Genomic DNA, 288,358 nt, shown 5'->3' with positions numbered 1-288,358 from the left:
AGGGATGTGTAGAAATGGGAATACTCATTCTCCTGGTAAGAATATAAAGTGGTGCAGCCACTGTGGAAGACATTTTGGCAGTACTCAGGAAGCTAAGTACAGAATTACCATATTGTGCCAGTTCAATGTATTATGTCCATCAAAATGCCATTATCTTTGTTGCAATCTTGGGTGGGCAGACGTATTAGTATTGATTAGATTCTGGAATCCTTTGAGTGTTTCCATGGAGATGCACCCCACCCAACTGTGGGTGATGACTTTGGTTGGATAATTTCCATGGAGGTGTTGCCCCGCCCATTCAGGGTGGGTCTCAATTAAATCACTGGAGCCATATAAATGAGCTGACAAACAGAAGGAACTCAGTGCAGCTGAGAGCGACATTTTGAAGAGGAGCTACAGCCAAGAGGGACACTTTGAAGAAAGCACAGGAGCTGCAGATGAGAGAGAGTTTAAAGACAGCCATTGGAGGCAAACTCTTGCTCCAGAGAAGCTAAGAGAGGACAAACGTCCCAAGAGCAATTGAGAGTGACATTTTGAAGAGGAGCTGTGGCATAGAGAGGAACGTCCTAGGAGAAAGCTATTTTGAAACCAGAACTTGGAGCAGATGCCAGCCATGTGCCTTCCCATCTAACAGAGGTTTTCTGGACACCACTGGTTATCCTTCAGTGAAGGTATTCTATTGATGCATTACCTCAGACACTTTATGGCCTTAAGACTGTAACTGTGTAACAAAATAAAACTCCTTTATAAAAACCAATCCATCTCTGGTGTTTTGCATTCTGGCAGCATTAGCAAACTAGAACACACATGATCCAGTAATTCCGCTACCAGGTAGATAACCAGAAATACTGAAAGCAGGAACTCAGACAGACATTTTCACACTGATGTTCTTAACAGCATTATTCACAATTTCCAAAAGATGGAAGGAACCCAAGTGTCCATCAACAAATAAATGGATAAACAAACTGTGGTATTAGATACAATGGAATATTATTCCACTGTAAAAAAGAATGGAGTGCTGATGCACCCAACAACATGGATGAACTCTGAGGACATTATGTTGAGTGAAATAAGCCAGACTCAAAGGGATCTCACTAATATTTAATCATACTAAAAATCATGGAGTTAAAATGTAGAATATAGGTTTCCAGGAGATAAAATGAGGGTAGAGAATTGGGAGCTGATATGTAATTTTGCAGAAATTTTAATAAGGTTGATTGCAAATGTTTGGAGATGGATAGAGGTGAGTGTAATTAACAGCACTGAATTATGGGTGTGATTGTGGTTGAAAGGGGAAGTTTCAGGTCATGTGTATCACTAGAAGGAAAGCTAGAGGATAAAACATGGGACTGTACAACATAGTGAACACTGTTGTAGATAATGACTGTGGCTAATAGTACAAATATAAGAATGCTCTTCTATGGACTAGAACAAATGTAATCACTGTTACAAGGTGTTAATAACAGGGTGATATATGGGAAAAATACAACTAATGCAAACTATGGAATATAGTTAACAGTAATAATGTAATATTCTTTCTTCAACTGTAAAAAAGTGTCTTAATGGGAGGGTATAAGGGGTATGGAATTTTTCTTTTTGGAGTAATGAAAATATTCTTAAATTGATTGTGGTGATGAATGTACAACTCTGTGATTATACCAAGAACCACTGATTGTATGCTTTGGATGGATTGTGTGATGTGCAAATAAAACTGTTCAAAAAAAAAAGCCTTATAGACAATGATAAATATTTTGGTCTTTAATCTGGAAGCAATGGGAAGAGATGGACAGTTTTAATCAAACTGAAGATACTACCAGGTTTATATTTTCAAAGATCATTCTGGCTGCAGTTTGGAGCTCTGTTCTGCTTATTTCTCTTCTATGTTCCCTCCACTCCCCTTTTTGAAGCCTAAAGCTGTTATTGCAAAGGATTAAAGCAAATTACTCTTCCATCACATTGAATACATCAGAGTACATGTTGACTTGTTTTTCATATCTATATCAAATTTAAGGTATTTATTCCTACCTCTGAAGCCCAAAGCTGTTTAAATTACCATGGAGATATAGTTTGTCTAAATTCATGCCGTAACAGTATCTAATATCATCTGGCAAGCTTCTGTTTGTAGTGACTGCCTCTGGAAAATATTAAATGAAACTCACATCTTCTTTCTTTAAAAAACTAATGCAAACCCATACGTTCATTCCAATACCTGCCTGATTATTTCATTTAATTAGATGCAATAATACCAGTCAATAGCTAGACATTCATTTATTTATATAGTAATTTTAAATTGCATTGCTGTAACATTCACACTTATTTTCAGATGTGAGTGTTGTAATATATAGAAACAGGAAATAACTAAATGCTGTCCAATTCTCTGTAACACACTTAAGGTTTTTACCCGAGATAAACATGATTGCCTGCTCAGGTACCAATTCAAAGCATGTGTCATACTTTTAATACTAACATTTTCCAATTTCTAACTTCTCTGAGCTATCTCCTGTCACTAACCCATGATCATTTTGTTCAAAAATCCTGATAAAGAAAAAGCTGCAATTATATAATATATGTGACTAGGAAATTAATAAATAATCTAAGGAAATATGTCACAAAAACATTGTTAATTCTACAGCACATTCTCACTGGATCTTTTCTTATAAACTAAAAACATTTAAAGTAAAAAAAAGTGTCAACTGTCTTGTCTGGACAAGTCCTGCCAATTTGTCACATATCTACCTCCCTGATGTCATTTGTCATTTCTCCTGTCAATTGCAAAATTTCTAAAACTACAAAAAGATTTTCTAACAATAGTAGAATTATATCTTGAAACAGCAATATATTTTCAACAGTTCTTTTCTATGGCTCTTTTCTGGTACAGCTAGCTCCATACTTCCACTCAGTGGGTTTTCTTCACAAAATGATTAAAGAAAGAATAGGAGAAAGAGGCAGAAGGAGAAGGGGAAGATGGGGAAAAGGAAGAAGATAAGGAAAAAGGAGGAGGAGGAGGAACAGGAAGAGGAGGAGAAAAGAAGCAGAAGGAGAAGACTTTTTCCTTTCAAATCCCATGTGTTGAGGATTGAATCATATCTCCACAAACATGTTCAAGTGCTAACCACTGGTCTTGTGGATGGGAACTCACTTATAAATAGGATCTTCAAAGATCCTATTAATGTAAGGCCAAACTGAATCAAGGTAGGCCTTAATCCAATATAACTGGAGTCCTTACAGGCAAAGGAATTTTGGACACAGAAGTAGAAGCCACAGAAGGAGACAAAAAGAAACTGATCACCATGTGTCAAAGGCAGAGATTAATTGCAAGCAAGTCACCATGAGAACACTACAGACTTCAGAGAAGGCATGGTCTGTCGACACCTTGTTTTGAACTTCTAGATTTCAAAACTGTGAGACAATAAATTCCTGTTGTTTAAGCTAATCAGGTTGTGGTATCTGTTATAGCAGCCCTGGCAAACTAAGATACCATGGCTGGAAAACCTGAGTGCCTAACTCTACCTATGATCTCAATGTCACTTTTCTAAAGATATTCACTGCTGACCTATATTCTGTTTAATAAAATGTGGTGTTGCTATGGGCATGAAGCACAGTGACACAAATATATGATTAACTTGATTAACAGTTGCAGTTTACAATTTTGCATTCTAATTCAACAATCTAGAAAAACATCCATTTGAAGCTCTAATTTAATAATGTTTGAAAATATGCTCAAAATAATGCCATATTTACTTAGTGCCTTCATATCTTATAATACTCTTCTTGGACATTATTTTAAAAGGATACAGCAGTATTTTATATAGGAAGATACATAAAGAAAAGGAATTTGTATAAATTTCCCCATTATAAAGTACTTTAATGAATTTCTAGAATTGGTAAATCTTTATATACTATTCATTCATTCATTCAACAAATAATTATTGAGCATCTATCAGATATGAGAACTGGGGACATAAAAATTAGGAAAAGACTGTCCTGCCCTCACAGAATTCGCTTTCTAATGGGAAGGTTTTCGGTGAACATAAACAAATTAATACATAGACTATAATGCCAGATGGGGATATAGAGTTGATGAAAACTAAAGTATAATAAAGGAATAATATAAATAAGATGGCCAGGGATTGCCTCTCTGAGGAAGTGGCAATCGAAGAAGGAATTGAGTGACATAGAGTGGTGAGATCTTGTTCAAGAGCATTTCAGAATGAGGGAATAACATAGGAAAGGCCTGTGAGGTAGACATAGATTCAAATAACATCACAACAGAAATTGAGGCGTGGCCCAATTTAACCAAAGTCTTTGGGAACCACAGATATGCTTCTCGTAGAAGTAAATAGTAAGACAAGCTTTTATTTCAATTAGTTTGTAGTGGTTATGAATTTTCAAATTATGTCCTTGGGTATGCAAAAAAAATAAATTTATTTTGCTATAATTCACCTTCATCGCCATTTTGAATCAACATTCTACTTGATGGCAAAAACACAATCTTATTCAATTCCAAGTCAATTAAGTTATTTTAGACTCATCTCCTCCCAACTGACATAAATTCAAGAAGGATTACACCCTGGTATGAAAAGGCATGGAGACAGGAGAAGGGAAGTAGAGGTAAGTAGCAGGAATCTGTTTTACTATTCCACACACTCAAGTTCAAAATCCTGCTAGGTCTTTTGATGTGGTCTTTTTTCTACACTGGCAACTGCTAAGATTCTGCCTTCTCACTAAGTCTCCAGTCATATCATCTACGGTGTTTTCTACTCTGTACCTTTGTTATCACCACAAGACCCTTATTGTCCTTACTATTCTCAGCCACAAAAGAAAACAAAGGTTGCTTTCCATAGCCCATGAGAGCATTTGGTAGACACAAAGATGTACCACACAGACCTACCTTCAAGGAAGGACTTGTGGCCCATCTGTAGGTTGTGGGGTCTGCAGAATAGCCTCCAGCTGTCAGCCCCTCCTGAGTCTGCCGCAGCAGCAAAGAACTGCCTTGCCTGAGCTCATGCATGTTGTGTGCAGTCCGCACCCAGTGACAGAGCAAGGCAGGGATATAGAGGATTAGACATTTCAACTGTTCCAGGACACTAACTGGCAATTCTTATTCTAAAGCTCATCTTTAGAATAAGTCACAGTTAGACCTGTTCAGTCCTGTTAACCTACCCTTCCCTTCAATGAGTTAACCTCTAACAAACATCTCTATGCCAAACTTTGTTTCCATATCTGCTTCTGGAGTGCTCCCCCGCATCAATTTAATGAGCCTACCTCACACTCTTCTGCTGAGTCACCCATGCAACTGTCTCAGCTCCATTCTCTCACACCATGGTATCAGAGGGAATTCTGTGTCATTGCTGCCTCTCAGGTAACCATGTGGAAAGAAAATCACAGGTCGCTTTTAATTTCAAATATCCAAAGCTAACTGGGGGTTCTGCCGTTGCACTACCCAGCCTGGAATTAACCTCAGAATGGGAGGCAAGACAAGGAGTTCCTTCTCAGTAGCTGAAGTCATTTTCCAGTATGATTTTCTTCTCTAGCTCCCCTCTCACCTTTGAACTAAAACTCTAAAAACCAGTTTAGCAAATATTCTCCCACACATCTAGTCTGATGTTTGGATCATTGCTTTTTGTCTAAGTATAAAAGTATGAATTCCTATCTTCCTTCTCTGTTCCAGGGACAACTTTCTCTCCAAATGATGAATGAGACATGTTTAGCATCTTGGGTTGAGGGAGGGTCATAGAGTAAAAGTAAATTCAAAATAAAAAGAAACATATGTTTCAAATGAGATTTGACCCCCATCTCTTTGGACAGGCACATGACCCCTGCCAGATCAACCAGAGCCTTCCCTAGGGTTTTCTAATTGAAGCAAGAGGAGAGACACAGTTTTTACTACTCAATGACAAAGCTGGGAGAAGCCCTGAAAACTTCTAGGTATCATGTTACTCCCCCTATCCCCAACAAGGAAATCATATCTGCATACCAAAAAGCAGAGAAAGGCCAAGATGAGAGATCTAGCAGATCAAACAAAACTATCCTGATGACATTCAAGCCCCTGAATCAGTATCTGTGTACCCCAGACCTGCCCTTATTCCTGCCATCCTGAGGATGTTTGGCTATGCCCTGGACCCTGAAACCCACCCCCACCCCCACCCAGAATCCTTCCAATATTAAGCTGATTTGAGTTGGATTTCATTACATGCAACCAAAATAACACTTCTTCCGAAAAAAACATTGGAACACTTAAACGCCTATTGATGACAATTGGCCTATAAAATATATCCACAATTTTCCAAGAATTGGTGTCCCTGCTTTGACACACACACACACATGCACACACACACACACACACGGGGGGGGGGCTTTTAGACCAATGAATTAACTGGTACCCAAATGACAACTTCATATACTCACAATATCCCAGCTCAAAAGTCAGTATCATTTGCATATAATATTAGAATAAGATGAGCTTGATTGTCCTAGTGTCAAGGGTCACAGCTGCTCCTTTAAGAGTGTCAGAGATTCCTGAACAAAAGTAGTGTTATAGTCATGAATTTACCATGAGGACATCCAACAATTCCAGAAACCTCTGGTTCCTGTTGTCTCTATCTCCCAATCCTTGACATCATCCAGTCCTGTTCACATATCTGCTGAAGAAGAATCTGTTATTTCAGTGATTCCTGACAGCATAATATACTCCCTCAGGTCTGTATTTCAAACTTCACTTTGAAAACTTTTTCAGTTGTTTGTGATTGTGATTGATGGACCTAAATGTTCCTGGCTGCCATGGAGGCCCAGTAGGACTCCCAATTCTGGCTCCTGTTCTGGTGCATGTAATTCTAAAAGGAGCTTAGTCCAGCCAAACACAATTACACACTCCATGTGGATAAAGGAACCCAAAGAACCACCACATTTAAGACAATGTTTTTACTAAGAAAAGTGGAGATATGTCACTACATAACAATTGCAACCAACCACCTTAGCTTAAAACACCATACAATTGTAGAGTTAAGTGGTGACAAGGTTGGTAATTGCTCTGTGTTGTATATCTCAACTCCAAGATGATAAAGAAGAGTGAAAGGCTGAACCACAAAACAGATATCTGCCTAAAAGCAAGAATATCTGACTATGCTGGAATTGTTAATCCCCCCAAAATAGCCTCTGCCCTGAGGAATAAGAAGATTCTGTTAGTGTAATTCTTCTGTATCTGCACTTCTGCCTGTTTTTCTCTACCAGAGAGGCCTGTGACAGACACTCTGGTTATGCTATAGCCCTTCCTGGAGCCATAACATACTCCATGATGTCTGTCTGCACTTCCTGTCACCCTAGATTTGCCATCTTGTAATTCAATATGTCCTAGCAGCTGTGATGTCCATGCCTGGAAGAAAGATTTCCCTAAAAAACTCCAAGACTTTCATACTCTTCATGTCACCATCCATGCCACAACCATAGGGAACATATTGCTGGCTTTGATCACATCGACAGCTGTATGTCAGCCTCAACTTCATGAACTCTCTCAAAAAAAAAGTTCTATTTCATGCTTTGCTTCGGAGTAGCCAACATAGTCAAAATGTTCTCCATTTATCTATGATAGATCTGAAAACACAACTTTACATACTAGATAACTTGTACTACAGGATGCGTATCATTTTCTATTTGTGAAAGACTCTCATAAATAACCCCAAATTCGTTTCCTATAGCACCCTAATGCCTAGAATTTCTACATGGTACCAGGCATACAAATGATAATAGTAACCCCAGCAATTATAATTTGAAGTATTCAATAAATGTCCTCTAATTAACTATAATGTGCCATCATGCTAGGCTGTGCAGAATCAACCATGAGGGAACATTTTGGTGTCTACCATCATGAAGCTTAGAGACTAGCAAAAATGATCTATAAATTAGCCATGATAAACAAGGATGATTTTTAGTGCCATGATAGAGGAAACAGGGAGTACAGGATGTAGTGGAGATGGGGTGGGGGCTTGTCAGGAAAAGCTCTCTGACATAAGTGATTCTTAACCTGAGAACTGAAAAATAAGTGACAATCATCAAAGGATTTGGGGTGAGGGAGAGAAGTAGGAAAGAGTTTGTGTTCCAGGTAGAGGGATCAACAAGTTAAAAAGACTAGAGGCTCTCGCCAGGCATCTTTGTGAGAGTGATAACACGTTTAAACCCTGCGTGGCAATCCTGGATGCACTGCCACAAGCCCAGGGAAGACAATGCAACCTGGAAGTCCAACTACTTCCTTAAGATCATCCATCTTTTGAATGATTATCCAAAATGCCTTATTGTGGAAGCAGACAATGTGGGCTCTAAGCAGATGAAGCAGGTGCTCATGTCCCTCCATGGGAAGTCTGTGGTGCTGCTGGGCAAGAACACCATGATGCCCAAGGCCATCAGAGGGTGTTTTAGTTTGCTAAAGCTGCCAGAATGCAATATATCAGAAATGGGTTGGCTTTTTCAATGGACATATAGTAGGTTACAAATTTATAGTTCTTAGGCCATGCAAATGTCCAAATTAAGACATTAAGAGGAAGATACCTTCTCTGAGGAAAGGCTGCTGGCATCCAGGGTTCCTCTGTCATATGTAAAGGCACATGGAAACGTCTGCTGGTCCTTCACTCCTGCTTTCTTGTTTCAAGGGCTTTCTCTCAGCTCCTGTGGGTCCTTGCTTATTTCTCCTGGAGTGTTTCTCTCTCAGCTCACTGGGCTTTTACTGCCTTTTATCCTCTTTACAAAGAACTCCAGTAAAGGATTAAGACCCACCTTTAATTGGGTAGGTCACATCTCAATTGAAATAGCCTAATCAAGTCACACCCACAAAAATAGGCCTGTACCCACAAGAATAGATTAAAAGAACAGGGCATTTTCTGGGGGTACATACCAGTTCTATACCAGCACAGAGGATATCTGGAAAATAACCCAGTCCTGGAGAAACTGTTGCCTCATATCTGAAGGAATGTGGCCTTTGTGTTCACGAAGGTGGACCTCACTGCGATCAGGGACATGCTGCTGTTCAACAGGGTGCCAGCCATCACCTGTGTTGGTGCTGTTGCCCCATGTGAAGTCTCTGTGCCCACCTAGAACACTGGTTTGAGAACTGAGAAGACCTCCTTCTTCCTGGTTTTAGCTATCACCATTAAGATTTCCAGGGACACCATCAAAATCCTGAGTGACACGCAGCTGATTAAGATTGGAGAAAAAGTGGGAGCCAGCGAACATGGGAGCCACTGCTGGACATGCCAAACATCTCTCACTTCTCTTTTGGGCTGCTCATCCAGCAGGTGTTTCGCAATGGCAGCATCTACAACAGCAGTACTTGATATAAGAGAGGAAACACTGCATTCTTGCTTCCTGAAGGGTGTCCGCAATGTTGCCAGCATATGTCTGCAGATTGGTTACCCAACTGTTACATCAGTACCCCTTTCTATCATCAATGGGAACAAAAGAGTTCTGGCTTTGTCTATGAAGACTGATTATCTCTTCCCACTTGCTGAAAAGGTTAAGGTCTTGTTGGCTGATCCATCTGCATTTGTGGCTGCGGCTCTGTGGCCGCCACAACCACTGCTGCTCTTGCTGCCACTGCAGACCCAGCCAAGGCTGCAGCAAAGGAAGAGTCAGAGAGGAGTCAGATGAGGGTACAGGATTTGGTCTCTTTGACCAAAAGTAGCCAATTTAACTAGCTTTATTTGTGAAATGAGGAAATAAAGGCTTAATTCTCTTAAAAAAAAAAAAAAAAGACTTGGATGAAAGACAAAATGAAAAACTTGAGGAAGCAAAGGAAATTTATTCTAGCTGCAATACAGACCACATAGGGAAAAGGAGAGACCTGGAAGGGGATCAGATAATCAAAGCCAGTGAAAGACATGCTAAGAAATTTACAATTTGCCCCGAGAGCAATGGGAAGGGTTTTTAATAGAATGATAGAATCATATTTGTGATTTAGAAAGAATACCATGGACACAATATAGAAATATACTATAAGAGAACAGGACTTTCCTTATCACTTCTGTGATAAATTCTACTGCTTTTTGAATCCAATTTCTACTGCCCATAAATGTAGATGCATTTCTTGCAATGCCTGAAGAAAATATCTGGGTTCCTAAAGTAAATTACCATATGTAATACCTTATGAAACCTAGGCCTGACCTTTCCAGAGGAGATGAAAATTAAGAGATGGCCTCAGGACTCAAGTGGCCTTTAAGACACCACAGACAAGAATCAGCTTGCATAACATGTATTGAAACTAGCTCTTATTGAAAAAGATGTCATCTGTAAGAATTTGTTGGATCAACCCAAATATCGTTCCCCTCATTCCAGTTTTCTTTTAGGTTGGCTGTTTCACTAGTTCTGGATCTTTGACTCCTTGATTATAAATTTCAATAATTCCCTGTTTGCTGGCTTGTTTTTTGTTTGTTTTTGTTTTGTTTTTTTTCACAATTTACCTTTTTAATATGACTGCTTCTGAAATCATGGTCTGAATGAGGTATCCTCTCCTAATTTTCTGCACTAAGATTTTCTTGCCACCAGTGAAAAGCACTCTGTATAGAATCACACACCAGGATCCTCACCCTAATCATCTGTTCTTTTCTTTGCTGCCAAGGGAAAAAAATTGGCTCTCAATAAGTAATAGATCTAATAATTCCCTAGTAGTTAAGAGCATGGTTGTAGAATCAGATGAAGTTGGGTTTGTATCCAAATTACACTGTTTCCAGATGTATCACCACAGGCAAGTTACTTAACTTTCTTGGGCCTCATTTTCCTCAGCTTAAAAAGCAGCAGTAAAAATACCTCTCTGACAACATTGTGGCAAGAATTACAGAAAAGTATGTATAAATGTGCTTAATGCAGTAATTAACACTGGCATAAAAACTTAAGAAAAGCTATCTTAAAATTAAGGCAATCATGAGGTTATTAACTGCTTTATGACCACCTTTTAAATTAAAAGAATTCCCTTCTCCTTAGAACTGTATGAGATTGCACAATCTTTTCACTGGGATGTCCAGGTACATAGAATATAAAATACTTATTCTTTATGTTTATTGTTTGTCTCCTCCCCCTATAGAAAATAATCTTCACAAGGGCAAAATTAGTCATTGCCTGCACAAAGCAGGTACTCAGTAAATACTCCCTGAATTTAATTTTACTGATTCAGTGAACCACAAATACTATTAGTGTTCTAACCATGTTGTGCAACCAACCTAAATGTGAACATTTTTAAGATCATGAAGTCTAAAAAATACATTATATAGTAACAAGTAAAATTATAATGTTCTATGTTCTGTGTCATTTACTTATTGTAGCTCATTTAACCATCATAACAACTCCATAAACTAAGTTCTATTATTATGTGCATTTTCCCAATGCAGAAACTTAGACACAAAAATTTAGGTAATAATTTGCCCAGAATCACACATTTTAGTAAGTGGTAGATCTGGAAATACCCATTTGCACCACAGTCACTCCAGATTCAAAAAATCACATTAAAAGATAAAGTCGAAAGCAGCTCCCACAATTTATGACAAAAGCAGTGTTCTTGTTTGCTAAAGCTTCTGGAATGCAAAATACCAGAAATGGATTGGCTTTTACAATGGGAGTTTGTTGGTTCAAAAATTTACAGTTGTAAGGCCAGGAAAATGTCCAAATTAAGGCATCAAGAGGTAAATCCTTCTATGAGGAAAAGCCAATGGCATCAGGGGTCCTCTGCCACATGGGAAGGCACATGGCTGGCTCTGCTGAACCTTGCTCCTAGGTTTAGCTTCTGGTTTCAGTGGCTTTCTCCAAAACATCTCTGAGCTTCTGTGTCCCTTAGCTTCTCTCTCTCAGCTGTGTGTCCTTGCTTGTTTCTCCCAGGGTGTTTCTCTCTAAGTGTCTGGGGATCCTCTCATAGCTTCTCCGGGGCAAACTGTGGACTTCATCTCTTAGCTTAGCGTATCCAAACGTCTTCCTGTCTGCATCAGCAAGCATCTGGGTCTGTGTTGGCTCTGAGCTCTTTCTCTCTCTCTCTCTCCCTGAGCTCTCGTAAGGACTCCAGTAAACTAAGGCCCACTTTGAATGGGTGGGATCACATCTCCATGGAAATAATCTAATCAAAAGATCCCATTCACAATTAGATGGGTCACATCTTCATGGAAACAATCTAACTACAATGTCCCACCCACCATAGGTCTGCCCCCACAAGATTGGATTAAAAGAACATGGCCTTTTATGGGGTCCATAATAGATTCAAACCAGCACAAGCAGAAAACTCTCCATTGATGTATTTTATACGAAAAGTAGAAAATGAACACATGCTTCCTGGGTATTCCAAAGCTCCAAGCTGACCTAAGAGAATTTGTGAAGTCCTTCCTCTCAGCTCCTGCCACAATTATCTCCATGTCTCCTCTGGCACTTTAATGTTGCTTCACATGATTTATCTCCTTAAATATATCACAAGCTTTTTAGTTCAGAAGCTGTGACTTAGCATTCTTTGTAGCATCCAGAGCACCTTATAGAATATATTATACCTAAAATATAACATATATACAAATCTTCCACCAGTGCCTAACATTGAGCAGTCAATAAATGTTAGCACCCTGGACCTCAGAATGGAGTGGTAGGAAAGAGAGAGCTTGGGGGTCAGGCAAACAGGTTTGAATACTACCTTTGCTTCTTCTTAGCTATTTGTCATCTTTCAATTTTCTTAATGCCTTTAAGCCTTGATTACCTCATCAGTTAAGCATCACATAGTAATAAATAATACCCACCTCATTGCTGTATGCATTAAATGAGGACAGTGTGTGAATAGACTCTGACACATAGTAGGCACTCAATAAGTATTAGTTATGCTTCTCTTCCATTAGATGGTTGATTTTGTATGACCTTGATCCTAGAATTCATTAAAGACATTAGATTAGATCCAGAATCAACAGAAGTACTACCAGAATCTTTCTGAGTGAATTGTAAAACGCGGATATCATACATAAGGTAGTCTCAGAACGCTAGTAGTAGCTTGTCCTAGTTTGCTAATGCTGCAGAATGCAAAACACCAGAGATGGATAGGCTTTTATAAAATGGGGGTTTATTTCACTACACAATTACAGTCTTAAAGCCACAAAGCATCCAAGGTAACACATCAGCAATCGGGTACTCTCACCGGAGGATGGCCAATGGCCTCCGGAAAACCTCTGTTAGCTAGGAAGGCAGCTAGCATCTGCTCCAAAGCTCTGGCCTCAAAACAGCTTTCTCCCAGGACGTTCCTCTCTAGCAAGCTTGCTCCTCTTCAAAACATCACTCCCAGCTGCACTCTCTTTCCTCTTTGAGTCAGCTCATTTATATAGCTCCACCGATCAAGGCCCACCCCGAATGGGTGGGGCCACGCCTCCATGGGAACATCTCATCAAAATTATCACCGACAGCTGGGTGGGGCACACTCCAAGCAAATCCAACCAGCACCCAAGGGTCTGCCCCACACAGGGACACAATACAGTCAAACCGGCACATAGCTGTTAACAGTAAAATAGCTTTCTGAAACACCACTTTAATGGACAAGGCCTAAATTCAGAATGGATGAAAATAGTTATTGAGGCCACCACTTTTTGGCAAATGAAAGCTACCTTAGATTGATAATAATTAGCAGCTTAGACAGAAGAAAATTGCTTTAAAAAAATTCTGGAAAAATAAAATACAAGGGACTGGCTCTAAAAAGTACAGTACCAGAAAATCCTCCCTAGTGTGCTGCAATCAGGAATGAGGAGTTTTCTCTGTGTACATGATTTTAATTAGGCACATTAGACAGACAGTGAATATAGAAGTAGGGATCGTCCACACAGCCAAACTTTACAAATAGCAACCCGCTTGAATAAGAAAAAATATATATATTTTTTTCAAACTGTATTTCTCCAAGTTGGACCTCCCAGAGCAAGACCATAGATTTGATTCTGAAAAAATAAACTGTCACTCCAATGAAAGAGTAAGAGTCCAAAGGCTCTGAGCTTTCTCACTTGGGTATCTTTTATCAGCTCAAAGCCCTAAACCAGAACTGGAGAAGATCATCAGCTGTCATGAAAAATAGAACTTAATCTATTTTATGAATGTTCTTGCACTAGTATCTTCACCTGAAACATCTTCACACCCAGAATTTAGCATAACTTTGAAATTCAAACCAAACAATTAAACTCATATTTTAATAAAAGACAAAAATCTCTAAACCCATCAATCCAGATGCCTTAAGAATTTGTCCAAATATTTCTCTTTGGCATCTAATAATTTTATCTTGCTCTGATTGACCACAAATTCCAATCCCCCCTCTTTAAATGTCACTTTCAACAAAAGTATAAGAGAGAAATATTTACTTATGGAATTCCTGGTTCAGTGTTACTTGTAAAGCTCTCCCCTAGCACCCAATAACAAGTCATTTTGTTGTTCACCACTTGCAAAGGTTGCTATGCAACCATATTGAGGGGAAGGCATATTTCAAGCTATAGAATATGGGCACATGAATTAAGGTGTTAGAATAAAATTATTTGAGTGTGTGTATTAGGGGGGTAAATATTGTATAAATTATCATACAGTATAAAACTATGTATAAAGCAGGTTTCCTGTGAGGGGAAACAAATGAGCCAAAAGGAGCAGATTTTACAATTAGAAGCTTAAAAGTGCTTACAGTTAATTAGGTCTATCATTTAATTTGATCATTCAAACACCTGCAGCATAGGCTTAAAGCACAAAGAAAGAAGAGTGGATGGCTAATTAGCAATAAAATTGGGCAGGCAGTCATACCATTGCATCCTTCTTTTTTAATCCTTCCATTGTGAGTAGGAAGATTATAAAAACTAAAGTTTTGTACTGAACCATCTGTGACACTGTTCTGGTTTGCTAATGCTGCCATTATGCAAAATACCAGAAATGTATTGGCTTTTATAAGGGGGATTTATTAAGTTACAAATTTACAGTTCTTTAGCCATAAAAGTGTCCCAACAAAGGCATCAACAATAGGCTACCTTCACTGAAGAACACCGATGGCATCCAGAAAACCTCTGTTAGCTGGAAAGGCCCAGATACATGGCTGGCATCTCTTCCAGGGTTCTGCTTTAAAAATGGCTTTCTCCCAGGACATTCCTCTCTAGGCATCTGGGGGTGTTCTCTTAGTTTCTCCCAGGCAAATTCTGGGCTAACAAAAGTCTGTTTTCCATGGCCATCTCCAAAATGTCTCTCTAAGCTGCAGCTGCTCTGAGGTCCTTCTGTTTATGAGCTTTTTTATTGGACTCCAGTAATTAAATTAAGACTCACCCTGAATGGGCAGGGTCCATATCTCCATGGAAATTATCCAATCAAATGTTTCACTCACAATTAATTGAGTCACATCTCCATGGAAACACTCAATCAAAGGATTCCAATCTAATCAACACTAACATGTCTGCTCCCAAAAGATTGCATTAAAGAACATGGCATTGGGGGGGACATAACACATCCAAACCGGCACAGACATGCATTGTGACAAGGTGGAACATATGATATTCAGAACCTCAGGTTTTTACAAAGCAAAGATTAAGGGTACATTAGAAAAATTTGTGAATACAGCATTCCCTCAGTCTATGTGATCTATGAATCCAGAATCAAATTGGAGGTGTTTTGGATGGGCTCTCTTCCTGAAACAATCCTAAAACTGTATGGACTAAAAAGATCTTTCTATTTCTTTATCACCTGGGAAAATAGCTGCATAGATGAGATGGTTGCCCTAAAATCTGATTGAGCAATTGCGTTACCTTTGCAATGCCCTCTAGCCAAAGTTGACCAGAAACATGTCTGTAGTTGAACAAGTTGGGTTTATTACTTATTTCAGCAAGAGAGAACACACATGGAGAACCGTGGACCATCTCAGTAAGAGGGTGTTAGAAAGAGTCTATTATAGGATTTTGGCTTTGGTTGGGTGGTTTTGAAGAGAGTCTAAGAAGCAAGGGTACACTCTAGGTGCTGTCAGAAACAGGAGCCAATTCTGTGACCTGGTATCTCAATAAATCTTATCTATAAAGAGGGTGGACTAGAGTGAGGATAATAGTGTAACTGGTAAAGAAGTAGTAGTCACTCATATTAGCCAAGAGAGGGAACTGTTTGCTATTTTGTGGGTTGGCACAGTGACCTTGTTATTATCTGTCCTTAGAAAAACTGCAACCTTGTTTTGTTTTACTCTACCATGGTCTCAGAGTGGCCTTGTCTGATGTTGGCATTTGACATAATTGTTTATGTCCAACAGGAGAATAATGTGGCCTAGTTGTGAGTGCCAGGCCAACTTCCAACACTGAGTCATAGCTGTGTCAGACCAGTTCCCAGATGTCAAGGGCTAATTTTTCTTTCTTAACTTTGATTGTTTTTGGAATAATAACCCTTTCACTTAATTGTGAAACTGGAAAGTACACACAGACTAGGATTGAGATCTTTTTGTACCATGTTGGAGTCACTAAAGGAGTCAAAAGGTTTACTGACCTTCTTTCATCTGTCATGCCATTGACTCATTTTCTCAAGAAATCAATGCAGTTCTATCTCAGTAGCTAAGCTGCCCATAAATATAAATGACAAACACACTTCTACTGATTACATTACCACAACAGTTGACATTTATATAGTGCCTTTTTATTTGCAAAGGCGTTTTACATCATCTTGCCAATTGTTCTTCACAAAAAGGAAATTATAAATGATGAAATTCCATCCTAAAGAGATCAGCTGACTTTCCAAAGATGTAGAGTGGTAGAAACAAAATGCGAAGTCATCTTCTGAACTGTTCTGGACTGAGAATCCACTATTATTGTGTTCACCCTTTGATTTGGTCAACTAATATTCAGCAGCATTGTGGCTAAGAGGGCAGCTCTGGGACCAGGTCACCTGAGTTCATTCCCATTCTGCCATTTTCCACCTTTGTGCCTTCAGAAAGTTGTTTCACCTCTCTGTGCTTTAGTTTTCACATCTGTAAAATGGAATTAATAATGGTCTCTAGCTCTTTAGTTTGTTTCACAGATTAAACAAGTCAGTACAAGAGGAGCGTTTGGAACATGCAGGCTCATAGTAAGTATTTAATGTTAGTGACATTCAAATATAGGCACTACTAGTAGCCGAACAATCTCAATAAATTCCTCTTGACTTTTATTAAAATTTTTGCACCAAGATACAGGCTAACTGTATATTTAAAAGAGAATGTGAAATAACTCCTTCCTTTTAAAAATATTTCACATCACCTCTTAAATTTTTTTAAGTTGATTTTTTTTCTTAATGCTTCTCCTACAGATCTTTCTTGCTGTCTTCACTTGACATCACTCTGATGAACATTCATTACCTCATACATTCTAATTAGAATGTAATAAAATCCATGTAGAGAGAATCCTGAGACATAAGCCAAAGAGGAGCAGGAAGATGATAAAGCTGTAAATGAAGCAGAAATGCAACTAAGGTAGAAATGAGAGCCAAACTATGGCTTTCATTTTGGAAACTGGGAAGACTGAGTAAATAGATTTTTTAATAGTGCCTTACACTTTCCTGAATTATTCAAATTCTAGTTACCTTTTATCTTTTATAAACTCAGGTCCCTTTCTTTTGCAATTTAATCTGGCTTAAGCACACACACACGAAAAGAAAAGATAAATGGGAGGTTTATTGCATCAGATAGGTAAAAATTCAGGTATGAATCTGAGTCAATACTATGTCATTGGAATATGCCTTACTCTATTTCTCAGTTCAGTTTTCCTCTGTTTGGCTGACTCTGCCCTAGTAGTACCAAAATGACCACCCATATGCCAAGATTTATATCCCACTAGATTAGCAAACCTGGCAGGAAGAAAGCTCATTTTTAATAGATCCAGCAAAAAAAAAAAAAAAAAATCTGGACATCTCATGGATCAACTTCATCACTGTAATAATCAAGGTGGCCAGGAAATCAAAATATCCCAATTGATCAGGTCTTGGTCAGAATAATGACCTCTGGATATATGTAGGGGGTAGAATCTTTCCCATCTAAATCACCTGGCCTGAGAGTAGGGGCAGTATGGATTACCCAAAGGGAATCAGTGTTCTTTAATCAGAATAAGGGGGACAGACAAACCAACAAATGTTTGTTACATAATTTATTCCAACTTATCTACCAAATTCTAGACTACAACCTGATGATTTCTTTTTCAAAACCCAGAATTTCTCCCTCTCATGAACCACAAACCTATATAACCCTCTTTCTGATAAAAATATCTAAACTTTACAACTTATAAACTCAATATCAATGTGCCTACTCTTCAACCACGAGGAAACTTACTGTCCTTTAATTAGTCCATTTTCTATCTTTCACCCCTCACTTGGCCTTTGAACCTGGACATATTGTTTGGTCTTCTGATCTCTCCTAATTGCAATTTCAGCCTCCTGAACTCTGATGTTATTAGCCATACAATATACCATATTTTAGATTGGTATTGATACAAATTTATTATCCATCTATCATGGCTGTTTTCCTTCAGATTATAAACATGCCCCTGTTTCTCTGACTTTATTTGCCAAAACAACTCTTGCTATGGCAAAAAATGACTTCCATGTCAGTAAATTCAATAGACATTTTTCCTGTTTTCATCTCATTTGATCCCTTGACAGTATTAATCACTGTCAACTCCTTTTTCCTTCTTGAAATATTCTCATCTTTAGGTTTGCTTGAATGTGCATTCCTCTGCAGACTCATTCTCCTCTCCCATCCTTTAAATGTTGATGTTATAGATCAACCAGACAGAAGACCAATAAGGAAATTGAAAACCTAAACAATCTGATAAATGAATTAGATTTAACAGACATATACAGGACATTACATCCCAAATCACCAGGATACACATACTTTTCTAGTGCTCATGGAACTTTCTCCAGAATAGATCATATGCTGGGACATAAAACAAGCCTCAATAAATTTAAAAAGATTGAAATTATTCAAAGCACATTCTCTGACCACAATGGAATACAATTAGAAGTCAATAACCATCAGAGACTTAGAAAATTCACAAATACCTGGAGGTTAAACAACACACTCCTAAACAATCAGTGGGTTAAAGAAGAAATAGCAAGAGAAATTGCTAAATATATAGAGACAAATGAAAATGAGAACACAACATACCAAAACCTATGGGATGCAGCAAAAGTGGTGCTGAGGGGGAAATTTATAGCACTAAACGCATATATTAAAAAGGAAGAAAGAGCCAAAATCAAAGAACTAATGGATCAACTGAAGAAACTAGAAAATGAACAGCAAACCAATCCTAAACCAAGTACAAGAAAAGAAATAACAAGGATTAAAGCAGAAATAAATGACATAGAGAAAAAAAAAAAACAATAGAGAGGATAAATATCACCAAAAGTTGGTTCTTTGAGAAGATCAACAAGATTGACAAGCCCCTAGCTAGACTGACAAAATCAAAAAGAGAGAAGACCCAGATAAACAAAATAATGAATGAAAAAGGTGACATAACTGCAGATCCTGAAGAAATTAAAAAAATTATAAGAGGGTACTATGAACAACTGTATGGCAACAAACTGGATAATGTAGAGGAAATGGACAATTTCCTGGAAACATATGAACAACCTAGACTGACCAGAGAAGAAATAGAAGACCTCAACCAACCCATCACAAGCAAAGAGATCCAATCAGTCATCAAAAATCTTCCCACAAATAAATGCACAGGGCCAGATGGCTTCACAGGAGAATTCTACCAAACTTTCCAGAAAGAACTGACACCAATCTTACTCAAACTCTTTCAAAACATTGAAGAAAATGGAACACTACCTAACTCATTTTATGAAGCTAACATCAATCTAATACCAAAACCAGGCAAAGATGCTACAAAAAAGGAAAACTACTGGCCAATCTCCCTAATGAATATAGATGCAAAAATCCTCAACAAAATACTTGCAAATCGAATCCAAAGACACATTAAAAAAATCATACACCATGACCAAGTGGGGTTTATTCCAGGCATGCAAGGATGTTTCAACATAAGAAAATCAATCAATGTATTACAACACATTAACAAGTCAAAAGGGAAAAATCAATTGATCATCTCAATAGATGCTGAAAAAGCATTTGACAAAATCCAACATCCCTTTTTGATAAAAACACTTCAAAAGGTAGGAATTGAAGGAAACTTCCTCAACATGATAAAGAGCATATATGAAAAACCCACAGCCAGCATAGTACTCAATGGTGAGAGACTGAAAGCCTTCCCTCTAAGATCAGGAACAAGACAAGGATGCCCGCTGTCACCACTGTTATTCAAGAAGTGCTAGCCAGGGCAATCCGGCAAGACAAAGAAATAAAAGGCATCCAAATTGGAAAAGAAGAAGTAAAACTGTCATTGTTTGCAGATGATATGATCTTATATCTAGAAAACCCTGAGAAATCGACGATACAGCTACTAGAGCTAATAAACAAATTTAGCAAAGTAGCGGGATACAAGATTAATGCACATAAGTCAGTAATGTTTCTATATGCTAGAAATGAACAAACTGAAGAGACACTCAAGAAAAAGATACCATTTTCAATAGCAACTAAAAAAATCAAGTACCTAGGAATCAACTTAACCAAAGATGTAAAAGACCTATACAAAGAAAACTACATAACTCTACTAAAAGAAATAGAAGGGGACCTTAAAAGATGGAAAAATATTCCATGTTCATGGATAGGAAGACTAAATGTCATTAAGATGTCAATTCTACCCAAATTCATCTACAGATTCAATGCAATCCCAATCAAAATTCCATCAACCTACTTTGCAGACTTGGAAAAGCTAGTTATCAAATTTATTTGGAAAGGGAAGATGCCTCGAATTGCTAAAGACACTCCAAAAAAGAAAAACGAAGTGGGAGGACTTACACTCCCTGACTTTGAAGCTTATTATAAAGCCACAGTTGCCAAAACAGCATGGTACTGGCACAAAGATAGACATATAGATCAATGGAATCGAATTGAGAATTCAGAGATAGACCCTCAGATCTATGGCCGACTGAACTTTGATAAGGCCCCCAAAGTCACTGAACTGAGTCATAATGGTCTTTTCAACAAATGGGGCTGGGAGAGTTGGATATCCATATCCAAAAGAATGAAAGAGGACCCCTACCTCACCCCCTACACAAAAATTAACTCAAAATGGACCAAAGATCTCAATATAAAAGAAAGTACCATAAAACTCCTAGAAGATAATGTAGGAAAACATCTTCAAGACCTTGTATTAGGCGGCCACTTCCTAGACTTTACACCCAAAGCACAAGCAACAAAAGAGAAAATAGATAAATGGGAACTCCTCAAGCTTAAAAGTTTCTGCACCTCAAAGGAATTTCTCAAAAAGGTAAAGAGGCAGCCAACTCAATGGGAAAAAATTTTTGGAAACCATGTCTCTGACAAAAGACTGATATCTTGCATATATAAAGAAATCCTACAACTCAATGACAATAGTACAGACAGCCCAATTATAAAATGGGCAAAAGATATGAAAAGACAGTTCTCTGAAGAGGAAATACAAATGGCCAAGAAACACATGAAAAAATGTTCAGCTTCACTAGCTATTAGAGAGATGCAAATTAAAACCACAATGAGATACCATCTAACACCGATTAGAATGGCTGCCATTAAACAAACAGGAAACTACAAATGCTGGAGGGGATGTGGAGAAATTGGAACTCTTATTCATTGTTGGTGGGACTGTATAATGGTTCAGCCACTCTGGAAGTCAGTCTGGCAGTTCCTTAGAAAACTAGATATAGAGTTACCATTCGATCCAGCGATTGCACTTCTCGGTATATACCCGGAAGATCGGAAAGCAGTGATACGAACAGATATCTGTACGCCAATGTTCATAGCAGCATTATTCACAATTGCCAAGAGATGGAAACAACCCAAATGTCCTTCAACAGATGAGTGGATAAATAAAATGTGGTATATACACACGATGGAATACTACACGGCAGTAAGAAGGAACGATCTCGTGAAACATATGACAACATGGATGAACCTTGAAGACATAATGTTGAGTGAAATAAGCCAGGCACAAAAAGAGAAATATTATATGCTACCACTAATGTGAACTTTGAAAAATGTAAAACAAATGGTTTATAATGTAGAATGTAGGGGAACTAGCAATAGAGAGCAATTAAGGAAGGGGGAACAATAATCCAAGAAGAACAGATAAGCTATTTAACGTTCTGGGGATGCCCAGGAATGACTATGGTCTGTTAATTTCTGATGGATATAGTAGGAACAAGTTCACAGAAATGTTGCTATATTATGTAACTTTCTTGGGGTAAAGTAGGAACATGTTGGAAGTTAAGCAGTTATCTTAGGTTAGTTGTCTTTTTCTTACTCCCTTGTTATGGTCTCTTTGAAATGTTCTTTTATTGTATGTTTGTTTTCTTTTTAACTTTTTTTTCATACAGTTGATTTAAAAAAGAAGGGAAAGTTAAAAAAAAAAAAGAAAAGAAAAGAAAAACAAGGGAAAAAAAAAAAGATGTAGTGCCCCCTTGAGGAGCCTGTGGAGAATGCAGGGGTATTTGCCTATCCCACCTCCATGGTTGCTAACATGACCACAGACATAGGGGACTGGTGGTTTGATGGGTTGAGCCCTCTACCACAGGTTTTACCCTTGGGAAGATGGTTGCTGCAAAGGAGAGGCTAGGCCTCCCCATGGTTGTGCCTAAGAGCCTCCTCCCGAATGCCTCTTTGTTGCTCAGATGTGGCCCTCTCTCTCTAGCTAAGCCAACTTGAAAGGTGAAATCACTGCCCTCCCCCCTACGTGGGATCAGACACCCAGGGGAGTGAATCTCCCTGGCAACATGGAATATGACTCCCGGGGAGGAATGTAGACCTGGCATCGTGGGACAGAGAACATCTTCTTGACCAAAAGGGGGATGTGAAAGGAAATGAAATCAGCTTCAGTGGCAGAGAGATTCCAAAAGGAGCCGAGAGGTCACTTTGGCGGGCACTCTTATGCACACTTTAGACAACCCTTTTTAGGTTCTAAAGAATTGGGGTAGCTGGTGGTGGATACCTGAAACTATCAAACTACAACCCAGAACCCACGAATCTCGAAGACAGTTGTATAAAAATGTAGCTTATGAGGGGTGACAATGGGATTGGGAAAGCCATAAGGACCACACTCCACTTTGTCTAGTTTATGGATGGATGAGTAGAAAAATAGGGGAAGGAAACAAACAGACAAAGGTACCCAGTGTTCTTTTTTTACTTCAATTGCTCTTTTTCACTCTAATTATTATTCTTGTTATTTTTGTGTGTGTGCTAATGAAGGTGTCAGGGATTGATTTGGGTGATGAATGTACCACTATGTAATGGTACTGTAAACAATCGAAAGTACGATTTGTTTTGTATGACTGCGTGGTATGTGAATATATCTCAATAAAATGAAGATTAAAAAAAAAAAAATGTTGATGTTGCTCAAGCCCATACTCTAAAACCTACTTTCCCTTACATTTTTAGTCTCTTCCAATGGCATTCTTATTTCATTTTCAGCTTTGATACGGTTATGGGTTGAACCGTAGCCTCCAAAAAACAAGACTCTAACCTCCAGTAACTCACAATAGTATATTATTTTGAAATAGGGTTATTGGCAGATGTGATTAGTTAAGATGAGATTATACTAGAGTAGGGTGGGCCCTTAACCCAATATAAATGTTCTCCTTATAAGAGGGGGAGAAGAGACACAGACTGATATGGGAGAAGGTCACATGACAAAAGTCAGAGATTGAAATGCTGCATTTGCAAACCAAGGAACATCAAGGATTGCCAGCAATCTACAGAAGCTAAGAATAGGCAAGGAAGATTTCTTCCCTACAAGTTTCAGAGAAAGCATGACCTCCCAACACATCGATTTCAGATTTCTAGCCCTCCAATGAGACAATAAATTTCTGTTGTCTTAAGCCCCCTTGTTTGTGGTACTTTGTTATAGCAGCCCTAATAAACTAAGACAGATACCATCTATACACTGATTACTCCTTAATTATATTTCTACCCTACATCTCTCCTCTAACTCCACCCATATGTTTAACAGCCTACTGGCCATGTCAAAGATGCTGAAAAGCAAAATGCCCCAAACTGAATTTTTTAGCTGAATAAACACCCTTCCCCATGCCTGGCTGTGCATCCACACATGCACACACAAACATAAACACGCAACCTGTTCATCATCCTGGAATAGCAAAAACAGCTGCCCCATTTTTTACACCAGAAACATGGGAATTACTTGTGACATCTACCTCTCTTGTGTCTTTCACACCCATCCATAGCCAGATCCTGTGAATTTTACCATTATCTCTTGAACCCATTCACTTTTCTTGATCTCCAGATCTACCACTCTAGTCATGAATCCATCCACTTCTCTTGATATCCAGATCTATCACTCTAGTCCAAGCTATAATCATCCCTTGACTGGTCTACTGTGATCTAACCTCTTCTCTGATCCAATCTCTGCACTGCTGTCAGAGCAATTATTTCAACATGACTTTTAAGGTCTTCTCAGTACTCTTAGAGGATAAAGACCCAATTTTCTTTACTTCCTTTCTTTCTGTGCTCCAGATACATTCTATGATCCCTCCTGCCTTGACACATGTTTCCATCTTCCTGGAAATCATAGCCCTATCTCACTTATTTATCCCTGCCCTGCATATGTCAGGTTACACTGTACATGCTTTCATAGAACTTTCTTTCATACAATTAATAGTTTATAATTATATATTTGAGTGACTATTAGATTAATTTCTTCTTCCTACTAGAATAAAACTTTGAGAGCAATAACACCGCCTATTTTGTTCACCATTATGTTCCCTGCACCCAGCACATTGCCTGGCACACAGCAGGTTAACAGAATATAAGAGATCTTTAGCAACATGGGGTTTTTAGTCCTTAAGTAAGGCTTTATAGTAGGCTCCAGAATTTGGGGCATGATTCTCTGAGATTAAAGGGATTGTACCAGTTTGTGTTGTCTCTCAGACAATTGACCCATGTTATCATTTGTAGTTTTGTAGGCATTTTCTTTATTTCAGGATCATGTCTCAGTCATAGCTACAGTTAGGATGACAGAAGGGGCCTACTCAGAGCTCTGACTTCCTTCTTATCCTTGCTTTCTCCCAGATTTGCAATATTGGAGATAAAGAGTAGAACAATGACTCCAACTCTGTTAATTTTGTTTTTCTCAAGAGAAACAGAATTGACTTATGTCAAAACTCGAATACAGTATCCCTTTTTTTGTTGTTGGGAAGTATGAGTGAGAGAATTAGGAAAATTTATTCTATTTTATATTACATCTTTTTTTTACCATACAAATTTAAAAATGACGTAGGTTTTAATTAATGTATTGTGCTCCCACTAAGACCATAGAAATCCAGAAAAGGTAAGTTCAAGAGATTTTAATAAATATTTCAAGTCACAAAACTTAGTGTTTGCTGCTGATATTCAGGTATTGATTCGTACTGTGGATAAGGGTAGCAAAATGTGATGGGTTCCCACACCGGTTCAGAAAAATACCTCCCAGTCTGCCTCAATATCAAGGAAACATGATCAAATTAAAATGACCAAATATCAAGATATTGAAGATGTAAATCTAATTTAGATTTTTTTATTTAAAAATCTATTGTTACTTCTTTTCTCACTGAGTAAAAGTGGGTATAATGTAACAGTGTCATATAAAGCAATTCAATTTTTAGGGAAGGTGTATAAAGCATAAATTATCATCACTAAATATTGCTTGGGATAGTTAATTGAATTAAATTTTGTGATAATTTTGTCTTTTCTAATCATGTGAAAATGTGATTTAACATGAGTTTAATTAATGCAAAATTACTTCAAATCATGTTCTCATTTTACACACTGTAATAGCAGATCAAAGGAAAACTTTTCACTTAATAAATTCACCTCAAGATTATATATTTTTGTGGTTACCTAGGAAATAGTTGCTATAGCTATGGAATGTATAATCAGTTTAACATTTTATTCATAACTGGTGCTACACTATAGATTCAGTTCACTATTTTAAATACAGTCATAAATAAATGAGTCAATTTTTTACATTATTTTTCCATCAATGCCAAAACCGCCTATTTTTCCATCACTATAAAATTTGAAATATTAATTTAAAATCTATTCTTCCCTACATGTTGCCCTCAAGATCAGAAATTTTATAAAACTTTAAAATTGCGTATATCATGTATATTGGTCTTAAAGATGTTAACAACTATACAATTGAATTTCTTTAAAAAACAAATGTCAAGTACATTTCTTTACTAAGACTATATGTAAACCCCATATATAGATAACCCCAAAAGATCTTCATATGATATTAATTTCTACTAACTAGGTCAACTATCATAATTATTTAACCACCACCACCTCAAATCTAGGAAAACCAAAACACTTGACCTTAATTTACATGCATAATTCCTAGATCTTTAATTATTGGGTTGGAATTTGTTCTGAGGTACTTACAAATTTTGATTGGTGGTGTCACACAGGGCATGAATGATTGCCTCTTTTAAGCTGTTCAGTAATTTCAAATCAAGAGGTAGCATTGCATACCAGAGTAAGCAAGAACTTAATGTCAGACTATCAATCAAATTTCAGCCCACCTGTAAGTAGCTACTTGATTTTAAGCAAGTTACCTAAAGCTCAGAGCCTTAGTTGTCTCTTCTATAAAGACTTTCCAAAGGATCATTAGAGTGTTGACAGAGATAATGTATGTGAAAGCAATCTAAGTTATATTAGTATGTATGAGCCCAAAGCAATGACTGTAACTTAACTATATATTAATTTTTTCTCTACTGATTTAGTTGTAGATGCAGAAATGCAAAGTTGGATCCTGCTTCAAACAAACAAAAAAAAGTTTAGAAATTCTAATGATATATTTAGCTCTAGGCATCCAATACAGAAAATTTTGTATTAGAAAAATTTCTCCAAATCTTTTTTTCTGAAAATTCAGTATTTATAAGGTATTAACATTATCAATATTCTAAAACTATAGCATAGTAGAACTTTACTGGCTTCACCAGCTCTCTCACCCATATCTCAGATCCTTTATCTGTAAAAAATAAGAATGTAGTTCTAAGAACACAATGTATTATGCCTATTTTTTAAAAAATCTCTTCTTGTTACACAATGTAAAAATATGGACACACATGCAATGCACACAGATCCACACACACATGCACACACATACACACGTTTACAGCTTCTCTCTTCTCAAGCTCCAATTCCCTTTTCCTTAATATTTCTTTCCAACAAGGTTTAAATCCCTGCTATTTCAATGAAATTTTTCCTGTCAAGTTCATGCTGGTTTCTACTTTACCATTTCCAAAAGTCAATCCCCTGTCCTCATCTTACATGATTTCTCAGCAGCATTTGGCATTTGATATTTGACATTCCCTTGGCTTTTAAGCACACCACTCTCTCCTGATATTCCTTCTAGCAGTCTCACTACTCTTTCTCTGACTCCTTTGTTATCTCCCCTTCTTGATGCATAGCTGTGAATTTTGGAGTGTTCTGGAGTTTAACCAAAATTACAATTCTCTATTTACACTCTCTGGGTGATCTCATCCATTCCCATGGTTATAAAATTTCATCTATAAATTGATGACTACCAAATTTAATTCCACTTTACTCTGAGCTCCATGACGCCCACATCAAACTAGCTATTTACATATCAACTAGAAATATAAAAGTATCTGAAACTTAACATACCCCAAAACAGAACTCTTAATCACTACACCAGGACCATAAATCTGTCCCCCCATAACCCCTCCATTCACATAGTTCCACAAGCTCAGAAGTCATCTTTGACTTCTCTCTTCCTAATCTCCCACATTTAACCTATCAGAAAGACACAGATTGAATATATATGTCTGAATTCTACCTCTCCTCCACCCCACCCCACCCTAGGGCACCCTATGCAAGCCACAATTCTCCAATGTGATTTTTATATAAATGTAAATCAGATCATGTTACCCTCCTGCTGAAAAACTTCTATTGCCTTCCCATGATATTCAGAAAATATTATAACCATGGGTTCTCTAGGGAAACAGAACCAACAGGAAATATCTGCAAATGTGAGATTTTATAAAAGTGTCTCACACAACTGTGGGGATGCACAAGTCCAAATTCTGTAGAGCAAGCCATGAGCTGGCAACTCTGTTGAAGGTCCTAGATGAACTCCCCAGGAGAGGCTGGCTGGCTGTGGGAGAAATGAAAGTTCTCTCTTCTCATTTAAAAGTCTTCAACTGATTGTATTAGATCCAACTGATTGGATTCTCTCATTGAAGAAGACACTCCCTTAGTTGACTGTAGATGTAATCAGCCACAGATTCAATCAATTGACTGAGGATTTCATAAACCATCCTTCTGGTTTATTAACCAGCCATGAAATGTCCTTGCAGTAACAGTTAGGCCATTGTTTGCTTGACCAGACAACTGTGAACTATCACCTGGCAAGGTGACACATGAACCCAACCGTCACACATGGCCTTAATGTTCCTACATGAATTGGCTTCACCCTCTCTTCTCCATCTCATCTCCTATCTCTCTTTTCTAATTCTCTCCATTTCAGCACAGTGGCTTGTTTCCATGTTAGGATCTTCTCACTTGCTATCCCCTCTGGCTGGAATGTCCTTACCTCAGATCATCAAAAAGACTGAGGCTAACTTCTTCCAGATATCTGCTCAAGGGTCATTTTATCATTGTACTTACCATCATCCTATTTAAAAGAGCCTTGCCACATCACTTCTCTTCCTAACCAGCTTTATCTTTCAACACAACAAATGTGGTGGACAAGGAGATGAACCTCTCAGAACTGCCTCCAAGAAAAATGCATTGCCCACATGTGGGGAATGTGTTTGGTCAACAGGTTCCAGCTGTTAAGTCCTTCAGGACCTGCCTCAGCTCTTTAGCCTAGGTGTCACTCTTCTCTGCGTGACCTCACCCACATGACTGAACAAGTGATGTTACAAGGGCATAGCACTTCTAATGGGCGTTCTTTGCTCTGGAGCACCTCATTAGGATAGCAGAGACATTGCCAGTGCAGAATCATGGCTGACCTTTGTCCAATACTGTTTCTACCCTACCCTTTTCCCTTCACTGGTGTAACTCCCAAATAATCTTTCCACTTCTACCTTCATTTCAGTGTCTACTTTCCAGGGGACTAAACTGAAATAGCAAATTGTGCCACATACTTTCTTCTTGTATGTCCCTCAATAGAATGTAAGTTCTATCAAGGCAGTGAGTTTGTCCATCTATTTAACCATTGTATTCCAAATACCCAAAATGGAATCTGGAGTAAAGTAGATACTCAATAATTATTTATGTTGACTAAATAAAGAATGACTTTGAATAAATGAATTATCTAATGCAGAAACATTATAGCACATTGAATAAAACCTAAATAAAAGAAAGTGAAAGCCATTAATCCACAATTTTGCCATCCCAATGAATACAGCTTTTAAATTATTTTTTCTTTAGTTCTTTAGTCACACACTCACCAAATTATGCATAGTATTTTTCACAGCATTGGAAATATAGTTTTTAGTCTATTGGTTAATTTTAACACAAAACTTTTCTCGGTTGCTACAGAATGTTCAGATGATACATTTCTAATAATGTTTATGTTTCATTAGATAGATACACAACAATTTACCAAATTATTAACAAATTTGTTTTTAACTGGATTTTTCAGTATTAATGATAACAGCACACCAAATTTCCGTTAAAAGCCTGAATTTTTAGCACTGAACAGGACTAGATTAGGAATATTATAATGAGAATAGGGAATAATCTTTTTATTCCTTGAATCCAGCATGTTGTTTTGTCAATAGCAGAGATGTCAGATAGATGTTAGGAAAAGCTTTCTCATTTTGGAATGGACTTGGCAGAAAGAATATAGATTAAAGGGAGAAGGAACTAAGAGTTTTGAATGACAACTAGAATTATCTTTGCTATGCATGTTCCTTAGCATGAATAGGACACAGAAGTCAATAGGATAGGTCTAGATTTTTTAACAGACTTGCAGATTTAGAATTATCTCCTCAAGCTCTCCATGTAGATGCTACAGATGCTAATAACCTTTTGTAAATAGATGGTACAAGATTCATACCAATGAGATTTGATATGCCTGGTTATAGAGCATAAGTTACTTAATCTTAACAGTAAGAGACTTTCTCTTTGTTTACTGATCTAATATGGCCTCAGTTAGAAACTTAACAGTGCAAAACATTTACATTTTATCACATTTTGTTAATGCACCGAGTAAGTGTCATTTCAAAAGGTATAATCCAATACTACTTCTTAGTCCTTGATATTTATAAGTAGAAGATGCCTGGCATGGAAGGCAATAGCCTGAGAATCCTTGAGTATCTTTATTAACTATAAGACCAGAGTCACCAAAATTATTAAATATTATTTCACAGAAACCCTCAACTACACACATACTCTGGTGCTCTAATTAATTCCTTGAACTATTTGCAGAAAAGCTTTTTCAGGACTTCAGGCTTAACCAGAAGTATAACTGAAATAATTACGTTACATTTAATCCTTTTTTGCCCCTGTTTTCCTTTGGATTATAGAAGTAATGCAGGTGACTTATTTTATTAGTTAGGTTACACTAGGATGTGTTAACAAATTCTAAAATTTCAAGGTTTTACCACAATAGAGTTTATTTTTTGCTCATATATCAGGGTGACTCTCCTCCATGCAATAATTCAGATGAAAAGTTCCTTCCATCTTGTGACCAAATTTAACTACAAAAGTTAGGGAAATGAAGTCTAACTATGTTTTTGACTACAATCCTAATAATATGAAAACAAAAAGTTTTAGAGGAAAGTCAGCAGTCCCTTCCACAGTTGAACTGAATTAAAAATGCCCTTAAAAGTAAAAATCCCCCTTAAGACCACTCCTCAGAGGCAATGATGGTAAAGGATTTGTTACATATTCCTAAAATTCATTCTAATCATGTGCCTTAATATATTTTATGAGTCCACAGTGTGCTTAACATTTCACAACTTTAGAATAACATCAAAAATGTTTAATATGGTTAACAAGATGCTAAATAGATTACTTTTTTATTTCCTCTCCTGAACACTCACTGAAAACCAGCATCACATTCTTCTTTTTCTATTCCTAGAATATTCCCATTTACATTTTCAGTTTTCTCTACCTGGAACCTTCTAGATCTTTGCAGGATTAGAGTCTTCTCAACCTTCAGGTTTCAACTCAAAAGTTACCTACTCAGAGACGTCTTTTCTGAGCACTGATCTAAGATAGTATTTGCCTAATACTAACCTCTCCCAAACAGTGCCTCTATCTCATAAACATTTTTAATTCCTTCTCAGCACTTATCCTTATCTGGGATTATTTTCTTTACTCATCTCCATTAGGATGCAAATTCCAAGAGAAAAGGAGCAATTCTGTCTGTTCTGCCCTCCATGTCCAGTGTATAGAATGGTGCCTGACAGTTAATAGGTGCTTAATAAATGAATAGGTGAATAACTGCTTCTATGGTTGTATAAGAATCCACCTGATGAGAACCTTGTGGCTTAAAACGATGATTTATTTTTTCTCATGACTGTGGATCAAGAATTCAGGCAATGCTCAGCTGAATGGTTTTTCTGTTCTATATGATGTTGGCTGGGTTCACTCATATGTGGCTGCAGTCATCTGGGAGCTCATCTAAGGTGGCCTATCATCCTTCAGGGAGTCTCTCCATGTGGCCTCTAATCATCCAAGAATAGAGCCTGAACTTGTTCAGATCATGGCTGCTGGGACCCAACAAGAAGGGAAGGAAGCTACAGTATTTCTTAAGGACTGGCTTTGGAACTTCCAGAATGTTACTTCTGCTGCATTGTATTGGTCTAAGCAAGCCGCAATCCAGCCCCAATCCAAAGAGACAGAAAATAGAATAGACTCCATCTCTTGAGTCTGTATATGTACAGGATAGAAAAAGATTATTGGCAGCCATATTTGGAGAAAATCTACTCCAGTCCCAATTACTGTATCAGTTAGCATTCAATCTGGGGATCATTAACAGTTATAGAATAAGGGAAGTTTTAAAATAGGAATTAGACTTTAACGAGGAATGTTAGGACTTTAATCAGACTTCATAGGAATCAGACTTTAAACAATTGTGGGAGAAGCTTAGAAAATGAGCTTTTGAACCAGGAGGTTGGAGGATCAGAGAAGTCACCTACAGCCAAGCTCAAAATCCAGGCACCAAACACCAGAGCAGGACCATGAAGAGGGAGCAGGTAGAGAAATCTCTGGGACGTTGTTGCCTCTGTGGGTCCAGAGTCAAGGAGCTGGTGATGGGCCTGGGGCCATTGTTGGCCACCATGGAAAGCCAGCAAAAAAAAGAGCTAGTTAGAGAGTGGATCAAAGACAACTGGAACCTGCAAGTACCTCTGTGCCTGTATGGATCTGAAGCTGATGTTGGTCGGCAGGCTACAGTCAAAAGAGCTGGATATGTAGTTGAAGAGTGCAAGAACAGGCGCCTCTGCATCTGACTGTCATCACAGAAGTCATGATGACCTTCAGAAAGTAAAGGAGCTGCTTTACTTCTACCTTCCAAATCTCATGCAAATGTTGCTAACTATAATCTGAAACCATGCACCACAAAAAAAAAAAATCTACTTATTTTTTTCATTAATCAATATAGATATTTTCCCATGTCTATACAGGTAGATGTTCCTCAGTATTTTTAAGATTTATACAATTTCTTTCCACATCCTGCTATTGCAAAAAAATAAAGTGCTGCAATGAACAACCTTGAACAAGAATCTTTTCACAATTGTGAGAGCATTTCTGTAGAATAGATTTTGAGAAGTGGAAATGCTTGGGTAAAGGCCATGAAAAATGTTAAAAATAGATATTGTCAAGTTGTCTCCAAGAGGCTGTAACAATATTATTTTGGCATCTGCCATAATTGGATTAACCTCCCCTCTCTTAGATGGATCATATTGTGATCCTCGTGATTGCAATGAAAAAGAAATTTCAAGATACAGAGGTACAAAGCTAACTCAAATGTCTCCACCTGTTTTTTAGTCTCTATTAAGTGCAACATACTCACAATTTTTAAATATGACCAACACTGATTTCAGCCAACTGCCTAAAGATCAGAATCTGCTACTCTGAAGGGTCCTGAGCTCCAGAGATAATTGACAAATGAGAGAAAAGGAGGAAGTTATGCTCTGATCCATTATTATTTTCCCTGGACAGAGACTGATGCTGATGATGAAATCTAGTCAGCATTCCTCAGGCTGATTCCTGTTCGGCCTCTACTAAGCAAAATCTCATTAGACATGTTCAAGTAAGACATAAATCATTTTCTCTCCATTAGAATAGTGCAGCAAGTTCCCTGAACAATAGTGACTCAACAATCGCAACTCAAGAATCCCCTGGGGAGATGTTTTAAATTAGTAATGTCCATGTGCAGCTTTAGTGAAAGGGTTAAATGACAGTTGGAAGACCTCAATTACAAACAATATCTATGGTATTTGTTTTCTCCAGTCCCATTAGAAGAAAAAAGATTACATAACTGGCACTATTGGAAGATTTTCCTGAGAATTCCCCATAACAAATGTTTATCCTTCCCACAAATGATTGTTGAAAGTCTCTTTCCCCACACCCTGACCAATAGTAGACATAATTAATAATTTTGTTTTACGTTCCTTTGGTAAATGAAATGGAGCCAACTATTTCAACATTGCTTCAATTTGCATCTCTTGAAATACTGCTGAGATTGAACATTTTTGCATTTGTTCATTGGACATTTTTATGTTTTCTATGAACTGCCTGTTTACAACTTTTGTCATTGTTAATTGAGTTGTTAGTCTTTCTTGTATTTATTTGTAGAAGCTATTTATATGGATATCATCTATTTGACTTTGCATATGTTATATACATTATCCCATTTTTCACTTGTCTTTTACTTTTGTTTGGTGCTATTCTTTATTTATTCCATGTAGTAAAATCTGTCAGTGCTTGATTTATTATTTTCTATCATGCTAGAAAGACCACTCCAATCTGATATTATACGTTAAAAGATTTTATAATTTTTAATGTTTTTATTTTTTAATATTTAGGTCTTTAATATTCTTGAAACTGTTTTTGCAAAGTGTAAGGTAAATGGCTAATTATTTTTCATTAATTGGCCAACACAAATTTATTAAATTATCAGTATGTACTACATTTTTGATACATTTTTCAAATTGAAAATGTTTGTGGCCCAGTCATCTAAGATTATACATGTTAATTTCAAGGATTTTAAAGGGTTAAATATGGATCATTCTATTTTACTGTGATATTCATAAAAAATAATTTAAATAATGGGTGATCCATAATTGTTTCTCAGTCGGAAATGCATTCCTTTTATCTGGACCTTCTGCCGAAAAAACACAATTTAGAGATAAAATTTTAAGTTCTCCAGGCTTAGATTTTAGGACTGAAAATTCGGAAACATCACTTTCTATCGCCATTGTAGATTAGCCCTTTGTAGAGCTGAAGTGATTATCATTTTCCTGTGACTCAGTTATACTAATAAACTCTAGAAACTAACTGAACTACATGAAATGCCACTTTAAAAGGTAAATATTTATAGAAAATAACTATACACAATCATTTTTCTCTCCTTCAATTCTTTAGGTTAAGACTGATGCTGGAGAACTTCCAGAGAGCTCCAAGATTTAGTTTTTCCACCAAAACAATAATTAATTAGGTAGGAACTGTCAAGAAAAAAAAAAAAACTATTTTGAAATCCCTAAGGCCAGAAGAATACTGCACAGCATCCAGAGAAGAGCATGAGGAAAAAGCTGATAAATTATGGTAAAGAACTATAATTGCTCTCTCCATGCAGTGGCTACTGTTGCCCATCCCCACTCTTGCAGCAGGCCACCATGGGGTCCAGTCCATGTCTAGCTGCTGCTGACAGAAAAGGACATAAAAATAGTCTTCCCTAAGAACAGGAGTGTACATTCCCAAACATTGACTGTGGCTTTTGATTAGCAAATTTGGATCACTGAGGGCAGCTACTGTTTCAGTCTACTCTGAACAAGGTGGCAGTAGCTATTGTTTCAACCCATCACTGACAAAGGCGCTGGCCACCATTGTTTCAAACCTCCACAGACAGGGACAGAAGCAGTGGAGATTGAAAGATGCAGGGATTCCTCAGGACTGTTGAGGAAAGTTAGCTGAATAGCTGCATTTGCTGGGCAAAGAAGGAAAGCTCAGCTTTGGGGAGACATCAGAGAAGTTTGTCCCACCTTTCCTGAATCCCTCCACAGGCACACTGAAGTTGGTCTGCTGTCCTTTATAGGGTACTCGCCCTGTTTTGGCTGGGAAAGACTGAATTGGGAAAGTCATCCTTGGATTGCCCCATCTCTCTGAATTTGCCCTTCAGGCAAAAGCAGCATGAGACAATGAAAGGAGTGTAGGTATAGGAAAAGTATATGTGCATGCTATTGAAATTAAGTTGGTATCAAATCAAATATAATTGTTATATATTTAGGATGTTAAATTTTAACACTATGGTAACCACAAGGGAAACAGATGAAAAAAATATATCCCGAAAGAAATGAGAAGGCACTCAATATGCTACAACACAAGAAAGAAAATAAATATAAAAGTAAGATTTAACGGAAGCGAAGAACAATAAAGGCATAAGACTTTCCAAGGTTAAATAGCAAAATGGCAGAAGAAAGACCTATATTATCAGTAGTGACTTTAAATGTAAATGGATTAAACTCTCCAGGCAAAAGGCAGAGATTGGCAGAATAGATTTAAAAGCATAAGCCAACTATATGCTGCCTGCAAGAGACTCACCCTAAAGTCAAACATACAAGTAGTTTGACAGTGAAAGGATGCAAAAATTACACCATATAAGTAGTAATAAAAATAGAGTTGGAGTGGTTATGCTAATATCAGATAAAATAGACTTGAAGTCAAAAACAGTTATGAGGGACAAAGATGGTCATTATATACTGATAAGAGGACAATTCAATAGGAAGATGTAACAATTATAAATATATATGCACTTAATAACAGAGTCCTAAAATACATGAAGCAAATACTGACAGATTTGATAGAAGAAATTTATGGTTCTATATTAATAGTAGGAGAGTTGAACACAACACTATCAATAATGAATAGAATTTCTAGTCAGAAGATCAATAGGACTTGAATGATAAACCAACTAGACCTAACAAACATATATAGAACACTGCACTCAAGGAAAACAGAATACACATTCTTTTGAATGCACATATATCATTCTCCAGAGAGAATCATATCTTGGGCAACAAAACAAGTCCCCACCCCATATATATATATACACACACATATATACATATATATACTTCAAGAAATTGAAGAGGACGGGAAACATGACCTAACTCATTCTATGAGCCCAAATCACCCTAATACCAAAGCCAGATGAAGATAGTACAAGAAAAGAAAACTACAGATGAATTTATTTTATGATATAAATGTAAACACAGAATGTTAAAAAAACATACATATATTTAAAAATTTTGAATCATACAACATATACATATTTAAAATTTGAAATCATACAATACATATTCTTGGACCACAAAGAGTGACACTAATGAAGCTAGAAATCAATAACAGAGGGAGAAAGGGGAAAAATTCACAAATATATGGAATTAAACAATATACTATTAAATATCAATGGGTTAAAGAAGGAAATTATAAGCAAAATTAGGAAATACCCATTAGGCAATGAAAATGAAAATACAACATAAAATCATGGGATACAGTGAAGGCAGGGCTGAGAGGGAATATATAGCTATAATGCTTACATTACAAAAAGAAGAGAGACCTTCAATCAGAAACCTAACCTCAAAACCAGAAGAATTAGAAAAAGAAGAGCAAACAAAACCAAAGCAAGACGGAAGGAAATAACAAAGATTAGAGTGGAGAATAATGAAATAGGAAAAGAAGGAAACAATAGAGAAAATCAACAAAACTAAAAGATGATTCTTTGAAAAGATCAACAAAATTGACAATTCTTTAGCTATACTGATAACGAAAAAAAGAGAGAGGATACAAATAAATCAGAAATGAAAAGGGGGACATACTCCCAGGCCTGCTGAAATAAAATGGATTAAAGGTATAGGTACTATGAACACTGTATGCCAAAATTTAGACAACTTAGATGAAAATGGACAAATTCCTAGAAACACACAAACAACCTGCACTAACAATACAAGAAGTAGATGAACCTCAACAGACCAATTACAGGAAAAGAGTTTGAATCATTCATCAAAAAAGCATCTCAAAAAAGAAAAAAGCCCGTCCAAGACCAGATGACTTCACAGTGAATTCTACCGATCATTCCAGAAGAATTAATACCAATCCTGCTCAAACTCTTTCAAAAAATTGAAGAGGGGGGAACATGACCTAATCATTCTATGAGGCCCAAATCACCCTAATACCAAGGACAGATGAAGATAGTACAAGAAAGAAAAACTACAGACCAATTTATTTTATGAATATAAATGTTAAAATTCCTTAACAAAAATTATTTGAAAATTGAAATCCAACAGCATATTAAAAGAATTATACCCATGATCAAGTGGGATTTATTCCAGGTATGCAAAGGTGGTTCAACACAGGAAAAAATCAATTAATGTAATAAATTAATTAACATTAACAAATTGAAGGGAAAAACTACTGAGTCATCTTGATTGATGCAGAAAGACATTTGATAAAATCTAGCATCCTTTCTTGATAAAAACACTTTGAAAAAAAGGAATAAAAGGGAACTTCCTCAACTTGATAAAGGGCATATATGAAAAACCAACAGTTAACATCATGCTCAATGGTGAAAGACTGAAAGCTTTCCCTGTGAGATCTGGAACAGGACAAGGGTGCCCACTGTCACCAATGTTATTCACCATTGTGTTGGAAGTTCTAGATAGAGCAGTTAGGCAAGAAACATAAATAAAAGGCATCCAAATTGAAAAAAAAAAAATAAAAAATTTCACTATTTGCAGATGACATGATCCTACATATAGAAAGTCCCAAAAAATCTACAACAAAACTATTAGAGCTAATAAACAAATTCAGAAAATTGGTGGGATGCAAGATCAACTCATACCAATCAGTAGTGTTTCTATACACTAGTAATGAACACTCTGGAGAAGACATCAAGAAAAGTCTTCCATTTATGATAGCTACTGAAAGAATCATATATTTAGGAATAAATTTAATGAGGATGTAATGGGCCTGTACACAGAAAACTACAAAATACTGCTGAAAGAAATCTAAGACCTTAATAAATGGAAGGATATTCTCTGTTCATGAACTGGAAGACTAAATATCATGAAAATGTCAATTCTACCCAAATTGATTTACATATTAAATGCAATCCCAATCAAAATTCCAACAGCCTAATTTGCAGAAATGGTAAAATCACCAGTCATCCAATTTATTTGGAGGAGTATGGGGCCCTGAATGGCCAAAAAAAAAAAAAAAATCTTGAAAAAGAGAAACAATGTAGGAGGACTCACACTTCCTGACTTTAAAGTATACTACGAAGCTACAGTGGTCTTAACAGCATGGTACTGGCATAAGGATGGATATATTGACCAATGGAATCAAATTGAGAAATCAGAAATTGACTCTTGCACCTATGGTAAACTGATTTTTGACAAGGCTGTGAAATCTGCTCAACTGGGATAGAACAGTCTCTTCAACAATGGTGCTGGATATCCATATGCAAAAGAATGAAACAGGACCCCTATTTTACACCATATAAAAAATTAACTCAAAATGGATCAAAGACCTAAATATAAGAACCTGGACTATAAACCTCCTAGAAGAAAATGTAGGGAAGTATCTTCAAGAACTTCTGTTGGCAACGGTTTCCTAAACTTTACACCCAAAGCACAGGCAATGAAAGAAGAAATAGATAAATGGAACCTTCTCAAAATTTAAAGTTTTTATCCATCAAAGGACTGTCAAGAAAGTGAAAAGAGAACCTATTCAATGGGAGAACATATTTGAAAACCACATATCCAATAAGACTTTAATTTCTAGACTATATAAAAAAATCCTAAAACTCAATAATAAAAGACAACCCAATTTAAAAATGGGCAAAAGACTTGAATAGACATTTTTCTAAAGAGGAATATACAAATGGCTAAAAAGAACATGAAAAGATGCTTAACATCACTAGCTATTAGGGCAATGCAAATCAAAACCACAATGAAATACCATTTCATACCTACTAGAATGTCTACTATTTAAACAACAGAAAACTACATACTTTTGAGGGGATGAAGAGAAATAGGAATGGTTCGTTCATTGCTGGTGGGAATATAAATGGTGCATCCACTGTGAAAGACATTTTGGCAGTCCTTAGGAATCTAAGTATAGAGTTATCCTACAATCCAGCAATCCTGCTACAACTATATGCCCAGAAGAAATGAAAGCAGGACTCAAATATATATTTGCACAATGATATTCATAGCAGCATTATTCACAATTTCCAAAAGATTGAAGTAACCCAAGTATCCATAAACCAATGAGTGGACAAACAAAATGTAGTATAAAAAGGAATGAATTCCTGATGACAACACAGGTAAACCTTGAAGACATTATGTTGAATGAAATAAGCCAGACATAAAAGGACAAATATTGTATGATTTCACTGTTATGAACTAATTACTGTAAGCAAACTCACTGAGTTAGAAACTAGAATATAGGTTACCAGGAGATAGACTGGAGTTACAGAATGGGGAGTTAATGCTTAATTTGTACAAATTTTCTATTTAGGCTGATGGTAAATGTTTGGAAATGGATGGTGGTCATGGTAGCACATAGTTGTAAGTGTGATCAACAGCACTGGATTGTAGAGGTGAATGTGGTTAACAGAGGAAACTTTAGGATATATACATATTACCAGAATAAAAATTAAAATATAAAACATAGGACTGTACAACACAGTGAACCGTATTGTATATGATGCACTGTAGTCAATAGTACAAGTACAAGAATGGTCTATCATGAATTATAACAAATGTACAATACTAATACAAGGTGATAATAATAGGGTGGTACATGGGAAAAAATACACCTAGTATAAATAATGTATGATAGAACTATTTTGATTATCATCAATTGTAACAAGGACAGTGACTGTTAAAAAATACTACAAATACAAAAAACGTGTCATCGTCAATAGCAACAAATGTTCTACACCAATGCGAGGTATTAATTAAAGGGTGGTACATGGAAATATTGGATTTTTTGCATGGTTATTTTGTAAGACCACAACTTCTCTAATAAAGGAAAAGAAAAGAAAAGAAAAGAAAAAAAAAAAAAAGACTGATGCTACGTAATTCTTGCTTGCAATAAAGCAATATGACCCTGGCAAGTCACCTGAACTCTCCAGGTCTCAATTTCTTTACCTCTAAAATGAAGATAACAATAAATATTTCAAAATAGTATTATAAGGACTAAATGACATTATACATGAAAAGTGCTTAACAAAACGTCAGACATATGGCAAATAACCATTAAGTGACAGCTGTATTCATTCTATTATGTTATCACTTATTCCATATACTATGGAACAGTTATGTGATTGTTCTTTTCAGTTTTCAGCATCACAGATAAACTCACCCTAAATCAGGCTTTGTCCCCACCACTCCATTGATATTGTTTATGTCAAAGCCACCAATGGCTTCCATAGAGAAAAATCCAGTGTTCACCTCTACATTCATATCTTAAACATGCTTCTGCCCTCTTACCATATTTACCTTACTCTTTACCCTCTTAACTCTTTAGACTTTGCTTCTCTTTTCTCACCACAATGAGAACTCATTTTGCCTCCCTAATTACCCTTTCTCCTCTACTAAACCTAAGTGTTCGGGTGCTTCAAGGCTCTGTTTTAAGTCACTTTCTCAATATTTTCATGAGGTAATATTTCTAGCTGACCTCATACAATTCCATGGCTTTAAATACAACTAGATACCAATGGCTCCAAAATCGCTATCTCCAGTCCTGACTTTGCTCTGGAGCATCACACATCAACTTTCTTTCTGATATCTCCACATGGATGTCTCATAAATATTTCACACTTAACATGGAAAAATTAGAATTCTTGATCTAGCTTCCTATCCCCACCTCAGCTGTATCCTGCCCAACTCTTCTTCATCTCATAACCTAGTATTACTTTTAAAAATGGAAATCAGATCTTGATTCATTCCTTCTTAAATCCTTCTAATGGGTTCCCATTGCTCTTTGAAAAACTTTCAAGTTCTTTGCTTTACAAAGCACAATCTATGGTCGGGCCTTTTTCTCCCTCGTTGACAATATTATCTAATATCCCTGGTCCTCTGCACTTCAGCAATGTTGGCCTTCTTTGTATCTTCAAACCCCAAAACTCCCAAGTTTGCCCTAGCTTATGCCCCTACTTTGGGGGCAGTCTTCACTCTGATTTTCACACATCTGGCTTTTCCTGGTTATTTGTATCTCATAATGTCTAAAACCTCCTCAGAGAGGCTGTTTCTAAATCTCTACATCATAAACCTCTTTTGATTGACTGAAATTACACATTTTTTTTTTTGCTTACTTGTATATTTGTTTGCTTTCTCTCTTCTCTCATTCATGTAAGCCCATAAATGTCTTTTATCCTTGTTTACATCTCAAAGAACAGAGACTGGTACATAAAAGGTCTTCAGTAAGAATTTGTTTAGTGAATGAACAAATGAATTATTCCTCCTTATGACAGAAGAACTAAAACTTGAAGAAGAGCTGGAATAAAACATTTCCGGGAGAAAAAAGTAATCACGTATGCTGAAACTCTGCATGCCTTCTTTGATTGCTTCTTCTAAACAAAAAGATTGATCTATTAATTTTTAATAAATTGCCAATTAAGTGCTGACTGGAAACAGACAAGTAAACAACAAAACATGAGGCATGGTTTCTAAGATCAGGAAGTTTTTGATTTAGATGAGAAGAGGGACAACTGTATACCTGAAAAGTTAATTGAATACCAGGCAGTAATTGCTAAATGCTAGAAAAATGATTCAAATAAGAAAAAAAGAGTGTCAGATTCAAATGCATGTTATTGGGGATTGAATCATGTCCTCCACAAAAGACATGTTTAACCTTAATCCCAGTCCCAGTGAGTGTGAACATTTGTAAATAGGACCTCTGAAGTTGTTGTTGCTATTTAAGGTGTGTCCAAGTTGTAACAGGGTGATTCTTAGTCTGTAAGACTGGACGCCTTACATAGAGAGGAAATTTGGATGTAGTCAGAAGAAGCCAGAAGTCAGCAGAAACCAGAAGTGCACAAAGAGAAAGAGAACACCATGTGGAAGGACTGCCATCACCAGAGCATGACCAACATTCTGGTCTTCAGTCCTTGTGAGGACTTCTGGCCTTCAAACCACGACACAATAAGTTCTTGTTGTTTAAGCCACCTCTTGTGTGGTACTTGTCATAGCAGCCTGGCAAACTAAAGACATGTGTTCCACAGAATAAGTCAAGGGAACATTTATTTTTCTGTTTTCTACATTGTTGAAATGTAATTGCATTTTTTAGAGACATGGATGTCCAATGCATATATAATCTGATTTTTAAAATTCGGAAAAATTCTTAAAAATGATTTCAGAGAATTCAAGAAAAATAAAAATTAAAAATGTAAGTGATGCTCACTACGAAAAATAATTAAATCGAGCCCATTTTCATGGGGATTGCAAGAAAAGAAGCTGTACTGTTTTGAGCAGAAATTGACATATTTGTTTATTCTGAGTAACATACACATTTTAGGAATTTTTTGAAAACTAGTTACATATTTTATAGTTGTAATTTTTAAATAAAAAATTAATTGCCTCTAACTGCAGAGATTTCTATCAAAGTTGTCAGGTTCCAAAAAATTTAAATTATATACTCTAGAGTAACTCTTTTTAGACTCATGATTTCTGAGGTGAGTACACATAATGCAACTCAAATATTATAATATGATTTTTTTAATAATGTAGATAAGTTGATCAATTCATTTACTCCTCATTAGAAAGGTTTGAGGTAATATAAAGTCATCAGATGCCTAGAGAAAAAGAAGGATGTTGTTACAGGGATAAAGTTCACAGAAAATTAAAGTGCAAACAAGATAAAGGTTACCTGCTTCATGTATTTCAAAACAGCGAGCCGGGACATCCACCAACAGGCTACTTCAAATATTCTTAAAGGAATGGCAGAGAGGGACAAGTTTAAGTAGAGCCTATCAGCCAAAGACAATAGTCCTCAATTCTCCCTGACATCTCAGCAAGATGTAGTCTTGAAGTCATACTGTATGGCCATATCACCATGGTAACCTCCAGTCTGGCTAGATGATTTCTGCAGAACAGAAAGAACATTCCTTTAAAGAGAGAAGAATACACACAAACACACACACACACACACACCCAAAAAAGCAATGCAAGTGTAGAAAAGATTCATTTTTAAGAAAGCATATGATTCATTTGTAGAAAGTATTTGGACAATAAAGCCTCTTTAGTCTTTTATTAAAAAGAGATATGTAAAATTTTTAACCCTTGCTTCTAGAACTTGGAGCAACTCTGATTTGGCACAAAGGAAATAACCATAACAGAAAACTTCTGAATCATGGGGAATAGTTTTCTTGACTACATAATCCAGAAAATGACTTTCCCGCCTAAAACCAGGAGAAAATATAAACCATCCCGTTTCACCTCCTCTGCAGGCACAAAAACAACCTTTTTCATAAGACTTGAACATCTACCACCAGGCATTAGTGAAATATATTTGCACGTAGGAAGTCCACACCTCACTCACTGTTAACAATGCATGCATCCAAGTGAGATTAAACCAGAAGAAAAAAAAGCTAGAATAATAATATATCAAACAGTTGCTTAATATTTGATAGACATTTTATGTATATTCACTTTCTAAATTCTCCTGCAACCCCTGCAGTACAGGTACTATTATTTTCCCCATTTTACAGATGAAGAAACTAAAAACAGAGAGGTTAAGTCCCTTTTCCAAGGCCACACAGCTAATAAATGGCAGATCTGGAATTTAAATTGAGACCATTTGACTCCAAAGTCTGAGTTCATAACCACTATCCTAAGACTGTATTACTAACACAGAGTTTCTTTTTCTTTAGGTACAAATGATAAAACACCTCAACTTTGCTGGCATGTTGGTTATCTATTGCTGTATAACAAATGGCTTAAAACAATAAGCATTTATTATCTTAAAGTTTCTGAGGGTAAGGAATTCAGCAGTAGATAGGCTGAAAGCTTCTGGCTTGTGGACTCTTCTGAGGTTGCAGTTAAGATGTGGACTGAGGCTGCAGTCATCTGAAGGCTTGACTGGGGCTGAAAAATCTATTTCCAAGATGCATAACTCACATGGTTATTGGCAGAAGGTTTCAGTTCCTCGCCACTTGGACTTCTGCATAGAGCTACGTCATTGATTTCATAAATGGCAGCTGGTTGGCTTTTCCCAAATGAATGATCAAAGACATAGCAAAGGAGCAGCCACAAGTTCCCTTACCATCACTTCAGCCATGTTCTATGGGTCACATAGACAAATCCTGATACCACGTGGTAGAACAGTACACAAAGGCATGAATTCCAGGAGGCATGGATTATAGGGAACCATCTGGGAGGCTGGCTATCACAGCTGTAGTTTGAATTCTTTGATAAAGCAAGAGCTGTGACTATGGTGAAGAAAACGAGGCATCTAGGGGTCAAAATTTAAGCAAGACACTTATTCTTAGGGTGCCAGACCTGAAATTGCAGCACCCATAATGAGTGCCTCCTTACATTTTATACTCTAGGTGCCTTGAGTGCTTTGCCCTTGTCCCAGCCCTGGTGCAAATAATGAACATTTTTTCATGTTTTAATTTACTATATCTTCTTTTATGTATTACAAGATCAAAGTCATCACCCATTTATCTATTGGAGTATGTATCTTATAATTTGACCTGACTTTAAATTTTAAAGATATTTAGCCTATATATATGTCATAATTTTTAGTGGTCTGCTTTGCCTCTAACACAATCTCTTTCTAACATTTGTAGTTCTGTAACTTGACTTACAGGACAAGAGTTGAAATGCTTTTTTAAAAGTGGTTTCAGCACCTTTGCAGGTGATCTCACTGCCCTCCTGCCTACGTGGGACCTGACTTCCAGGGATGCAAATCTCCCTGGTGATGCAGGATATGACTCCCGGGGATGAACCTGGACCTGGCATCGTGGGATTGAGAACACCTTCTTGACCAAAAGGGGATGCGAAATGAAATGAAATAAGGCTTCAGTGGCTGAGAGATTTCAAATGGAGTTGAGAGATCATTCTGTTGAACATTCTTATGCACTACATAGATAACACTTTTTAGGTTTTAATGTATTGGAATAGCTAGAAGTAAATACCTGAAACTATCAAACTCCAATCCAGTAGCCTTGACTCTTGAAGAAGATTGTATAACAATGTGGCTTACAAGGGGTGACAGTGTGACTATGAAAACCTTGTGGATAGCACTCCATGCAGCATATGAATGAGTAGAAAAATGAGGACAAAACCCAAGTGAAAAATAGGGCGGGTGGGGGGGGTGACTTGGGTGTTCTTTTTTTATTTTTATTTTTTATTCTCATTCTGATTCTTTCTGGTGTAAGGAAAATGTTCAAAAATAGATTGGGGTGATGAATGTACAACTGTAAGATGGTACTGTGAACAGTTGATTGTGCACCATGGATGATTGTATGGTATGTGAATATATCACAATAAAACTGAATTTAAAAAAAAAGCCATCAAAGTTCCCAGCTTGCGACCTTCCCTATGGAATTTGGACTTGACCATCCCCATAGTCGAGACAATTCTTATAAAAATCTCATAATATTTACTTTATATATACATAATATTACATCTTTTCAGTTCTGTTTCCCCAGAGAACCCTAATACAATATGCATCTTCCTTATGTTTCTTAATTCCTATAATAAACAAGTTTCATACAGCAATCACCTTACAAAAATAAAAACAATTTAATTAAGTGGTTTTTTTTAAACTTTATGGGAAGCAAAGTTGGTTTATCTGGTTTAAGTTCTTTTCCTTGCTGCTTCATTTTTAAAAGTAAGCAATCTTTCTTGTGATTTTGTTTCTAGTGCAAAGTTCCTTGACATCATCAGTTTTGAAGATAACAAAAATTGAAGGTAGGCCCATATTGTGTTGGCCATTTCTTTGGTCTTTGAAAAAAAAAACAGCTCTTCATACTTAAAAAATCATAAAATGCTGATAGAAGGACAACTTGGTAGACTGGCTGATTCTAAAGTACCTGAATTTGACCCTCATTTGAATGAATGATTATTCCTGCTAAACTCCTACTTGCAATAGCAAAAACTATAATTTTAATGAGGTTGCCAACCCATTGGAGACATTGTCCAAAATTGTCCTTTTGAACATCAGTCTTGGATCAAATTTGAACAGATTTTTCCTGTCAAATTCTGCACTATAGGCCATCGTATTGTTTTATTCTTAACCTAGATTAAATGTCTACTCCCTTATAGTGTTTACATGGAACACATTAAAAACATGCATTTTCTTGTATTTCTTGCTCTTTTCTACACTGCTTAAACTTTCATAGGCATTCACTGTCTTCTATAATGGCCCATAACAAATATCTCTGTCATTCTCTTACCCATGGTAAGGGCCAGCTAAGTAATTTGTGATGCCCAGTGCAAAATGAAAATGTTGGCTCCTGTTCAAACAACAGGGAAAAAAATGCAGTTGAAGTTATTAACATAATGGGGGAAATAGTGATACATGAGTAACAACATAAACTTGAAAATTGCAAAAATAATATTTTGCTGTCATGGTTTAATATAATACAATAAACAATAATAGTTTATGAATGTGGTATCTTAACTGATTATAAGATTTTTCTGACACTATTCTGCAAATTCATCAAAAGTTATACTTTTATCAATATTTCATTTTCAATAAATATGATCAAAAGCAATAGCTCTTGGCAAATGCAATATCACAAATAAATTTTGACAATTTTTCAAAAAAAATATGTGGTCTTCAAAATGTAAAAGATCATAAAAGGATACTAGGAACAACTATATGCCAAAAAACTGGAAAACTTGGATGAAATAGATGACTTCCTAGAAACACAAGAACAACCTAACCTGTCTAGAGAAAAAATAGAAGACCTCAGCAAACCAATCACAAGTAGAGATTGAATCAGTCACAAAGATGTACCAACAAGAAAAGCCCAGGCTTGGGGGGAGACAGAGCACCCACAGCATCTTTGAGTTTTGGATTCACTTCTGAAGAAGGTCTCCACCCTTGTCTCTAATTGGCAACTCAGGCTGGCCAAGGAATCTAGCTGGAGATGCCCCAAAGAGGAGAGGGGAGAAGGGAATAGTGCCCTTGAGAGACAACTGGAGTTCCTAGGATTGGGAGAGTGGAGGTAGTGGCAGTCCTCCTTCTGGGAACTCAGACCCCAAGGGCTGGAATTCAGATTCCGGCTTCAGTCAGCCACATCCCTGACAGGATCAGAGTCACCAGGAGAACTGAAGTTTCCATACCTTCTTACAGTGGTGGGGGAGCTGCAGGCTGGCAAGTGCCACCTGCTGGACAGGAGAGGAAAAGCACCAATTCTAAAGGCCTCATAGGAGGGTCTCATTCTCAGGAAAACTCCATACCCTCCCACTGAGACCTGGGCTTCTCTAGACTGGGAAAATCTGATGGGGGTCAACCATATCTGAGGAGACCGTCTCACAAAAAGGTTACATAAAGGCAGGGCAAGAAACAGAAAAAACAAGAAGTGAAAAATTCTGATCAACTAAATAGAACCTAAGTTAGAGGTCTAGAATAAGTTGAACTGAATAACAGAGGCCAGAGAACAAAGCCAACCAACAAGAAACCCCTAGGTAAAAGATAGAAAACAAGCTCCAGAATAAACTAAATCAAGAAAATCAGATGCATAGACAACTTAAGATAACAAGCCATACCAGGAAACACAAAAATATGGACCAGCCAAAGGAATAAACTAGTAGTTCAACCGAGATACAGGAGTTGAGGCAACTAATGCTAAATAAATTCAATGAACTGAAGGAAGATATAGTGAAAGAGATGAAGGATATAAAGAAGACACTGGATGACCATAAAAAAGAACTCACAAACTTGAAAAAACAAAAGGCAGAACTCATGGGAATGAAGGCCACAATGGAGGAGATGAAAAACACATTGGAGGGACACAACAATAGATTTGAACAGGCAGAAGAAAGTATCAGTGAACTGGAAGACAAGACATTTGAATTCATACACACAAAAGAACAGATGGTGAAAAGAATGGAAAAATACAAGCAGGGTCTTAGGGAGCTGAGTGACAATATGAAATGCACAAATATACATGTTATGGGTATCCCAGAAGGAGAAGACAGGGGAAAAGGGGCAGAAAGAGTAATAGAAGAAATATTCACTGAAAATTTCCCAACTCTTATAAAAGACAGAAAATCAGAGATTCAAGAAGCACAGCATACCCCAAATAGAATAGATCCCAATAGACCTACTCCAAGACACTTACTGATCAGATTGTCCAATGTCAAAGACAAAGAGAGGATTCTGAAAGCAGCAAGAGAAAAGCAATCCATCACATACAAGAGGAAAGTCGATAAGGCTGTACAGATTTCTCCACAGAAACCATGGAAGCAAAAAGACAGTGGCATGATATATTTAAGATACTGAAAGACAAAAACTGACAACCAAGAATTCTATATCCAGCAAAACTTTCCTTCAAAAATGAGGGAGAGGAGGCGGGGCAAGATGGTGGATTGGTGAGGTGTATGTTTTAGTCACTCCTCCAGGGAAGTAGGTAGAAAGCCAGGAACTGCATGGACTGGACACCGCAGAGCAATCCGACTTTGGGCATACTTCATACAACACTCATGAAAATGTGGAACTGCTGAGATCAGCGAAATCTGTAAGTTTTTGCGGCCAGGGGACCCATGCCCCTCCCTGCCAGGCTCAGTCCCGTGGGAGGAGAGGCCATCAGCGCTGGGAAGGAGAAGGGAGAACTGCTGTGGCAGCTCTTATCGGAAACTCATTCTACTGATCCAAACTCCAATCATAGATAGACTGAGACCAGACACCAGAGAATCTGAGAGCAGCCAGCCCAGCAGAGAGGAGTCAGACATAGCAAAAAAACAGCAAGACAAACTCAAAAATAAAAGCAGATGCTTTTTGGAGTTCTGGTGAACATAGAAAGGGGAAGGGCAGAGCTCAGGCCCCTCAGGTTCATTTGCAAAACCCAAAGAAAAACTTATCTCTCTGCCCCCTGGATCTTTCCTTAATAGCCCTAATTGCTTTGTCTCTTAGCATTTCAATACCGCATTAGATCTGCAGAGAGGGCCATTTTTTTTTTTTTCTTATCTGTTTTTCATTTTCTAAAACAATTACTCTAAGAAGCCCAATACAGAAAGCCTCAAAGACTTGCAATTTGGGCAGGTCAAGACAAGAGTAGAACTGAGAGCTCTGAGACAATAATCCAGTGGCTGAGAAAATTCACCAAACACCACAACTTCCCAAGAAAAGGGGGGCATCCTCTCACAGCCATCATCCTGGTGGACAGGAAACACTCCTGCCCCTCACTGGCCCCATAGTCCAGAGTGGCCCCAGACAACCCAGTGTGATGGAAGTGCTCCAAATAACACGCATACACCACAAAATTGGGTGTGGACATTAGCATTCCCTGCACCCTCAGCTGGTTGTCCCAGACTTGAGAAGGTGGAGCAGTGGGAATTAACAAGCCCCATTCAGACATCATTTCAGTAGACTGGGAGCCACGCTACACAGACCGGCAGCCCAGAACCACCCTGGGGGGATGGCATTCACCTGTGACATAGCACAGTCATCCCTCAACAGAGGACCAGGGTGTGCAAGGCCTGAAAGAGGGACCCATTCACAAGTCTCAGGGGCCACATGCCAATACCAAGGACTTGTGGGTCAGTGGCAGAGACAAACTGTGGCAGGACGGAACTGAAGGATTAGACTATTGCAGCAGCTTTAAAACTCTAGGAACACCAGGGAGATTTGGTTGTTAGAGCCACCCCCCTCCCTGACCACCCAGACACACGCCCCTTATACAGGGTGGGCCACACCAACTACACACGCAAGCTTGGTACACCAACTGGACCCCACAAGACTTACTCCCCAACTCACCACATCGGCAAAATGGGGGAGAACTGGCTTGAGGGGAACACATGGCTCACAGAAGCCACCTGCTGGTTAATCACAGAAAGTGTATTCCACGAAGCTGTAGACCTGACAAATTAAAGATAAGGATTTCAGTTGGTCTACAAATCCTAAAAGAACCCTACCAAGTTAAGCAAATGCCAAGAGGCCAAAAACAACAGAAAATTTTAAAGCATATGAAAAAACCAGAAGATATGGATAACCCAAGCCCAAGCACCCAAATCAAAAGATCAGAAGAAATACAGTACTTGGAGCAACTAATTAAAGAACTAAAGATGAATGATGAGACCATGGCATGGGATATAAAAGACATCAAAAGAGCATGGAACAGGATATAAAGGACATCAAGAAGACCCTAGAAGAGCATAAAGAAGACATTGCAAGACTGAATAAAAAAATAGATGATCTTATGGAAATTAAAGAAACTGTTGACCAAATTAAAAAGATTCTGGATACTCATATTACAAGACTAGAGGAAGTTGAACAACAAATCAGTGACCTAGAATATGACAGAACGGAAAATGAAAGCAAAAAAGAAAGAATGGGGAAAAAAATAAAAAAAATCGAAATGGACCTCAGGGATTTGATAGATAATATGAAACGTCCAAATATAAGACCCATTGGTGTTCTAGAAGGAGAAGAAAAGGGTAAACATCTAGGAAGAGTATTCAAAGAAATTCTTGGGGATAACTTCCCAAATCTAAACACCATAAATACACAAAACATAAATGCCCAGTGAACTCCAAATAGAATAAATCCAAATAAACCCACTCTGAGACATATTCTGATCACACTGTCAAGCACGGAAGAGAAGGAGCAAGTTCTGAAAGCAGCAAGAGAAAAGCAATTCACTACATACAAAGGAAAGAGCATAAGACTAAGTAGTGACTACTCAGCAGCCACCATGGAGGCAAGAAGGCAGTGGCATGACATATTTAAAATTCTGAGTGAGAAAAATTTCCAACCAAGAATACTTTATCCAGCAAAGCTCTCCTTCAAATTTGAGGGAGAGCTTAAATTTTTCACAGACAAACAAAGGCTGAGAGAATTTGCTAACAAGAGACCTGCCCTACTGGAGAAACTAAAGGGAGCCCTACCAACAGAGAAACAAAGGAAGGAGAGAGAGACATGGAGAAAGGTTCAGTACTAAAGAGATTCGGTATGGGTACATTAAAGGATATTAATAGAGAGAGGGAAAAATATATACGACAAACATAAACCAAAGGATAAGATGGCTGATTCAAGAAATGCCTTCATGGTTATAACGTTGAATGTAAATGGATTAAACTCACCAATTAAAAGGTATAGATTTGCAGAATGGATCAAAAAAATGAACCATCAATATGCTGCATACAAGAGACTCATCTTAGACACAGGGACACAAAGAAATTGAAAGTGAAAGGATGGAAAAAAAATATTTCATGCCAGCTACAGCCAAAAGAAAGCAGGTGTAGCAATATTAATCTCAGATAAAATAGACTTTAAATGCAGGGATGTTTTGAGAGACAAAGAAGGCCACTACATACTAATAAAAGGGGCAATTCAACAAGAAGAAATAACAATCATAAATATTTATGCACCCAATCAAGGTGCCACAAAATACATGAGAGAAACACTGGAAAAACTAAAGGAAGCAATTGATGTTTCCACAATAATTGTGGGAGACTTCAACACAGCACTCTCTCCTATAGATAGATCAACCAGACAGAAGATAAATAAGGAAATTGAAAACCTAAACAATCTGATAAATGAATTGGATTTAACAGACATATATAGAATATTACATCCCAAATCACCAGGATACATATAGTTCTCTAGTGCTCACGGGACTTTCTCCAGAATAGATCATATGCTGGGACATAAAACAAGCCTCAATAAATTTAAAAAGATTGAAATTATTCAAAGCACATTCTCTGACCACAATGGAATACAATTAGAAGTCAATAACCATCAGAGACTTAGAAAATTCACAAATACCTGGAGGTTAAACAACACACTCCTAAACAATCAGTGGATTAAAGAAGAAATAGCAAGACAAATTGCTAAATATATAGAGATGAAGGAAAATGAGAACACAACATACCAAGGCCTATGGGATGCAGCAAAAGCGGTACTGAGGGGGAAATTTATAGCACTAAATGCATATATTAAAAAGGAAGAAGGAGCCAAAATCAAAGAACTAATGGATCAACTGGAGAAGCTAGAAAATAAACAGCAAACCAATCCTAAACCAAGTAGAAGAAAAGAAATAACAAGGATTAAAGCCAAAATAAATGACATAGAGAACAAAAAAACAATAGAGACGATAAATATCACCAAAAGTTAGTTCTTTGAGAAGATCAACAAGATTGACAAGCCCCTAGCTAGACTGACAAAATCAAAAAGAGAGAAGACCCATATAAACAAAATAATGAATGAGAAAGGTGACAATACTGAAGATCCTGAGGAAATTAAAAAAATTATAAGAGGATACTATGAACAACTGTATGGCAACAAACTGGATATTGTAGAGGAAATGGACAATTTCCTGGAAACATATGAACAACCTAGACTGACCAGAGAAGAAACAGAAGACCTCAACGAACCAATCACAATCAAAGAGATCCAATCAGTCATCAAAAATCTTCCACAAATAAATGCCCAGGGCCAGATGGCTTCACAGGGGAATTCTACCAAACTTTCCAGAAAGAACTGACACCAATCTTACTTAAACTCTTTCAAAACATTGAAGAAAATGGAACACTACCTAACTCATTTTATGAAGCTAACATCAATCTAATACCAAAACAAGGCAATGACGCTACAAAAAAGGAAAACTACTGGCCAATCTCCCTAATGAATATAGATGCAAAAATCCTCAACAAAATACTTGCAAATCAAATGCAAAGACACATCAAAAAAATCATACACAATGACCAAGTGGGGTTCATTCCAGGCATGCAAGGATGGTTCAACATAAGAAAATCAATCAATGTATTACAACACATTAACAAGTCAAAAGGGAAAAATCAATTGATCATCTCAATAGATGCTGAAAAAGCATTTGACAAAATCCAACATCCATTTTTGATACAAACACTTCAAAAGGTAGGAATTGAAGTAAACTTCCTCAATATGATAAAGAGCATATATGAAAAACCCACAGCCAGCATAGTACTCAATGGTGAGAGACTGAAAGCCTTCCCCCTAAGATCAGGAACAAGACAAGGATTCCCCCTATCACCACTGTTATTCAACATTGGGCTAGAAGTGCTAGCCATGGCAATCCAGCAAGACAAAGAAATAAAAGGCATCCAAATTGGAAAGGAGAAAGTAAAACTGTCATTGTTTGCAGATGATATGATCTTATATCTGGAAAACCCTGAGAAATTGATGATACAGCTACTAGAGCTAATAAACAAATTTAGCAAAGTAGCAGGATACAAGATTAATGCACAAAAGTCAGTAATGTTTCTATATGCTAGAAATGAATAAACTGAAGAGACACTCAAGAAAAAGATACCATTTTCAATAGCAGCTAAAAAAATCAAGTAACTAGGAATAAACTTAACCAAAGAAGTAAAAGACCTATACAAAGAAAACTACATAACTCTATTAAAAGAAATAGAAGGGGACCTTAAAAGATGAAAAAATATTCCATGTACATGGATAGGAAGGCTAAATGTCATTAAGATGACAATTCTACCCAAACTCATCTACAGATTCGATGCAATCCCAATCAAAATTCCATCAACCTACTTTGCAGACTTGGAAAAGCTAGTTATCAAATTTATTTGGAAAGGGAAGATGCCTCGAATTGCTAAAGACACTCTAAAAAAGAAAAACGAAGTGGGAGGACTTACACTCCCTGACTTTGAAGCTTATTATAAAGCCACAGTTGTCAAAACAGCATGGTACTGGCACAAAGATAGACATACAGATCAATGGAATCAAATTGAGAATTCGGAGATAGACCCCCAGATCTATGGCCTACTGATCTTTGATAAGGCCCCCAAAGTCACTGAACTGGGTCATAATGGTCTTTTCAACAAATGGGGCTGGGAGAGTTGGATATCCATATCCAAAAGAATGAAAGAGGACCCCTACCTCACCCCCTACACAAAAATTAACTCAAAATGGACCAAAGATCTCAATATAAAAGAAAGCACCATAAAACTCCTAGAAGATAATGTAGGAAAACATCTTCAAGACCTTGTATTAGGTGGCAACTTCCTAGACTTTACACCCAAAGCACAAGCAACAAAAGAAAAAATAGATAAATGGGAACTCCTCGAGCTTAGTAGTTTCTGCACCTCAAAGAAATTTCTCAAAAATGTAAAGAGGCAGCCAACTCAATGGGAAAAAAATTTTGGAAACCATGTATCTCACAAAAGACTGATATCTTGCATATATAAAAAAATCCTACAACTCAATGATGATAATACAGACAGCCCAATTATAAAATGGGCAAAAGATATGAAAAGACAGTTTTCTGAGGAGGAAATATAAATGGCCAAGAAACACATGAAAAAATGTTCAGCTTCATTAGCTATTAGAGAGATGCAAATTAAGACCACAATGAGATACCATCTCACACCGATTAGAATGGCTGCCATTAAACAAACAGGAAACTACAAATGCTGGAGGGGATGTGGAGAAATTGGAACTCTTATTCATTGTTGGTGGGACTGTATAATGGTTCAGCCACTCTGGAAGTCAGTCTGGCAGTTCCTTAGAAAACTAGATATAGAGTTACCATTCGATCCAGCAATTGCACTTCTCGGTATATACCTGGAAGATCGGAAAGCAGTGACACGAACAGATATCTGCACGCCAATGTTCATAGCAGCTTTATCCACAATTGCCAAGAGATGGAAGCAACCCAAATGTCCTTCAACAGATGAGTGGATAAATAAAATGTGGTATATACACACGATGGAATACTACACGGCAGTAAGAAGGAACGATGTTGTGAAACATATGACAACATGGATGAACCTTGAAGACATAATGCTGAGCAAAATAAGCCAGGCACAAAAAGAGAAATATTATATGCTACCACTAATGTGAACTTTGAAAAATGTAAAACAAATGGTTTATAATGTAGAATGTAGGGGAACTAGCAATAGAGAGCAATTAAGGAAGGGGGAACAATAATCCAAGAAGAACAGATAAGCTTTCATGGGTAAATTTAATGTTCTGAGAATGTCCAAGAATGACTATGATTTGTTAATTTCTGATGGGTATAGTAGGACCAAGTTCACAGAAATGTTGCTATATTAGGTTACTTTCTTGGGGTAGAGTAAGAAAATGTTGGAAGTAAAGTAGTTATCTTAGGTTAGTTGTCTTTTTCTTACTCTCTTGCTATTGTCCCTTTGAAATGTTCTTTTATTGTATGTTTTTTTTTATTTTTTTTATTTTTTTTATTTTTCATACAGTTGATTTAGGAAAAAAAAAACAAGGAAAAAAATATGCAGAGCCCCCTTGAGGAGCTGGTGGAAAATGCAGGGGTATTGGCCTGCCCTACCTTAATGGTTGCTAACATGCCCACAGACATAGGGGATTGGTGGTATGATGGATTGAGCCCTCTACCACGGAATTTGCCCTTCGGAAGACTGTTGCTGCAAAGGAGAGGCTAGGCCTCCCTATAAGTGTGCCTAAGAGCCTCCTCCCAAATGCCTCTTTGTTGCTCAGGTGTGGCCCTCTCTCTCTCTAGCTAAGCCAACTTGAAAGGTGAAATCACTGCCCTCCCCACTACGTGGGATCAGACACCCAGGGGAGTGAATCTCCCTGGCAACGTGGAATATGGCTCCCAGGGAGGAATGTAGACCCGGCATCATGGGATGGAGAACATCTTCTTGACCAAAAGGGGGATGTGAAAGGAAATGAAATAAGCTTCAGTGTCAGAGAGATTCCAAAAGGAGCCAAGAGGTCACTCTGGTGGGGACTCTGATGCACAATATAGACAACCCTTTTTAGGTTCTAATGAATTGGGGTAGCTGGTGGTGGATACCTGAAACTATCAAACTACAACCCAGAACCCATGAATCTTGAAGACAATTGTTTAAAAATGTGGCTTATGAGGGGGGACAGTGGGATTGGGGGGGGCATAGGGATCACACTCCTGTTTGTCTAGTTTGTGGGTGGATGAGTGGAAAGGTGGGGGAAGGAAACAAACAGACAAGGGCGCCCAGTGTTCTTTTTTACTTTAGTTGCTCTTTTTTACTTTAATTATTATTCTGGTTATTTTTGTGTGTGTGGTAATGGGGGTGTTGGGGATTGATTTTGGTAATGAATGTACAACTACGTAATGCTACTGTGAACAATCAAATGTACAATTTGTTTTGTATGACTGCGTGGTATGTGAATATATCTCAATAAAATGAATAATTAAAAAAAAATGAGGGAGAGACTAAAACATTTTCAGACAAACAGACACTGAGAGAGTTTGTGAATAAGAGACCAGCACTACAAAAAATACTAAAGGGAGTGCTACAGGCTGATAGGAAAAGACAGGAAAGAGAAAGTTGGAGAAAAGTGCAGAAAGGAAGATTATCAGGAAAGGTAAAAGGAGAGGAAAAAATAAGATAAGATGTATAAATACCAAAAGACAAAATGGTCATAGAAAGTACTACCCTTACAGTAATAACACTATATGTAAATGGATTAAACTCCCCAATAAAAAGACACAGACTGGCAGAATGAATTAAAAAACAGGACCCGTCTATATGCTGTCTAAAAGAAAATCACTTTAGACTCAAGGACAAAAATAGACTGAAAGTGAAAGGTTGGAAAAAGATATTTCATGCAAACAACAACCAGAAAAAAGCAGGAGTAGCTATATTAATATCAGACAAATTAGACTTCAAAAGTAAAGCAATTAAAAGAGACAAAGAAGTACACTATACATTAATAAAAGGGTCAATTCATCAAGAAAACATAACAGTCATAAATATTTATGCACCAAGCCTGAATGCCACAAAATTCATAAGGCAAACTCTGAGATCACTGAAAGGAGAAGTAGACACCTCTACAATAATAGCTGGAGACTTCAATACACTGCTTTCATCAATGGATAGAATATCTAGACAGAGGATCACTAAACAAATGGAGATGTTGAATTGTATGATAAATGAACTAGACTTGACAGACATTTATAGAACACTACCTCCAACGACAGCGGGATACATTCTTTTCTCAAGTGCTCATGGAACATTCTCTAGGGTAGACTACATGTTGGGTCACAAAGCAACTCTCAACAAATTTAAAAATATTGATATTATACAAAACATTTTCTCAGACCATAATGGAATGAAGTTGGAAATAAATAAAAGGCAGAAGGTCACAAAATTCACAAACATATGGAGGCTAAACAACACCCTCTTAGAAAACCAGTGGGTAAAGGAAGAAATTACAAGAGAAATTAGTAAATACCTCAAGGCAAATGAGAATGAAAACACAACCTATCAAAATTCATGGGATGCAGCAAAGGCAGTGCTGAGAGGGAAATTTATTGCCCTAAATGCCTATATTAAAAGAGAAGAGAGAGCAAAAATTGAAGAGTTAATTGTTCACCTGGAGGAATTAGAGAAAGAACAGCAAACTAACCCCAAAGCAAACAGAAGGAAAGAAATAACAAAGATTAGAGCAGAAATAAATGCAGTTGAGGACAGGAAAACAATAGAGAGAATCAACAAAACCAGAAGTTGGTTCTTTGAGAAAATCAATAAAATTGATGGACCACTGGCTAGGCTAACAAAAAAAAAAAGAGAGAGCAGATGGAAATAAATGCAATCAGAAATGGGGAAGGAAATAGAACTACTGACCCTGCAGAAATTAAGGAGATAATGAGAAGATACTATGAGCAACTACATGCTAATAAACTAGACAACTTAGATGAAATGGACAACTTCCTAGAAAAGCATAAACAACCAACATTGACTCAAGAAGAAATAGATGACCTCAACAAACCAATCACAAGTAAAGAGATTGAGTCAGTCATCAAAAAGCTCCCAAAAAGGAAAAGCCCAGGACCAGATGGTTGCACATGTGAACTCTACCAAGCATTCAAGAAAGAATTAGTACCAATCCTGCTCAAATTCTTCAAAAAAATTGAAGAAGAGGGAAAGCTACCTAATTCATTCTATGAAGCCAACATCACCCTAATACCAAAACCAGACAAAGATACTATGAAGAAAGAAAATTATAGACCAATTTCTTTAATGAATATAGACGCAAAAGTCCTCAACAAAATACTTGCAAATCAAATCCAAAGACACATTAAAAGAACTATACTCCATGACCAGGTGGGATTTATTCCAAGTATGCAAGGCTGGTTCAACAAAAGAAAATCAATTAATGTAATACACCACATCAATAAATCAAAGCAGAAGAAACACATGATCATCTCAATCAATGCAGAAAAGACATTCGACAAAATTCAACATCCTTTCCTGATGAAAACACTTCAAAGGATAGAAATAGAAGGGAACATTTTCAATATGATAAAGGTGATATATGAAAAACCCACAGCTAACATCACACTCAATGGGGAGAGACTGAAAGCTTTTCCTCTAAGATCAGGAACAAGACAGGGATGCCCACTATCACCATTGTTATTCAACATTGTGCTGGAAGTTCTAGCTAGAGCAATTAGGCAAGAAAAAGAAATAAAAGGCACCCAAATGGGAGAGGAAGAAGTAAAACTTTCATTATTTGCAGATGACATGATTTTATATGTAGGAAATCCAGAAAAATCTACAGCAAAGCTACTAGAACTAGTCAATGAATACAGCAAAATGGCAGGCTACAAGATCAACACACAAAAATCTGTAGTGTTCCTATACACAAGTAATGAGCAACAGGAGGAGGAAATCAAGAAAAAAATCCCATTTACAATAGCAACCAAAAGAATCAAATATTTAGGAATAAACTTAACCAAGGACACAAAAGACCTTTACACTGAAAAGTATAAGAAACTACTAAAAGAAATTGAACAAGATCTAAAAAAAAATGGAAGAACATACCACGTTCATGGATTGGAAGACTAAATATAGTTAAGATGGCAATTTTACCTAAACTGATTTATAGATTCAATGTAATACCAATTCAAATCCCAACAACTTACTTTACAGAAATAGAAAAACCAGTAACCAAATTTATTTGGAAAGGCAAGGTGCCCCGAATAGCTAAAAATACCTTGAGAAAGAGGAATGAAGTGGGAGGTCTCACACTACCTGACTTTGAATCACATTACAAAGCTACAGTGCTCAAAACAGCATGGTACTGGCATAAGGACAGATATACCGACCAATGGAGTCGAATTGAGTGTTCAGAAGTAGACCCTCACATCTACGGACAACTGATCTTTGATAAGGCAGTCAAGCCAAAGCAACTGGGTAACAGCAACCTCTTCAATAAATGGTGTTTGGAGAACTGGATATCCATTTCCAAAGGAATGAAAGAGGATGCCTATCTCACACCTTATACAAAAATTAGCTAGAAATGGATCAAAGACCTAACCATTAGCAACAAGACCATGAAACTCTTAGAAGAAAATGTAGGGCAATATCTTAAAGATCTTGTGATAGGAGGTGGTTTCTTAGACCTCACACCCAAGGCGCAAACAACCAAAGAACAAATAGACAAATGGGATCTCCTCAAAATTAAACACTTTTGTACATCAAAGGACTTTGTCAAGTCCTTTGATGTACAAAAAAAAGTCAAAAGGCAACCTACACAATGGGAGATGATATTTGAAAATGACATATCAGATAAGGGTTTAATACCCAAATATATAAAGGAATCCTACAACTCAATAACAGAAAGACAAACAATCCAATTAAAAAATGGGCAAAAGACATGGACAGACATTTTTCTGAAGAGGAAATACAAATGGCTCAAAAACATATGAAAAAATGCTCAACTTCACTGGCTATTAAGGCAATGCAAATCAAAACCACAATGAGATATCATCTCACACCTACCAGAATGGCCATTATCCAAAAAACAGAAAATGACAAGTGCTGGAGAGGATGTGGAGAAAGAGGCACACTTATTCATTGCTGGTGGGAATGTAGAATGGTGCAACCACTCTGGAAGACAGTGTGGCGGTTCCTCAGGAAGCTAAATATAGATTTGCCATATGACTCAGCTATTCCATTGCTAGGTATATACTCAGAGGAGCTAAAACTTAAGACACAAACAGACATTTGCAAACTGATGTTTACTGCAGCATTATTCATGATTGCCAAGAGATGGAAACAGCCCAAATGTCCATCAGTGGACGAGTGGATAAACAAACTGGTATATACACATGATGGAATATTATGCAGCTGTAAGACAGAACAAAGACATGGATCATATAATAACATGGATGAATCTTGAGGACATTATGTTGAGTGAAGTTAGCCAGAAACAAAAGGACAGATTCTGTATGGTCTCACTAATATGAACAGACATTAATGAACAAACTTTGGGAGTTAAAAGCTGACAACACAGGTGACCAGGAGATAAGGGGTAGAGAGCAGGCATTTGATGCTGAAGGACTACAGAATGTTTAGCAGGATTGATTGTATAGACCCAGAAATAGATAGCATAATAAATACTGTGTGATGGTAGCACAGTATTGTAAGTACACCAAACAAAGATGTCTGTGAGTAAAGCTGAAAGAGGTGGGGTAGGAGAATGTATGACACCAGAAGTAAAGATAGATGATAGAGACTGGGCTGTATAACTTGGCAAAAACTGGAGTAGCCAATGACCATTACTAAATATACAAATATAAAAATGTTTTTGCATGTGGGAGAGCTGTCCCGGCCGGCGGGACGTTCAACGGAAGCTCCAAATCCTGTGAGGGAGGAATGGTATGGGACAAGAGACGCGAGGAACGACAGCAAGACAGGTTTCTGATCAAGCTGCAAAACTTTATTGAAGAGGCAGGGTATATATACCCTAAGGTAGAGGGAGTGGCTAGTACGAACGGGTGGCGGCCTAGGATTGGCTGCTGCTGTTGCTAGGGCGGATGGCAGATGTAAGGCTAGCACAGGATTGGTGGCTACTGTTGCTGGGATAGAAGGCAGGTAGTAAAGCTAGCACTCTAGATGTGAATCTTAGGCACGAACGGCTATCACTTCCGTAGAAGGCTGAGGGCAACTTAAACTGTTGTTACATCAGCCCTAGCGGTCATGTTGCATATCTCCGGCATCGCTGAGGGTGGATTTTATACATGCTACCTTAATCGTCCCCAACAGAGAGCAAATGAATGTCAACCATGTAGAGTGTTGAAAAAGGGATGATATTTGGGAAAAAACATAATCAAAGCAGACTGGAGTCTATAGTCAATAGTAACATTGTAATATACTTCCATTAAATGTAACAAAGGCAATATGCCAATGCTAAGTGTATATGAGAGGGGGTTATAGGGGAGGAATATGAGATTCTTGGTAGTGGTGTTATTTTCTGTCCTTACTATTATATTGTATTGTATGACATGTTATTTTTCTTTTTATCATCTTTTTTATTATTGCTAAAACAAACAAACAATTTTTCTTGCAGTAATCAATATGTTCAAGTGCTGATTGTGGTGATAAATGTACAACTTTATGATGATACCATGAACAACTGATTGTACACTATGGATAAATGTATGGTATATGAATATAACTCTATAAAATTGTAGGAAAAAATACATACAGGAGTAAAAGTGTTGGAGAAAACATGGTGAGAGGGATGTACCTACCTACCGTTTATGAGCAGATAGAACGGTGTAGCCTTTCTGAAGGTCAATGTGGTGGTTCCACAAAAAGTTAAGTATGTGGGGACCATAAGGTCCTGAAACCCCATTATGGGGTATGTCATTTGAAGATCTGAGAGCAGAGACATGAATGGACATTTGCAAACTGGTGTTCATGGAGGCAGTAATCGTGATTTGCAATGGGTGGAGGTGACCTAAGGGTACATAGACTGAGGAACAGAATGGTGAACTGTGGTGTATGCATACAATGGAATATTGAGCATCCATGAGAAGGAGTGAAGCTGTGAGACACACAATGAGGTGAATGGATCCTGTACACAGTATTTAAGTGAAGTACACCAGAAATAAAGGCAAACACTATAATGCCTTACCAATATGGACTAATTACAATGTATAAACTCAGAATTGAATCTTAGAACATAGCCTAACATGGAAATGATTATTGTAATGGTCCCCAGATTGTAAGTTCTTACAGCAGTTAACTCTATCCCTGAATTGTAATGCCTATCTCTAAACTTTGAGATGCTGATCCCTTAGTGTATAACCTGACTGGTCTCTGGAACAATGCATATCTCTGAGACAGCTAAAACTCCGAGCTAGAGCTTAGCAGATATGAATGTCAGTATTAGCACATACAGGAACTGTCAAAAAAAAAAAAAAAAAAAAAAAAGAAACCTGAAAAAGAGCCCAGACTTCAATTAGTTATATGAATGAAGCAGATCTGGTTAAGACTAGGACAAACTGGGCCAAAGGGTAAAGGTCAAAACTGACTATGTTTTAAAACTTCAACTTCCATGTAAGCCCAAGGGAAGAGATGTCTATTTGGTGCAGGATCTATATTTTCTAAACAGTATAACTCTACAGTCAGTTTGCTCAAACACCACAATTACATAGAACTTTGAATAGGAAGTGAGATGTGGTAGGTTAGTATAGGTTGGAGGGAAACAGTGACACATCCCAAAGTAATTTGGGCAGAGAATAAAAAATATATTTACAGCCCCCCCCACTCCCCACCCAAGGAGCTGGGGAAAGGTGCAGAAGTGTTGGACTTCCTCACCTGGACTGGTGTTGATGTTGTCACAAACATTGGGACTGGCGGTTTGATGTGCCGAGCCCTCTATCATGGGACTTGCCCTTATGAAGCTCATTACTGCAAAGAGAGGCTAAACTTGCATATAACTGTGCCTAAGAGTCTCCCCCTGAGTATCTCTTTGTTGCTCAAATGTGGTCCTCTCTCTCTCTCTAACTGAGCCACCTCAGCAGGTGAACTCACTGCCCTCCCCCCTACATGGGACCTGACTCCCAGGGGTGTAAATCTCCCTGGCAACACAGGATATGTCTCCCAGGGATGAATCTGGACCTGGCATCATGGAATTGAGAATATCTTCTTGACCAAAATGGGGATGCAAAATGAAACGAAATAAAGTTTCAGTGGCTGAGAGATTCCAAATGGAGTCGAGAGGTCACTCTGATGGACATTCTTATGCACTATATAGATAACACCTCTTAGGTTTTAATGTATTGGAATAGCTAGAAGTAAATACCTGAAACTACCAAACTCCAACCCAGTAGTCTGGACTCCTGTAGAAGACTGTATAATAATGTAGATTACAAGGGGTGACAGTGTGATTGTGAAAAGCTTGTGGATCACACTCCCTTTATCTAGTGTATGGATGGATGAGTAGAAAAATGGGGACAAAAAACTAAATGACAAATAGGGTGGGATGGGGGGATGGTTTGGGTGTTCTTTTTTTACTTTTATTTTTTATTCTTATTCTGATTCTTTATGATGTAAGGAAAATGTTCAGAAATAGATTGTGGTGATGAATGCATAACTAGATGATTATACTGTGAACAGTTGATTGTATACCATGGATGATTGTATAGTTTTTGAATATATTTCAATAAAACTGAATTTAAAAAAAAAAGAAAAGAAAAAAAGAAAAGCCTAGGGCCAGATGGCTTCACAGGCAAATTTTACCAAGCATTCCAAGAAGAATTAATAACATTCCTGCTCAAACTCTTCTAAAAAATTGAACCAGAGTGAACACTACCTAACTTATTCTATGAAGCCAACATCACCCTAATATCAAAGCCTGATCAAGATACTATAAGAAAAGAAAACTATAGACCAATCTCTCTAGTGAATATAGATGCAAAAATCCTCAACAAAATACCTGCAAATAGAATTCAACAGCATAGTAAAAGAATTGTACAGCATGACCAAGTATGTTTTATTCCAGGTATGCAAGACTGGTTCAACACAAGAAAATCAATTAATGTAATACACTACATTAACAAATCAAAAGAGAAAAACCACATAATTATCTCAATTGACTCAAAAAAGGTATTTAACAAAATTCAGCATTCATTCTTTAAAAAAAAAGATAGGAATTGAAATAAACTTCCTCAACCTGATAAAGGGCATATATAAAAAACCCACAGCTAACATCATACTCAATGGTGAAAGACTGAAAGCTTTCCCTTAAGATCAGGAATAACGAAAGAATTCCCACTGTCACCAGTTATTCAGCATTGTGCTAGGAGGTCTAGCTAGAGCAATTAGGCAAGAAAAGAAGTAAAAGATATCCAAATTGGAAAGGAAGAAGTAAAACTTTCCACTATTTGCAGATTACATGATCCTATATTTAGAAAACCCTGAAAAAACTACGACAAAGCTACTTGAGCTAATAATTGAGTTCAGCAAAGTGGCAGGATACAAGATCAAAATGCAAAAATCAGTGGCATTTCTATACACTAATAATGAGCTATCTAAGGAGGTAATCAAGAAAAAAAATTCCATTTACAATAGCAACTAAAAGAATGAAATATCTAGGAATAAACTTAACCAAGGAGGTAAACAACTTGTACACAGAAAACTACAAAACATTGCTAAAAGAAATCAAAGACAATCTAAATAAATTAAAAGACATTCTGTGTTCATGGATTGGAAAGTTAAATGTCATTAAGTTTCTACAAATTGATCTACAGATTCAATGCAATTCCAGTCAAAATTCCAACAGCCTATTTTGCAGAAATGGAAAAGCTAATTATCAAACTTTTTTGGAAGGGTAAAGGGCCCTGAATAGCCAAAGACATCTTGAAAAAGAAGAATGAAGTCAGAAGATTCATACTTCCTGACTTTAAAGCATGTTATAAAGCCACAGTGCTCAAAATAGTATGGTACTGGCATAAAGATAGACATATCAATCAATGGAATCAAATTGAGAGTTCAGAAATAGACTTTCACATCTATGGGCAATTGATTTTTGACAAGTCTCCCAAGTCCACTCAACCGAGACAGAACAGTCTCTTCAATAAATGGTGGTAGGAAAACTGGATATCCATAATCAAAAGAAAGAAAGAGGATCCCTATTCTACACCCTATACAAAAATTAACTCAAAATGAATCAAAGACCTAAATTTAAGAACCGGGACCATAAAACTCCTAGAAGAAAATGTAAAGAAACATCTTCAAGATCTAACAATAGGTGGTAGTTTCTTAGAGTTTATACCCAAAACACAAGCAACAAAAGAAAAAGTAGATAAATGGGATCTCCTTAAAACTGAATACTTCTGTGCTTCAAAGGACTTTGCTGAAAGGATTAAAAGCAGCCAAAACAATGGGAGAAAATATTTGGAAACCACATATCTGCTAAGGGTTTGATACCAGATTATATATAAAGATATCCTGCAACTCAACAATAAAAAGGCAAACAACCCAATTTAAAAATAGGAAAAAGACATGAATAGGCATTTTTCCAAAGACAAAATACAAACGGCTAAAAGATGCTCAGCTTCACTAGCTATTAGGGAAACGTAAATTGAAACCAAAATATGATATATATCATTTTACACCTAGTAGAATGGAAGCTATTAAACAAACAGGCAGCTACAACTGTTGGAGAGGATGTAGAGAAATAGAAACACTTACTCACTGCTGGTGGGAATGTAAAATCATACAGCCACGGTGGAGGACGGTTGGTGGTTCCTCAGGAAGCTAAATATAGTTGCCTTACGACTAGGCAATCCTGCTACTGGGTATATACCCAGAAGATCTGAAAGCAGGGATGCAAACAGACATTTGCACACTGATGTTCATGGTGGCATTATTCACAATTTCCAAAAGATGGAAACAACCCAAGTGTCTACCAACAGATGAATGGATAAACAAAATGAGGTATACACATATGATGGAATATTATTCAGCAGTAACAATGAGGTTCTGAAGCACACAACAACATGGATGAAACTTGAGGACATTATGTTAAGTGAAATGTCAGACACAAAAGGACAAATCTGCATGATCTCACTAATATGAACTAACTATAATATGTAAACTCATAGACATAAAATATAGAATATAGGTTACCAGGATATAGAATGAATCTAGAGAGTGGGGAGCAGTTGCTTAATACGTGCAGAATGTTTAACTAGGTCAAACTTAAACATTTGGAAATGCATAGAAGTGATGGTAGCATTTATTGTGAGAATTATTAATAGCACAGAATTGTGGGCATATATGGTAGAAAGGAGAAGTTTAGAGTCATGTATGTTACCAGAAGGAAAGTTTGAGGTTAAAACATGGGAATGTATAATACAGTGAATCTTATGGTGGATGGTGACTGTGATTAACTGTACAATTATAAAAAAATTGTTTCATGAATTGGAACAAATGTGGACACTATTACAAGGAGCTAATAATAGAGTTGTATATGGGTAAAAATGTACCTATTGCAAACTACGGACTATAGTTAACAGTAATATCTTAATATTCTTTCATCAACAATGACAAATATACCACACCAATACTATGAGTCAATAATGGGAGGGTGATAAAAGGTATAGGATGTTTTGGGTTTTCCTTTTATTTTATTTCTTTTTCTGGGGTAATGAAAATGTTCTAAAATTGATTATAGGGAACCGTGTGAAGATACTGTGAGCCATTGATGGTATACTTCAGATGGTTTGTATGGTGTGAAATGTAATAAAATTGCGTTTTAAAAAATGCTGTACATCTGGGGCCCCATGGGCATTCTCTACGAACAGTCTAAAATTACAATATTTTGGCTATATACATGACAGTTTTTCCGGGGAAACTGTCCATGGTCTCAACTAAAAAAAGTTTTTAGGAAAATGAATTCATCAAGGATTACAGCATCATTTTTGCAGACTTTGAATGTTTGCTCTTATCTGTCCTATAAAAGATTCATTCATTATTTTTAAATGTGGAACAGTGACTTTCATGATTAATTATTATTCAGCAACAATAAAAGACTAAATTTCATTTCTTGAGTTTCATTTTATTTAATTGAACTTTCGGAAAAACAAATTTATGCAACAAACAGTTTTAAGGAGACAAAGTTTTTATTCACTGTGTAAACAATAGTGTAATATAAAGATAATCCCAAAAGAAATAATTTATCCCAACTCTAACATATTGACTTCTTTTTTAAACTGTTTTCTCCTAGTGATAGTTTAGTGGCCCACAATAAATCATGGAAGAACTATACTTATTTGTCTTCCCCTTACATCACAAAGACCTCCTATGAACTATGCACCTCACTTTGTCATACAATCTTTATAATTATCATTTTCACATCTTATTTTTTTAAAATTTATTTTGGAAAATATTGATCATATGCAAACACAGAGACACATTTAACAAGCCCCCTGTATCCTTCACCCAGCTTTAACAATTACGAACCTCATGATCAACCCTAAATCAGAAACTTTTTGCTGAAGTGATTCTACTTCATCTCTTCAAACCTCTTAATTAGGACTTCAAATCTTTAACTAGCAATTTAAATTGTGAAAGCATTTCACAACTCCATGAGAGATTTCTACTACATCCCTGGTTGACCATAAGCTCACTTAAAGCGCCATAGAAAATTTCCATGAACCGGAGACAACAGAGGCGAGAATGAACCAAACATCTTTGAGTCGCCTAAGAGTCTTTGATGGAACATGCTAGAAAATTTCAGGCTTTTCTATAATTTTAATTGGATGTTAAAGCATATTAAAAAAGATTGGAAATCATTATGGATTGATTTAAAAATAGCAAAGTCCCAAGGCTATCAATTAAAGGTAAGCCATTTATCTTTTTTAGTTGCTTCAATCATTGTACAAAATAAATGTAATTTTTAAAGAAAAAAATTGTAGTTTTGAAAAATGATAAATCTAAAAAAAAAAAAAGTACTTTGTTATCTGAGCCTGGGGAGAAGAACTATTGACCGCTGAGTTCAATTAAGTTTCAGAGAAGAAAGTCAGAATTAGCAGATCCTTAACAAGCCACTCTAACAGGAAATTAATTTTTGATTAAATAGCATGAGTATAGGGTGACAGAGTTTAATTCACAGGGAGATATTGGATGACATCTAAATATATTACTTATTTCTAATTATTAATGAGTAACTTAAAACAGTATAAAATGATATTTAAACAGTACAAAAATAACTTAAAATAGGTGGCAACTGGTAAATGCTATTTAATATTTAAATATTAGGTTGGATTTTGTCAGTATAATGCACACCAATGTATTTTTTAAACTTTTGTTTCAAATTGGAAAAACTTTCTGTTGCTGATTTTGAACACACATACATACATGAGGTATGTAACAATGAAGTCCACACTCCAGAGAGAGTTAAGAGCACTAATGAAAGGAACATTGGACAAGGTATCAAAGGATTTAGATAATAGTTTCAACTCTCTCTCTAAGTGCTTATATCTTTGGGCATAAAAAATTCTTTATGTAAAAAAGTATGGGGCTAAACTAAGTTAAATGTTAGGATTAAACTAAAACCTAAAATAATATCTGTATAATACGTGCAGCATGAAAGCACTATAATTAAATTTAAATGGTAGTTCTGTTTATGCTTCTATTTTCAAAATACAGTTTATATGAATGCTCAATAGTGACCAAAGTATTACCTGCCTAAGCTGAATTGATATTCAGACAGGGAAAAAAGAAGTATAGATCACTGAATGATAATGTCACTATACAGCATCACACAAACATGCTTTATTCCAAATAATAAAAATTAAAATATGTACTCAGCATAACATAAGCCATTCTAGCACATCTTAATAATTACTAAATCTTCATTAACGCCACTTAATTTAGTCATACATTTTGTTGTAAATCCAATTAATGCCCTCCTTTTTGGATGTAACATTTAATGAGCTCAATTATTGAATTTTTGAGAAACAATCGTGGCTGGCCTGGATTATTTGATACAATTGGTGACAAAGCCTATTTGATTATGGATTATGGCTAGGAAACAGAAAATACTTCAAATCAAAGATTCTCAAAATGTGTTTCCTGGTCCAGCCACCTGGAAATTTCTGATATATGCATATTCTTGGACACTTTCCCATGATTAATCAGAAATCCTGGGAGTAGGGCCAGGTAATACATACTTTAACATGCATTCCATGTCATTCTGATGCACACCAAAGTTTGAGAACCATTGCTCCAGATATTTCAAGTAAGAATAAATTTAATACAAGTTAGGTGGTTATAGAATCATTGAGCAGACTGCAAGAACAAACTCTGAACTTGGCCTCCAGAAACACAGAACAGAATAGAACTGACCCACCAGGGAGTTATCACTTTGGGGGCTACTATTGGAAAAACTCACTTCAAGAATATAATACTGTGGCTACAGTGAGGTTCCAGGATGCTGAAATTAAGAAGCCTCCATTACTCCATTACTGCCACCATGTAGATCCCTTTCAACACCAGAAGCTGAAGAGTAGAGTCTGAGAAGCAGTAGCAGAAGTCTTCACCTCTTCATTACTTTGTTTCTCAAAGAATAACAGTCAAAGAGGATAGGAATATTGCTTCTGCCTCCCAAACCTCACACCACTGCATTTGATTTATAGATCACAATCTGCAACCAGAAACATAGCTTCATGGGTATAAATGTAGTGATATCCACTGGCATCCAATGGGCACCAAAGTTAAATCACCACCTGGATATGATCCACACAGTTTTGAAATATGTAATGAAATTATCTTTGTATTTCACCACTATATTAAAGCATAATTTAATAAATAGTGAAGAAGCAAAAATTTAGAAGCAATAAAATATTTTAAAATAAACATTACCAACTGTTACATGTCATTGTCATCATTCATGAATTTATAGACATTCATAGTCATTGACTAAACTGAGCAAACTATAATGCCCAGCTTATACTTTGGGAAAACACACCTAAGCATTTTATATGAAGATGATGATAATAGATAGATAGATAGATAGATAGATAGATAGATAGATAGATAGATAGATAAGATAAGATAAGATAGATAATTGACTTATATAATATGGTGCTTTACTCTTTATAACTAAGATAGGTTATGATATATTCATTCTCACATTAAGAAACAGGGTCCTAAAATTAAAAAAAAAAAGCCACATAATCACTACAGCTGATAAATGAAAAAGAAAATGTATGTCTTCTAACTACTAAGCCAATGTTTATTCTAATACATTTTAATATTCCCTAAATGTCCTCTGAGAATCCTTACAAGAGCAAAATAGCATGACAGAAGAGAAGGGGTACTGAGCCAGGGACAAGTAAATAGTGAAGGTGCAGGGCAAACTGGAACAGTCACCCAGGAAAGGGTTTTAAATAACAGATCAAATCCAAATGAAAATGTTGCAATTTAATGCAATTCTTGTCTATGTTAGTCAAGACAGGCTTGGTAATGCTGAGATAACAAGCAATTCCCAAATTTCAGTGGCTTCAAAGAATAAAGGTTTATTTATTGCTCCATTGAGGGATAGATGGGGAAACTAACATGTCTTATCTTCTTTCAGGGACTCATGCTGATGAAGTAGCCAGTAACTGTAACATTGTTGATCATCAAGGCAGAGGAAAAGTGCACTCTAGAGAGTATCTTATTGGTATTTAAATAACACACATTAGTACTGCTCATATTTCCTTGACCAAAATTAGTCACATTGTCTCACTCAACTACAATGGAACTACTAAGTGGAATCCTATCATATATTTACAAAGTAGAAAGTCAGAAATAGGTGGCAAATAACGTTAATGATTACAACAGTATCAAAGTCAAATCAGTGAAAAAACTTCTACCAAGAACTTGGAATTGGAAACCACAGACAGCCAATTAGGGTAGATGGAACAGTGTTGATATAAACTTGGTATTTGTGAGTAACCATCTCCCATCATAAACATGGAGAAGCAGAAGGAGCCAATCTACACAGAAGAAAAACTTAGGAAGATTGTTTCATTTCCCTGCTCAAGCAAATACCATGCAATGGTTTGGCTTAAACAATGGGGATTTATTAGATCATGGTTTTAAGGCTAGGAAAAAGTCCAAATCAAGGTGTCATCAAGGCAATGCTTTTTCCCCAAAGACTGGTGTTCTGAGACTGGCTGCAGCTATCCTTGATCCTTGACTCCTCTGTCACATGGCAATGCCTATGACGGTCTCTGGTGGTCTCTCCTGGCCTCTCCCTTCTCTTCAGAGTTCCATTGACCTTCAGCTTCCTGCTTCCTGTGGATTTCTCTCTCTCAATCATTCTGCTTATAAAGGACTCCAGAAATAGGATTCAAACCCAACTGACTGAATTGGGCCACAACTTGACTGAAGTAACTTCATCAGAAGGTCCTACTTACAATAGGTTAACACCCACAAGAATGGATTAAGCTTATAAACATGTCTGGGGCACATCACTCCAAACCACCACTCAGATGTTCAGAGCAAAACAGAGGAAAGGGATAGATTGATTATACGTAGCAGTCTTGTTGGCTTTCTTGGTCTGGACTCTAATATCTTGAGAGGCCTAGCTGCCCTTGTGCCCTATGGAATAACTTAACACCTATCATTAAATTTCCTATTTTTCTTAAACTCACTCCAGTTGGTTTCTGTGGTTGCAAACAACAGTCTTAATTAAGGTAACAGCACTCCTTAATATTTCTCTATCAAGTAAAATACAATGTTGTTTCTAACACAATATATTGAAGTAGTTTCTCTCAACATTAGTAGACCTTATATTATTTTCCCTGCATAAACACAGCGATACAAAAATTATTTTGAATTTGGAATTACTATCATAATATTAGAGAAAGGAATATAATGTTATTGGAAATTTTGGATATTTTTCTCAAGTTAAAATATTGAATCTCATTAACCTAAATGAATGCCAATAAAAATAAGTTGTCAATTTTTTAAAGTTTTAAAGCAGAAACAAACACAAAAACTAAATAATATTCTAAGAACTGAGAAAGTACAATTAATCAAGCTTCTCTCATATAGAATTTTTTAAATTAAAATTCAAATCAGAGAACAGTTAGAATATATAATGATATTAAGATAAAGAAACGAAAGATATGCAGCTTTAAAGAGGGTTCAAATCAAGGAAGCAAATAAAATTTAAATTACTTCTACTAGAGAAAATAGATTATAAAAGAAAAAGTTTCTCAAGTTCTTAACATGGTTCTTCAGGAATATTGCATATTAACCAATCATGTCTTTGAGTGCAACCATAACATTCCCATAAATTCTCACATTGCAAAATAACAATTTTAGGAGACAACCACTTTTTTAAGTTTATATGCAAGGAAATAATTCAATTTGCATTTTCGAAAAATTAGACAATCATGGATGGAGGGTGCCAGTCCAAACTGTCAGTTTGGTTTAAATATTTCTGAAAAGAGGGAGCAATTAGATCAGAACTGCCAGAAATACGCCAACTACTTTACTGCATGCTTAAATAAACAAGAAATCATATTTGGATACACTGATTTAAAGATAAGATTTTGTTACATATTTATGATTCCAGTAAAAATGTTTTCTGTTGGTAGGAGAGCCAATAATGTTTCTAAACATAAAACAAAAACTGAAATCCGTTTCTTAGAAAATGTAACATAATTTTTAACCACATAAATGTTAATGTTACCTTAATTAACATTAACCACACAAAAGTTACGTTTAATGATCTGAAACAAAACACATATATTGCCTGTCACGTGATTGTGATTTAGCAATTCTGTCTGCTTGATTAATCCCATAATTTTCAGTAGCAAAACATTTCTCTACACCCAGGATTTCAAAATATTTTCTTTTTTACTTATAGAGGATGAAAAAATTGTGATTTTCTTATCTTTCTTATTCTGTACTCTCAAGTAAGTTCAGTAATACTGCCTACCCTTAAAAATTAGCACACTAAGACCCAGTGGTGAATGGCTCTGTGGAGTGTGGTGTTTTAATTTATTTTAAAAATATTTATGAGTGTCTACTGGGTGCCAGGCATTGTTCTTATCCACTGGGAAAAGCATTTAAAAGCAAATAAACATTTGATGTAAATGCTATGAAGAAAATTTAATTAGATAATAGATAGATATATACTGCCGTTCCTTGCCAGGAGTTAAATTAGGTATACCAAAAATCTCTTTTATCCTTACCTCATAATCTCAACATTACAGTATTAATTTATTTATAAACAATTTTAGCATATGTATACAGTAAAATATTTTCTACATATCATAGTTTTAAAATATATTAACTTTTACCTTTTTTGTCACAATGTAGCTGTAGTAAGCTTTTAATACCCTTTTGAAAGTTGGAGGAAATGAGGCTCAAGAACATTAAATGGCTGCCCCAGGTCTGTGTGACAAAGCCAGAACTTGAACCTTGGTGCATTTAAGAATATTTTATTAAATTTCTTCATTATGTCAAGTATATGATAGATATTACAAAAATGAATATGACATAGCCCAAACTACCAAGTGTTTCATTGAGGATATGGTTCACTTGCCTTAGTTCCTGGGAAGCAGCAGTAATTCATCTAAAAATAATCTAGAAAAATCTACCCCTCCAGAGACACTTGAGCCCTAAAGTAAGTCAGAGTCTCACTATCAGTCTTTCTTCCTTGGTGGTGCGGTGGTTGCCTTATGTCCAGGAGCCATCAGAGGTTGCATGAGAAAAATCTATGTTACCTGGTGTCTTAATTTCCTAGGACTGCCATAACCAAGTACCACACACTGGGTGGCTTAAAACTACAGAAATGCATTGTCTCCCAGTTCTGGAGGTAAGAAGTCTGAATTAAGGGGTCATCAGGTCTATGTTCTTCTGAGGTCTGTAAGGTTCTGCTGGTGACTTGCTAGTAATCCATGGTATTCTTTGGCTTGTGACATAACTCAGTCTCTTTCTCTATCACATGGCTGTCATGCTGGTTTGAATGTATTATGTCCCCCAGAAAAAGCCATATTCTTTGATGCAATCTTGTGGGGCAGATGTTTTAGTCTGACTAGATTGGAATCCTTTGAGTGTTTCCATGGAGATGTGCTCCACCCAATTGTGGGTGATGACTCCGATTGGAAAATTTCCAAGGAGGTGTTACCCCACTCATTCAGGGTGGGTCTAAATTAAATCACTGGAGCCATATAAATGAGCTGGCAAACAGAAGGAACTCAGTGCAACTGAGAGTGACATTTTGAAGAGGAGCTACAGCCAAGAGGGACACTTTGAAGGATGCACAGGAGCTGAGAGAAGCCGCAGATGAGAGACAGTTTGAAGATGGCCGCTGAAAGCAGACTCTTGCTCCGGAGAAGCTAAGAGAGGACAAACACCCCAAGAGCAACTGAGAATAACATTTTGAAGAGGAGCTGAGGCATAGAGAGGAACGTCCTGGGAGAAAGCCATTTTGAAACCAGAACTTGAAGCAGACACCAGCCATATGCCTTCCCAGCTAACAGAGGTTTTCCGGACACCATTGGCCATCCTCCAGTGAAGGTACCCGATTGTTGATGTGTTACCTTGGGCAGTTTATGGCCTTAAAACTATAACTGTGTAACCAAATAAACACCCTTTATAAAAGCCAATCTATCTCTGGTGTTTTGCATTCCAGCAGCATTAGCAAACTAGAACAGCTGTCTTCTCTCTCTTTCTGTGCCCAGGTTTCCTCTCTGTATATGGACACCAGTCCTGCTGGATTAGGGCCCAACCTAATCCATTTTGGCCTCAACTAACAACATCTTCAAAGGTCCTATTTTCAAATATTTCTCATATTCATGAGACCAGGGGTTAGGACTTGAATATATCTCTTTTAATATATCCATAACCCTGGACTTCCAATTTAACCTCCCTTTTATAATTTACAAATCTTTTCTAAGAGGAACAGAAGAACCAAAGAGTGAGCTCAAGACAGAACACTGTCATGGATTACCCTGTCTTCTCCAGACAGGACCAACATACTCACATTAGAAGGCTGAGGCATGAGTTCCCTACAGGACTAGTACTTATGAACAGAGCTACACTCAGATAGAGGGGGGATAGAGGAAGTGATTCTTTTTACCAGCTTAAATGTGATCTGATAAAAGTAGCATCTTTGGTTCATTGGTATGGTGCTAAATGACTTCTGGAGAATTGGACTTAGAGAGCTAATTGTGACAACCCAATAGATTTACACAGAGATAGACCAGATAGATTTTCAAAGCGATGTAAAGGGTTGCTGAATTTCTGAAGGCATCATCTTTTAAGTGAGGTTCCAAATGAAAGTGTTCATATTGGTTCTACAAGGCTTAATGCAGGCTATTGTCCACAGCAGGACAGAACAATTAGCAAATGCAGGAAATTGCTTTCATTTATGTCTCCAATAAGATAGGTAAGATTTAAAGATCAAGTTCTTCTTTGGTGCAAAGAATTCATGCTTATTAGTAAACATAAATGTATATTTTTCCAAAGTATATTTGACTTTATTGTATTCTATACATCAGGGAGATCTCTCACATACATATTATGAATCAAAATATTAAAATGCATAAAACAATATTTAACCATTAGAATTAAAATATTAAAAGGGAATATGAGAGTGCATTAGCTCCAGCCCTCTGTTGTCAGAAAGGTGAATTTCCAAAATATCCAACAGAATGGTCCTTTCATTTTTCTAGAAAATCTCTAAGGACAAATGATTCCACAACCTTCTGAGCAGATTAACATACAAATTTCATGAGGTTTTAGAAATAAAAGAGATGATTAATCACTGTGTTGTTTTGAATCTTAAATTTTCTTAGTCTCCGAATATATCATTTGTAAGAGCTGTTTTTCCAAATTTAATTTTTATTTTTCTGATTAACAAAGAATAGTAAATATAAAAATTAAAATCCGTTTCCATTAGAGAAAATTTTAGAAAACACAGGAAATTATGAAGAGAAAAATAAACTACCTGTATTATCACCCAAAATCCCAACATTGTCTTCATTAATATTTTGGTATATTTCATTCTGAACATTTTTAGTTCATATATTTTAATTGAAATTAGGAAATATACTCACTGTGTGTAAATATATAATATAAATATAGTGTTGTATCATCCTTTTTAAGCTAAATGCTATCTAATGAACATTTCTCAAGATTGTAAACAGTACCCAAAGTAGGATTTTTAATACTACTGCAACAGTGTAACATACTGGAGTCTGTTGAATGGTGGCCTCCCAAAAGACATGCCCACCCAAAACCTGTGAATGTGACCTTATTTGGAAATAAGGTCTTTGCAGATGTAATTAAGCTAAGGATCTTGAGATGAGATAACCCTGCATTAGGGTAGGCCCTAAAATCTAACGAAAAGTGTTATTAGAAGAAAAGGGGAGAAGACCTGAAGAGAAGAAGGTGGTGTCTAGATGCAGGCAGAAATCAGAGTGAAGTGAAGGATTGCTGGTAGCCACCAGAAGACAGGAGACAGGCATAGAGCAGTTTCTCCCTCAGAGCCCCCAGAAGTAATCAGCCCTGTCGACATCTTAATTTCAATCTTCTGGCCTCCAGAACAGTGAGAGAATAAATGTCTATTGTTTTAAGCTGCCTGATTTGTGGTGATTTGTTACAGCAGCCCTAGGAAACTAATACCCACATGAATAGATGGTTTATTTAAACATTCCTGGACAGAGAGGAGGTTTTCCCTACTTTTTCTTTGCTATCATATGTAATACTAGAATGACCATCCTTCACATTCATTCATTCATTCAATAAATATTTATTAAGCACGTACGATAAGCCAGGTCCTCTGGGAACAAGACATGAGGGAACAAGACAGTCAAAAGTCCCAAGTCCTTGCTCAGCTTACATTTTACTGAGTGGAGACAGATAATAAAAAATACACATAATAAATACTTAAATTGTAGATGTTGTTAGAAGGTGTTATGTGCTATGGAATAAAGAAAAAAAGCAGAATAAGGGTGCTTGGGATGGAAGGGTAGAATTTGCAATTTAAATAGGTTGCTCAGGGTAGACCTCTTTGAATTAAGGATATTTGCCTGAAGATCGATGAGAGGGCAGTGAGAAAGTTAGCCAGGTAGTTACGAGAAAGAGCTTTAAGGCAAAAGTAAAAGTGAGTGTGAAGTGCCAATGTCTGAATATGTCTTTAGGATAAATTCCTAGAAATGGCATTACCTGGCCAAAATGCATGTATAGTTTTAAACCTCTTGATACCATCTGCCTGAAAGATTGCATCAGATTGGTCTCCCACTGAAGACGCATGGGAGTAAATACCTCTTCAGATTTCAACAATGTTATTATTGCTTTGAAATGCCAAATTGTTTTAATTGCCAAACAAAAAGGCAAAGAAAAAATCCTTCATTGTTTGAATTTGCATTTTCTGGTGAGAATGCATTTTTTCCATGCATTCCATGTATTTTTTTCTATGCCTATTCTTTGAAGTGTATTTTTAAAATTATTATTGGATTGGAGAAGTTTATTTTGTGAATTTTGAGGTTTAATGTATGTTACAAATATCTTTTCCCAGTTTGGAGCTTGCCTTTTAATTTTGTTTATGGTCATTTTGATATGCAGAAAATATGTTAAAAGTTCATGTAGAAAAAATATGTCTTTTCCTTCATGGTTTACTTTTGCTCAATTATTTCTTACCTCCAGGAAAAGATGGATAATCAAATATATTTTCCTAGTTAGCCTATAAACCTATTTTCAATTGCAAATACTCTACAAGAATACTTATAACTCTTCATGAATAAATAGAAATTTAAAAGTAGTTAAATTTGCATGTCCTAGCAAAATTCTAAAGTTCAAATGCTCCTTTTTTGGTAAACTATTTTGAAAATGGAAGCATGAAAAATTTAGCAAAATAGTAGATTAAATATATCACTCTATCTAGATATTTATTTGGAAGTTTAATTCTGGCTATACTACAAAGAGCATATATTTGAGAAATTTTTGTTTTAAAATAAATTTAAAAATCATTCTCAACACATCATTGTACTTTTATGTATTTAATTTTCTTTAGAATTTATTTTCCTTCCTAAAAATATTGGCACATCACAATATTATAAATTAAAATACACATATTTTACACAACAGATAATTGACATAAAAATAGAAAGAAAATGTAGAACAAAAATGAAATGGATATATCAAACTTGGATTAATACTGTTACCCTGATAGAGCATTAAATTTAACACTAAGCTTCTTGGCTTAAAAAATCTTTGATACAACAAAATGAAGTCAACCTTTGCTATCACATAAGAAGTGTCCCGCAGGGCTTTTGTAACCTTTGCTTGATTGAATTATTGCCACTGAGAGGTTCAGTGAAGCATTTTCTACTTCATAGCAGTCTCCATCATTCTGATATTTATAAATATCAAAGAGAAGCAGGCTGCAAACCACTACTTCCATTGTAATAATACAGCTTTTTCAAAATATCCAAGATCAGCCCATTTATAATAAAATTCATATTTATAGGACTTCCTGTCAAACCTCTTAAATTATCAGGTTTGTGGTGTTTTCTAATTTTATATACTTTAAAGGAATAAGCGCTTCAAAATTATTTAGAGGTATTATTCATTCAAGACTTTCATCTGTTTACATGTATATTCTACCTACCATTAGAAAACTGTGATCATATGATCCAAAATAAGAGCAAAAAAAATAATACACATTTATTAACTATTCTCCAGAGTCACTGTCTCGGAATTTTTTCCCTGACTTTGATATCCAAAAATAAGTAGGAATCACATTTAATAAATACATAAGTTATTCATGTATGCATTGTGTACATAAACTTAAATTATGCCCCAAATCCTCTCACATTCTAAAGGAAATGGGGGTTTTATTCTAAACTTTGTGATTTATGGAGGGCCTTAAATCTCAGTTTATTTAGGAAAGGTTTGATTATGTAGGCATAAATTTTGATCAATGAAGATATATGATGCAAACATACTTTGAATTCTTAAATTTATTCCATAAATCAATAAAACAACACATTTTCAATAATTTTTCTTTCCTTACTAGCAAAACAGAGCCTTGCACTCCCTCTGCTGGCTTTTTAAGTGTAGTTGAACTTTAAAACTCATGCTTAAATTTATATTATAATCATACATAGAAAAGCAGAAATGCTTAGAAACACATTAAATATTACATAATGACTTTTGCTACAATAAAAATTCAAATAAAAATATTTATCCTCTTCTAACTTTAAAAATCAGTTCAGTGTCATAAGAAGTGAATATTGATAGAATATTAATAACAAGTCACAGTAATCAAAACAGTTTGATGCAGGCACAGGAAGAGACAAAAGATCAGTACAAAGAGTAGAACATTCAAAAAGGATCCAAGCACATTAGGAATTTAATAAATTACAAACGTGGCAATTTAATTAGGGGGAAAGGACAATTTATTAATAAATTACAGTGATATAATTGGTCATATCTCTGGAAGAAAACAAAGATAGATCTCTATCCCATAATCTGTAGAAGAATAAATTCCAGATGAAATTTTAAAACTTCAAGTAGAAAATCTAAATCAATATAAACAATTATAATATTTTGGTGAATTTTATATAATCTCTGGATGGGAAAGACCTTCCTAAACAAGATAGGAAATTTAGAAGTCTTAAGGGAAAAGATAGTCATATTTAACTTCACATATATTTTCATAGGAAAATAACACCATAAATAAAGTCAAGGGCAAATTATTGGGGGAAAATATTGCAACCGATATGACAGGTAAAGGCATAAAATCCTTAATCTACAAAAACCATCTATCAACTGGCAAGAAAAAGAAAAGGACCCCAATAGAAAAAAAAAATAAGCAAAGTCTTATGTCTAGGAAATTCACAGAAAAAAATCAAATAACCAATAACCATAGAAAAAGCTGCTTATCTTCACTAATAGTCAAGGAAAATGAAAATGAAATGCATGATGCGGGTTATAAATCACTAACAGGATAATTACCTTAAGCCTTGTACTAACTGGCAAAAATTAAAAATACAAAATTCAGTGCTGGAGGGTGTGTGAGCTGCTGTAATCTTTCAAAAAATAATTTGGCAATATCCATAAATCAATTTTATTCATTTATTTATATGTACACACACACATCCCCTTTGATGAAGTAATCCCACTTGGGGAAATTTATCTAATAAAAATAAAATACCTAAGGGCAGGTGTCTAGTGATATTTCATGTAAAGGGAAAGAAAGGGGAACATTCAATTATCAATCAAAGATAAAATATATGTATATAGGTTACTGGAATAAATATTTTGTAAAGCATAGGACTGTACAATCCAAACAGTGAACATTATTGCAAAAGATGAACTATAGTTAACAGACAATTATATAAGTGTTCTTTCACAAATTGTACCAAATATACCACATTAATGCAAGGGGTTAATAATAAGGTGGTATAAGGGAACTCTGTATTTTATGCATGATTTTTCTGTAAATCTACAACTTATTTAATAAAAACTATATATGACTAAATTTTAGCACAATCACTCTGTTATGCAATTATTTAAAGGAATAAATTAGGTAAAATATATTGATTAGAAAGTAATATTTATTGACCATGAATAATCATTAGGAAAAGCAATAATAACTATATGTCATTTATATTTGATTTTTCATGTTTGTGTGAACATAAGAGAAGTTGTGGAAGGAAAAGAACTAGGCATTTTATTATTCCTAGTTATTCCTAGTTAACAAAGGAAAGGAGAGGGTGGGAGGTAACTTTTAAACATTTTATTTATGCACTTTGGAAAGTTTTACTAGTTAAAATGAGTATCTAATATTTAACATTTTAATAAAGAAAATGAAGTTAAAATGAAGTAGCCATGTCCATCTTTCCAGACAAAAACGATATTCTACACATATTTAGGTCATAGATTATAATTTAATTTCTCTTTTTCTTTTCTTTCCTTCTTCCCCCACCCCCACCTCAACAAGACAAAAGAAATTCTTACCATCCAGTAATGGATGCCCATGATGTTGGCATGAGGAGAGGGGAGAGACAACAGAAGAAATTCCAGTACGGAATAGGGGAAGAAGGCACCCTAAGTACATGTACTTGGTAAAACTCTCCAAGTGATGTTGAAAAGCACCACCAACCGCTCCCGCTGAGAACCACAGCCTTACAGATTAGGTAGAAAAAACCTTCTCCCCAATCCTTTCCATGTGTTTCATTGGGGGCTGACTGTGATCACAGGTGCTGCAATACCAACTCCCAAAATAGCTTCAAAATTATTACAGCCTATTTTTTCTCAACCTTGGCTGCACATTAGAATCGACATGGGGGGGGGGCAGAAAAATATTATGTGCAAGCTGAATAAATGAGAATATTGGAACTGAGGATTGGTTCTCTTGTGCTGTATTTTAAAAAAGCTCTCCAGGTGATCATAAAGCACAGTGAAAACCATTAACAGGGTAAATGTTATAAACCTGGTGCTGGGGTGGTGTATTAGTTTCCTAGGACTGCTGTAACAAATTACTGCAAACTGGGTGACTTAAAACAGCAGAAATTTATTCTCTAACAGTTCTGAAAACCAGAGGTCCAAATCAAGGTTTTGGCAGGATCATGCTTCCTCTTAAGGCTTTAGGGAAGAATCACTCGTTGCCTTCTCCTAGCTTCCATGTCTCCTGGCAAACTTAGGTCTTCCTTGGTGTTCTAGTTTGCTAATGCTGCGGAATGCAAAATACCAAAGATGGATTGGCTTTTATAAAAAGGGGGTTTATTTGGCTACACAGTTACAGTCTTAAGGCCATAAAGTGTCCAAGGTAACACATCGGTAATTGGGTACCTTCACTGGAGGATTGCCAATGGCTTCCGGAAAACCTCTGTTAGCTGGGAAGGCACGTGGCTGGCGTCTGCTCCAAAGTTCTGGTTTCAAAATGGCTTTCTCCCAGGACGTTCCTCTCTAACAAGCTTGCTCCTCTTCAAAACATCGCTCACAGCTGCAATGAGTTCCTTCTCTTTGAGTCAGCTCATTTATATGGCTCCACTGATCAAGGCCCACCCTGAATGGATGGGGCCATGCCTCCATGGGAATATCTCATCAAAGTCATCACCCACAGCTGGGTGGGGCACATTCCAAGCAAATCTAATCAGCACCAAAACGTCTGCCCCACAAGATTACATCAAAGATAATGGCATTTGGGGGACACAATACATTCAAACTGGCACACTTGGTTTGTAGCTGCATCACTCCAATCTCTGCCCTCATCTTCACATGTCCTTCTTCCCTGTATATCTATATGTTTTTCCCCTCCTCTTATCGACACAAGTTGTTGGATTTAAGTCAAAAAGACCTGAAGTTATAAAGATGGTATCAATTGTTATTGTCATTGTCAGTATTAGACATAGGGAAAAAAAAGGTTATTTATAGTATTCTAAATAAGTGTCTTATCTAAAATATCCTAGAATTTAATATACCAATTATTTATGGAGATTCCATTGAACCATTCAAAAACCTGCTATAGATTTAACTTTTTTGTCAGGAGACTCTATCTTCTAATAAAATATTTGCATTTTATGTATTAAAAATAATCAACATCAGACAAAAAAAGGAAAACCTAATACTTTGTGAAGTTGTGTGAGTATGTGTTTGTGTGTGTATGTTAATGTTTACAAATTATAATACATGGTAATGAATATCATGGAATATATTATAATATGCAATATTTTATATAACATATTGTTATATGATGTTATGCAATATCATATCATACAACATATTTGCATCTCTAAAGCAAAACACACTATTACTTTGTATTAATAAACTGTTATTAATTTTTAAAAAAGTTTCCACCCTAATAAGTCTGCCCCCACAAGACTGCATTAAATAACTTTTCTGGGGGACATAATATATTCAAACTGGCATATTAACTATCATCATTCAGTCTTTTCATCAAATGATAATTTCTTCTTCCCTTTCATAATTTCTTGAAGCCTTTGCTATATGCTATATATGTAAGAAACTGCATCTTTTTTTCAGAATCTCACTGAAAAAAGTACCCTTACTTTTGTGTATCTTAGAAGCCCTGTATGTGATCTTAGAAGATTTGGGTGCTATCAAAGAGAAAAGAATTCACCCAAATTTATAGGTACTGCAAGAAATCTTGTGTAAACAGATTTTTATGCTTTGATTTCTAGACTTGAAATAAAAGAACAAATAAGGAAACTTTTAAAAGTCATATCCTGTCTTACTTATGAAATTTACAGACACATGTAGTTGTCTAGCCTCAGTTTGTTTAATCCTGTAGGCTCTATGAAGCTTATATTAATTAACACCTCTCACATTATCTATGTAAATAATCAGGTCAAAACACAAATGAGACCATCCATTTTTGTGATCAGGAATAATCTTTGGAGATTTCTTATGATAATAAGGAGGGGACTATTAACAAAAATTATCTAAAATTTTGAAATATGGCAAAGGGAGAGCAGCATATCCTTTCAATGCCATATTGAAGCATTGTTTAACAGATCGACCCAAGATATTTCTTCATCTAGGGGACTCAATCATTCTATTATTTATTTAAGTGATTATCTGCTATCCACTAAAGACCAAGACTGTGGCTCCACCCCATTCATGATGGAGTAGGGAGACACTTCAGGGCTCCATCTCCCCACAGAAGCTTTGAACAACCAGCAAGAACTGGCAGAAACATCTTTGCAAAGCTCCGGAAAGCAGTTAAAGGATTGCAACAACATAGCAAGCACTGATTCAAGAAAAAGGCTACTTAAGAGCAGTAAGATTAAAAAATAGAAAAACAGTAGGATATTCTGGTGCCCTGGCTGGCCCTTCCCCCATCTCTCACCCGCTCAGGCCAGTGCTCACAGAGTGGATCCCTTGTCTTGGAACATATGTATCTGGCACAATCTGTCTGGTTGTGGCCTGAGGGACTTGCCATCCCAGAACTTGCCCCAAGTATAGAAGGCACCTCTCAGACGTCTCCTACAAAACACTGTAGAAGAGCAGTCAAGTTGTGCTGACTGGGGCAAGAGATCCCTGGCCTTAAAATCTGCATAGTGCCTAGACCTTGAGGAAAATGTTCCCTAGCAAAGAAAGGACATTTAAATGTGGGAATTCCTAGGGCCATATGTGCATGCCCAAGACAAGACACATGTACAGAAAGGATCAGGGCCATGCCCATGCCCATGCTTTGGCCTGGAGCTATTCTCTAAACTGATTGTATGGATAAACCCTGAAGAAAAGCATTTACACAAGCCAATCTGCTAAGACTGGGAAAGGGGGAAATAGGTTTTCATTTTTTTTCTTTCCTTTTCTTCTTTTTCTTTTTGTGGTAAGCTTCTGGCAATCGAGGAAAGCTCTGACATAATTCTAGCTGAGTAAGTGTTTAAATGTTTAAGGATCAGATGCCTCAGAATCTAAATTCCAGTAATAACACATTAAAATATCAAAACGTCCAGGTTTCAATAAAAGTTCACAAAACATACACCAAAACAGGAAGTGACAGCTAAGGCAAAGGAGAGGATTCAAGCATTAGAAGACATCCATGAGGAAAAGCAGACCTGGGAAATACCAGGCAAAGAGTTTAACCTGAAGTCATGGGTCTACAAACAGTGGACTAGTCTTCATCCAGCAGAGGGAGAAAAAGAACATCTAGGTCAGGACTACAGTAGAGGCTGAGGCATGTATTCCTCAGAGCATTGATCACTTAAAGGGCTATGTGAAGATAATTTCTGTTGTGTGGCTACTGGATGTGTGGCCAGTTGACTGTGATTGGCCAAGGCATCTGGGGTTGAGGCAGATATAGAAAGTAATGACAAGTCACCAAATAAAATTTCTTTTAGGCCATTACACTCCTCTTGGGGCAATCCTTTTACTTTTCATCCATTCTTGACCTGGAAGCAATGATGGATGGGTTGTGAGGAGAATCTGTTTGCCAGGCAAGTGCTCTGGGTGCAATCACTGAAAGGCTTTTATTCAGAAGGGTTTTTTTTTTGTTTGTTTGTTTTTTCCTTTCAGAATCTTATATTTGTAGGAATTGATGTTGGGGGTGGGAAGAAGATCAAAGTTCTCAGCCTCATCCATGCTGCACAAATGTCCTTTCCTCATGGTTTAAAATTCCACTCCTTCCCCACCAATATATTTATGTCAGTATAAGAGACCAGGTGGGATCCAGAATTTACTTGAGCTAAACACTGCAACCCTCACAATCAGACCTTAGACTTGATATCCACCCATATCCACCCTCTGAATACAAGACATAAGTGACTCCTTAAAGACTGTCCTTTAGGCTTTCTCATTATCTATGCCAGATAGTTTTCATTTGCAATTACATATTTTCCACATCCTGCTCTATAATGTCATTGGAAGAAGCCAGGTGACAATGCAAATTTTATAATCACTATTTTTGCTACAGCAACTAAGTTTCACAATCACTTGATATTCCAATGTCTTGCTCTCCACATATATTCCACCACATACTATCAACAGTGATAATTTGAGAAATCATAATGTCACTGTATGCCATGACTACCCTTATCCTACTTAACCCCGGCACTTCTAAAATATGTGAGCAATCCAATTCCAAAATTTTCATATCTGTTTCTTGGGGTCACTTATGGTATCAGTTATTTTATCAGTCATTGTCCTGGCAGGAAAAAGATGACACCAACATACTGGAGAAAAGGTTAATAAAGAAACTACTTACACAGGCATGGGGAAAGTGTAGGGAAACTGTAAGAGATTATGCAGAATTCAGGTAATAGTAACATTTCCAAATTGTTAACCCCCCTCCACCTTAGGACCTTATTTCATTAAGTCACACAAGATAAATCCAAGATTCTCCATTTTCAATTACATCCCACTTTTAATTATTTATTTACCAAATCCTGTCCATTTCACCTCTTAAATATACATCTAAAATATCTTCTCTTCCCTACAACATTCTCCCACAGAGTGTAGCATTATGGTTCAATGCTTATTGCACCATAAGCATTTCAGTATAACAGAGATTAAATATACAGGAGCAGCAGGAGAGGAAGCTGGAGACATAGGAGAAACTGGTCATGGAGGGTCTTCTATGTCATAACAAGAAGTTCATTCTCCTTCAAGTTACAATAAAAGAAAAAACTGCTAATAGAAAATCTTTTATATTTCCATATTATTTGTGTTATTCCAATTGAATGCTCTACTTGAGAAAATGCATTAAAACAACATCAGCACAAAAGATGTGAATTTTAATAGGTAGTACATCCAGTTGCAGCGCTATAAAGAAAATTAGGAGAGAAACAGCTATAAACATCCAGTGGCAGAGTTTAAGCAGTCTCATGCTGTGGCATCACAGAATGCAAATTATATGTTCTCATCTCATTTTAGAAACCAAAATGCAATACATTAAAACCTGATTTTTGTTATGAACTTGGAATTATAAACTTGAATACAGAGAAAGCATAGACTTGTTGAATTATTTATTTTGATCAGGGTCACTGAGAAAATGCTAAACACATTACATAAGATGGATAGGGCCAACATACCCAAAGGTTTCCTCCTGTGCTACAGTACCATTCATTATGAACTATGAACTGTCAGGGTGTCAGAGTACAGCATATCAATAGCTCTCCCCACCTATGCTATATTACCATGTATTAACTATAAGATGTGAGGCTAAAGCATAATCATTGGTCTCCTGTGTTTCAGTAACATTTATTAATATAAAATGTGGGTTGTTGTGTTACTTGTAAGTTAGATGTAAGTTAGATTCTTTGAAGAATAATCTCCAGTACAAGACAGAACAGACACAACCCTTTCATGATATGCAACACAATCTTATCATGTCATATACCATGTCAAACAGTTGCCAGAAATAACAGACCTTGGAATCTTGAGTCTTTATAAAGCAGTATAGAATAGGAAAGTTGTGAAACAAGACTACGTGCTAGGTGGAAAAATCATTTTCCCATTCTTTCTTTTCTAAACTACATAAGCCTTTAACATTTGTCTAGCTTTGGTTCAAAGAGGAAATATACCTTAGAAAGAAAGAACAAATGCCACGTGTTTCAAGAAAAGTAATCCTTAAAAGTCGTGAGGATAGCTGGATTTTTTTCTGCTATTCTGACATTAATCACTGTTTTGCTAATGGTTCTTTATTTGCACAGGGAAAAAAAAAGCAAAATTAAGAAATACATAACCTAGATCACCATTCTTTCCATAACCTCTGCCCAAGAAACCTACATTTTTGGTTTCCCCAACTGGGGTTCCCAATGTGCGGGTGCATGTGTTTAAGGCTTAAGGAGCTTAAAATTCAAAAATGTCACTTTGAGAATTAATGCTAATCTCCGTAAACAACAACAGCAACAAAAAACTCTTGACAGAAGGTAGATTTCCTTTTTAGAAGATTGGGACCCTTAGCGAATTGAAAGTTGCTTAAAGTATACTACAATATATCAGGGTATTATTGAAAAAGGATGCGGTAATTATTTTGCTTCATTGTTTTTGGAATCTAAAGCCAATTCCAAGAAGTGATATTTTTGCTATCTCCCATTTGTACCAACTCCCATTCCAAATTATTTAGGGAAAAAAGTAACTTTCTTTTAAAATGGTGGGAATTATTGTAGCTTTATGCTACTCTACTTTCATCTTTCAATACAGCTGTGTAAGAAGAGGTTGGGAAAATAATCATATTTTACTGCTTCAGAACTGAAAGAAATGCCGTACTTATTTGTCTACATATCCTCTCCACTAAAAATGATTATTTGTGTATCCAGGAGTTTTTTTAAAAAGCTCAAAGAAGAATACTTTGCTGTTTCCACCTCTTATATCTTTATGGTGACAATATGCCAAAACTTTGCAGCTGTCTAGTTTAACATGAAATAACAGAATATTTGTATTTCTGTATAAAACATAACTTGTAAAGAAAAGCTAATTAGAAAAATGTGTAAACATTTATGAACAAAGATTTCATTGTGTTACTATTTTAGAATAGTCATGTTCTAAAAGACTGTAATTGGAATTAAAAATTATATTTCAATATTATAATGAAACAAAATATTATTTACCTACCAATCATTAAAAATGTTTTAGACTATTATTTAATGATGTAAAAAGATGTTTACAATATAGTAGGTGTAATATAAAACACTATATTAGGGAGATTGTATTAATACATTAATGTTTCATAACTGCATAACATAATTTTTTTCTTTTAAAAAATTTTCATTTTTATGCATGACTCTGATAATTAGGAAAAATATAATATTCATATGCAAATAATTTTTAATGCATCTTCTATTGAGCTTATTCTTTGGCAGAATTAATACAGTGCAAAAATCTGTTGGTTGCCAGATGGCTGAAAGAACCCTTTTGTATATGCCTGTGATACTGAAAAATAAGAAGGACAAGTAAGCATGCTACTCTTTGGCTAGAATTTCTTTGGAAACCTATTACACATTAATTTGATAACTTTTGCTTATTATCTTTGTTCTTATAATTGTAAAATGAGTCACTGGATTAAAAGAAACCTTTGTCAAATAGTTAAAATGAATATCATTCCTATTTAGAAATAAGATGTTTGAATCAACTGGGGGTACTAACTTTGAAAATTATGTAGATCAAGAACTAATTTTGAGGAATTTAATCTGGGAGAATACCATTTCTGTATGAAGACTGGCTTACATGTAAATCAATTTAGCAAATATGATTAAGGAACAAAGAAATGACAAATCTCATCTACTGTAAAATGGCAATAATAGTATTTATTAAAAGGTTGTTGTATTAGAGTTTTCCAGGGAAACAGAACCAATATATATATAATGTACATTATATGAGATTTATTAGAAGACTTGGCTCACATGACTATAGGGGTGGGCAAAGTATGAATTCCTTAGGGCAGCCCACAAGCTGGGAACTCTGATGAATTCCCCAGGAGAATCCGGCTGGCCAAAGTAGAGATGGAAATTCTTCCTTCTGACTGATAAAATCATCAGTTTTCCTGTTAGGCCTTCAACTGATTGGATGAGACTTCTCAAATTGCTGAGGGCAATCTCCTTTGTTGATTGTAGATGTAATCTGCCATAGATGCAATCAATTTATTGACAATTTAAATCCATGAAATATCCTCACAGTAATAATCTGGCCAGTGTTTGCTTGACCAAACAACTGGACACTATAACCTAGCCAAGATGACACATGAACTTAACCATCACAGTTGTGAAGGGGATTCAATGATGTATTTATTATATATAGGATAGTGTTGGACAACATTAATATTACTATCTTTATATTATTATTATTATTCAATCAATCATAGGGTTCATTGGGAATTAAATGAGCTAATATTCATAAATCTCTTACCACAAGGTCAGGTAATAATAATAATATGATATTACTTTACTTCTGACATATATATAGTGGCAGATTAACAGCATCTCAATATTGTTTCCTCTAATGTTTCTCTCTTCCCTGCCTCAAATTACTATTATGCTATTGATTGGCCTCAGAATACCTACCTGATAATTCATGTGGCAATATCTGAAAATTATGAGATGGAAAATTTAATGCGTTTGTCTGATATTTAGCAAAGTGGTTCCAATAGTCCAAAATTTTGGAGCACTTAGCTTATGCAGATATAAAAGTATGTTTAGAAATCTACATCTGAAAATGGAATTTTCAGGTGAAATGACATTTTTACTTTTCAATTGGTATTAACATTTGCCTACTTAAAGAAATCTCTGCAATTCAATTTGGAGGAAGATAAAATTTAATTCCTATCATATACTTAAAATTTAAGTTTTTAAATAACAAAAGCGTTTTAAAAATTTTTAGGGATGAAGAAAAGAGGTTATGTAATTCAAAAATTGGCAGATATCTACTGTAAGGCATGAATTACTCTTACATGGACTTTGAGATTTTCTTTATGGGCCCTTAAGGGTTATAATTGTCATCATTAATTAAAATTGTTTATATCAGGTGGCAAAGACAATCCTGCATGATTTTCAATTTGGCACTGTAAAATAAGTGATTAAAGTTTACTGATACAGATTATATTGCAATTAAGAGCTTAACTATTACAGACAAATAATGTAATTGAAACTTCTTTGTATTGACAACATATGTAGTTTTTCTAATGTCTTTATTATATTTGACTTTTAAGTTTTTTTCTTGCAATGCAAATGTGGTCAACCAACTTTTCAAATCAGTTCAAGATGCATTTGATGTAAAACTTTGGCCAACTGACCATATTTCATTGCAAAGAAGATTATTAAATTGATGTATAACATCTCAAAGGAAAAATGAGATACATAATAATAACATAGCTAACACATATTGAGCACTTCTGTAACTGTTCTCAATGCTTTTCATGAAATTATCAATTTATCCACTAAAATTACCTTATAGTTTAGATATTTTTTTCAGGTCTACAATCCCTGACCTGCAATTTTGAAAGCCAAAAATCTAATGGAAGGCTTAAAAGTAGTACTTATTACTATTTCAATGTCTAATCTTGAAGTAATGTCCTAATTTTCCAGGATCAGAAGCCAAACTCAAATTTGTCATCTGCAGTATTTCCAAGATAGAGCATTTAACCTAGTTCTCAAATTCTTTAATAGCTTTTTAAAAAGTGACAAATGAACAATAATTTAGCAATCACAACTCTAAACATAGATTCTATCCTTCATCAAATTGTAAATGTGTAAGTTAATAATTCAAACATATTTGTCCCTATCACACTACCTAAATTATTAATGATGTTTCCTAGTTTCAGTAATTATTGAGACAGTAGAATACTGCCAACTGATAAAGTATTTGAATCAAGAGCAAAGAACAATTCTCTCCCTCCACACTAGATTAGTGGTTTCTGATTTCTAAAACAGCACTTATCCCATAACTGCTAAAATCCCTATGTATACAAAATGGTTGTAGGGATGACACATGAGGATGGACCACTTATCAGGCAACTAGTGTAGAAATATTCATATCAAATCAAAGAATGCGGACTGCCTTTAGAATTATTGATAAAGTGTGTATTCCATAAAAAATACATGAATGCCCAAAATTGTAAACTGTAACTATTCATATTGAAGAATACAATCTTAAAATTTTTCTTTAAAAACTAGCTATGGGTTCCTGTAAATGGTAAGTCTCTTTTCTCTGATTCAATTTTCAAAACTTAGATTTTTTTTAATTAATCTGTTAATAAAGTATACACCAAATAAATTTGCCTGGAAAAGATATTTGGGGTGAGGAGAATAGTGGATGAATTTAGCAGTAGTTTATCACTTTTTTTAAGGAAAACAGAGTGAATATTTACAATCTTAGATGATACATCAGCACTATGCCAAATTTTATATAGCTCAGTACAAAAGTAAAAATCCAACTACCCTTCTCAGCAGGCAGGCATAAAATGCAAATCACACCAAAATGCTAATGCTTTCTAAATGAATTCCTATTTTAAACTATATTTAAAATCCCAAAAAGTAACCTTCAAAACCTACTGCCATGATAATTAAGCAGAATTTCCAAAAGACCTTTTCTCAAGGATGATAAGAGAGAGTGGATAGGATTTAAGATCCACTTGATTCTCTCCACTGCTGTGGACAGTTAAATTGAGGTCTACTTAAAGGTAAATCAAAGTCACCTTTTTTTTTTTTCAAACCCAGTCAGCTTCTTCTACGTTTTTCTATTTCTTTTGTATTAAAAAATAAAATTAAAATACCAAATATCGTAGGCACACAAAAAAATAAGTTTAGGGGAGGAGAACTGGACTAGATCCTCTGTAATCAAAAGATTACAAACTGTCTCTGTTCCGTATTAGGAAAGAAAAGTCTCTCAGGGATGTCCACTGGATGGCTGCATCTGTGGGTTAAGTAAGCATTAGACTGGCTGGAGGGTTTGGTGCCCATTTTAGGATTATAGCATCTAAGCACTTCTGCTTTGTACGTGAGTCCCCCAATTTAGGATTACTGCATTTGGCTGCCTCTAGTGTGCAATGTGCTTGAGATGTCAAAATTCATCAATCCCTTCTTGGGATTATTCCTCTATCTGAGAGGAGAGGGTTTGACTACAAGGGTTTTGGTCTTCTCTGGCATAGAATCATCATTTGAATGTCATTGCACATCAAAGCGTAAGCTATAGAACTGGTTCACTGACATAGCAATTTTCTGAAACCTATACAACTGTCCTACATTACTATAAACACAACCAAAAGTAGAAATTTTCCTTGAACCAACCAATCCTTCCAGGCCAGTTATGGCATTTTATTGATGAATGGAATATTTTGGCTTCTCTAATGGATCCTGTATACTCTGGAAGGTTGACGTAAGGTAGGCTAAATAACTGAGTCTATTCAATTAGAAGATAAGATTCAATAAGCTCTAGTTCCACAAACCCACTATTGGAAGGAAGGAGTTACTCAAAAGTCAATTCTTAGGAAACTTATACTAAAGACCTTTTGTTTTCTTTCCCCCTCTAATTTTTATGTTATTTTTCATATCTCAAATGCTGCTGGAAGTGACATTTTTTGTTTGTGATAACCATTAAATTATTGTTTTTAGCCTCTGAAAATGAGTCATAGCAAAGGCTGTCCCCTCTCATATCCCATGATCTGTGTGGTTTATTACCAATTAAATTGGGCCTTTGTGGAGAATCATAGGAGGGTGTTCAGGAAACCCATGTAGATTATGGTCAGTCTCATTAGTTTCAGAGTAATCACAGATCCTAGGGAAATGGAATTACATTGGACTGGTAGCATGGAGATACACAACATAGTGTGTGTAAATACTATTGCACGGGCTAACTGTAACCATGTATTTCAAATATAACAAGATATGGTTAAACTCAACTATGCTAAGAGGAGATAATGATCTCATAGTATTTGGGTGAAATCACCAGAAGAGTACAAGAAAAATAATTTTAAAAAAGAAAACGTTTTTAAGCAAGTCATTCTGCTGAGCCTTATCTTCTCATATCAGGCATGGGCTATCTATATCTATCATCTCCTTGGTTCAGAGTTCTTGAACAGGATGACTGCCTCTTGGGGTTGTATTCTTCTGGAGACTTTTTTTTCCTTAGTTTAAAGGTCTCATGGGAGTGGAAATTCACTGATTTAAGTTGGTAGCTTGTTTGCGCTATAAAATATTAGCCCACAGGAAGAACAGAAATGGTCCTTCCAACAATGTTCTAAAGTATTTTTGCATTGCTATGTCTTCTAGAAGGCACATTTATTGGGTTGAAGATCATGCAAAGATTTAGAAAGTATTTCTTTTGGAAAGGAGGCTTGTCACTGATAGGCATAAGACTTCGTCCCTGACAGTATTTAGGTAGATCTGAATGGAAGAGAACAGAAATAATTTATCAGTGGAGTTATTCTCAATTGCATAGGGTACCCTGTAATGATGATAGTCTCCGTGAGCTCTGAGGAGAGGATTACATGTTATCAATGATAATGGCAAAGTTTAAAACAGGGCAAATTGTTCATAAAAATTTGGACAGCAGCAGCTTTGTTGTCTCCTTTACTCTTTCTACTTTTCCTTAAGATGGGGTGATACAGACAGTGAAGTCTGGGGGCTAATGGAAGGATCTTACAGAGTTCTTCTATGACGGTTCCAATGAAATGAGGTTCTCCATTCGTAAATACAAAGTCTAATAGAATTTTCCCAACTGTAACAGTGTTAGCCCTCCAGTAGTGAAAAGCTTCTGTCTACCAAGAAATTTTACCAACAATAAGTAAATCATATGCATAGGCTAAATATTTGGGTAATTGTATAAAATCCATTTGTAAATGCTCAAAATGGTCTTAGGTAGAAATATTGAACCATGACTCACCTTTGCAGATTTACCTGGGTCATGCTTGTTACTGACCACTATTTTTTAATAGGAAAATTAGTTTTTAAAATCTATAATGTGAACAATCATAGACTAATTTGAACTGGGCCTGTTGTATGGATTAGGTACGGATCCTAAAACCACTGGAATTCATCTTTATGGAGAGGGCATCCATATGACCAACCTTGTCTCACAGAAGGTTGACTGAGTGCTGTGAGTCCATTGCAGCTGGCTTAAATTAAATTAATTATACTTCTGAAGGTTTGGTGGGAATAGGTTTCAATTTAGAAGTATCATATGTAGTCAGGGTGATAAAAGCTGCTCATTTAGCACATAGCACCGCAAGGGCTTTGCCCTTGGCTTTCAGACTATGAGCATCTACCATAATAGCCATTATCTGTGATTTTTGAATAGCTTTCACTAAGTCATTGTTATGTTTTCCACTACTAGATAAAATGCCGAAATCCCACTTTCCTAACATTCCAAAATCATGAACAATTCTAAAAGCATATCTCCTATCTTTTTATCTTTTGCCACAGTACAGGCTTGAGTCAGAGCTATTAATTCAGCTACCTGGGGAGATCAAACATTATGTGAAGGAGCTGCTTCCATGGCTGCTATTTCAGTGAACATACAAGGAGGATGCCTTTGCCATTTGAAAAATAAGAACATCTATAAACTGTATTAAATCATACTGAACTCAAAGGGTGCCTATAAGTCAGACCTGGACATGCTTAACTCCTGAGTTATTGCTCTAGTCATGTGATTCCCCTTCATCTTGAAAAGGGAATGAAAGTGTAGGAGTAAGATTCAAACCATTTTAAATAGTGATGTGTGAAAGAGAAAATAAAAGGATTTCGTAAGTGGAAAAGTGGGTGCACAGCATGTGCAACCCATAGATCTAGTGAAAAGCAAATACTATATTAGTGGAAGCTTCAGCCAGTTTGGCAGCTGCTACCACCTCTTGCAAGCATGAAGAGCGTATGCTTTAGTTCCAAATCAAGGGATAAATTAAAAAGGCTTCTAGTGTGAACTACTCTGTTGAGTTAATACTTCTAATGCATTATTTTGTCTTTCATGAACAAGAGAGAGAAGGGTTTTGCGTGATAAAGGTACCCAAAGTTGGAAGACATTAAAGAGAAAGCTTCTTCCACCTTTGCATCCCATGGGAGAGGCTCAAGAGATGTCAAAAGACCTGTACATGAATGGGGCTTTATTTATAAGTGCCCCAAACTGGAAAAAATACACAAATATTCATCAGCAGCTGAAGTATGCATTAACAAATTATGGTATATCTATCTATATAAGGGAATACTCAGCAACAAAAGGGAACAAACTATTGATAAATGCAACAATATGAATGAAGCTCAAGATAATTATGCTGACAGAGCCAGAGAAAAAAGAGCACACCCAATATGATTCCATTTGTGCAAGATTTTTGAAAATGCATATAAGTCTATAATGATGGAAAGCAGACCCATGATTTCCTGCAACTAGTTTTGGGGTCAGGGGAGAGAGAAGATTAATTACAAAGTGCTGTGAGAAACATTATGGAGGTTATGGTGAAGGATATGTGATTGTGATGATGTTTTGAAGAGAGTATACAAATGTAAAAACTCACCAAATTGTGAGTTTAAAATGTTCATTATATTCCAATCAAGCTGTTAAGAAAACAAAAACAAAAAACAGATTCTCTACTCCCATGAGATGTGCATCTCTGGTATAGGTCTATCTATAGGCTCCATGGGTGATTCAATCAGGCAATCTCAATGGGAATTCTCCAAAGACAAAAAGAGAGTCCAATGATAAAATGTAAGCAAAATATTGATGCCCTATACTGTAATAAAAATCTTTCCCCTTATCAAACTCTGAGGGAGAAAATAAAGTCTAAATATTATATTATCTTTCAAATTAATATGCCCAAAAAATCAAAGCCCAGAATCAAATTATCTTGCCCTTTGAGGTAAAAGTCCAATAAAATTAAAGTCCTTCCCAATTTCTTGTTCTGCTCACTCACAGCTGGAAATGTTCTTAATAACTAGGTGGATTCCGTCAGCATCTGCAGCTTGGGGCGTCTTCCAGGGAATGAATATGACTCACTCAGGTCCTCAGAAGTTAATTTAACATCAATTCTTTAGTGTTTCTCAATTTTGAAAGGGCCCCCAAAGTGAAAAGAATATCCAAGATAATCACAACTCTGGCTTCACACTTACCAAATTTAAAAAGCAGTATTCCTGGACAAAATTATGGTCCCAGAACCCAAAATTTATTTTTGCCAAAGACTATAGCAGAAACTCATGGATCTGTAAGAAGAATAGCTGGAGAAGGCTTTTTAGCCTCACCAGAATGCCAGTAAATTTATGCCAACTGTCCAGGGTCCACAGTCTGCACTTTTAAGCTAAATAGGAGAAATTTCTCAGCAAGAGGTTAAATTTGTCACTATGCATTCAGCATGCACACTGTATCTTCTCTCTCAAAGAGAGAGAATTGAGACACTGATATTATCTTGCAAAGTACAAAATTTGTAATGGTGGCAGTCCAATCACCAAGTCTTATTCAAGAGTCTGATCTTTTTGATCCAGTATATTCAAAATATCATTATATTGAAAATTTGCTCCTTTGCACTGCATGTCAAGACTGGCATAAACAATGTAAACCTTGAACTTCTGCAGAACTCTGTATTGCATACAAGTCATTTGCCTTGAAGTTTAAAAAGAGCAAATACTAACATAGTCATAAATTTCTCAATATTCTTTTTCTTTCATTAAATCCTTGCTTCAGATGAGGTTGCTTTCTAGATTGCTTTTGTAGGTGCCTCTGATGAGGTTTCTGCTGTTAATACATGAATATGAAATGCAGTTCAAGGTCAAACTGCAGCAGCCTGTACCCTGAGGATGCCTGCACATGCCAGTGTCTTTGTAGGCTGTCTAAGCCTCATTTGGCTGGTGCCTGCCATCCAGGAGACCAGTATTTTAGGTGAGCCCCACTCCCACATTCTGACCCTTTGCTGAAGCCTATATGCCTCCATGTATCACTCTGGCTTCTTTGCTGAGGCTTGCCCCTTTGCTTAAAACCCAACACTGCATCCTGCCTCTGTGGAAATAACCAATTTCCTTTGGACAAAGCTATCCTAAACTTCAGGTCAAAATCCCATGTGCCTTAAGGCTTAAAGCCTCTTGCCAAAACTGCAGCAAATAAAAGCCTGTTGCACACTTATGAAAATCAAATGCATGTCCAAATACAAGCCTCTACAAACTGCCAGGATCAAAACACCTATGTATACATTAAATTCTGAAGTCTAAAACCACAAGCTCTAGCCATCTCAAAGCCTTTCCATTTGTATATGGTGTTCCCTTAAATTTTAATTCTTGTTTTATTCCTTTGTACTAACTCATGCAGCAAAAGTCGGAGTTTTAGATGTTATATCTCCCCAAACACAGACCTCTCCCCAGTCCTACCTCCATCTCCCCATCTCCCATCCTACCCTTCACCAATAGAGCCTGTCTTGTACAATTTATAGTACGAAGAGTAATCAAAAGTACATGCTCTCTGCAGGCAGGTCAGTGCTGGAGAGGAAAAGCCTGGCTATGCATGCCTACGTTCTCTTTCCAAACATCATTTAGATAGGTCTCTCCACCAAGTATTTGGGTGATGGTGCCTCCTCCACATGGAAACATCAGGAATGGATGGGAAATGTTCTCTCCCAATACTAGTGATAATAATACACACATCTTTTCATAATAATTTATTTTTTAGACTTTTAAATTTCTCCCAAGCATTATGCATTTTCTAACTTTCCTCGTGCTCTTTTTGCCTTGAATGCTCTTCTCAGAAGGAAGAATGCCATCTGTCTTTGTCAGGATGCTATGACACATCCCATATAATGGTGTGGCTTAAACAATAGAATTTATTGTCTCACCATTTTGGAGGCTGTAAGACATGCTTCTTCGTGGACTTGGTAGTGTTCTGACACTTGCAATGCCTGGGGTCTTTGGCTTTTCTGTCACACAGCCGTGTCCTCTCCTTTCTTCCTGGTTTCCCACTGACTTCCTGCTTCCGGCTTCTGGCTTCCCGCTTCTGGCTCCTTCCTGTGGCTTTTGCTTTATAAAGCCTCCAAAAATAACACGAAGACCTAACCTCATTCGGGATTGGGCCACACCTTAAGTAAAAGTAGCCTCTGCAAGAGGTCCTATTTACAATAGGTCCACACCCACGAAATGTAGGTTGACTAAGAAAATGTTTAAATTAGGGTAAATAATTCAATCTACCACACCATCTTATTCATGAAACTTTCCCTGATTTCTTCAACCCGACAAAACTTCTCTTCTCTGAGGTCATGGGCCAGTGTTTTGCATAGCATGCTCCAAGGACCAACCACAATAGATTCACCAGGGCTGCTCATTAAAAATGACCATTACTGAACCCAACTACAATATCCAAATCTCTGGGGGTAGGGCCCTCAAACATGCATTCCAAGATTCCTGGTTGATTCTCTTGCACCCTAAGTCTGTTCTTTTTCTTTGTACTTGATGGTTATTGAATACCTTTTACCTTATGATGTGACCTGGCAATCTGGCATTTACTTCCCTGTAAGATCCTTGGGGAAAGGAATTTTTAGCGACTTAACATGGACTTTGCATATTGTAGCTGTTCAACAAGAAAATATTGTTAATAAGAATTTACTTTTATTCATCTCTCAAAGGGACAGGAACTCTTCCTATGTTTTGTCCTAACCAGATGGTGTCTGTAAGTACGCAGTTGAAATAATCAAAAAAGCAATCCATTGAAATCCTGTACTCTGCTTCATGATGTACCATCTTTACCAGGGTGGCCAAGTTTAAGCATTCTGGGCTGCTTATTTTAAATGCAACATAATGTATTGCACATCTCTGAGAATTTTGTCTACACAGTAAAGAACTGTCCTTTAATAAGTTTAATGTATCCTCAGCATCTACATTTTTTTTTAACTTATCAGAGTTGTGGGTTTACAGAACAATCACCCCTATACCATCCCACCACCAACACCTTGCATTGGTGTGCAACATGTTAGAATTGATGATAGCCCATTTTTATAACTGTACTATTAAAGTCCAAGGTTTAACTTAGGGTTCATTGTGTAGTCAGTTCCATCCTATTGCATTTTTAAATACAGAATTAATCATTAAGTCTGCAAGTGCTCTCTAAAATCTTAATGCAATTTCAGACTGCATGTTACCACTACAAAATTTTATGTGATGATTTACAAACATCACCCTTATTGTACAGTCCTTTTGCTTCTAAAGTCTACCATCAAGCTGTTCTCATTTTGTAATGAATCCAAGTAGGCAGCACAGGGAAGGAGCAGAAGCATCACAGTAACCTCCTTTGGCTCACACGGATTCCCACAGCAGTTTAGCATGTCCCAGTAACAATGTTCTTACATTATAGGATCCTATAGGATATGGAAAACTTAATTCTTGCTGTGACACTGCTGGGTTTCCATTACCACTTAAAAGCTCTTAAGACATTTTACAAGCTATGTGCTTTCATTCAAGTAAATGTTTATAAAAATCAGCTGAAGTTCTTAAACCAAACTGCTTCAGGAAGGCCACATCCTTATATGGTGGGAGCAGAATGTAGTGTTAGTACCCAGGTCTCCTGAGAAACACCCTCTTTACATGTGTATCCCCTGTAACATGTACTTAATGTAAAATAAAAATAAATATACAATGCCTAAGGGGAGTCTTTGACTCCCTTATCATTAAAATTAATTTTAAAACCGTAATAGCTGATTACTAAATTGAAGTATTCATGGAAATGCTTCAAAGCTCTGGCCCCTGGTTTTCAAAACATTTATTTCATACAAATCTCCTGATACCAAAAATATTACATATTTGAGCATTTTAGCCTGTCTCCCAAATTCATTTCCTCAGGTCAATGTTTCTTCAGAGGCAAAAAAAAATAAGAAACAAACCATATTATATATCGCTTACATAGAAAAATTTCTTTTACAAGAACAAATATATTTGTGACATTTTGTATTTGGTTTAGCTTAGCAATTCAGTTTATGTTGACAAATTATAGTTAATCATTAGGAGGCTACTGGGGACTGAATCATGCCCCCACAAAAGCATATTCAGGTCCCAATCCCTCGTCCTGTGGGTGTAAACCTATTTGTAAACAGGACCTTTGAAGATGTTAGTAGTTAAGGTGTGCCCAAATTCAATGAGGGTGGACCTTACTACTATAATATGGCTGAAGTCCTTACAAGTAAAGGAAATTGAACACAGAAAGAGAAGCCAGAGAGAGCTGCCAGAAGCTGGAAGTTAATAGAACCTGAAAGAGAAAGGAGAAGATGCTACCATGTGTACTGCCATGATGGAAAAGCCAAGGAACCCCAAAGTTTGCCAGTCAGCCAGAAGATACCAACCCTGGGAGGAAGTAAGTCTTCTAACTTCTGAAACTGTGAGCCAAAAAATTCCTGTTGTTAAGCCAACCCAATGTATGGTAGTTGTTTTAGCAGCTAGGAAACTAAAAACAGAGGTGCATTACATCAAATAACCCAATAGACAATGAATATTTTAACCCTTGATTAAGGACAAAATGTCTGATTTATTTATTTTCTTGTATTTTTTGAAGAAGATACTCCATTTGTAAATTCAAATTTGGTTGGCCTTTTTTAGTCCTTTTGCTCAATATTTTGAACACTTCCATTTTCTTCTTTTTGTAGAGTCTCTGAGCTTCTTCTCTCTCTCGTTTTCTTCTCTCAAATTCCTGAAATTATTAACATATTTTAATTAGTAATTAGTAATTTTCATTATTAACAACCAGCTGATGTATTTCAAAAGTTGTTTTTCAATAACCATTAGCACACAAATGCTTTAAGGCTTGCCTCCTGTATTTTGCAAAATATGAATTATTTCACATAATTGAAGTAGTATACCCTCTTATGCCTTCACACTATTATAATGCATACTATAACATGGAATAATATAAAAGTTATTAAACAACCTTAATTATTTGTATGCAAATAAAATTATATCATGGAACAGAGAAGGCATATGTTTATGTAATGATTTCATCACTAAATTATATCCATGGCATCCTGTTTGTTCTTCAGTTGGTTATCAATCTTATAGATCAGGTTGTGTGTGTGTGTGTGTGTGTGTTGGGGGAGGATAGCTGTTTAAATCGCACACTGTGAAAGAATTAAAACGGACCTTAGAGATTATCTAATTTTCCCATTTTCTATTTAACACTAAAATCTTCATTTCCAGAAAGCTCTATCTGGAATTCTTTTTAATGTCATCTGACCAATTTACAGGTTTAATTCAAGAAGCATTTATTTCTTACCATATATGTGCTAAATACTGTGCTAGGCATTTATGATTTTGAGCATTTAACAATTAGCATATTCATGAGATTTCCTAAGATAAAGACTCTAATTTGTTTTGAATATAAGGAAAAAAAAATTCAAAGTTATATATGGACCTGTAAAGTACTACTTGAAATGCACTATGGTATTCTAAAATTAAATATAAAAGTTAAACAAAAGTCCTTAAATAATGTAATACATGTATTTTTGTTTCTATTTTCTCTGTAACAGCCTAAGCCTTAACGTTTGTATGATGATTTATAATTTATAAAGTGCCTTCACATACATTATTGCACATTCTTTCAAAACTCTGTATGAGATATTATTATCTTCATCTTAAAAATGAGGAATTGATGCTCAACAGTATTGAAAGTACCTTGCCCAAGGTCCCAGATCACCGGTAGAACTGAGAGCTGAGTCTCATATACAGATCTCTTAAATTCAAATTCTGTGCTAAGCTGTATCACTTAAAATTGTACCTCACATGGTCTAGTACTTCATTTATTTTAATAAGCACAAAAAGGTCTGGAACTTATATGTGAATTTACGTATATATGGACTCTAGTTTAGACCTATGGAGTTTCTTAAACCAAACCAAAACAAACAAACAAAAAAAACCTTTAAATATTCTTATCTTCAATTATGAGTCCTTATTTAATTAAAGTTCTTACTAATTTTCATTTCTCATGGGTAATGATGTTGGCTTTTATATTAACATTTGGAATCTGCAAGTGCTAAGAAAATGTCAATTTTCTTGATTAAGAAGCCCTAGTTCTACATAAAGGAAATTTTAAAATCCTATTCTTGACCTACTAGTATTACTTCCCTGAGACAACATAAACAATCAAGGAATTTGAATATGTTAAGTCTCCAGTTGTGCTCAAACCATTCTTTCTTTCAACAAGAAATATACCATGTGCCTGACACTTAGAAATACACATTTAGGATAATAAGGAAAAATGCATCTAAAAATATTTTAAAAAGTAGAACTTACTTGTTTCTTAGCAGCACGCTTTGCTTTTACCTGTTCATATTCTTCTTGTGCTTTCTGATTTGATGTTTTCTTTTTACATTTCTTTGAAGTAGCAATGGAGCTTTATAAAATAAATTAAGACAAGTAAGTCACAAGGACTAAAAACAGTATAACCATAATTATGTCAAACATGGAAAAAAATCTCACTAATGCAAATCAGTTAAGGGGGAAAGAGAGAAGGACATTAATTTATTAGTACAACATAAAAGTAATAAGATTTTTAAAATACAGTTATAGCTTCAGTTTAAAATACAGTTATAGATGGCAGCTTAATTCAATAGCATTATTTCAACCAGGGAAAAGAGAAAACTTTGAAAGAGCCTTAAAAAAAAAAATGAAACAAATATATGAATGACTTACTGAAAAAGGCATTAAGTTGAAGAGCATTAGGAAAGTTAAGTACATAAGCTTTAATCTCAAAGTTCTTTGACCACCTCCTCTCTATTCCATTTCATCTATTCAGTCATTAATGACCACACCATGGATCTAGTCCCCATTTAAAGTAGTTCTATCTTGAAGTACCTCTCACCTTTCTGAAGGTGCCCCTCCACCCCCCGCTAAAGCTAATCCAATCACTTTGTTCCAGATTCTATCCATTTCCTAAGGATAACTGATCCAGGAATAATCCCTTTCCTCTTTCACCACACCAATTCCACAACCACAGCATAGTATGTTTTAGTAGCTCCCTTCTTAAAGTAAATACATGTATACATTACTAATCACCAGACCCGGTAATCCCTTTCTACCTACCAATCTCTTATTCCCTATCCTTTCTTATTCAAGTTTCTAAAGAATAGTGAATAGACTATGACCATTATTTCTACATCAACCCCTCCCAATCACTCTTTAACTCTTTGCAACCTGATTTCTGCTCTTACCATTCCAATGAAACTTCCCTCACCAAAATCATGATGGCCAAATATGATGATCAAGTTAATGAGCACTTTTCAATCTTCACTGAATTGACCATTCACTATTTTTAAAAACATCTCTCCCTCAGTTTTGGTGACATTCTTCTCTCCTGTTCCTTTTTAACTGCTCCTTCATAGTTTGATTTGCTGGAGCGTCTTTCTCTTTCTCACCCCAAATTTTTCCCCAACGTGTCTCCAAAGTCTCCATATTATTTTTGGGAAGTCACATCCATGACCATGGTTTCAGCTGCCACATACATGTGTGGCCGAAAACTTAATCAGGGATAGCCCCTCGTCATTCTATCGAAAATTCTCTGTCCAAAGTCACTAATGATTGCCTAGTCCACAAAACAAAGACCTGTTCTTAGTCCTATTTAATATGGACTTTGTAGTATTCGACAATTGACCACTCTCTATCTCTGGAAAGTTTCCTCTGCTGACTTAGCTTTCATTGTTCTCCCTATTTCCATTTCTGACAGCTCTAACTTCTTCAATGACAGCTTTTTCCTTTTCACACCTTCTAATAATAAGTAATCATTAAAAAGGTATCTTGCCTTACAATTATCACTTCAGTTACCACCAAGTATGACTCAAATCTATATGTTTAGTGCTTATCTTTTGCCTGAGCTTTATATCCACTATTGAATAATATGATGGGCAAGTGTAATGAAAAACTTTTCATGTCTCTGCCTTTATCCCCAATTACACTTTCCCCTGGGTTCCTACTTCTATTATTTTCAGCATAAATAGTTCACAAGTTTAAACGAGAGAATTTTAGTAAAAAGTTTTGATCCCATGTAACACCTGACTTTGCAATTTCAGGTTTTAGCATTGCTTTTTCACTTGAGGCAAGTGCAGAGACAGAAAAGTTAGGTCTATAAAACCAGTGTTTTGGAACTATGCTCTTCGGTGTTTTTTTTTTTTTTTTAATGAAACCTTTTATTCTTGTACCAATTTACACAATTTGATGTTTTTTTTATTTATTCCAGTATCTATTCAAAAGCTGATGACCTATGAAGCAAACGACAGACCATATTTTGAGAGAAGTATCACAGTAGTGGTAGATAATACTCATGTATCACTTACTATGTACCATACACTTTTTTAAGCATCTTACATAAATTAATTTATTTAGTCTTCATAAAACGCAATTAGATAGGTCAGGCATACCAGAGTCTTATGTGAATGATCCATCCTGGAGCAGTACAACATTGTGGTTCTAACTCACATAATTAAATGTTTTCATTCCCATTCAGAGAAGACTGAGGCACCAACACGTTACACCTGGCTTCAGAATTCACACTGTAAAACTACTATGCTACAATCTTCTCAAAAATTATTTTTAAATAATTTAAGAACTGTAGTCCAAAGAAGTTAATGGTACTTGGGAGAATGACATCCCAAACCCAGATCTCTTAATTCTCATTCCATTACTTCTTCAATTAAGCTAAACCACTTAATTCAGTAATTGCAGCTAACAAGAAAGCTACCATGAAAATATTTTTACCTAATAACATTGTGACTTCTAAACGCATTAAATAAGAAAAATTCCAATTCTTACATAATTTTATCCTGTAAACCATTTAATAAAACACCACTAAACTATTAAATAAAAACACTATTTTTTAAAGTAAAAGATTTTAAAAGAAGAAAAACATACTTTACTGTTTCGCTACTTTGTCCTGCTGGTAGAGGCTGCTCAATGCTACAGTGTTCTTCAGACAAAGCCTGATCAACGCCACACTGTTCTCTTAAAGGTTGGTCAATTTGTCCTTCTGAGAAAGTTTGGTCAACTTTTTTAAGTTGCTTTCTAAGTCTTTCCTCTTCAGCTAAATAGAGATGTTTCAGATGATCTGGGTATCGATCTGTGAATTGGGATTCTTGTGAGGTTTGAGCCTTTTTTGTCTTCCATAGCAATTTCTTGTAATTTTGCTGAATCTTCAGTTTTCTTCGAAATGCAAAGCCTTGCCCTAATTTGAGGAATGCCAGTCATAAATCACTTTTGCAGAAAATAAGTTACATGAAGAATAGTTGATAATTAAAACACGAAAAACTTTTTACATCATCACATTCAGATGCTAGAATTACTTGATATTGCTTTAAAAATCATTCCATGAAACAAATTTAAGGCGATTAAACAGCATGTTGGCCTTTTGCAAAAGACCAGGCCAACATTAGTCAGTGCAGACACCCAGCTACGAATCTCAAAGAAGGAAAACTGACCAGTCTAGGCTGCTGTACAACTCCCGTGTATCGTACTCGCAAATCAAAACAAATTCTTAACTCATTTAAAACACTTAATCCGGGTTTTTAACAAATATTTAAAAATAGAAAAAAAGCTCAAATATCATTTTACTTCAGAGAAACTTACTGTTATACGACTGGATTTTTGAAAATACTAAAACACAAAAGAAAAAAAGAAGATGGTATGTGACTTCCTGAACAGCGAGCAATTATCAGAAGACTGAACTTATTTAATATTCTATATATTCCAAATGAGACTTGAGAGTACTTACAGACAGCAAGGCAAAAGAATAAACACGAACAAAAGAAGACTGGAGTGCTGCCAGGGTATCTGTATTCATCAACGGTTTGGAGATAGCATATTTCCAACCACCTTATCATTTATCACAATACACGCACAAATGCATATACATAATACATACACGTAGACCCGTAAGCTCTGTTTACGGTTTCCCGGGGAATAATGCAGAGGAAAAGACTTTTGATCCCAAACGGGATCAAGTCCGGAAAGATGTTTAAAGATTTAAGTTTAACAACACTGCCCAGTCTTCCCAAGTAGGTCCAGGAGTAAAGTCCTTCCGTGCTTTACTCCTTACAAACCTGAAGCCTTTCAAGAGGCTGCCTTCTTACCTACCCTCGCGGACACTTCCCGCATGGACCTTCAGATGGTTAGGATGCCACGTTTTCTGTTTCACTTTCTTATTCCTGAATCCAACCGGAGAAACTCCTTCGTCAGCCGCCCCCAAACTCCCTGCCCGCACCCTCGTTGGCGGCCTCATCGGCGCCATGGCAGACTACGTACCTCCCCCGGTCGCTGTTAAAATACGTCATCAAGCCAAAGCAATCGGCCTTCGAAGCAATGGGTTGAGCTAGCGTTTGACTCTGAACTCGACTTTTCTAGCCTGTGCTTACATTGTGGCAAGCACTCGCCTCACCGCCACATTTGCGCCACCTACAGCCCAGGAGGGTGAGTGTCATGGCGGCTTTTTGCCCGCTCCCGGTGACCCAGGACTTGCCCACGCTGCGTGCTAAGCTTCAGGACCTGCTACGCTTTCTGAGGGACGCCCTGCCAATTTCCAATGCGCATACGGTGGACTTCTACACGGAATCTGTGTGGGAGCAGTTGGTCGACTTGTCGCCGGTGATGGTGCTCTCTGTGTTGAGGCGGTCGGCAACGAAGGCGAATGCAGAGACGCGCCCCCCAGTGGAAATTGTGGGGAGATCAGGTGAGCCGCGGGGTGGGCGGGGAAGCCGAGGAGAAGGTCCTGCCCTGCGGGGCGCGTTCCCTAATGGAAGCCGAGGGGCCTTTAGATTGGCTGAGGGTTAGGGCGGGGACGTCGGGGATCGAGTGCCGCCCGGGCGCCCTTCCGGGATGTCGCCCTGGTTCCTGATCGCCCTGGTTCCAGTATGTTTGTGTGTAGCTACAAACACTCAAAAAACCGGGTATGGGCGTTCATTCGTTTAGTAATTCAATAGTAATTGTTTGGGGGGGAAGGGAGGGACATGCTCTCACAAAGTTTATAGTTTCTAGGTGGAAACACGGCAGAAGATAAATCAACAGTTAACTAAATAAATACGAAATGGTGATAATGATCAAGAAGAAAATAAAACAGTATAATGTTGACTGTGTATGAGGAGGCTGCTTAACTTTAGATGATCAGGAGGATGAGGTGTCAGTAAGCCAGGGAAAGGGATTTCTGCCCCAGAGAACCACAGAGGAGGCCCTGAGGCACACACACAAAAAACCAGGCTGGTTGAAGTTCAGGAAGAAAGCTGGAGTGGCTGGAGCTAGATGCGGGGAAGCCACGAAAATGCGGTTAGGGAGGAAGGCTGACTGGATCACGTAGAGCTTTCTAGGCCTTGGAAAGAATTTGGGATTTTAAGTGTGATGGAAAACGATTGGATCCATTTAAGCAATATAATGATCTAATCTAATTTAGATTTTAGAATGATAACTCTTGTAGTTATTTGAAGAATTGACTAATAATGGACTATATTTTGGAAGTAGAATGATGAGAGGACACTAACAGGAATTTCTCTGACATTGCTTTCAGGCCTTGCCCACCTTGACCTTGCCAGTGAATTTTACTCATTGAGCATTCGCTGAAAGCACCACTAGAAGGTCTTCTATAATAGCACTGAGTAAATATTGATTGATTTGAAGTCATTGTTTATTGTTGAAAAGTTAGGCACCTCTTCAGTTTGCTCTCATAGTACCCTGTACTTAGGCCACTTTACTCAGTCCAGAAGACCAGGGACCACATTGGGCTTGTCGACTGATATATTCACAACACCTAGTAAAATACCTTCCGTGCTTTAAGTTCTCAATGACTATTTGTTGAATGAATGAATTATTGAAGGACTCATAGGGGCTTACCAAAACACATATACACATACACACACAATATACAATGGTTAAGTATAAAGCACAAGACTTTAATGAGTTTAGTCTGCTCTTCATACAATGGCAAAATTAGATTGCCTTACATATGCTAATAATAATCATGACATTAATTTATATTTATATTATATTAATTATATTACTATGTACCAGGCACTGTACTGTTTTTAAGCATATTTTCTCATTTAATCTTTACATCAGCCTTGCAAGATGGGTTCTGTTATCACCAATTTGTAAAACTGCACTTAATGAGTTACTTGCCAAGGGCGCACCTTGTAGTGGACTATTCTGTTAAATAAAATTACCAGACAGTTAATTTAGTCAAGATATCAGAGAGTTTTACTTAGCAATTCATGAATCTGGCAACTCCTGGTCCAGCAAGCTGACATGGAGTTCTGCCAAACAACGGAGTGTGCAGGGTTTTTATAAGCAGAACAAGGAAGTATAGCACAATGAATTCTTATTAGTTGGCTTTTATACTAATATGGAACATTGTTGGTTAATTACGGTCACCTTATATAGGGAAGGATGAGTTGTTGCTTTAGGATTGGTTCGTCTCAGGGTTCAACTTATGGGAGAGCTGAGCTTTTACAAGAAGCACAAAAGTAGCTGAGTTCCTGTGTGCTGACATGGAGGTTAGCATGAGTGACTCTGTTTTGGATCTGTTGAACTTTAACAATTCAAACCCGGGTCATCTAACTCCAGAGTCTGAAATTTTAATCACCATGATAGAAATCTACTCTGAACTTTTAGGAATGAATTGCCAAGTCCCTTTATTATCAAAGTCAATACTTTTGACATGAATACATTCCTTGTTTATTTTTTTACTGTCTCCTTTCCCCTTCAAGAATATAAGAATTGTTTTGTTCAGTGCTATATTCCTACTGCCTAGAAAAATACCTGTTTGGAGTAGGTAATTAATAAATATTGGTTGAATAAATGAATGAGGAAATGTTTGACACCACTTGTTATTAACATCTTTGGGGAAAATCTGACAACCAATTTTGTATCCCTCCAACAGCAATGGAATCTAGATGAAACCGTTCACCTTTGAAATGTCTCTGGCTCTGGAATTTTTTTATACAAAATATTCATTTTTGCAAACGGTCAGCTGCCTTTAGTATTAAATGAATCAGCCAACATTTACTGAGTGTCTACTATGTGCCACACACTTTTCTAGGAGCTACTTAAATAGCAAATAAAACAAAAATCTCTACCTTCATCTTGCTTGCATTCTAGAGGGAAAAGATAGGTAATTTTTTTTAAGTACCATAGGAAATAATAAACTCGATAAGGGAGGAGCTGATAAAGGGGATATAAAGAGAGAATGTTTGAAATTTTAAATAGATTGTTCTGGCAAGAACTCATTGAGATGACTCTGTAAAAAAAGATCTAAGTAAGGGGGAAAATTAGCCACAAGGATATCTGGAGGAGAACATTCCAGATAGTGGACACAGGGAATGTAAAAACCCTGAGATGGGAGCATGCAAGGAGACTGGAGTGGAGTTCCATTAGGGACTCACAATAAGTATGGCTTTCTGCTGGTTCTGTAGCAGCGGTTATAAGAAAACACAATTCTCAGGGCTCCTGAGTTAATGCACAGTGTGTGAAAGAACACTAACAGATGTTTGGCACAATAATTTGGTGTTTTGTATGACAGAGTTGTTTCTAAAAATCCTCTGTGTAGCCATTACAGATTTCCTTTGCCAGGTGATTTTCTGGGCTAGTCAGAGCCCCAAAAGCTTCTTCTCTTTGTTTGTCTAAAAAGAACAGGAGAATTTTTTTTTTTAATTCTCCAAAATAAAAAGGAAAGATGTTGAAAATAACTATATTTCAAGGGCATAAATTATGGGCTTTGCAAGCAGACTGCCTGGGTTCAAATCCTGGCTCTGTTACTCGTTAACTGTTTTAACTTGGGCAAGTTGTTTCAACCTTTTTTACCTCAGTTCCTCGTCTGTAAAATGGTGATAATTATAGTACTTACTCAGGGGATACTGTCAAAGTTAAATAAATTAATGCATAGGAATGGTTAAGAATAGTATCTAACAAATAGCACTTCATTCATTCATTTCACTGAATATCTATTTAATACCTTCTATCAATCAGGTACTGTTCTAGGTCCTAAGATAACGGTTTTGAACAGAACAAAGTCACTGCCCATGGAGCTTACATTCCATTGAGAGTGGATACATGGTAAATAATATATACATTGTAAAAAATAGTATCAGGTAGTGGTAAATACAGTAAAGAAAGGCAAGATAGGGAAGAGAAATGAAGAATGATGGTGTGTGTTTAGGGTGGGGTGTGTGGGGAGGTGGTGAGGAATGCTATCTTAGGGTGATGAGGAAAGTCTTCTCTAACAAGATAAAGTTTGAGATGAGACCTGAAGAAAGTGAGAGTCAGCCATGCACCTCTCTGAGTGAGGGAGGAATGTTTCAGGCCAAGTGAACAGCAGTTGCCTGAACTGGAGCATGAGCATGCTTGGTGTGTTGGAATCTTGGTGTGTTGGTAAGAATTGAGGTTAGAGTGGTGGCAGCTTCATGGAGGGCTTATAAGCCATAGTAAAAATTTGGATTTTACTCTGGGTGAAATGGGAAGCTCTTTGAGGATTTTTTGTGTAAGTGTGATACAATGTGATTTATGTTTCAGAGGGTTGACTTTGGCTTCTTAAGGAGAAGACCCTGTAGGAAGGTAAGGGTGGAAGCAGGGAGACAGGATAGGAGCCTTTTGAAAAAGTCCAGACACTTGAGAATAATAGCAGCTAGAAGAATTCAGGCGGTTCTTCCTGTAGGTAGCAGTGATTAAAAACTGTCCAGAATTGTTCATTCTGGCTCTGGAATTAAAGACTCTGGAAAATGACAAAAGGCAGACAGAAACATGAGTTTACTCTTTAAAGACTACTACTGATTAGGTAAAAACTGGGAGATTATGGATTTCTTGCTGAGGGTGCTCCCAGCCCCCTACATCTGGCATGAAAACCATACTCTTACCACCTGAAGATGATGATGACACAGTTCACTGATCAGAACAAATGGAAAATTAAGACTACCTTCTGGAACTAGAAGAGATAAGAAGACAAAAGGGCTGAGACCTAAAATTTGAGTATAAACTCTGCCTGAATCCCTGGGTGACCTCTAAATTACACACGCACCTCAGACCCTAAAGAGCCCTGCAAAAATCCTGGCAAAGACTTGGAGTGGAGGTGAAGGTGGGGCAAACGTTTAAAAGTCAGAGCTCCTGGTGAAATTTGCAAGTTTGCTGTGCTTTTGGCAGAACGTGTTAACTGAAATACATACAGTTTGGAAGGCAAAAAGAGGAAATCTTCCTGCATGTTCTGCAAGTTGAATCATGGGAGGTGGGAAGAGACACAAACTGATATAGTATAACATTAAAGAAGAGAATTTATTGAATTACAAGATTACAAACATTTATTATTAATGATATGATAGTTGAAAGTAAAACAGTCTGTCCAGCAGACAAAGGAAAGGAAAAGAAAAATCTCACCAAACTAGGGTTATAAACGTTTATCATTAATGACACTATAGTTGAAAGTAAAGCGGTCTGCGCAGCAGACAAAGCGGCCTGTCCAGCAGATAAAGGAAAGAAAAAGAAAAACTCACCAAGCTGGGGAAAGCCCCCACATCTGATACTACTGGCTGGGGAGGTCCCAGTTCTTCAGCCCATCAGAGTCCTATCTGGCATGCAGTCCCAGGCAGAGTGTCCCCTCCTGGGTGAGACCTCCAGCTTTTCCTGGGACTTGGGCAAGTATTTATGGCAGTTTGTCCAGGAGTAGAAGTGCTTTGCTGCACATCTTAAGGAAGGGCTGATTCCTTGGGACGATCACAAAGACTTCCTTATCTTAGTTTCACGAACAGGTCCACGGAGTGGTGGGGGGAGCCTTCCCCTTGGGGAAGACAGAGTGATTTATTAATTATTATCAAAACTCTGGGTAAACTCTGCTAGGTTTCAGTGACTTCCTTTATTATAAGTATCTTTGCTTCTCATTTCCTTTTAGACAGGCTGACACCTGCTGTCATGTAGGGCAGCTAGCTATCTGCTTATGGTTCAAGTTGGTTTGATCCATACATTACACCTTCCTACAATTTCTAACACAATTGATTATCAAAAGGCAGAATTCAGTACTGGTGGAGCAACTGGAAATTTAGGTTGGGGAGCCCTGGAAACAGGGGAACCTTAAAGAGGGTGAGCCCATTAATTTGACTATAAAATTTACCTATGTCTTTGATTCCTAAACTGCACAGGCACAGGTATATCCTTAGGGGCAGGCTAATAAAGTAGCAGTTGAAGAGAAACGTCAGCTGCTGCACACTGAAGGGGAGATGCATTTCACAGTTTGAGTCCAGGGAAGTTAAATTCTTGTTAGAACAAAGCAACAAGAAAACAATAATCCTTAGAAAAACAAAATAGATTCATTGTTACACATTTTCCACAATTCTGCTTTTCAACCAAAAATTACTAGATGTGCAAAGAAACAGGGAAATGTGACTTATACTCAGGAAACTGATTCCATTAGGCCCTAATGTTTGATTTAAGCAGCTATGTTCAAAGAATTAAGGGAATGTGAGACCCATATTCAGGAAAAACTGAGACAATAGAAATGGTTTCTGATTGGTCTCATGTTGGATTTAAGCAGCTATTATGAATACGTTTATAGAATTAAAAGAAACTAATCCAAGAATTAAAGGACAACATGTTATTAATGAATGTTTAGTTATAGTGCTTACCTTATGCTTCTTTTAACTTGAGTACATAGTCATTGACACATAATTATATTAATGTTGTATATTATCTATTGCTTCATAACTAGTGGTTTAAAACTGCAGTAAACTGTTGTTCTCTCACAGTTTCTGTGGGTCAGGAATTCAGGATCAACTTAGCTAGGTGGATCTGGCTCAGGGTCGCATGAGGTTGCAGTGAAGTTGTTGGTTGGGATTGTGTCATTGGAAGACTTGATAAAGGCTGGAGGATTTGTTTCCATGATGTCTCACTCACATAGGTGGCTAGTTGCTGCTAGCTGTTGGTCAGGGGCCTTAGGTTCTTACCATGTGAACTTCTCCATGGGGCTTCTTGCATAGTGACATGACATGGAAACTTCCCCCAGAATCCAAGAGAGTGCAAAGCAAAAGCTGGATTGTCTTTTATGCTCTAGCTGTTGAAGTTACACACTGTCACTTTGGTTAAAGAGGTCAGCCTTAATCATTATGAGTTGGGACTACACAAAGATACGGTTTCTAGGAGGAGATGCTCCTTGGGGGACATCTTTGAGGCTAACACAATATTATATGATTGTGAATCTTAATTTTTTTATATAGGAGGCAAGAGATATGGAGCAAAAGTTACGGTGTAATTGGTAAAGAAGCAGCAGTCACTCCTCTTAGGAAAAGGGGGATGTTTGGTAATTTTTGTGTTGTTGCTCAATGTTCTTGTTTTTGCCTGTGCTCAGGCATGATTACGGAGTTGTGATGCTTACAGACCTCATTTGATATTGGTGTACTGTGAAATTTTTCATGTTCAGTAGGGAAGTCCATGGCCTACCTGTTAGTGACAGGCCAGCTAAGAGCTGAAATCTGTCTGTCATGGCTGTTTTTTAATTTTTTCCATTTTCAAAAGTAAGGATATTGCCCATCTCATAGGGTTGTAGTAAAGATTAAATATGATGCATATACACCACCCAACATAGAACCAAGAACATAGCATGGGTTCAATAAATTGAAGCTAAAAAATAATGATGATGGTGATGGTCGTGATAGTGATAATGATAATGTGGTGATGGTGATAATTAGGTCTTTCTTTGGGGAGAATAAATTGTCAGGATCTCCTAGAAATACATATATTCCTATAACAATCCATATCCTCTTCCATTTTAGCACATCATACTGTTGTCAGTGTCTATTAGCTTGTCTGTGACTGCCACTAGATTATAAAATCTCTAAAAACATGGATACAGTGTATATCTTTTACATTATTATATTCCCAGCATGTTAAGCAGTTTCTGTCATATAGCCCAGCAAAGTAAATAATTCTTAAAGAATGTTTGAAGTGTAGATTTTTAAAGAATGTTATTGAAGAGACTTGATGCAAATGTACTGAACCTGACATCTATTATCTCTGGTGTATTTCTGTTTATGTTATGTTTAGGATCACTGTTTATGTATGATTTGATCCAGCTAGTAGATTTTTGAACTTAGCTTGAGGAGATCAAAATCAGCAGCTATTCTTTTCCTATCTGAAAATGTAGCCCATCATTCAGTACATCACAGAATACAGTAAAATATCCTGAGAATTTGGAGATAAAATCAGGTAGGTATGACTTCAGTTTAAAATTTCTAAAAGTCATAACATAGGTAAGATTAATCATCTGCAGAAGAAAGCCATAAAAGATAACTTCTAAATGTATTGCTGATAAAACAAACATGTCTTCTGTATCTCGTCTGGAAGATTAAGATTATGTTATAATCCCTTCAAGGAGACCAGGCTGTATGTTTTTTAGGAAGTAATGACTACATATATAAATCTGTAACATTCTCAATTGAATTATCTATTGGTCTTCAGAAACTAATTTATCTTCGTGTTGTCTAGAAAATTCTTCCAAAAAGCAAGAGGGAAGAGATATTCTGAGTTAGGATAGCTAAAATATTTTATGAAACAGAAATAGGTCTAGACTACAGAGGTATTCAACCAGCTATACCCTTGATTAAAATTTTCTTTAAGAATATGTAACTTCCCTTGTTCTAATTGTAATTCTAAAATTAAGAGACTGTATTCTATATCCTAGCAAATGAACAGTGTGAGTTATTGTTATAAATATGTACCTTGATGTAAATTTAAAAGTTTTGTATTTCAAAGTCAATTTCTTATAACTTTGAAAATCTAATCAGTTCTCAGAAAGTCCAATTTCTGTACCTTCAAAGCTATGGGTCAGAGCTTGTCTTTGGTTTCCTCTAAAACTCTGATCCTGCAGGGCCTCTGTCTTGACTCTCTTGACTCTTCTTTCAGCTTATTGAAGCCATTTGCTGGTTCACTTATTTCTTATCGTCACTCACATGATCTTTATAAGGACTGAGTGCTGAGAAAAGGTTTATAGAATTAGTTCCTTTTGGTAAGCAGCAATGTAGTTAATTCACCATCATTTTAATTGAATAACAGTGTATGTCTATGATAAATTATTATTTTATTAAGCTTTCCTTTAAATTATTTTTATTTCATTTTAACAAATTAAATTTCTTCTTGGCCATCTGTCTTTGTTTGTTTCCTGGCTGCTAAAACACATACTATATTATGGGTTGGTTTAAACAATGGGAATTTATTGGCTCATGGTTTTGAGGCTAGTGGAAGTCCAGAATCAAGGTTTCAGCAAGATGAAGCTTTCTCCTTGAAGACTGTGGTATTCTGGGGCTGGCTACCTGCAATTCTTTGTCCTTGGCTTTTCTGTCACATGGGGTGTCTTCTCCTTTCTCTTCCAAGTTCTGTTGACTTCCAACTTCTGGCTGCTCCCTGTGGCTTCTCCTTCTGTGTCCAATTTCTTTTGCTTGTAAGGACTTAAGCTATATTAGATTAAGGCCACTGTCATTCAGTTTGGACACAACTTAACAAATAACACCTTTAAAGTCCTGTTTACAAATGGGCTCACACTCACAGGACCAGGGGTTGGGATCTGAATGTGCCTTTTGTTGGGGACATGATTCAGTCCCCAGCACCATCTTAAGTAGTTTTTGGTGGTGGTAGTGGTGGTGGTGGTTGTGATTATGATATATTAAAATTGCACTCACATTTAATTTCAAATACATGAAGCCAGAAAGCATGTTGAAAATAGAAAGTGAAAACAGAGAAATAATTAAAGTGGTCTGTTTCCTTATGTTGTATTTAACTTTTATTCACTCACTTTCCTTAAATATATTACTGAACTCCGTTTTCTATTTTTCTGATTCTTTTTAGTCAGTTGTGGAAATAACATCACAAAGCCACAGAGCCAAGATAGTGGCTATTGTTAGTCCTGTTCTTAGGGAGCTACTGTGATCATGAGTACAGGAGAGCAGCAATGCAAATACATCTTTGGGAACCAAGGATAATTTATCATCATACTTGGTCTGTTTGAGATCTAGAAAGTGCCTTCAGAGTGCTCCTTTTAGATGAGACTATTTAGAACTTGAATTTATATTCTAATTTTTAACACTATTCCCCCTACTACCATCCCCCTCCTCTGTATCTTTTGGTTAGTTATCAGAAGTTAAATAAAACAACGTTCAAGGAGATTTCTCTCTATGACATTTTTTCCATTATCTACTTAAATTATACTGATGATAGCCTATGTTTAGACAATTAAAATAGATTTGTTCCTATTTGTTTAGTATTTTATGTCAAATCATTACCCTTTTACTAGAAGCTTGCAATTAAGGTCACCTCTCTTCATGATTTAGATTCTTTCCGGGTAAAACTGTGCCTGCATGTTTTGATGACTCCTTGGGCTTTACCTCATCACCTCAGTGGTTGAAGAGCTCCTCTATAAATGACATCATCATTCTTCCTGTTACCCAGCCTCATAATCTGCCAGTTTTTCTTCTTCCCTTTGTCTTGCATCTATTTTTTCTCATTCCCCTGGCAAATAGTTTAGCACCCCTCCTTTTTGAATCTTGCAACACCATTTTGCCAATAACTTCCAGACTGTTGTTCTTGTTGGAACTCCTCTCAGATATATCTTCCAGGATCATAGTTCTGTTCTTGTCTTTCCTATTCTCAAAATCCATCAGTAGGTATCCATTTCTTATAGAGTTCTTCAACTTCTGGCCTTTTCTATTGTCATCTTCCAATTGGAATCTTGGCCACTAATGTAAGCCAATAGGATGCAGTGTGGAAAGAAAATGGACTTTGATGTCAGTCACATGTAATTTTGAAGCCTGACATGTAAGTGCTGTATAATCTTATACAAGTTAGTTAATATTTTGAGCCTTAGTTTCCCTCTTTGAAAAATTGGAATCATGATTCCTACCTAAAAAGGTTGTATGAAAGTAAATGAAATACATGTTAAAACCTAGCATATAAATGAGTTAAAACCTAGCATGTAAATGAGTAGCCATTTAATACATATTGGACATCCTCCTATTCTATATCCCTCAGAAATAGGCAGGCTAGACTCAAAGTTAGAAAACCTGTTTCTAATCCATCTTGAACTAACATAGATAGCTATGTTGTCTTGCACAGGATATTTAACTATAGGCCTACTTTCTCATCCAAGAAGTAACTGCTAGGTGTTCATCTATGGCAGAAAATAGCCACCCTCAGGTCACTTGGCTTATAAACATGTTTTGTGTGACCACTATAGTGTTTATAGTTTTTAGCCAACATTTCAAAATTGACAGATTTTATACACATAGTATCTGGAATTGCAGCTTCTTTTGAAAATTGTAAGACCCAGACATCTTGTTGCATTTACATATATCTGTATAGCAAATAGCTCTCTTTAGGTAGATGTATCCTCTTCCCCTAGCTTTCTTAACTAGTTGAAATTATCTGCCCAGCTCCTGAAAGTACTAGAGGTTATTGTCTTTGTTTTGTGGCTCAGTTAGTTCCCTTGTATCTCCTGAAAGTGAATTTAGGAGTCTGCTTCACATTCTCAAAAGGGACTGAGAACCAAAAGTATTTATGGGTCACTTAGCTAAATGATATCTGGGTTGCTACCAGTTCTCAAGTCCTATGAAAATGTGAAGATTTAAAGTTTTTTTCTCCAGACCTTATTATCCCCTGCTATTAAAGCTACAATCATGTTTAGGGGCTGGGCAACCTGGATCTTGAGGTGAAAGGGCCTATGACCAGTCATTATTGGGCCAGCCAAATTAATAAATGATCAAACATCCTACATGATCTGACCCCAGAAATCGACTTTGATTATGAAGATGGTGATACCACAAGCGCAACTCTTGCCAACAGAAGAGCCTGCCTGATTCAGCACTATAAAGGAAAACATGTCTCTCAGTGAGAAGATGATTTTATTGCAAGTGTGCTGAAAAGAAATTGGAGGGATCTTCCCCAAACCAGGTCAAAGTAGGGTTTTTATAGGTAAAGGGTAAGGGTCAAAAACTAGGTAATGACTGCATGATGCATTCTTGTCAGGTCAGCAATGACATTGAATTTGTGAGGAAGGCATGGGCAAATTTCTTAATCCTCTGTTGTCTCAAGCACATCTTGTTTTTCCAGCTTCAGTGATTAGATTTAGATATTGATGTGCAAGCTCTTATGGGCAGGGTCTTCAATGACTCTTCAAACTTTTGTCTTTTGAGGAGGAAGTCACTAATTCCCTGGACCACAGGGTACTCTTGATGATGTTCTGTTATCTTACTTCTGTATGCAGAACTGAAAAGGTCTGGTTAATGTCCTTCTAGGTACTAAGTAAAAAGAGTAGACTGCTAAGTTCAGCTAGGGTAAGCAAATTTTCCAGCTATCAATGGATAAAATAATTTGTTGTCCATTCTCAATTTTTGAGACATGTCTTTTACCAATGTTGAAGGGAGGGAGTAGGACAGAGGGGCATAGTCTTATCAACATTTTTCTTGTTATTCTTTCTCTACCAGTATACCTTATACTTGCTGTGTTGTTCCTCAAATGTCTCATGCATTTTTCCTATCCCTAATTTTGTTCATGCTACCTTCTTTGCCTGGAAACCCCTCACCTCCATCGATTTAATAAATATCCATTTATTTATTTATCATCTTTCAAAGCCCAGGTCAAATTAAACTAAATTAATAACAAAGCAGTGTTAGTCATTTGTGTATTATTTTATTTATGCCTTTAATAGAGCACTTAACACATTGTGTTATAATGTTTTGTTTTTGTTTACTTCCTAGTCTGTGCATTCTGGTGTCTAGTATGTAGCAAGTGCTACTCACTGAATTTAATATGGCTCAGTAGGGAATATGAGGCTAGAACAGTGTTAGCTAAAGGGTTGAGATAGAAAACTGTAAAGTGTATTTGGAGACAGTGAGGAAAAAGGAGCATTGTATTCATAAATTCTTCAATAGCTGGAAAAAAGGTCAGGAAAAAAATATTGCAGGCAAATCCTAGAGGCTAGGCAATTAAACTGTTAGGAATCATCCTTCCAAGGGTACTGTTGTGGTTTGAATCTTGTTCTCTTGAAACAGACATCTTCAAGCCCTGATCCTTTGAATGTGAATGCCTTTATAAATAAGATCTTTGAAGATGTTATTAGTTAAGTTGAGGCCAAACTGGCTTAGTGTGGCCCTTAATCTGATATGATATGACTAGTATCCTTATAAGCATAGGAAATCTGGACACAGTAAGTAGGAGAAGCAGGGAGAAGAGAATGACCATGTGACAGAATCAGAGACTGAGTTATGAGTACAGTGTCAGTTATTAAAATAGTGGCATTGTTGAGGCACTATGGGGCAGTGGAGCCGACAGTTGTATTCAGAAATGACTTGAAGTTGAAAATGAGATGTCTTTGGAATTAACAAGAAAGGGGCAAGAAATTGATTTCACAGCACTTTTTGCACTGTAATATGTTCATTTGAATGTATCCTTTACAATTATAACATCACTTTTTAAAGCTTTACAATTTGGAATTTATGTTGTATTTTACTAACAAAATTATATTTGATACATTAAATTTAAATTTGTTATATATTCTTTATAATGTAAATATAAAGAAAATATTTACAAATACTTTAATTTATTCTTAAATACTTCTAATTTTAAATGGAGTTGCTGAATTTCTAGGAATCTACTCTCAGTTTTGGTTAATTTCTGAAAACAGAGACTTAAGAGCATGGAAAATTAAAACAAAAAAGCAAACTTGAAACTCTACTCCAGATTCTTTAAGGCTGAGTCAAGATTATAATGTATCTCCCAAATTTCATATCAAATTCAATAAGAAGCATCATTAGTTCTAAAGTTCTCTCCTGTACTTTGAAGTTAAAACTAGGACATGGTGCCCTGTTGCTAACCATTGGGCTTTCAAAACTGAGTTATTTTTGCTTTAGTCCTACCTAGAATGTGTTGCCCCCATGTTGACTCTTGGATTTCATCTTGTTTCTCAAGGTGTAGTTCACCCATCCCTAGTTGTGCCTTCATTCTAATGATGGAAGTCTTACGCCAAGTTCCAGAGCCCAAATCTCCTTTTCCACTAGTGAAAAGGAGATTTCCAAACTTTGTATCTGTACCTATATGGTGTTCTGAGCCTAACTAAATATTGAGAATTTTCCATCCCATATTCCAACAAAGCCCCAGCTGTTAGGATGCTCGGTTAGTTAGTTTGAGCTTCATGGTTTGGGGGTCGCCTAATATGTTCTAGGCTCTGTGTTAGGAATACATAGAAATAATATAATTAAATACATAAATGTATCTTGTGTGTGTCTACATGGTACATGCATGTATATATATGTAAATATACATGTATGTATATGGATGTGTGCATATTCCTTAAAACTATATTATAAAGTAAGTCTTTTCTCCTCATTTTATGAATAAAGAAATTGAGTGTTAGAGCAAGTATGTAAATTTCTCATGGCCACAGGAATAGACAATTTGAGAACCCACATTCAAAACCTAGTTTATCTCTCATGTTCATGCTTGCTCATTCATTTTATTCATTCATCCAATGAAGAACTATTATGTGCCAGGTCTTATTCTAGGTTCTGGGTACACAGTTCTGAATTAAAATCTTTGGATCTTACGTGCTATGTCAGATGTTTACAAGTGTTGCAAAAATTTTTTTTGATAAAGAATCAGAGGAGGATGGGAGTTAAGGGGAGATGGTATTTTTAAATACAGTTGTCAGGGAATGTTGCACTGAAGTTGTGACATTTGAGCAAAGACCTGAGGAATTGAGAGAGTGGGACATGAAACTATCAGGGAAAGATGATCTCAGGCAGAGGGAAAAATAAGTGTAAGGGCCTATGTAAGGAAACTCATCTCATGTGTATTTCAGTAGAAGTGTACCTGGAAATTGAACATTTATTGTCACCATGCTCTGTAAATAGTGAGATATCATCCTGTAAAGGAATCTCAAGTTGTAACAAATTAACTTTATTCAGGTTTGGTTATTACCTTGCACATAGTAGGTGTTCCAGTTTGCTAATGCTGCCATTATGCAAAATACCGGAAATGGATTGGCTTTTATAAAGGGGGTTTATTTGTTTATAAAGTTGCAGTCCTAAGACCATAAAAGTGTCCAAACTAAGGCATCAACACTAGGGTACCTTAACTGAAGAATGGCCAATGGCATCCGGAAAACCCCTGTCAGCTGAGAAGGCACATGGCTAGCATCTGCTTCAGGGTTCTGCTTTCAAAATGGCTTTCTCCCAGGATGTTTCTCTCTCAGTGTCTGGGGGTGTTCTTTTAGTCTCTCCCAGGCAAACTCTGGGCTAGCAAAAGTCTGCTTTCAGTGGCCATCTCCAAATGGCTCTGTCAGCTGCCCTTGGGGCATTTTGTCCTCTCTTAGCTTCTCCAGAGCAAACTCTGGGCTAGCATCTCAAAGCGTCAGCAGCAACTCTGTCGGCTTCCAAGTATCTCATGTCTGTGTGTCCTGGCTTAGCATATTTTGGGGCATTTTCGTCTCTCTGCTCTCTGTGAGAGCTCCCTTTAAAGGACTTCAGTTAACTAATCAAGACTTATCCTGAATGGGCGGGGTCAAAACTGTATGGAAACACTCAATCAGGATGTCACTCCCTAATCAAAAATATTAATCCACCCCCACAAGATTGCATTAAAGAATATGGCTTTTGGGGGGACATAATATATCCAAACTGGCACAGTAGGCATCGCCTGAATTGTTAATTTTTTAAATCAAGTTTACTTTTTATTTAGCAAGTGAAAGCTCAGTTTCTGTTTCTTAATATGATATTTTGTTTTTCTTCCGATTAAACTATGAAAAAGGTCTGTTAGAGTTAAAATATTGTGGTTATATTTCCTTATTTTTATATTTGATGTCACCTTCATAAATAACTTTGTTGTGAAAATGCTTTTGGAATGGTTAAATTACTTTATACATTAGTGTGATTTAATATGGGCACAATAAGGGCATGCATGTGAATCCTTCGTTAATTATATTTTATTCTTTCCAAGAGCATCCTTTACATGTTGAAATAATATATTTCTTCATTTCATATGCAACCAGAAATTAAGCTAGAGTAGTTTAGCCCAAAAAGTTTCCTAGTCCATAACTGGGTGATATGAATTGATTTCTTTTACAAAATAATAGTAGATATTCTATTTTCTTCCTTAGGTAGAGTATAGGATTATGGATATACTCAAACATTCATAAAATTTAACTCATCCCGTCTTTTATTTCCAAAGTTCAGTAAGACAGACTTTATTTTTTGGTCAAACTCTACTATACAGGTATAAACGATTGAAGTCTGAAGTGAACTGTTGTGGGAGTCAAAGCCTTAAAAATGTATAATTAAATTTGCATTGAATGTAAGTAAATTTCCTTTTAGAAAATGTGTTCATTTCAGCTCAACCAATATTTATTGAGCATTGGTGCTATGGGAGTTTGGTAAGGAAAAAATCAACTATGGAGCTATTGCAGTAGCATGTGTAAGAGTTAATAGGCATTCAACCATAGCAGTGACAATGAGGGATTCCAAATAAAATACATTTTGATATTAGGATTGATGGGTGGCTTGATAAACAGATTGAGAGCAAAAGAAACAATTAAGATCATGTAAAAGCTTTTAACATCAGTACTGGGTGGCTGATGACACTATTAAATAAGATAGGAAAATAGGAAAAGGAAAAGGATTTGGCAGTATAAAAACATTCAGATCAGCTTTGAACCTTCTGAATTGGAGATATCTATAGAGCATTCATGTAGAAATGAATATAAAATGATTCTATGCCCTTGTGAGGATCATTAAGAGTGCAGTGTTGATTTTCTTGAAGAAATGCTGGGCCATGGGACAGTTCTAGGCTGGTGAAAATAACAATAGTGATCTTTCCCCTTAACCCCTGTGACACAGTTAAGACTCAAAATTTAGCACATAATTGCCTTTTATCTTATATCACATTCTAAACATTTTAAAGCATTCTTGTCTCACCCTCAGATAGTAAACAGTTAGGGCTTGGATTAGGATTTATGCTCCTCCAAAAGGCTCAGCTGTGCTATTGAAGTTCTCCTGGTGACCTCAGTGATTACTGAACCTAGAAGAATTTCTGTTTTTCCCTGTATAGTTGGTGATGCTCCACTTGTAAATATATTGCAGGATTGTTTTCATTCATTCGTTCATTCATTCATTCCCTATTAACTAAGTGCCTGCTGTGTGCAAGTTCTTGCTGATTTACAACTGGACATGAAGCAGTAAGACTACTTTGTTTCTAGTGAGGAGCTAAGATGGTGGCATAGAGAGGAGTGGAAGACTGTTAGTCCCCACTGGAACAAATCATAAATGACCAAAAAACTAGTAAATAACCTGGAATAACTGCGGGGAGACAAACATGACTGTCCGCTCATCATCCACCAACCTGAATTGGGAGGAATGCCTTGAGATCACAGCATAAAATCTGTAGGTAAAAACTGCGGACCTGCACCGAAAGCTGAGAGCCCCTCCCTCACGGAAACCTCGCAGAGCTAGAGAGCAGCACTCTCCAAACAAGCTAGTGTACCTCAGCCCAGCTCCAACTGGGGTTTTAATGTTAACTGCTCAATACAGACAGCAAATCCTCAACAAGCAGAGGCTTTTGGTGACAGCTGACCTTGGGAAAGTCAGGGGTCATATCTGTCTCAGGACAGGGAACCCAGAGGATCAGGTGCTATCTCTGGCTGACGGGTGAATCTGGGAGTTTTCTGTCCCTTTCTCTCTGTGGAGAAAGCCTCAGCTGTTTTCAGCCCACAGTGCTTTGCAGTAAAAAAGCCTCAGCCATTTGAAAATCACAGCACTTTGACCTGCAGAGTCAGAGAAACAAAGAACTTATTGATATGCAGATGACCTCTCGGCGGGGGGAGGGGAGGCATGGCTTCCCAAGAGGAAAGGGAGGGGCCCAGCTCTACTGCCTGACTTACTGGAACCAGACCCCAAAGCCTGGGGGAGGAGAGCCACGGGCCACACCCTCTTACACCAGCCAGTGACAGGCTGACAGGTGCACCTGCTAGGCAGAAAAGCACAGGATGTGTCAATCCTCTAAGAAAAACCATCAGGGAAAAATATTTCCTCCTTCTGTGACCTGAGCCTGTTCTTGTCTGGGAAAACCTGATTGGGGTGGCCTAGGAGGTCAGATGCCTCCTAGACAACAGAAAACTACAACCTACACTAAGAAAAACAAAATTATGGCCCAGTCAAAGGAACAAACATACACTTCAACTGAGATACAGGAATTTAAACAACTAATGCTAAATCAATTCAAAAAGTTTAGAGAAGATTTGGCAAAAGAGATAAAGGCTATAAAGAAAACACTGGGCATACGTAAGGCAGAAATCGAAAGTTCAAAAAAAAAACTGGGCAGAATCTATGGAAATGAAAGGCACAACACAAGAGACAAAAGACACAATGGAAACATACAACAGCAGATGTCAAGAGGCAGAAGAAAACACTCAGGAACTGGGGAACAAAACACCTGAAAGCCTACACGCAAAGGAACAGATGGAGAAAGGAATGAAAAAATATGAGCAGCGTCTCCAGGAACTTAAGGACGTAACAAAGTACAAGAATGTACGTATCTTTTGTGTCCCAGAAGGAGAAGAGAAGGGAAAAGGGGCAGAAGCAATAATAGAGGAAATAATCAATGAAAATTTCCCATCTCTTTTGAAAGACATAAAATTACAGATCCAAGAAGCACAGCGTACTCCAGACAGAATAGATCTGAATAGGCCTACTCCAAGACACTTAATAATCAGATTATCAAATGTCAAAGACAAAGAGAGAATCCTGAAAGCAGCAAGAGAAAAGCAATCCATCACATACAAAGGAAGCTTAATAAGACTATGTGCAGATCTCTCAGCAGAAACCATGGAGGCAAGAAGGAAGTGGTGTGATATATTGAAGATACTGAAAGAGAAAAACTGCCAACCAAGAATCCTATATCCAGCAAAGCTGTCCTTCAAATATGAGGGAGAGTTCAAAATATTTTCTGACAAACAGACAATGAGAGACTTTGTGAACAAGACACCCACCCTACAGGAAATACTAAAGGGAGCACTACAGAGTGATAGGAGAAGACAGGAGTGCGCGGTTTGGAACACAATTTTGGGAGATGGTAGCACAGCAATATAAGTACATTGAACAGAGATAACTATGAATACGGTTGAGAGAGGAAGGTTGGGAGCATGTGAGACACCAGAAGAAAGGAGGAAAGATAAAGACTGGGACTGTGTAGCTCAGTGAAATCTAGAGTGTTCAACAATTGTGATAAAATGTAGAAATATGTTCTTTTACAAGGGAGAACAAGCATATGTCAACCTTTCAAGGTGTTAAAAATGGGGAGGCATTGGGGGAGGGATGCAATCAACGTAAACTAGAGACTATAGCTAACAGAATCATTGTATTATGCTTCCTTTAATGTAACAAAGGCGATATACCAAGGTAAATGCAGATAAGGGGAGGGGATAGGGAAGGCGTGTTAGACACTTGACATTGGTGGTGGTTTCTGACACTTTACTTTGATTTAAGGTTATTTTTCCTTTTGTTGCTTCCTAGCTGTCATTTCTTTTTTTCCTCTTTCTTTTTTCTTTTTCTTTTGCTTCTCTACCTTCTTTGACACTCTCTGCTGCTTTATGGAAGAAATGTAGATGCCCTTATGTAGATAGTGGTGAAGGTGGTGAACATGTAAATATTTGACCATACAGAGAACCATCGATTGTTTACGTAGAATGGAATATATGACATGTGAACAAAACCATCTTAAAAAAAAAATGAGTTGATGACAAAACTTTGAGGGCAGTATACTGAGTGAAATAAGCCAGACACATAAGGACAAATATTGCAGGGTCTCACTGATAGGAACTAATTATAATATGTAAACTCATAGACATGAAATGTAAGGTACCAAGATGTAGGATGAGACTAAAGAATGGGAAGCGGTTGCTTTAGTATGAGCAGCATGTTCAACTAGGATGAACTTAAATGTTTGGAAATGAGCAGAGGTGATGGTAGCAAGATGTGAGAATAACTAACAGTGCTGAATGGTGCATGAGTGAGGTGGAAAGGGGAAGCTCAGAGTCATATATGTCACCAGAAGGAAAGTTGGAGGTCAAAAGATGGGAACATATAAAACTGAACCCAATGGTGGGCAATGCCCATGATTAACTGTACAAATATTAGAAATCTCTTCCATGAACCAGAACAAATGTATGACAATACAATTAGAAGTTAATAATAGAGGGGCATATAGGGAAAAAATATATAACTATTGCAAACTACATACTACAGTTAGTACAATTTCAACGTTCTTTCATAAACAGTAACAGATGTACTATATCAGTACTATGAGTCAACAATTGAGAGGGGTTGGTTAGGGATATGGGAGGATTCAAGTTTCCTTTTCTTTTTTTTTTTTCTTTTTTCGTCTTTGGCTTTATTTCTTATCTGGAGTAATGAAAAGTTTCTAAAAATTGGACAAAAATTAAGTGTGGTGATGGATGCACAGCTATATGAGGGTACTAGGGGCGACTGATTGTACAGTTTGGATCTTTGGATAATTGTATGGTATGTGAACAATCTGAATAAAAATTTAAAAAAAAAGATTACTTTGTAGAAATAGATGTCAAAACAAAACATTATTATAAAACATTTTTATTCCCCTTTAAGAGACTTGTCAATTGTTTTATATGTAGGAATTACTTTTTAATTTCTTTAAACTTTGAGGTCACTTCTGGTGGAAAGCAGGGTATTGATGGGAGAGGAGTGAAAGAATTAAGAAGATAAGGCAGAGATGGGTGTGGACCTGGTGTCGTGGGATTGAGGGCATCTTCTTGACCAAGAGGGGGATGCGAAATGGAATGAAATGGGGCTTCGGTGGCTGGGAGGTTAAGGGTGGGGTTGAGGGGTCACTCTGGTGGACATTCTTATGCACTATATAGATAACACTTTGTAGGTTTTAATGTATTAGAGTAGCTAGAGTAAATGCCTGGAGCTGCTGGACTCCGACCCAGTGGCCTTGACTCTTGAAGACGATTTTATAACAATGTAGATTACAAGGGGTGACAGTGTGGTTGTGGGGACCTTGTGGATCACGCTCCCTTTGGCCAGTGTGTGGATGGATAAGTAGAAAAATGGAGACAAAAGCTAAATGAAAAATAGTGTGGGATGGGGGGATGATTTGGGTGTTCTTTTTCTTTTTTATTCTGATTCTGATTCTTTCTGGTGTAAGGAAAATGTTCAAAAATAGATTGTGGTGATGGGTGCACAGCTGTGTGGTGGTAGTGTGAACAGTTGATTGTGCACTATGTATGATTGTGTGGTGTGTGAATTATCTCAATAAAACTGAATTTAAAAAAAAAAAGATAAGGCAAATGTGAAATATAAGATGTTACCACATATTGATCTTTTCCAAAGAGGATTCCTGCCAGACCTGATTCTGACAGCCAGGTGTGCCCAATGCTTTTATTGACTGCTGTCTTGCCTAATTTCATTTGTTATCACTGTACTTAACTGCTGTGACATACTAACTGAATGTGGGAATCCAGAGCAGGGTCTAAAGAGCCTTGATTCACATGCCCTGCTATTTAATGTCTGTGCAGACTTGAATAAATTACAGCCACTGTAAAGTCTGAGTTTCTTCCTCTGTAAATGGGAGTAAGTACACTATGTAATTAGCTAATAACATTGTCATATTAAATAAAAAGTGTTTAGAGCAGTGCCTGGCCTGTGTAGTACTATCAGCATTAGCAATAATAATGATGAATTATTGAGAAACTTGACAGTATCCTGTCTTCCTTGAAGTGCTATATAACGTTCAAGTAAAGTAATAGACATTTATTTTTGAAATTTTAATTTATTAAATATAAATATGTTAATTGTTTTTAGTTTTGAAATTTTATTATGCATTTCTCTGCTTTGTGATTTTCATAATCCAACATGTGTATACATGATTTTTCTGTCTTTCTTGTGCATTCATCTTGGATATAAAAATAGATACTTAGAGATATTCTGATCTTAGATTTATAGAAAATAACTACCTCCATCCCCCGTGCTCTGAAGCCCAAGTTAATGTCCTCTAAGAAACTTCTGAGAACAGTAATATAGGATGTACAAAGCAAGAGAAAAGCAAGCAAGCATGTTATAAAGCAGAACAGGTACTTCCAGTAGAGGGAGATATTGGCAAAATAATCATGCTACTTGAAACGAATGTGTAATTGTCAGCAAATTTCAAAACAAAGCTTTCCGTGGGAGGTGGGGGGTGGGGGTGGGGATTTAGCTAATTTAGAATTAACTAAATATAAGTTGAATAACAGTGTGGATGCTGTTTTTGCCAGTTACATAACCTAAATTTATTATATAAGTACCTAGGGAAGTACTATGAGGACTAAAAATACTTTGACCATTGCCACATAACTTTTCTTACTGACTGTTTCAGAAATAGAAGTAAAGCCAAGATCACTGACCCTTCCTCTCTTTTACCGTTAAAAATAGCATGTAATGGCAATTACAGGCTGGATCACTTGAAAACAAAGAAGGTATGACAACTATATTTCTGTAGTTTAAACAGATTTTTTCATGGCATTTTAGACTAACTGAGCTAACTGGTTCAGCCCTAAAAGACATAAACTATTGGACTGAATCAGAATACTATCCTTTTTAAAAAAGTAATCATTGTTAAAAAGAAACTATCTTTGTGATTTAGACCTTTATATTTCTGAAGTTACTGGAAGGCTTATAATTAAAACCAAAATACTAACATTTTATTCAGGTTGGATTGGAATTTTTTCAAGTATTTTCAGTTAGGATAGTTAAGTTGATTGGAACCTTTGCTTTTCCAACAGAAACATCACATTTCTTTCTGTTGGCAACATTGTCCAATAGCTGACTACTATTATAGTCCCTCTGCACATTGAGATTTAATACTCTTATTCTATCACACTCTAAGAAATTGCTTCCCTGAGACCTAGGGATGTTGAGATGTCCCTTAAACCTGAGAGTGTTACTTAATAGTTGACTGAGTTTTCCCCTCTGTATCATGCCTTAATATTTTGATGTGGATTTTATTGCTTTTGGCTGCATTAGTAAATTCAGTTTGTAAAATGTCCCAAGAACTTTATGTAATACACAAAATATATCTTAAATAAATTCGCTACAGTATTTTGTAGTTAAAATTTTTATTTAGTTGATTTGAAAATGGAAGTTATACATCTCTTGTTATTTTATTCTTATTAATGAATTTGGTAAACATTACCACCACCAACTTAATAGATATTAGCTTTAGTAGGTAGTTTTAACTTGGAATTCTGCCAGTCTCTGTCAGTTATCTTGCTTTTAGTTTTGGTCAGGCAGTATCATTATGTTTTGTGTTAAGTGGATTTTTATTATTTCATAAGGAACTGTTGAAGATCAGCTTTGCTAGAGTAGACTTCATAGCATAGGATATGGTTTTTCTTGTTAAACCATGCTTTGATATGATGAACATTTTACTTAATTTAACCACTAGATATAAGTTTTTTTAATTATTAAAAATAATTTTTAAAGAATGGACTTAATTATACTCCTCCACCAAGAGTTTCTTGAGCCACTACCAACAAATTAGAATGCCTTTTTTTTAATCTTGTAGATAAATTAACATGCCTTAAAAATGTCCATAAAAAGATGAGTTAGAGCAAATGAGAAGCAAATCTGTCAGGCTGCTTATGTGTATTCATTAGAATGGGCAGGATTATGATTTAATAATAAGCCTATACACTAAATGACTAAAAATAACAAAATTTATTTTCCAAATATGCTGCATGTCCATTGTAGGTTGCCAGGAGTGCTGTCTTTGTCATAGTCATTCAGGGACTCAAGCTGAGGGAGATTCCATCTTGATACAAACTTCTACAATTGGAAAAGAAAGAGTGTAGAAGCTTCTGATATGCTTAAAATTTCTACTGAAAGTGGCTCATTTTACTTTTGCAACATGCGGCCATACCTGTTGGCCTCAACGAGAGTATATGATCTTCACACAGAGAGGGGCACCAGGTATTTGTGAGCAATAAGACAATTAAACATCGTATTGTAAATGAATGAGCATTTGGAAATTATCAACAATTACTATACTAAATTTATGGAATGTCTAGTTTAAAATTGACCATGGGAAGAAAATGAGCTTTTTTCATCATATTATAAACTGATTAATTTTAGAACTCATTTTGACAGTGCCTTGAATGCACCCCAACAATGTACTAAAGTTCTACATAACCCAAATGATACTGGAACTGTTTTATAATAAATTACAGTTGTAGATAAGCCAGGACAGTTCATAAATTTAATGGGCACATTACTGTTTAGCAAGATTTTTTTTTTTTTTTTTTTTTTTTTTGGCTCTTGGAACAACGAAAGAAAAAGCTCAATTTTAATTTGGAGTAGAAATATTTAATTATATATAGTATTAAGAGAAAATGGGGTGCTACAAATAATCATTTAAATAGCAAAGAAAAATGTAATCACTAGAGAGATAGCCAAAGTTCAAACCAAAATGAAAATAATGTATTTTGTTTTGAAATCTAGTGTTTTTCATTTATTTTTTCAACCTTTTGCAAAATAGCTATTGTTTAATTATTGCTAACATTTTTATTTCTCTCCTCATTTTTTCAGATATTGCTGATTTTCTCAAAATATTTTGTGAGACTTCCAAAAAGCTGATAAGTGTGGAAGACTTTGCTCTGGCTGCTGAATATTACTCTCTACAAAACATGGGAATATGTACTTCTTTTGAACAGTTGCTTGTAGCCCTTCAAGGAAATCAAAAAAAGAGAACTGGTATGTGCATTTATGTGTATGTATATATGGTGTGTGTGGTTTTTTTTTTGGTACTTAGAAACAATATATTATCCATCTATGTATATCTGTCCAACATATTCTTAATTCATTGTTAGATCTTTTATCATAAACCCTGATCAACTTGTGCCTAAATAAGTAGGTAGTCTCATGCACCATATTAAGCAGAACAACTTAGTTGTGGATCTCCACATTTTATCCTACGTGAGCCTCTGACATCTCTTACTTCAGATAGTTTCTGTCCCTAAACAAAGATTGCAGTGGGTTACTAAAAATTTCAAAATCCTTACAGTCAGTTTTGCTGACCATATCAATATTATATTAAATATAAATGGACTAAACACCCCAGTTAAAAGATACTAGAAGGCTTAGGTGAAAGAAAAAGTTACTGCTCAATGCTGTCATGGGGAAGCAGGTCTATTTGTATTAATTACTTATATATATCTGTGTGTGTGTGTGTGTGTGTGCGCGCGCGTGTCTGTGTGTATATATATATATTCTCCCATTTTGTGACTTGCCTTTTCACTTTCTTAACAGGGTCTTCAAATGAAGAAAATTTATTTTTTAGTTCAGTTTATCAATCTTTTCCTTTATGGTTAATTATTTTTTGTATCAAGGAACATTTTTATAATGCCATTGTACTACGGGTCCTATTATTTTCTGAATTCATATTTGATTCGTAACAGCTAAACTAACATCTGTCATGTAGATGTTACCATAGAATCTCTATGTTAATTACACAAGATGTGAACATCAACTGTTGATTCAAAATAGATTTTGCTCTTTAATAGCAGTATTTTAATTTTGTTTTAATTTTGGTCAGGTGAAAATGTGAATCCAGATGAATTTATGAACATAAAAAAATCTCATGAAGTTCAGGCAATGTCAGAGCTGATCAGCAGTATTACTGATTTCTGTGGAATAAAGCAGGTAAGAATATTTCCTTGTATTTTCAGGCATTAAGATATTTCCGTTTTTTTGTCTGATTCAAATTTCATTTTCTATGATTACTATCTAGCCTTTAAAATGTTGTTAAATTATAGCTGATGTCAGATCCTTTAAACATATTCTCTCATTCCTCAGAACACTATAATTATGACAAATTTATAGTAAAAAAGAAAATATGACTGTCAACATTTTGCTTCAATTTTCACTCTTTTCAGAGTGGATGGAAGTTAGGGTTTATTCTATTTGACATTTGTAACTGCCACTTGAGACAACATTATGAAGATGACAGTCCACAAACTTGTTTGCTGCTAAGTGTTCTCAGGATCTGGGCTACAAAATTGTGGTCTGTGATACTTGCCTCAATAAAATAACACAAAGAAATTTTGGTTCTTAGGACTTGTATTCTTTCATAGTGTCATAATCACAATGCCCTTGTGTTTTGAAAAGTAGCTCTTTTGAAAGGTAGGAGTGTCTGAATATAGATGTTAAAAAAAAAATCAATGATTGGCCACATTGACCTGGAAAATAGTAAGTTATTTTTCTCATCCCTACAAAGGGAGCAGTGAAGGTAATGGAGTCTTTTCCTTCCTGCAATTTTTAAGAGGTATTAGAATCTTTTCCGTGGATTTTTCTAGACTGTGGAGAGTTTGAGACTAGGCATGTAGACACACTTTTATGGCAAAATAGATTTCTTTGATAGGGGTTAGAGGCAAAGTTCTCAGCCTTTTCTCCATTGCCATATCTGAGCAATATCTATCAGGCTCTCCTTGGCAGTGTTTCTCAGCTGGAGTAGAAGGAACAAACCCCTTCTCCCCCCCCCCCCCACCCCCTATTCTATCAGAATATTGGGAGTAAATGCCAAGTTTCTAAAAATCCTTTAGGTGATTCTGAAATGATGACCACTAGTGTCCTTTAAGAGTAATGACAGTGAGAATGGATTCTAGAAGAACAAATGGGCAGGTTAGTAGGAGTTAAAAGGGGCATAGCAAGAACAGGTAATTAAGGCATCATTTAATAACAGAAGGTCCACCTGAGAGGACAGAGCCCTAACAACAGAAGATTCAGATAATTGGTAGTAAGGTAGGCTAGATAGAGGATCTGTTCATGGATGGTGGGAGTATGGGATAAATGTCTAGACCTGAGGGGAAGACGGGTCTAAATGAGGAAGAACATCAGAGACCACAGGAACTGGACTCAGATTCTGTATAAAGGCCAAGTAATAAACCCAATCATTTAGTTTGGGAATACATAACAAGGGGAACAAAAGATAATATGACTCAGTTTAGGGTTGTGGTTGATATTCCAGTCCATGGGAATAATCTGTACTATAGTGATTGCAAAAGCAGTGCAACAGTCTAGCATTCATGACAAAACCAACAAATCTTATGTAAGTGAGGGTGCCTAAATCTTAAGTCCAATAGTATAATTGAGCTGAGATTACTGATATGCTTCCAACTTCAGTTATGAAAGGATATTCAATAAGGATTCCTGTGGGCTTAATTTTACACATTTTTATTTTCATCAAAAATAAAACTGTGGTGTTTGTATTATTACCATCTAAGCAGTGTTATTTTCACTTACCAAATCAATTTATTCTTTTTTTAAATTCAATTTCATTGAGATATATTCACATACCATGCAGTCATACAAAGCATACATTCAGTTGTTCACAGTACCATTATATAGTTGTGCGTTCATCACCAAAATTAATTTTTGAACATTTTCATTACCACACACACAAAAATAATAAGAATAAAAATTAAAGGGAAAAAGAACAATTAAAGTAAAAGAGAACACTGGATGCCTTTTTTTTTTGTCCCCATTTTTCTACGCATCCATCCATACACTGGACAAAGGGGAGTGTGGTCCATATGGCTTTCCCAATCACATTGTCACCCCTCATAAGCTACATTTTTACACAATTGTCTTCAAGATTCAAGGGTTCTGGGTTGTAGTTTGATAGTTTCAGGTATTTATCAATTTATTCTTAAATTATTGTCAAGAATCTGACTCTGGGACAATTAAAAGTAAGACAAGGGGTGTTTGCTTTATCATTGTGCTTCATAACTTTACACATATATTCCATTTATTCTTTTATGTGTATGAAATACTGCATAATACGGATAACTTTAAAATAATAAAGCAGATTTATTTCTAAGTTACAGAGAAAATATTTTTGAAATAGCTTAATGTGTCATGTTAGATCTGCTTTAGGGGCACTTTTTTTTTCACAGAAATGGAGATTGTTCCTAGTTTTTTAGCAACTTTTTGATAAGGTTCCTTGGTTTGGTGTCCTGTATCTTCTGTATGGCCTTGTAGTTATTGACCTTCTTGGATTGGAAAATTTATAATTTTCATCAAATTTCGAGAAAAAACTGGGCCCTTATTTCTTCAAATATATTTTCTGCTACATCTCCTTCACTTCAGTTCTGTGTGGGACTCCAATTACATGTATGTTAGGCTGCTTGATATTGTCCTTTAGGTCAGTGAGTATCTATTCATTATTTATTGTCCTTTTTTCTTTTTCTGGTTCATTTTCTGTTATGCTGTTTATTTCTATTCATTTTCTATTGTTAGGAATTTAAGTTCACTGCTTTTATTTTTTTTTATTTATTTATTTTTTGTAGTGTGTATTTTGCTGTTTATCCCATCCAGTAAAATTGTCTATTCTATTTTTAATAGCTTCTGTTGGTCTTCTCATTGTGTTTATATTTTCCTTTAAATCCTTGAGCATTTATATAAAATTAAAATACAAGTTTAATATCCTTGACTGCTAATTACATCAACTGTCATTTTGGGATCTATTTCTATAACTTATTTTTTTCTACTGGTTATGGGTCATATTTTCCTGTTTCTTCACATGTCAAATAATTTCTTATTGGTTGATGGGCATTATTTATCTTTGATGATTGTTGGACTTTATTGTATTAGCTTAAAGATTGTCATACTTTGTGCTGGTGTGCAGTAAAGTTACTTATGGATCAGGTTAACCCTTTCAGTGGTGGTTTCAAGGTTTATTTTAGATCAGACTTAATGTAGAAGAAGGAATTGCTGAACTGTGAGACAAAGCTAAGGAAATTATCTGCAATATAACGCAGACAGAACGATATAAAATATGAAAGAGAGGTTAAGCTATATGAGAATAGATTGAGAGGATCTGTCACATATCTCTTTAGTTTACCAGAAGGAGAAAAGAGAAGGAATGGAGTAGATACAGTATTTAAAGAAATAATGGCTGAGATTTTTCCAGATAAATGCAGATAAGACCTCAGTGTGATACCATTTTGTACCCATGTAATTGGCACAAACACAGTGTGACAAAACTGAATGTTGCCAAGGATGTGAAGCAGGAAGAATTCTTATACCATGTTGGTTTGAGTATACATTGGTACAATCACCTTGAAAAACAATTTTTCACTATTTTGTAAATATGAACAATTGCATACCCTGTGACTCATCAATTCAGCTTCTTGATTCTGTACCCTCTCCTAGTGAAACTTATGCACACACGTCAGGAAGTTTGTACAAGGATGTCCCTGTTAGCAGAAACCTAATAACAAACTTAATTTCCATCCATAGGAAACTGGATAATTGAACTGTGGTATATTTACATATTGAAACATAATTCATCAGTAAAAATTAACAACTACCACTGGACCTATCACATGGATAAATTTTAGAAACATAAAATTGAATGGGAAAACTAAGCAAGTTACAGAAGACTACATATTTTATGGTAGCATTTTTAAAAGCTCTTAAGCCAAATAATGGTATATTATTAATATAAAAATATATTTGCTAAAAAGCTATTAAAGAAAAGAAGCAAGGGAATCATAAACAATAGACATAAATTTGAGAATAGTTGTTACCTCTAGTAGGGGAAGTAAGGAGATGGGATATGGAAGGAACAGAATGATATGCAGTAGAAATACTAATTTTCTAGTTCTTAAGATGGATGATGAGTTGTTGGGTATATTAGGTGCTATTAGGTGCCTTACTCAAATATCCTCAGACTTCGCCATTTCATGGCAAGGGGCCTGATTTCCACCTGGCAATATCTACATTTCTTTCCCTGTGGGTTTTCTCTGGCTGCTGAAACAAGCAGTGCCTCCATACAAGTTCTGGGAATTAATTCCTCCCTGTGAGCAGTCTTGAATCAATAATTGATGCACATGGATGTAAAAATATATCAACTCCTTGACACTTCATTTGGGGTGCTTCTGAGGTATGAGTTTCTACACTAAGTCTCAGCATTTCCCAGTGTAATTAAACCCTACAGTGGTATTTTACTTGATAACGCACCTTTTATTGGGCTGCCTTCCTTTCTCTGTCGCTTTTCTACTTTTCTACCAGTGTTTCTTTCACCTACCAAATCACTTATTCTTAAATTGTGTCACAGGATATGCCTCTGGAATAACTGAAACTAAGACAAGCGGTGTTTGCTTTATTGTTTTGCTTTATAACTTTACATATATGCTACATTTATTCTTTTATTTGTGTGAATATTGCATAACAAAGAACTTTAGAATAATACAGATTTATTTCTAAGGTGCAGAAAAAACATTTTTGAAATATTTAAATTTAAGAGCTTTTTTTAAAATGTGATTTTATTGAGATATATTTGCACACCATATAATCCATACAAAATATATAATCAGTGGCTCACAGTATCATCATATAGTTGTACATTCCTCACCACAATCAATTTTAGAATATTTTCATTACTCCAAAATAAAGAAAACAATAAAAAAGAATACCCCAAACATCTCATACCCTTTATCTCCCCCCCATTATTTATATATATATTTTTGTCTTTATTTTATTACTCATCTGCCCATATACTGGATGAAGAGAATGTCAGTCATAAGATACACAGTCCCATGATAAAAGCTATATTGTTAAAGAGTCATCATCAAGAATCAAGGCTACTGGTTTACAGTTCAACAGATTCAGGTATTACTTTCCAGCTATTCTAATACCTTAGAAACTAAAAAGGAATATCTATATAATGCATAAGGATAACCTCCAAAATGACCTCTGGACTCCATTTGAAATCTCTTAGCCACTGAAACTTTCTTTTGTTTCATTTCTTTTGCCCATTTTGGTCAAGAAGGCATTCTGAATCCCATGATGCCATGGCCAGGCTCATCCCTAGGAGTCCTTTCCCACGTTGCCAGGGAGACTTACATCTCTGGGAGTCATGTCCCATGCAGGGAGGAATAAAGGCACTTTTTTCACAAAAACATTGTTCCTAATGTATGAGATGACCTAAAATATAATGACTTTTGGTAAGGTCCAAATTAGTCCAAATCAGATTGTCCTTAGCAAATGCAGACTTGTGAGGTCTTTCTCTTGAAATAAATTAATAGCAAATTAATGATGTTCGAGTCTCACAATATTTAAGTTTAAATGTATTATTTATGTACTACTTTTCTTTTAAATGAATATTTAATAAATGCAGATTTCATAGGGGTAAATGGAAAGATTCTGAAATAATTAATCATATAGAACTCAAGAAAAAAAAAAACAGAATTCGTCTTTGCTCAACCGTATTATTTCCCTACATACAAAAAACCTTTGCCTTTCTCATTCACATTACCAAGCCTTCTTAATTTTTATTTCTAAAATTTGTTTATCTATTCATGTAACTACTATTTTTTTTAGCTCCTAACATATGTCAGGAATTGTTTTATATACTGAGGATACAGTAGTGGACAAAACAAACAAAAAATATCTTTGCCCTCATGGCATTTGTATTCTAATGAGGAGAGAGAAATAATAAACAAGATTAAAAATATATTTTATTCTATTGTATATATTATATATGATGATATGTGCTAAATACAAGAAATTTTTAAAAAGGAAAGGAAGCAGCTACTTCAGGGATGGAGGATTAAAGTTTTTGATTGAGGGGGAGGGGCAAGTGAATCTCATTGAAAAGTTAGTATTTGACATAAGAACCCCTTCAGGAGGTAAGGAAGCTATCCATTAGAATATCTGGGGGGACAACATCAGGTTGAGGGAATAACATGTTTAATATCCCTGAAGTGGAATATGCCTAGAGTATTCAAGAAATAGTCAAGAAGCAAGATTGGCTCCAGTGGAGTGAGCAAGGGGAGAGTAGCAGGTGCTAAGGTTGGGCGGGGTAGAAAGGGCAGGTCCTGTAGTTTTAGGGTCTTAGAGACCACTATGATGATTTGGGCTCTTATTCTGAATATAATGGGAAGCCATTAGAGCCACTGGATCACTCTGGCTACGTTGTGGAGTGTTATGTAGCAAAAATTTACAGTCTTCACATTCTTCACTTCACCATAGTCTGTAGATGTCGAAGCTAGTTCCTTTTAGAAATTAGCTCCTACCTGAGCAGGGTCTTCCAGAGGTGAGGCAAAAAAACTCAGTAAAAAGGGGAGCTTAGTAGCGGGAGAAAAGATCAGAGAGGAAATGAGGGGTTTTACTCAGAAGAGTGGCATGGTCACACTTTGTTTTACCCTGTTGTGAATGGACTGCAGAGGGGAAAGGTGGAAGCCAGGAGACCATTGAGGAGACTGTTGCAGTTAGCCAGGTTACAGTGAAGTAAGTATGAAGTAACATCAGTAAGTGATCATTTTATGAGCTGTGTGTTGAAGAAAAGCCAATAGACTTTGCTCACAATTCAAATGTAGGGTATGAGAGACAGAAAGGAAGTATGGAGATAACATTAACTGTGATGAGGAAGATGATGGGAGGGGCAGGTTTTACAGAGAATATCAAGAGCTCAATTCTGTACATGTTAAATTTGAAGTGTTTATCACATATCCAAGTGGAAATGTTCAGTAGATAGTTGGATATATGAGCTTGAAGTTTATGGGAGAATTCCAAACTGGAGTTATAAATTTGAGAGTCATTAGGTTAGACCTCTAAGTCAAGTCAACAATATACAACTGTTCTATCTGAAGTACTGTACCTTACTAATATTATTTAAAGATGTTATTACCATGTGTAACAGTGTTTCTATGGGAAGGTCAGCTAAATAGAATTAGGAGATGAGGGAAGATATCTCCCCCCAGGTATTGAACTGGAGACACCTCTGTCTTCAAACCTATGACCTAGGGCAGATAATCCAGCAAGAAAAAGGCTATAATAGATAAGGGGTAAGAGATTAGCCTGGTGGGAATTTTGCTCTTTGGACCAGATTGCTTGAAAGTAAGAAGTTGTACAGCTTGTGGATTCCTATAAGTGCTACCTATAATTGCAGTTTTTCTTTCTATTGCTAGTACTACATATGTTATTAAAAAGCCAACTTGGGTCAACAAAATATATTTGGAAGTCTGCTGGCCGACTTTGTAGGAAAGTTTACCCCATTACTGAAAAGGGTTTTAGATATTATCTTGTGGAGACAAGATATGTTGGAGTTTCTGCACCCATCTTGCAACCAGAAGAATTACAAAGAAGCTGGTCTAGTGCTGGGGAAGTCACAGACACCTTCAGTGGCCATCTCCCATCCCTTGCCTTCTCTTGCTCGTTTATGTGCAGGTGTTTGGTATGTTTCCATTTTTTGCTTATTTGTGTGGAGGTTTCAGGTTATGTTTCTGTTTTTGCTTGTTTGTATGCAGTGTTCAATATGTTTCCATTTCTCAAGAGAACACAAGTACCTCAGGGGAGATGTTAAATCTCAGCCAGCCCCAGATGTTTGCCAGGGTACAAAGATCACTTGATTCATACTTTTTGCTCATTTACAGGGCTCCCAGCCCCCGTGGGTGTATAAAAACGCAACACTTGGGCAGCACAACTGTCCCTCATCTCTGATGCAGAGCAGGGCATGTGTTGCTGCCAACCCTGACCTGAACAGTTGGCCTTTCCAAGGGTTTAGCTGTGATAGGATCTCTTCACCTGCTCTTTTCTACCCTTTGTGCTGTGTATATAATAAAGTGATGATTTGCTGAAAGTCTCTGTTACACCTGAGCCTATTTTCCCACAACGCACCATGTAGCAACTAACTCCAAACCCAGAGTTAAGTCTCTGAATGGTTCACCTACCCGATTGCCAGATTTCTTATTATATGAGGTAATAAATTTTCTTCATTGTTCAAAACTTAATTCTATTACTTGGAGCCAGAATTTTCCTGATTCACAAGTAGAACTGTCATAAACAGGTCTGGGAACAAACTCAATTACCTTTTGGTAAGAAAGCATCTGAATTGGTAGGGACAAATGTGTTGACGTTTGTAAGGAAACCACTGGTTACTAGCATTAAGCTTGCTATTGGCATGAATGAGTATGTTTTATAGAGGAAATGGAAGGCTTTGCTTTCTCTGGAGATTCTGATAAGGGAAAAGTGACTAATAGAGATTTTACTGTATAGCCTTTGTATTTATGAGTATGGGCATGGTGTCTTCAGTTAGATTGTAAGCCTGTAAAGTCAAGAATGTACATAATGCTTCTGTATTTCCTACAATATCTAGCCTAGAGATTAACATAAAATAGGGATATGGGAATTCTTTGTAAACTAATCATTATTTAGCAGACACTATTTACTGCAGTCATACCTATTATAGAACTGGTCTTACCTATGAACTGGCAAGACCCTGAAATTGTGAAGATGTTGCTAGTTATATGCATTACTTCAAATATAGGAATGTTTCCTTGAGGGGCTCATACTTACATCAGGATTCAATTGATTTTAGTGATTAAAGATAGTTATAAGAGTAGATAATGATTTTGTTATAATACTATTTCTGTAATTGTCCATAAATTTCATGTAAAATGACATGGCAATAGTAATCTTTGTATTTTAAAAATTTTTTCCTTATCTCCTTTAGCTTTATTGATTTATATGGAACCAATACATAGAGAAACATATTAATTGGAGCGGATGGGAAAACCTCTTCTTAAACCCAACTCGTAAAAAGCAGCAGTAGCAGCAAAGTGGCTGTACCATTTTATGTTTTCATCACTAATGTATAAGAGTTCAGTTTCTTCACATCCTCACCAATACTTGGTATTGTTAGTCTTTCTGAGTACAACCATTATAATGTGTGTGTAGAGGTATTTCATTATGGTTTAGTTTGTATTTCCGTAGTGACTAGCAATGTTGGGTATCTTTTCATATTGGCCATTTGTATATCTAATTTTGTAAAGTGTGAGTTCACATCTTTTGCCCAATTTTTAATTGGGTTGCTTGTCTTTTCATTATTGAGTTGTAAGCATGTTTTATATCTTCTGGATATGAGACCTTTCTCAGATACAAGCTTTGCAGATATTTTCTTTTAATTTTTTAAACTATGTGTGTTGACTGGAAAAAGTTTTAATTTTAATGAAGTCCATTTTATGAATTATTTTTATTGTTCATGCTTTTTATTGTCTACATCAGAAATCTTTGTGTATCACAGTGTCACAAAGTTTTGCTCATATATTTTTTCAAGAAGATAAATAGTTTTACTCACACATTTGGATCTGTGATCTACTTTGAGTTAATTTCTGTGTTTGGCATGTGACAAAGTTCAGTTTTTTCATACAGTTATTCAGTTATACCAGCATCATTTGTTGAAAAGACTGTCTTCTCCATTACCCAGCTCCTTTGTCAAAAATCAGTTGGCTGTAAGTCTGGACTCGTTTCCATTGACTTATAGTTTGCTTTTATACTAACACTACACTGCTTTGATTACTGTGACTTTATATTAATTCTATATTAATTAATTCTAGAATCAGTATAAATCCTCCAGCCTTCTTCTTTTTCACAATTATTTTGGCTATCCTAGGTACTTTGCATTTCCACTTAAATTGTAGTATCTGCTTGTCAGTTTCTTCAAAAAGCCCTGCTATAATTTTGATTAGTGTTATATTGAATCTCTGTATTAATTTAGGGAGAATTGCCATCTTAACAAGATTGAGTCTGCTATTACATGAATATGGATTTTATCTTTATTGATATCTTTAATTTTTTTCTATACTTTTTTTTATAGTTCATGGTATTAAGTCTTGCACATATTTTGTTATATTTTTTTCCTAAGTATTTTATTTCTGTATTTATTTATTTGGGCTATTTAAAATTCTATTTTCTAATTCTTCTTTGCTATTATATTGTCTGTACTTCAATTGTTCATTGGTTGTCTTTTGACCTTGTATCCTAGTTTTAACCTTGTATCTTCTAGTTCTGTTATTCCCCAGGATTTTCTACAGATATAATCAAGTCATCTATGAATTAAGACAATTTTACTTCTTCCCTTCTAAAATCTATGCCTTTTACTTAACTTGTTATCCTGGCTACAATCTCCAGTAAATTGTTGACTAAAAATGGTGAGAGTGAGTGGCTTTTAATAGGAATCAAAAAATTAAAATAAAAACAAGCAAAACAGGCTTGTTTCAACCCATTTGTTTACTTGCTTTTTAAAAACATATAGGTAATGCAGTCTTTACCATCTGACTAAAATTGTTTTAATTCCTTCTGTTTTTCTAACTTCAGGTTATTGACTTGGGATCTGGGAAAGGCTACCTAAGCTCCTTTTTGTCCTTGAAGTATGGCTTAAAAGTTTATGGAATTGATTCCTCAAATATCAATACACATGGAGCTGAGGAGAGAAACAGGAAACTGAAGAAACATTGGAGAGTCTGTCATAGTCGGTCAAGATTAGATGTCAATGGACTGGCATTAAAAATGGCAAAAGAAAGGGAAGTACAGGATGAAATTAAATACAAAGTGGATGTTGAGGGAGAGTTTAACAATAGTCTCATAAATCAAGAGAAGATATCTACCTCAGATTTTTTCGACCCCGTAATTTCTAACATCAGAAAACAGATGGAAAACCTACATGCTCAGCCACAGCAAGAAGAAAAATTAGGTTTTGGAAATGGCATTTCTTTTAAAGTTCTTTTGCCTGTTAATGCTTTACAGCCTACTTTTTCATCCCAAATACCAATCAGAGAAATTTCTGAAGAAAATAAAAAGACAGGAAAAACAACATCAAAGTCAAGTGAATCAAATATATATTCACCCTTAACCTCTTTTATCACTGCTGATTCAGAACTACATGATATTATTCAAGATCTAGAGGTGATTTTGCTTTGGACTTTCTAAATTTAATCTACAAAAATGCTGTAAGACATAAATTAGTAGTAGCTTACATAACCTACTTATCTTCTTTGGTCATGTGAATCTGAAAAACGATGAAAACAAAATCATAGCTAGGTTTTCATGATTTCCATTGCTGTCAAAATCTAACCAAAGGACATTCTAAAATAGAGTACCTTCTACTCATTTGAGGCCTCCTAAATCAGACAGAAGTACTAGCACAAAAGCTAGTAAATAAGCAAAGTCCTCACCATGCGGCATAGGGATTGTTAAAATTTCAATCCAAAAAAACTCTTTATTTCATTTTTTAATTTACATTTGAAGTAAAGAGGTACCTAGGGCAAAATATGTTTAATGTAAGCCTTGGTAAAACTAAATATGTGATTTCCTTGAAGAAGAAAAATGACTTCTAAGTATTCTTTAAGGCTTTCACTTTTTCTAAATTACAAGTACGCCAAGTTATATAATTGAAAGACTATATTCTTAAATAAAGGCAACATTGTTTGTTAAATAGAATTGTAGAAGGAGTTTCTAAGGCTCACTTGGCCTAACTCATTTTCTAAACAAACAAGGAAAACTTTGGAGTTGCAATATTCTATGCTTGTTGAATTATTCAGAAGTTCTTCCCTAAGGAAATGAATAAACAAAGATATTAGAGTTCTTTATAAATCCAAATCATCCTTGTTAATAGTTAACCAATGTTTCCTTTTTTTTTTTTTTTCACTTTTAGAATGGGGAATTTTTATTTTTCCTGTATATTTTTGGATTGTACTAGTTAAGGGAAACTGGTTAATCCTCATTAATTTTTTTTTCTTTTGCTTATATATGAGAACAGTAATTAGGTTATATCTTAACTTTTTCTTAGAGTTAAACAACCCCAATTACTTTAACCTAACTTCAAAACATAATTAATTTTTAGTGCTTTTGTTATATTTTAAAGTGTCTGAATTTCTTGTTAGAGGTATATAATCAAAACTATTTGCACTCTCTGATAAGAATCTGTCTAATACAAGATAAGGTGTAAGAATGTTTCTTGAGTCGCGTAGTGAATCATCAATTTAATATCCATTGTTAACCAATAACTACCATAACCCCCCAACACACAATACTTAAATATTTTAGTATTAGAATAATATGATGATTGCATATTTTTGTCTCCTAGTATGCTACCTGTCCATATTATGAAGTAATCCTTTATGATGAGTATAGTAAAGAATAAGATTAAATGCTCTTCTATTGTCTTTAGAGAGCTAAACTAAGCTTAAAGAGAGATTTGTACTTCTATTGTTATACTCTTAATTAGCAATAAACCTTTCCTTTCTGAATTCTTTTTACTTATAACATTTTAAGTATACATGTACAACCCTCCAAACATGTGCTTTGAAAAGAATGGTGGTTAAAGCCCTCTGAGTGTTCTGTTAGGTCAAAGCCATTTAGAGCCACAGTTTTTTTCTTCAGAGAGGTTTGAGTTTATGTCTGGACTATATAAGCTAAATAGAATTTTTAATAAAATAATTTAAATTATATTTAAGTGAAACAATTTTATTTGTTCTGAAGTTATAAAAATATACTTGAATCACAAGTTAATACATCTATTATTTGGAATTTAAAATTTTAATAATAAGAAGAAAAAGACTAGAAAGTAATTACTGAGTATTGTCTTGTGCCAGACATTATACTAAGTCATTAGCCTTGCAACAACCTACTGAGATGAGATACTATTATCACCAATTTACAGATTAACAAAGCAACACAGTGAAACTAAAAAGAAACTTGCTCAAATCATCCAAGGAGCTGAATTGGAATTTAAACCAAGGCTATGAATTTCCCTAGCTTGTGCTCTCAACAGTTATACTACCATTTATTCAGTTAATTCAACAATAATTAGTTACTTGACATTTCTTAAATAACTGTATCTTCAATATTCTATTTATACCTCTAAAATTAATTTCACATGGTATAGTAAAGAAATTCGTTTGTTAGGTGGATAATACATAAGCACTTTGAGAGACATAATGGTTTAGTTTAAAAAATGAATTAGAAATAAGTATACCTATATTCTTATTATAGATTTTATACTAATAATGTGACTTTTGGACTATCTGGACTTAATGTTGTTATTTGTAAAACAAGAGGGTTATAATGGAAGTTCCCTACAACTCTTTTAGTTCCAAATTATAAAAGTTTATGATTCTTACAGGGATCAAATTTCTTGTACAAAACTTTCTTTTTGCCGGTTTTTTAAATTTCTGTGAGTGGTATCAAATACAAAAGTAATATGTTAAATTCTACTTTGTAATAATTGATACATTGATCAAGATTCAGTGGTGCATGCATATATACCTGCTGCAGGGGTGTGTGTGTGTGTGTGTGTGTATACATTTAATTAGGGTTTGGGTAATTAAAATAAACATTTCATAGGAAAATTTTTGTTTAAAATTCCCATTATAAAATTTAGAACAAAAGATTTGTATATTGAATTTAATATTGCATAATATATACAACAAACAAAGTACTCTTTCTGATGTTAGAGTAGAACTTCAAACTCAGCACTTCCACTTATATTTGTTTTTTATAATATTGTTTCATCAGGTTTCTGAATTATATAGAACATAATGTGCAATCTGTGAAGAAGTGAAATCAATAAAAAATTTGACAAACATGGTTAAAGTATGGTATAAATGTGTTTCAAATCACATGTTTGTCCTAGTAATGTGTGCTACATTTGATTGGTCCAACCTTTACTTTGCAAATATTCATTGTAAAGGGAATCAGAGAGAGTATAATGGTTAAGTAACCAAAACCATTAGAAAACTCAAAATTATATTGATAGTGATAGGGAATCATAGTCATTTTGCTTAGGAAAGGGATTAATCATTATGAAAATGTAAAATATATAATACTTTCTAGGGAGAATTTGATAATTATAAGTAGTCATATTCTAATGAGTGTTTATAAGCTTCAACTGAATTATTTTTTAACCCTCACTTTAATTGCCAAAATTTGTTTTCTCTTCTCATCTTTGAAGGATTGTTTGATGGTAGGTCTCCATACTTGTGGTGATCTTGCTTCAAATACTCTGCGAATATTTACTTCCAAGTCTGAAATCAAGGGAGTTTGCAGTGTAGGTTGTTGCTACCATCTCTTATCTGAAGAGTTTGAAAATCAACATAAAGGTACAAAGTTCTCCATGTCTTGTAACTTTTATTTTATTTGAGCATAATGGTTGCTTTTTCTCTCCCTCTTCTTTTTTTTTTTCAATTATATTCATTTTGAATATAAAAATAACACTCTTATTTCTAAAACTCTGATGAAATATGTTTCCATATGACATCCCATTAAAAAAAATCAATGTAAACCAACCTGCCTGTGGGTTAGTCACACTATATAGGCTTCATCATAGTGTTTAAAGATCCCTAGATATCTCACAGAGTATTTACAAATGTTATCCATTAGGTAGTAAAGTTTTGCTGCAATTTTTCCAGTATATATTCCACAGTGAAATAAAGCGGGGGGGGGGGGGTATATCATGTTTTTGTATAAACTTTTTAACAAATGGAGAAGGGCAATTTTCCTGAGAGAAGATTTGTTCTTGAAATATTTTTCTTTGACAAGTGGAAGTATAGACGTGGGATGTACTTGTAAAAGAAGGCTAAGAATGACTAAGCTAACATTTTTCTTTTAAATTATTTAAGTACCATTAAGTTAAAATGTTTACATTCATTATAAAAAATGTTGTTAAATATTATGCAAATGATTTGACACTGATTGCTACAATACAAATTGCACTTTTAAAAAAAAATTATTGTATACATGGAAGAAAAGTATCTTGTTGTATACCCTGTTTACAAATTCCAGCTGACTTCAGATCAGCCACACAATATGAACTTTGAGAAACTTCAGTCACAGTGTTTGTTAAAAGTTACATTGCAGTCTTGCAAACTGAGTAATTTTTTGACAAGTGACCTCGTGCCAACTCAGCCTCCAGAGATGTGTACCAGATGACCTTGGATGATCTCCATGATCACATGTGAAATTTGGATGTGGAAAAGGCATGAAGAAAATTCTGGAATAACCACAATCGACCAGAAGAAGCACATGATTTCGAGCAATACACATAAAACTTTTTAAAAATCTCTCTCAATATTCCTTAGTAGGAAAGGCACCCGTTCCTAGTCCCGATCTCCAGAAGTGGTGCAGCAGGCATCGAACCTCCTGGCAAACCCAGAGGGGCCATTCCCCGGCAAGAGGAGGAGGGTGCAATGGCCTCTCTCTTCTTTCCGTGGCTCTTGTCGACAAGTGGCTGGATGGTAAAGCAGAGCGACCCTCTTTGGAAATACATCTCTTTCAAAATAAAGGCACGGAAACAACGCTGCAGAGGAATGTCCTGTCAGCACAATTGCCACTGTTTGGACTGCTTGATAAGATGATACAAAAGTCATGAGGCTTATGGGGCACTCTCCCATCTTCCCAGTCTGGGGCTCAGGCCAGCATGTGATCGCATGCAACATGTGATTTTCTTGCAATTTTAATAGTATAGTATTGAAATTTGATGCACTATCAACAAGTATTTTATGATACTTCCTTTGGCCATAAAATGGCCTTAATTAAAAGCTGAAAACTACAGATATTTGAAAATTTTACATGATGTATCTTTTAGAGAACTTCTGTTTCAAAGCACCTGTGAGATATATATTTACTAAGAAAGTGAAGCTAAATAAACTTGTCATGAATATAGAGTTGCAAGATTTACTTTCATTTCCTGAGACCTACTTCATTTCTGAAGGAATTGGTATTTAAAAAAAAAAAAAAGTCCTTAATATGTTTTGAAGAATCAAGATAATAGAATTGTGGGATTACATTAAAAGAGAACTTTTTAAATTGTGCTCCCTGAACTCAGAAGGTGTTGTAGGAGCGAAGTACAGAGTCAGTTTACAGGGATCAAAGCTCCCTACAACCCTTTGACATACTTCGGCTTGATTAATTTTCCTTAGAAAATGGTTTTAAAACTGCTGGTCAGATGAAGTTGTTGTATTAATTAGTCTATTAATATCAGCAGTTCTCTTTTATATTCATTTAATGAAGTCTTTATCAATGTCCAATATCCCTTGCTAAGAATTCTCAGTTCAGAAAGTTGTGTGCATATGGATGGTATTCTTGCTCTTTTCTCAGTTTTAAAACCCAGTTGGTGTTCAGATGAACAGAGCAGGGTATGTGATAACTCTGACTGAAATGAGCAGCCCCAAACTCAAATATTGATGGTTTTGTAGATATTGATACCCTGTTAGCTCCCTCTGCTGATGTTGAATTTCAAACAAGGACATCCTTGACATAGGTCTGTTTTGAGCACAGAAGAATGGGAAGAAAAGTTGCCAAACCGAAATATCCCAGGAGGAAAGAAGTATGAACAGCTATGTTGATCAGTGATTGGTGACATTGCAATAGTTGGAACGACTAAATATGTTTGTGAACTGCAAAAGAACCATAAAAATTCAATCCAGTGTTAAACAAAGTAAAAACTAGGGTTGTTTTAGATATGACTAGAGTTCTGTGTGATATTTGTGCCTTATTTAGCCCAATAGACATTTCTGGAGTCTTTCTAAGAACTGATTTGTAGTCCAGGCTCATTAGCTTTTTCTTTTCTTTTTTTTTTAATTTTAAGAAATACAGTCTCTGAAACGTGACCCTTGATAAAACAAACTGTAACGTGATGACAAGTATGTCAGAGGTTTTAAGATACATTTTTTTATCCATAGTATTTGTGTGGTACCAGTAAGGTATTCCTATTAATTATAGTCTCCCGTATGCAATAGGTAGATTTTTCCCATACACACTTCAGTTTTCAACTCTCTGTGCTAGTGCCGTACTTTAGAAGTATAGCATGCAAGTACCTATCTACATTTGTGGTGCTTATCTGGGGGAAACATACCTTTAAACAACCCCTTTCAATCCTATTCACCTTCAATACAACTCTGATACTTATAATCCCATTAACAATCATCATCCCTGTCAACTCCCACACCTTTGAATTCACCATCATTAACATATCTGAACTTATTAGATTATCATTCCCCCTCACTAGCTTCTATCACTAGGTCCCCAATATTCAACATTATAAGACATTGATTTTACATTGTTCAGATAGTTCATAGAAGTGGTAAGATACAGTATCTCTTCTCTTGTGTCTGACTTATTTCACTCAGCATTATGTCATCAAGATTCATCCATGTTGCCATATTTTTCAGGACTTTGTTCCTTACTGCTGCATAGTATTCCATCGTATGTATATACCACATTTTGTTTATCCGCTCATCTGTTGAAGGATACTTGGATTGTTTCCATCTCTTGGCAGTTGTGAAAAATGCTGTTTTGAACATCAGTGTACAAATGTCTGTTTGTGTCACTGCTTTCAAATCTTCTGGGTATATACCGAGAAGTGGAATTGCTGGATCATAGGGTATTTCAATATCTTGTTTTCTGAGAAACCGCTGAACTGTCTTCCACAGCGGCTATACCACTGTATGTTCCCACCAGCAATGAATAAGAGTCCCAGTTTCTTCACATCCTGTCTAGCATTTATTGTTTCCTGTTTGTTTAATGGCAGCATTCTTACTGGTGTGAGATGGTATCTCATTGTGGTTTTAATTTATTATTAAAAATTGGGTACATAAACATTTATGATTGTTGTTTCTTCTTGATGAATTGTCCCTTTTATTAATGTATAGTATCCTTCTTTGTCTCTTATGACATCTTCGCATTTAAAATCTATTTTGTCCAAAATTAGTATAGCTACCTCAGCTTTTTTTTGTTTGCAGTTTGTGTAGAATGTTTTTTCCATCCTTTCACTTTCAGTCTCTTTGTGTCGCTGGGTCTAAGATGAGTCTCTTATAAACAGCATATCGATAAGTCATACTTTTTAATCCATTCTACCATTCTGTATCTTTTAATTGAAGACTTTAATCCATTCACATTTAAAGTTATTACTGTGAAGGGAGTTTTTGAATCAGCCATCTTATCCTTTGGTTTTTACTTGTTAAATCTATTATTTTTTTACTCTTTTTCCTTTAAATTACCCTTACTAACAACTCTTCAGTTCCATGCTCTTCTCCAGACCTCTCTCTCCTTTCTTTGTTTCTCAGCTAGTAGAGCTCCCTTTAGTATTTCTTGCAAGGTATTTCTCTTGTTAACAACTTCTTTCAGCATTTGTTTGTCTGTGAAATTTTTAAATTCTCTCTCAGATTTGAAGGAGAGCTTTGGTGGATTAAGAATTCTTGGATGGCATTTTTTTTTTTCTTTCAGAATCTTAAATATCCATACCACTGTCCTCTCACCTCCATGGTGTCAGCTGAGTAGTCAGTACTTAGTCTTATGTTGTTTAACTTGTATGTGGTGAATCACTTCTCTCTTTCTGTTTTCAGAAGTGTCTCCTCTTCAGCATTTGACAATGTAATCAGTATATGTCTCAAGCAGGTTTATTTGGATTTATTCTATTTGGGGTTTGTTGGGTATCTTTTATTTGCATTTTTATGTTATTTAGAAGGTTTGAAAGTTTCTCCAACTGTGTCTTGAAACACCCTTCCTAACCCTTTACGCTTCTTTTCTCAATTTTGGACACCAATGATTCATATATTTGTTTGCTGCATGTTGACCATCATTTCTCTGAGATCCATTTCAAATTTTTTTATTTTTGTTTCCCATTCTTTTTTGTGCTAGCATTCCCTTACCTGTCCTCAAGTTCACTTATCCTTTCTTTTACCTCTTCAGATCTGCTATTGTGTGTCTCTGATATATTTTTAATTTGATTCACAGTGTCCTTTATTTCCTTAAGGTCTGCTATTTTTATTTACTCTTTCAAATTATTCTTTTTGCTTTTGTAGAATCTACTTGATTTCCTTTATGTCTTTAACCAACTCATTGAAGTTGTTTTGAAGATTTGTTTGTACTGCTTTAATTAATTACTCCAAATTTTGTATCTCTTGCAGCTTTTGAATTTGTTCACTTGGCTTGTCCCTATCTTCTAGATCCTTCAAGTGCTTTGTAGTTTTCTGTTGGCTTTGGGGCATTTGCTTGTCTTAATAATGTTATTTTGGGATATACAGGGTTATTTGAGCATTTATATATAATTTGGTAAAGCTACAGCTTTATGGAGTGCAGTTTCCCAATCTTTCCAGCAGGTGTTGCTCTTGAGGTACAACTTGCTGGAGTGCAGTTTCCCTAACGTACCAGCAGGTGGCACTCTCACGTCCCAAATTTCTGTGAGGTGGGCAGTGTCCAAACCAGGTGGGGGACCAATCAGTGCAGTAGTTCTTTGTGTTCACTGGGGCTGCCTGTCCTGGAGCTGTGATGTGGGCCCTGAGCTGGTAGGAAGGGAGTCTGCTAAAAGGCACCCCACAGATGGAACGTGGGCCCTGACTGCCTGGTCACTGCCTGCCTTGCGCCAGCAAGTCTTTTGGGTGTGGGAGGAGCTCCTGATCTTTGGTGTTTTGCCTCTCGCTCATGCTCCACCCCATAAATGCTGGCTGCTGGGTTACCTCACAGGAGCTCCCTGCCATCTGACTGTGGAGGATCACCCCCAGCCAACTCAAGGTAGGTGCACAGGAGTGGAGAGCCACTGCTTGCTCCCTTGCCTAGCAGAGGTCTTGCTACCAGCAGGGAGGCATCTGGCAGGAACAAACTCACCCTGTCTGTTGAAACCGCTGACTCTTGTCGTTGGCATCCCCTCTACTTACTGGGGCTTTTGTAATCTTCGACCATGCCAGTGGATTCCTTATCTGTACGATTAGGTGATTGGATCAGAGGGTTTCTGAACTGTCAGTCCTAGAATGTCAGGTTGGATAGATTGAGGAACTGAAATGGCATCTGAAACCTTTATAAACTCAAACTTTAAATAATGAATTACAGAGAAAGAGACTCTATTCTTTAAAAACTTGATGTTACCACATTTTTTAATTTGAAAATTATTAAGACAGCTGTTTAAATAGTTCTACATATACTCCAGAAAGAAACATTTTGCTTGGAAAGCACCCAACATTTTTTGATAACTGTACATATTAATTTATTACCAGGATAAACTATTGGTATGCTAAATAAAGTTAAATAACTTTAAAAAACCCAGTTGAATATGAAATTTGGTTATTTTTCATTTATTCATGTACAACAGATAAAAATTATAATTGTATAACTACTAAAATGAGACTGGGTGAAAATGAGGCCTTCTGTAGAATTGGGAAAGGTTTTTGAATTAGAATTATTTTATGTCAGGATTTTATAAAGTATCTTAAGAAAGTTGCATGGAAGTAAAACTGTGAATAGAAAGAGAGTGAGAAATACAGTGAATTGGCAGAAAGTTATAAATAGTTGAATCTAGATGAAGAATATATATGAATATTTTTCATGCCATTATTTTTAGCTTTTCTCTCTGAGCACAAAAATTTTCAAGATAATAATTGGGGAAAAAGTAGAATTAAAAATAGAAAAAATTATTTATAGTGGACTATATACCCAAATATTTAAATTATTATTATTATTATTTATTTATTTATTTATTTATTTTTTACATCTTTCCAGAAACAAACCAAGAAAAAGCATTAAGGCAATCACAGTTTTACAGCTTTTAAATCTTAAATATGTGGTAATTTCCTGGACCTAGCAATAGCATAAGACTCTATGGAGAGGAGGGTTGGATTTGGGGATGGATTATTTGGTTCAACAGTTTCCTGTTCCATAGGTAGAAATGTGGTTTCTTTAGTAATTGGTTCCATTTGGGAGCAGCAGGTGGAAGGACAGGTGTGTCTTTAGATTCAAGGACACTGCCCTGCACTGTAAGATCTTTAATTTCAGCTGCCTGCTTCCTTCTTTCACTTCATCATCATGCCTCCAAAGATGTCTTTGCCAAGGTACCTCCCTCTTCTCTTTAGGCAGTACCTTCTTAAGACTGTCATCTCTGGTCCTCCTGGACCCTAGTAGCCATTACTTTGTACCATGAGGTCTCATACCATCTCTCAGTATTTCCCCACCAAGGATGGCATTCTTTCTTTTTGGCAGCATACTTTACTCTTCTGCTACATCCTTTTCTCCACCATCCCCATGTTACTATGCCTTTGGTGTGATTCCCCGAGCTGGTTCTGCTGGTTATGGATGTTTATTTTCTGACATATTTTAATCGAAATTTGTAATGTAGGTATGGCTTATGGGTAATGTTATTTGTTTGCTGGCTTTTGTCAAATGTGTAAAAAGATTCTGATTTTGGTGATTGTCACTATTTTATCCCAGCCAGAAAGTCATTTTTACATTTTTTATCTATCTGGTTCTGTTTTGAAGGATTTAGCAGAAGTTGCTTGCAAGAGTAGAAAAAAAATGAGATTGACTAGTTACTTCTTCAGCAATCCATTTATATCAGTCTTGAGTTACCTTTTCTAACAGAGCATTGCATTAAGTTGTTGGTGTTTATTGACCATACATTCTAACTGAAGTGAGAAATACATTTGAATAGGGCATGTTAAATAGAGAGCCTGAAGGGAGAAGGAAGATTGGTGTGTCCACATCTTCAGGCACTCCCATTTTTTTTCCTGCCTATGAAAGATTTCAAAGATTGAGGAACATTTTGTACCTAAACACTGAGTTTTATTCTCTTTGATATCTTCATAACTGTTCTGGTTTGCTAACACTGCCATTTTGCAAAATGCCAGAAATGGATTGGCTTTTGTGAAGGGGGTTTATTTGGTTACACAGTTACAGTCTTAAGGCCATAAAGTGTCCAAGGTAAGGCATCAACAATCAGGTACCTTCACTGGAGGATGGCCAGTGGCATCCAGGAAAACTTCAGTTAAATGGGAAGGCACGTGACTGGCATCCGCTTGCTCCCAGGTTGCATTTCAAAATGGCGTTCTCCAAAATGTTGCTCTTGGGGCATTTTGTCCTTTCTTAGCTGCAGCTCCTCTTCAAAATGTCACTCTCAGTTGCTTTGAGGTCCCTCTGTTTGTGAGCTCTTTTTATAGGGCTCCAGTGAACTAATCAAAACCCACCCTGAATGGGGAGGACACATTTCCTTGGAAACATTCAATCAAACATAATCTTATACACCTGCCTCTTACACTCACTTTGTTTTACAGGTGTTTTTTTTTTTAATTGTATTTTTTTTTATTGTAGAATATAACATATATAAATAGAAGTGATAAACTTTCCAAGTGCAATTTAACAAGTAGTTAGAGAACAAATTTCACAGAATGTTATGGGTTACAGTTCCACAGTTTCAGTTACTTCCTTATTGTGAGATATAACATATATGCAAAAAGGTAGTATCTTTCAAAGTATGATTTAACAAGTAGTTATATAAGAAATTTTCAAAAATGCTATGAGTTACTGTACAGTAGTTTCAATTAATTCCTTATGACAATAACATATATACAAAAAAAGGTGGTAACTTTCAAGTTACAATTTAACAAGTAGCTATATAGCAAATTTCAAAGAATATTATGGGTTACAATTCTACCATTTCAGTTCTTTCCTTCTAGCTATTCTAATACCCTAGCAATTAAGGAAAAGAAAATTATATAGAGATTCAATATTTCTATCCTTTATTAAATTCCATCTTCTCTGTTGCTACCTCTTCCTCTAGTTTAGTCACTTTCCCAATCTTCAGGGATGTCTACTCAGTGGCCACCCTAACTTGATCATGTTGCACCGGTGTTTTTAATTTTGTATTGAGGCAGTGTTGCCCTTTGGGATGTTAATTTGAGTTACTAATAGTCCAACATAGTATAGTAGAAAATTCTGACATGTGCCCTGCACCTTTTTATGATATTTGTTATGTAAACAATAGGTGTTTTACAAGAATATGTTTACCCAATATGCTGTGATAGACCACAGAGGTGGTCTATTGTGAATGTAAATTTTCAAAAATATCTCAAAGCTTTGTGAGCCATTATGAATACTGAATTTATACCATATGTTTTTAAAACTGCTTTTATATATTTATACATCGTGAGCCAATTGTCCCTAGGAGAGCAAGAAATGCCAGAAACAGTTTTATTGCAGTGTTTAATAGTATATCCATTTTCCCAAGCTTGATAATGTTTCAATATTTTGTCTTAATATCAACTATTGTCATAATTAGTTTGAAATATTTATATTATTTCTTCTCCTGAAAGTTGGAGAGAGAACTTCTTTTGGAAATCTCAGATGACTTGGCTGTTCTTCCCATAAAGGTGGAAACTTGCTATATGAAACACTTATTGGTTACTTATCCAGATCCACCTATCCTTTCTTCCTTGCTAACTGAACCATGATTTTGTTCATGCCTCAGGTATGGGAGAGACTGAGCCCTTCTGTATCCTCAGGGATAGGTTAATCTCAGTTAATCTAAACCAGTTATAGTAATTCCATCTATTTAGCGATGGATATGAAACACAATTCTTACCATTGAGACATTAGGGTCATGTCTATTACGGGCTTTCTGGGAATTTTTTCTTTGCTCTTAACAATGAATGAGCCACACTAATGCAAGATGTTAACAGTAGGGTGGCATAAGGGAACCCTGTATTTTATGCATGATTATTCTGTAAACTCACAGCTTCTCTAAGGAAAAAAGGGAACTCAAGACAAGGAACATCATTTCTTTTTCTATCTATAGACTTTGTCATCTGTATGTGTTTGTGCAGCTTAACAGAGGTATCTCTATTCTCGCTTAAATGTATTCTGTCAGGAATTATTAGTGTGGTGATTGAGCCTTTCAGGTCCAGTCTGAAGGATAAGAGGTATTTTTAATTTTACTGCAAGTTTATATGATTATTTCAGAGGTTTCGGTGTACAGGAAAAGTAGAGAAAGAACTGGGACACTACAAAGTCACGTCAGGTGATTTCATGGAGCTTATGGTCTGGAGCTGTATGTACCCCAGAAGAACATGTTCTTAAATTTAATCCATTCCTTTGGGGTGTGAACCCTTTGTAAGCAGGACCTTTTAATGAGGCTACTTCAGTTAAACTGATGTGGCCCACCTCAATTAGGATGAGTTCTAATCCTAACAGTGGAGTCCTTTATAAGAAGAATGAAATTTAGGCAGAGAGCTAGAAATCCACAGAGGGAACAGCTGCAAGTTTATCAGTGGAACCTGGAAGAGAAGGGAGCGACCAGGAGATGCTGCCATGTGCTTTTGCCATGTGACAGGCCAAGGACCAAATATAGCTAGCAGCCAGTCCTAGGCCAGTATCTTTGGGAAGAAGGCATCATCTCGATGATGCCTTGATTTGGACATTTTTCTTAACCTCAAAACTGTGTGCTAATAAGTTCCCACTGTTTAATCCAACCCATTTAATGATACTTGCTTAAGGAACCAAGGAAACTAAAACAGAACTTCTTCCCTGACTTCAGTATGAGCTCCTACTAGGTACAACCCTTGTCAAGGTTCATATTTGTGCTTGGTCTCCTTCTTCTCAAGTCCACCCCCCACCCCCATATCAAAAGTCTTCTACTAATGTTAGTGCAGGTCAAATACTGCAGATATGCATACTCTGATATAATGATGTAACCTTTGAAAGCCCATAGACTACCTATAATTACGTTCAACCTTAATGTGTTATAGGATATTAAGGTAATTCACCTGTACATTCCTCCATTTACTTTTGGTTTTGTTTTAACATTTTTTATTGTGAAATATATATTCAGAAAAGTGATAACTTTCAAAGTATGATTTAACAAGTAGCTATAGAGCAAATTTTGAAGCATGCTGTATGTTACAGTTCCACCATGTCAGTTATTTCCTTCTAGCTAATCTAGTACCCTAGAAACTAAAAGAAAAAAAAATTTAGTTATATAAAGATCAGTATTTGTAATCCTTTGTTAAATCCTATCTTGTCAGTTGCTACTCCTCTCTTTCATTTGATCACTGTCTCAATCTTCAGGGATATCTGGGCAGTGACCAACCTAACTTACTCATATTGAAAAGTGGTGTCAACATTATAGGGAAGGGGTATGCCCCTGGTTGATGTTCTTGGAGAGGCTGCTGCCTTTGGGTTTTCGGACTTACCTGGCATAGGAGCACTCACTCTGGGGGATTTAAGTTTCTGAAAAGTAAACTTAGTGAGTGTAGACTGTTTCTCAATTTATATCACTAGTAGGAATTTTAAGGGAAACTATCTGAGATAGGGGCCTAGGTATTCTTTAGTATTTTCAGGACAACTGCTTGGTATACTGTGAGCATTTGGAATATGCAGCTGGAGCTTGCATAAGGGTAACCTCCAGGATAGCCTCTTGACTCTATTTGAAATCTCTTAGCCGCTGAAACCTTATTTTGTTATCTTTCTTTTCCCCCTTTTGATGCAAAAGTCGTTCTCGATCCCTCAATGCCAGGACCAGGCTTATTCCTGGGAGTTGTGTCCCATGTTGCCAGGGAGATTTACCTCCTGGGAGTCATGTTTTATGTAGGGGGGAAGGTAATGGGTTTTTTTGCAGAGTTGGACTTAGAGAGAGAAAGGCCACATCTGTGCAACAAAAGAGATTCTCTGGAGATGACTCCTAGATGTAATTATGGGTACGCTTGGCCTCCCTTTACAGCCATAAGTTTCACAAGAGAAAGCCTCAAGATCGAAGGCTTGACTTTTTAAGTAGAGGGTTCTTAATTTCACATGACGTATATTCTGTCCAAGATAAACACTCTACTTTTGGTTTTTTAACCAGAGAAGCACTAGAGGACCCTTTTTGGTAGCATCTTTTTATCTGGTCCTGCCATTTCTGTATCAAGGAGAAATTCATCAGTGGTATATGCTATCTATCCTAGTGTAGATTGTTTCTCAATTTATATCACTAGTAGGAATTTTAAGGGAAGAAGCTAGACACTTAAGTAATCATCTTCACTGTCTTTGATGATTAACAGTTAGTTGGTTCCATTGCTTTGAATTTAGAGACACTTGACCTGAAAAGATGTCTGGAAGTTGAAGAAAAACAATTAGAGTATATTATTTGAAAATGTAACTAGCATACTGTTTTAGTTTCCCTGGCTGCTCAAGCAAATACTGTGCAATGGGTTGGCTTTAACAATGGGAATTTATTAGCTTACTGATTTGAGGCTGAAGAAGTCTAAATCAAGTCCAAATCAAGGTCTCATCAAGGCAATGCTTTCTTCCCCCAAACTGTGGTATTCTGGGGCTGACTGCTGGTGATCCTTGGTCCTGGGCTCTTCTGTCACACGGGAATGCATGTAGTTGGAGGACTCACACTTTCCAATCTTAAGAATTATTACAAAGCCACAATAATCAAAACAGCATGGTACTGATACGTGCACAGACATAAAGACTACTGGAATAGAATTGGGAGTTCAGAAATCAATCCTCACATTTATGGCCAACTGATTTTTGATGAGCGTGCCAATTCCACTCTATCAAGAAAAAATAGTCTCTTCAATAAAAGGTGCTGGGAGAACTGGCTGTCCATATGCAAAAGAATGAAGGTGGACCTCTACCTCACACCATCACAAAGATCAACTCAGAATAGATCAACGATCTAAATATAAGAGCCAGAACTCTGAAACTCCTATAAGAAAATATAAGCATCATCAGAACATTGTGTTAGGCAATGGTTTCTTAGACTTGACACCCAAAGCACAAGCAACAAAAGAAAAAATAGACAAATGGGACCTCATCAAAATTAAAAACTCTGTTCATCATAGGACTTTATCATGAAAGTAATAAGACAGCCTACTTAATGGGAGAAAGTATTTGGAAACCACATATCTGATAAAGGTTTAATATACAGAATATATTAAAAAAAAATCCTACAAGTCAACAATAAAGAGACAAAGAACCCATTTTTAAAAAGGGCAAAAGACATTTTTCCAATGAGGATATGCAAATGGCCAAAAAGCATTTGAAAAGATGTTCAGGATCGTTAGCTATTAGGGAAATGCACATCAAAACCACAATTAGATACCATTTCACACCAACCAGAATGGTTCCTGTTACAAAAACAGAAAGTTTTTGGAGAAATAGGAACAGTCATTAATTGTTGGTGGGGATGTAAAATGGTGAAGCTTCTATAGAAGACAGTTTGGCAGTTCCTCAGAAAGTTAAGTATAAGATTACCATTGGCTGAGTGATCTCACTTCTCATGTATATAACTAGAACTTGAAAACAATTACTTAAGGATTGGCTAGCTTTGGAAGTGACCTTGGTCATGGGACAGAGACAGTCTTCTACCTGGGCTCCCCATTGACCAAACCCAAACAGCAACCAGAGGATACAGGAACCTAGTAGTGTATTCTATAAAGGCCAGCATCCCATGGGAGTAAGGGTAAAAGGCAGAGAGAACATTTAGGAGGCTATTGTAAAAATCCAGAGGAGTTGGCTCCAATTAGCATGGTACCAGTAAAGGAAGTGAGAAGTGGTTGGATTTTAGATATATTTTTAAAGGATTTTTGACAGATTATATGTAAGGTGTGAGAGAAAGAGACCAGTCAAAGATGACACCAAGGATTTTGACCTGAGCAACCAGAAAAATGGAATGACCATCAATTGAACTGGGTGAATCTGCATGTTGAGCAGTTTTGAAGACCAGTTTGAGTTTAGATATATATTAGACCTCTAAGAAAATCATTATGTCATCTTTTCAGCTTTACAAAATGTTTAAAATTCCAGATACATGGCTTATAACACTTGTTTTAGAGCACAGCTTATTCTTAAATTGGCTACTAAATACACAGTGTGTCACCAAATATTTACTGAGCACCTGCTGTGTGACAGTGCTACAGATTAAGCAGTGCACAAAACAAAAATCTGCCCTCAGTGTGCTTACATTACAAGGTATGTGGGATTGCAGTTTACTACAAGAAAACTACTGAGATTGTTTTCCATTTTGCAAATGAGGAAATAGATACAGAGTAAGCCCAATATCACACAAAACTAATAAATGGTCTGGAGGCCTTTGAATTTATTGTATCATGCAAACATTTGTAGCAGGCATTTTCCCAGAAAGTAAGTAGGCTTCGCCTACAGAAGAAAGCGGAGTGATGAATATCTTGTGGAGAATTTCATTTCCACACATCCTCTGCATTCCAAATAGTATTTTAGTGGCACCCATGGGACTACCATATTAGCCTTACCCCTTGGGATGCCTGCTGGTAGTGTTCCTGTTGTTTCCCATTATAATTTCTCCATGGCACCCATGCCTCAGTGTCCAGGGCAAGTGGTATTAGAAGATGCTAAAATTGAATTCATTTGATGGCTTCCCAACCTCTTCTTCCACTGTAGGCAGCTATGTCTGCCTCCTAATTCTTTCTGACTCTGTAGTGTGATTCTTCAAGAAATTAAATTGCTCAGGTTCTAGCCCCATGCCAGACTGCATCCTGTCTCAACTTAGAATCATTTTGCTGTTCTGTCTTTCTGTTCTTAGCCTGATTTCTTTCTTCTTCTCTTCCTGCAGAATGGGAGCAGTCTTTATTTTCTCTCTCCTGCTTCTTTCTGATCTCTCAACTCAAATATTGGGTGTCCTTTTGGAGGTTTCACCAGTATGCATTTAAGCCTGTATAGACAAGCTGTTGTTTGATTTAACAAAAGAGTAATGTTGCAATCCATTCTGTCATGGAGATTATAATATGTGTAAGAAGAATAGAAATATTTTATACAGCAACTTTGACATTTGTATATTTTAAATGTATGTTTACATGGGATATCCATTCAAGTACAGTGGTAGATAAAGGTGAAAGAATACACGTATATGATGTATGTGCATGTTATGTATATTATCCTTTCTTTCCTCTCCCAAATAGGGAAGGAAAGAAAAATTAAAACTAACAAGTGTTGATCATCTGTTTGTATGAGGCATCGCCTGTGACTTCTTGATTGCCAAATTCAGTGGATTTTTTCAGTCCTTATATGTATATCATTTGCCTCCTTTCACTTGCATTGACATTTTTATCACTTACCTTGATGAAGTGGTATCTGGTTAGCAGCCATTAGCGTAGCCTTACCTGATTTTCCCATAAAAAAGTTCCTAAGTATTTTGGATAGGGATTCATGGAGTCATGTGCATTAAGTAAAACAGTCCATCTGCTGTCTTTCACACTTTATGTAGGGTTTCAGTGGGAGGTCTCTTAAATGCAGATTAAGTACACCCTTCTGTAGGCCTCCATTATGGTAGAGAATAGTAACTTTATGAACTCCAAAGAAGTCCAAAACCCTCCTCTGACCTTATCACCTTCACCAGCAGAAGTTTGAGAACATGCTTGAAGTAAGGCCATCTTTACTGGCCTCCATTTCTCCATTGTCAGGCTGATGTCCTCAGTGTATGACTGCCTTCTGCTGTCTTCTAGGCTGTATCATCTGGAATTAAGAGGGATCCCAAGAGTCCTTTGTGTTTCTGATTGCCTTCTCCCTTTATTAGCAGAAACCCATTGGGAAATCCAGAACTCTAGTCCCCCGGAAAAATTTCTGTCTCTGTCTCCCCATACCACAACACTCGTGGCTTCACTAGTTTCTGCCTAGGGAGCCTCAAAACTATAATCTTTTCATGTTTTTATCCCTGTTTATATCAGTAACCACCAGAAGCCCAGGTCCCACAGCTCCTCCCTTATTTCCAGGAATCTCATCCCCATTTATCTCTTTATGTCCTTTGTTCTAAGTACATCTTCCATCTCTCCCCAGTTACAAAATCCTTTTCCTGCATCCTCTGGAATCCACAGTCAGTCATTAATAAAATTGCCTATCTCTGCAACCTTCTCTCTGAAAGTTCCTTTATTTTCTTATCTAATCAAAACTTAGCTCTTTCCTAAGGAGGCACACTTCCCATGACCCTCAGGTGGTGGGTTTTTCTGTCCCACATCCCTCTTGTGAGGTAGTTAACCTCCTTACTCCTCGTTGCTACTTCTAGACTGTATTTGTTATATAATGCTAAGAAATCACCCCAACACTTAATGGCTTAAAACCAAAATAATTATTATCTCTCACAGTTTCTATTGGTCAAAAAGTTAGGAATAACTTGTTTGTGGGTTTCTTATATTAGATTTTTTTATTCCCCTACCAATGTAATGTGTTTTCTGGAATAACTATCCTTTTCAATCTAACGTAAGTAGTAATTTTTTTCAATCCAAGTTTTCTTCAGAATAATTTTGAGGGAGGATCTTTCTACCTATTTTCAGGCAAGTAGGCATGCTTTTGTCCTGGCAGCATAGGATGCATTGTAGAGCAGTGATGGTCCACTGATTATACCTGATTATACCTTTCATTTCAAATCCATTGTTTTTATTCTGGGATTCTTTCCACGTTTTGCATAAGTTAACTTTCATCCCCTCATTTCCAGTGTTACAAGTTTTGTTTGTTTTTTTTTTTTTTTCCTGTAAGTATTTGGTTCGGATATTATAAAAATGTGGGAAATCATTGGCAAGTCAAATATTTTAAATTGGAAGATATTTTGATATTATGTTTTGGTAGATCAATTAATTATGGAAGCAGAATTGTCTTTTTATTAGTTTTTTAACTAAGTCTTCCCCTAATATATTCATGGCCTCCTCCCTCGTTTAAGTCTCTGCTTGAATATCACATCCTCAAAAAAGACTTCTATGTTAATTAGGACAGAGCTGTTTACCCAGTGTGTTATAGATATTTTATGGGTGTTTCTGAGATTTTTTAATTCCTTCATTCCCTGGATTTTGCCTCGTACTACAGTCATCATCTTTTATCCCAGTGTGATGTAAAAATGCTGCCATATTCTTGATTGATGAGCTATAAAAAGCTTGGGAAGCATTAGAGTAAGGATTTAGATGAAAAATGGGTTCAGACACAAAGTAACAGTAACTTAAACAAGACAGAGGAATAGATCTGTTTCAATCCAGAAGTAGATGATCAGAAACAGGATGATAGCTCTGTACCATAAAGTCTTCCAAGAACCCAGAATCCTATTTTGTTGCTCCAAGATCCACTGCTCTTGTTTGTATGGTTCTAGTTGGCTTGCCATCACAACCACATTCCAGACAGAAGAAGGATGAACTAAGGGGCTGGGAGGTGTTGGCGAAAGAGCACGTCCTCCTCCCTTTAAGCATATGACCTAGAATTTGCACATATTTCTGCCCTTATCCCATTGACCAAAACCTCGTCTCATAGCTATATGTGAAGCTGCAAGGGACTTTAGGAATTGCAGTCTTTAATCTGAGCAGCAGAATGTCCACCTAAAAATTGAGTGCTCTGTTACTATAAGAAAAAAGGAGACAGTGGATGTAAGGGGTGGTGGGGACTACCTGTTTTAGTGGTTAGAACTTTCCTGACTGCTCTGATTAAAATACACACCTCCATTTCCCTAGCCTCTTACTCCTTGTAGTGCGATCTGGGTAGTCCTCCTTTTAGTCATAAGAAAAAAAAAAATACAATTCTTATAGTAATCCTTTCATTTAGCAATAAACATGTCTCAGTTAAATCTTAAAACCTTTAATTTTGTGCTCAATAAAACTCAAACTGGCTATTTCAAGTCATTTTGGAAATAAGAGAACTAGCCCAGAGTCCCTAGAACTGGGAATAAGCTCAAGAGCTCTGTTAAGTCCTATGCCGTTGGAAGTGACGTTGTGAGTATGCATTTATGTAGCTCGGGTTAAGAGCATGGGCTCTGGTGTCTGATGGCCTGGATTTAAATTCCAGCTCTCCTATGTAGTAGATTTACAGCCGTAAGCAATTTATTTAACCTGTCTGTGCCTCAGTTTCTCTATCTAAAACATGGTATAATAGTGCATTGACTTCATAGGATTTCTGGGGGGAGGGGAGGCTAAAGCTATACATGTAAAGAATCTATAATAGTGCCTCTCACAAATTAAGCACTTTATAAATACTAGCACTAATATTTCTTTTCTGGGGGGAGAAGGGATCCATATTTTCCATCTGATTATCAGTGGGGTCTTTAATTCTCCCCCAAATAGTTTAAATGTCTATTGTAAATCTTAAATTAATGCCTGAAAGAAACTTCTTTCACTGGATTATGATCTGTATGAAATTTAAACCTTCTCTGTTTTAATCAAAAGTCATCTGACCTTTCGTGGTACTGAGTATATTTAAAGAGTTCTTGTTCTTAAGATTTTAATTCCATTTTACTTTTTAGCCTTATAGGAAGTTTATCTCAATTTTCTTTTAATTGTCACAGTCTTGATGAAATTGAAGTTCTCATTTTCCAGTTTTTAATTTAACGTAGAAATATGGTTTATTTTCCATTTTGAAAACCCTGTACTATTAATAGTTCTACATAAGTGGTTTGAACATCAGCAAGTTGCATATGTAACTGTGTAAGTGAGTTGGGTTGTAGATATATTATTAAGCAACAAATACTGATTTTTGTTATCACTTGAATCATAAATGCAATAGAGCCAAATTGGATCACTGTTTAAAATATTATAGCCTCATAATATAATGAAGAAATCAGAGTCTGTACAGCTGTTCTTTTTCTGAAGAGCAAACATAGTGGCTAAATACAAAATTTGATCTTTCAACATTGTGAGGAATGAATTCATATTGTTCTATAATAAATTACCAAATATCATATGTAAGGTCATTTTTTTAGAAAGTCAGGTCAGCCATAAATTTCCAGTATTTCATTTCTTATCTCCTCTACTTGTACTGAACATGAAGAGTATTTCCATTTAAATTGTTTTTGCCAAATCTTAAAGTAGTTTTGGTGAATTGGATGGTATCAGACCTGAAGCTTAAAGACAAAACAGCTGTTGCTGAGCAAATACCATTTTCATAACATTAATATGCTTTCAGTTAACAAACTGGAATGAACTGTTAAATATCACTGCTCCCATGTTTAACTGTTGTTTGACTCTCTCAATGACTGATTTACTTTCTCAATAAATTATTTACTTTAACTGAAAGAGGTGACATTTTAAGTAAATAATGCACACTTTTTCTCCATCTACAGAATATGTTCAAGAAAAGCGGGGATTTCCAATGTGCCACTACTTAAAAGAAGAGAAATGGTGCTGTGGTCGTAATGCCAGAATGTCAGCATGTTTGGTACAGTTATGTTTTTTTCCTGTACTAAAAGTTTTATCCAGATGTAGCAGATTTTATTATTTCTGGTAAATATACATTAAGTGCCAGATTTTCCAGGACATCGTCATTAATGCTTTTGAGCATCGCAAATTATGACAAATAAATGACTTGCCCTTCTGACATTATCTATTCTACATGCAGTATGGTAACAATTTGTCATTATACGTAGCATATACTTCTTTTATTATTATATAAAATATATATAAATACCAAGTCTTAAATACAGAATTAGTTCAACACTTTATCCACAGTTCTGTGGTGTGGGTCTGTATTTGTAGCAAATCATCTGGTCTCCTAATTCATTATAGAGTGGGAAAATTGTTAAGCTACCTGGGATAAGAAGTAATTATCTAATTAAGTAAAATCTTTATTGTGCCTGATTTAACTAGTATCCTGAGACCTAGAACACGGCCCATAATGCTATATTGGTTTACAAAGGAACTGCTGAAAGTTAAGTAATATAAGTGGTCCTTGTCATCAGAAACTTAAAATATAATTGATTAACTAATGTGTTTAAGGTTCAACCACAAGGTAAATTAAATCCTGTAGGACCATTGTTTCTGTGTTAGTTACACAACAATATAAACAGAAACATGCAATGGAATATTATTCGGCCATAAAAAGAAATGAAGTTATGATACATGCTGCAACATAGATGAACCTTGTAAATATGCTAAATGAAATAAGCGAGGCACAGAAAGACAAATAAGCAAATTCATAGAAGGTAGATTAGAAGTTATCAACAGTTAGAGGGTAAGGGAATAGGGAGTTACCGCTTTCTGGGTATAGAGTTTCTGTTTTGGGTGATGAGCAAGTTTTGAAAATGGATGGTGGGGATGGAGGCACCACATTGTAAAATTACTTAATCTACTGAATTATACACTTAAAAATGGTTAAGTAGCACTTCATTTTGTTATATTTTATGTTATTTATATATGATGCCATAATAAAAAAAATTGTGTGCCTTTGTTCTAGGTTATGTATCCTGGAATTAATTACCTTATAATTTCCTTTTCTGGGCCCATGTAGAATATTTTTCTGAGAATTTGTCTTGTTCTTCCCTTATATCTATAAATAATACCTGTTGAGGGTGTCATTAGAATGGCAGGCCATTCTTGGAATGACTTTGCTCCCAGAATGCTGGCCAGGCTGCTACACTCCAGGCAAAAAAAAAAAAATGGAAATAGTCTTTTCTAGGAAATCTGCCTACCCTAAGAGTAAAGATATTGACATAAGGGATTTCACAATGAAACAGGACAGACCTGCCCATCTACAGCAATACCCACAGTTAATAGTCCTCACTCATAAAGCACATTGCTTCTAATCAGGTTTATGGTGCCCCTATTTTAAATAGGAGCAGCAACCAAGAATTACTGTGTGTCTGAAGAAAGTCTAACATGAAAGGTAGAGATAAAAAAAAAAAATAGAAAAACAAAACAAAGCACACATAATAACGGAGGACAGGAAATGGAGACTGTCCAAAATCAAATAACATAAAATAACTGTTAATATCCCTTAGAGATTAAAAGAATAAATCTATGAACAAGAATGTGTGCTGTAAGAATAAAATATTCAAAGAACCAAAGAGAATAGTTTTTGAAAAACAAATTCCACAGATATTTCCACAAACTTTGCTGCACTTAAGAACATTTTTTTTGACCAACACGAGCGACCCATGGAATCCTCCTTTCCTTAGTTCCAGCCCCAGCTCAGCTTGCTTTTTTTTTTATGCTAAAATAATTCAGAAAGTCTGAAGAACATTTCTTTGTCACATCTTGTTTTATTACTTTTGCTCCACACTGACCTTTTCCACAAATATTCAAAACTTAAGGGGTAAAATAATAAATACCTTTCTGATGATGTTTTCAGATAAATTGTTAAGGTGCTAACAAGAAATAAAATGTTAAAATTAATGCAGACTAGTCAGCATACTTTAAGACTGATAAAATTGCAAAAATATTTTAGATTAGAATGAAATGAACCCAGTTGAACACGTGGTATATTTTCTTCTTTATCTTCGTTTATTGGCCAAGAACTACATTGGTGTTTATAAGAAACTTCTTATCACCCACCTGATTATCTTTTACTGTGTAACCAAAATTTATCATTTGAATTTCTCATCAGTAACACATATCAAAGGTAGTCTGTATGATTTATTTTTATTGACACCAAATAATACATTGTCAGAAACCCTTTTGATTCTTTATTTAATTCAGCCCTTTCACAAAAGCCATAACAAAAATCACCTCTGATATTAGCATACCCAGTAGTATAAATGAAAATCCAGTGTTATCTTCTATGATAAATCTGTTCTGGGCCCTTAACTTTTAAACTTAATGTAAAAATTAAGCGGTTATTATCTCTTTATAGAGCTCTTTATAGAGCTATGGCTCTAGCTGCTCAGTGAAGGTATCCTTTAAATAAATGGAAAATTACATTTTTCTTCAAACAATTTCTCCAAAGCAGAACATATGAACTCTTTTTTCCCCACTAAATCTACATGGTGTATATCTTGAGAAGTAAACCAAGATACAAAGAGCAAGTTTTAGTTCCTGTTCAGCCATGTTCTAGATATGTAACTTGAGGCATTACTTTACCTTGTCAGTGACCTTGTTCATCTATAGAAATTACACTTACACAAAATGGTCTGTAAATTATCTTTCAATTAAAAAAAGTATATGATTCAGCTGTATATAAAAAAATTTATTTATGAAGACCTAGAAATTGAATCAAATGAGTATCCCATTTTATTATTTTTCTGTATGTTTGAAATATTTCCTAGTTAAACATTTAAAAATAAAATTTCAGTTAAAAATTTAAAATCTAATTTAGTTGTAAACCTGTATAAAATATTAACATTTCAGAGCACCCTATTCCATGTTTAAATGATAAAAAAATTTCATATATGTTGGATTATGGATATTTATTAGAAATATAAGAAATATTTAAAATGCCTTGGATCTTAAATAAATGTAAATATACATTTGTAAAAATATTTATTACTTATTACTTTCTCTTCTTCCTGGCACTTGATCATAGAAATTACTTTCCTAAACTATGCTTTCAACTATAATTTGTTCATTTTGTTTACTAAAAGATGAAATTATATCTTCATAAAATATTGGAAGAAAATATGTTAGAAATTAGTATATAATATGTCTTTATGTTTATATATGCATAATAATAGCTTTGCATTCTTTCATTTGTTTTAGTTACACTAAAAGTGAGCCAAGGATATGTCATTTCTTTCCTGATTCCTAATTCCTTCTAAAAATCAAGGAATGTAAATAATTGGTGCGGAGGGTGTTTGTGTATAATGCACATATCCATTTGAATCAGTCTCAAATTATACAAGCATACCGGTTAAAATTCCTTAATGATATTAAAACTTTTAATTATGTAAACTTACATGTTTTCACTTAATCTTTTTAAATGTCAGTTTTTAACAAGCCCTTATACAGTGTGTTTATCTTGTAAGAAAAGACTAAATTGTATGAGCAATCTTTGTCGTGTTTTTTCTCTTTTAAAGGCATTGGAACGGGTTGCAGTCGGCCAAGGGGTAAGAGTGTTTACTATAATCCAACTGATGAATAAGCTAGTTTTTCTCTTTAAAAAATACTCTTCACACTTGACTTGCTAATGAACTTGAAACCTCTTCCTGTCACCTCTGTATATTCAAATTTACACATTTTTTGTAAGTTTACTTCAAAAGAGAAGTGAATTTCAGAAAAAGCAAATTGAACTTTTTGGAAAATTTGCACATTATGCTATTATACTAACCTCATTTCTTCATATTATACTAAAAAGTTAGTTTATAAATATTTCTAAAGAATGCTGTTGCTCACATCAGGCTTTTATGAGAGTAGTTCACCAAAGATAAACAAGGTATAGCATTCCGTTAATTATTTAATTGTAGTCCAAAATAAACACATATTTCAGTTGATCGTTTGATAACTTTTTTCTTTATGAACTTGATCAGTCATAGTTGCAATGGCCAATTGGATTTTCTTATATAAACAAAAGTAAAATACATCCCCAAGATATCCATGTAACTGCATTATCTGCCACCTTATGATTCATGAATTTTTAAAGTTTTTTTTTTTTTAAGCCTTTCATCAGATTTTTCTTGTTGGATGAGAATTTTAGAAGGCTCTTCTTTGCTTCTTTTCCGGCCACATTAACATGTCAATTTGAATTAAAAAGAAAATAATAGTAATAACAAGAAGTACCATTAACTGAGTGCTTACTCTGGGCCAGGTGCTATGCTAAGCCCATTGCATGTTTTGTTTTTTTGTTTTTTTTAATGTATTCACTGTACCAAAAAAATTGATAAAAGCTGATTCTTTTGAAGACATTAAACATTAGAGCATATTGTGTAGGCTTTAGTCTCAGACTGCTGGTTTGCATCCTGACTTCACTACTATCTAAAGAGTCCTAGGACACGTCATAATTTCTCTGTAGCTTAATATCTTTATCCCTAAAATAGGAATAATAGCAATTATAGTAGGAGTAATAGTAGTACCTTCCTCATAGGGTTGTTATGAGGATTAAATGAATGAAACATGTAAAGCACTTAAAGCAATGTATAAACAATGTATAAAACCTAGTAAGTGCTCAGTAAATGCCAAATGTTTTCGCTGTTATCAGTAGTGATTGTAACTGTGAAAATAACAAGTGCTGTTCAAAGTTCTTCTTACACATTAAGGAACCACCTATATAATACTATAAGGTAGGTACTCTTATTGTCCCATGATATACATAAGGAAACTATAAAGTAGCCAGTGCTGAGATTTGAATCTATTTCTAACTTTGGAGCCCACACTCTTAACTCGTATACTACATATCAGCTTAGTGATTACCTAGGGGGCTGAAAAAAAAAGAACCTTTAATTATAATAAAGTCCCCAAGGCATTTGTGTAGTGTTTTTCAATTTCCCAAGTGCTTGTGCCCAAGTTTAAATGGGAACATGATATACAGTGGAAGTTTAATAGTGTGTTCTAGCTCCCTTAATTAATTGCAGAGCCTTGACTTCCAGCTTAGTGCTCTTTCCACTAGACCTATAAAATGCATGTCTGTACATATATATGCTCAAAGGGTATACAAACACTTTCTACTCCCTCTCATTTTTAAAATGCATTTAAGTGTTAAGTTGATTCATTACTTGCAAAGGAAAGAAAGTAAACTCTGAACCACATCTAGTTTATTCCTGGAATAAGCAGGCGCAGACTTCTTAGAAGATGTTGACTCCCTTCCCACTTTTTCCTCTGTATTTACCGGGATGGATAGTCCTATTTATTCCAGGAATACACAATTGAAGGCACTTTATAACTCTCTTCCCTTTATCTTATGAATCTGCTATAAAGCTCTTATTTACTCAGGATAACTTAGGAATAATTGTTGATTCTATCCTGTTTGTATTTCTCTATGCGTTCCATGTTGTATGTTCTCTTGCTTAAAATGCATTTCTTGATCTTTTTGTCATCTTTATACAATCATTTTATTAACAATATAAATGCACATTTTCTTTCTAAATTATTTTGATACCTTTTTTATAACTTGTCAAAGGCATGGAGAAGGAGGGTTTCAACATTTTAGGAACTGACTTTCATATAAAATTAAAGTTCATATCTGTATTAGTTAGAGTTCTCTAGGGAAACAGAATCAATGAGCGATACCTATGAATATAAGATTTATAAAAGTGACTCACGCAACTGAGGGTATGCACGAGTCCAGATTCTGTAGGGCAGTCAGCAACCTGGCAACTCCAATGAAGATATTCGATGAACTCCTCAGGAAATGAACTGGCAACTTCGATGAACTCCTCAGGAAACGCTTCACTGGTCATCCAAAGAAGAAGTGAAGGTCCTCTATCTGTCTTGCTTATAATATAAGTCTTCAACTGTTAATTGGATTAAATCCAGCCAATTGCATTATCTCATTGTGGAAGACAGGCCCTTTGGTGAGTCATCAGTCGCAGCTGCAGCCAATTGACTGATGATTTAATAAACCAGCCTGTTGGTTTATTAACCAGCCACAAACTTCCTCGCAGCAATGGTTAGGCCAGTGCTTGCTTGACCAGACAGCTGGGTACCATCACCTGGCCAAGTTGACACATGAACCCAACCAAAACAGCATCTATTATAGCTAATCAAACAAAAAGAACTCTATACACCACTTTTACTACTAGTACTAATATTTCACTTCCAAATATAGTCAAATGCCTGGAATTTCAACAGAGCACTATGAGAGTAGGTGTTAATATATGGAAAGGGATTTCAGCAGTCTTTCAAGAGAAGTGAAGGGAGTTTTAGGGAAGTAAGGGACAAATAATAAAGCAGATATTTTGGTAATTCAATAAAGAGTTATTCAAGATGAGAGAATGTCAAAAGGTAAATATATCCAGAGATGAAAGTCTGGATGAAATATTTTGAAGCAATATTCAAGAAATGGAAAGTTTAGAAATCATAAGTTTTTTGTCTCAAGTGAAAGAGTTGCATTTGGAAAAAATTTTTTTTAAAACTTTTTATTTTATGTAAGAATTGTATGTTTCAAAGGCTATAAATTTTAGCATAGGTATTCAAGTATGTGTGCGTCTGCTTTCAGCAGTTATTTTAGGAGTTGAATTAGGGACAATGGTATCCCTAACACCTTTTTCTACTAGAATCAGCTTGTGCCCCCTTCCCATCTTCCAGAGGGGTTATAACCTGCGTTCTTTAAAGGTTCTCTGTCAAGATGCTACAAATCAGAGATCGCCAGTGACTTAGGAGTACCATTAGATGAAGACCCAAGAAATGATGCTCAGCCCTTAATCTTCATCTTCTGGTTCCTTTCAGTCCCTGCACTTGGATTTACAGTGTGGGAACTTGGTGTTAGGTTAGGGAGGAGGCAATGGGATAGATTTTCTGTCTGAGCCACGCATCTGGTAGGAAGGACCATTGTGAAGTGGTGTTGAGCCCAAGGCAATTTTATTTTGTGCCAAACCCCATCTGAACCCAAACATATTTTTTGTAGTTGAAACCAAATGAAAATAATAGTCTCAGACTCTGAAAGATAGCAGAAGTAATAAAAGAATGACTCAGTGAGTGTACACATTCCACAGAACTCTATCTTAAAAACTTTGCCAGACATTAGACAGTTTTTAGTTTTTATCTTATTTGACTTCTCAAGAACATTCAGTATTGTTGACCTCCCTCCATTCTTGGTGTTGAATATCTTGCTTATCCTCCTTCCTCTATGCCTATTTCTGTTCAGTCTCATCTGCTACCTCCTTTACTTGTCCCTCCACTTTTAAATGTTCATGTTTCCCTGAATTCTGTGTTTTGCTCTTTTATCATATTTGTTAATTCCCTGAATAATCTCATTCACAGTTGTGGCTATAGCTACCACCAGTTTTAATAATCACTAAGACTATATATTCTGAGCAAACTAAGACTATATATTCTGAGCAAACTTCATTCCTGAGTGCTAGATCCATATTTCCAAATACTTTACATCTCATCAACCCTAATGTCTGAAATTCAGCCTGTTAAAAATCAAATTTTATCTCAGATGTTTTTGTCTGCCTGTATTCTGTATATTAGTAAATGCTATCACCATCCACTTTCCTAAACCAGGAAAATTTGAATCATCCTGGATTCCTGTGTTTCCTCCAATACCAATATCCAGTCAGTCACCAAGTCTGATATTCTACCTTCTAAATATCTTTTAATTTATTCCCTTCTCTTTGTTTCCACTACCCTAATTCAAGAATTCATCTTCTCACCTTAATTATTGCTATAGCTGCTAAAGTAATCTTCCACCAATTCTCATCACTCATTCTATAAAAGATACTGTTGTTAATTATCTTCCTAAAATGATAAGGGCCTGTATTGGTTGAGTCACACAAATCTCAGTATGACTTAAAATAACAGTCATTTATTCTAATTTATCTGTAAGTTGGTTTGGGCATCTCTGCTTCAGGCTGCATGTGGCTGGGTATTAGCTGATCCAGGCTGAGCTCAGCTGAGTAGTGCTGCTTCAGGCTGCAGATCCCTGGATAGGCTAGGAGACTCCAATCCACCCATTTTCTTCTTCTTTAGACAAGGGAGCTACAATGGCATGTTGAGATACAAGAGAGAAAGCAGAAATGTACCATTCTCTGAAAATCTAGGCTTAGAACTGGAACTCTGACCTCATACCATTGGCCAAAGCTACCCATATGGCCAAGCTCAAAGAAAAGGGGTAGGAAAATATACTCCATCCTGATGAAGCCATGGCACAGGATGCAGGGAGAGGTGGAAAAATTGGGCTAATCCTTCAGTCTTTCATAGTCCACCGTCTTGGCCACAATTATTTTATTTCCTTACCACATAGGAAATACATTCACCCCATGCCAAGACTAATCTAATCTCAGCATCAGGCATAAAGTTCAGATATGCATGGAACTCATCTTGATCTAGAGACCTAAGAACCAAAAGACAAGTTTTCTACCACAACACAACCAATATACAATGGTAGAACAGATACAGGATATCTTCCATAAACAATTAAAAAGGGAAAGATTGAGAGGCATATTAGCAATATCTGGACCATAGTAATTCTGAAATCCCACTGGGCAAATGTTGCCAGATTCTCTGATCCTGAGGATTGTTCCTTGTTTATAGCCTGGTTCTGCTCTCTGAGAATAGCTCCCAAATACATGTCATCTCCCACATCTAGTCCATCACCATGTCCCGTAAATTGTGATGCAAAACCTCATCCCTATATACATAGGTACACATAATCCTTTTTATCTCTCTTTTATTTTGGCTTCACTTTATTTATTTTATCGTTTTGTTGTATTTTCCATTTTTCTACTCTATGTACCTAACTCTACTTTCAGTCGTATTTCCTCACTCTTGGCCAGCTTGTCATTTAGCCACAATTTTTTAGACAATTTTTATCCTTGTTCATTACTTTCTTTTCTAGGGTTTGTCAACTTTTATATTTTCTTGTTATTTGTACATTTATAATTTGAGTTTTTTATTTTCTGATTGATGAGTTTGTTTCTTTAACTGTTTAATCATATTTAATTCACATTGGAGAGTGTTATAGTTATGCTTTTTTGTTTCATTTATTTATTTTTTTATGAGGGTGCCAAAATGTTTTAGCAGGTGCTCATCCCCCCCCTCCCCCCCAGTAATAACTTCACTTGGAAACTGGGTTGTTGTTGCTGGCATTTATTTATGTTAGATTTTCCTGTACTGTCAATATCAAGAAATCTGTGGGAACGGGGATGGGGTTTTGGTGACTTGTTTCTAGTTCAAGAATTCCTCCTCTGTTGCTGCAGTGAAGTGCTCTTTCTTTTATAAATGGTACTTTTTTGACTTTCTGTTTCTTTGAAATTATCATGTTATGGTGAGGCCCTTCTCTTTAGCCATTCCTTCTTTCTTTTCACCACTGGACCTTGGTAGAACACCTCCCACCTCTTTTTCCCCTAGAAGTGAAGTCTTGCCTATACTGCTATCTCTGATCCTATGTGCTTTCCAGGTCCCTTCTTTTGAACTTTGCAGTAGCCGGTGGTCTGATCTTTCAGGCCTCAGACTTATTTTCAGTATTTCGTTACTTAGACTGGTAACCTCTCTTTCTGGGGGTGATTCCTAGTTGATATTATCTTTGTTCCACCACCAGTAGTACCAGGCCACATTTGCTTCTCTTTTACATATATTCCTCCTGATTCTGCTCTTTTATAGGCTTCAGAGCCAACTTGGCTGGTCTTGCAAGTTTATTTCTACATTTTAAATCAATTATTCCATTTGGGGTATTAACTCATCTTCACTGATAATGCCTTTTCTTTCTTATTCACTATCATTTCTTTTATGATTTCTTCTGTTTTCTTGCAGAATTACTTTCTCAGGGGGCATTAGCTTCGGGTAATACTGTAATGTTAGACTGGAAATTTTATAAAATTATCCTCTGTGTTTAGCAAAACATCAAGTTTCTAACAGCCATTTATGCTCCAGACACTGGTAGTGGTTTTGATTTCTGTTTTGAATTTGTTTCTCATGCTTATAGAATTTCTATCTTTTTTTCAGCTGCCAACTGAATCACTGTTCTATCGTGCTGTCCTTCAGGTTATTATTAAAGAGTATTATGGTGTCACCAAATGGTATGACGATTTTATTTTAAAAAGAATAACTGTGTTTGCATTTTAAGTGAAGTGACTTTTGTCTTCAAATGAATTTATGTGAGGTCACTGTTATTGGTAGAATAAGTTTTAAATCTGAGCATAATGTCAGTATCTAACAAAGAAGTATCAACTATATCTTAGGAGAATCATCATTAAACTGGGGGCTCTAATGATTATTTCTTAAATCTGAAGATAAAGTAATATATGTAAAATGTAGTTTAAAATTTTATTAGTTTAAAATATTTGTAAGTAATTCACTGAATATATTAACATATCAGGCAGAGCTATATTTTAATGTTTCACAACCCAAACAGTGTGAATACTTCCTAATTAGAACAGATAAGAATCATAAGTAACCATTATGGCCATTCAGGTCTCACTGGTAGAATAGTAGCCCTGCATATGTTTTGTTTTGTTTCTGTTTTCCCCAGATAATTCTCTGATTATACAGATAGTCAAGGGATGGAAGAATTTTTCTAACATACTGATTCAGTAACTGCTGTGCTTAAATATATATTTGCCATCCTTGCTGGTTTCATAAATGTCCTCCTGCTGATTATACTTCTTAGGATTCTGATAACCATTTGGTATAATGAGATTATTCTTCAAATTAAAATAAGACAATTTTCAGGTTCTCAATAACTAATACACACTTATTAACAGACAGAAGGGATTTTTAGATTACCTTATTATTTCTCTATAAGGAAAAAAATCCTTTTTTTTTTTGATAGAAATTACTTCATACAACTGGTTTCAACTGTTATCTCCATACAAAAACTCTCAGATCTCTGTCCCAATCTCCATTCTCTTTCCATGTATTTACCAATCTTGGAAATATCTAAAAGTGAATTCCTCATGTTCTCCAAAAAAAACTAGGGCCTTCTTGTAAGCTCACTCCAAGATGCTAACTTTGCTAAAGAAAGTAATAAAATTGTGCAGAATCTATGTCCACTCAAAATACTGACTTATAAGCATTATTTTAATCCCTCAAATGTTTTCATCAGTGTGTTTATTGTTCTCTTAATAATCTCTTGAAATAGTCCCCATTCTTTTCTAAACCTTTCCTCTGACCTAAAATCTAAACACTCCCCAACCCTCCACACTCCTGCCTTTCTTTGCTACTTCTAAATAGATGATATTTACTATAAGACTTCTTTTCATTCCAGATACTCATTGAACTTTCAGTGACATTTACCCATATTGATAGTTGTTTTTTTTTTTTTTCTTTAAGCTCTCTTCCTTATTATCTTCCATTCTGTTGCATTCTTCTAAGTTTTTTTCTCCCACTCTGAGCACTCTTCTGTTTTCTTTAAGGGTTATTATTTTTATTCCATCCTCTAAGTGTACCTAGGCATACTTAGCTCCTGTCTTGTATATTTTTTCTTTATATTGGCAGTTACCCTCATCACAGATAACTTGTATCAAGTATCTGGCTCCAACCCCTTTTTAAAAGTCCAAGTCTACATTTCTCATTTTCATTTCAACAGCTCCACTTAAATATCTTATATATACATCAAATTTAGCCATATCCAAAATACAAACATATTCCCACCAATCCTGTACCTCCTTCTTCATTTTCTTGACTTTCTTGTTTCTGAGAATGATATGACTATTGTAAAGTTTTAGAACTCTTGAAATCATGTTTTATTATTCTCACATCATCAGCTCACACATTCTGATTAGTTATTATAACTTAACACATTTTATGTTTCTTAATCCAGCAATTATTTTTTGTGTGACAGGCAGCATATTAGGTTCTGTGGATGAAAGATGCATAGGATATTTTTTCTGCACAGAAACATTCCATATTCTAGTTAGGATGACATCTGCAAAAATTAATTGCCAAACAAAATATTAAAAACCCACTTTTGATAATAGCAGACTAGGTAATAAGGACCAACCCACCTTCTGAGAAAAACTAAAAATACTGGAGTGTGCACATATTTGTTTTTAGTTGGTTTGAGGGCATCAGAGACCTGCTAAGGAAGAATTATAGGGCAAATAACAAGGAAAAGCTGGAAATTGAGCGGTGACCCCAACGTTTAGGACTGTATTTTACCTTGAGGCATCTGCCAATTTTTGAATAGGCAGCTATCTGCCAGTCAGTAGAGGGGGCAAAGAGGGTGAGAAGAGCTTCCAATAGAATCACAGTTCCAGTGAGACAAAAGTTACAGTTCATGACCTGCCTAGGATTTGTACTCAGGAGTAGACCAGGTAAACCACTCATACTTTGAGTTAGGCCCTCAAAGGTTCACACTGTATAGTAAAAGTGAATTGGAAATAGAATAGCCCTAAGATGAACTAAAAGCCCTACTTGGAATCATCTCAAGTTATGATTGGATTAAATATTCAAAAGTACTGCTTTCCCTAGCTTCCTACAGGAGCAAATCCTCTCTGGACAAAGATAATATAAATCTAGGCCTTAAATTATCACTATGATTTGTTATATAGAATATCTGGTAATCAATTCAAAATAATCAGCCAGATGCTGATATAGGACAGCAGGATCCAAAATCAAAGTAAACTATACTCACTAGAAGCACATCGATATAAGATCCAGAAATAGGACTGAAATAACTATGCATGTGTGACTTCCACTTTGGGGAAGATGGAGCAAATGTATTTTTCTCTGTTCCTTCTGCTAAGTAAAACTAAAAATCCTGAATGTTGTGTATAAAACAAACAAAGAATACCCCAAAAAGTGGAAAGAAATGACCAGACTGGCTTGGCATCTCCTCACCCAAGGAATGACATGATGGTGAGTTCCCTGAGTCTCCTCTTTGCCTCACAGATCCCAGAATTGAAGCTGAGGAAGCCAGCAAGTAGAAATGCCAGCAGGCACAGACCAAAAAAAAAAAAAGACACCCTGACAAAAACCTGTGCCATCTAGTTAAAAGACCAGGAAAGGAGAACAACCTGGCAAGACAGAAAAACATTTAGCCAGAACTGCCATACTTCAGTCAGAAAACACAGGAAAAAAAGCTGTGACCCAATCCTTACCCATTCCAACAAAGGCTGAGTGGAGAACCTAGACTTCCTTCCTTGCCAGGCTGTAAAAAGGCACCTATCCCTCCTCTGGAGTACTGTCAGAGAAGGTGATCTAAGGAACTGGGACTTCTTTGTCCATCAGATGGTAACAAACACTCCTGCCTCCTACAACCACAGTGTCATTGGAGACTACATGGAAGCCTGGACTTCCTCCCACCCTACCCTAGCAGTAACAAGGCACCTTCCACTTGCCCACTTATACATTTCTTTGGTATCAGAGGCCTATTGGAGAGTCAGAACTTTTACCATCACCCAGCAGTAATAAAGCCATGACTACCATGGTATCAGTGGAGACCATGTGGAGAGCCAGAATTCCCAGCAATAACGACCCCCATTCTCACCACCTGGACCTCAACAAAGGCCAACTTATGGTCATACAAAACTTGTAAATGAGTGTTTATAACAGCTTTATTCATAATAGCCCAAACTAGAAACAATCCAGATGTCCTTCAATGGCTGAATAGTTAAACTGTATTGACCCTTACCATGGAATACTACTCAGCAATAAAAAGGAATGAATGGTTGATATACATAACATCTGTGATGAATCTCTAGAAAATTATACTGAGTTAAAGAAGCCAAATGAATACAAACAAAAGGCTGAGATTATGAGATTGGGGGGCTATGATAAATTTAGTTTGGCACCTTTGAACAGTACTATATTTCCTACCTTTTACTTGACATATATTATTCAAAAATGGTATTTTCTATTATCCTGATTTATGCTTCAGTGGTTAGTTCATTTTTAAATACCAGGTGAATGAATGGGCAGATTGACGAATTGTTTAACAACAAAAAACAACTCTTAAATATTTTGATATGAAAGTTTTCAAAAACAGCAAGAAAAGTAATATATTTAGTCTCAGCTGACCTGGACAGTGAGTACTCAGGAGAAAAAAGAAACCTAATGGAGTAACCTAGAAACGTTTGTGGAGATACCTGACCTAGTACCAAATGAAAGGGTTTGACCACATGATCAGTTAGTCCTGGGATATCTAAGTTCTATCAGCAGTGAGCCCACCCTTAAAAATCCCCTTACTGTGAAAACGAACGAGCCTCTTTTTTAGATATTACTAATTAAGAGGGAGCTCTATAGTTGACTAAATAGATTAAACATGATTCAATCTTAAGTGCATATGGAAGCTTTATTCCTACTTCCTTTGTCTTTGTCCTGTTCCTTGAAAATGCTAGTTTCATGATTTAATTGCTTGGGAATTAAACCTGAAGAGCCCCAAATTATATCATTACTATCCAGTTGTACATTACATAATGTGTGTTATTTTGGACCTGTGGTAAGTGGATTAGCTGAAAGGAAAGTTTTGATTTAAAATATCAAAAGAACATTCTATTTCTAGCAATATGGTGAATTAGATACCCTGAAAATGAACTGCTTAACTTTTTAAATGTGTTACTGAGTTGAAAGAAAGGGAAGAATCCTCAAAAGCCTAAATCAAGTGAAAATCGAGCTCTGAAGCCTGCTTTCTCCCCATGGTCATCGGTTGAATCCTCATAACCTTTCATTTCTTTTTTCATAGCTACCTAGGTTTAGGAGGAGAGGAGATAAAACCCACCCCTCAAAGTGGGTTGTCTAACAAGAGATCTCCTTATAAAGATGTTACTCCAAAAGCCTAGAATCTTACTTATTGGTGAACTAGAAATGAAACCCTTACAAATGAAGAAAGCAATAAGGAAATTTAACTGTTTAAACACTAACTTGGGGGTAGAGGGGAATTATTTCCTGAGAATTCATAACCACAAGCCTTCCTCATGAGGATTCGTACAAAAAGTCACACCACCTGTGTAATCTGATAAACTTTAATATAGTAATTCATTTTAAAGAAGCTCCAGGTTCATAGTGGCTCAGGCATCTGGCAGAAAGAAGTACAAAAACCTCTGGAGGAACATATATTATCAGTATAGATCTCAAAGTATTCCCAAAGATAAAATTCATAAGAACATGACCTCATGGACAAAGACCTCAAAACACTCATGGCAAAAAGAATTAGCAGTATAACCTACAGCAGATTCAAATCCACCTAAATATAAGATATAAATGTTATTGTATGCAATTAAAACCAGTAAGTAATATGTTTAAAAAATATGAAAAGGAAAAACATATTTGAAAAAGAACCAAAGAACCTTGAAAAAAATGAAAAGGATGAGGGTGAAAATTCAAAACTCAGTAGACTATGCTGAAGGGAGAATAGGTAAATTGGAAGATGGAGCCAAACAAATTACCTGGAAAGTAAGGCAGACTTAAAATGTAGACTATACAAAGAATGAGAGAGTTAAAATGTTTAACATACATCTTATTGGATATCTGAAAGGCACAAGTAGAGAAAATGGAAGGAAAGACAATATTTAAACTGATAATTGCTGAGAATGTTTCAGAATTGATCAAAGACACCAATCTACAGATTCAATGGGCCCCAACCAATCTCAAACAGAATAAATGAATAGAAGTCCCCATCTAAACTAGTTAGACTGAAAATAGAGACCACCAGAGATAGAAAGTAAACATTAAAAGCTGCACAGAGGAGACAGCAATGGAGACAGATTATTTCAAGTTAACAACTGACTTTCCAGTAGAAATAATGGAAATTAAAAGGCAGTGGAATAACATTGCTAATATCATGACTGAACATAATAGTCACCTATGATTGTATGCTAACAAAAGATAAAGGCAAGATTGATATGTTTAAATCAATAAAGATCGTGAGAGTTTAATGTCAGCAGACCTGCACAAAGAATGTACTCCAAGAAGAAGGAAATTGATTATTGATGAGATGGAAGGGCATGCAAGAAAGAATGAGCCCAGAACTGGTAAATATATTGGCAAATCTAGACAAATTTTAGCTGTATAAAACTATAGTAATACTGACTAATTTGTGAAGTCCTTTAAAAATTTAATAAAATTCTGAAAAATATATAAATAAGTGGGAGGAATTGATCAGTTAGAGTACCTATGAAACTTGTTTTGTTTGAATGCATGGTAAAAATACTGATTTAAATTTACTGTTGTTAAAATAATCATGTTTAAAATTATGGGCCTCCCCTTTCAATATGAACAAGTTAGGGTAGTCACTGCCTAGACACCCCTGAAGATGGAGAAAGATTAAGTGAGAAGAAGGGGTAGCAACAAACAAAATAAGATTTAACAGAGGTCCATGAATACTTGAACTTTATATAAATATATATTTTTTTAGATGCTGGGGTGTTGGAATAGCTGGAAGGAGATAAATGACATGATGGAACTATAACCTATAGCATTCTTTGAAATTTGCTCTAGAGCTATTCATTGAATTGTGCTTTGAAAGTCTTCACCATTCTGTATATACCCTGTATTTTATAATAAGGAAAGAACTGAAACTGTGGAACTGTAACTCTTAACAATTTTTGAGGTTACCTATGTAATTTCTTGTTGAGCTGTATATCGAAAGTGAGCACTTTTTTGTATGTATGTTATATTTTGCAATGATGGAAATAGCTGAAGTTGGGGAACTGTAACCCATGACATTCTTTGAAATTTGCTCTCTAACTACTTGTTAAATTATACTTTAAAGTTATCACTGTTATGTATATATGTTAAAGTTCACAATTTAAAAATGCATTAAAAAATTATGGGGTTATCATTTTAAAAATATAGTTTTTAACTTACAGATTAGTAGATGGAAAAAAGAAATAAAAATTGTATCAGACTAAACAAAGATTAGAAGGATGGGGGAGAAAAGAAACAAAAAAATCAGAACAAATGGAAAATACAAAATTTAACATAATCTCCTAATTAAAAATTAAAAGTCTTGGCAAAGTAGAAATAGAAGAGGACCTCCTTAACCTGAAAATGTGTTTGTGCCCCAAAACCTATACCAAATGCTATGCTAAAAACATTAAAAGTACTTTTGTAAGATCAGGAACAAATCAAGGATGCCTGCTACTATCATATAAAATCAACATTTATACTAGAAGCCAGAGCAAGCACTGTAAGACTAGAAAATAAGTAGAGTAGGAGGATTGGAAGGAAAGAAGGAAAACTATCAGTATTTGCTGCTGTTATGATGGACTGCATAGAACATTAAAAATAATGTATAAAATATTAAAATAAACAGGGGCTCTTGGAAAGATGGTCAGATATTCAAAAATATATCTTGACCCAACAGTGGTTAGAAAACATAATATTAAAAAACTATTTATAAGTTTATAATTGCAATAAAAGTATCAGATATCTAGGAATAAATCTAACAAAGTATCAGTCTGTGATCTAACAAAATATCAGTCTGTGATTGTTTGGAGTGATGTACCTGAGGAAAACATGTTCTTAAACTTAATCCATTCCTATGGATATGAATCCATTGAAAGTAGGACCTTTTGATGAGATTACTTCAGTTAAAGTTTGGCCCAATTCAATCATGATGGGTCTTAATTCTATTACCGGAGTCCTTTATAAGTAGAATGAAATTCAGAGAGATAGAAAGCCAAAGGAAGCAAGAAACTGAAGATCAGTGGAACCTAGAAGAGAAGGGCAAGGCCACAAGAGGTGATGTGTGTTGCCATGTGACAGAGGAGCCCAGGACCAAGGATCACTGGCAGCCAGCTCCAGAATGCCACAGTCTTCAGGGAGAAAGCATCACTTTGATAATGCCTTGATTTGGGCTTTTTCCTAGCTTCAAAACCATGAGCTAATAAATTTCTGTTGTTTAAACCAACACACTGCATGGTATTTGCTTGAGCAATCAAGGAAACGATAACACAGACTTTCATGAAGAAAATAATAAAACTTTTAAAACTTAAAAAACTAAATAAATGGACAGATATATCATGTTCATAGGTAGGATGACTAAATATTGCAAAGATGTCAATCTCCACAAAATTATTGCTATATCATTTCAATTCAGTGCATCTAATGCGCATCCCAAAAGGTTATTAATGTGTGTGTACTGAAATTGTAAGTTGTTTCAGAGTTTATAAGGAAGCCCTAAAGGACAAAAAAAAAAAAAAAAAAAAAACACAACTGAAGAAAAACAAGATTGGAAAATTTGCTTCACCAGTATCAGCACTTATTTTGTGATTTAGACAGTTGTCAAATCAACCAGTGGAACTAGATGGAGAGTGCAGAACAAATCTTGATAAGTCATTGTTGGTCATTGGCAATAAAAGGGACTAATCATTATATACTGCTAAGACAGTGGTTATTTATGTTTCCTTTTGCTTCTGTAACAAATTATCAAAAGCATAACAGCTTGAAACACAAGTTTATTATCTTGGAGTTCTAGAAGTCAGAAGTCTGAAATGGGTTTCCCTGGGCTAAAATCAAGGTGTCATCAGGACTTAGCTTCTGGAGGCTCTAGGGGAGAAACCATTTCTTTGTCTTTTCTAGATTCTAGGGTCTGTCTGCATTCTTTGACATGTAGCCCCTTCCTCCATCTTCAAAGCCAACAGCATAGCATCTTCAAATCTCTCTTACCCTGACTTCTTTTTCTGCTTCCCTCTTCCATTTTAAAGGACAATTGTGATTGCATTGGGCCCATCTGGATAATCCAGGATAATCTCCTAATTTTAAAATCACCTGATATTAATTCTATCTACAACTTCCTTGCCATGTTACCTAACATATTCATGGATATCTTTGGGGAACATTAACTGTCTACCACATGCAAAACTTCAACCCCTTCCTTCCACCAAACACAAAAATCAATTCATAGTGGATTAAATGCTTATCTATGAAAGGCAATATTATGATACTTTTAGAAGATAATATTGAAGACTATCTTTATGACCTTGGGGTAGGGAAGGATTTCTAATAGTAAATACAAAGCTGCAAATCTTAAAATAAAAGATTGAAAATTCAACTACATTAATATTAAGAATTTCTGTTTTGTGAAGACATAATAATAAGAGTGAAAAGTGACCATATAAAGAATTTATACAAGTCTGTGAGGAAAAGTAAACTATGTAAAGAAAAATTGTTAAAAGACTTGAGTAGTCACTCAAAATAGGACTCTTACAAGGCCAATAAACATATGAAAAGATGCTCAATCTTAAGTTGTAATCAGACTAGTATAAAATAAAACCATAAAGAGATATTTTATATCCACTAGATTAGCAAAATTTTAAAGTTTGATGATATCAAGTGTTGGCAAGAGTGAAGAACTAATAGAACTGTCCATGTTTCTGATAGGATAAAAAATTGGTTCAATCTTTTTGTAAAACAAGTTAGCATTATCCAATAAAATTGAAAATGTTTATACACTTATCTCAGCAGTTCTATTCCCAAGTATGTATCCTAGAGGAACTCTTGTATATGTGGTCCTGAAGAACTATTTTAAAAATGATCAATAGCAGTAATGTTTACAAGAGCAGAAATATAGAAATAACTGAAATGTCCACCAATAAGACAGTATATCGACTGAAATATATTCATAGATTGAAATACTGTACTACAGCGAAAATGTATGAATTACAATTATATCCATCAATGTGCATGAATCGTGTAAACATAATTTTAATTGAAATAAGCCATAGAAAAATTTCTGCAGAAAGATTTCATTTATACAATTTAGAAATAAGCAAAACTGTACAGTAAATTGAGGATTACAAATATGTTGCAAACTATCAAGAAAAGCATAACAGTAAACACAAGAAGTCAGGATAGTAGTTTCCTATGGTAGGCCCAGTGAAGTTGTCAGGATGACTAGATTGGGAAAGAGGTGGGGTACATAAGGATTTCAGTGGTAGTGGGGTACAGGGGTCCTTTTTATTGACATCCTTTATATTTTACATATGTTCTATAAATGCTTCTTTGGTTTGATACCAATAAAATTTTAATCTCTTATAAGGCTACACCATAGGGTCTAGTATAATCGCCTCATTATACTGATAAGGAAAATTAAGATAAAAGTGGTTATAAGCTTGTCTAAAGTCATGCAGCCTGAACAAATCAGGATTAGGGCTAAATTCATAGTCTAGAAATGTTTTCACTTTCCCATACTGCTTTTTTATTTTAAATTCTCTTTGGGATATTTTTATATGAGTAGAATTGCTTGGCTTCTTGTATTAGCATTGTAAATCAAGTTTAACATGTTTGAAATCTCTTGCCAGTAAGGATACTAAGGACAGAAAATAAGATCACTTAATTATTTCTTTGGCATTATGTTTAGTTTGTTTTCCTTGTTAACTAAATGAATTGTCCTTAAGTGATAAAACTGTATTAAAATAACAAACATAAAAAATTAGATGTACACTTTTTCGTGAATTTAAATATAGCATTTTTGCTGTATTAAATTGTGGTTCAGCATTTAACATTTATGTAAAACTCTACAATTTGTAGAAAGTTATTTATCTTATAATTAGCCCCTATCTGTAAACTTTCTAAGGGGAATAAAATGATGAATAAGAAATTTCATGGGGTAGAAATCTCTTTTAAAACACCTGGGAAAAAGGCAGTGAAAATATTTATGCTTTATTCACTTTATAATTCTCTTTTATAATGAGTTTTGTATACAGCTATACAAGAAATATATAATTCTTTGCTGATCATGAGTTACCAAGTTTCGACAGTTAGTCTAGCAATAATGGACTTGGAGAGAACAAAGCTCCTAGCACATGTACATCCTTCATTTAATTTTTTTAATTATTGGAATTGTTTAGCTTCCACAGTTGCACTAAAACACTAAAACTCCTTTTCCTTGAGTACAACAGGAGGGCCTGCTTAGCTTTTCTGTTAGAATCTTTACACATGTACTCTGCTAGAGTGTCATAAAATCTTCCTACTTCCATATGTCTCTAGCACAGAGGTGGCCTTCATTCGTCTGCAATTCAACAATATTGAGTATGAATCATATTGAAGTACTATGCTGGAGGTAATACTGAATAGATTCTGAACCCAGACTTCTGGTATTCAAACTTTGGGCAGTTTATTTAACCTCTCTGTACTTTAATTTCACCATCTCTAAAATGGGATAATAATGGGACCTACCACATACATACCACAATCTAATACATTATTGTAGCCTAACTAGATTTTTATGCTTCTGCAAACTGAGAGATGATTTATTTTATGTAATCCATTTATTGAACTCCTGCTATGTGTGAGGTACTATGCTAGAGACTAGAGATATAGTCATGAATAAAATAGGTAGGAACTGTGCTCTTCAGCTGCTTAGAATAATGGTCTCAAACATATTTTTTAATTTCACACCTCTATCAACAAATGTATTTTTGAACGTGTAACCAGTAAACGGATGTTTAATTATTAAAAATAACATAAATTGAAGTTGAAAACTGATAAATAACTAGAAATAAAGGTTATAATAGCCTCTTACCCTCGGAGTGTTTTCATCTACTTTAGAGTCCACTGCTTACAATACCAAGGGAGAGACAATCAGAGAAACAAATAAGAGTAAGTAAGAGAAACAAACAAGGAAAGATTATTCCATGTCAGTAGTGCCGTTTAACCTGGAGAGTGGAGAAGCCTTCCATAAGGAAACAGCATTTGAACTGAGATCTGAAAGGAGGCTTTTGGGGTTCCCTAGGCAAAAGGACTGGGAGTGTAGTCAAGAAATTGAAAGAAAGCCATTGTGGGTGAAGAGGCAATGTAGTATAAAACAAATTCAGAGAGGCAGAAGGAGGACCAGATCAAACAAGGGTTAAATATCGTGTTAAGGATTTAGATCTTAATCCTTAAAGTCATGGGAAGCTCTTGAGGAGTTTAAAAAGAAGTAACATGATCAGATAATCAACTTTCTATTTCTATTTCAATGGTATTATCTTTCTGACCTTTTATTTTAAAAACGGATCTAAACTAGTATAGATTAACAAAATTTAAAGAAAAAGTTTTATGCAGCAAATTCTTGCTTAACACAGTAAAATAAATCTTACAATAATCATGCTGTGAAATTTTGCAACAGTAATAGGTAATGAATTCTAAAAAGGAAATAAGACAAGAGCAAATTAAAATTGAAAATGTTTCTCTTATTTTCAAACAGCCTGGAATACAAAATCTAAAACAAATAAGTACCACCTATACTTACAGTATATTCTCTCTCTACTTTACGATGTTTAGCACTTACTTTGTGAACATCCTACTCTAGTTCTTTTAATTTTATAGTCAAAGAAGAATCCAGAGTATAATTCCAGTAATGATAATAGCATCAATAGTGATAATAATAGCAATGATAATAATGGTAAAAACAAAAATAGCAGCTCACATCACATATGTTATCTAATTAAATCCTTACAATGACTCTATGAAATAGGCACTATTAATATCCCATGTTTATAGATAATGAGCTAGTAGGTGGTAGAGCCAGTCTGACTGGAAACCACACTCTTTATCTGCTAAGCTATTCTTTCCCTCTTGAGCAACTCTGTAAGGTAGTGATTAATAGTATAAAATAAGAACCAGATTCACTGGTTCATGGGAAAGAGTTAATTGCTTACCTCTTTGCATTTAAAAAAGGAAAAAAATCAAGGCTTAAAAAACCTTTCTAGGCTCTAGCAAGATATTAATATAAATGGAAAGAAGTTAATATTAAATGGCATCTTTTTCTGGCTATACAGTTAATCAATTTAATATTGTGTGATACATAAGATATATGTATCTTTTATATGATATCTGTTATACATAAGATGCATAGCTATGTGTTGAATCTGAGAATGATACAAAACCCATAAAAATGTAGCTTTTGCTTCCTGGAACCTACACCAATCAAGTAACTATTAATTCAAGGCAGTGATTAAAAAGCAAATGAGTGGATAGGAGTTATAAGCTATAGAAATTCAAAACTAGAAATTCAAAGTATGTAACAAAAAAAGAATACAGTATTTGAGCTTGGTCTTAAAGGTTGGCTCCAGTTCAATTAAGCTAAATGAGATAGTGAGGAAACTTATAGTCCATCAGGAAGTGACTACATGAGCAAATGCACCAAGGTTGAAATGTGAAGGACAGTCTGAAACCGTAAATAGACTTACCTAATTAGAGAAAACTGAATTCTGGAATTTAATGGGATTTGAGGTTTGCAAAATGTGGTTATAGCTAGAATGTAGTGGTCCTTGATTGCTTAACCAAGGAGTTTCAAATTTATCTTAAGATATCAGAGACGTATTGAAAATTTGAGCAGGGATATGGCATTGCAGTAATCAAGACTGGAGATAATAATAAGTGGAGTTGAGGTGGTCATCTTGAAATAGAGCTAAAGGAACGTGCTTCCTATTACAAAGGAAGAAGAACTTCATGTCTAATTAATCGTAGGGGTTAATGCTTATACTGCTGAAAGTAAATGACGTTTTATTCATTATTTTTGATAACTTGGAGGTGGTGATTTTTTTTATTCCCCTTGATTTTTATATTATACCTAAACAACAACCAAAATTGTAAGATGAAATAATCTAGCAATGTATTAAATTCTAAACCATTGTGTGATACTTTGTTTAAACTGTAATGAAACCTGCAGGACATAAATTAGACCAAGTCAGACCCAATTCAGCATATAGTGCTTGATCAGTGGCTGGTATCAAAGAAGTTCTCTTTGCATAACTGTTGAATTATTGCCACTATTAGCAGGCATTGCAATGAAATGTGCACTGTAATGTTGAACCAGTAAAATAAAATGTGTTTCATAACTGAATGGCAATTTTTGAAAGATCTTTAGTTCCCTGAAAAAATCAGGTTTTTAATACTATAAACTTAAAACTGCTTTCTCATATTGTCTTCCACTGTTGTATGTTGAATTCTCAGGAGCATATTCTGAACACTTTATATGTAACTTGAAAAATGTTCACAAAAATATTACTGCATTTTTATCACGTCTTTTGCCATATCCATAGAAGCTATTTGAAAATATTTCATGACTGAATTTAAAACTATCCGTTAATTTAAAGTGGGAAATCTTAATGATTCAATTTTGTTTTGCAGTGATCGGCATGTTGGTAAAATGTATTCCAAGTCCTCTTCCTTTCTGGATTATGTCAGAAAGTCTCTAAAGAAGCTTGGATTAGATGAGTCCAAGGTCAGTATAAGGATACCCATTATTTTCATAAAATACAGAACTTCTCTGGGGTAATGAGTTAAGATAGAACGAAATAATTTGTCTCAGCCTTTTCTCCCATTTGTGAAAACTGTCTAAGCTATATTGAATCCAAACCTCCATTACCTTTATTACAGTTTTCCTTTCCTGTCAGTGTAAATAGTTTGCTGTCGTATACCTCCAAAGGGTTTCCTGCTCTAGTTTTATTCATGTAAAAAATATGCCAATTCTCCAATCAAAATTGTTGTAAAGCAAAATAACAGTACAAATGGAAATTAGAAGTAAAGCAAGCAAAAAGCATTTTAATTTTGAAATGCATTTACTTAAAGCTTGTGGAACTAGTTAGAATGAAAACTCTTAAAATTCAAAAAGCCTTTAAATGTGAGAAACCTGGAAAATGGTGTTCTAGTTCGCTAATGCTGCAGAATGCAAAACACCAGAGATGGATAGGCTTTTATAAAACGGGGGTTTATTTCGCTACACAGTTACAGTCTCAAGGCCACGAAGCATCCAAGGTAACACCTCAGCAATCAGATACCTTCACCGGAGGATGGCCAATGGCGTCCGGAAAACCTCTGCTAGCTAGGAAGGCAGTTGGCATCTACTCCAAAGCTCTGGCCTCAAAACGGCTTTCTCCCAGGACGTTCCTCTCTAGCAAGCTTGCTCCTCTTCAAAACATCACTCCCAGCTGCACTCAGTTCCCTCTCTTTGAGTCAGCTCATTTATATAGCTCCACTGATCAAGGCCCACCCCGAATGGGCGGGGCCATGCCTCCACGGGAACATCTCATCAAAATCATCACCCACAGCTGGGTGGGGCACATTCCAAGCAAATCTAACCAGCACCAAAACGTCTCCTCACAAGACCACAAAGATAATGGCATTTGGGGGACACAATACATTCAAACCGGCACAATGGTAACATCCTAGGAAGCCCAAGGTAATGAGGAAACACACTGCTGAAGCCAAAAAGGTAAGCTGGGTGATTGATTGTGTTAAATATTCTAACACTCTGGATGGGGCATGGTTGGGACTCTTAACATAATTCAAATGAGTCAATAATTAAAATGTTAATTTGATCTTGAATCACTTTGGTACTTTAAATTGATTATAAGTTGGAGTAAAGAATAAAATAGATGGTTAAAGGAATGTAATGGATCTCTTGAAAGAGAGAAGTTAACAGTTTAAGTTATATCAAAGCTACAGGGTATTATTGTTTATTGTGCCAATTATCCATTTGCTCCCCAGTTGCTTTCTTACTTAAAGCAATTGAACTGCTACTGTGCCAGTTTGAATTTATTGTGTCCCCCAAACGCCATTATCTTTGAGATAGTCTTGTGGGGCAGACATTTTGGTGCTGATTAGATTTGCTTGGAATGTGCCCCACCCAGCTGTGGGTGATGACTCTGATGAGATATTCCCATGGAGGCATGGCCTCACCCATTTAGGGTGGGTCTTGATCAGTGGAACCATATAAATGAGCTGACTTAAAGAGAAGGAACTCAGTGCAGCTGTGAGTGACATTTTGAAGAGGAGCAAGCTTGCTAAAGAGGAACCTCCTGGGAGAAAGCCATTTTGAAACCAGAACTTTGGAGCAGACGCCAGCCACGTGCCTTCCCAGCTAACAGAGGTTTTCCGGACGCCATTGGCCATCCTCCAGTGAAGGTACCCGATTACTGATGTGTTACCTTGGACACTTTATGGCCTTAAGACTGTAACTGTGTAGCCAAATAAACCCCCTTTTTATAAAAGCCAATCCATCTCTGGTGTTTTGCATTCCAGCAGCATTAGCAAACTAGAACAGCTACTAATAGTTTCCTTTTTAATGGCCATAAAAAAACATTCCTAGCTCATAGGGAAGGATTAAAAGAGGTAATACACATAAAGCCCTTAACAATGTTTATACATAGTAAATAATGTCTAAGTGGTACTAGTTTTTATTCTTTTCTCTTTATCTGTACTACTAGTAATACAAAATTAATCTGTTTCTTATAAATATTTTTATTTAGTCACTAAAATGAAGGTCCTTCTTGTCACGTGTAAACAAATGAGAATAGACATGGTTGTCCTAGTTATTTTATTTCCTTTTATAATGTTTTTAATAAATCAGACTGGTCTTACTTCCAATTAGTCTTAACTAGTGAAGTTTTATTGCATGTCTCAATTTTACATCTTGTATTTAATGTCAAGAACACAGACCTAAGCATTAGTTTCACAAATAAAAAACTGAAATCTTACTTAAAGTAGAAATTTATCATCCTTTGGCAAAAAACTAGTAGTAAAATCCAGAAGGAATGTTATTTATCCTTCCTTCTGGATATTTCTTCCAGGATTAGTCTTTAATATTAATCATAATAAATGTTCCTTAATTTGCTTATCAGTATATAACTACTAAGAATATTAATGATAGCTAATACTACTTATTGGACACTTGCTACACAATAGATACTACATTAAAGACATCACAACATTATCTCATTTAGTCTTCACAAAAGCACTTATGGTAGATATTATCATTATTCCCAATTTAATGATCAGGGAAAGGGATTCAGAAAAGATAAGTCATTTTCCCATAGTCAAAGAGCTAGCAAATAGAACTAGAGTTGAACACAGAGTCAGCTAATATCAGAACCTTAATTCTTCACCACCACTATACTGAGAAGTGAAATTAAAACCAAAGAAAAATGACTAATGTATGAAAGTATTACCATGTGAAAGGAAAGTCTTAAATAAAATGTTTACCTTTATTAGTTGTAAAGGCAATAGTGTTCCACTTATTTTCTGATACAACTTTTTAAGCTCATTAAAAACAAATATGTAGAAAAGAACAGGTTAGGAAAAGAAAAGGAATAGGGAGCTCAAACTGGAAGAGATGTGAAAAGGAGAGTGAAGAAGAACGTAAGGTGTTTAAAAGGATGAGCTGGTGAAAGAAAGAAAATACGTTGAAGTGTATGTTTTTTGTTTTACTTTTAAGCAAGAATTGAGACAGTAGTGACTTTCAGGCAGAGGGTTTGGGATTAGAAAAAGTTATTAAAATCAAAGTTATGTTTCAGGGCCAATACAAATAAATATCCTGTTATTTTACACATACATCATGAAGTATCCATGCTAAAGTGAAACTTTTGGCCATAAACATAATGAAAAGAGATTTGTGTATAATTCTGTGTTTTAAATGAAATTAATTTTCACATGAAATTCTGACTACTGAAAAGTAGATAAATCATTCCAACTTAAAATATTAGGTATAATAAAATATTTAGAAGATCTAAGAATACATTCATAATCATTTATTACCAAACTTTTATACGTAATTGGATATGTGGTGAATGTATTGATGTGTTTCTGATATTTTAAAGTGCATCTGTTCATATTCAAAAAACTATATGCAAGTGAACTGCCTAGAAAATCTCCTAGCATGCTCTGGATAAGTTCTTAGTCCCAAGAAATGACTTTTAAATGTGGAACTAAACAAAGAACATTCCCAGACAAATCATCATTCTAAAAGAGACCAAAGCTGCATGTGCTGGATAAATTAGTGGCTCTTCAACAGCTTGAAAGATTAATTCATGGGAATACATCCTATAGTCAGTTGTGAAAGATCTCTTAGAGCAAGATGTCTCAAAATCAGCAGTATTGACATTTGGATAATTTTTTGTTTTATTATAGATGTTTAGCAACATCACTGGCTTTTTTTCCACTAGATGTCAGTAGTAGCCCCCTCATTATAACAATTTTCAAAAAAGACTCTATTGCCAAATATCAGGGAGGAAGGCAAAAATCACCCACCACTGGTTGATAACTACTGTCTTTGAGCATTTGCCATCCTGGTGGTTCTGTTTGCAGTCATCTAACATTCACATCATAAACCCCATGTTTTTTTTTTGAAAAATGCTCTTTTACGTGATACACCAAGAAACATGGGAAGATGAAAGAGGGAGTGGTGATTACAGTATTCTGTAGTGTCCTACATTTTTAAGACTTTTTATTCAAAATGATCCTCTCCTTGGTCTTTCATTTTGTGCAGCTCTAACCACATAAAGGTGATATTGTTTCAGCCCTGTATAAAATATAGGTCTGTTTAAGAGGAATGTTTACATTCTACAGTGAAATTAAGCCTGACTGTGAACCACTGAAAACAAGCAATTGTAGCAGAACATCAACTACCATGATAATCCAATGATATCTAATATGTTCAGATATGTTAATGATAATCTAATATGTTCAGATGTGTTAATGATAGTGAATTCAAAGGTATGGGAATGGATAGGGGCGACGATTGTTTGTTAATGGGATTATAAATATGAGAGCTGCATTGAAGGCAAATAAAATTGAAAGGGGTTGTTTAAAGGCATGTTTCCCACAGATCAACACCACAAATATAGATAGGTGTTTGCATGATATACTTCTAAGGTATGACACTAGCACAGAGAGTTGAAAACAGAAGGGTATATGGGGAAAATCTACCTATTGCATACTAGGGACTATAATTAATAGGAATATGATACTAGTACCACAAAAATACTAGGGACAAATAATTAAGGGCTGACAAGAGCTATGAGGTGTCTTGGGTCATGAGAATTGTGTAAAATGGAGAGTGATGAGGATTGTACAACCAGGTGATAATGTGAGATATGGATGGATTATTGTGGGCATAACATAAGCTATGAGAACTTTTCATGTTCTTGTAAACCCCTCACTTTATAAGTCAAGCCCTCCATCTTGAGGCTTGCCTGGGTGAAACTATGGTTGTAAAGGGGAGGCTAAGCCTACCTATAATTATGCCTAGGAGTCACCTCCAGAGAACTTTTGTTGCTCAAATGTGGGCTTTCTCTGTAAGCCTAACTCCTGCAAATAAATCCATCACCCTCACCCCAACATGGGACAGGACCCTCCAGATGAATGAGTCTTCCTGGCATTGTGGGACATGGATTCCAGGAATGGGCCTGACCCTGGCATCAAGGGGTTGAGAATGCCTTTTTGACAAAAAGTGGAAAAAAAGAAAGGCAAATAAAATAAGGTTTCAATGGTTAAGAGAATTCAAATAGAGTTAAGAGGCTATCCTGGAGGTTACTCCTATGTAAGCTTCCCCTAGATTTGCCAGATGACCACAATATGATAAGCCCAAGTCAGTAGTAGTCCTGAAAACCTTAAAGAATACCCAGATCCCTAACTGAGACTCTATAAAAGTTTTACTCACTAAGTTTATTCTTCACAAACATAAATCCTTAAGGGAACTCCTATGCCAGCTAAGTCCCCAAACCCAGAGGCAATAGCGTCTTCAAGAACATCAACCAGAAGTGTCCCCTTTCAGTTGATACCCCTAAAAAAAAAAAAATCCTAGTGATTAGCTTTGCCTAGACCTTAAAAATTTTTCCAAAATTATCAGGTGTCCTCAAACTTTTATCTACAGTCCCCAACTTGTCATCTCACCAAATTTCAGAAAACCTCCAAAATTGTCTTTAAGATTTCATGGTTTCTTCATGGTCCACACATTTTATCTTCATTACTCAATTCATATTATTTTTCTTCCTTTCTGTCCTTTTCCCCCATGCATATACTAAATGCACATAGGCACACACACATGTCCATAGGATGTTTTTTTCTTCTTGTTGCTTCTTTTTTGCTTTTATTAATGCAATTTGATTGAGATATATTCACATACCAGATACTCTTCCAAACTGTACAGTGGTTCACAGTATCATCATGTAGTTGTGCATTCATCACCACAATCAATTTTTGAACATTTTCATTGCTCAAAAAAATAAGAATAAAAATAAAAAAGAACACCCAAAACATCCTATGCCCTTTATCCTCCCTATTTTGATTGATTTATTGTGTTTGTTTTCTTACTCATCTGTCCATACACTGGATAAAGGGAGCGTCAGTCACAAGTTTTTCACAATTACATGGTCGTATCTTAAGAGCTATATTGTTATACAGTCATCTCCAGGGATCAAGGCTAATGGATTACAGTTCAACAGTTTGAGGTATTTCCTTCCAGCTATTTGAATACACTAAAAACTACAAAGGGTTATCTGTATAATGCATAAGAATAATCTCCAGAATTACCTCTCAACTATTTGTGATCGCTCAGCCACTGAAACTGTATTTTGTTTCATTTCTCTTTCCCTTTTTGTTCCAAAAGGGCTTTCTCAATCCCGCAGTGCAAGGGCAAGGCTCATCCAGGGAGTCATGTCCCACGTAGCCAGGGAGACACACACCCTGGGAGTTATGTCCCACATAGAGGGGAGGGCAGTGAATTTACCTGCAGAGTTGGCTTAGAGAGCGAGGCCACATCTGAGCAACAAGAGATTCTCTGGGCGTTACTCTTAGGAAAAATTACAAGTAGGCTTAGTTTCTCTTTGCAGGAGTAAGCTTCATAAGGACAAGCCCCAAGATTGAGGGCTTGACCTATTAAATTGGTAGTCCCCATGCTTGCAAGAATATCAGAATCCCCCAGGTGAGAAAGTTTTAATATTTCCACATTTTTCCCCATTCCTCAAGGGGGCTTTGCAAATACTTTTTTATTCTCTGCCCAATTTACTCTGGGATGAATTGGGGCATCGCATTAACCTGAACAAACCAACAAGATCTCACCCCCTATTCAAGGTTCCATGTAGTATTGTGTTCAAATAAACTGACCATACAGGTGAAATTAGATAGTGTGCTACAGAAGATATAAATTTTGCACCAAATAAACATCTCTTCCTTTGTTCTCAAACCCAAGTTGAAGTTCTAATACACCACCAATATTGTCCTTTGCCCTTTAGTCTGCTTTGCCTTACTACTAACCAGATCAGCTTCATTCATATCTTTAATTGAAGTCTGATCTCTTTTTCAGCTTTTTTAACCATTGCTGTATGGAGTAATACTGACTTTCATAGCTACAGAACTCTATCTCTGAGTCTCAGGTATCACAAAGATACCCAAAGTTCCAAGGACTGACCAGGTTGTATACAATGAGCTCAGCATCTCAGAATTTAGAAATAACCATTCAGGAATAGATGTGACTGCTGTAAGAGCTTACAGTCTAGAAACCTTTAAAATAAGCCTTCCCCTGATAATTTATCCTCTCAAATGCAATTCTCAGAGTTTGCAAATAATATTTAGTCCATATTAGTGAGGCATAATAATATTAGTCTTTTCGTTTCTGGCTTATTTCATTCAACATACTGTCCTTCAGGGTTTATTCATCTAGTTGCATGCCTCACAACTTCATTCTTCCTTGCAGCTGATCAGTAGTCCATTGTATGCATACACTACAGTTTGCACTTCCATTCATCAGTCAATATACCCTTAGGCCACCTCCATCCATTGCAAATAGTGAATACTGCAGCCATAAATACCAGAATACAAATGTCCATTCATGTCCTTGTTTTCAGTTCTTCCAATATATACCTAATAATGGGGTTGTAGGATTGTATGGCAACCCTATACCTTGCATCCTGTGGAACCACCACACTGCCCTCCAGATGGGCTGCACCATTCTACACCCCTACCAATAGTGAGTAGGTACATCCCTCGCTCCACATTATCTCCAGCGCTTGTGTCTGTTTCTTATTTAAATAGTTTTATTCACACAGCATACAATCCATCCTAAGTAAACAATCAATGGTTCCTGGTATAGTTTCATGGATATGCATTCCCACCATAATCTATGAGTACACTTCCATTTCTTCCACAAAGAAAGATGAGGGAAAACACTGAATAAAAAAATAATAATAATAAAAAATAAAATAAAAAGGCGAAACACCAAGAATGCCCTACCCCTCCCTTATATCCTCCTCTTATTGACATTTAACTTTTGTATATTGCCTTTGTTACATTTGATGGAAGTATATTACAGTATTACTGTTTACTGTGGACTCTAATTTGCATTGATTCTGTTTTTCCATATACCATCCCATTTTTGACACCTTGAAATGTTTACATTCATTTGTTCTCCTTCATGTAAAATCATTCTTACGTTTGTACATTTTATCACCATCTTTGTCCTTTGCTAAGTTATACAATCCCAGTCCTTATTGTCTGTCTTTCCTTGTGGTGTCATACATGCTCCTAGCCTTCCTGTTCCAACCCTACTCATATTCAGCTTTGTTCAGTATACTTACAGTATTGTGCTACCATCTACCATTTTGTCTTATGGATTTTATATGTCCTCTCTTATTTTATTTTTTTCTCTTACTCTCTTTTTACCCTTACTGGTAGTCCTCATTTCTGTACTCTTCTCCCAACCTCTCTCTCTCAGGACAGAGATAATTAGCATTATTTGCCTGTAGTGCTCTTTTAGTATTTCTTGTAGAGCAGGTCTCTTATTCACAAACTCTCTCAGTGTCTGTCTGAAAATATTTTAAGTGCTCCTCATTTTTGAAGGACAGTTTTGTGAGATACAGAATTCTTGGCTGGCAGTTTTTGTCTTCCAGTATCTTAAATATATCATACCACTGCCTTTTCACTGCCATTGTTTCTACTGAGAAATCCATACATAGTCTTGTTGAGCTTCTCTTGTATGTGATGGATCATTTTCTCTTGCAGCTTTCAGAATTCTCTCTTTGACTTTGACATTTGACAATCTGACTAGTAAGTGTCCTGGAGTAGATCTATTTGGGTCTATTCTGTTTGGGGTATGCTGTGCTTCTTGCACCTGTAATTTTATGTCTTTCATAAGAGATGGAAAATTTCAGTGATTATATCCTCCATTCTTTCTGCCCCCTCTTCCTTTTTCTTTCCCTTCTGGGAAACCCATGACACACATATTTGTATGCTTCATGTTGTCATTCAATTCCTGAGACCCTGCTCATATTTTTCCATTCTTTTTCCTAGCACTTATTTTGTGTGTAGAATTTCAGATGTTCTTTCCTCTAGTTCACTAATCCTTTCTTCTGCCTCTTCAAATCTGCTATTTTAAGTCTCCATTGTGTTCTTCATCTCTTCTCTTCTCCCTTTCATTTCCATAAGTTCTGCCATTTGTTTTTTCAAACTTTTAGTTTTTCCTTATGCTTGCCCAATGTCTTCTTTATATACTACATCACCTTTGCCATATCTTCCCTGATCTCATTGTTATTTGAATTGATTTAGTATGTTTGTTTGAACTTCTTTAATTAGTTGTTTGAACTCCTGTATCTCATTTGAAGTCTTAGTTCTCTTGATGGGGCCATATCTTCATTTTTCCTAGTATGACTTAAATTTTTTGGCATCTAGACATCTGCTTTCTTGATTAGTTTATTCTAGAGGTCGTTTTCACTCTTTTAGCTAGGGTTTTCTTGTTGGTTGACTTTGTTCTCTATCTGTTGTTTGGCATTCAGTTCAACTTATTCTATACTTCTAGCATAGCTTCTGTTTAACTGACCAGAATTTTTCAACTGTTGTTATTCTGATGTTTGCCCTGCCTATATGGAACTTTTTTTTTTTTTTTTTTTTTTGACAATGGTATACCTAGATATGATTGACTCCAAACAGATTTTCCCAGACTAGATAGGTCCAGGTCTCAGGAGGAGGATGTTATCAGTATCAAGTTTCCCTTAGAATGAGACCCAGAAAATTGTCATACTTTCCTGTGAAGCCTCTAGACTCTCTGCTTTTACTGTCTTGCCCAGTTCCTCATGGACATAAAGAGGTACAGTGCCTTTAATTCTTACCATACTCTGTCCCTGCCAGGGGCATGGTTAAGACAAGCTTAAGCTCTTTCTTCCTTTTTTTTTTTTCTTCCCAGCCCCTGTGGTCTGAATTCTCTGAAGGAGAGCTGCCACTTGAGCTGATCCCCACCCTCTTTTCTTGGGAAAGATAAGCCCTTTAAGGAATTACCTCCTTCACTTGACTTCTCACTTTGTCACTCAGACATGTGTTAACCCCACCATTGCCTGGGTCAGCACTGACTATTGAAAATGCCCACGGCTTTCTCTAATGAGCTTCTAAGAATGGTTTAAATAAATAGAGAAGAAAAAATCCTCTTTTCAGACTCAGTCCCCAGCCACCATTTACACCAGTCAAGAGCCAGAGTTGGTACCCAGGTCTGTGTGTCCCTTTTCTTGGGGCACAGCCTTTCTCCTGGGCTCAGCTGACTCCAGAAGCCTCTTTATTTATTTATTTGTTTGTTTTTCTGTCAGCCCCACCTCCTCTCTGCTGAGAGAGACTTCAGGGTTCCTTTCCTGCCTGCCTGGGTTTATCTGTGCTCAAAGTTTGTATTCAGTAGTCCAAATTTGTTAATTAAAACCACATTTGTAGCCTGGTTGATCTACCTTCCCTTGCTCCCAGGAGAGACCTTCTTTTTCCCACAGGGTAGTGTTCCTGCTCAGACTGCTGCTCCAGTGGGGGAGGGACATCAGCTCTGCAGTTTGCGGGGCTTTACTTACAGTTCTATGCTGTGGTCTCAGCCTTTTCACCCATTCCATACTGAAGTATGCTGTGTGTCTGGTCACAGATGTCCTCCAAACAGTTGTTCCAGACTATTTACTAGTTGTTCTGATTGTTTACTAGCTGCCGTAGAGGGCTAACTAAATTCCACACCTCCCTGTGCCACCATCTTGCCCCATCCTTCTCTCTTCTCCACAGGATTTTGAAAGCATCAGAATGGATGTTCTTTTATAGACAAAGAGTGAACCAGGGTGTTTGTCCATAAGAAGAGGAAAATAAAAAGAATTTATATTCTAGTACACTTATACAAGTAATCAAATGAAGAACTTAATTTCAGATATTGAGAAGTAACACAATGACAAACTGTGATTTGATATAGAGGGTAGGTTGCTGAGGTCATGAGAATACTTTAGGGAAAAACAGAACATAATAAAAGTTCTTAGAATAAGAAATAGTTATAATAAAATGAAATTGCTTTCTCGTAAATGTTTTTGTTCAGAAAAGAGAATAAAACTAGAATTCTAGGGTGTTGGGTTCTTTTCCAGTCTGTAGCATTGAGGAAAGTTTTATTGCACCAAGTATTTAAACTTGATAGTTAAGAGTGTACAATGAATAAACTTGGATGCTTATCATAATCACCTGTGGAGTTTAAAAAGAAAACCTCTGGTCTTCCCCATCAAGTTGGTGGAGAGAGAAGCTTCAGGGCTCTAACCTCCTATGGAAACTTTGAACAACCAGTAAGAACTGGCAGAAACATATTACTCAAAGCTCCAGAAGTCAGTAAAAGAGCTGCAGTACAGAGCAAATGCTGAGTCAAGAAAATCACTACCTAAAAGTCATAGGATCTTATGCCACCCTCACTGGCCCTTCTGGCTCAGCCCAGAGCCAGCCTACACTCCCAAGTGCAGATACCTGGACCCAGTTTCAGAGAGAACAGAGTAGCCCTTATGCATATACCAGGAAGAAGGTCTGGCCCAATTTCTCTGGTGGTGGCTGAGGGACTCACTATCCCAGGATTTACCCAGCATTTAGAAAGCAGCATGCAAAGTTCTCATATAGAAGGCTATGGGAGAGCAGTCAAGGGGCTGCCTGGAGGGAGGGATTTTGAGTTGTAGGACATACAGTACACTATCCTGAATGAAAAGGAAACTGTTTTCTAGGGAAACACATAAACTCCTAAGGCCAGACACACACACCCAAGACAAGATACATGCCCAAGACACATACACACACACACACAAAACAGGGGAGCCTCTTAACTTTGTCCTGGAGCTATTCTCTAAACTCTTTGTATGGATAAGCTGTGATGGAGAATACTTACACACATCAATCTGCCAAGACTGCTGTGATGGTTAAGTTCATGTGTCAGCTTGGTTAGGTGTCCAGTTGTTTGGTCAAGCAAGCACTGACCTGATTGCTACTGTGAGGATTTTGCATGGATTTAAATCATCAGTAAGTTGATTGCATCTATGGCTAATTACATCTACAATCAAGTAAAGAGATACTTGGGAGATAGCCTCCAACAATGACAGAAGTCTGATCCTTAATTGAAGGTTTTGGAGGAAGAACTGATGATTTCAACAGTCAGAAGGAAGAATTTCCATCTCTACTTCAGACAGCCAGCTTCTCCTGGAGAATTCATCAAAAACCTTCATCACGGTTCTCAACTTGACCTGCCCTATGGAATTCAGACTTGCTCATCTTCACAGTTGCATGAGCCAATTCCTTTAATAAAGCTTAATATTTATTATCTGTTTCCCTGGAGAACAACCCTAACTAATACAATGATAAAGTTTTCTTTTGTTCCATCTTTGTTTTGTTTTTTGTTACGTCTTGGCATTCAGGGAAGGCTTGGTCATAACACTAGCTAGATACAAGCTTAAGGAATAGATGTCTCAGAGTCTAAATTCCAGCAGTAACACTTTAAAATATGAAAATGGCAAGGTTTTGTCAAAAGATTACAAGGCATACAAAGAGGCAGGAAGCAATGATTCAGAAAGAGAAGAAGATTAAATCATTAGAAACCATGAATGAGAAAGATCAGACTTGAGACATTCCAGACCAAGACTTTTAAAAACTGGTCCTAAATATGCACAAGCAGTTAAAGAAAAACATGGACAAAGAGCTAAAAAAATAAAGAAAATGATAGAGGAACATAAAAGGAATATCAATATAGACATCAAAATTATGAAAAGGAAACAACTGAAGTTCACAATAACAGAAATTTAAAATTTCTTTGAGGAGTTCAACAGCAGATTGGAGCTGGCAGAAGAAAGAATCAGTGAACTTGAAAATAAGACAATTGAAATCATGTCTGAAGGGCAGAAAGAAATTAGAATGAAGAAAAGTGAACAGAGCCTGAGGAACCTGTGGGACACCTACAGGAATACAAGTATATGAATTGGGGGGATCAGAGAAGGAAAAGAAAGAGAAAGGAACAAAGAGAATATTCAAAGAAATAGTGTCTGAAAACTTCCCAAATTAAGAGAAGACATGAAAATACACATCCAGGATGCTCCATGAACTCCAAACAGGATAAACCAAAATAGACCCTTACTGCACATGTTATAATCAGACTAGCAAATATCAAAGACAGAATTTTGAAAGCCATAACTCTTATGTGTCACAAACAAGGGATCCTCAATAAGACTGAGTTTTAAATTCTCATCAGAAACTATGGATACAAGAAAGTAATAAGAAGACAGTGCTGAAAGCAAAAAAATTGCCAACCAAGAATTCTGTATCCAGCAAAACTGTCTTACAAAATGAGGGAGATATTAAGACATTTCCAGATAAAAACTGAAGGACTTAATCACAATTAGTAATCCTGTGTGTAACTCACTCCATGGCAGTGGCTGGCACTCATCCCCTCCCTAGAGGTGAGCTACCTTGGGTCTGCTCCCTGGCTGGCAGGTGGAGAGGGATGTGGAAGCCCTCCTCTCCAAGAATGATGGGGAACATCGAGTACTGACATGGATTTTGATCAGCAAATTTAGACTGCTGGTTCCAGGCTCTGAACTGTGGTTTTTATTCTGCATTGGACAGAAACCACTATGGCCATTGTTTCAACCCAGACCCTGACAAGGGAGAGGCTGAAGGAGGTTTAAAGACATACTGATGACCAAGGGCCCTGAGGAACAGTTTGCTGAAGAGAATGATCTGGGCAGGCCAGGAAGGCTCAGCCTCAGGGACTTTTTGGCATCTTTCCTGACCGTCTCCCCAGGACCCTTTGGAACTTGTCTGCACCCCATTTGTGGGTCCCTAACCCTGTTTTGGCTGGGAAATACTGACTTGAGAAAGTGCTCTCTGGGATGATGTTCCTCTCAGAATTTGCCCTTTAGGCAAAAGCAGCTAGAGATGATGAAAGGAGGGTTAAAAACAAACAAACAAAAACTAAAGAAAATTATAGAGGCCAAACAAAAGCAAACAACAGATCAAGATTCTTGGAGAAGGAACAGAGGAAAGGAAGGTTTCTCATAGGGTGAAACAATTGCACAGAGAAATTTTAAAAATTCTACCTAATGCTTGAGACAAAATAAAATTTAGAAGAGTTGAATAAGTCTGATAAGTTAAACACAGGCAATTCTAATGGTCTAAAGGTCTAGAACTAAGCACCAATGAAGAGCCTTAACACAGAGGTAATCAACAACAAAACCCTGGACAGGAGAGAGAAAGTAACCTTCAGAATAAACTCATCAAGATAAGCAGATGCCTAGACATCAACAAAAAAATCACAAGCCACACTAAGAAACAGAAGATATGGCCCAGTCGGAGGAACAAATTAAAACTTTTGATGAGACACAGAATTTGGAACAACTAATCAAAGATGTTCAAACATATCTCCCAACTCAATTCAATGAGATGAAGGAAAATATGACTAAAGAGAAAAAGGATATTAAGAAGATAAAGGATATTATACTCACTGGGTAAGCATAAATAAAAATTTGAAAGTGTGAAAAGAAACATAACAACTTAAGGGCACAACGGAAGAGATTAAAAATACACTAGAGATTTCAACAGGCAGAAGAAAGAATTAGCAAACTAGGAGAGAGGACATTTGAAATCTTACAGAACAAATAGAGAAAAGAATAGATAATATTGAGCAGGGCTCATGGAATTGAATGACAGCTTGAAGCACACAAACATACATGTCATGGATATCTCTGAAGGAGAAGCAGAAGGAAAAGGGGCAAAAAGAATATTTGATGAAATAATGGCCAAAATTTTCCCACCCAACTCATATGAAAGACATAAATATACATATCCAAGAAGCACACCATACTCCAAACAGAATTAATCCTAATAGACTTACTCCAAGACACATGCTAATCAGAATGTTAAACACCAAAATAGAGAATCCTGAAAGCAGCAAGAGAAAAGTGATTTATCACATAAAAGGGAACAGCAATAAGGCTAAATACTGATTTCTCATCAGAAACCATGGAGGCAAGAAGACAATAGTATGATATATTTAAGATACTGAAAGAGAAAAACTGCCAGCCTGAATTCTTTAAAAGGCAAAGCTGTCCTTCAAAAGTGAGGGAGAGCTTAAAATATTCAGAGATAAACAGAAACTGAGAGAGTGTGTTGACAAGAGACCTACCCTACAAGAAATACTAGAGGAGGTTCTGCAGGCTGAAAGAAAAGACAGGAAAGGAAAGCTTGGAACAGACTGAAGAAATGAAGTTTATCAGGAAGGGTAACTAGAAGGGTAAAAAGAGATACAAAAATAAAATATGACATACAACAGCCAAAGGATAAAATGGTTGAAGTAAGTACTGCCTTTACAGTAATATCATTGAACGTTAATGGATTAAACTCTCCAGTCAATAGATTGGCAGAATGGATAAAATGTATGATCCATCTATATGCTGCATACAACAGACTCACTTTAAACCCAGTGATGCAAATAGGTTGAAAGTATAAGGTTAGAAAAAGACATTTCCATACAAACAGTAACCAAAAGAAGAGCTGAGATAGCTAAACTAATATTGCACACAAGAGATTTAAATGCAAAACTATTATAAGAGACAAAGAAGGACAGTGTATATTAATAAAAAGAGCAATCCATCAAGAAGCATGCCCCAAAATACATGAGGCAAACACTGACAAAACTGAAGGGAGAAATAGATGTCTCTACAGTAATAGTTGGAGACTTCAATACACCACTCTCATCAAAAGATAGAACATCTAGATACAAGATCAACAAGGAAACAGAACTAGACCTAACGTATTTACAGACTCAAGTGCGCATGAACCATTCTCCAGCATAGACCACATGTTGGGTCACAAAACAAGTTTCAATAAATTTAAAAAGATTGAAATTATACAAAGAACTTTCTCTGACCATAATGAAGTGAAGCTGGAAGTGAATATTAGGCAGAGAACTGGAAAATTCACAAATAATATGAAAGTTAAACAACACATTCTTAAACAGTCAGGGGGTCAAAGAAGAAACTAAGATAAATCAGTAAATATCTTGCAACAGATGTAAATGAGAATATAGTATATCAAAACTAATGGGATGCAGCAAAGGCAGTGCTGAGAGGGAAATTTATGGCCCTAAACACCTACATTAAAAAAAGAAGAGCTAAAATCAAATAACTAACTGCACACCTGGAGGAGCTAAAAAAACAAAACAAAACAAAACAGTAAACTAATTCCAAATCCCAAAGCAAGAAGAAGGAAAGAAATAACAAAGATTAGAGCAGAAATAAATGAAATGGAGAATAAAAAAATAGAGAATCAACAAAACAAAAAGTTGGTTCTTTGAGAAGATAAATAAAATTGACCCTTAGCTAGACTGACAAAGAAAAAAAGAAGGTGGAAATAAAATCAGAAATGAAGGTGGGGAACATTACTACTGACCCCACAGAAATACAAAAGATCCTAAGAGGATACTGTGAACAACTGTTTACCAACAAATTGGACGATTTGGATGAAATGGACAAATTCTTAGAAATACACAAACAACCTACACTAGCTCTATAAGAAATACCCTCAACAAACCAATTACAAGTAAGCCATCAAAACCTCCCTAAAAGAAAAGCCCAGGACAAGATGGCTTCACAGGTGGAGTCTACCAATTATTCCAAGAGAAATTAATACCAATCCTGCTCAAACTCTTCCAAAAAAAAAAAAAAAAAGGAAGGAACACTACTTATGAAGCCAACATAACTCTTATACCAAAGCCAGATAAAGATACTACAAGAAAAAAAATTACCAATTTCTTTAATGAATATAGATACAAAAATCCTCAACAAAATACCTTCAAATTGAATCCAAAAGTACATTGAAGAATTAATACATCATAATCTAGTGGGTTTTATTCCAGCTTTGCAAGGGTGGGTCAACCCAAGAAAATCAATTAATGTAATACACCACATTAACAAATTAAAGGGGAAGGGGAAAACTACATGATCATCTTGATTGATGCAGAAAAGGCATTTGAAAAAATATAGCATCCTTTCTTGATGAAAACACTTTGAAAGATAGTTATAGAAGGAAACTTCCTCAATGTGATAAAGAGCATGTATGAAAACCCACATCTAGCATTGTACTCAATGGTGAAAGACTGAAAGCTTTCCCTCTAAGATCTGAAAGAGGATAAGGATGCCCTCTGTCACCAGTGTTATTCAGCAGTGTGCTAGAAATTCTAGCTAGAGCAGTTAGGCAACAAAAAGTAATTAAAGGCATCAAAATCAGAAAGGAAGAGGTAAAACTCACTATTTGCAGATGATCTTATATGTAAAAAGTCCCCAAAAACTCACCACAGAACAACTAAAGCTAATTAACGGGTTCAGCAAAGTGGTAGGATAGAATATCAACATTTGAAAATCAGTAGTGTTTCTACACACTAGTAATGAGAAATCTGAGGAGGAAATCAAGAAAAAAATTCCATTTACAAAAGCAACTTAAAGAATCAGATATTTAGGAATAAATTTAAACAAGGATGCAAAGGACTTGTATTCAGAAAACTACAAAACATTAGCTAAAAGAAATCAAAAAAGACCTCAATAAATGGGAAGGCATTCCATGTTCATCGATTGGAAGATTAAATATTGTTAAGATGTCAATTCTACCCAAATTGATTTACAGATTCAACCCAATCCATATAAAAATTTCAGTGGCCTACTTTGCAAAAATGGAAAAACCAATTATCAAATTTATGTGGAAGGGTATGGGGCCCTGCATAGCCAAAAACATCTCAAAAAAGAAGAATGAAGTAGAAGGTCTTACACTACATGACTTTAAAGCATATTACAAAGCTACAATGGTCAAAACAGTGTGGTACTGGCATAAAGATAGATACATTGACCAATAGAGTCAAAATGAGAGTTTGGAAACAAACTTTCCCATCAGTGGTCAATTGATTTTTGACAAGGCTGCCAAGTCCACTCAAATGGTGTTGGAGAACTGGATATTCATATTCAAAAGAATGAAGGAGAACCCCTATGTCACAGCCCGAGGGGGCTTTACCAGTCAAAAGACCAAAGAGAACACCCAGCATTTGCTGAAACATGAACTTTATTTGGCACTTACTCACAGGGAGGCAGAATTCAAATGGCTTTTCTCTTGCTGGGCAGGTACCACTTTCACAGGGAAAATCGGCCACATGATTCAGAGAACAGCAAGCCCTTTTATAAGGGTTTTAGACAAAAACATTCCTAAGGGTGGGGGGAGCACAGATGCAGGAACAGGTGACTCTGACCTGAGGGGTGGTGCAGGAAGGACTAGAATAACATTTGAACAATTACATTTTGCTCTTTTTGTGAGATTAAGAGTCTCTCACTTCCTGCCTGCTTCCCATAAAGTTACATTTGAAGGTCAATTTACCCTTTTTCTCCTTACTGGAGTATAAAGACAATAGATTAAACATTTAGCTGCCTAGGTCACACAGACTGCTGTGCACCAAAGATGTGCAGGCCTGTTTTGCTCAGGCCATGGGTTGCCACACCTTACCTCACATCTTATTATAGAAGTTAACTCAAATTGGATCAAAGATCTAAATATAAGAGCCAGGACCATAAAACTCCTAAAAAGAAAATGCAGGGAAGCATCTTCAAGATCTTGTAGTAGACAGTGGTTTTTTAGACTTTATACCCAAAACACAAGCAACAAAAGAAAAAGTAGATAAATGGGACCTCCTCAAAATTATTTTGTGCTTCAACAGACTTTGTTAAGAATGTGAAAAGACAGCCTAATCATGGGAGAAAATATTTGGAAGCTATAAATCTGGTAAGAGTTTAATATCCTTAATATATGGAGATATCCTACCACTCAACTATAAAAAGATAAACAACCCCATTTAAAAATGGGCAAAAGGCATGAATAGACATTTTTCCAAAGAGAAAATACAGATGGGTGAAAAGCGCATAAAAAGATACTCCATATCTCTAGCTATTAGGGAAATGCCAGTCAAAACCACAGTGAAATATTTCACACCTACGAGAATTGCCACTATTTAAAAAACAAACAAAAAACAGAAAACTGCAAGTGTATAGAGGATGTGGAGAAATATTAGAAATATTTCATTCACTGCTGGCAGCAAAGTAAAATGGTACATCCTCTGTGGAAGACAGTTTGGCAGTTCCTCAGGAAACGAAGTATAGAATTGCCATGTGATCTAGCAATCCCACTACTAATGTAGAATCACTTAAAGCAGGGATGCAACCACATTTTCACACTGATGTTCATAGCAGCATTATTCACAGTTGCCCAAAGATAGAAGCAATCCAAGTGTCCATTAACCGATGAATGGATAAAATGTGGTATGTACATACAATGGAATATTATCCAGCTGTGAGGAGGAATGAAGTGATGCTTGTGACAACATGAATGAACCTTGAGGACATTATGTATAGAGTAATAAGCCAGATACAAAAGGACAAATATTGTGTGATCTCACCAATTATTATAAGCAAACTCAGCATTAGAATCTAGAATATAGGTTATCAGGAGATAAAATGAGGGTAGGAAATGGGGAGCTTATGCTAAATTTGTGCAGAATTTTTAATTAGGTTGCTTGTAAATATTTTGGAAATAGATTGAGGTGATGGTAGCCCATTATTGCAAGTGTAATTAGCAGTACCGAATGGTGTCAGTGAATGTTTTTGAAAGGGGAAGTTGAGAGTCATGTATGTCACTAGAAGGAAAGCTAAAGGATAAAACATGAGACTGTGTACAGTAAACTCCATTGTGATTGATGACTGTGGTTAATAGTACAACTATAACAATGTTCTTTCATGAATTAGAACAAATTTACATCACTATTACAAGATGTTAATACTAGGGTGGTATATGGGGAAAAATACACCTATTGCAAACTATGGTCTGTAGTTGACTAATATTTTATTATTATTTCATCAGTTTTAACAAAGGTACCACACAAATTCTAAGAGTCAGTAATAGGGGGATATAAGAGGTATGCAGTTTTTCTTTTTGGAGTAATGAAAATGTTCTAAAACTGTTTGTGATGATTGCACAACTCTGTGATTATACTGAGAGCCATTGATTGTACACTTTGGATGGTATGGTATGTGAATATATCTCAATAAAACTGCTTTTTAAAAAGACTATAGAGAGAGAGGTATATAAGATGGATGTGGCAAAATAATAATAATTGGTGAATCTAATGGGTATACAAATATTCATTGCACTTTTACTGTATGTTTGATATTTTTCACATTTTTGGAAACCTGAATCCTCCAAACCTAGAGGACAGTGAATCTAATGCAAACTAAGGACAAAGACCCTATGGAGAATTAAAATTACAGCCTCCATTCTTGCAAATTAAAGAGTAATCTTAAATATTTCAAAGGATGAGAATAATTAGTGAAGATGAGCTGATTATGGTAAAAGGACAGCAATTGCTTGGGGCCTTTTTAGAGGCAAGTTTACTAGATGCTGTCCTCTGAGAGCCTATGCCCCAGTCCAGGTCTGCTTATCAGTCTGACATTGACTTCCTGCTGCCAGGAATGCTGACCTTACTGACTCTGACAACCTGCCAAGCCATGGAAAGTCAGCCCACCAATCAAACTCACTTCTGTCCCACTTATTACTCATTGTCCACATTTCATTATTATAATTTCACATCTTAGGAAAACAGTACAGCAACCATCTAGAACAGCAATACAGTTTATATTCACACCATCTTTTCTATTGCTTCTAGAATATAGAAAGAATATAGAAAGGTGCTTCACATTTAGAATTCATACTTTTTAATAAGTTGATTTTTTTTCTATAGGAAAATAGCTATGAAAGATCCCATTTTAGTAATAGTATTTTTTTTAATAAGTATCATTTAGCAGATCATTTCCTTAATTGATTGTTTATGGATTGCCAGTAGTCAAAGACACCACAGTTGTGAAACTTCTTGTATGATGATTTCCTGTGCCAACTTCTTCATGCTCATGGATGTCTCCAGGTTTATGTAGGACACTGGTATTTTGAAAAAAGAAAAAGTTCAGAACAAAATTAACTGGAAGGTAATCTTGACTTTCAGTGGATGTTGGAAGAAAAAAATCATGTAAGTTGATTCAGAAATCAATGTTTTGGGAACTAGACTGTAAATTATTCCCCCTTTCAGACACTGATTAATTCTTATCTACTATACCAGGGCCTGAAAGCTTTGAAGAGTTAGTTTCCTTGCAAGAATTTTTCTAACTGTTCTGATGCCCTACATGAGAGAACTTTAGTACTTTATTTTGTTCAAGTACTTAAGCAGTGCTAACACTGCTTCCTTCTTTAGCAAACTTTTTGCCCTGCTTATAGGTCTATGCAGTTTTCATGGAGTCAAATAAGCACTGCATATTAGAGTTCTGAGGAGCCTTAAAGAGAGTCCAGTTTAGAAATCAGAAAGTACATGAGCTTTTTGCCAGGTAAAAATTCATAATATTTTTATGGGTCCCCAGAAATTATAACCATGGCAGAAGGCAAACCATCTGGTGGGATTTGTCTAGAGCACTACTCAAACCCTTGCCTTTGCCTTCCAACACCACTTCATCTTTAGACTTTAAATTCCTCGTTTTCTCCTTCATTCAGTTTTTGGTGCTTTCTCTTTTGTTCGCCAGCTAGAGATTATACTACCTATGATGATGTTTTTTGGATCCTCAGTTGAGTTCCAGTTCTTAATGTTAAACTCCCAATCCCTATCTGTCATGTCTTCAAATTTTATCTAAGTTAAGTCCTCATCACTTTGGAATGTTGTCTTGAATCTTATTACATTTATGCTTCAGTTACATATAGTGTCTCATGAATGCCCCATGGATTTCTTGGTCTTGCCTCAGTAACAGCAGAGAACTCAACTAAACCTCACTCCAACTGCACACCTTCTGTTCTATAGGACAAGGGTGAGAAGACAAGTTATAGAAAGAAAAGAAGAGATGTTGAGCAAAGATAAGCCTGAGATTTAAGCCGTTTCCTTGGGTTTGTCCTGTGGACCTCCTTTGTTTCCCTCTTAATCTCAGTTAACCCAACATCAGTCCATTTTGTGCATGTGGCACAGTTTGGATGGTAAATTATATGGTCTCTACTTTTAAGAGACATACTATTTGTATATAATTCTGTTTGTTACTTTCTGAGCTATAGATGTTCTTTAATCTATCATCATTATAGTGATTCAGTCCCTGAACCACCAACTATTTCACTCTTTGTTCTAGGTAATCTTTCTCTCCTCATGACTTTTGCATATCTGTAGGTGATTTATTCATGGCTGTGCTTCCCACCTTCACTGCCTAAAACAAAAAAAAACTTTGTCTCTACAATACTTTCTATCTCCTCCAACCCTCCCCCCCCCAAAAAAAAAAAAGAAAATCTAGTTAATTAATTTGATTTCTGTTATACCTTTTTTGGATGGAATTGTTCTATGCCACTTCATCAGCATGGCCACCACCCAAAGTTATGCAGTTTATGCTCTGCACAAGGGCATCTAATTGAGGGGACAATTGAAAGCTCAGATTCCAGGTCAGGATCCATTTAAGCTAAGTGCCCCCGCCCAGGATTGCATCACCCTAAAGGAAGAGGGTCTTTTTCTAGTTTGCACAAAGGCACCATATGTACTAGCAGCAGCCCTGTAATAAGCCCTGTAATAATTCTCCTATCCATTAAGGTTAGAGGAGAAACATGTTCCTGCATGGCAACCTGTGCCTAAGTCACAGCAGCCCATGACTCTTTCCCCTAATGGTGATTGAGCAAGAACATATTAAAATGGGGTTAGGTTTGGAAACATTCTGAGGCTTATCCTCTTTGATTCAATAATACCTCTGGACATTCAATAAAGACACTATTATAAAACCTTTCTGTTATGGGTTCTGTTATGTAACAATTGACATAATAAATTTCTGTTTACTTTTTCATGAGAGGATAATCTCCAGGAGCACTCAGCTTTTTTCATTTTTGCCTTAGCTGTTAGGAGACTCAAATTTATGCTTGTAGCAATTATCCTTAACTGGAGAATTTTGATATCATGTTCTTCTCCCTTGAATTACATACCCTTGAGAACCCATCCTTTCTTCAGTGGCACTGCAATTGATATGCCTCGTGTTACAAGCCACCTTAAATTCTTCTTGGAAATAAGCTTATTATAAATAATTAAGTTGCCCGTAACTTATGATTGTACAATATTAGAGCAATTAAATTTAAGAAAAATAAGAATTAAGAATTATACTTCTCTCAAATTGTGGTCAAAAACCATATGCCTAATATTTTCATGCCAAATGCACAGAAGATAAAAGGGTAACATTTTAGAAAATTCTCACGTAAGTCTAATTCTATATAAAAACAGCCACATTGCCTATAAAGATGGCTGTATCAGTCAGGGTTCTCTAGGGAAACAGAATCAACAGGAAATATCTGTAAATAGTATGAGATTTTATAAAAGTGTCTCACACAACTGGGGGGATGCACAAGTCCATATTCCATAGGACAAGCTGCAAGCTGGCACTCCACTGAAGGTCTTCGATAAATTCCCCAGGACAGGCTGGCTGGCTGAAGTAGAGATGGAAGTTCTCTCTTCTGACTGCTGAATTCATCACCTTCCCCTTAAAAGCCTTCAACTGATTAGATTAAACATCTCTCATTTGGAATACACTCCCTTTAGCCAACTGCAGATGTAATCAGCCATAGATGCAATCAGCATACTGATGATTTAAGTCCACGAAGTGTCCTCACAGAAACAGATAGGCCTGTGCTTGTGCTCGCTTGACCAGACAACTGGGCACTGTCACCTGGCCGAGTTGACACATGAACCTAACCATCACAGTGATCTTTACTGTCGCAGCTAACCACAGAGAAGTATTTAGGTATACACATGTCTTCTTGGCAACCAATAGCTCAAGGGAGTAGTAGACTATTAGACATTACCATGGAAAGAATAGGAAAGAAATAAGTGGAAAATATACCTTTTTTTTTTAATATAAGGAAAAAAAATAATAGCTGCTTAAGTGTCATATTACTAATACTGATGTTGAAATAGGGAAAACATAAGATCACTTTTTTTAGATTAGCAGAATTATTGAAGTATATAAAACCTGCAATATGACTAATCAAACAAAAATATAATTATATGTATCAACCATTTATAGGATGAATATGAGCTGAATATAATATTTATATGTAGATTATGCTACTATAATTGTAGCAGTTTCAAATTGTATTTCCATTAGCTGCTAATTGAACAAGAATGTAGGAAGAAATTTATGCATTTGTTTTTCTTTCTTTTTAAGAAAACTTCTATCTTATTGCCTGTTAAGTTCCAAGCTTAGAAAGATTGGTTACATACACAATTATGTCAGTTCTAAAAGTAATAAACATGGAGTCACCTTTTCTCTGTCTACTCCAAAACATTCTCAGTGGCACTAATCTCTAGCAATGGCATGAGCAGTTTCCTTTGACAATCTGAGAATATCAGGGCCACTTCAGCCTCCTTACCATTGGCTTCATTTTCCCTAACTCCCTGGGCAGAATCAGCTGATGGGCCTCATCTCCACATCCAGACCTACTATAGTTCTGAAGGTAATTATGGCAAAACAAAGGGTATATCAGGAGCCTCATTCCCACCATCTAGTGGCTAGAACTAAGTCATTTGCTAGCCTGTCTTCTGATCAATTATGATGTGAAGAGGATCTTTGAACATCTGTGTCTCTCATCCATCATCTACCCATTCCCCATGAAGTTGCAGTATGGTTGCCTATCTGAGCTCCCTTATGTGGATCTCTCAAAACAATATGAATAATTAGAGGAGAGATAGCTCTCCCATACATAAGAACTCCAAATAACTTATGTAGATACACCACCCTCAAGGAGGTGGAGCATAACTCCCCATTCTTTAAGTGTGGGCTGCACATTGTGACTTTCTTCCAAAAAGTACAATATGGAAGGGGGAGGGGAGAATATGCAGTAATGGGGGGTGGAGAAACCTGACAAACACTGTCTCAGCAGGTGATAAACATCACATCAATAGTGTTAAGTCATGTTGATGGTATGTACCTTGATATGATGTGATGAAAATGGTATTTTATTTCAGTGGTCTTCCTCCCCAAAACCCATAATCACTGTCAAATCATGAGAAAAAGACCGACAAATACCAATGGAGGGACATTCTACAAAATAACTGAGCAGTACTCCTCAAAGCTTTCAAGGTTACCAAAAGCAAGGAAAGTCTGAGAAACTGTCAGTCAAGAGGACTAAATGCAATATGATATTCTGGGTGGGATCCTGGAACAGATAAAGGATATTTGGTAAAAACTAAGGAAATTTGAATAAAGCATTGACTCTAGTTAATAATATATTAATATTCATTCATTCACTATAACAAATATACTAGACTAATGTAAGATGTTAATAAAATGGGGAACTGGGTATGGGTATATGGGAACTCTGTACGGTTTTCACAATTTCTGTAAATCTAAAACTATTCTAAATAATTTTTTTTAAAAAAAAGGAATATGAGAAAAGCTAATCCTTATTGAACATTTGCTTTGTCCCAGGCACTGTGCTAAAAGCTTCATTTAAATTATCTCATTGAATACTAAATATGACCTTATGAAATGAGTACTGTTATCCTCATTTTGTAGGTGAGGAAATAGGTTGAGTAGATTTCTAAAGGCCAAAATCTAGGAAATTGGAATGCAGGGGTTCAAATTCAGGGTAACTCTAGAGTTAATGCCCCTTCTGTCATATTTATATAACTTAGCAGAAGTTGAGCACAAGAAATATGCTTGTTTGGCACTCCTTCAAAACTAGCAGTCAGTCATCAGGCAAACAATAAGTCTATGAGGAAGAATAAAGAGAAAATTAATGCTTTCCAACAGACAAAATAAATGTATTTCTATAGCAGATTGAAGAATTGAGGTTAGCAATAAAAGGAGAAAAAATACAGGGAATGATGTATCTTATTGAAGAGATAAAGAAAAATTGCTCCATAACTTTGATTTTTAAAAGTTTTGCAAATAGTATAACATTGGTCAAGCATGTAAAATGTGTTAGATAGTGAGACATTCCTGTACAATACATAGGCTTTATCAGAATTTACAAAGTAACTGCTGATAAATTACAAGAAAAGTGGAAAAGACAGCAAGACAAAAATAAGAACCTAAACATGATGTTTGCTCATTTATTCTCTCTGACCCCGTTTTCTCATTAGCAAAGAGTATCTCCCTGAACCTGAACCACACAGCCCACTAAGTTAGGGCCTTATTGGACAGCCTAACTCGTACGAAACCCCTTTCTGGAGTCCAGGGGATAGGCAGCAGGAAACAATAGAATTCATGACCTATACTCCCAAGATTGCTTTCAGTGTGTACCTTCAACTTGTAAGTTTCCATTTATCTCCTTGCCTAGTAGGATCTAGACTGAGCAATGCATCTGTTGTGATGCCTTCCTTTGTCTCAAGTATGTTGGCCCTACCTGGGCTTTCACTGGCTTTAATATGCAATAACTTTATCTATAACATGAAATCATGAATATAAGTATCTTGTAAATTGATGTTACTATTAAATGAGATAGTGCTTTTATTTTAAATTTCCATGTAAGCTCTGTGATCTAATCTGATGAGACTCATAGGTGAGCATTTGATTGAACAAGTTGATTAAAGCATGGAATCATACATTGAATTTTCATTTAAAGACATACAGATACTTTTATTCACCAAATTTTTGGTGTAAGAACAAGGCCACTTTTGCACACAGGTTTGCATATCATTTCACTATTTGGAGTTCTAACTTAAAATTATTGCATCAAGCATACCCACAGTGTACAGTCCACAGTTTCCACTTAATGTCAATGAGTAGTCTTCCTTTTTCTTTTTTAACTATGAGAGTAAATATGATGGTCTCAATTCTTCTCTGCAAAACCACACAGAAGCAAGAAATAGAATGAGAAACAGAAGCACAAACTCCTTTAACAAAATCAGAGAGCATTTCAAATCCCAAACCATGTGTATTATGAAGTATAATGAAAGTTAAAGAGGATGAAGGAAGATGCCAAGAGAAAATGTCCAGTGTTAACAGATCTCAGACAAAATCAACAAAACACAATTCTCTGAAGTGGCATAATCTGAGAAGCAAAATCAACAATGCCTACTTTGGAACAAATGCAACTGATATCTAGGATTGTGCTTCCCAGTTTGGCACAAAGAAACAGAATATTGGAGAACTCAAAGAATCACATTGAAAAACCATGTTTTTAGGAAGCAGTATGCTGATGGAGAAAAGATTGAGTTGTGAGTTGTCCTACAGCTGCTGATTTCAAATGGAAAATGTAAAGACTAAAGACTGTAATTTACACCCACAGAGGTTTGAGAGGTAAGCATTTTTGCTGGCTTGAAATGCAGGCCTGCACCCAGCCTAATACACTCTACTGCAAAAATTGGTCCAGGGGCATTCACTTGATTCAAAGTTGGACAAATATTTTTTAAAGAAGAGAGGCAGTCTACATAGGTTCAGTACCAAAGGGGAGAAAAAAAGAAGAAAGGAATTGGACACATTCCCAAAGGACATTCATCAGAAAAATTTTAGCTCTATGCTAATAAAAATTATGAGCAAATGTATTACTATGAATCTTTAAATCTAATTTAAGTTGAAAAACAAAAAAAGCAAAACAGTTTGAATGGAATGCTACCACTTGACTACATGTAAATTGACAGCAATTTCTTCTGGCTCCTTTTCTTTAACAAGCCTTTGACAAAGATATTCAACTTGTAGAAACAACTTTTCCTTTTGCATTCATATTTCACTGATTATGTAATATTCACTTATATCATTACAGTTATTTAACTGACATAAGTTTAGAAACAAATACAATTGACTCAGTAAACATAAAGCTCAACTGGCAGAAGCAGAAACAGGTAAGTGAACTAGAAAAATAGCCTGCTAACCACAAAGGTCCAGCATACTATGGACAACATATGGTTTAAGAAAAAAACAGAAAATAGTGCTTGTTGGTGAATTTGTTAAATGGATGTTGGAGGAAATTACCTTGAATATGAATATGTCATTGTTGTGTCATGTTCTCTTCAAATTATTCTGTAGGATATAGTTTTAGATATATATTTTTAAATTTTAATTTCATTCAAAAAATAGTTATTGAGCTCCTACTAAATGGCCCAAGAATAGTAACAAATGAAAGTAAATGTTTCATCACTACTTATTGAAATTAAATATGATTAGGATGTTACTCATAATGTTATTTTATGATATGCTGAAAAACCTTTATCAGTGAAGATTTAAGTGAAAGAATTGAGTCATTTGACTTGGTTCATGAATATCCTTAGACCTCTTCAGACACATGAGATTACTTTAAATTGTTTATTTTACTTTAATAATATGTTTAATTAGGAAAAATATGCTTCTTTTTAACTATTGTTCAATTTATTATTGTTGCTTTTTATCTTGAAGGTGCCAGAAAAAATTATAATGGACTACTATGAGAAGTATAAGCCTAGAATGAATGAGCTGGAAGCTTTTAATATGGTAAATCTCAGAATTAAACATATTAAATTGGGTATTTTGCTAGACTTGAATACGACTCTATTAAATTGTATTACAGTGCCAACCAATCTATGTTGTTATTCTCTTATTATAAAAAACTGTTTGGATCATTTCCTATTTCAGAACTATATTAGATGTCAGTAATGTAATAAGGAACACACATGGTTGATTTCTCATAAAGTGTATTATAAATGCCCAGCAAGAAGTTTCATAGTTCTTTGAACACAGTGGTCTTAATGCAGTTTTTTCACAAGCATTCCTTTTAAAAAATTTAATTCCTAATGCCCCTTTAAAAGATTTCTATCACATATGTATAATTGTGTGGTAGATTATATTTCAAAATCACTTAAGGGCATTCCTATTTTAAAAAAAAACAAAACTTTGGATCTCTGCAGTATTCATTTTCTGAAGATATGCAATGATTGTTGAAGATTTAGCCCTATATAAAGTTTTCTAGATACATTATTTTTAAACATGAGTGTTAAGGAAATCTATTCTTTTTTGTTTTTTAATCTATTCTTATTCTTCCTTTTAGTTGAAAGTTGTTCTAGCTCCTTGTATAGAAACATTGATTCTTCTGGATCGACTTTGCTACCTGAAAGAGCAGGTAAATGATTTTATTTTTAAAATGCATAACAAATATCCTTATTAAATCCAGAAATTTTGATCCATTTATCTCTCAGATAATTTTCTTTCACATAAAACTACCAAGATAATTTTTCTCATTATATTTTCAAAGCCCATGTATTCACTCTCTTTCTTTTTCAATATATAAACATATGTATAACAGACGTTTTTGGCAAAGCTGCTAAAATAATATTTATGTTCTTTTTATTCTATGGTAATTACTATTCAGCAGGCAGCAAATACAAAACACCATATATGATGAAATACTGTATCACTAAAATTAATAAAGATCAGATATAAAAAATATAAATACATTTCATTTGGTAGGAATTCACTTAGTCTTTGGACATATGCACTCGGCAGTGTAGAAACTTCTTTCTGATAAATAAGATTGCTTATGTTTTTTCAAAATAAATCTATTTGTTTTATCTTTGTTTAAATGACAAAAATATCATCTTTTTAGTTATCTTTAGGGAAAATATTTTTCTTAGCTTCTATTCTGAACTGTGGTCAAGATGAAGTTTTGTGACCTTAAAAAATTAAGCCCATTAGTGGGTACAGCCTTATGTGTCCACTATAAACTCCTCGGTTTAACAATTTTATTTTATTATATGGGGAACTTTACTTTCTTCTTTTCAACAGGCGCCTTGGAACAAATGGATTTTAATAAATATTTGCTTTTTTCCTAATTGGTATTTTCATGAAGAAATGAAATTTTAAAATATTTTGATAATTATGTATTTTCCTAAGCTCTCAACTAACTCAAAATTGCTGAAGAGCTTTGTTTCCCTCATTGGTAGATGACAGAATCAAGCATATTTTACCAAAGAGGTACTTGTTTTCTTTTTTTAAAACAGTTTATTGACCTAAATACAATTGGTAGAAAAAACAGTATGCACAAATATTAATAGATTGGTAATTAGCTGGTAGTAATCATTTAAATGTTAATTTTAATATTTTAATTAATGTTTATTATTATAAACCTAATACACACTTATAATAGAAAATTTCAAGAGTACAGAAAAATATAAAAGAAGAAAATTGAAAGTAACCATAATCCCAGCTTTCAGCATTAACTACCCTTAATTTTTTGGTATGTTTTTAGTACCTCTCTCTAATATGTAAATGCAGTTTTGTTTCCAGTTTGTTTCATTTGATTTTTAGATTTTAGAATTTTCCCATTTCATTAAATATGCTGCAAAAAAATAAATAATATCCATCATATAATTATTTATTTAACTGATACCCAGTTGTTGTTGGCCACTTTCAGGTATTCACAATCACAGGAATGAATAACTTTACTATAGTTCACTCTCTACATACATCTTTAATTATTTCCTCAGCATAAATTCCTGAATGTGAAACTGCCAAATAAAGGATATACCCCGTTATCAACAGTTTTGGGATTTATTTCCATAAGAGTTATACTAGTTTAAATATCCTCTAGCAGTGTTTCAGAATGCCCATTCCACCAGCTGTCTTGCCTTCAGTCATTCATGAAAGAAACCTCTCTCCATGTCATTTGATGAAGGGAAATAATCAGGTTGAAAGATTTAGGAAATACATGAATAACTTTTAGCTTAGTTTTTGCAGTAAAAGTTCATTTTATTCCAGAAAGAATAGTTTTATGTTGTTGGTTATTTCTGTAGCTTACAGGAATACCTCATTTTATTGTGCTTTGCTTTATTTTGCTTTGTAGATACTCCATTTTTTACAAATTTAAGGTTTGTGGCAACCCAACCCTAGGCTGAGCAATTCTATTAGCGCCATTTTTCTAACAGCCTGTGCTCACTTCATGTCTCTGTATCACATTTTGGTAATTCTCACAATATTTCAAGCTTTTTCATTATTATTATATCTGTTATGGTGATCTGTTTTCTGTGAACCTTGATGTTACTATTGCAGTTGTTTTGGGGTGCCACAAAACACCCCAGTTAACCAAGTAGTGAATGCAAAGCAAAAGTTCTTGAAGGAAATTAAAAGTGCTACTCCAGTGAGCACACAAATGATAAGAAGACAAAACAGCCTTATTACTGATGTGGAGAAAGTTTTAGTGGTCTTGATAGAAGATCAAACTAGTCACAGCGTTCCTTTAAGCCAAAGCCTAATCCAGAGAAAGGCCCTAATTCTCTTCAGTTCTGTGAAGGCTGAGAGAGGTGAGTAAGCTGCAAATGAAAAGTTTGAAGCTAGCAGAGGTTGATTCATAAAGTTTAAAGAAAGAAGTCTCAGTAACATAAAAGTACAAGGTGAATCAGCAAGTGCTAATGTAGAAGCTGCAGCAAGTTATCTAAAAAATCTAGTTTAAGTTAATTGATGAAGGTAGTTACACTAAACAACAGATTTCACTTCAGGCAAAACAGCCTTATATTGAAAGAAGATGCCATCTAGAACTTTCATACCTAGAAAGGAGAAGTCAGTGTGTTGCTTCAAAGCTTCAAAGGACAGGCTGACTCTCTTGTTAGGGGTGAATGCAGCTGACGACTTTAAGTTGAAGCCAGTGCCTATTTGCCATTCTGAAAATCCTAGGGCCTTTGAGAATTATGCTAAATCTACTTGGCCTGTTCTCTACAAATGGAAATAGGAAGCTCAGCTGACAGCATATCTCTTTACAACATGGTTTACTGAATATTTAAAGCCCACTTTGAGACCTACTACTGCTCAGAAAAAAAGATTCCTTTCAAAATATTACTTCTCGTGTTAATTTGAAGCTGTTATGTACCCCCAGAAAAGACCATGTTCTTTTAATCCATTCCTGTGGGTGCAGACCTATTGTGAGTGGAACCTTTTGATTAGGTTATTTTTATTGAGATGTGACCCCCCCCCTTTCAAGGTGGGTCTTAATCCCCTTACTGGAGTCCTTTATAAGTAGATAAAGGACACACAGAAAAAGCCAGGAGATGAAATTCAGAGAAGCACCCAGGTAGCTCAGAGAAGCCCCAGAGAAGCTAAGAGACAAGGACACACCCACAGAAGCTGAGAGAGGAAGCTACTGAAGCCAAAAGCTGAAAGCAACAAAATTGGGAGAGAAGGGCCAGGAGATGCCAACCATTTGCCTTCCCATGTGACAGAGGTGTCCCAGATGCCAGCAGCCTTTCTTCAGAGACGGTATTGTCCTGTTAATGCCTTAATTTGGACATTTTCATGGACTTAGAGATGTAAGTTTGTAAGCTAATAAATCTCCATTGTGAAAGGGAATCCATTTCTGGTATATTGCATTCCAGCAGGTTTAGCAAACTGAAACAGTGTTCATTTGACAATGCAACTGATCACCTAAGAGCTCTGATGGAAATGTACTAGATGAATGTTGTTTTCATGCCTGCTAACACAGCATCCATTCTGCAGCTCATGGATCAAACTGTCAAGTCTTATTATTGAAGAAATAACATTTCAGAATGCTAAAGCTGCTATAGATAGTAATTGCCCTGATGGGTCTGGGCACAGTAATTTGAAAATGTTCTGAAAAGGATTCACCATTCAAGATGCCATTAGGAACATTCATGATTCATGGGAGGAGGTCAAAATATCAACATTAATAGGAGTTTGGAAGAAATTGATTCCAACCCTCATGGATGACTGTGAGGGGTTCAAGACTTCAGTGAAGGAAGTATATGCAGATGTAGAAGAAATAGCAAGAGAACTAGAACTAGAAGTGGAGCCCAAAGATGTGACTAAATTACTGCAATCTCAAGAGTTGCTTTTTATGAATGAATAAAGAAAGTTGTTTCTTGAGTTGGAATCTTCTCCTGGTGAAGATGCTGCAAACATTGTTGACATGATAACAAAGGATTTAGAATAGTACATAAACTTAGTTGATAAAGCAACAGCCAGGTTTGAAAGAATTGTCTCCAATTTTGAAAGACCTTCTACTGTGGATAAAACTCTATCAAACAGCGTCGCATACTGCAGAGAAATCTTTCATGAAAGGAAGAAATAATCAGTATGGCAAACTTACTTTAAGAAATTGGCACAGAGGTGGGGCAAGATGGCGGAGTGGTGAGGAGCAGAATTTCGTCTCTCCCCTAGAGCAGCTGGCAATTACCCAAGAACTATATGAAACAGTGTTTTCGGGGTCTCCAGTAACCAGTCACACATTGGACACAAGTTTGGAATTGGAGGAAAAGCTGAGATCGCAGCGAACATTGTAAGTTCCCCGGACCGGGGATCTGGCGCCCCTCCCCACCCAGACCTCACAGACTGTCTTGCTGCCGACTCCCTGAAAGAGGGGGAAAAAAAAACCAAAAACCAGCAATCTACTGAGGGCAAGAAGGGAGGCTCAACCCAGCCTCAACTGCAGAATTAATTAACAAATTCATTAACTAACTTTGGGAGCTGGGGTGCTAAAGAAGGGCTGGGCTCCGAGAAATGGGGGCACGTAAAAGCGGGCACCCATTCCCAGACTCCAAAAAAGCCATTTTTTTCCCCCTACATTTTGTCCCTTCTGGCTTCTCACTGATCCCTTATCTTTTTGCATTTCAGTAGCCCCCTGCAGGGGTGGAACTGAAGCTGTTGGAGAGTAATTATCAGACAATAGCCCAAAGCATATCTTTAAATGCTCTATTCTGACACTGACAAAACTTCCAGGCTGGGGAAAGACTTTTAAAAGAGACTCTTTTTTTTTTTTTTTCCTTTCCTTTTTTCTTTTTCTTGATTTCTTTTCTACTTTTTTTTTTTTAAATCTAAAAGTAATATATGTGGTTATTTTCTATCGGAAAGCCCAGGTTGAGGGACTAGGCTGGGCTTGGGGGGAGACAGAGTACCCACAGTGTCTTTGAGTTCCGTATTCACTACTGAAGGCCTCCACCCCCATCTTTAATTGGCAACTCAGGCTGACCAAGGAATCTACCTGGAGAGGCCCCAAAGAGGAGAGACGAGAAGGGAATAGTGTCCCTGAGAGACAACTGGAATTCTTAGGATTGGGAGAGTAGAGGGAGGTCCATATCTGACGAGACCCACTCACAAAAAGTTTACATAGAGGCAGAGCAAGAAACAGAAAAAACAAGAGGGGAAAAATTCTGATCAACTAAATAGAACCTAAGTTAGAGGTCTAGAATAAGTTGAACTGAATAGCAGAGGCCAGAGAACAAAGCCAACCAACAAGAAAACCACTAGGTAAAAGACAGAAAACAAGCTTCAAAATAAACTAATCAAGAAAATCAGATGCCTAGACAACTTAAGATAACAAGCCATACCAGGAAACATGAAAACATGGACCAGCCAAAGGAACAAACTAATAGCTCAGCTGAGACACAGGAGTGGAGGCAACTAATGCTAAATAAATTTGATGGAATGAAGGAAGATATAGCAAAAGAGCTGAAGGATATAAAGAAGACACTGGCTGACCATAAAGAAGAATTCATAAACTTAAAAAAACAAATGGCAGAACTCATGGGAATGAAGGCCACAATGGAGGAGATGAAAAACACAATGGAGGGACACAACAGTAGATTTGAACAGGCAGAAGAAAGGATCAGTGAACTGGAAGACAGGTCATTCGAATTCATACACACAAAAGAACAGATGGTGAAAAAAATGGAAAAATATGAGCAGGGTCTTAGGGAGCTGAGTGACAACATGAAACGCACAAATATACGTGTTATGGGTATCCCCAAAGGAGAAGAGAGGGGAAAGGGGGCAGAAAGAGTAATAGAAGACATATTCACTGAAAATTTCCCAACTCTTATAAAAGACAGAAAATTAAAGATTCAAGAAGTACAACGTACCCCAAATAGAATAGATCCCAATAGACCTACTCCAAGACACTTACTGGTCAGATTGTCCAATGTCAAAGACAAAGAGGATTCTGAAAGCAGCAAGAGAAAAGCAATCCATCACATACAAGGGAAGGTCAATAAGACTATGTACAGATTTCTCTGCAGAAACCATGGAGGCAAGAAGACAGTGGCATGATATATTTAAGATACTGAACGAGAAAAACTGCCAACCAAGAATTCTATATCCAGCAAAACTTTCCTTCAAAAATGAGGGAGAGATTAAAACATTTTCAGACAAACAGACACTGAGAGAGTTTGTGAATAACAGACCGGCACTACAAGAAATACTAAAGGGAGTGCTACAGGCTGATAGGAAAAGACAGGAGAGAGAGAGTTGGAGAAGAGTACAGAAATGAAGATTATCAGAAAAGGTAAAAGGAGAGGAAAAAATAAGATCTGACATATAAATTCCAAAAAAAAAAATGGTAGTAGAAAGTACTGCCCTTACAGTAATAACACTAAATGTAAATGGATTAAACTCCCCAATAAAAAGACACAGACTGGCAGAATGGATTAAAAAACAGGACCCATCTATATGCTGTCTACAAGAAACTCACTTTAGACACAAGGACAAACATAGACTGAAAGTGAAAGGTTGGAAAAAGATATTTCATGCAAACAACAACCAGAAAAAAGCGGGAGTAGCTTATATTAATATCAGACAAGTTAGACTTCAAAAGCGAAACAATTAAAAGAGACAAAGAAGGACACTATATATTAATAAAAGGGTCAATTCATCAAGAAAACATAACAGTCATATATATTTATGCACCAAACCAGAATGCCCCAAAATTCATGAGGCAAACACTGCGATCACTGAAAGGAGAAATAGATACCTCTACAATAATAGTTGGAGACTTCAATACACCACTCTCATCAATGGATAGAACATCTAGCAGAGGATCATTAAACAAACAGAGATGTTGACTTGTATGATAAATGAACTAGACTTGACAGACATTTATAGAACACTACCTCCAACAACAGCAGGATACACTTTTTTCTCAAGTGCTCATGGAACATTCTCTAGGATAGACCACATGTTGGGTCACAAAGCAAGTCTCAACAAATTTAAAAATGTTGATATTATACAAAACACTTTCTCAGAACACAATGGAATGAAGTTGGAAATACATAAAAGGCAGAAGGTCATAAAATTCACAAACATATGGAGGCTAAACAACACCCTCTTAGAAAACCAGTGGGTAAAGGAAGAAATTACAAGAGAAATTAGTAAATACCTTGAGGCAAATGACAATGAAAACACAACTTATCAAAACTTATGGGATGCAGCAAAGGCGGTGCTGAGAGGGAAATTTATTGCCCTAAATGCCTATATTAAAAGAGAAGAGAGAGCAAAAATTGAAGAGTTAACTGCTCACCTGGAGGAATTAGAGAAAGAACAGCAAACTAACCCCAAAGCAAGCAGAAGGGAAGAAATAACAAAGATTAGAGCAGAAATAAATGCAATTGAGAACAGGAAAACAATAGAGAGAATCAACAAAACCGGAAGTTGGTTCTTTGAAAAAATCAATAAAATCAATGGACCACTGGCTAGGCTAACAAAAAAAAAGAGAGAGCAGATGCAAATAAATGCAATCAGAAACGGGAAAGGAAATATAACTACCGACCCTGCAAAAATTAAGGAGATAATGAGAAGATACTATGAGCAACTATATGCTAATAAACTAGACAACTTAGATGAAATGGACAACTTCCTAGAAAAGCATAAACAACCAACATTAACTCAAGAAGAAATAGATGACCTCAACAAACCAATCACAAGTAAAGAGATTGAGTCAGTCATCAAAAAGCTCCCAAAAAGGAAAAGCCCAGGACCAGATGGTTTCACATGTGAATTCTACCAAGCATTCAAGAAAGAATTAGTACCAATCCTGCTCAATCTCTTCAAAAAAATTGAAGAAGAAGGAAAGCTACCTAACTCTTTCTATGAAGCCATCATCACCCTAATACCAAAACCAGGCAAAGATACTACAAAAAAAGAAAATTATAGACCAATTTCTTTAATGAATATAGATGCAAAAATCCTCAACAAAATACTCGCAAATCGAATCCAGCAGCACATTAAAAGAATTATACACCACGACCAGGTGGGATTTATTCCAGGTATGCAAGGCTGGTTCAACACAAGAAAATCAATTAATGTAATACACCACATCAATAAATCAAAGCAGAAGAACCACATGATCATCTTGATTGATGCAGAAAAGGCATTTGACAAAATTCAACATCCTTTCCTGATGAAAACACTTCAAAGGATAGGAATAGAAGGGAACTTTTTCAATATGATAAAGGCAATATATGAAAAACCCACAGCTAACATCACACTCAATGGGGAGAGACTGAAAGCTTTTCCTCTAAAATCAGGAACAAGACAGGGATGCCCACTATCACCACTGTTATTCAACATTGTGCTGGAAGTTCTAGCTAGAGCAACTAGGCAAGAAAAAGTAATAAAAGGCATCCAAATTGGAGAGGAAGAAGTAAAACTTTCACTATTTGCAGATGACATGATTCTATATGTAGGAAATCCAGAAAAATCTACAGCCAAGCTACTAGAACTAGTCAATGAATACAGCAAAGTAGCAGGCTACAAGATCAACACACAAAAATCAGTAGTGTTCCTATACACAAGTAATGTGCAACAAAAGGAGGAAATCAAGAAAAAAATCCCATTTACAATAATAACCAAAAGAATCAAGTATTTAGGAATAAACTTAACCAAGGACACAAAAGACCTTTACATAGAAAACTATAAGAAACTGCTAAAAGAAATTGAACAAGACCTGAAAAAATTTCGGAAGAACATACCATGTTCATGGATTGGAAGACTAAATATAGTTAAGATGGCAATTTTACTTAAACTGATTTACAGATTCAATGCAATACCAATTCAAATCCCAACAACTTACTTTACAGAAATAGAAAAACCAATAACTAAATTTATTTGGAAGGGTAAGGTGCCCCAAATAGCCAAAAATGTCTTGAGAAAGAGGAAAGAAGTGGGAGGTCTCACACTACCTGACTTTAAAGCATATTACAAAGCTACAGTGCTCAAAACAGCATGGTACTGGCATAAGGACAGATATACTGATCAATGGAATCGAACTGAGTGTTCAGAAGTAGACCCTCACATCTATGGACAACTGATCTTTGATAAGGCAGTGAAGCCGAAGCAACTGGGAAAGAGCAGCCTGTTCAATAAATGGTGTTTGGAGAACTGGATATCCATTTCCAAAAGAATGAAAGAGGATGTCCATCTCACACCTTATACCAAAATTAACTCAAAGTGGATCAAAGACCTAAACATTAGCACCAAGACCATAAAACTCTTAGAAGAAAATGTAGGGTAATATCTTAAAGATCTTGTGAAAGGAGGTGGTTTCTTAGACCTCACACCCAAGGCACGAGCAACCAAAGAACAAATAGACAAATGGGATCTCCTCAAAATTAAACACTTTTGTACATCAAAGGACTTTGTCAGAAAAGTAAAAAGGCAACCTACACAATGGGAGATGATATTTGGAAACCACGTATCAGATAAGGGTTTAATATCCCGAATATATAAAGGAATCCTGTGTCTCAATAACAGAAAGACAAACAATCCAATTAAAAAATGGGCAAAAGACATGACCAGACATTTTTCTGAAGAGGAAATACAATTGGCTCAAAAGCATATGAAAAAATGCTCAACTTCACTGGCTATTAAGGAAATGCAAATCAAAACCACAATGAGATATCATCTCACACCTATCAGAATGACCATTATCCAAAAAACAGAAAATGACAAGTGCTGGAGAGGATGTGGAGAAAGAGGCACACTTATTCATTGTTGGTGGGAATGTAGAATGGTGCAACCACTCTGGAAGACAGTATGGAGGTTCCCCAGGAAGCTAAATATAGATTTGCCATATGACCCAGCTATTCCATTGCTGGGTATATACTCAGAGGAACTGAAACTTAAGACACAAACAGACATTTGTAAACCAATGTTTATTGCAGCATTATTCACAATTGCCAAGAGATGGAAACAGCCCAAATGCCCATCGAAGGACGAGTGGATAAACAAACTGTGGTATATACACGTGATGGAATATTATGCAGCTGTAAGACAGAACAAAGACATGGATCATGTAATAATGTGTATGAACCTTGAGGACATTATGTTGAGTGAAGTTAGCCAGAAACAAAAGGACAGATTCTGTATGGTCTCACTAATGTGAACAGACATTAATGAACAAACTTTGGGAGTTAAAAGCTGACAACACAGGCGACCAGGAGATAGAAAGAGGGCAGAGATCAGCCATTTGATGCTGAAGGACTACAGAACGTTTAGGATTGATTGCATAGATCCGGAAATAGATAGCATAATACTGTGTGATGGTAGCACGGTATTGTAAGTACACTGAACAAAGATGTCTGTGAGTAAAGCTGAAAGAGGTGGGATAGGAGAATGTATGACACCAGAGGTAAAGATAGATGATAAAGACTGGGACTGTATAACATGGCAAAAACTGGAGTGGCCAATGACTGTTACTAAATATACAAATATAAAAATGTTTTTGCATGTGGGAAAGCAAATGAATGTCAACCATGTAGAAATTTGAAAAAGGGATGGTATTCAGGAAAAAACATAATCAAAGCAAACTGGAGTCTATGGTCAACAGTAACATTGTAATATACCTCCATTAAATGTAACAAAGGCAATACGCCAATGCTAAATGTATATGAGAAGGGGATATAGGGGAGTAATATGGGATTCTTGGTAGTGGTGTTATTTGCTGTCCTTAGTAGTATATTGTATTGTATGACATGTTATTTTTCTTTTTATCATTTTTTCTTATTGCTAAAAAAAAAAAAAAAAAAAAAAAATTGTAGTAATCAGTATGTTCAAGTGCTGATTGTGGTGATAAATGTACAACTTTATGATGATACCATGAACAACTGATTGTACACTGTGGATAAATGTATGGTATGTGAATATAACTCTATAAAATTGTAGGAAAAAATATATATAGGAGTAAAAGTGTTGGAGAAAACATGGTGAGAGGGATGATGCCTCACCAATATGGACTAACTACAATGTGTAAACTCAGAATTGAATCTTAGAACATAGCCTAACGTGGACACAATAATTGTAATAGTCCCTAGATTGTAAGCTCTTACAGCAGTTAACTCTCCCTGAATTGTAAGGCCTATCTCTAAACTTTGAGATGCTGATCCCCTAGTGTATAACCTGATTGGTCTCTGGAACAATGCATATCTCTGAGACACCTGAAACTCAGAGCTAGAGCTCGGCAGATATGAATGTCAGTATTAGTGCATACAGCCACTGTCAAAACAAAAAAAAAAAAAAAAAAAAAAAGCTGAAAAAGAGCCCAGACTTCAATTAGTGATATGAATGAAGCAGGTCTGGTTAAGACCAGGGCAAGCCAGGCCAAAGGATAAAGGTTGAAACTGGTTGTGTTTTAAATCTTCAACTTTCATATGAGACCAAGGGAATAGATATCTATTTGGTACAGGATCTAAATTTTCTAAACGGTACAACTCTACAGTTGATTTGTTCAAACACCACAATTGCATGGAACTTTGAATAGGAAGTGAGATACAGTAGCTTAGTATAGGCTGGAGTGACATAGTGACACATCCTAGAGTAATTTGGGCAGATAATAAAAAATATATTTACAGCCTCCCCCTCCCCAGCCCCGAGGATCTGGGGGAAGGTGCAGATGTGTTGGACATCCTCACCTGGACTGGTGTTGATGTTGTCACAAACATTGGGACTGGTGGTTTGATGTGCTGAGCCCTTGAGCACGGGACTTGCCCTTATGAAGCTCATTACCACAAAGGAGAGTCTAAAGTTGTATGTAATGGTGCCTAAGAGTCTCCCCCTGAGTACCTCTTTGTTGTTCAGATGTGGCCCTCTCTCTCTCTAACTGAGCCATCTCGACAGGTGAACTCGCTGCCCTCCCCCCTACGTGGGACCCGACTCCCAGGGGTGTAAATCTCCCTGGCAACGCAGAGTATGACTCCTGGGGATGAATGTGGACCCGGCATCTTGGGACTGAGAGTATCTTCTTGACCAAAAGGGGGATGCAAAATGAGACAAAATAGTTTCAGTGGCTGAGAGATTCCAAATGGAGTCGAGAGGTCACTCTGGTGGACATTCTTATGCACTATATAGATAACACCTCTTAGGCTTTAATGTATTGGAATAGCTAGAAGTAAATACCTGAAACTACCAAACTCCAACACAGCAGTCTGGACTCCTGAAGACAATTAATTAATAATGTAGATTACAAGGGGTGACAGTGTAATTGTGAAGACCTTGTGGATCACACCCCCTTTATCTAGTGTATGGATGAGTGGAGGAATGGGGATAAAAACTAAAGGCCAAATGGGGTGGAATGGGGGGATGATTTGGGTGTTCTTTTTTCACTTTTATTTTTTATTCTTGTTCTGGTTCCTTCTGATGTAAGGAAAATGTTCAGAGAGAGATTGTGGTGATGAACGCATAACTATGTTATCATACTGTGGACAGTGGATTGTATATCATGGATGATTGTATAATGTGTGAATGTATTTCAATAAAACTGAATTTAATAAAAAAAAAATCACATTAAAAAAAAAAAAAAAGAGAAATTGGCACAGCCACATCAACCTTCAGCAACCAACACCCTGATCAGTCAGCAGCCAAGACCCTCCACCAGCAAAAAAGATTATGACTTGCTGAAGGCTCAGATGATGATTAGCAGTTTTTAGTAATAAAGTATCTCTTAATTAAGGTATGTACATTATGTTTTTTTTAGACATAATGCCATTGCACACTTAATAGGCTACAGTGTAGTGTAAGCATAACTTTTATATGCCCTGGAAATCAAAAAATTTGTGTGACTTGCTTTATAATAACATTCACTTTATTGTTGTGGTCTGAAAACAAACCTGCAATATCTTTGATGTATTTCTTTATAATATAATATATAATCTGACTCTTTCTTTTCTCCTTTTTCTTCAACAAATTGTTGTATATCTAAATAAACTATCAATTTGCAGGAAGACATTGCTTGGTCTGCACTTGTGAAGTTGTTTGACCCTGTGAAATCTCCCAGATGCTATGCTGTTATTGCTCTGAAGAAGCAACAATGAATTCAAGTTGAAGCAAGATGTTAGATGTATCCCATCAATAGGTGAAATCTATTGCTAATATTGCTTTTCTAAACATTGATGTCATTATGTAAATATTTGAAAGTCATTCTATATATTTTAAATAATAAAATAATGGCTAACAATGTAATGCCAATCCATTTTTCCATTGTCAAAGAATACATTAATAAAATGAGAACCAATAAAAATACCATAAAAGGGTTGGTCTGCTTTCCTGAATTAGTACATCAATAGGGCATTGTAATGCGAGGCTTTTTCCTATTCAATATTTGCTATTTGCTACATCACATTTTGACTTTTATATGACTTAAAAACAAAAGAAGACCCTCAATCTTAGGACTTGCCCTTGTGAAACTTATTCCTGCAAAGGAGAAGCTAAGCCTACCTATAATTATGCCTAAGAGTCACCCCCAGAGAACCTCTTTTGTTGCTCAGATGTCACCTCTCTCTCTAAACCAACTCAGCAGGTAAACTCACTGCCCTCCCCCCACATGGTACATAACTCCTAAGGGTGTAAATCTCCCTGGCCACAAGGGACATAACTCTCAGGATGAGCCTGGCCCTGGCATTGTAGGATTGAGAAAGCCTTCTTGGACCAAAAGTGGGAAGAGAAATGAAACAAAATAAAATTTCATTGGCTGAGAGATTTCAAATAGAGTTGAGAGGTCATTCTGGAGTTTATTCTTATGCATTATATAGATATCCCTTTGTAGTTTTTAGTGTATTAGAATAGCTAGAAGGAAATACCTGAAACTGTGTAACTGTAATCCAGTAGCCTTGATTCTTGAAGATGATTGTATAACTATATAGCTTTTACAGTGTGACTTTGTAATTGTGAAACCTTGCGACTGACACTCCCTTTATCCAGTGTATGGACAGATGAGTAAGAAAATAAAGACAAAAAATACTTAAATGATAGGGGGATTTGGGATGTTTTGGGTGTTCTTTTTTATTTTTGTATTTTTTTTTTTTTTGGAGTATTGAAAACATTCAAAAATTGATTGTAGTGATGAATACACAACTATATGATGATACCATGAACCACTGATTGTACACTTTGGATGATTATCTGGTATGGGAATATATCGCAATAAAATTGCATTAAAAATGAATAAAAGGACATAGGGATAGATGGAGTAAAATTAGTAGGTGCTAAAGATCATTTGCATTTTCCTCCACATATTTAGAAGGATTTTACATGTTACCAGGAAGGGAAGATCCACAAAAAGAGGCAATATTCAGGAACCAGGCCAGATAAAAAGTGACTAATATGAAGTACTTTTTACACTCTGTTAAGTCTAAGTTACATGAGGTAATTTTCTATGCCCTTAAAGAATTCTCTTGCTTTGGAGAGACATCAGGAATGTGTGTCTTTTAAGTGAGATATTCACTTTAAGGATTCTTGAGGCTATGCTTAGTAAAATGAAGTGATGAGTTGGTGTTTAATGCAATTACTTTGTGCTGTGTAAAAAACCATTCTGAGTAAATCAAGAGTGAGTGGGAGAAGGACAGCACTCTTTCCAGTGGTTCATTAGCAGAAAACTTGAGGTTTCTGATGCTCACAGAAATATTGGATGGCTGGGATAAAGCTTCATTGATTCTTAGCTAGAGAAATTGCATAAAATTCTCGCAAGCAGAAAACTAACCGCTTTTATAAATTCGGAGTCTATCCACAGATGAGAAGAATAGTCATATTACTTTGGGTTATGATGTTGAGCTTGTAGCCAATGTATATGTAAATGATCAGGTCCCTTATATGGCTAGTGCAATACTGGGAATATAAACCATTTTTTAAACTTCTTATTCTGAAAAATTTAAAACATATCCAGAAGTAGAGAGTATAGTATAATAAATCCTCATGTATTTATCACAAACTTCAACAATTATCAACATTTACCAACCATAACCTCTGTGTATATACATGGGCACGTACATGCACATATTCTCCACCCACACCCACCCGTGTTGGAGTATTTTAAAGCAAATTCCAGACAATTTATCATTTTGTGTAAATACTTTAGTATATTTCTAACAGTTAAGAACTTTATCCATAGCAACATCTATTACTTGTCCTCATTTAGAGTCTCCTGTTGGCTCAAGAAGCCTTCTGTATCAGTTCTTCAATTCAGGATCCAAATAAGGTTCACATATTTATATTTGGTTGATAAATCTCTTTAGTTGCTTTTAATATATAACAGTTTCCACCTCCCCCTTTTTCACTTCATGTCATTTCTATTTTTTAGAAACCAGATCATTTATCCTACAGAATTTTCCAATTCCAGATTTATGTACCATCAGCATACCATTTAACACATCTGTCTATCCCAAATATTTCTTGTAAACTAATAATTAGATCTAGAAACTTGATTAGATTTGGATTGTTGTGCATTTCTTTGTTTGTCCTTTGGCAAAATTACTTCATAATTAGTGTTGTGTGTCCTATTGCATCACATCATGAGGCATATAATGTTTGGTTGCCCTACCTTCAGTAATAGTAGGATCAATCAGTGGCTTCAGATGTTGTGAGCTTAACTTATACAGTAAATTAAGTTCTCTTATTGCTTTTCTCTTATTGGTTTTAGCAGCCAGTAACAGTGATTAAAAACAAAAAGAAAGAAAGAAAAGAACCACACACTACAAGTTGATTTTTCATATTCATAGTAGATGCCTGAGAATCCTCCCCTGGTTTCAGTTTAGCCACTGCATTATATCTTGTTAAATTGCCTTTTTGTTTTAAGCATGGTGTTATTTTATTTCCTCATACTGTTTGTTTATACAAGTAGCTGTTCTGGTTTGCTATAGCTGCCGGAATGCAAAATACCAGATATGGATTGGCTTTTATAAAGGGAGTTTATTAGGTTACAGATTTACAGTTCTAAGGCCATAAAAGTGTCCAAACTGAGGCATCAACAAGAGGATACCTTCATTGAATAAAGGCCGATAGCATCTGTGGTTCATCTGTCACATGGGAAGGCACGTGGCTGGAGTCTCCTGGGCCTCTCCTGGGGTTAGCTTCTTATTTCCATTGCTTTCTCCAGAATGTCTCTGGGCTTATGTCTGAGCTTCTCTCTGTCAGCTCCTGTGCATCCCTGCTTTTTTTCTCTCTAAGCATCTGGGGTCCTCTCTTAGCTTCCCTGGGGCAAACACTGGATTTCATGTATTAGCGTCTCTCCTCATTCTGGTTTCAACAGCTGTCTTCAAAATGTCTCTGGGAGTTTTCTTGCTAAGCATCTCTGAGCACTTTTCAAAATGTCTCTGCTTTTTATCTTCTCACAGAGGACACCAGTAAACTAATTAAGACCCACCTTGAATGGGCGGGGTCACATCTCCTTGGAAATAATCTAATCAAAAGGTCCCACCCACAGTAGGTCTGCCCCCACAAGATTGGAGCTCTTTGTCAAGGTGAACAGATTGTTTGCCTGAGATAAATTAATATATAGGAATTATTTTTCCTGGGCAAAGTTTTCCTGTAACAAACAGATAAATCATGTTGACACAGGTTGTCTCAGTACTTAGACCCAATAGTTCTGTCATGTTGATGCAGATGGTTACAGTTCTCAGTGTAAAATACTTAATTCCTGACACATAATACACAATATGAAAGTAATGGTTGTGTTTGTTAAATGTCCTTTAGGAACAGAATTTGGAACTTAACTATGTGTATAATATTGATTTTGTAGGGTAAGAAATGGGTTCTAAGTGTTAATGAAACAACTTACAAATGAATTTTTAGAATTCCCATTCAAAATCTTGGGAATTGTCCACATTTTAAAAGGATTTGATTATTGGATGAAAAACATTATCTTACATATGGTAGTTAAGATTTACAGTTATTGTGCTTGCAGAGATTATTATCTTCAGGTTATTATTTATTTATAGGATAATTTCTACCTACTATATATTTCTATCTTTTCTAATTTAGTGATCACTCTGTATGTATGGGTATAAATGCAGGGGCTGATTTTTTTTTTTAAAGATCTTTTCACATTACTTGCATCTGAAAATTGTTCTTTGATTTGTGGTTTTAGCCTCTGTGAATAATAATATTTATTATCTCTTTTTAACATGCATGGTGATTCCAAAGTATTTGTCATGAAGCATGAAGTTCCATCCTTTCTTAGACGGCTATTTGCTAAATTGACATTTGTTCCTTTTTTTTTTTTTTTCCTAGATTTCTGCTGTTCTTCTCCATTCTTTGAAGCTTTTTTATTTCTGGGGATACAAGAAAACACATTTTGTTTAACTATCCCCACTTTAATTCATCATTGCAAAGCCATTTAAGAATCCTGTTACCATCAGTTCTTTATAATATATATAGAGACAGAGTAACTACATTCTATTACAATAATTGCAAGTGGACCAGCTTCTAATCTTAACTTTGCCATCAGTGATTCTGCCTTAATAAGATTCAGGAGGCCTAGAATTGAAGGAAAGGTCAAGGAACACATTGGGCCACCTGTATTAGGTCTCTGTGTAACTACCAAAAAAAAGGGCTCAACTACCATTCTGCCACTCTGTAGCCACATTGGATTGGCATTCCCAGCAATTATTCTGCATGTCTCTATACCCACATCTAGCATAGTACCTGCAACACAAAATGCTTATGGTGAGTATTTGCTAAATCAGGCTTTCAGTTCTGCCTTAAATCATTTACCAAAGTACCTTATAAAAAAGTAGCATATGATGATGTCTGTGTTCATATTCTAGAAAACATTGACTTTTGCTTAAATACTGTTCTAAGCACTTTACATTAATTAACTCATCCAGTCCTCAAAACATGTGAAATAGGTACTGTCATTATCCCCATATTAGGAAGCTGGCAGAATTAAACATTAATCTTCTCTGAGAAAACTTGGTATTGTTCTAGGCCTCACATTTTTTCCACAAACAATTTTGCAAACACAGTGTATGGCACACTAGCAGTAATCAGACATGAGGAGATCAAAAAACAAAAGAAACTATAGCATAGAGGCAGACCCACAGGGGTTCCTGTATATCCCCTAGCATCTTTAAAATAATCATTTTTAATAAATTGAAAGAGAGAAAATAAAAGACAATTTCAACAGAGCTAGGAACTAGATAAAGAAGTATCAAATGGAAAGTATAGAAATGAAAAATTTATTAACCAAAATTAAGATCTTAACCAGTGAGTTTAATAGGGATTAGACACAGCTGAAGAATAAACTAGTGAACTTGTAGTTAATTCAGAAGTAGATATACTAAAAAAGATATTAAACCAGAGATTCAAGAAGTGGAATTTTTAATTATGTTAAAAACTGCTGAAAATTAGAGACAAAACAAAAAAACTCTTTAAAATGGCCAGAAGGATTAAAAACCACATTACCCTCAAAGGAACAGCTAGACTGACAGCAGACTTCTGAACAGAAATAATGGAAGCTGGAAGAAATTTGAGCAATACCTCCAAGGTGCTGAAAGAAAGTAACTGCCATCATAGAATTCTATGCCCAATAAAAATATCTTTTAACAATTAAGGTAAAATGAAGACATCTTCCAACAAACAGAAACATGATTTTTTTCAACAAAAGATCAGCATTAAAAGAAATACAAAAGGGTGTTCCTCAAGCAGGAGAGAAATGATCCCAGATAGAGGGTTGGAAATGAAAGAAAAAAGGAAGACCAATATAAAGTTTAAATGATGGGTAAATTCAAGTGCATATTGACTGTATAAAGCAATAATAATTCCTTGTGCAGGTTAAAAGATACATAGAATTAAAATAACCACCAGTAGCACACAGGAGAATATAGTAAATGGAGTTAGAAGGTCTTTAACCTCCTCCACCCCTAGAGTAGGCAGAACCCTAGGAAAATATGTTTTAGGACTCCTGTCTATATAAACAATGTGGCTAACCCAAAATTAACCTGTCAGCACCATTCTAGCAGCCCAGCCTTTCTGGATCTCATGGAAAAAGAATATAGCACCAGCCAGGGAAAGCAATCTGCCTACAATTATACTTTCTTTTAGATTGTTTGTGTATGTATTCAGTAAAATGGCTACTAATTGTGGGAGAGAATGTGATACAAGTGAACAGTTCTAGGACATAGTTCGTGGTAAAGGATTATGTATTTATGTAGAGACTTTCTTTTTCTCCTCCTACATGTCATTATCTAAATCTTATCTCTTCCACATTCCTATCATATGTGTTTTAATGACTATATTATAAAGTCTGGAAGATAAGGAACTATAATGGCTTTAAATTTTTTTCCCCCAAACTTCAGTGTATAACAGTCTTAGTCACATGCTAATTAACAGATAGTTGTTGATTGAATTATATGCAACACCCACAAAGCATATTTTCAGAAACGCCAGCTAAACAGATGCCCAAATATTGTAATATTAAGACAATAATATTCCAAAATGCTGGTGGGCATATCAGTGCCTAAATTTTCAACATTGTAGTTATAAGACATATTTCTTGGTCATCTCAATACTGATATTTCTGAACATTAGAGTGATTAAAATTGTTAAGAAATTGTTCCAGTATACAACACATCATTTTTCATTGACGTCCACACCAATGGCATTCTTCCTCGTCTAAAGCCTAGTTTCCAGTCATAGAAATAACATGGGAAGCAAAGACTTAGCAGGGAACTCCCTGCGTCACTTCCTTCCTCAGTAAGATGAACTTAGTCTTGCTATTCAAAAATGCAGTCAAGCATAAAGTAGATTGGAGGTTACCAGGGGCTGGGGGAGGGAAAATGGGGAGTTATTGCTTAATGGATACAGAATTTCTGTTTGGGGAGATGAAAAAGTCTTGGTAATGGATAGTGGTAATGATAGCACAACACTGTATAAGTAATTAATGCCACTGCATTACACTTAAAAATGATTAAAATGGCAAATTTTATCGTATATCTACATCTAGAGAAAGAAAAACAGAAAGAGAGAGAGACCACAGTTTAAAAAAATAAAAAAATTCAACTGGGAAAAATAAAATGAAGTCTAGAGACCAGCAGCATCGGCACAGCCTGGGGGATTGTAAGAATTGCAGATGGGCCCTCCCCCAGACCTGGTCGGTCAGCATCAGCATTTTAAGAAGATCCCCAAGGGCTTGACTAGATCCCCAAGTGCTTACAGTGGCTCTTCTGAGATCATTTTATGCCCAGGAACACAGAAGGCCCTGCCAGGCTCTGTAGTGTCCATTGCATTCCAAGGTTGGAATCACATAAATCCTAAAAGCACTCTCAGCCTTGCCCTAAATGGACCCACATCTTGATTCATGCTTAACAGGTCTATATCTAAGAAGTTTACACCCCTCTCTCTTCAACCACTGCCAAAGAAGAAATAAAAAGACCAGAATTTCCCAAATGTCCTTGACCTTCAGCTGACCTCCTTTAACAGGCTTAACTCCAAGATGTTTTGTTAATACATTTTGATTTTGAAGTATGTTTTGCCACCTTTTCTCATAATCTACTATAGCTATGTCCTTTCATTATAAGGTGAAAGATTCATTTTTAAAGTGAAAATCAAGAATGTGAAAATGTTCTGTATTATCTACATATTTACAATAAAAACCCCAACTCCTAAGAAAGTAATGAAAATTCACAAAATTTAACTTTTTCAAAAGAACTTCTTATCTTTTGATGGACCCTCCACATCAAACGTTGTGCTTTTCCTTTTTTTCCTATAATCATGCTATCTTTCTGCCCTTGGGATCTTTTCATGTTAATAAAGATAGCAAACCAGTTGGCACTGGAAATTGCACAGAATTTATTAAGAAAATCAAGATACAGTGTATCTATTGAGGCAAACAAATCAGGTTCCTGGGATAAAGCTCAAATTGCCTTAAATACAAGCTCTCATTTTTACAAATCCATGAAAAATGTGCAAGGAAATTGGCTCTTGAATAATATGGTCATGTCATTTAAAACTTTATTTTTTCTCTTTTTGTTTTAAAAAATGAAAAAGAAAATTACTTAAATTCCCACCCCAAGTTATTTTAACTTGATTCAAATACATATATTGTTTATATTTATTTTACAGTGAACATACCATTTTATATTCAACCTCTTTTACTGAACGTTATACGATAAATATTTCCCAATGATTCTGTACTGCCTTAATGATGATCATTTTTAATGACTCATGAGAGTCCATCCTAATGAGATATACTCTGTTTACCTTTATTTTGTTGTTAAACCTTTAGGTTGCCTAAGACATCTTGCTTCAAACATCTCTCTGAATGCCTTGGAGCATGTGGCATTATTTTTTTCTGCAATTATTTACTTTTTAAGAATATATTCCCAGAAGTGGGACTGCTAACAGCTGATAATTTTATTCAATGTATTTGATACTTTACTGTTTTGAAACTATACTTTTTTCCAGCCCCTTGGAAACAGCCAGGCCAAATTTCCCATTTTTAAACAAATGTATGGGAACCTTGAATTTAGTTATTTTCTCATAAAAGCCAGAAGACTGGGAAATCATGAGTGTTTAAACACAGAATCACGGTCAGATGTAGGGCAATGTACTGCAAACCCTGAATATTCTCCTGCCTAGATATATGTATATAATACAAGGAAATGTTGGCAAACAATCTACATATGACTTGGCAAAAATAATTCAGATAACTGAAGTCTTCTGCAGAAATATGTCAATAAACTTAGTAAAAATATACCAAAATAAATGCACAAATGACCGGTCACCAAATACATACATAGTATTTTCTATGCACCCCAGTGACTTAAAAAAAAATAGCCCATACCTTAATATGTGTTGTACACTGTTTTCTCTGCTCCAAAGAAACATCTCATCTAATTTAGTAAATGCTAGAAGAATAACAAATGAAATTATGAACACTGAAGCCCAATTTAACAGACGTCATAAACAAAAATTTCCCCATATACATGGATTAGTCAGTAGTTAAATTGCCAAAATGGCCAGCTTGACAGGAAGAGAAGAATGGGGTCACTTCAGTTATAGATTTCATGGAATCCCCCCAGAAGTTCCATTTTCATTGGCCTCTTTATTCAGTCCACAGGTGTTGCAAAAGCTCCTTCCTGGTCTGAGAAGATACATCATCAATTTCTTTGACAGTTTTGAAAGTCTACTATTCAGGTTACTGTTTCACCATCCCAGTCTCCATGGAAAATTCCAATACGTTAACATAATTTCATACTCACTGTTCTCAAGTATGATGGCATCTGAGCTATTCTCTCTGAAGGAGTCTTCTTGAGTAGCCAGATCTGTTTTAAAAATTTTAGAGGTGACAACTTTATATTTCTTTTATACATACACATACCATTCATTCAACACATCCTTGGCAACTACTCAATTTGTAAAAGGTTTTCTAAAATTCCATATGACATGATGAATTATAATAATAATACCAACTATTTATTGTGTGCCTATTCTGCCTACTTTGTGCAAAATACTGTTCTAAGTACTTAGTGCCTACTTTGTGCAAAATACTGTTCTAAGTACTTAATATTTATTAACTTATTTAATCCTCACAACAATCCTAAGAGGAAGGAACTATATTATTTCTGCCACTTAACTGACAAGGAAATTGAGATAGAGAGGTCAAGCAACTTGTTCTAAGTGAGAGTAGGCAGAGAAAGCTATTGAATGGTAAAGTCAAAGATTCTAATCCAGGCATCTGACTCCAGAGTCTATCCATTTAACCATTACAGATACTGCCTTTATCCCTTGATTATTTGGGCATCTCATTTGAATGGTAGTTTTTCTTCTGCTTTTTCAGTTTCCTCTTGAGAAAAGAAAGATATTAGTGGATGTATGACCTTACAGACTTCAAGCAACTCATCTTGTTTTAGTTGCCCTGTCTCTAAGTGAGTAGGTCCTAAGAGGACAATCTCATTATCTGCCAATCAAATGGAGCTGTTTCTGCAAATGAGTAGAATAATATTTGGTGTTTTCTTACAAACCTGAAATGTTACTCATTAAAATGAGGGAAAATATGTGTACAACTAGAATCATGTACATATAAGTTGATGTTGAATTTCCTGGTTAAAATAATGATAATATTAACTTTATTTTTCACATTGGAAAATTAACTTTGAGAGTTAAAACCACTTTTCCCAAAATTACCCTGTTAAAAGTTGAATACACTAACACTCTAAACCAATAACAGTCTTAGATAACGTTCTGACAAGCCTACTCAATAACATGTCTGGAACAAGATAGAAAAGGCCACTCGAAACATCCTCCTGACTAAAATAAGAGATTGCTACTTCTTTGGCAATGAAAACTCTAGACCCACCTTAATCCCCCTGCCTCCTAGATAAAAAATCAAAAGCAGTCATTTAATCATCCCAAGTTCTTGACAATAACCAATCCAGAACTGACCCCCATTTTAATTCTACCCTACAACCATCCAATACAAGCTCAAATCCTATAAGAAGCTTCTACAACAACCCAAGGTTCCTCTGGAGTGCATTCTCCCCTGCTGCAGTAATCGAAATCAATCTAACTTGTATTGCAGAACTGTTCCTGGTGGTCTTTGGTAGATAGGCTTTAACAGTTTCAAGACTGGTTGACTAGATGGAAGGTGGTGCCAAGGTACAGAAAGGGCAATATTTGGGAGAAAAAAATCCAAGTTCCATTTGGATATGTTGAGTTTAGAGACATTCAAGTGATGTGAAATGGGCACTGATCATAAGGGTCTGTAGCATGAAGGGAAGGGATAGGTTGGAGATGCAAATTTAGAAGGTATCAACATTTAGATGGGAATTGAAGCTAGGAAGTAGAGGGGTCACTCAGCAGGGAAAGCATGGGGAGAGAAGAATGGAGGAACTAGGACTGACTCTGAATAACATCAATATGAAGGGTGGGTGGAGAATGATGAGCAACAGAGACTGAGAAGGAACATCCAGAGATAAACATGAAGACCAAAAGGATATCATCACTTGAACCAGGGAAGGGAATGTTTCAAGACCTTTGCAGTAACCAATGACTTGAATGAGAGATCAAGTGAGAAGAGAATTGAAAATTTTCCTTTGGAGTTCATTCAAAGGAATGTGAGAGAGTTTTCAGAGTCGTGATAGAGGCAGAAGTCAGATCAAGTAGATGAGGAGTAAGATGAGGTGAGGATTCGTTTATTTAACCTATTTTACTTCAGTTTCCTTATCTGTCAACTGTGGGACAAACAGTAACTGATCACATAGGTTTGTAAGAAGGCATTGATCAATTAATACAGATCCTTGAATATAGTTTCTCTCAAGAAGGATTAGCAGAACCTAATACTTACAAAAGCATGAAACAGCATGACACCAACAGGGGCCTGAAAGGAGTTCAATATGGATGGTGAATATGGGGAAAACACCAGAGAGGCTGATAAGAGTCCTAGAATGCCATGGATTCAACCAGAGGACATTGAATGCCATGTTAGAGTTAGGTTTCTTCTTAGACGATCAGGATCCATTGGGAGGATTTAAGAGGGAATGTTGTGATTATATTACTCTTTTAGAAAAATCACTCTGATTTCAGGATAGAGGATGGATTGGAGTAGAACCAAGCTGGAAGCTGGAACAGAGCCTTTTTCAGGAATCCAAATAAGATGTGATAATGCCTGAAATGAGGCAGAAGTGGAAATGGAGAAGAAAAAAAGTCATAAGAGTAGTCAAAGAGGTAAAATTATTATGACTTGGTTACTAATTGGATGTTGTAGGTGAAGGAGAGAGTGAGGTCTACACTACCCAACTCAAGTTTATAGACTGGGTGGCTAGCAGGATGGTACTACCATTTACTGAAGCAGAAAATCCAAAAGGAACAACGGGCCAAGGGTTTGCTTGGGAGATAGATGGATGTTGTTTAAGTCATGAGTTTTGTCCATTTAAGAACAATGACAAGTGGCGGTATGACACTTAGAAGTTTTTGGTGATTGAAATAGAGGCCATGAGAGACCTCTGACAGCTGCTTTCCGTCCCTGTGATACAGGGTGTGATAATCACCTTAGCCAAGACACTAAATGTTGCATGGTTAGATCAAGTCAGATCTTTTTCCTTCCCCTCTTGTCTGGTGAGATCTATTCACATTTTAAGACTTACCTCAAATGTCACTTTCTCTGGAAAACCTTCCCCAACTGATCCTGGTAGGCTTAATTTTTCCTTTCTCTATGTATCAGTGGCATTTTGGTATATCTATAACATTGTAAATAAAATATTCTCACTCCTCAGTGGAGTTCGAAGAAATGTACATGATTTGTCCAAGGTGACTCATGCTTTCTGACTCTGAGACCAGTTCCCTGATTTTTTCCCCCTAGGAACAGAGAGGAACTCCATGGCTACAAAATGGTAGTAACTACTTATGGGATTTGATTTTTTTTTAAATCATTAAAGGGTATAAAGACCTGTGTTGGATAAGAATTGTTTTGGATCCTATGTGCTGATTACCCAGTTATGAGAGGCCTTGTGCCAGGGTAGCTATAGCCAGGGTAGCTACAGGCACAGTGGGACCTGGGTTAGATTAGGACTCTGGCTTGTCAGTTTAACTCAGAGGCAGGACTCTTGTTATAATTATATATGGTTGTAGGAAGGAAATTGAGAAATTAGTGAGAAAATGATTACACTTAACAAATAAAATAACATCAAAACTAGAATTGGAAGCCTGTATTCTATCCCTGACTTTTCGATGTTGACTTCAGTACCCTTTGCCAACCTCTTATGTTTCCTATAAATTACCCACATCTACTTCTCCATCCCTCCTTCCCCAGTCTCATTTAAAGAGATCCCTTCTCCTTTCTCTAGGTTCTGTCATCTGTCTCTTAAGTCTAGACCCTCCTTTCTACTCCAGGACAAGGCCAAATACCTAAAATAACAAAATACATGTTGCAGAAGAAAAACAAGGCAATTACCACAAGACTTTGTGTCCTCCTTTATCACCCCCCACTCCATTCCTCCTTGTCTTATTACTAGAAAGTTTATAGTAAAGATGCCAGTTGAAGAGGAACACAATTCTGTGCCTCTGGTCCCTTCTCTCATTCACTACCAACTCACAGCAACCATATGTCTTCTTCCACCATCCCAGCAACTGGCAAGGGCCCCATCTGACATCCATATTGTCAAATTAAAAGGACACTTTCTTGACTATACTACAGTGTCTGCCATTGTTGAGGATTCCCTTCCTTAAACTTTCTTAAATTACAGATATCAGCCATCAGACATGACTAACCACACTTTTGTTCTACTTGCCCATATCTCCTGCCTTAAGGGCTAAACCCAGGCAGCTATGTTTTATACCCAAGATTCTCAGAACCACAGGTGATATGAGTAGGAGTAGGCACTAGCTCAAGACAACTTAGGTCCATGATGTGATGTGGCTCAGAAAGAAGTGTTAGACCTAATCAGATTCTCTCTGTCTCAGGAATTTGAGGTAGAAAATACAGAGGAATGGGAAGTGAAAGTTCAGGGCATGTAAAGGGATTGGAGAGGCAATACTTGACCACATGAAGCAAAAGTTATGAGGAGTCAGAAATCATGAATGGGTAGAGAAAGAGACAATGAGAGAGAAGAGATGAAGCAGACACACAGAAACAGAAAGCCCATACGATATACAGACATGCAGGGGGCATTAGCTCCTGATTGCCACCTCAGTTCCTGACAGCTTTTCTGATGCATCTCCATGTTCTCTTATGATAACCCCCCTTTCTCTGAGAGAAGGTGAGGGAGCCTCTATTCCAGGAAGCCAGAAGAGCCATTGCTCTCTTAGTTTTTCTCCTTCTACTATCTGTTCCCTCCCAGCCTGTTCTCAGACTCTTCTCTCTTTGTCCTTTAAATATTAATCTTCTCCATCAAGGGCTCAGTCCTTGGGCCTTTTTCAATCTGCACACTTTCTCAAGGGGCATGGCCATGGCTCCAGTACTGCCTATATGCTAATGACCCCCACATCTTAATTTCCTGGCTAGATGTCTCTCCTGAGCTCTAGACCTATATATCTATCTGCCTGGTGGACACTCCCCAGGGATGTTTCTCTAGCCCCTCAAAAATCAATATGCCTAAAATTAAACTTTCCTGTCAAACTTGTTCTTCCACAAGTACTCCTTTTCAGTAAATGAAATGTCTAGACTTTCCTTCTTCAGACCCATTTGGACAGCACGTTATATTCATTCCATGTCCTTAAATTTCTCTTCACTACCTCTCCTCTCCAAACTCACTGTTAGGGCCTAAATTCAGTTCCTCATAATTTCCCTCCTGGTTTCCCTGACATCAGTCTCCTACCCTTCTTTGGCCTTCCCATGTTGTCACAGAAAGTCCAGACTCTTCAGCAAGGCATTCAAATCTCTCATGATGCTTCCCCTGGCTGCTTCTTCAACATAATCTTTTGCTGCACCCCATGTAACCTCAGGTTTCAAATTATCCAGGTTCTCTGTGACTCTCACAACATCTCCAATTGTTGTCTCCATCTGGACTTAGCTCTCCCTGATCCTTCTTCCAGAAAGCCTAACTTTCCTTTCTCTTCCTGTCAACACTTTCCTATGTTGTCCTTCAATATTTATGATCATGTTCCCAAAGTTATATTACTGTTATTTTTAGTAAGTCCCAGCTTTACTATGTACAGATGCCTATAACAGCATCAATATGACTCTCTGTACTTAGTTTTAAAACTTCTGTCTATCCCTCTTCATCCTGGAAAGGAAGAAAATGTATCATTTTTATGTTTGTCCTTTGCCTAGCAGTGAAAACATTCAGAACATGCTTTGAAGGGAAGGAAGGAAATGAGCACACTGATCCTCCATGGGGGAAAAAAAAACCTAGCCTGACCTCTGAGAGAAAAGAATAAATATCAGGTAAGTGAGGTCATGCAATTTTATGATCATAATTAAAAATGCCCACCCAGTGTCCAAAAACAAACAAAAAAGGCCTTCCCACAGAGGGCAAGAAAGTGCGCCACCCTCTTTCTCTGAAAGGGCAATATAACCACGACAATTGGAGGCAGAAATCTCTCCAAGGTAGGCAACCTGTTTCCTGTAAGGCTAACTGACTGAGAGGACACAATTTCTTGAATTAAATAAAGAAATCCTTAGAAATAAAAACTTTTCATCCACACACCTATTTTAGTGAGAATACTGGGTAGTGTGAGGATAGAATTTGCTTCATTTAGACACTGATAAAATGGAAACGGAGCCCTTCCCAGAGCATCAGTCCTGAGTACCCTGGCAGACATGAGGCAGGAAAGGCTCTGTCAAGGCTGATAAGAACGCTGGAGAGTCAATTATTTCCTAATCAGCTGAGCAGGCCCTGCTGCTACCTGGCTTGAGGAAATGCTTTGGGGACAGTTTAAATAAGAATGCCTCTTAGTAATAATCTTTGTTTAGGAGGTAATAAATAGCTCACTTAATCAAGGATGTGCGTGGACCTCGTTGCTCTAGACATGGCCACATTAGTAAAGGAGCTGAAGAAGAAATTATGGCGGTGAGTCTGTACCCAGGTGTCCTTACCATTTGCACCATTGTATCTAAGTGCACAATCATGCACCACCCACCAATCCAGGAGGGAGGAAACTGGGGCTAAGGGCTGAGGGCTGAGGAAATGGGGAGGGGCCCTGGGAAGGAAGAGCTCCTTCAGCCAAGGCTCTGTACCTTCTTCCAGCTTCTGAGAAAAGGGGGGCTGAGAGAAAGCATTTGCCTCCCAGAATGGAATATTTGATTTGAATTAGATTTGAGAATGTGTTTTTCTGGGTGTTCTAGTTTGCTAATGCTGCCAGAATGCAAAACACCAGAGATGGACTGGCTTTTATAAAGGGGGGTTATTTAGTTACACAGTTAACAGTCTTAAGGCCACAAAGCATCCAAAGTAATGCATCGACAATCAGGTACCTTCATTGGAGGATGGCCAATGGCAACCAGAAAACTTCTGTTAGCTCAGAAGGCATGTGGCTGGCATCTGCTGGCTCCCAGGTTGTGTTTCAAAATGGTGTTCTCCAAAGTGTGTGCATCAGCTTCCAACAGCCGTCTTCAAAATGTCTGTCTCAGCTCCAGCTCACTATGAGCTCCTTCTGTCTGAGCTTATATAGGGCTCCAGTAAACTAAACAAGGCCCACGCTGAATGGGCAGGGCCACACCTCTATGGAAATTATCCAATCAGAGTTATCACCTACAGTTGGGTGGGTCACATCTCCATGGACACTGAACCAATAGGTTCAACCCAGTCAACACTAATACATCTGCCCCCACAAGAATGCATTAAAAAATATGGCTTTTTCTGGGGGGCATAAATATACAAACTGGCACACTGGGGTATATACAACTTCAAACCACCACACCTACATATATTTAGTGAGTTGATTTTTGACAAGAGTGCCAAAGCAATTAAATGAGGAAAGAATATTCTTTCAACAAATTATGCTAACTATGGATATTCATATGCAAAAAGGAAAAAGAAAGAAACTCAACTGCCTTACCACACACCATATACAAAAATAACTTGAAATGTATTTTGTGCCTAAATGTAAGAGTGAAAACAAAAACTTCCAAAAGAAAATATAGGAGAAAAATCTTTGTGACATTTGGATAAAGAAAGATTTCTTTGGACACAAAAAGCATGGGCCATAAGCAAAAAATTTGACAAATTGGACTTCTTCAAAATTGAAGAAATGTCTGCTCTTCCAAAGACACTGTTAAGAAAATGAAAAGGCAAGCCATATGTGGTAGACTGAGTTACATAACCCAGAAAAGAACATGTTCTTTATCTTAATCCACATTCCTGTGGGTGTGAACCTATAGTAATTCGGACCTTTTGAAGATGCTATTTTTATTTAAATTATGACCAACTGAACTGGGGTGGGCCTTAATCTGGATTACTGGAGACTTTATAAAGAGAGAGTCACAGGGAATAGAAAGAAGCAGGAAGTCAGCAGAACCCAGAAGAGAAAAGAGAGGACATTGCCATGTGACAGGAGGTAAACCAAGGAACCCCGAGTATTACTAGCAAGTCAAGAAAAGAATGCCACAATCTTCAAGAGAAAGGAAGCCTTTCCAAAAATCTTGATTTTGGATTCCTTCTAGTCTCAACCACAAGCCAATAAATTCCTGTTGTTGAAGGCAACCCATTGTGTGGTATTTGTGACAGCAGTTTAGGGAAACTAAGACATCATAGACTGATAGAAAACATTTGCAAAGTACGTATTTGTTAAAGAACTTGTATACACAATATATAAATAAAAAGAAAAGAAAGAACTTAAAGAGGCGAAATATTTGAACAGACATTTCACCAAAGAAGGTAGACAATAAACACATGTAAAGATGTTCAGCATCAAAGAAATGTAAATTAAAAGCTCAAGGATTAGAATTGCTAAAAGTAAAAAGACTAATAATGCCAACTCTTGGAGAGGATGTGGAGCAACTGGAGCTCTCATATATGGCTGATGGGAATGAAAATAATGTGGCCATTGTGGAAAACAATTTGGCAAGTTTTTATGAAGTTAAACATATATTTACCATATGACCCAACAATTCCATTCATAGATATTTACCCAGTTAAATATATACTTACCATATGACCCAACAATTCCATTCATAGATATTTACCCAAAAGAAATGAAAACATATGTCCACACAGCAAATGTTAATAGTTGCTTTATCTATAATAGCCAAAAATCCGTAACAGAAGAATGGTTAAACATATTGTGATATATTCATATAATGGAATACTTCTCAGCAATAAAAAAGAATGAACTAATACATGCAACAAGATGAATGAACCTCAAAATCATTAGACTAAATGGCTAAGTATGAAATAAACCAGACACAGTAGATTACATACTATATCGTTCCATTTATATGACATTCTAGCAAAGTCAAAACTGTAGAGAAAGAAGAGATCAGTGGTTGCCTGAGGGTTGTGAGTGAAGGGCATGAAGAAACTTTCTGGGATGACGAAAATGTGTCTTGATTGTGGTGGTGAATACATGACTGGTAAATTTGTCAAAACTCATTGAACTGTACTTAAAAGGCAGAATATTATGGTATGGAAATTGTATCTCAATAAACCTGACTTTTTTAAAGAATCTTAAGATTTTGTAAGAGAGAAATTACAAGTGATATTTTGTACTAGAGCTAAATTGTCCTTTCAGAGAATTCAATCACTGCATCCCCCCCACCAAAATAAAGAAAAGAATTTATACATACTTTAAATATGGAGAGGAACAGATGCATTGGCTTAGCATCTTACTGAGTTTGCACACTATTTAGAAGATGTATTGCTTTGACAAATTACTTGCTAGCCAGGAAAAGCATTAAGGGATTATTTGTCCACCAAGATTTCAGATTTTTCCCTAGTGATAAAATCATTTGAAATAAAAGAGTGTAGCCAAAATAGTTTTACTCAGGGAGATAATATTTCATACATAGACATGTCAGAAATAGAGTGAGCAAGAAAAGGAAATGAACTCCAATTTTTAAAATTTTTCACTTAACTTTAAGTATTATAAATAACAGCACCAAACAATTTAATACCAAATAGCACATACTTCAGAATTCCTTTTAGTACCTCTGAACTAAGATTTGAAATCAGATGTGGATGTGGATGTTGTAAACTTCACTTTGCAATTTGAATCTTTGCTTCTCAGTTCACTTTAATATCTGCTTTAATGCTAAATATGTGAGGATCCTACAGGATTATATTATATTTTACTTGTTTATATGCTCTAATGTTTTCCTACTGCAGTATAGAACATTTGCCTTAATAGAACTCTATGCATTTCAAGAATTGTTTTGCAAATAAGTGATGTTTTGTTCAATAATGCAAAGGAAAGATTTAAAATCTTCATAAAGGCAATTTTTAAAATGTACTTGTTAATAGGGCATTAACATTATCTGCCTTATCCAAAAATAATTATTTTCCTACCCACAATTCATAGAATGAAGAGCCACTGCTTCCTTTAAATGAGTCCCCGTGTAACTATCAAATTAAAGAAATTAATTTTTACCATTAGGCCTTTTGAAAATATTGTCATAATGATATTTCTTTTAATCACCAGTCACAGATAATTTACTTTTTTTAATTATATATTTTGCCAGAAAGACCAACAAACTGCAAAATTAGCACATAGTTTTTATTTTTTTTCTTGGATACAGCTGATCTCCAGTTAATTGCTTACTGTAGTTACATGATGCATATTCATTTGTGTATCTAGATCTGCTGTTGTCCAGTGCAGTATGTACTAGCCAAATGGGATTATTTAAATTAAATAAAATTAAAAGTTCAGTTCATCAATCATACTAGAAAAATTTCACTTGCTCAGTACCCACATGTGGTCTGTGGCTACCCTATTGGACAGTACAGATAACAGAATATTCCCATCACTGTAATGGTTCTTTTGGACAGTGCTGGTCTAGATCGGATTCAGAAAACAATAGTAAATATTTTAGAATTTATGGGATAACTGGCAAAATTGAGGCTGTTATTTGGGTACTTATATAACCATTTAAAATAGATCCATTTTAAAATGGAAAAATCATTCTTAACTTGAAGATCATAAAAAGCAGGCAGCAGACAGGATTTGAGCCATAGTTTACCCACCCCTGGTCTGGATCATTCAATCCTTTATTCATTAAGAAACTCTTTATTGAACACATCTGTGTTTTAGGCACTAGAATAAATATTAGGTATAGCACAGTGAGCAAGAAAACAGCCTTCATGGAGTTCAGAACATAACAGAAAAGATTTATCAATAATTACCTAATTAATTAATCAATTATTATAATTTGACAAATGCAATGAAGAAAATGTACAGGATGTTATGAAAGGAAGTAATAGAGGAACCTAATCTATCTAGGAAATTAACAGTCCAATCAGTAACATTTTGTTTAGGGTTTTCCATTTGAAAGATCCTGTGTTTCACTGTGGGGACTCCCTCATTTCAGAGCTTTTGCAGTCGAGTACAAAATCATTAACTTATAAAGACCAGCTATAGAAAAGGCCATGATAAAAGGAAGAGCAAATCACAGAGGAAAACATCTGAAGGGCAGAAATCATGCCTGTCTTGCTCATTACCTACCCCCAGTGTCAGCACAGAGCCTGATCGTGGTGGGTTTCAAATCAACATTTATTGAACAGTGAATTGCATGGACTGCAAAGATTGGGTAGATCTGGAAAGAACTTGGTCGGCAGAATCAGGGAATGTGGAGAGGCCAGACGATGAAGTACTGCTGGTTTTATTGGTTAGGAAGTCTGGGCAGGGAATGGAGACAGATTTCAATAGGCTGGAAACAAATAGTAAGTTATTATCCTTTTAAATGTGATATTGAAAGGAAAAGGAGAGATAGGATGACAACCTGAGAAAAAATCAGAACTAAGAGATGACGATGTTTCTCTCCTATGGTGGAAACTTACACTTTTTTTTTTAAGGTCAAGGAAAAGAAGCCAAATATGGGGACTGAAGGCGAGAATACAAAATATTACATAATAAAATCCATAGCCATGATTACATTCAGTCACTTTTTGGGATTTGTACTTCTTTGATGCAGTCTTCAACCTCCTTCTCCTGGTTTCGGAACTTCCAGCACGCACCATACACTTCAGGGAAACTGGGCACCTTTCCTCTCCGTGTTCACGGGCAATTCCTTCCCATTTCATGTTGTGAATTAAGCCTAAAATATCTCTACCTCTGGCAGTTCCAATATTACCAGTAACTCTACCATCACCACTGCCACTGCTCTAAAACCGTATCAACTGCAATTGTTACTCAGTTCTCCTTTTATAGTATACTAAAAGTAGATGTAGAGAGAGGCTAAATAACTTGTCAGAGTAATTGTCATAATAACTGATAAAGCGAAGACTGGAACTTGGGTCTATCTAACTGGAATCTCTGTATCTAAATATGTTCAAGTATAAAAAATTACCATTTTATAAGTCAAAAATGGGTAAATAACTGCAATTGTGTATGGTTTGACCTAATGCAGAATTTAGGTCTATTTCCTATTTCAGAGCTAGAAATATTGATTAAAATGAGTCATATATGAACAATGTTCTTAAATGGGGAAATGTATGTTTGTGCTTGTCTTCAACTGGATTCAAAGAATTATCTGCAACTAATGTTAATTTTTTAAAATAAACCATTTATTGTAGACTTTCCAGCTGATTCATGTGAAAAAAGGCAATGTGGAACTAATGAATCTAGAAAATATTTAAATGGAATTATGTTCAAATATATGAAATTCTTATTTACCACCCACCTCTTTTAAATATGTGAAATAATGATACAGTTTATAATTCCAAAAAACATTTGATGATTTTTGGGGTTTTATTTATTTTCCTCTATCTTAAATCTTTCATAAGGATAGAAGTAAATAAATTAAATATTTCCTTGTAACCAGAAAAACTCGCCACAGATGAGCTTCTACAGTGACTCCAACTTCCTATTTAACTGCTTGTATCAAAATTTAAATTGAAGCCTTCATTAAACAAAATACTGGGAGACAAATACAGCTATGCTACTTTTTTGACAGATTTTTAGAGTGCTTGACTTCTTTTCATTTATAAGAACATAATTGACAAAACAAAACAAAATTAAAATATATGCTATAAAAATATGTATATATATATACTATACTATATTGGCAATGTTACACAAGATTATATTTGATTTTCTGAGGCCTTTACTGCACTTTTCAGTTCGTTTAAATACCATCTTATTTAATTGGTGGCACTGAGAACTTTATATAAATCTAAATATTCTATTACTGAGCATGAGACAGAGCGGGATTTGCATGAGCAGAGGCCATTCTAAACTGAATGGCAGACACAATAGGCCAAATTGAAATTGTTTAGATTTTAAATCATATGCAGTATATCTGCTTTGTTGAAATAAATAAACCACAAATTGTTAAATATGGTTGATAATACATTGAAATGAGGATGAAATAAAGGGAATGAAATAGTTCCCAAGGTCATGACATTCAGTTTTAATTCTTCAGTTTCACTGAAAATAATAGGACCAGAAGCAAACCCCTCTGCTGACTCAGGTTTACATTGTTCTTTTATGTTGCCAAATTAAATTTACCAAGAAATTAGAATTTGACACCCCTTTCATGGATTCTTAGAACAACACATGTTGGAATAATGCCAAGAATAGAGGAGTATAAAAAAAAAATTGACTGCATCTGTCAAAAAAAGATTCCACTTCTGAATCAGTAGCTGCAGCGCTGATTTTCTTCCTAATATCTTTGTACAGTTGGGCCCACAGAGCTGCTACTCTTACTCTTTAGTAGCCATGGTGGTTCAAATCTGTATGTAACTCAGAAAAAACATGTTCTTAAATTTAATCCATTCCTGTGGGTGTGAACCAATTGTAAATAGGACCTTTATTTGAGGTTTCTTCAGTTAAGATGTGGGCCACCTCAGTCAGGATGGGTCTTAATCCTATTACTGGAGAGCTTTGTAAGTGCAATGAAATTCAAACAAACAAAAAGAAAGCCATTGAAGCAAGAATCTGAAATTCACTGGAACCCAGAAGAAACCGAAGAGGCCAGGAAAGGCCACTATGTGCCTTGCCATGTGACAAACTAAGAAACTAAGGACCAAAGATTGCCAGCAGCCAGCTCCAGAATGCCAGTTTTGGGGAAAAAAGCATCACCTTGATGATGCTTTGATTTGTACTTTCCCCAGCTTCAAACAATGAGTGAATAAATTCCTATAACTTAACCTGCCCCATTTCATGGTATTTACTTAAGCAGCCTAGGAAACTAAAACAGTAGCTTTTTGTATAAAATAAAGATTCTGACTCCCTCACGGCAAATGTTCTCAGCTCATCTTTATTGGGAGAAAAAAAGTTATACTTCCATTTAATTCATAGATTTGAAGGTCTTGCATTGGAATCAGGTCTTGATGTTGTCAGGGGTGGAGTCTTGGGATATGACAACTGGTATATGTTCTCCTGGTGACACAAGGCACTTCTTATTACCTCATGGTAAGTCTGTAGATAAGCTCATCCAGTGCTTCCCCCACCTAAGTTTCTTTTCGGACTATAGGAATAAACTTGGCTCTGCCTTGCTTACACAGCACCATCACCACTGAATCTGGAGGAGCTTTTCTGATGGCTTCCATTTGCTGGAACCTTTGCTATAGGAATTGGTGCTGGTACAGAGGTGGAAAGAGACAAGACTTGCTATTGGGGTCATTGGGGGTGATAGAGTAAGACTGTCACACTGTCTAGGATCCACTCCATCTTTTGTTTCTGCATTGATCCATGTATCCTAATCAAGATCCTTAAGGTCTCACTATATTAAAATGTTGATTGGTACAAATCCAGAGGCTACGGGCATTTCAGAAGTTCCACAATTATGTGCTATCATTGTGGCCCCTAAATTTCCCATTTTTCTGCAAGCCCTACTGAAAGCTGAGATTTTCTGAGTCCTCTTTTGCCCAGCTGAAGCTCTATACCCAGGTCAAGATCAATCCTAGGGTAAATGACAACCAATGATTGCTGACTTATTTCACAATGGTTCTTCTTTCTCCAGAATTTTGCTTTATCTTAGTTTCCTTCTCTCTGATATGCTTTCCTGTAGTTTACTTGCCTTGTTCTAGTTGTTGCAGTGAAAGTTTGGTGGCCATGACCTACTACATCCTGCCTGAAAGTGGACCTTACATACATCTACTAACATGCTAACATATGTCTACTCTACTTCTGTTCTGTACTGCAAAAGGAAAATTTATCACAATGCAATCTCTTTGTAAAGGGATATAAATTAATCTAAGTTTGAGCTTTATAGAGTTTGGAAACAAACCATAATTATTTGCATAGGTATATATTTGAAGATACTCTGATATGAGTGACATTTCATGTATATCACAAAGAGGCATAAATCTGTTTAAGAAAAAACAACCACCACCACAAAAGCATAGTTGGAAGTTGTCCACTTGTATTAATGATATGGAAAGGAATTCCTAAAATAAAAATATATGTATGTGTGTGAATATATATATATTCATACAATTAATTATCATTCTTGTTTAGAACAGAACTACACAGATGCATTTTTATTGTAAAATGTTCAGGAACTCAATTTCTCACCCTCATTTCTGTCTTTTTAAATGTTGAGCAGCAAGGTTATCAACCAAGATAAAGATCTAAGTGTATTAACTATATCCACATATACACATATACCCACCTCACATCCACTCGTGCCAAACACATGCATACACAAATGGCACTTAATTGCAGGTGCATTTTACCAGCCTATCCTATTCTATTGGATGTTTTAAGACCAAGATTAAGACTCTTAAAAATTGTTTTGTGATTTTTCAACTGAACTTTTTGTTTTGGAAAATTTTTAGATTTACAGAAAATTGCAAAGATATAGTTCACATATATCCCTCACCCCAGTTTCCATGAATGTTAACATTTATCCTAACAAAGAAGCCAACATTGGTACATTACTATTAACTAAACTCAAGATTTTATTTGGGTTTCAATAGTTTTTCCACTAATGTCCTTTTTCTGCTCCAGGATCCAATTCGGGATACCACATTGTATTCATGGTATTTTGATTTTTTAATTTACATTTAGTAAAGTTCTGCATTTTCTTAATTCTGTGTCCTGCTTTGTGCATGTAATTAAGCATTTAATGAAACAGTGTTCCTTTGAGAATTGCTTTTGAGTTCCAAGTGCAATGTTTTTCACACGCCAAACTCCTACACAGTACTCTGAAGACTTGTTCCTTATTTATGACACCATATATTAAAGTAACTGAAAATATTCAAAATAATGCTTACTTTGTGTAGAGTCCATAAACGCTAACCAGAACACATAAATGTCAAATTTGAGCAATAAATTTTGATTGATTTTGAAATTCCATTTAAAGAACTGTTTTTCTGAATATATTCTCATGGAAAATATTTTTAAATATAGTTTTAAAAAAATTGTTTCCAGTGGGATCTGAAATTTCTTTAGGTAGATTTTTAGGAAAATGTGTGAATAATTTAAATAATATTTCAGATGTCAGAGTAATGAATTTTAAAAAAAATTTTTTTATTACAGCAATTATCTCTTGAGTTTATAGTAATCCAAACATTATTTTTTTCACTTCAACCAAACAACTAGCATTTTCCTATTTTGTTCTTTCCCTGGTTATGCCGTTTGCTTTGAAGCACTTTCCAATTAAAAAAAAAAAAAGTCTTTTATTCTGGGGTAATTAGTCAATGTGCTTGAGCCATTATATTTAATGAAATAAGCACTGTGTGAGTGAAGATTAAATAAGGGAATGGATTATGGTTCCATTAAAACCATCAAGATATGCCTGGAAAAGCTATGAAAAATAGGCTTTTCAGGTAAGGAAAAGCACTTATCAATGCTACTGGTCCCTATAAAGATTGTCTACGCTAATAGAAAGCAGACATTTCTTATTACTTACATGAGGAGGGCATTAGGCTTGATCATAGCACAACTCTGTGCCAGGTAGGACTCCAACTGCTCAAAGTACCTTTGTAACTCTCGTCAACTAAATATGACTGCAGAGCTTGGCACCAGTTCAAGAGGGCAGCCTTGAGTCTGATTAAAGGTCTGGGCGTAGAGATCCAAATGGAAAGGTTTGGAATTAAGATTTCTCCAAAAGAGAAAATTGCTAAAGCATGGGTTACAAACTGGTGGCCTGTAGTCTTATTTTGCTTGGGTCCAGACAGTGAGTTTGTCTGTTTTTAATATTTTAATTAATTGCTGAAATTTTAAATATTAGGAGATTGCACTTTAAATATCTGAATTGCCTTCATTTCTACATGTCAATAATAAATAAACTAGATATGCATAGTGGGGCCTTTTTAGATGGGACATGCCCACTCGAGTTATACACTCCCCACCACACCTGATTGTTTCCTAAATTTGCAACTACCAGTTATCATCACTCCATATGCAGCCACTTTCTAATGGCAAAGAAGCTGAGCTGTTTCCTTGATGCTATCAAAAGTAGGAAAAGATACTGTGGTTTGAGAGGGCTGAGTGAAGCTTACACTCATCCCCTTCACTTACTGATGCTACTGACTGGTCCTGAAGCTACTTTGCCTTGTAATAAGGTGACCTAATGTTCATCAAAGTGTAGCATCCCATTACCCTGACTTTCAAATTGGAACTGAGACAACATAGTGTTCAAACAGTGTTTTTGAAGTTTTTGGTCCTTATCATCTACAAACCTATTTTTTTTTTTTTTTTTTTTGCATTTTAAATAGATTTTATTTTTTAGAGCTGTTTTAGGTCTACAGAAAACTTGCACAGAAATTACAGAATGGTCCCATAAATCCTACCGCCCCCCCCCCCCACACACACACACACAGTTTCCCCTATAATGTCCCTACATCCCCCTAAAACATTTTGGGAGAATTTGTGCTACATTAGTACTTTCAGACATAGTGATTTTTAGCCTTAAATAACGTTTACCTCATTGCTTGTTATAATAGCTTTATGGTTTCAAGCAGTGTGGCTAGATTGTATCAGTTCAAATTCCCACTCTGCTACTTAGAATGACATTACCTTGGGCAACTTACTCAACCTCTCTATGCCTTAGTTTCCTCAACCATAAAAGGAGGAGAAATATAGTACCTACATCCTAGAGTTGTGAGGATTGCATGAGTTAATGTGTGGAAAGCACTGAAAACAGTGCCTGACACATATGATGCAGCATGTGTTAGCTATTGAATTTATTAATTTTCCAGTTGTGCTATTGTATGAATTATTATGTTACTCACTTTGTGTGGTAGTTTGAAGCTGTCATATACCTCAAAAAAGGCCATGTTATTTTAATCCATTCCTGGGGGTGCAGACCTATTGTAAGCAGGACCTTTTAATTAGGTTATTTCAATTGAGATATGACCCACCTCATTCGGGGTGGGTCTCAATCCCCTTACTAGGGTCCTTTATAGGAGGATAAAACACATACAGAAGCTAAGAGATGGAATTAAGAAATGAAATTCAGAGAATGCCTGGAGAAGTTTAGAGAAAAAAACACAGACTGAGAAGCCAGAAACTGAAGCAATGAAACCCTGGAGAGAAGGACCTGCAGAGGTCACCATGTGGCCTGCTATCTGACAGAGGAGCCCAAGCTTGCTGGTAACTGGTCTTCAGAGAAGTTACTGTCCTGTTGATGCCTTAACTGAGACATTTTCAGGGCCTTAGAACTGTAAACTTGTAAGCTAATAAATCCCCACTGTTAAAAGCCAGCCCATTTCTGGTATATTGCATTCCAGTAGCTTTAGCAAACCAAAACACTGTGCTTCTTAATTTGTAAGTGACTGTTAAAAAGAAACTTGTCTCACATTATCTGGCCTTCACCCATATTTTTTTGCATATCCAGGGGTCTGCCCCAGCTATAGAATTTGGCAGTGTATTTGCATATTGAGGAGGTAAATAAGTATGGTGAATAAAATACATGCAGGGAACTCAGGGACCTTCTAGATCATTTGTCCAGGAGTTGGCAAAGTTCTGTAAACACTGCAAATATTTTGGCTCTGTGGCCATATGGTCCCTGTTGCAACTACTCAACTCTGCTGTTGCAGCTAGCACAAAATCAGCCATAGATAGACAATATGTAAAGAATAAGCATGGCTGTGTTCCAATGACACTTTATTTATGGGGACTGAAATTTAAATTTCATGTAATTTTCACATCTTGAAATATTCATTTGAAATTTTTTCAACCATTTAAAATTATAAAAGCCATTTTTAGCTTGTGGACCTTAAATACACACACACACACACACACACACACACACACACACACACACACACAAAGGACCTAATTTCATTGACCCCTGATCTAGTCCAAAACTTACAAATGCCAATGTTTTCACAGGCCAGCAGGAAATGCAATAGCACATAGAAGGAAGATTACAGACAATAGTAAGCAATGGGATCTATGTCACATGAACAGCCCATGCCCCAAATAAGCATATTCAAATTCAACTTCTAAACATTAACCTAGTAATCATGTTTAGCCTGTAAATGCATCTGTTCCAGGGGCCTTAAATCATGGCCTCCAATTTATTTCATTTTGCTAATTTAAAGAGCAAACACCCAAAAATGTAAGTATGTTATCTATGGTTATACAGCCAGTTACTGGGAAAAATAGAACTAGAATCTAACTCTCTTGACTCCAATTCCAATGCTCTTTCCACCTCCCATGAATAAATAATACTGATGAACAGGGTAATGCTAAATTTTATATAAGTGTTTAGTGTCCTAAGTTATACTATAAGATGCTTTAAATAAAACCCACCATAATTTATTCTTATTATATATACCATAGTATTTGAAAAGGAAGAAAATAAGCATACATTGGCTATCTACCATACGCCAAGACCTGGGTTCAGCATTTTAAAAATTCATTTTTACCCCTGTTTTGCAAACAAGGAACTAAGATCTAGGGAATTTAAATTACTTTCTCTCAAGTCACACAGAAATGTGGGGACAGAACTAAGATTCAAACCAGCATTGGGGCTCCATAAAATAGTTTTCCGTACTAAGGAAATGTTTCATAGACTAATCTAACAGATGTGAGTTTTTATATATTATTAAATATGAATGCAGGGCATTTAGATGTATTTTAATGCTCTTGAGTGTTAGTTTATCCAGATTATGCTGCATTGAAATCTTGATGAGTCTTTAGGTATCATTATGCAGTTTCTGATATGTGTTCTCATCTATGCTGGAAGTTTAAAGAACTACCCAAGGACAGGAACAGACATGAAAATGAAGGTTTATTTCACTGGACAGTGGTTCTTTGACTTCAGAGTATGTCAAAAACAACTAGGCAATTTTTGGTTGAAAAGTGCAGCTACCTGAGCCCCATTCCAAACCCACGGAAGCAGAATCTATGCATGGTGGAGCTGCAGAAACTGCCCTGTAAACACACACAGGATCCCAACAGGCATGCTCTAGGGACCACACATTGAAAAACTACACAAGACTGACAAATGAGTGTGGAGACGTCATGGTTCTCTTCACAGATCTAGAAAAAATTTATGAAAGGTGACTGTACTAAGTACCACTTTGCAAAAGTGAATATGATCTCTTTTGACCCAAATTACTTAAATCTACTCTTTACATTTGTGTGTGTGTTTGTGTGTGTGTGTGTGTTAATGAAAGGGCTGGCACTCAGCTTTCCTGGCTTAGCTTTCAGGTAACTATCCCAGAGCTAATCACTATAGTCAGAGTGATGAATGCAATGATTGGCTAAGCCTGGGTCACTCATCTATCCCTAGAGCCAGCAGCCTTGAGTTAGCCCCTTTTGAACCATAGGCTGAATGGGAGAGGGGTGGCCCCCCAAAAAGAAATAGAATGTCATCACTAGAAGAGAGGGGAAGGGATTCCAGGCATGCAAAACTTATATATATATATATATATATATATATATATATATATCAACCACAGAGTCACAAACCTACTAGCCACTGATTCTCAACCACGACTGCACATTGAAATGATCTGGGGAGCTCGTAAAAGCTACCGATACCAGAGGAATTCTAATTAGATTCTGATTAGATGCTCTTCTCAGGGGCTTTCATCTGAGATAATTTTCTTTTTTATTTGGTAGCTTAATTCTGAGAGACAGTCTTTTCAGGTACAAGTTATTGGAAACTAATGAAAAACTCCTAATTCAATCACTTTTTAACGTTTTTGTAAAATACTCATTCTAAAATGCAACTGTGTACTAAAAACGGCATTATTCATCCCCCTAAAAACTAATAAGTAAAAAAAGTAAAATTATCCTTTGAAAAGCCAATTATAAGATCTATAGATAATGGATTAGAGCATAAATAAGCAAGGCAAGCTAAAGAAGTCAGAATGGAACTTAAGGCCCACAGACAAGAATGCAAACACATTATTACTTTGGTTTGCAAGTTATCATGTATACGTGATCAGCCTTTGATGCTAAGAATGTTCACTTCCATAGGAAAAGAACCATAGTCTATTTTTCATGCACACACAGGTTTCTCTCCTCCAACTACTGGCCACTGTTAAATTTGCTAATTTTAGTACTGGCATTGATATTTTATTTCTATATTTCTTTTTTGCATGGAAAAAAAATCTAAATGAAACTAAGAGCAAAGCAAGGAAGAAGAAGAAGGGAAGGAAAGAATATAGAGCTGTGGAAAAGGCTGTAAAACCTTGTTCTTCACAAGTGCTAACTTGCTAACTTTCCTTGTGAAGAAGCAATATGGAATTTGAAGAACTGAGTGAATCTCATTTGGTACAGCATTCATTCAGTTAGCCCAGTGCCCATCATCTATGAAAATGCATTACCAAAAAGGTGAATCTTGCTCTGAAACTTGGTGGGGGTGGGGGGCAGGTGGGTGAATGATGAGGGTGATCGAAATGAGAGTTTAAATAACCATGGGAAAGTGGTTATCGTGATATTCTCCTAGATGTAAGCAACAGAAAATAATTCTGGCCTTATTTAAAAACAAAAATGGAGTTTATTAAAAGGATAAATGTTAGCTCATAGACGTACCATAAAGTTGGAAAACTGGGCCAAAACAAATTCGGTCCAGAGCCAAAATCATGCTACAAGCCAGTCTGATAAGGACACTCTGCTGCTGCCACCGTGGGAATCTGGAGCCCGCAGCTGGTTCCCCAGCCCTGGACACTAGGTGTCATGGCTGTGTGCATTCCTTGGCTCATTTTATACATATTTAGTATATACAGTGATCTCCAGAACCGTGGGTCCTCATATAAGAAAAGTTGACTGTAACCAGATTGTTGGTATATTACGTATCTAAAGAATGTGCAATTTATTAGTATCTAATAAAAATGAAATTGCACATATTTTGTCACTCAGTAATTCCACTTTAGGGTATATATCCTTGTGAAATTTACTCAGTATGCACAAGGATTTACATATCTAAGGATGTTCACTGAAGAATAATTGTCCTGTTCAATTCTTTTTTCTGAGGCTTGTGTGAGGATTTAAAAGGTTGCTTACAAACTATCAAATAGCAAAAGCTATGACAGAGAAGAAAACGATTTTTTAATTATTTTTGAATCAGAAAAGAGGCTCCAATACTTGCAAAAACCTGGAACACGAGGAGTAAAACCAACAATGAACCCTGACAAAGATAAATATTTTTCTACAGTTTATTAATAATTGACTGTACAAGTACAGAATGGGGAAGATCTGATTTGAGGGGCATCTCCTATAAAATAAACTTGATGTGTTTGAGCTGACCACATACCTAATATGCATGCTACATGACTGCTAAATGAGCTCTGCTATCTAGGTTACATCTGGACCAGGTACTCATTTCAGGAGGAGGAAAATGACAAACTTGAAAACTATAGAGAAAAGAAATCAAGATGGTAAGTGTATGAATAGTGGTTGAAGGAAACAGAAGCATTTAGGCTGAAAACAGATTACGGGAAGACATAATCATCTTCTAATGTTATGTAGAAGAGAAAAAAAACTTAAAACCATAGAATTTCAACTAAATGTGATCTTTATTTCTCCAGGGGATAAAACATAAACAAATGGACAGAAATTCTATGAAGAGGAAGTTAGTTTGGGTATAAGAAAGAACTTTCTAACTACGGTAGGTTTCCAAGTCAGTTTGATAAGGTAGTGAGTTCCCTACTACTGGAATTAATCAAGTAGAAGCTTTATGACTATCTAATTATCCAACACTAGGTGAGAAATTTTAAAGGCAAAACATTTTAAATATTTTTTTAAAATTCAATTTTTCTTTATTTTACAGGTAAAACAGGCCTGCAGAGTGAAAAAAGAAGAAAACAGTTTTTGAGAGCATACTGTAGTCAAGGTTTTTTACTTAACTGATCTCAGTCAGAAACCATGAGCTATCATTACAAAAGAAGTTTATTTTTGTCTCTTTCTCTCTCTTTAGTCCTGCTCAGTGGGGCTATTCCTTTCCCTGCTTGGATGAAGTCTTGGGCAAGCCTATGACTTCACTATTTGCACATGGGTAATAGTCCTACTGTCACTTTAAACCACAAACACAATTTCAATTTATAATTAAACCATTATTGCATTATAATAAAAATTCTGAACTTGATTTAAAGTCAAAACACCCTCTGGTAGGCTGCTTGCAGTGGGAGAGCAGAGTGGATGGAAAGGTAGGAGGCAGAGGAAATATTTTCCCTGACAGACATTTTTGTAAGATGGCTGCAAGTCTTCCAGGGTGGGCAGTTGACTATGCCAACATGTTCACTCATGGGAAACTTTTGATCTCTGGGGACTCCTTCCTAGGACTTTCCAACATAACTTGGATAGGATCCTTTAAAAACAAGCCCAGGTTGACATCACAACCAGTTTGCACGTCTGATCTACAGGGTCCACGTACCTTTGACCAGGACAGATGTAGTTACTTCCCAGAGGCAGCGAGCTCTCTGTTCTGCCATGGACTGTGTTCTAGTTTGCTAATGTTGTGGAATGCAAAACACCAGAGATGGATTGGCTTTTATAAAAAGGGGGTTTATTTGGCTACACAGTTACAGTCTTAAGGCCATAAAGTGTCCAAGGTAACACATCAGTAATCGGGTACCTTCACTGGAGGATGACCAATGGCGTCCGGAAAACCTCTGTTAGCTGGGAAGGCACGTGGCTGGCATCTGCTCCAAAGTTCTGGTTTCAAAATGGCTTTCTCCCAAGACGTTCCTCTCTAGCAAGCTTGCTCCTCTTCAAAATGTCACTCACAGCTGCACTGAGTTCCTTCTCTTTGAGTCAGCTCATTTATATGACTCCACTGATCAAGGCCCACCCTGAATGGGTGGGGCCATGCCTCCAGGGAAATATCTCATCAGAGTTATCACCCACAACTGGGTGGGGCACATTCCAAGCAAATCTAATCAGTACCAAAACGTCTGCCCCACAAGGCTACATCAAAGATAATGGCATTTGGGGGACACAGTACATTCAAACTGGCACAGACTGCATTCACATTCTCAGGCCACAGTCCTCGGGGCCCAGGAACACCCATCATGCTCTGTAAGTGGTCCCAATAAAGCACCTGTCATCTGACCTGGCATTAAGAGGCACCACCACCACGCCCCACCTCACAGGGGGCCTGGGGGTGGGGCCATCAGAGTGCAACTCTCACTAAGAAAGTCTCCTGACAAATCCTCCCTGAATCACCACTCTTCTGGTCCTTTTATATCCTTGTCTGGGTAAAGGACTTCTGGTTAAGGGCCCATGAGGGCAACAGACTCTTGAGTAATTGCTTGTAAATTTGGATTTTGAGGATCTCTTATACCTGATACCAGTATCTTGGTGCCTCCATCAAAATTTGCAATCAAACATCCCTATTATACTCATTTAGTTCTCTCAACATATTTATTTAATAGGTCTTAATATCCAGGTTTTACAACTTGGAAAATGGAGGCACAAAGAGATTAAATAATTTGCCCAGATCACGATCGTATGCCTTGTAAGTTATAAGGCATGATATGAAACCACAATCTGTTCTCCACACTGTGTGCCATGCTGTGTTTGGGTTAGCTGATTTCATTGTATAGAAGATTCAACCTATATGTTTAATTTTCACATATCAGGGTGGGTAGAGAGAGGTGGGTTGTTCCTGCTGCACAGCTAGAGCCAAGCATAGATTTCCAATAATTGTATTTTAGTCAATGGCTGTTCAGAAGCTATCATTTGTAGACTGTTATATTCTTGTGCGTGCAGAAAAATAGCAGTGCCATTTGTATGTTATTCTGCCACTATATCTTCTTTATTTATATGACAAAGGAGCATAAAACATTTCTTAAGCAGGTATGAAGAATCAGACACTATTCTAAATGCTTTACTCAAATTATTCTATTCTTTCTTCATAACAACCCTAGATAAGTATTTTTCCCACTTTACAAATGAGGAAAGAGAGACCCTAGAAAAATACTAGGGGAAACACTGAAAACAGAGACTGGCCTTCTTGTTCTTGTTCCACTATTTACTGGTACTCAGACGTTGCTAGACCAGTCATATAACTCCTTAAGGCGGTATTTTCCTCATCTGTAAAATGGGAAGTATAACCACTATCCTATTTGCTTTTCAGGATCTGAGTGTCAAATGAGACAACAGATGGGTAAGAACTTTCAAAACTCACAAAGCACTGTTCAGATTATGGGAATCATTATGACTATGCTTATTCCTAAGATTACCATTCATGTAGGGCAGCTACAGGGGATAATACTGCAAGTTCATCTTTAGCCAAGCCACAAAAACAAGGACTGCACTGATGCTGCCCAACAACAGAGCAGAAGCATGCATGGCAAAGGGGAGATTGTTTCCTGAAAATCATTTCAACAGAAGGAAAGAAAATTTAGAATTAAAAAAAAAACCTCACAAAACTAACCTTGTATTACTGAAACAGAGCCAAGTTGGGAAAACTTTGGGATGTTTTTGTTGCTCTTGAGAACTATTAGGCTTGAAAATGAGAGACAGGTGGGGAAGAAAGGGTCAGACCAAAAAAGATGAGCAGAGAGAGAAAAGAAACACAAACACATATTTGGGGAAAGCTAGCATAACAATGCATAAATGTATTTTTTAAATCTACTAGAAAACTGACCAGAGATTCTAAGATAGGACTGGATGTTTGCAAAACACAACAGCTGCTGCATTCCAGTCTAGAAGAGAAATAGTGGAAACTTTCTTTTCTCTTTTTCCAGCAAGACATAACAAAACAGAGCTGATGTAATTAATGGGAAAAAGATGGCTATTTGAAACACTGAAGGCACTGAATAACAGAACAGAATGGAAATGAGGTCCACATTTAGTGACAATTCATGATTTATCTGCTGTACTTTTTATGCACACCACATTCTGGTAATATTTGTGTTTCTGGGGAGAATACCAACCCAGTTGGTACATGACACAAGCATGAGTAGTTAGAGGCTACGATAACAAGCAGCGGGCAAATGGAGTTATTCCTTGAATATCAATTAGTATAGTCCATCCAACTTGAAGACTTACAATTGAATGCTTCTACTTAATGGATCTGTTTTCAAATTCCCTTTAATGGCCCTTCTGTGACCATAATATCTACTTTTCCAGACATCCTAAGCAGACACCATTATTGACAATGTGTGCACAATCCTCTAAGGATATCATATGGAGGAGAGAATGTGGGTTGCCAAATTTAGCAGCTCTGGAGAGAGTGTTTTTGAATTAAACTTGAGTCTTTGGGGATTACAGTTCATTTATGACTGACAAAACATATCTTCCCAATTCTGAAAGATAAATCCCTCTGATATACATGTGGATTTCACAAGGGTTTCTCAAAAACCATAAGGAAAAAAAATTCCTTTTCACAAAATGCAGAAGTTCTATGAGTATTTTGGAATTATGGTAAATTACATGTTACTTAGGGCCTGTCAAATACAAACTTTGGTATGTGCTCCACCAACTCTGTCCCAAGGAAGCTCAGTTCAGAAATTTCCTCTCTGAGATGTTAGGGTGAGATGACTGTCTTGAAAGAATTAAGAAAGTAGAGGACTGAAAAAAAACAGAAACTACAGGCCTTGGGATTTCAAAGATATGTGGAATTTCAAAACCATTGGGAGAGGCTAACCTTAGCATTGCCAACTTTTTATTTTGCCAAATAAGAGCTCTTTTAATTTTAATTTCATTAATTTTATTAAATTTTGTTTTATTCTATTATTACTATCATTTTATTAAAAAGATCATAAGCATTGTGAAAACACAAATGTTTTCAGAAGTAAGTACAATTCTTTAAATTTAATGTACTTTGCTTCATGAAAAACCTACTTTTACCCTATTATTCTTATTTTGTTGTGAACCATTTAAAATATTGTGGCAAACCAGAGTTGGTATACTGTCCCACAACTGTAAAACCACTAGCCTGATTCACTTCATATACACGAGCCAGTTCTATACCCTAAGCAATCATTACAATCTAATTAAAAGTCCAAGATCTAACTAGACAGCAAATACCTGTGATTTAGAAGAAAATAATTAAAACTTCTAGTGAATATTTACATTTATTGGAGAACAGTATTCTCCATTTACAGGCATTTAATAAATTCCTTGCAGTATAATTTCTTTTTTTCTTGCAATTTTCAAGGACTTGATATAGCTAGGATTTTACCCATCCTTGAATAGTTTGTATAACTATTAACATGTATTGAAACACAAGTAAAACTTCTCATTTACATTCATAGAACCTTTTTAATAACAGCTTTCCTTTTTTTTTCATCCAGAATAAGACTTCTCTTTGAACACTCAGAAACTTTTTTTTTTACAGGTCAAATCAAACCAAGAACCCCAAGAAACTAGTAAGTTTCCTTGTTTTTATTGGCATTGTCTTATTAAATGTCGATAATAAATGGTCAGTGAATAGAGACTTAAGAATCCTTGTTATTCGGCCATTTTTTATGTTGCAATATATTTAATGGGATTTGGCTTATAAGGAACACAGTTTTATCAATGCTGGTAGAATATGAAAGCCATGTCTGAAAATCTGAATCTTACCTTGTGTTACATGTTGAAAACCTAGATTTGGGATACCTACATTCCAACACACTTTGCTCTTTTCTCTATCTATTTAAAAATTAATTTTAGCAAAAGGAGAAAGAACTGGTTGTCTTTGCTCTGGGCATCAGCAGGCAATTTTCTTGAGCATTAAATTCTTTAATGGCAGGTCAGGAAAGTATCTCTTTTTGCCTCCTTACCCTCTTACTCTAAAAGCCAATGCACCGAATTCCATCCACCCAAACTAAGACTAAAAACCCAAACTAGGTGATCCACAAAATACATTTTTCAGTAGTAAATTTATCTAAATACTGGAAAGTGGGACTAGGGTAAAAACAACAAGCTTGTAGCACTTTTGTAATAAGTGAAAGCCTATCAAGCGTTGCTTTTAAAATCTGAAATATGCATTCTACTGACTCCGTATAGCAACTATGCTTTTCGTCTCAGAAAATAAAACACAGATGGGAGGTAAAACCCAAAACACATTTCTTGAACTAAAGAAATTATTGAATATAGAACTCAAAACTGTATTAAACCCAGCAGGAATCTGTTATTTTTCTTAAACATTTGTTTTTTAATTCATTCTGGTAATTTCACTCTCTGCAACATAGAGAAGCCGCTGTTGTTTGCTAAAATTGTCAAGCTGAAGTTGACTACATTATCTGATAACCAGTAGAGGTCACCATCTACCACGTTCTAGTACTTCAGGGATAGAGAAAAAGTCCTGAATATTTGATTGGTTAGTGAACATGCACAGAGGCCAGAAATTTTCAATATGAAGCTTTCCTCTTGGAAGCTTTGCATTATTAAACCAATATTCAAGTCAATGAAAATAGCATAAATAAAAATGAGTACAAGATGTTGGTGTTATAGAATTTCAAAAAACAGAATTTCTTAGAAGTTACATAAAAATTCTTCTAGTTGACTTAGTTAATACAAATCCTTCTTTATGTCAAAACTTTGGGAAGAAAATATGTTGGAATATGTTAATATCCCAACATATTAAAATCCTTATATTTGTAAAATGGCTTTGTAATATCTTTCTACCACTATGTGTTCAGAACCCTTAAAAATCTTAACTGTTTGTCTTTGCCCTGACTTGTTCTATGTCTTTCATTTTGTGTAGTAGGTTTTTTACTGTATTAGTTTTCTCAACTGCACAATAAAGGTTGACCTATAATAGTGTTAGTGGGGCTTATGGTTATTACAGTTTGCAAAGCACATTGAAGCTGTAACATATAATTACTATTGGGTTTCCCAAAGGAAGTTCATATTTTAATTTTTTTCTTTACCGTATGATTGAACTGAGAAGAAAAGACAAATAGTGAAAGTAAAATTTACAGATATCTTCAAATAATAAAATGTCTGCCCTTTCAAAGAGGAGATAAGCTTGTACTTGGTGATCCTGAAAGAGACAAATTGGTAGACGTATAGAGATATGCAACTCAGACTAGGGAAGGCATTTCCAATAAAATGAATTCTCTTAAAGAGGAATGGGTTGCTTTCTAAGTTAATGAGCTTGGCGTCACTGGAAGTATTCAAATAAGTGGAAAATGACTTGGTGAGAATGTGTCAGAGGTTTAAATCACCAGATTTTAGGGAGCTGTACTAAACTTCTAAGACCACTTTTAATTCTTAGATTTCTTTTTTCAAATTGATGAGTGTTACTAAAATTATGTTTATTTGTTAGGACAGTGCTAGCTGATGTGACTGATAAATCTAAAATTTTGATTGGCTTCACACAACAGAAACTTACTTTAAACTCGTGTAATTGTTCTATGCTGATGTTGATGGCTGGTGGGCGACTCTCCTCTAAATGGAAATTCAGGGATGGAGCTGCTATTCATCTTAGGCTCTGCCATTTCCTAAGGCTTTGAAGTCCTTTGCCTCTAGGTAGCAGACAGGGAAAGAAAGATTGGGGAAGGCACACCTACCTCTTAACCACTGTCTTCTTGAAATGACTCATTTGCATCCCCTTGTATTACCTTGTTGAGAACTCATCATGTAATGCCACTTTGATTCTGAAAGATAGGGAAGCCAGACTTTAATGCACAGTTAGCTGTCTTTTCCACTGTCCCTCCCTTTGACCACTAAATATTTGTGTATGTCCTTCTTACTCTTAAAACAAACTCATTACCTCTGAAAGGGAATCAACTCAGTTACATTCAGTAACTCCATCCAACTGTTGATGATACATAATCCTCTCCGCCAAGTCTTCATGTGACATCTCGTAATCCAGTGACTCTATTTGTTTCCTAAAATAGATTGGGTCATTGCCCCAGTTCTTTACCACTGCTGTATGCACAGCCTTTGCCATATAACTTTGCAGTGTCCTCTCATTGAAGATAAAGTAGTGTGCCCCACCCTTTGACTCTGGTCTTAGCCTTGTGACTTGTTTGGCCTGTGAAATGTTAGCAGACAAAATGTAAGCAGAAACTTGTAAAGCACTAGTACAATTGGATTTGACTTGTCTCTTGCATTTTACCATTACCGTGAGAAACTGCAGAAGGCTAGCTGATAGAATGGTGAAGCAGAGACAGTTGCCATAATCAAGACATTCTGGATTAGCTGACAGCCAGCCAACACCTAGGTATATGAGTGAATTAAATCAAGACAGAGCCATCAGGCTAAACCCCAACTGATCTTAAATGCATGAGCAATAAATGCTTAATGTTTTATGGCACTAAATTTTTGTAATTGTTTGTTATGCAGCATCATTACAGTAATGGATAACTGTTACACTTCCCAAACTAGACTGTCAACTCCTAATGAAAAGGAACTTACTTTTTTCTTCTACGGTTTACGTAATATCTAATACTGTACTATCCCTTAATTGGAACTCAAATTTTTATTGAGTTCAGTTTAATATACAGCAAGATTTAGCTAGAGAAAATGCTTTAAATATTGTCAGAACATAAAAATGAATGACATTTTGTATTTTTGTAGCACTTTTAACTTCTTAAAATCATCTTCAAATCCCCATTTATTTGATTTTCATAGAAACTCTCATGGAATGCCAAACAGACATTAATTTTTTATTATTGATTACCGAACTGCAGTGGCTGGGTGACTTGCTTCAGTTATAACTGGTAATAAACAAGTAAGTCCAAACACACTGGAATCCATATCTCCTGACTCTCCAGATCTATTCCTCTTGCTGAATAGGCCTTCAACAGAGAATTAAAGCACAACTATTTTTTCATTGCTGTTCTATGATATGTATTTTTATTACACTCTTTGCTCTTAGTGGATGTTTTCAAGGGTAAGCTTCAGAAATCTCTAATCCCAGTGTATGCCTATTTTCTCTAACGGCCTGCTATTCTTTTAGAAGAGTTTTAGAACTGATCAGTAAACAAGATTTTTTTTCTTTTTCATGTACCATACAATTCACCCATTTAAAGTGTACAATTAGACAGTGTAAGTATAGGTATAGACTTCTGCACCCATTACCACAATCGATTTTATCACCCCCAAAAGAAACCCCATACCCATTAGCAGTCACTCCTCATTTCCCCCAATCCCCCAGTCACAGGCAAATACCAATCTACTTACTGTATCTATAGATTTGTCTATTCTGAATATTTCATATAAATGGAATCATACCATATGTGGTCTTTTGTGACAGGCTTCTTTCACTTAACATGAGTAAACAAGAATTTGATGCAAAGTAATTTAGTATCTAGCCAAGTTTTTCAACCTCAGCACTACTGACATAATAATCATCTGTTGTGGAGGCTGTCATGTTCATTGTAGAATATTTAGTAGCATCCCCCAGTTGTGACAATCAAAAATGTCTCCAGATATTGCCAAATATCCCTGGGGGACAAATAGCACCCTACCTCTATATCCTTGAGAAACACTGGTCTGTAGATTAAATGCAGCCAGGTTTTTACTCTAATATTACATCCCTAAAATACGAGAACTGGAACCCAAGAGATGAGTTTGTGCAACATTTTTACTTTATAAGGGAGGAAACTACACCCAGAGGGTTGTGCAAGGCCAAGGGCTCATTGAAACCATGTTCTTGGTGCATATGTAATCATTTCATAATCTATGTATCTGCACCACCTCCACCCGCCTTAGTCAGCAAGTGCAGTTATGGGATTTTGGATAGTCCATTCAACTTCGAATTCTTGTTCTGGACCCAGATAAAGTCTTATTAGCCTGCCTTTGGGTTTCTGCAGAAGCCTGATCATGTCCAGATAAGGTCACAAATGTATCTTTAAATGTCTTCTCTTCTGTTCCTCTATAACTTATCCACAGTCTTCACCATCTTTGCCACCATCCCCTAGCCCAGAACCTGGAAGAAATCTTTTCTTTGTCCCCTCTTTTGGATCTATGCTTTTATGTCTAGCTCTCAATCTGTTCTCCAGACTCTACTTTTTCTGAATGAACCTAGATTCTATCTTCTTTTTGTCCTTTTCCTGTTTTGGTCCTTCTCTAGAAATATCCTTTCCCATCCCATAATTCTAGTCCTTTCAATATCAAGTGTCTCAAGGCAAGTTCTCAGCAATCCAAAAGCTTCTTTTCAACATTAAATGGGCATATCTCTTTTTCATTATCATCACACTCCCAAATCTCCATTTGGGTATTCATAAGGCATATTTACATCTTAAAAGACAAATATCAAGTTTCCTTAGAAGTTCACAATGTTCTCTCTGAAGCCAGGAGATAACTGTATGTTATATTTCAATCTGTCAGCCTTTTATCCTCATTCCCCACCTGACATAGTCCCTTAGTTTCTTTATTGCTTTGAGGAAAAAAGTGTATTTTACCACCACTTTCCCTGCTCTGAAACATGTAAGAGGAAGAAAAATAACTCTGTATCAAAATGTGGATTACCAAAGCTCAGTATGGAGCCAGCCCACACTCCCAGTGCAGATCCCTGTTCCTCGTTCTAGAGGGAGAAGAGTAACCCTTGTGCATATACTGGGAGCATGGATGTCTGGCCCAGTCTCCCTGGTGGTTGCCTGAGGGACTGACCAGGACATCCTCTACTTTCCCTGTGTGAAGATGGCAGCTCACAGAGCTCTCTTTCAGACACCATGGGAGAGCAGTCAAGTCATGACTACCTGGGGCAAAATATTGCTGGCTATAGGACATACAGTGCAATGCCTGGGACCATGAGGAAACTCTTTCCTAGGGAAGAGAGGAAATTCCTATGTGTGTAAATGGGGAAATTCCTAGGGCCACATGTGCATACCCAAGACAAGCTGCATGCACAGAAAGGATCGGGGTATTCCCTACGCTTTGGTCTTGGCTATTCTCTAAACTCATTAATTGTCTAGGTAAGCCCTGAAGGAGAGCACTTTCACATGTCAATCTGAAAAGAATGGGAAATGTATTTTCTCTTTACCTTTTGTTTTTGCTTTTGTTTTTTTGATAGCTCCTGACATTCAAAGAAAGCACTGTCATAACACTGGCTGGATACAAACTTAAGGAAGTGAGGCTTCAGAATCTAAATTCCAATGATGATACCTTAAAATATCAAAATTCCAGGATTCAACAAAAGATTACAAAGCACACACACACAAACACAAAAAGAAAATGATGGTCCAGGCAAAGGAGAAGATTAAAACATCAGAGAAAACATCAATGAGGACAACAACACCTGGCACATACCAAAGACTTAAAAAATGGTCCTAAATATGCTTAGAGAACTAAAGGAAAATGTGGACAAAGAATTAAAGGAAATCAAGAAAACAATGGATAAACACAACAAGAATTTCAAGAGAAATGGAAATTATGAAAACGAACCAAACAGAGCTGAAAATCACAGTAACAGAAATTAAAAATTCTCTAGAGGGGTTCAACAACAGAATGGAGCTAGCAGAAGAATGAATCAGTGAACTTTAAGATGACAATTAAAATCATCCAGTCTAAGGAACAGAAGGAAAAAGGTATGAGAAAAAGTGAACTGAGCTTAAGCAACCTGTGGGACACCATCAAGCATACCAAAATATGCATTGTGGGAGTCCCAGAAGGAAGAGAAACAGAGGACGGGGCATGAAGAATATACAAAGATATAATAACTGAAAACTTCCCAAATTTAACAAAAGAGATGAATATATATATCCAAGACACTAAACAAATTCCAAACAGGATAAACCCAAATAGACCCATGTATGGGATATTATAATCAAACAGTCAAATGCCAAGGATAAAGAGAGAATTCTGAAAGCCACAGGAGAAAAGCAGTATGTCACGTACTTGGGAGCTTCAGTAATTGCCATTTACCATCAGAAACCATGGAGGCAAAAAGACAGTGGGAGGGTATATTTAAATACTGAAAGCAAAAAATTGCCCACCAAGAATTCTATGTAGCAAAACTTTTTCAAAAATGAAGGAGATATTAAGACAATCCCAGATAAATAAAAGCTGAGGGATTTTATCACCACTAGACCAGCCCTACAAGACATGCTAAGGAGAGTTCTGCAGGTTGAAAGGAAAATAAACAGACCAAAGCTGCATGAAGAAATAAAGATCTCTGGTAATGGTAACGACAAAGGTTAGTATAAATGCCAGTACTGTTGTGTTTTTGTTTTGTAACTTCACTTTTTACTTCTTACAGGATCTAAGAGGCAAATGCATAAAATGTAATGTTAAATAAGTAGTTTAGGACCTATAATGGATAAGTATGTAATTTGTGACATGAACCACATTAAGGTGAGGGAACAGTGGGCTATAAGAACATAGTTTGTGTCTATAATGAAGTTAAGTTGGTATCTAAGCAAATGAGATTGTTATGGACTTGGGTTGTTAAATTTAAGCACCATGGGAACTACAAAGAAAATATCAGAGAATATGCAAGCTCACAGAGACAGAAATTAGAATACAGTTTGCCAGGAGTTGTGGGGTAGGAAAACTGGGGAGTTAATGCATAATGAGTTTAAGATTTCTGTTTGGGGAGAGGGGAAAGTTTTAGTAATAGAAAATGGTAAGAGTACTGTGATATTGTGAATGTGATTAATACTGCTGAATGGTATGCTTGGGCATGGGTGAAATGGGAAATTTTATGTTGCATATGTGTTCCCCAAATTTAAAAAAAAGAAAGAGCAACTAAAGAGACAATGGCAATTCAATTCAATGCATAATCTTAGTTAGTATTTAACAAGGGAGGAGAAAAGGCTCAAAGGATGTTATTAGGACATATGAAAAAAATATTTATAGAGTATAAGCTTTATATATTTCCACAATAATTAGTTTTTAACTCCCTTGGCTTTGTTAAGAAAAAACTTAGGGAAGAAAAGGTGATTTGGGAAATGAAGAGACTCAAAATACCTGTTGACATTTTAGATGTGGTGGTTTAAAGCTCTATGTACCCCTAGAAAAACATGTTCTTAAATTTAGTCCATTCTTGTGGGTGTAAGTGGGACCATTTGATGAGCCTACTTCAGTTAAGGCATGACCCGCCTCATTCAGGATGGGTCTTAAACCTATTATTGGAATCCTCTATAAATGGAAGCAAGACAAAGAGAGAAAACCACGGAAGCAAGAAGCTGAAATCAATGAAACCTGGAAGAGAAGGGAGAAGCCAGCAGACACCAACATGTGCCTTGCCATGTGGCAGAGGAGCCAAGGATCACCGGCAGCCAGTCTTTGGGAAGAAAGCATTGCCATGATAATGCCTTGATTTGGACATTTTCTCAGCCTCAAACTGTTAGCTAATAAATTCCCATTGGGTAAGCCAATCCATTTCATGGTATCTGCTTTAAGCAGCCTTGGAAACTAAAACATGGGACAGTGCAAATTAAAAAAAGAAAAGAACTACAAGTGAAGATGCAATTTGATCCTGCCATAGAAACAAGCTCTGAGCAGCTTTTGCAAAAGAAAGTGCCTAAAAAAGGTGAACCTAAGATCTATGAATATGAAGCATAAAAAGTATGCTTCTGTGCTATTAGCATGCAGTATATATTAATCAACAGCACTTGGAAAGTTTGAAGTGTTGATTTTCAGCTCTGATTTCAAGTTACATACTTCATATGGTTGCTTGATTTTCAGGAAAAATAATTCCCAAAGTTGAAGAGATACATTTGGCTTGCTTGTCTGGGTTGGAAAGGAGCAGTTTTATACTTAGCATGTAGATAATCATTTTTTTAAATGAAAGTCTCTTTTTAAAAAATTTGCTTCTAGTTGCATATTTTTAAAGATATCTTCTAATGAGTATTTTTGTTTTAATTAGACACTATGTCTGGATCCAGGAAACACAAAGTTAGTAGGAAAGATGACAGCTGTCGAGTGAATTTAGGTTATGGTTGTGCGTTTTTCAGGAAAGTTGATATAATAAAATTTAGTTACTCTGACTTGCTCGTATTCTTCTTAATGTTTCATAAAAACTGATGGTCACATGTTATAACTCGACTATAATTCTTCATTTATGTATATCTATTGGCAAGAGGAGACTTGTGGGAGATAATGTGAGCAACAACCAGAGTAGGCCACTGATTCCTTGGCTCCAGTGGCTTTTATACAGCAGGAGGTCAAATCAGTTACCCATTGCCACAAAAATGCTGTATAAAAAAACAGCCACAACACTTCAGTGGAACATACAACAAACAATAAACACTTACTTTTACTTATGAGTATATGGGTCAATTGGTTGGCCTGGGTTGGGCTTAGCTAATCTCAACCAGGCTTGAAAGCCTGCTAGTGGCTGACCTAGGATGGTCTCAGCAGGGACAACTCTGCTCACCTCCAAGTTTCTCTCACTTTCCTTTAACAGGCTAACTGGATTTGTTCTCATGGTAATGTCAGAAACCCAAGAGAGCACATGGAAATGCACAAGGCCCCTTAAGGCATGGGCTAAGAACTGGAACTCTTTCCCTTATGCTTCATTCTTTTAGCCAAAGTTAGTCACAAGGCTATCCCAGAGACAAAGGCTGGGGAAACATACATCACATATTAATGGAAGGAACTGGAGTCATATCTCAGAGGGGGTTAACATAGGAAGGTGTTGACATTGGGACCTGTTTGTAACAAACACAACATGGAGTGCTTAGAGGAGACAATCTAGGTGGAAATGAAAACTGCAAGCTAGATTATAAAGTTGCATTTACATAGCAAGCACCTTGGTTTTCTGTAGATTGTATATTTATTAAGGGAAATATGATGTTCTCTCAATTTTGGTACTATTATGGATGACTATTTCATATCTTAAAAGGAAAAATTAGATAAACAACTTAAAGTTTTTGGTATATTTTAATGATTCAGCATTTCATTTATCTGACTAAGTTTCTCCACTGATCAACTGAATATTGTTAACTCTTTAGTTTGTTGTGTGTGTATAAAAGGGAGGGATTTTTTTTTTTTTTTTTTTTTTTTACTTTCTGTGAAGATTGTGACTTATGTCCCTATTATACTTAACTTGTGTATATGCACCTCCCCTACCACAATATCCCTTTGGTGCGGAAATATCTTTTGTTTTGTTATTTCTTCTCTTAAGCATACATTCCTCCTTCTTTTAGAGCAACACTTTACTTTTGCTTTGGGGAATTACCACGCCTTTTCATGAAGCCTGGTTAGGGTTATCAAGATATGGAGATATAATTCAAACCAGGCCAGTGGTCCTCTCTGCTCAGAGAATTTTAATACTTGATTCTTTGGCTTCTTCTTTAGTTCTATGAGCTACCTAATATCCTTCCAAGAAATTTGTTTTTGCAAGTTTCCAGAGGTGACTATTTTTGCTTGTAGAGAACACTAAAATATGTAACCCTTAAATTTTATTACATGAATACATTTACCTTACCTGCAAAAATACACAAAATATATTACTGCTACTCTAAGTCCTTATCTAAGTTAGGTATTTTTACTTAAATTTTTTAAAAAGTCAGAAAGATGTTAAGCATTTGGATGGATAACCAGCCATAAGAGATGTTGGACTGGGGGTGGTGGTGTTAATTGGGAAATATATATGATTTGTTCATATTTCTTAACACTTAAAAGAGGCTAGACATAGTAGCTAGACAGATCAGAGTTCAAATTCTAGGTAATCTACTTACTAGTTTATGGTTTTGGGAAAAACACTCAGTCTTTTAACCTTTAAAATATGATTTACAACACTTTATTATACCAATTCTAGTAAGAATTAGAGATAATATATAAAGTGCTTACCACACTGTAGTTGCTCAATAGGATATAAAGATTAGTATTATGCATATTATATCAACTACTTAAAGTGAACATTACCTCCTCAAAACTGTGACACAAAAAAATCTGGTTTCTCTTCTAGGCAGCTGAAAATGATAATTGGAAACTAATTGTATATAGAATGCGCAAAATTCAAGTATTACTCTCAATTTAGAGTAGGTATTATATTTTATCATTATTTTATTTTGGTAAATATAAATAAGCATATTTAAAGACCTTCATATGTTCTCATGAAATCTCCAAAGGTCACATCTCCCTTTTATTAATGTCTTAAAATCTTAACTCCCTTAATTCTACCAGAGGGATTTTTCAGGAGTGCAATCCTTATTTTGGGGGAGAGACAACTTTGCAAGTCTCGGATCCTTTTTAATATCATCTTTTTGAAACTTACCTATAATAATGTCGTAGTTTGCCAGTCTGCTATGACAAATACCACATAATGGGTTAGCTTAAACAACAGGAAATTAATGATTCATGTTTTTGAGGCTCGAATAAATCCAAAATCAAGAAACTGACAAGGCTTGGTTTCTCCCGGAGTTTGTGGCAGTTTGGCACTGACTGCTGACCATCCTTGGGGTTCCTTGGCTTGAATCCCAACCACCCATCACATGACAATGTCTTCTTTTTTCTGGCTTCTGTGACTTCCAGGTTCTTTCTATAAGTTCTCCAGTAATATGGTTAGCCACATCTTAACTAAAAATAACATCTTCAAAAAGTCCTATTTACAATGGAGCACACCCACAGGGATGTGGTTTAAGATTAAGAACATGTTTAAATTGGGGTACAAAATTCAATCTACCACAAATAATAATGATTACCATTTAAGGAATCCCTAATATGCATAAGACGTTATACTCTTCACTTTTATATATACATATTCTAGTTTTTATAATCAACCCGGAAGGTAGTATCATTCTGTTTTTTAAGACATCAATTGCTGACTGCCAAGAAAGACTTCCATAAAAACCTGTTGACCAAGCAAACCTAAATTTAGTAAACTTACTGCAGTAAGGGTGAACATCATCTTGACATAGTCTTAGTACCATTTTAAAGAGTGCAGAAAGGGTCAGAGAAACATATTTAAAGGATTTGTGGTCTGAGCTCAAGTAGCTTAACATAGTCTTTCCTGGCAGGAAACTTACTGGGATTGGACAAAGTTTGTGATGTAATAATTTAAGATTGGTGGACACAGGAGGGTGAGTATTTTAAAGGAGATTTGATAGCTAAACTTTTATCTGCTAAGTGAGTTGTTTACCCAAATGAATACTCTGTTTTTCTGATAGAAGAGGTGATGGCCAGGATGAGTACACGGTTTGCCCAGAAAAATTAGTTTGCAAGAATTTCTTAAACAGGAGTGATGTATTAGTTTGCATTTCTATCTTTCTGGACAAGAGTTACCTGAAATAAAGTTAAGTTGCATTGACTTGGGTGGTCTCAAGTCTCAAAAAATGAAGAAATTGAAACTCTAAGAAATTAAATAAATTTCCAAGGTCTACAGCTAGGACTCAATAGCTTCAAAATCCTAGCTTATACTACAACACCAGGCTTCATCTCCAAATAGCTTTATATATCCCTGAAAAATAAGACTTCATGAAGCTACATAGCTCAACTATCAAGACTAAGAACTAAGGTTGCCTACATCAAGATGACTTTACTGTTTCTTTTTCCAGGAAGATAATGCTGTAAACAAGTTAATTACTTCATTATTTGCTTTGTGAACTTCCTGAAAATACATTTTTTCTGACCAATAGACTGTTCAACCAGTCCCTTTCTCTGGACAATAATTGCTCATCTGGGCAAGCTGCTTTTATCAGACATTTGTTTACTCATCAAGAATCATTTTAAGACCCTCAGTTCCCTGTCTCCACCAATCTTGAACTTTCCCCAATCCTAAATAGATCTCCAACTTGAATGACCAGGATTAAACCACTGGATTCCAGGCCCCAAAGTCCTGTAAGTAACTACCCCTGACTTCCTCTTTCTGATTTAAGATTAATACTCTATCTACCAAGGTGATCCTCTCTTTAACCACAGTAGGTAATAACTCAGCTTTGCTTGATTAACAGGTTATTCTGGTGGTCTTCTCAGAGAGTCAGCAGTCAATATTATCAGGATATTGCCTTATAGATAGGGGCTGATTATATGAATAAGTTGAAAATAGATACACCACTTGAGAGTTTACAGCACATTACAAGTTACAAGCATTTCAACATATATGCTTGACTTAATACTCAAAACAACCATTTGAGGTAGGTACTATTATTACACTTCTTTTAATCCTTAACAACCTTTTATAGGTCAATAAACAGAAACCAAGAGAAGACAATTGATTTGTTAAAGGTCCAACAGTATGCAATCAAGCTGGGACTTGTTGTAAAGCACATCACATAAAATTTTTTCCAAGCACTTTGTATTCAGAGCCCTCATATCACTTAATCTCTCTTTTGTCCCAATATGATTTTCCAGTTTACCACTTCCATATATATTGAATGCACCTGTTCAAAGCTCGCTAACACTGATGTTACCATTTCTGCATCTTACACTGCTAGTAAGAGAAACATCTGCCTTGAAAGGTAAGCAAAAGATTTCTTCTTTGACTCCCCTAATCACCTCCTTTTTTAGGAAACCTTTCAAGTAGATCAATCTATGACCTTCCTCATTTGCAGTGAATATGTTAATAATGTCTTTGCTTTTCTATATAATGTAGTTTATCTCTCTGAATCTATTAGAAGTCCTTGGCTTCTAAAATTTAGTCTGTCTGACTAAAGAACCCCTATAACTTTCTTGATAAAAGTAGATTTGGAGTTTCCAAATCTATCAAATTAAAAATAATCTGTACATGAAGAGGTGTCACTGGACCCCCCAGGTTGACCCTGTGATTCAGCTTCTTCTTGAAGGTCACAAGAAATAATTGTGCCACTACTATGATGACCTCAGGAGCTGCTGCTTTGACTTCATTGGATTTTTCTCATTTTCTTTTAATTTTTCTCAGCCAGAGACACAAGAAATGGTGCTATAGTTTGTGTTCTGCACAAGAGCTCCTGACACAGTGAACTAAAATGCAGTTCTTACTCCCCTGTCCAAGCCCAGCCTGACCAGAGAGGAGCCTTTTTCTAATTTGCACAAAGGCAGCATATAAATTAGGAAGGTTCACCTGGGCTTAAATATTTGCATAAAACTTGCTAAGGGAATAACTAAAGGGAAATGCTAGAGAAAGTAACATGCTACTGGATAATCTAGTGAGTAAATATATCTCCTGCTTGAACTCTCCTTTTATCTTCCTAGTGATGTCTGTGGCCTGGATCCCTGTGATAGAAACCACTTGCTCCTACAACAGAAGAACTTTTCAAACTCTTCTAAACTCCTTGGACAATTAAAATTGCTTCATGAAGATGTGTTGTGAAGATTCAGTGAGAGGTATAGTGAGTTTTCAATACCATGTTGGCACATAGTAAGTACTCAGTATTAGTAGCTCTTACTGTGATTCAGTAGTCTTTGATTTCTCTTTTCCCCTTCATCATTTCCCAGCTCCACATTCAGCTCACCAATGAAAGGATTAGATTTTGAACACTAAACAATATTGTTCTGGTTTGCTAAAGCTGATGAAATGCAATATACCAAAAATGGACTGTCATTTCACAATGGGGATTCATTAGCTTACAAGTTTATAGTTCTAAGGCCATGAAAATGTCCAAATTAAGGCATCAACAGAACAATACTTTCTCTGAAGACTGGATACTGGCAAGCTTGGGCTCCTCTATCAGATAGCAGAGCACATGGTGGTGTCTGCAAGCCCTTCTCTCCAAGGTTCCATTGCTCCCAGCTTCTGACTTCAGTGGCTTCCTCTCTGAATTTCTGTACATTTCTTTCTTTTAGCTTCTGTTTCTCTCTGCTTCTGTGTGTCTGTTTCTCTAAACTTCTCTGAGGCTTCTTTCTGTGTCTTCTCTCTTTCTTTTACCCTCTTGTAAAGGACTCCCATAAGAGGATTAAGATCCACCCTGAATGAAGTGGGTCACATCTCAGCTGAAATAACCTAATCAAAATGTCCTACCCACAATAGGTCTACACCCACAGGAATGGATTTAAAGAACATGATCTTTTCTGGGGAACATACAGCCTCCAAACCATCACAAATATTTATAGACCTTTAACTTGAATCTTAACACGAAATAAATATATCTTTCTTCTAAGAAAATAATGTGTAAATGACATTTATAAAATATTTATGGAATATTCAGTAAAGTACATTTTCACATTTGATAATATTAGCATATAGATATTTTAAAAATGCATACTGAGAATACATGGTATTCAAATTCCTATATCATGCCCAAACAAAGTTTTAAGAGTGACAGACTTTTATGTTTAAAAAGAATGCTCTTATCTGTATAACTTTACTCTTACAGCTGCCTGCTGTAATCCTTCAGGAGTCAGAGTGCCTCGTCATACAGCAGGAAAGAATTCAGGCTCTTTTAGAAAATATCCCTGTCCCCTTTGCCTTGGTGAGGGAAACAATCCTCCCAGTCATGTCCCAGACCTAGGACTGATTTCATTTTCTTGCATGGAAGGGCTGATAACATCTTGCAATTACATTTGCTTGTTAGTACAACCTTGTACAAAGAACTAAAGTGTGCCACCAAGTGTCACTTAAGCTCAGTCAAGCTGGATTTTTATAAAGTAGAATGTGTTGGCGATAAGAATGGAGTGATATTTTTAGATCTTCTTAAGTTTAAGCTTTATGCCACCATTAGCACATTCATTAAAGTTTCATTCAATTATGAAATGGGTTTCTATGGATATGTAAGGTATCAAATTAAGCAGAAGAAAATAACTTTATGCTTCTTATTTTAACTGCCTTTGCATTTCACAGTTCTTGGAAAAGCAATTCTTAATTTTTCAATTGATTTTTTTTTTTATTCAGGACTCCCTGTAGGAATGGCAGTTCACTGAATACTTTGAGAAACATAGAAATTAGTCTGAAGTGCTAAAGTGTCCTCTAGGGGTCATCTTTCTCTTGTCCCACATTGAAACAAACTTGGACCCTCTCACCTTCCTCATCCCCATTGTCTACCATGCTCACCAGACAAGAAGAGTAATACAGAAGCCTAGGGAAACCATACAGACAAACAATCAAGGAAAATATGTCTGGTGTAAGGCAAGAGAAGTAAGGGAACTACGGAAAACTGGAGCCAGGATGATTCATTTATAAGTTGCTAATTGTTGGAATTGTAGGTCCAGTGTTATAAAACCTTCTTTTAAATATGCATATTAATGAGAACATTTTACAATTTTTAAATATTGGTAACTAATTCAAATTTAATGGAAAATTATATTCGCTAGGTCTGTTCTGTGTAAGCCAAAAAGAAAGTAGCTATGAACTAGAATCTGCCCATAGCCTACCAGATGCAGCATTTAACTTAGAGTAAAATGAAATTAGAAGACAGAACTATTAGGAACATCAATGGATAAAAGACAGAAAAAAGTCAGTTAGGAATCCTTTGGTTACAAGTGACAAAATTCAACTTGATTGGCTTTTTAAAAGAAGGTAATATTTACTGTTTTATGTAAGTAAAAATTCAAATGGAGGTCTACATTCAGTCAGGGCTGTATCTAGCAGTTCAAATGATGTCAGCATTATTTCTCTCCATTTCTTCTCTCAACCTTCCAAGGAATCTGCTTTATCCTCAGGCATAAATAGTCAGGCATAGTATTCAGCAGATTCAAGTTTGTCCATCATAGTTGAAAAATGGCTGCCATGGTTCCAGACTTCACATCTTTACACTATACCTACTAAGGGAAGAAAGAACTTCTTTAACTCCAGCAGAAGAGAGAGTAAATCTCTCTTTCTAAAAAGAGCACAGAAATATCTCATTGTATCTCACTAGCTCCAAAGAGATTATAGACTCTACCTTGGACCACTATAGCCAGACAATGAAATCATCATTTAGCTTAAGCCATTCAGAGATTCCCTGAAAAAAAAACACCAGCCAATAAAACACAGCTGAGGATATGAGAGAGTAAGTTCACAACAGATTCTTTAGGGATTTATTGCCATAAAGAAGAGGAAATGAACTCAGAGCCATAAGCAATAGATATCCATCAGAGTGGGGGAAAACAACTAAGGAAACCGAAAAAAAGACAACAAGTTGGTAAGAAAAAAACAAAGAAAAGACGGTGCCAATAAATGTAAAAATTCCCATGAAGAGGGTGTGGGCAATAAAGACAAGTGCTGCAGGCATATAAAGTACAAGAATAGAAAATATCCATCATAAAAGTAGAAGAAAACATGGAAGATTTTTTTATTTTTATAATCTTAAAGTGAGTAAAGTCTTTCTAGTTAAATGCAAAGCTCAGAAGCCATGAAGGAATACCTGATAAATTTGACTACATAAAACTTAAAATTCTGCATTTCCACAATAACATAATTTTATTAAATATAAAGCAGAAAAATTGGTAACAAATTTGGAACAGATATGACACAAAGAAATAATGGGCTTTATGTCTATAGAGCTCTCACAAATCAAAAAGAAAGATAAACATACCCAGTAGGAAACCACAAAAGTTATTAAAAAGAAATAATGGCTTAAAATATGAAAAGATGCTTAACTTCAGTTACAATTAAAGATCTGCAAGTCAAAAGAAGCAGACATTATTTTTCACATATGAGATTAACAAAGATCAAAAACTTTGGTATTATGCAGTGTGGCAAAAGTGTGGAGAAACAAATACTTTCACCCACCATTGTTAGAGTATAAATTGGTGAAATCTCTTTGAAGGACAATTAGCAGTATCTCTCAGAATTAAATTGTACAGTCTTCTGACCAAGCAACTTGATTTCAAGGATTGCATCTGTCAATGCCTTCCAGCCCAAGACATCAGGGACACACCTGTGGTTGAACTAGTGGAGACCTGTAGTCTCCCTCATTACGGTGAGGGAGAATGCAAACCATGGAGAACTGTGGAGTGTCTCAGGAAGAGGGTGTCTTTTCTCACTCCTTATTATGGAATTGGACTTTGGTTGGATGATTTTGGGGAAGGTCCAAGGAGTCAGGGCTTTTGCTCTGGATTGAGTATTGACAAAAAACAGAGATGATTCTATGATTGGGTATTTCAATTAATCTTCTCTATGGGGAGGGCGGACCAGAAAGAAACTAGCACTCTGGTAAAGAAAGAGCAGTCAGCAATATTCAGGGAAGAAGGGCAGTCTTCGTAATTTGTGATTTGTGCAGTGCCCTTGTTTTTGCCTATGGTTAGACAAAATTATGAAGTTGCCTTGTTTTGTCTCATTTTATCATGATCTGAGCAACCTTGTCTGATGTTGGTGATCTCTGAGATTGTTTATATCCTACAGGAGAACAACATGATCTAGCTGTGAGCATCAGGCCAGTTTTGAACAACACTGAGGCCTATTTTTAAGTGTCAGGCCAGTTCCCAGATGTCAAGGGCTGCTTTTTGCTTTCCTGTATCTTAAAGATACACTGCCACATATGCAAAGATATTTATGTACAAAAACATTCAATATAGCAATATTTATAGAAAAACAACCTAAATATTCTCCAGTGGCAAACAGGCTAAGTAAATTAGGACATAGCCATGTGATGGATTACTATGCAACTATGAAAAATGATATAAATATGTGCTGATAGAAAGAATTCTAAAATATATTGTTAGGTGTAAAATAGCAATTGTTCTCCTTTGCGTTGAAAGTTAGTGCTGTTGGTTAACGCCTCCCATTCATCCCCTTTTCAGGCCCATGATAAAAATACTTTCCTGATCCCTTTGTGTTTAGGCAGGGCTATGTTTCTAGTTCTTATGAATGAATTATCAAAAAGGACATGGGTGACTTCCTAGTTGTAACAGTTAATTATTGATCCAAGGTGCTCCATCACTCTCTTTCCCTTTTTCTTGGATACTGCCAATGATCCAGAGGGTAATCTGGGTCTGAAAATAAGAAAACCATGAAGCAGAGCCTCCAGCCAACTTGAAAAAGAGACACAGCTTGAGAAATAAGCCTTATGAACTCACTGAAATATGGGGAGTGTTAACACAGCATAGCCTAGTCTATCTTGATTAATACAGGATTGGTACCAGAATTAGTTCTACAGTAACAAAAATGTGGCACTGGGCTTGGTTTTGCAGTAGCAAAACATACGGTAAAATTGTCAGCAGCTAAAAATTAGGAGGCAGATAATATACCTATTAGAATTGAAGCCCTTAGGGGAAAAAATTGAAAGAATGTTAGCAGCTTGTATTATTTGCCACTGACTGCACTTAGCAAAGTATTACAAGAAAGAGATGAGCTCAGAAAAGACTATTTCATAACCTGGAATACAGTGTTTCCTTTCAGTTTGTAGTTTCAGGCCATCTTTATTTCTGAAAAGTTCTCTTGATTTGTATTTTCTTGTATTCATCTTCATCTATTTCTTTAGTTTTTGTCTTCAGGATCCCCTTTTTTTTTTAATGCAGTTTTATTGAAATATATTCACATGCCATCCAAACTATACAATCAATGGCTCACTATGTCATCACATAGTTATGCATTTATTGCTGCAATCAATTTTAGGACATTTTCATTACCCCCAAAAAAAGAAATAAAAAAAAAAAAAAAACCCAAAACATCCCATACCCCTTATTGCCTCCTATTACAGACCCCTAGTATTGATGTGGTATATTTGTTACTGTTGATGAAAGAATATTAAGATATTACTGTCAACTATAGTCCACAGTTTGCAGTAAGCACATTTTCCCCCATATACCACTCGATTATTAACAACTTGTAATAGTGTTGTACATTTGTTCTACTTTTTTATATTTGTACTGTTAATCGCAATCATTATCCACTACAAGATTTACTGTATTATACATTCCCATGTTTTAACCTCTAGCTTTCCCTTCTGGTGACATACATGACCACATTCACACACCATTCAGCACTGTTAATCATACTCACAATAATATGCTACCATCACCTCTATCCATTTCCAAATGATTAAGTTTGACCTAGCTAAAAATTCTGCATATATTAAACAACTGCTCCCCAGTCTCTAGCCTCATTCTATTTCCTGGTAACGTAAATTCTATATTTTATGTCTATAAGTTTACATATAATTAGTTCACATTAGTGAGACAGGATCCCTTTTTTTGTGAATGTTGGGTTTTCTTGGCCTATTAGCTTTAACTATCATTGTCTCTCAAATACTTTTTACCACTTTCCGCTTTTTACTTTCCATTTCTTTTAAGGCATCCATTATCTGTTTATTGATACTCTCTTGGGTTCTTCCTGATTTATTTTTCAATTCTGAAATAACTCTGTTTTATCCATAATTTTCTATGTTTGGTGAGCTCAAATGTCAAATCTTCCTATCCTTTTCCACAGCTATCTCATTTCTGAATTTTAGAATTACAATTTATGTTGTTTCATAGCTACTAACATTTTCTTAAGTCCTTTTATCTAACTTTGAAAACATGGTTGCAGTTTTCACGTTTCTATGTGCAGATTTTTTTTGGCATGCCTTCATTGTCTGTAAGGATGTTGTTTTTCTCCTTATTTTCTTTCTTGTTATAATAAATTTTATAATTTTTTGTTTTTGATTTGTATATTTTATGAGTTTTCCTGTATTAGAAAGGGAGAGCAAATCAAGACGCTTTCCTAGCTTCACGTTTCTAAATATCCTTCTATTATTATCAAAAACAAAAGCAAATATTTTCCTGAGATCTGCTAACTCTGGTTCCTTCTCCCCAGTATTTATCTAGACCTTTTCTTTCCTTTGTTCCTACATGAGTTCAACTCACAGTACTTTCTGCATGAGCAGGATTTGATACTGAAAGAGAACTTTAGCTGGTTAGTATTGGTAGTTCATAAAACTCAGACCTCTCCAGCACCATCATGCTTACCATGACCCCATAGCTCTCACTGAGAATTTTGCAAAGCTCCACCCCCACAACCCCCAACACACACACACACACACACACACACACACACACACACACACACACATCTCCATCTGCTAATCTCAAAATGCCCTGATAATATTACCAATGAGAACTTGCTGGTGATTTGGGTATTTGTCAGTGCTCGTAGCCATCAGAACCTTCTTTGACCTCCTGCTTTCTCTCACATCATTGCTGATACCATGTGGTTCTTCTTAGTGGTAGTTTGTACTACTCTTGCTCATATTTGGGGATTTATAGTTAACCTAGGTTTATTTTAGTGGTAGATATTGTCCAGGTGTTTTAATCTTTGCTATCCTAATTCTTGTACCCATTTATAGGGGGCAGGATTGGGTAGATTAAAACACTCTGCCAACAATCTTCCTAGAAGCTAATACTTCTTAGGTTTCTTGGTGTTATGTATCTATGTTTTATTCTTTAGTAAAGTATATATATTTTATTATATATTTTATTACATATTGCAAGGTCTCTGTTCTTATGTAGCTTATATTGTCAATGCAATAGGAACCACTAGGGTCAGTATCACATACCATAAAATCATAAGGGTGCAACTGTGTGACACATTTACTAAAAATCAGTGTAAATTCTTGAACTTCAAAATACAAAAATTCCAACTTTGTAAGTATTACAAGTGACCTAAATTTCATTATAATCCTCTAGCATCCATATTTTGGTCTTCACTCTACACACACATACACAGTCATGCACACACACATGCACACACACACAATCAGTGCTCCTGGAAAGACAGATGATTCCAAACTTTAGGGCAGGAAAAAAAACCAGTATGGACCTGGAACATCTAC

The 288,358-nt window shown here is 36.0% G+C and overlaps 2 protein-coding genes and 1 pseudogene across 10 annotated transcripts; 2 read left to right on the top strand and 1 right to left on the bottom strand.

Moving 5' to 3' along the window:
* The first annotated feature begins 8,191 nt into the window (after positions 1 to 8,191).
* LOC119542624 lies at positions 8,192 to 9,670 on the top strand (annotated as a pseudogene).
* A 90,933-nt stretch (positions 9,671 to 100,603) lies between these two features.
* On the bottom strand, positions 100,604 to 106,383 carry CCDC59 (coiled-coil domain containing 59). 3 transcript variants are annotated; one of them, XM_037845937.1, is made up of 4 exons: positions 106,224 to 106,383; positions 105,006 to 105,315; positions 102,396 to 102,495; positions 100,604 to 100,800 (listed from the first exon to the last, which is right to left on the bottom strand). In XM_037845937.1, exons 1-4 carry the CDS (start codon positions 106,375 to 106,377, stop codon positions 100,639 to 100,641), a joined length of 726 nt encoding a protein of 241 aa, XP_037701865.1. In that variant the 5' UTR covers positions 106,378 to 106,383; the 3' UTR covers positions 100,604 to 100,638. The 3 variants fall into 3 exon arrangements, with proteins under 3 accessions (XP_037701865.1, XP_037701868.1, XP_037701867.1); XM_037845940.1 differs by having other exon boundaries at positions 106,220 to 106,355; XM_037845939.1 differs by lacking the exon at positions 106,224 to 106,383 and adding an exon at positions 105,862 to 106,207.
* Positions 106,384 to 106,523: 140 nt separating this feature from the next.
* Positions 106,524 to 231,482, top strand: METTL25 (methyltransferase like 25). 7 transcript variants are annotated; one of them, XM_037845933.1, is made up of 14 exons: positions 106,690 to 106,815; positions 128,529 to 128,628; positions 129,902 to 130,120; positions 130,736 to 130,900; positions 131,742 to 131,848; positions 142,307 to 142,894; positions 145,941 to 146,088; positions 164,796 to 164,890; positions 168,459 to 168,488; positions 174,982 to 175,055; positions 189,034 to 189,127; positions 217,392 to 217,466; positions 218,020 to 218,091; positions 230,957 to 231,482. In XM_037845933.1, exons 3-14 carry the CDS (start codon positions 130,093 to 130,095, stop codon positions 231,047 to 231,049), a joined length of 1,569 nt encoding a protein of 522 aa, XP_037701861.1. In that variant the 5' UTR covers positions 106,690 to 106,815; positions 128,529 to 128,628; positions 129,902 to 130,092; the 3' UTR covers positions 231,050 to 231,482. The 7 variants fall into 7 exon arrangements, 6 of the variants coding, with proteins under 6 accessions (XP_037701859.1, XP_037701860.1, XP_037701861.1 ...); XM_037845935.1 differs by lacking the exon at positions 129,902 to 130,120; XM_037845931.1 differs by lacking the exons at positions 128,529 to 128,628; positions 129,902 to 130,120 and having other exon boundaries at positions 106,524 to 106,815.
* The last annotated feature ends 56,876 nt before the right edge of the window (positions 231,483 to 288,358 follow it).

Source organism: Choloepus didactylus, chromosome 8 (genome assembly GCF_015220235.1).
Source record: "Choloepus didactylus isolate mChoDid1 chromosome 8, mChoDid1.pri, whole genome shotgun sequence".
Classification (NCBI taxonomy): Eukaryota; Metazoa; Chordata; class Mammalia; order Pilosa; family Megalonychidae; genus Choloepus; species Choloepus didactylus.
Note: the sequence above shows the minus strand (reverse complement) of the source record. Positions and strands in the feature narration are given on the sequence as shown.

What these genes read in the sequence shown, in the direction of transcription:
- CCDC59 (XM_037845937.1), bottom strand. Translation starts at nt 106,377, where the DNA reads ATGGCGCCGATGAGGCCGCCAACGAGGGTGCGGGCAGGGAGTTTGGGG. An exon ending in TGCGGGAAGTGTCCGCGAGG is followed by an intron (nt 105,316 to 106,223) that starts GTAGGTAAGAAG and finishes TCCTCAAATTAG; the next exon opens with GGCAAGGCTTTGCATTTCGA. An exon ending in CAAAGTAGCGAAACAGTAAA is followed by an intron (nt 102,496 to 105,005) that starts GTATGTTTTTCT and finishes TATTTTATAAAG; the next exon opens with CTCCATTGCTACTTCAAAGA.
- METTL25 (XM_037845931.1), top strand. Translation starts at nt 106,566, where the DNA reads ATGGCGGCTTTTTGCCCGCTCCCGGTGACCCAGGACTTGCCCACGCTG. An exon ending in ATATTATTCAAGATCTAGAG is followed by an intron (nt 142,895 to 145,940) that starts GTGATTTTGCTT and finishes TCATCTTTGAAG; the next exon opens with GATTGTTTGATGGTAGGTCT. An exon ending in TTGGATTAGATGAGTCCAAG is followed by an intron (nt 189,128 to 217,391) that starts GTCAGTATAAGG and finishes TTTATCTTGAAG; the next exon opens with GTGCCAGAAAAAATTATAAT.